At 40.0% G+C, this 238740-nt stretch overlaps 21 protein-coding genes across 24 annotated transcripts; 12 read left to right on the forward strand and 9 right to left on the reverse strand.

Moving 5' to 3' along the window:
• Positions 1 to 5556: 5556 nt before the first annotated feature.
• Positions 5557 to 13944, forward strand: prkacba (protein kinase, cAMP-dependent, catalytic, beta a). The gene is made up of 10 exons (XM_083888432.1): positions 5557 to 6383; positions 7672 to 7733; positions 7975 to 8103; positions 9042 to 9140; positions 9361 to 9443; positions 9568 to 9694; positions 10491 to 10586; positions 11523 to 11645; positions 11903 to 12067; positions 12141 to 13944. Exons 1-10 carry the CDS (start codon positions 6251 to 6253, stop codon positions 12264 to 12266), a joined length of 1143 nt encoding a protein of 380 aa, XP_083744558.1. The 5' UTR covers positions 5557 to 6250; the 3' UTR covers positions 12267 to 13944.
• A 2230-nt stretch (positions 13945 to 16174) lies between these two features.
• samd13 (sterile alpha motif domain containing 13) lies at positions 16175 to 18834 on the forward strand. Its single transcript, XM_083887633.1, has 5 exons — positions 16175 to 16357; positions 16712 to 16828; positions 17694 to 17736; positions 17841 to 17952; positions 18040 to 18834. Exons 2-5 carry the CDS (start codon positions 16801 to 16803, stop codon positions 18181 to 18183), a joined length of 327 nt encoding a protein of 108 aa, XP_083743759.1. The 5' UTR covers positions 16175 to 16357; positions 16712 to 16800; the 3' UTR covers positions 18184 to 18834.
• Positions 18137 to 30346, forward strand: dnase2b (deoxyribonuclease II beta). Its single transcript, XM_083887632.1, has 7 exons — positions 18137 to 18241; positions 24636 to 24755; positions 25899 to 26073; positions 26457 to 26535; positions 27636 to 27797; positions 28062 to 28259; positions 29317 to 30346. Exons 1-7 carry the CDS (start codon positions 18225 to 18227, stop codon positions 29649 to 29651), a joined length of 1086 nt encoding a protein of 361 aa, XP_083743758.1. The 5' UTR covers positions 18137 to 18224; the 3' UTR covers positions 29652 to 30346.
• On the reverse strand, positions 19143 to 22246 carry uox (urate oxidase; the record flags this gene model as incomplete). Its single annotated transcript, XM_083887718.1, has 8 exons — positions 19143 to 19217; positions 19309 to 19392; positions 19496 to 19619; positions 19706 to 19892; positions 20377 to 20455; positions 20587 to 20703; positions 21822 to 22034; positions 22232 to 22246. 8 exons carry the CDS (start codon positions 22244 to 22246, stop codon positions 19143 to 19145), a joined length of 894 nt encoding a protein of 297 aa, XP_083743844.1.
• A 75-nt stretch (positions 30347 to 30421) lies between the features above and the next one.
• Positions 30422 to 34596, forward strand: LOC310925802 (deoxyribonuclease-2-alpha-like; the record flags this gene model as incomplete). Its single annotated transcript, XM_083887820.1, has 7 exons — positions 30422 to 30448; positions 32494 to 32588; positions 32681 to 32843; positions 32918 to 32999; positions 33091 to 33249; positions 33344 to 33535; positions 34229 to 34596. 7 exons carry the CDS (start codon positions 30422 to 30424, stop codon positions 34594 to 34596), a joined length of 1086 nt encoding a protein of 361 aa, XP_083743946.1.
• Positions 34597 to 35165: 569 nt separating this feature from the next.
• On the forward strand, positions 35166 to 40650 carry rpf1 (ribosome production factor 1 homolog). Its single transcript, XM_083888001.1, has 9 exons — positions 35166 to 35516; positions 36925 to 36981; positions 37432 to 37512; positions 37607 to 37702; positions 38406 to 38559; positions 38701 to 38783; positions 39345 to 39526; positions 39619 to 39745; positions 40202 to 40650. Exons 1-9 carry the CDS (start codon positions 35247 to 35249, stop codon positions 40241 to 40243), a joined length of 1092 nt encoding a protein of 363 aa, XP_083744127.1. The 5' UTR covers positions 35166 to 35246; the 3' UTR covers positions 40244 to 40650.
• Positions 40651 to 40749: 99 nt separating this feature from the next.
• On the reverse strand, positions 40750 to 42641 carry LOC310925476 (guanine nucleotide-binding protein G(I)/G(S)/G(O) subunit gamma-5). Its single transcript, XM_083887441.1, has 3 exons — positions 42480 to 42641; positions 41348 to 41503; positions 40750 to 40976 (listed from the first exon to the last, which is right to left on the reverse strand). The coding sequence occupies exons 1-2, from the start codon at positions 42558 to 42560 to the stop codon at positions 41378 to 41380; spliced, it is 207 nt and encodes a 68-aa protein (XP_083743567.1). The 5' UTR covers positions 42561 to 42641; the 3' UTR covers positions 40750 to 40976; positions 41348 to 41377.
• Positions 42642 to 44368: 1727 nt separating this feature from the next.
• On the forward strand, positions 44369 to 50366 carry spata1 (spermatogenesis associated 1; the record flags this gene model as incomplete). The annotated part of the gene is made up of 12 exons (XM_083887821.1): positions 44369 to 44428; positions 44544 to 44650; positions 45226 to 45343; positions 45684 to 45737; positions 45925 to 46345; positions 47034 to 47199; positions 47284 to 47329; positions 47702 to 47822; positions 47917 to 48042; positions 49033 to 49208; positions 49989 to 50087; positions 50232 to 50366. 12 exons carry the CDS (start codon positions 44369 to 44371, stop codon positions 50364 to 50366), a joined length of 1629 nt encoding a protein of 542 aa, XP_083743947.1.
• A 1235-nt stretch (positions 50367 to 51601) lies between these two features.
• Positions 51602 to 55353, reverse strand: ctbs (chitobiase, di-N-acetyl; the record flags this gene model as incomplete). The annotated part of the gene is made up of 7 exons (XM_083887822.1): positions 51602 to 51790; positions 52856 to 53017; positions 53111 to 53208; positions 53299 to 53470; positions 53547 to 53755; positions 53961 to 54099; positions 55237 to 55353. 7 exons carry the CDS (start codon positions 55351 to 55353, stop codon positions 51602 to 51604), a joined length of 1086 nt encoding a protein of 361 aa, XP_083743948.1.
• Positions 55354 to 56597: 1244 nt separating this feature from the next.
• On the forward strand, positions 56598 to 64930 carry LOC310926451 (vitellogenin-2-like; the record flags this gene model as incomplete). The annotated part of the gene is made up of 34 exons (XM_083888579.1): positions 56598 to 56637; positions 56930 to 56950; positions 57143 to 57294; positions 57399 to 57650; positions 57732 to 57893; positions 57991 to 58139; positions 58225 to 58375; positions 58483 to 58640; positions 58724 to 58889; positions 58975 to 59100; positions 59183 to 59401; positions 59495 to 59712; positions 59801 to 59898; positions 59979 to 60103; positions 60227 to 60328; positions 60410 to 60529; positions 60630 to 60816; positions 60915 to 61008; positions 61099 to 61284; positions 61374 to 61512; positions 61591 to 61807; positions 61890 to 62194; positions 62283 to 62327; positions 62422 to 62490; positions 62572 to 62778; positions 62898 to 63040; positions 63129 to 63267; positions 63363 to 63492; positions 63596 to 63779; positions 63899 to 63993; positions 64097 to 64191; positions 64267 to 64432; positions 64564 to 64725; positions 64818 to 64930. 34 exons carry the CDS (start codon positions 56598 to 56600, stop codon positions 64928 to 64930), a joined length of 4935 nt encoding a protein of 1644 aa, XP_083744705.1.
• A 1902-nt stretch (positions 64931 to 66832) lies between these two features.
• Positions 66833 to 75886, forward strand: LOC310925805 (vitellogenin-2-like; the record flags this gene model as incomplete). The annotated part of the gene is made up of 34 exons (XM_083887823.1): positions 66833 to 66872; positions 67160 to 67180; positions 67373 to 67524; positions 67629 to 67880; positions 67962 to 68123; positions 68221 to 68369; positions 68455 to 68605; positions 68701 to 68858; positions 68942 to 69107; positions 69193 to 69318; positions 69401 to 69619; positions 69713 to 69930; positions 70019 to 70116; positions 70197 to 70321; positions 71182 to 71283; positions 71365 to 71484; positions 71585 to 71771; positions 71870 to 71963; positions 72054 to 72239; positions 72329 to 72467; positions 72546 to 72762; positions 72845 to 73149; positions 73238 to 73282; positions 73377 to 73445; positions 73527 to 73733; positions 73853 to 73995; positions 74084 to 74222; positions 74318 to 74447; positions 74551 to 74734; positions 74854 to 74948; positions 75053 to 75147; positions 75223 to 75388; positions 75520 to 75681; positions 75774 to 75886. The coding sequence occupies 34 exons, from the start codon at positions 66833 to 66835 to the stop codon at positions 75884 to 75886; spliced, it is 4935 nt and encodes a 1644-aa protein (XP_083743949.1).
• A 6716-nt stretch (positions 75887 to 82602) lies between these two features.
• LOC310926055 (vitellogenin-like) lies at positions 82603 to 95379 on the forward strand (the record flags this gene model as incomplete). The annotated part of the gene is made up of 33 exons (XM_083888155.1): positions 82603 to 82642; positions 82917 to 82934; positions 83069 to 83214; positions 83304 to 83555; positions 83637 to 83798; positions 83897 to 84036; positions 84219 to 84369; positions 84468 to 84625; positions 84724 to 84889; positions 84973 to 85098; positions 85186 to 85404; positions 85488 to 85705; positions 85790 to 85887; positions 86079 to 86203; positions 86293 to 86394; positions 86479 to 86598; positions 86686 to 86872; positions 87137 to 87230; positions 87319 to 87504; positions 87600 to 87738; positions 87821 to 88031; positions 88118 to 88449; positions 88673 to 88738; positions 88890 to 89096; positions 89206 to 89348; positions 89429 to 89564; positions 89668 to 89791; positions 89880 to 90060; positions 94013 to 94107; positions 94342 to 94436; positions 94636 to 94801; positions 94939 to 95100; positions 95204 to 95379. The coding sequence occupies 33 exons, from the start codon at positions 82603 to 82605 to the stop codon at positions 95314 to 95316; spliced, it is 4878 nt and encodes a 1625-aa protein (XP_083744281.1). The 3' UTR covers positions 95317 to 95379.
• Positions 95380 to 97149: 1770 nt separating this feature from the next.
• Positions 97150 to 101161, reverse strand: LOC310926056 (afadin- and alpha-actinin-binding protein-like; the record flags this gene model as incomplete). The annotated part of the gene is made up of 13 exons (XM_083888156.1): positions 97150 to 97188; positions 97313 to 97458; positions 97667 to 97784; positions 97918 to 98091; positions 98364 to 98497; positions 98747 to 98894; positions 98973 to 99153; positions 99347 to 99422; positions 99834 to 99969; positions 100075 to 100185; positions 100291 to 100494; positions 100657 to 100808; positions 101143 to 101161. 13 exons carry the CDS (start codon positions 101159 to 101161, stop codon positions 97150 to 97152), a joined length of 1638 nt encoding a protein of 545 aa, XP_083744282.1.
• A 2429-nt stretch (positions 101162 to 103590) lies between these two features.
• On the reverse strand, positions 103591 to 116262 carry nexn (nexilin (F actin binding protein); the record flags this gene model as incomplete). 3 transcript variants are annotated; one of them, XM_083887860.1, is made up of 15 exons in its annotated part: positions 116125 to 116262; positions 113709 to 114135; positions 113355 to 113552; positions 112301 to 112385; positions 112049 to 112197; positions 109188 to 109385; positions 108828 to 109004; positions 108441 to 108629; positions 107894 to 108085; positions 107231 to 107275; positions 106730 to 106924; positions 106415 to 106636; positions 106025 to 106213; positions 105533 to 105896; positions 103591 to 105386 (listed from the first exon to the last, which is right to left on the reverse strand). In XM_083887860.1, the coding sequence occupies exons 2-15, from the start codon at positions 114099 to 114101 to the stop codon at positions 105373 to 105375; spliced, it is 2610 nt and encodes an 869-aa protein (XP_083743986.1). In that variant the 5' UTR covers positions 114102 to 114135; positions 116125 to 116262. The 3 variants fall into 3 exon arrangements, with proteins under 3 accessions (XP_083743986.1, XP_083743985.1, XP_083743987.1); XM_083887859.1 differs by lacking the exon at positions 103591 to 105386 and having other exon boundaries at positions 105513 to 105896; XM_083887861.1 differs by lacking the exons at positions 103591 to 105386; positions 107231 to 107275 and having other exon boundaries at positions 105513 to 105896.
• A 4871-nt stretch (positions 116263 to 121133) lies between these two features.
• On the forward strand, positions 121134 to 129420 carry tab3 (TGF-beta activated kinase 1 (MAP3K7) binding protein 3). 2 transcript variants are annotated; one of them, XM_083888736.1, is made up of 7 exons: positions 121134 to 121257; positions 121933 to 122104; positions 123016 to 124285; positions 125905 to 126065; positions 126386 to 126479; positions 128199 to 128282; positions 128627 to 129420. In XM_083888736.1, exons 2-7 carry the CDS (start codon positions 122003 to 122005, stop codon positions 128770 to 128772), a joined length of 1857 nt encoding a protein of 618 aa, XP_083744862.1. In that variant the 5' UTR covers positions 121134 to 121257; positions 121933 to 122002; the 3' UTR covers positions 128773 to 129420. The 2 variants fall into 2 exon arrangements, with proteins under 2 accessions (XP_083744862.1, XP_083744863.1); XM_083888737.1 differs by lacking the exons at positions 125905 to 126065; positions 126386 to 126479; positions 128199 to 128282; positions 128627 to 129420 and adding an exon at positions 124541 to 125072.
• A 1425-nt stretch (positions 129421 to 130845) lies between these two features.
• Positions 130846 to 137837, reverse strand: tmem47 (transmembrane protein 47). Its single transcript, XM_083887487.1, has 3 exons — positions 137581 to 137837; positions 131756 to 131896; positions 130846 to 131207 (listed from the first exon to the last, which is right to left on the reverse strand). Exons 1-3 carry the CDS (start codon positions 137804 to 137806, stop codon positions 131029 to 131031), a joined length of 546 nt encoding a protein of 181 aa, XP_083743613.1. The 5' UTR covers positions 137807 to 137837; the 3' UTR covers positions 130846 to 131028.
• Positions 137838 to 145630: 7793 nt separating this feature from the next.
• On the forward strand, positions 145631 to 149148 carry prrg1 (proline rich Gla (G-carboxyglutamic acid) 1). Its single transcript, XM_083888491.1, has 4 exons — positions 145631 to 145666; positions 146631 to 146670; positions 146942 to 147102; positions 147863 to 149148. The coding sequence occupies exons 2-4, from the start codon at positions 146661 to 146663 to the stop codon at positions 148322 to 148324; spliced, it is 633 nt and encodes a 210-aa protein (XP_083744617.1). The 5' UTR covers positions 145631 to 145666; positions 146631 to 146660; the 3' UTR covers positions 148325 to 149148.
• A 1734-nt stretch (positions 149149 to 150882) lies between these two features.
• On the reverse strand, positions 150883 to 156278 carry cpox (coproporphyrinogen oxidase). The gene is made up of 7 exons (XM_083888490.1): positions 155645 to 156278; positions 154835 to 154978; positions 154636 to 154746; positions 154373 to 154514; positions 153567 to 153785; positions 152055 to 152159; positions 150883 to 151942 (listed from the first exon to the last, which is right to left on the reverse strand). Exons 1-7 carry the CDS (start codon positions 156192 to 156194, stop codon positions 151858 to 151860), a joined length of 1356 nt encoding a protein of 451 aa, XP_083744616.1. The 5' UTR covers positions 156195 to 156278; the 3' UTR covers positions 150883 to 151857.
• Positions 156279 to 157679: 1401 nt separating this feature from the next.
• On the forward strand, positions 157680 to 160931 carry ccdc181 (coiled-coil domain containing 181; the record flags this gene model as incomplete). Its single annotated transcript, XM_083888469.1, has 5 exons — positions 157680 to 157781; positions 158107 to 159072; positions 159184 to 159330; positions 159779 to 159945; positions 160760 to 160931. The coding sequence occupies 5 exons, from the start codon at positions 157680 to 157682 to the stop codon at positions 160929 to 160931; spliced, it is 1554 nt and encodes a 517-aa protein (XP_083744595.1).
• A 1641-nt stretch (positions 160932 to 162572) lies between these two features.
• On the reverse strand, positions 162573 to 220292 carry p3h2 (prolyl 3-hydroxylase 2). Its single transcript, XM_083888734.1, has 15 exons — positions 219840 to 220292; positions 179048 to 179200; positions 178255 to 178444; positions 172647 to 172778; positions 171416 to 171543; positions 168440 to 168529; positions 167237 to 167277; positions 166444 to 166535; positions 166189 to 166316; positions 165872 to 165967; positions 165607 to 165757; positions 164546 to 164663; positions 164368 to 164443; positions 163541 to 163681; positions 162573 to 162680 (listed from the first exon to the last, which is right to left on the reverse strand). The coding sequence occupies exons 1-15, from the start codon at positions 220263 to 220265 to the stop codon at positions 162588 to 162590; spliced, it is 2055 nt and encodes a 684-aa protein (XP_083744860.1). The 5' UTR covers positions 220266 to 220292; the 3' UTR covers positions 162573 to 162587.
• A 7128-nt stretch (positions 220293 to 227420) lies between these two features.
• Positions 227421 to 229515, reverse strand: LOC310926057 (claudin-19-like; the record flags this gene model as incomplete). Its single annotated transcript, XM_083888157.1, has 3 exons — positions 227421 to 227671; positions 228214 to 228378; positions 229314 to 229515. 3 exons carry the CDS (start codon positions 229513 to 229515, stop codon positions 227421 to 227423), a joined length of 618 nt encoding a protein of 205 aa, XP_083744283.1.
• Positions 229516 to 238740: the final 9225 nt, after the last annotated feature.

Here is a 238740-nt window from a genome sequence, read left to right on the forward strand (position 1 = left end):
TTTTAATATAACCTCTACACTTTCTCATTATCTTTTTTCCTGCAACCACCACATTGTCCTTGCAGGAAAAGTCTTAGCTGAGTTTGCTTACTAATCCCATGAGAAAATAGTTGGTTTAGAATTGCCAGTGGAACTAAAATTAGCTCTAACCAGTGACCCAGCTCTGACTTCAAGCCTTCCTCCAAATATGAGGAGGAACAAGTGTGGGAGGTGTCGGCCCACGAGATACTGAAATACACCAACAAACAGCTAAATGTTAAATTTTACATCAGGAAAAAAAATCTATGGTGATGAAGACAAGCTGGCCAACTGCTAAATTCTAACACTGCTGGCTGAATGCGTTTAAAAATGTATGTTAACCACAACCTTGCCTGACCTCGTTTTCAGTCAATGAACAATTTACTGTTCAAAAAACGCTGTGCAATTATATTATATTGTGACAATGTGCATAAGAAGATGTATTATCAACACATGAATCATCCGATCATGTGTAGATAAGTGGTTTTAAAGTTGTGGCAGATTTGCTTTTGATGGTTCAAAATATATTATTTTCCTCGCCAGATACTCACAATTCACAGATGACCTTCAACATTACTGCAAACTGCTAGTGTTAATGTTGGGCTGTTCTGCTCTCAAGTTCACATGTGACTCTAACTTTTTAGTTTATCCTCTTATAGTCAGAGTCAACTTTACAGTGTACAGCTTTAAAGTTAAGGTCTATAGATCTGTAAGAAGTCACAAACATTGGAAAAAAAAATATAAAAAACAAAGTCAGAAGTTATGGTGTTCTCTGGCTTTAAAGGTAATCAAATAAAACTGTAGTTGCAGTGCTTTAATGAATGTCCCACAACACGATAAATGCATCACGATGCCTAGTGTAGTTTACCTGAAACTAAAAGATTAATTTCATATCCCTCTCAAATGCAAGATATCACATACACAAGTCAGCCTTCACAAAAATAAATCTGTAACTGGGGTCAGTGTCACAACCAACAGTCTGTGTCCTGTTTTGGAGATTAGTTCAAACTTATTTAAAAAGTTTGATTATTCTCTATATGTTTGTGTCTTGAGTAAGTCATATACCATAGCTGTTATGTTCTGCACAGAATACATGCGGTTTGTTATGTTGTTGACATTATCATGTAATTAACCTATATACCATGGTATCTCCTGGGTTCTGTATGTATATATACCATACACAAACCTACACACACAGAGACATTATAATTCCATTCCTTGACTCTTAACCTGCACAAGATTATACATAAAGTTCATGGGTATAGCCTGAAAAGTCACAAACATATAACTATCAATCAACAAGATTCTGAGAGCATCATTGTATGCCACCTTAATCATTGTTCAATGTACAACACTGAACATCATCACCATACATAAGCTATTAGCACTCCAGAAACATCCTTTAATGCACATTTGTTAATGGTAAATTTTGTTAATATCTCCATCTGTTGGTATTGTGTTTCTTTTGTTATTTTGTACCTCATGCCCAAGCTGCTATGACAACCTAATTTGCCCTTGGGGATTAATAAAGTATCTATCTATCTATCTATCTATCTATCTATCTATCTATCTATCTATCTATCTATCTATCTATCTATCTATCAGATAAGTCATGTGACCAAAGTATTTCATACCTTTGTTACAGTAAGCGCTTGCTCAGTTAAATAAAAAGAGGGGAACTTAAATTCCAATCCTCCTTTGATCATAACAACACTCTTTTTTAGTTAGTTAGTTAGTTAGTTGGTTACTTATTAGAACACGGTGCAATGCAAAGGATATTCAAATCCAGATTTTCAAACACCACATCTCATCATACAATCAAACAGACTCTAAATACCCAAAACAATGCACTGGCTGTATGTCTTGAGAGAAGGTCTAGCCTTTCTTATAAGGAACGATGCAACAAAAGAGCAGTGACTGTCAAAGAACAGGATCGTAGGCCATGCCCCTCTTTTTATTGTCTTTATTCCGGGATTAACACTAACTGGATTTCTTTAAACTCACAATACGATATCTGAGCTGCCAAGTGTTTGAAATGAATTGGCCGCGGTGTCACATCTTAGCGTGACATCACTCCGAAAAATGCTTTTACTGCTGTGAATTGGCTGCTAGCAGGCGGCAGCTAACGTCAGGTCGCTCCAGCCACTTGCACGGGGCAGGTGGATCAAACAGGGAGACAAACCGGTCTTATTACTGCTGTCCGTTTCACTTTCTGTCATCACAAATGTAGCGTCAAACAACAACATGACTTTGAACTGCAGTGTGCTGAATGGAGGCGCTTTCTTTTCACAGTATTACACAATAATGGAATGACATAAAAAGCAGAATCAGTGCAGGAAATCAAAGGCAACATAATGACCCTATGCTAGTGTACAGTTAGCTTACCCACGCTAGCGAGCTAAGGATGGAGTAGCCCGTTCAAACGTCACCTTATTTATTCCAGGCACTTTAGCTGATCTCATCCAAACGACGCTGCCGCCGCCGAGAGACACTGGTGTCCCTTTACAGAGACACAATCCCGGGAGTGTCTTTAACACTGCACCAGTGGTTATGGTGTGTAAAGGCGTTACTACGGAAAAGTGACAGCCACAAAAAAGAACAGTATCTTGTTGTAGTCCTCCGGTGTGGTACGAGTACTGGAGCGAGTGCACGGGCAAAACCATTCGCCCCACGAGAGGGGGGTGGACCCGGGAAAAGTGCTGAAGTTTGCATTCTCGATCTGGGACCAACAACGTGAGATTTGGTTTTCTGCTGCAGCGCGTGCATGTTCAGTCCACACACTTTTGTATCCAGCTATTACTAACTGTATGTTGAAAAGCAAAGACTTCGCAATGGCTGCACATTATTTTCCCACACCTTAAACTCACCGTTCGACGCTGGTTTCACTCCGCTGTTCTTCGTTGACACATGCTACCTAGCAACCGAGTGTCGCTGACCATGGTGCTAAAACACAGCCCCGCAGTTCATGGGCGCGACCTGCTGACACCTCACTCATTTCATGTAACATTAGTTTATTACTCACCAGTCTTAAAAATACCATAAAAAGGATATTTGAGTACAAGTATTTTACCAGAAAATGAATTTGGTAGATGTTGAAGTCACTTTTTTATAATATTACTTCAATAAGGTCTTAAAGTATATGACATTCACTGTACTTAAGTATCAAATGTATTCTTTTTTTCTGGTATAAAATGTACTTTGTTGTACTGTGTTTTAGAGGTAAAAGTTTTTTGTGATGAGTGATGAGCTCGGATTGAGCTACTGAGCTGGCTTTCTGTCTTTCAACTGCAGGGCTGTGGGTTCAATTCCTGACTCTGCTAGTCTATTTGTGTCCTTGAGCAAGACATTTAATCCCATGGCATTTGACCAGGCAAGAACATTAAATGTAAAAAAAAAATTTTTAAAATACAGTTCTGGCTTGGCAAGTGTCAGAAAACACTTTTGGGGGTAAGGGAAGCAGAAGAAAACAAAAGATACAAACATCCAACACATTAAACAGTGACACACATGCAAATGAAGTCTTTAGAAACTAAAAAACAGTGTCACATTGTGGTAAAAGTGTTGCCTTTAGGTGGCCTTTAAAAGCAGAGACTGAGATACAATATCAAGTTCCGGGGTTTTCGGGGTCATTTTCATTTAAATTAGATGAAATGTAATTTACATTTAAGTTGTATAATTTCAACAATCTAACGAAACACGACTTTCATTAAATAAGTGTAATGTACATGTGTTATATCCGATCATTACGTGAACGCAGCATTGCATAGTCGGTCATTTGTACGGGTTTTGTGGCGGCACGTGAACGCAGCACCAAACGACAGCAGCAGCAGGCAGAGGTGAGCAGCCTGGATCATGTTTTCATTCCAGCGGAGGCGCACTTGAACGGAAAAGGACATTGTAAACAAAGAGCAGAGGGGCGGTGAGCGGAGCACGTCGAGCTTCTGTCCACCTCCTGTCCACTGAGACAACACATCACATTCATGTTGCTCTTAGCCAAACAGCTAGCACAAGCTGGTATCTGTTAGCTAGCTAACGGAGAAGCCTGTTAGCCTACCGCTGCCACCACCATCATCATCATCATCATCACCGTTCATCGCCAGCTGTGCATCGCCCTAGTCTTCCTACGATGGGAAACACAGCCACTGCCAAGAAAGGCAACGAGCAGGAAAGCGGTAAGCAGCACCTGAAAAGCAGCCTGTCAGCCATAGCCTGTCAGCCGTCTACCATTAGCTGCTGCACAGCGTGCCATTGGTTGTTATGAAGTCAGAGGAGAGCAGCCTTTAGCAGCAGCTGTTACCCTGCGCCGCTGCTGCTAACACACACACGCACACACACACATACATACAGCAGAGGACAACCATCTTTGGTAGAGCAGTTTACCTCCCAATGACTGACTGTACGTCTCCTTATCTTTCTTTGAAAAAATGTCACAGCCAGTTTAGGCAAAAATAAACAACACATTGGTGACAATGTAGTGAATGCAAAGAGACTCAATGAAATAAAAACTTTAAATCCAGTCTCACACTGTGAGACACAACGTCATCGAGCCTCCTTGTTTAATTTACAAAGACAGCTCAGAGCAGCTGCCTGGAGTCAGACAACATCAGCAAACACCGGTTTCCACTGAAGCTGCAGTTCAAGGCCCATACAGGCACTGTTACCACCTGATAACGTTCAAGATAAGCTCTCCACCAGAAAATATGCCTCATGTGTTTAGATCAAGCACGTAACAAGCAAGTGCCTTTTGCTTCTGGTGTTGTTTTGTTTTGGAAAAGGACAACAAGTTTCCCCCAACTTTTTTTTTAAATATAAGGACCCATATTCGTTTTGCAAAGGTAAATAAGGCATTTCTAAGATAATGTATTGTAATGTATGTATATTTGTTTACACATAAATCTTAATCCACCCATGAGTAAACTGTGGGTAATGACCTAGTCTCTGGAAACGATTGGTTTACATCACGTGTCAAGTCAGCTCTGAACAAGTTCACTGTAAATCAAAATGTTATTACACAATCACATCTCTTTAATGTCTAGTTGCTGTAACATCGAGAAAAGTGCACCCAGTCTTCTGACCAGCTGTTAAAACTAACAAAATATTGCTATCTCCAGTGTCTAATCACTTGAAAGAAGTGGCTTTAAGATGTGTTTCGTGTCAGTGTTGACCAAGGTAATCTGCTAAACTGTACTGTGGCTAGTGTCTGGCTGAAGAGCACCGGTCTTAACCTGCTTTCTGATTGGCAGCAGTTCATAAAGCTTCAGCCTTTGTGCAACCTGTAGTGTCTACATGACTGTGCCTGGAGAAATGTTCTTTTTACCATAACCTCTGCTAAGAAGTTTATGTTTTCACTGACCTTTGTCTGTCTTTGTGTGAGCAGCATAACATAAAAAGTAAGAAAGGATTGGGATTAAAGTTTCTAGTCATGTATGGCCAAAGTGATGAACAGTCGTGACATTGGAATCTGAACTCTCATAGTAAAGCCTTGAGACTTGTGATTTAGAGGGGCACCATGTTGATGTTTTGCAAACAGAAATGCACATAATTGTTTGTTACGCTGGTGTCCACTCATATGTGCCATGCTTTATCGTCAAATTTTCCTCTGAAATGTAACATTATTGACAAATTTTGACATCATGTTCACTAACTCATCAGACAATGTTTTACTGACACTATTAATCAAGTGAGAAGTGGGCTCACCTTTCCATTGTCCTCCATTGAACAGAGTCCTTTTCACCCCCTTGTGGATATTCATTATATTATTATTTCCTGGTTGACTTCAGGAGGAAATCGGGAGACTACGTCCTTTTTTTTACGAGAAAGAAATGCCTAGATTTCAGGATTTTAAAATAAGAATAAAAATATGTTGACCTTGAGAGATGAGGGAGTTTTTGGTAGGTCTTAGAATAAAGATCTGAAAATATAGGTCTCTGTTACAATGTACTTGTCATTCAAAGGAATACATGAATCTGGAAAATTAAAAACAAAAGTGTTAGTTGTTTTCCACTGTATTTTATAACTTTGTCAAAAGTAGATGAATAGTGCCGTTGGTCACTGCCACTAAAGCAGAGTATGTGAACAGGAAGCTTAACTTTCTGTGGTTAGACAAGCATTTGCTGTGCACTTGGCTGCATACAGGAAGCTGCAAGTGTCACTCGCGCTGCTCTTCAGGCTGAAAACATTTGCTTTGTCTGGGAGGCTTTTTCTGCTCACACATCAAGAAATTTGTCTGAAAATGGCCCAGGGAAAGGAGCAATCCTTCGCCAGCCGTTTATTTCAAAAGTATCGCAAGGGTAGCCTCGAGCCGAAAGGACAAGAGAGTGATGTGCCTCATATCTCCGACTTCACCATCATGTGGGATAAGTTGAGTAAGTGCCCGGGCAGAACTGCTCTGTTCATGTGTGTTCCTTCTTGCAGTGCAAGCAGCAGCATCACAACCTTTTGTTACACCGTTTGTTCTCTCAGCGATTGGACATACTGTATGTAAATGCATACTGTTTTTGTATGCAATGTGTGTTTTTGTGTGCTTTCTGCGACGTTGTTCCGATCACTGAATGTTCTTTGTGGCATATTGTTGTAGTTTAACATTGATTTTTCTTGTATAATATTTTATTTAGTGTATGAAAGTAAAAGCCTCCTCCAATAGGGGTAAGAGAGAAAGAGGAAGTTGGGTCTAGAGATTGAAAGCTAGCTTAAGTGCATAATTAAAAACCCCAGTGAACTGAAATATCCACTTGTTACATACATCACTGCTCTTAAAGACAGTATATGATATGATATATTTTTGATTCTGTCGGGTGTCATATGTTGTGCCTTATGTTGTCTTTTTCGGTGTGACTTTGTTGTATGTTGCATTTAATCCACATGAATGTCAAATGTTCTTGTTCTCAGCACTTCATATAAACGTTTCTTCCTCTCTTTCTCTTTTCCATCATTTCCATCCATGTGGGTGAATGTTCCTGCAAACCCTTGGTGAACTGTAGAGACTTTTGGTACGCTCATTTTTCCATGAGCCATCCTAAATCACAGAGAGAATGTTTACTCTGCAGATATTACAATGTTAAACAACCCAGTCAGTTAACATACATATTACCAAAACATAAACAGCAGTCATCTACGCTCGGCATGCATTTAAATGAGTAACGGCACCTCACAGTGTACCACCACCAGTTAGACATTAGACACCTGTTATGGCTCTGTGACTTTGGACATCTCATGTCTGCTGTGACTTTCATAATACACTTTTTTCGAATGCCTGCACTATTGTGTGTTCTGTAGTTTGTCTTTTTCTCTCTGCCCATTATTACGACCTCCTTCTCCCCCTTTTACTCTCCCACCTACTCTGAAAGAGATGCATATTTGCTTGAGTTTGAATTGGAAAAAGAGCTCTTTGCATCACTTTATAGATTAAAATTTCCTGCTTAGGTCGTGTGTTGTTTTGAGTTTTGAGTGTGATTTGGTTGTTGTTGGTGTTGAGTAGAGTCCTGCCTTTACACTACCTGACATTTGCCTGACCTCAACGTGCATTTGTGCCCCTGAATGTTTGAACTTCCTTTAGTTGGTTTCCTCAAGGTGTTGATCACCTTAGTTTGTTCCTTTTCATCTGACTTTGTCGTGTGCTTAAATGCTAATTATGTTTCTCTCCTGTTTTTGCAGTGAAAGAGTTCTTAGCTAAAGCCAAAGAAGATTTTTTAAGAAAATGGGAGTGTCCACCACAGGTAAGTTGTGTGAATTATTATGTTTTTATTGATGTTGATACATTTGCCCTATCTCTTTAATGATGATAGCTAAAATTTGTGGTCAAAATGACTTAGATCTTATTGACTTAAATTATTCTGCAAAAACATCTAAGGTTTTTACTTTGAACTACAGGAACACAAAATGATGTACTAGTACCTTGACCTACCCTGAACATACAGTTTGCTCACTCTCTATTTCACTGTTAATGTGTTTTCATAGAGCACAACAGCCCTGGATGACTTTGATAGATTTAAGACTTTGGGCACTGGCTCATTTGGGCGAGTTATGCTCGTCAAACATAAAGGAACAAACCAGTTCTACGCCATGAAGATCTTGGACAAACAAAAAGTAAGTGTCTGCTCCTCGAGAAAAGTCTTTCAGAGCAGACTTGTGCTTGACAAATGCTGTAATTACATAAATGTTGTGTATCAAAGGAAATGGAACACTTCCTCATGTGTTACCGCTGTGTTATCACTGCACGTCTCAGAGGCTATTCTTGAGAGTTTAGTTCTTTAAATACCAATGTGAATTTTAGCATGCCTTGATTGTTTTGATTATTTTTACTCTGATGCCTGATTTGGTTTAAAACATACTGACTAGTCTTTTTGTTTCATGCTTTTTTGCTGAAAGGTTTTCCTTTTTACAGTGTGTGTATTGTCAGTCAACCTCTTCTTTCACTGCAAGACTTCACTTGGCTCTCGTTTTTACGTTTTTGCCATTTACTTTTTTTTTTTTTTATGTGAGATGTTTACCGTTTCCTAGGAAGCCAGTTTTTTTTCTATTGAGGTAGACTGTCTGCAAATACACTTACAGAGACTTGAAAGTTGCTTGAAATACAGTGGGTAATTTGTCACAGGAAACATCATGACCAGGTGTGATATCATTGTGTTTGAATAAATTGTGAATTGAGTGAACGTGTGACAAAACGGATGAGGTGCTTTCTTGTCTGTGATTGTTTCCTCTAAGTCTTACATGTCTTAGTTTCCCACAGCCACGTTAATGCACCAGACCAGTAGATGTTTCTCAGTAGTTGTAGTTTCAACCAAGTGACTCTGGAAAGGTCAAACAGGGCTTTATGTTCACTCTAGTGGATTGTATACTTTGGGCACTTATTTATATATTGCATGTTAATAATTCTGCTACTGAAGAGAAACACTTTTTTTTTTTTAAATGCATAAACACTGTATACATCGTCTTTAATACGAGAGTAAACATTGTGACTGCTATTTTGAAAGAAATATATAACATGCACACATGTAATATATCACTTGTCCCTTCTTTTCCAGGTGGTAAAATTGAAGCAGATAGAACACACACTAAATGAAAAGAGAATACTACAGGCCGTCTCCTTCCCCTTCCTCGTCAGATTGGAGTATGCTTTCAAGGTACACACTGCTGTCACCTGCTTACAACCAGCTACATGGACACATCATTGCCTGGCTTTTTAGAGGTTTTACTTATGTGACTCTGTATCTATTTTCACATTATTTTTGAACACTATTTTGTTTCCCCCAATAACAAAATGTATTACAATGTAGAAACCATGGAAAACCTTTAATCTGTTGACATGACCTTGCTAATATTGTCTGTGTGTGTGTGTGACAGGACAACTCAAACCTCTATATGGTGATGGAATACGTCCCTGGTGGAGAAATGTTTTCACATCTCAGACGTATCGGAAGGTTCAGGTAAATAGTAAAAGGTTTTTTTGTTTTTTTTAATTGATTTTTTGGTTTGTTTTATCACAGTAGTCTGGTAATTTCATGTTTTATGTTTCATCACAGTCTGACTATTAATGTTTCCGTCTTTCAGTGAAAACCATGCAAGATTTTATGCAGCTCAGATCGTGCTCACCTTCGAGTACCTTCACTCTTTAGACCTCATCTACAGGGACTTGAAGCCTGAAAACCTGCTCATAGATCAACATGGATACATCCAGGTACACAACTTATTTTAAAGTTCCTGTAAAGTGATAACACTTGTCTTTTCTGACGTTGTTATTACCCTGCAGGAAAATGTGTTAGTAACCACCTTACCAGTTTTGAAAAGTTAGGTTTTAGATCATTCTCTGACGCACACACACAGACACACTATTCTGGTCTGCCCGCTCAAGCATCACTGTTCATCAATGTTTGCACAGCATATTAACGTAAACTCTGTAATAACATGCATAGAAATTACATTTTCACCGTGCACATGCGTGTGCGTGTGGAATGGGAAGAGAGAGTTATGGCTTTAAAGGGCACACCGTGGAGACTGCACACCTGAGAGCATAACAACCACCCTCTGTAGACAAAAAAGAGAGAGAAAGTGAGATATGCTCAACTACACAACCCCACAACGCCCACCCTGGGTCGTCACAATATCAACACCGTGTTTGGGGAGGAGTTGAGCTAACTATGGCTCCTGTGCATCATGAGGCTGTATTTTAGACATGCCTCAAAATGTGTTTAAAGAGATGAAATATTTTCAGTTTTTACTTCATAATTATTTTTCACATATACTCAGCCACTATTTTCCAACACATACAGCATGTGAAGACAAGATATGCTGTATTTGCTTTACAGCATCTAAGTTCCCCAAAGAAAATCTAAACACTGCTTTGATAAAGAAACGGGAGGTCTGAGACCTTTAAAAGGAGAACACATCCAGTAATCCAAAACAGTAGATACAGTATGTGTTTACTTCATCATCATAGTGTTATTTTGTCTTAATCTTATACGCCACTTCTTCAGGTCACAGACTTCGGCTTTGCCAAAAGAGTAAAAGGCAGGACCTGGACATTGTGTGGAACTCCTGAGTACCTGGCTCCAGAGATCATCCTCAGCAAGGTGAGCCAATACATCCTTCTTCCTGCTGTGCAGTGTGGATGTATCAATTCAGCTTTAAGCTAGTCAAAAAAGAAGAAGAAAAATGGGCTGTTGTATGCAGGGTAACCCTGGTTTTTAGACGAGTGTAGAAACATGGGTGGAGAGAGGCAGGTATGACGTGCAATATCAGTGTGTTCACCTTGGCATCAGCCCAGAGACGTTGCAGTTACGTGGTATGCATTTTGAGTGGTTCCTCTACTGGACTACACTCTGTGGACTGTCCTTGAGTGGCTGTCACCTGACCTCAGAACAGCTGAAAATGGCTTGTGTTGTAGTTGGACATTTTTCTTAGATGAATGGTAAATTGTCTTTAATTAGCTTTGCCATTCACTCACAGATTCATACAGCACATACTTTTCTATGACACAGCTTTCACACACTGCCAGCACAGCCAACAGGGGCAACTTGGGGTAAAATGTCTTGCCCCAGGGACACATCAGCCTTCCACTTGAAAAGTTCACCAAAACACAAAAAGAAACTTGTACATTTCTGGGTAAAATGGTAGGAAGAAGAAAGTGTGGACAAAAAAGGAAGAACACCGAGCCCCAAAGCTATCACCTCATCTGGAAATTCCCAGCTGACAGGAGCATCAGGTTGAATGCAAAGATCCACAGTAGCGTTCTGAGAACAGTGATCCTCAACATCCAGCCTTGGCAACCAAACAGATTTTCAGGATAAAGACTTTACCTTGATCTCAGTCTGGCTGGATAACAGTTTACACGTCATAAGCTTCAGTCACTGACTGTAAAATACTTCACTCAAAATATCAAGCATGATGCTTTTCTTTACCTGTTATTTTAAATAATTAGATCTGGCCTGGACCGTATGTCTTAATAGTATAGTCTGAATAGTATTAATGATTGTGTTTCAGAGTATTTCTGTATTTTCTTTTTCCAGGGCTACAACAAAGCTGTGGACTGGTGGGCACTTGGAGTTCTTATCTATGAAATGGCTGCTGGTTATCCTCCTTTTTTCGCCGATCAGCCTATCCAGATCTACGAAAAGATTGTGTCTGGCAAGGTAGGCCAGATTAGCCATACACATGCAAATTCAAACCTTTTTTAACAACTGAATCATTGGTAATGGCCTGTGATGGTCTGGCGACCTGTCCAGGGTATACCACGGCGTTTTGCTCTATGTCAGCTAGGATTGGCACCAGTGCCCCCCACAGCCCTCATGTGGATGATAAAGCAGTGAAGAATAAATGAATTCATAAATTTTTTTCACAATTTGCTTAAGCTTGTGATAGCTGAGTTTCTCGTTTTCCCACCTTGTAGGTACGATTCCCGTCTCACTTCAGCTCTGACCTGAAGGACTTGCTGAGAAACTTGCTTCAGGTAGACTTGACAAAGAGATTTGGTAACCTGAAGAACGGCGTGAATGACATCAAAAATCACAAGTGGTTCTCCACAACAGACTGGATCGCAGTCTACGAGAGAAAGGTAGGTCTTGGTTTCATTGTCGCGTTCAATCACCACTCGGGCCCCAAATGAATCTTGCGTTCTGCGTCTTTAGGTCGAAGCTCCCTTCTTGCCAAAGTGCAGAGGTCCAGGAGACACAAGCAACTTTGACGACTACGAAGAGGAGGACATTCGTGTCTCACAAACAGAAAAGTGTGCGAAAGAGTTTGCTGACTTCTAGTGAGTGAGCAAGAGTCCCAGCAGGGCTCACGTGTTTTAAGGATATTTGCACTCTCCCGGGGGGTTAAGGTGGGACTGTGGCTGTCACACTTTCAATACAAGAGCTTCATTCCACACAGCAGAATGAGGCCCTTCTTGCCATGATCCTGCGTGCAGTTAGCACTAACCTATACACAGGCACATTATGCAGACACCCTTTGTGCTGCGACACAAAAATACAAGACCACTTCCTCTTGTTTTTTGTTTTTTTTTGTTATTGTTTGCCACGTTTGTGTGTCCCACCCACCACCTTTTTACTCAATTCAAATATTTTTTTTTCCAAATGCATCATGAGAGCCACTCCAAATTTTAAATGGCACAAAGAGTGATCAATTGTATTTGCTGGCATTGCACTTTTTGTGATAAAAACTTTAGGAAAATAGAGAAAGGTTTTTGGTTTCATATTTTAACTATGAATTTTGCCTCGTCTGTTACAGGCTGTTTTTGGGTTCCATCAATTGCTGACTTGAACAGAAACCATTACTCATTAATTTTGGTCTCCTACAACCCCTATATATACGATACATACAGTTTTTGAAATCTTTCTTTTTTTCCTGTTTTTGTTTTGTCAAAGCATGACCAAAATTCAGTCAAAGACTGTGGTGCTTAGTGAAGGAATAGAAACCTTTCAGGTTTCTGGTTTTCAGCACTTCCATCCTTGAAGAGACTGATTAACAGTGACAGGTGTTGTTGTGAAACAGAAGCTTGTCAGGCGCTGTATTAGTTGATCAGTTGTAGCATTGTTTTTATCCATATCTGGTCACAGAATATTTACTTTTACCTCAGTCAAAGTCTGGTATTAATGAATGGAAGGAAATAATATATTTTTTCAGGTACAGCTGTTGCTCTAAGAATGGAAACTGCTGAAGTTTGAGTGTGTGTGACTGCACACAGCAGGTCATCCGTCTTTGGTATCTCGGTAAATGCATGAAGTGCATTGATGTGGTGCATTTTTCAGAAGCAGAGGTCACTTTCTAGATTTTCATTCGGGGACATTGTAGTGGAAACATGGCAGTGTTGTCGCATGGACTTGTTTTGAGTTGCTTTTTGATTTTGTCTTTAAAGTTAACTGTGCTTTAGCAGAGCACTCGGACAGCATTGTGTAATTGACATATTTGCTTTATTTTGAGTTTTACTCTTGCATGTTAAATCTTTGTACGTCGGTGTCACAACATGCTGTGGTTTTTCATTGTGTTACCTATGCGCTGTTCCATAGCCAGGGACATTAACACGTTAGACTTTTATCTAAGGGACTTATTCCATTTAACACAATACTAGAACATGAAATACTCTTCACCTATAAAATAACAACATAACAAATGTATCATAATGTTTTAAGCATTTATGCAGTCACTGCAGTTCTACACTATACCAATCAAAAGTCTGAAAACACCTCCGTTTTACCAGCTATATTTTTTCCGGCTTTAATCATGGCACAAATGAATAAGTGGACACTTTTAAAGCAGCTAAGTTTAATCTATTTTTGATTCATCCAACAGACAAACACACTTGTTCCTACAAATGTGTTGCTGGTTTTGCTCTCACCTTCTGTCTAGTAATCCCAAAACAGCTCCCTAACAAACAGGATGATCGAAGTTATTATTTATCAATTCTTTCTTTCTGAATGTGTGAGGCTATATATACACACATATGTATGTATGTGTATATATATATGTATGTATGTATGTGTATATATATATATGTATGTATGTATGTGTATATATATATGTATGTATATGTACATATATATGTCTATATGTACATATGGATGTATATATATACATATATATGCATGTGTATGAATATGTATATGTGCATATGTACGTATATGTACATTATACATACAGTATATATGTATATATACATGTGTATATATATATCCTGAAAATCCATAGCACATGCTTTAAAACAGTTGCTTTTGTAATTTTATGGTTGTCAGTACAGATACAAATTAAATAAAAACTGGAGAATGTTGGCGTTTTAGGTATTTGATCTGTAGTACAGTTACAGGTGTTTTTTCTTTTGCATCATTCTCATAAAATGAAAAAAAAAGCACACTGTGATGGAGCATAATTTGCTCATTCTTCCTTGCAGAAAGAAACGATAGTGGACGAATTGCCGTAGTCTTGTCTTGAAGGGAATAAGGAGTCTTGATTTCAAGATTTATTTATTTTTTAATTGCGTATTTGTTTGTGTTTGTTTGGTTGTTGTCTCCACAAAATATATTATTTGTCTTGCTCTTTTATTCTTTATTCAGCACCAGTACTTTCCCATTATTGTTGACGCATCGCCCGTCCGTGCTGCTGAAATTGTACGTACCTGCAAACTCCTCACCAGCTCCACAGGTTGTTGTATTTCAAATACATTTCATGTCCAATATCTACGAAAGCCATCTGCTTCCTTTCAGAGTGAGCTGTGAGTCTGCTGTCCATAGGGAGTGAGATCAGATTGAGGCCATTTCTGCAGGTTGGACGCTCAGGGTTGTGCGGATGGTGGTTTTCGTTCATCTTGTTGGAAACAATTATCCGTCGTCATCTCCTACGTTTTCAGACGTTTCAATCATTATTTGACACGGTGCTCAAGTCTTTGTAGATGAGAAATCATGCCATTTGTTCAAGTTCAACAATCTTACAACCAAATGTGAAAAGGGACTGAATGCTTCTTTGAGGCACTTACTTACTGTCCATGACCTGGAATTTAACATTTTGTCATAGATTAAGCAATTAATGAATGATTTTATGTAGCCCTCATTTAAATTCAAAAGGCACAACTGTTTCAAATATTTAATTTATATTTCGAGATGTCTTCTAAAATAACATTTTAACTGTTTAAAATATTGCATAGTTCTCAATGTATAGGGAGACTCCAAAGGTTTTTGTTCTAATATTGGATTATTTATTTGTACTTTTCCTTTTTTCCCCTGAAAAGAATAGATAAAAGATATTTAAAGAAATAAACATATTTACAAAGAAATAATACAAACTGATGCCTCATATGCCTCTTGACATGTCTATCCTTTTATTTCTTTTATTAGAAAATCTATTTAATTGAAGAGGGTGAAGCATTATTTTCCCAGTTTAAAGGTTGAACAGAGAGTGAGCGCAGACTCGATGTTTTTGTTTGTTTGTTTTTTGGACAGAAAACTATATCTGGGAATTCAGCATGTTTTGGTCCAAACTGCCTGTGTGTAAATCTACCAAGAAAGTGTGTAGGAAATCCACCGCTCTTCTCTAGGTGTCATTTCACGTTCCCTCATAATAATAATGTTTGTCATGTTTGATGTAAACAATGGCACTTTTCCCTGAGTCACTCCACACTCCTGATCGAAGGAATCCTTTTTTTTTTCTTTTTCTTTTGCACATCATTTAGAAGGTTTTTTTTTGTGTGTCTTTCTGTTCTCACCCATATATTTACTTGTGTTTGCAAGTAGAATATACTTTGCTGTAGCAGATTTTATGTAACAAAAGATATGTCACTATAATAAATCCTTTTTTATTAAAAACTCTGAATGCATTGATGTAATATACTGTGTTGAAATCGAGCCGGATGCCACAAGAGGGCAGACTTGGCTCCTGATGTTGTATTATCTGTTCTCTCTGTTTAATCTTTTTTAATTTAGAGGAAAACAGCTGCACATTCAGCTGTTTTCATTTGATGTTGACTAATGTGTTAACCTGGGGCATTCAAGACAGTGATGAGTTAAAAAGCCTCTCATATTTTATGGCTATGTATCACATCAACAGTGAGAACATGTTTTTCTTTATATAATATGATTCAGGTTTGTATTTTTAAATTGTCACTACAAGCACTGACGTTGATGTAGCCGTGCGAACTACATTCCCCATGAGCCTCCGCGTTCATGTGGGTGAAGAAGGCTAAATCGCTCAAGAGGTACCATATATTATTTAATTAAATCTTGATTTTATCCTCTGAGTACAGCCGTGTACTGCTTCGCAGAATATCACGTTGACCGGGGGAAAACATTTCGCTGTCTAAAGTGCGTGTCCAGCGTAAGCGAAGTGTCGCTGTCAAGCAGGAATCAGCCAAAATAAGGTAAGTTAAAATTAGTATTAGCTAAGCCTGCTAACTACTGTATCCCTGTTAGCTGCGAAGAGGCAGCGAGCTATCTAATATTAGCTGGTGTCACTCAGCGTAGCCTTATTTTCAACCTTTGATTTATCTAACGGCGGATAAGTATTTTACTTTTGTATCTAACACTGTTCTGTTACTCTGCTGTGTGTAATGTAGCTAACGTCAGTGTTAGGTTGTCATTTTCTGACGCTGCTGCAGCTGTTTTAGTTGCTGTCGCACAGCTGTTTAGTTTTGCTCTGTCGCTGTGTGTTTTTGTCGGATATTGTCTTATCGGTGTCATCACAGCTGTTTTGCCTCACTGTGTTTTATTTTCAGGAAAGTCCTCCAGTGATTGAGAGACGAGAGAGACGGTGATGATGTTTGAGCTGCCAACATACTAAGATCTCCCCGAGAGAAGACACCCGATGAGAAATTACTGCAACATTACTGATTGTAAGGGGCGGTGTTTTGCTTATTATTAAAGTCAAAATATGAAACCGCAGCAGTCAGATTGTACTTTCGCTTTCAGTAAGCACATATCCTGTTACCTAACAGCTTAAAAAACAAACACTCTTCGTTTCCGTCATGCAAGCCTCGCGTTTATTGTTTGATTCAAACTCATGTTCCATGTACAGAATTACATTTTAATTTCAAATATTTATTCATGCAGAATTAAGGGGGGGAGGAGCTTTGGAAACAAGTAATAGCAGAAACAAGAGAAACACAAATTCAAAGACCCAAAATTCAGAACACCTAATGGTAATATAAGGTAAAAGCAATATAGCAATGTCACAAATTCTCACAAATCTAATGTATACATTGTACACTATACATTGTACACAAGACAAAACAAAGGATTACATCAAAAATCAAATATCCACCTTATTCCCACGACCCATGATCATTCACTGCCTTCTACATTAGTAACTTTTGCAGTGAGAAAGTAACACCAGTGTCTAATTCACACCAATTCTGCTTAGGACAAGATATAATCGTGATTTGTGTAAAATTCAAATAATCCAAAGGATTACATCTAAACTGTCACTACAGACCTTGAAGCTGTGAACAATCTGAAAAGCTCAGATGCTCATCAGTATTTACACAGCAGTGACATCAGTTTTGTTAAAAAAGAGGTCGAACCCAATCTTATTTATTTAAAGGCAGACAAAGATGTCCCACATCACCAAGCCTCGGTTTTAGTTTCAACATCGGGTGATTTACAAACTTCAGGATGCTCATACATTGCGTACATTTCTCTTCAAATAATTGTTGCAGCTTTACTCACCTTTTTTTTTTTTTTTTTTTTTTTTTTTTACAGCCGCAATGGAAGACAAGGCAAATGGCTCTGTTGACACCAAAAGGTACACCTTAAATGCAGCTATTTTACGTTATTGTTTATTGAAACAATGTTTTGAATTGTTGTTACAGTTCACTGTGTATGCACGTTAATTTGAATCACCCACAGCCCAGTGGAGAACGGTCAGATGCCGGACCCTGCCAACTGGGGAGTCTCTGATGTTGTCAACTACTTCAAAGCCACAGGGTTTGAGGAGCAAGCCACGGCTTTTCAAGATCAGGTTGGTGTGCGCCTCTGCTTACAATTCCTTACATGTGATGCAAACAAACTAGGAAGTCAGTCAAGTGCTTCTCTTTCTCCCTCTCAGGAAATTGATGGCAAGTCTCTGCTCCTGATGACACGTAACGATGTCCTGACGGGGCTGTCGATAAAGCTCGGCCCAGCGCTGAAGATCTATGAGTATCACGTAAAGCCGCTGCAGACTCAACACCTGAAAAGCAACGCCTCGTAGCACGGCGAGCCATCCCAGCACTCACCTCAGTGACAATCATCATGTCAGGAGATCCCAGGTTAGCTGCTGCTTCACAGGCTCCTCTGGCCACAGTGACGCCTTTAAACAAGACTTGAATTCTGTATGGTTTTTACAAGCATGGAGCCCAGCAGTGGGTTGAACATGGTAGTCTACTCGGTTGTTTACCCTGTCAGCCGTTCTTATTTCTGCTGCTTGAAATCTGTATTTTATTGTGTGAGTGCGTGCGTGCGTGCATGTGTGTTATTTAAAAAGGACATTTGTGGGGGACAGAATACGTTGCAGGTATGATGTTTTTGTGTGAATTTGTACATAGTTTTTGCGTGTGTGAAAAAGTGACTTAATCTCTGTTTTTTGAAACGGTATTTGTAAATAAGATGATATAGTTGAGAACTGTCTGTGATGTCTTACCTGAACATTTGGAATCATGCAGGAAATTGATCTGATGAATCCTATTTTTGACCTGGAAGAACCGTCTCTAAACTGCGCGGGGGAATCTATGAGTCGTCCTCAGCATGAAGCGTTTTATTTCCCCAGACTCAAGGAGTCACATAGCTCAGCTCCAGTCTCTAAACATATGTACAGTATATAAAGATATATATTCTTAATATGTTCCTACCTGTGGTGCTTTCAGTATTGTTACACTGTCTCAGCTTTATTGAAGTGTGTATGACCAATGTAGATGTGCAAGATAACACTGGAGTTTGAATATCTGAGTCAAACTTTTGCAATAAATGGTGCTCCTTTCTCACCAAAGAACAACATGGGATTCAATTTAATGGCAGCATTTTAAAACAAGGTATTCACATTTCTACAGAACTTGGTCATATGGTTTTATAATGTTTGGGAAATCATGTAATTCTAACAACGGTTTATAGAAACATTTTCAGGGTCTCGTGTCTTTCTTCCTGACAACAGCAGGAGCCTTTTCTTGATTTGCATCATAGCTTTGCTTGCTGTTTCCTGCGCAGTGTCCCTGTGATGTTTCCTGAGGGATTATCCAGGGGAAGGAGTACCTGTGAGGAAGTCCAACGATATCATGTTTAAACTACTAAAAAGATGTATTAATTGCATATTGATATTATCGCAAAATGTATCAAAACTCACTTCATCTTTGTTGGAAAGGCCCATTTTTGTCATGTCGATGGTGAAGTAATGCTGGTTGGGCATGACGATCTCTATTTCCTCCACCTGAAAGAGAATATTTCATTTACACCCTTAGTTTGTTTTTGTGTGCTCACGTAAGAATAAGGCGCTTGTGAGAATGTGAAGTGTATTGACGGTGTGGGCCTACTTCAGGAATTCTGTCCAGGACCAGAACCTGTGTCTCATAAAGGGTCATCTGCACAGATGGAGAATACGCTCCACAGTCGTAAGGGCCAGCAAACTTTTCAATGATTGAGTCCCTCACACACTTCCTACAAAGGCAATGATGTGCTGATCATCACATGAGGTTTAGGGATTTTGGTAAATTGATGGAACCGTTTCCTTCATAAATCTTTACCATGAGGCGTCAAAGTCCACACCTTGGACCTTGTTATATCGCCACCTGGAGTAGACGGTGGTGCAGAAACACCTGTCTTTGCTGTCTTGCAGAGTGGTGAAGCGGTCTCGGAGAAAACCCTCAAACCCAGACTGAGTGGTTTTCAGCACCTTCATGTCCTTCACCCCACCGTGAACCACTGGGACACCTGTGCGGGACACAGAGGCAGTGAACGGTGAGGGAGTCGCAGTAAAACAGTAGTTTTCACAGTAACACAAAAAGGAAACACATGGACAAAAGCTTGATAAAAGACTACCCATCCTGCAATGCTGCCCTGCTCAGTGTTTTAGCTTCAGTTTTTATCTCTTTTCACTTCACGCTGGAACACACAAGATTAAATTCACAAGCCTCATTTCATTTGACCACAGCATCCGAATCTTAATCTTTTAAGCTCATCTTGATGCTGGGTATGTTCCCTGCTCAGACTTTAAGTAGGGGGTGGAGTTGCTCATTGGTTAAGACCGCTACTCCTGTGTGCAGAGATATCATGGTCACAAGTTCAACTCCACCCCTGGCTGGTAGTACTGTAAGTCGCTTTGGATAAGAACCTCTGCTAAATGACATGTAATGTTAAGTAAGCACCACCTGCCTCACGCTCAGTAAAATAACAGCATCTGCGTGCGGCTGTTTACCATTGAGATTCTGCTCCACATCACAGAAGCGATAAGTCTCTGGGCTGAAGATGAATGCGTGAGCGTGTTCTACCCCGTTCTGAGAGAGAGATTTGTATTTTAGTAGTTTCAGCAAAAAGAATCATCATGATACTCGACATAGTCATGACAAGTAAAAAGAGACCACCTTTGTGTTTTGCTCAGAAGTTATCATACTCTCCTGTGTCTTACCTTCTCCAACCTTCTCCACGGAGCCTCCTCCATGTAGACCTTGACCCTCAGCACATGATTGAAAGACGTCAGGAAGTGATTGCAGATGTCCAGGGAAAACTGCTCGATGGTCTTTACCTGAACAGATGCATGTCACAAAAAAATACTGCAAATGAAATGATCTCCAGAAGTCTCAGTATTAATACTAATTAAAAAAAAAACTTCAGTCAAATAAATAGCCATAAAATAATCTGTTTTAAAATGAACAGTTATAATTTTGACTTAGTATGCAAGTATGACATCACTGACATTACTTTACTGTAAAAAAAAATGCCTGGCTGTCAAAAATGAGTGGAAACTATGTACATAAGAACTTAAAAGTTCAAACGTCTGCAGTAAGACTGTGCAGTTGTGCAGTATATATTAAATTAAACATTAATTTCCACCATGTTGTGCAGGCTTGCAACTGTAGCCTTGGTGTTATCTGATCAGTGTATTTGAGAGGCAAGCGACCGGGGGTCAGGTGTGACTCTGCTGACGTAAAAGAACGACCTCTATCATGAACATGGACAGATCATCTCTATGACTGACGACCAACATTTAATTGACTTTGTGGGATTAATCAATCTTTAAAGGTAAACAGCGTTGCCATCAGCCCTGTTGAATCCATGTTCACCCTTTCATCACCAAGGTCCAAGAATACACTTAAAATCGTTATGATGCTGTTGGGTTTCTTTAATTACCTTTTTATGACATTATATTATAATTTATTTTTAATTAATTAATGTTTTCAGATCTTTTACTCAGAAATCTTGTTAATAATTGACAGAAATACAGTGAAGAGCAGTGCAGGGCTTTTATTATCTTTGAGGGAAGTCGACTTTTTGTCAATTTTATTTATATTTTTCAATCCCAACTTCCTCTGTTGATCCACTGTTTGATGATCAAACAACACATTTATCTCTGGAAATAAGTAAAAACCTGTCTTTTTTGGGGGGGTGAAGTGGCCCTTTAAACATATGAATTAATCGATTTGACATCTGAAGCAAGAATTAAGCAATGTCTCAGTGTTGGTGATCTATACATTTACTACAATCCTGAACATGTAGACTTCATCATAAAGCGCTTCTCTCATGTGTTAATGCTTCCTTCAGAATATTAAATAACATGTTCCTTCACAACCATCTAACACCCCTTATCTAACAGGTTTGTAGCTCTGTTCCTACTTCTTGTGTCATTAGAAATGGGCGACCTACCCCTTTAATCTTGGCCAGGGCATGTACAGTGTTTTTGATGGTGTCGGTGGGGATGATGTCCGAGTTGTCCCCACTTATATAATCTTTGCGGGATTTGAGTGTGAGCTGCACGTCAGCCTTCAGCTCGGTGATGGAGTGGTGTCTCGCCTGTCTCCTGATGACCATCACCTTCACTGAATTCTTGCCGTAACCTGTTCGCACAAACTCCACATTCTGCACACACAGAGGTTTATTACTGTTGACATGTCGCCGTTCAAGACTTTCTGGTGATGTCACAAGTGCACATTGAAAACTATGGTTTCTGTTTGCAGTCTGTAGTAACATAAGCAAAAAAACAAACACTGAGTCATTTAAATTAGCTTCTGACAATGAAAGATCAGCTATTGATGTGTATACCATTTTTACTTTACCTGAGCAGCTGCCATTGTTTCCCTTTGTTGCTTCACCTGATGTCTCAGCCTGTGTCCCACAGTCAAGTGAAAGCTTCCTCCACTGACAGAGGAGGTTTTTGTTGCATGGGCGGTGCTAGCTTTGCACCATCTAAGTGCACAGGTTCAGCCAGTTGTGTCCTCAAGTGAAATGTTAATGAACGAATGTGTAAACAAGCACGTCTTCTGATATGCGCGCATGCAACTTTTAACCAATATGTTTGTTCTTTTAATTATACAGTACAGTTTCCTTTCGGGATCCTGCGTGTGACTAGGTGCTTAAGGTGCTTGAATCAATGTTGGTCAAATTACAGCAAATCCTCTCTCATGTCCCGTCATGTCATTGGCAAACCATTACTTCATAAATAAGATGGTAATACAATAATATTACAAAATTGTAACCATACTATAACTACATTGTTATTTACGCTCATCTCGTGTTACCTTTACAGCTAATGTGTGACGCTGACGACACTGTACTGTCATGTGCTTGCAATATTTGTTTTCTTTAGCAACAAAGAAGTTACTGTTTGTTTTAACCTTTAGCATGTTTTCCAATAGGGCCAAACAGTTGATGTAACACGCTTGCCTTTGCAGCAAGAACACCCAGTTTCGAGACCCGGTTTGAACAAGGGCCTTTCTGCATGGAGTTTGCATGTTCTCCCCATGTATGCATGGGTTTTCTCCGGGTTCTCTGGTTTCCTTCCACAGTCAAAAACATGTAATATGGGGATTAGGCATATTGGACACTAAATTGATCATAGATGAGAGAGTGTGAGTGGATGGTTGTGATGGACAGGCGATCTGTGCAGGGTGTACCCCACCTATCCCCCTATGTCAGATGAGATTAGCACCCTCATGTGGATAAAGCGGTAGAAAATGGATGTATTGATATTTTCAAATAAGCACAAAGAAGCAGCTGAAACCCCTTCATACATGAGTGAATCCTCCATTAATTCCACCACTGATACAGTTGCAGTTACATTAGCACTTGCACCAAAGACTGAATCCCTCTCTAACCTTTGGTGATATTTTTGAAAAATTAAAGCAATTGCATTGAAATGTGTGTGTCATGCAACCTTGACTGTTCCTCTTCTCTGCCACTATCAAGACCAAGGCAGTGCAACATACAGTTCACAGTGAATTAGGTCTCGTCCTGCTTTGGTCTTGGTGCACGTCTGGTCTGTCCCCGAACCTCTGACTTTGCAACTGATAACAACATTCTATTACTGATTAAATAGTGGTTGAGAAGCTGCTGCAGTAAACTGCTGCTCACACATTTAATAAGTGAATATCAATAACCTATACGGATGTAATATTTATTAAGTACATTTTGGTGATTATGCACGTGATAGTTTTTAGATTTTTTAAAACAGGGCTTTTTGCTTGTATTGATGTTTAGTGTAAGTGTTCAAAGGCTGTGATTTTTACACACAAAAGTGTCATATGTGTTAGATTTATTGATTTTAAAATCCTAAAATGGACTGGCGCCTCAGTATTTTGCTGCACATGTACTCTCCAGGTCAGAGCCCTTAGATCGACCAACCAGCTGTTGCTGGAAGTTTCTAAGACCAAACTGAAGGCCAGAGGTGATTGAACCTTTGTGGTGACAGCCCCTTGGCCTTTGATTTGCCTGCCCGGGCAAATCCATTGTGCCCAAACGCTTTCAATTTTTCAAAAACCTTTTTTTAAAACCTAATTTATCTCTTGACCTTCGATTCAGGTTGACCAAAGTGCTGCACCATCAATAAAACAGCAAAAACATACAGCAACGGGAACTAGCTCCCCCTGAATTGTGCAATGCTGTGTTAGACATGCTTTATTAATACATGTTTGACTTGACTGACATGTCCATAAACTCTGGGTTCTCTCAAATGTCAAAGTAATTAGAAAAAAAAAAAAAATGTATTTGACAAAACAAAATGTTTTAATGATCTTCTCTGAGTTTGATCTCGGTTTCTAAAGTGTGAATTTCATTTAATTTCATTACCTCAATCTGTGCCACTGACTGGTGTAAAAATAGAACAGAAGTCAGGTGTAAGTGTCTAATTTCAGTTACATGGTGAGATCTTCTTCCTCTCTTTGGACCAGATGGTTTTCAGTGATAAATATTACCACGGCTTATAAAGCATGAAACCTCCAGTTAAAACACGTACAATTTAATTTACTGTATATAGATCCATTTAAAACCTGTACAAATATCATACTATTTCATTTAATTTCACATTCCCACAATCTCACTGTCTCATCTGTTTTTCCCCTTTCATGTGACAAAAATCTCATGACTTCCTCTTTTGCATGTGCAGACAGCTACTGTTCCCGATTCTCAGTCATAAAGCCTGAAACCTGACTGTAGTTTTTCATAACTCTTGTTCCTTCTCTGCAGTATTTACTTCAGGATGGCCGCACACCGCTTATACTTCCAGATTGTTGTCGTGTTTTTGTCTGGAGCTGTGTGCAGCGCTGACTTCTCCTGCAGGAATGAAGCTGACGAGCCTGTTGATTGGTGAGTTGATATCACGCCGCAGATATATGGCAAAGAACGACGCTTGAATGTTACTTAGTACTGTGTTTATAGTTGTAGTACATGATTAAGTATATTACACACTTTTTAAAAAAAAAATGTTTTATTAATCTTTATTTATACAGGTAAAATCTCATTGAGACCTCATCTGGTCTCTTTTACAAGAGAGACCTGTTCCAGGCAGACAGCAACAAAACACAAAGTTACAGATTAACTGAACATACAGTAGACACAACACAAAACACAGACATTCATTTTTAAAGTCTTAATGTTAGTGTGGCAGTTTGGAACGTTTAAATATAAACCAACCTCTGTAACATTCCAACCAAGTGCCAAATGAGTTCACACAAGGCACTGAGCCCTTTTAATGGTGAGATTCCCACACCGCACACACAGTGACTCATTTTATGTCAGGTCTGAGCAGGCAGGGCAGAAGGCGCACACATTGCAATTGAGTATAGTTGCCAGATGGCTCAAAACACCAAGATCTTGGCTTCTGACAAACGTGACCATGCAATTTTGTAAATACATGCTATATGAATGAATGTGAAAGTGCTCTCTGAACAGCTGCCTGATTACGTGCCTGCATCTTCAATCAGAGCTGCTGCTGCTGCTGCTGTTTCCTCCACCACACAGCTCCAATTATTAGTTTCCTGGATTCAGTCTGAACAAGTAAACGGCAGATATCCAACATATAACTTACCAAATAACCAGAGGCACAACATCAGAAGACCACACCACTTTGTTTCCCCTATTCTCTCTCTCTTACTGTGCGTCCAGGTATTTCTAATGATAATGACCGAAATTTGTTAATCACGTTAAGGGGACTTGCTCTTTGTTCCCATAAGGAAGACAAATCCCTATAATGTAGATTACTACATAATTAATATCGGCATGTTTACATTTCATGTCAATGCGATGTCCTCTGAATTCATGGAAACCAGACACTGGTCAGACGAGAAAAAACTAGGCCATACACAGGGTCATAGAGACCACAGGGAATGATTCCATTCCAGACTCAGAAATCATCAGGGGGGTTTAAATATTATCTAGCTGTTGTGGTTTGTCAATCCACCCGTCTTCTACCGCTTAGAAAACTTTAATTTCTCTCTTGATCCACTGCAGGTTTATCATCTACAAGCTGCCCAAATATAAGATTGGCGAGGTGGGCAGTGGGGTGGACTACATGTACCTGGACTCTTCAGTAGATAGTTGGCAGATGAGTAAATTCATGATTAACGTCAGTCAAGGAGCCATCGGGAACACACTCAATAAGCTCTACGTAGGAAAGGCCTACAAGGTGAGATCATGGCTAATGGTTAGCAACATAATCTGTCACAGTTGAGTATTTATCTTTTAGCTAATAAATACATGTGCCAAACTAGGTCTGGTAACTTATTAATACCTTATGATTGCCTATAGCAAACAGTGGTGATAGGTATCAATGTTGTAATGCCTTCAGGCAGCACCACACACTGTTTTCATTCTTGCTGCCAAGGTTTTATGCCAAGATAAACCCAAGTTCTTTTTTTTTTTTTGCCAAGACAAAGATGTTCACAAGCTTCTAAGAAACCGTGTTCTCCCATCTATCCCTCTGTCGGAGCACAAATAAATGTTGAACCGGTCCTTGAATAAATAGCAGCTTTGTAAGTACATAATGACTGAATAATAATGTTTTCACAGTCGAACAACTCGGCCTATGTACTCTACAATGACGCTCCACCAATCTTGGATTACATCCAAGGATACGGACACACTAAAGGTACAGTTAATAATGAAAACACAGTTTCACTGGGATGAGTTTTGATTGTGTGTGTAAGAAATGACTGATGACCCCTGAAGGTCATTAATAGGAAAGCACAGAATGTATAGTTCATTTTAGATAAGGGGGGGGGGGTTAATACTGAAACTGCAACTTTATTTCTTATATGTGACTCTTTGGATAAAAGGAAAGGAAATTCTAAAAATGATTTACTGTCAAACTCAAATGACCCGAGGGCCAAACGTCTCGTCTGTTCAGGAGGAAGCTGGTCACGTGAAGAAAAGCCCAATGTTTTGGGATAAAGTAGCTGTTCAGTAGGGTATAGACGTGAGCTTGAAATGATATGACCTTATACCATCCATCACTAGTTCCTACTACCACAGTAGTTCACAGAAAAACAAATATATGATGCAAATTTATATTATAATCTGGTTATCGTTTGGAGGGCCACATGAAAATTGAGTGAAGAGCCACCAGTTTGAGATGGCTGATCTAAGAGTATCACTGTAAAAGCACATTTTGCAATGTGGTCCATTTCGAGACCTGTGTGTGTTATTGACAGACCTCGTTCATCTGCATGACTTTGCAACAAAGTACAGGTCAAGGTAGTTTCCAGGGGGAGTGAACGGGCAAAGAGCATCTGTTTGAAAAGTGATGTTGACTGAATTTGTGCTGTCAGCGCGTTTACAGTACAGCGCAATAGTCGCCATTTGCATTTCAGTGATGTGACTGAAATGTTTCCTTTATTCGCAAAAACATTTCAATGACTTTAACTCATACAACATGTGTATGTAATGCTATTTACCCAGTATAGTAGATCTGACATGAAATAGTGGGTCCAACAAAGTAACATTAATTAAAGTTCCACTTGAGCCAGGGTTGTTCAAATGTAAGGGTAGGTCACACTCAATACCAAAAGACGATTTTTATTTTCCCTCTGAAAATGTTGTTAAATGAGTTCCAATAAAGGGAAAATAATAAGACTGTTCTGGTCATTAGATTGCTGAAACAACAGATCCGGTTTTGGCTGCACATTTTTTGCACAGCATTGGTTTAGACGGCAGGTTTAAAGCTATGTTTGTATATTATGCCTCCTCCAGGTGTTCTGCTCTTTGACCGCTCTCAAGGTTTCTGGTTGTCGCACACAATCCCCCATTTCCCCTCATTCCCGGAGTCGGGCTACCTTTACCCCTCCTCTGGTAAAGTCAACGGACAGACGGCGCTGTGCATGACCTATCAATATGAACAGTTTCATCAAATAGGTGAGTGAATGCCGATGCAGCAACATTTGCACTGTGGTCTGGTCAAAGGCCTTCAAATGCGCACACACCTCCAAGTTATTTGTACAGTGATGTTGGAGTAAATTTCACAGAACCAGCAAAGCAGCATTTGTCACGTCTGTGCTGTCTCTTGTCCAAGGATGCCACTGTCTTCAAAGTGCAAAACAAACCTATTCATATAAATGAAGTGTCAAAAATGAGCCCATCTTTCTCTCTTTTTTTGTGCTGCATTCTGTCATTCTCCAGCAAAGCAGATGGTCTACATGTATCCACGTTTCTATAACTGCTCTGTACCTGCTGCGTTCTCCGCCGACCTGCCACAGTTGGTGCAGTTGTGTGAAGGCGCCAAACCACTGTTGACCTCAGTGAAGAGCGTGGAGTCGCTTTTCTCTCTCGGAGGCGACAAGTTTGTCAGTTTTGTCAAATCTGAGCGCTTTGTGGACGGTAAAGTATTCCCCATCTCTTTACCTTTTTGGACAAGAAACTGCTCCTTTGGCGCTAGAAACATCCTGACAAAAATAGATAGATATAGATCCTTAAAAAAAATGCAAAGGGCTTATTATCAGCTTGTCATTATTTCATGAACTTATAATGTGTTAATTCTCTTTAGTTTGGTTTTATTTGAAAACCTTCCGAGATAACATAGATGTATTACATTAAATTTACTTACAAAATTATTTAAGTGAATGTTTGTGTTGAATATATACAGTGGTGTGCAAAAGTATCTGTACATTGGCCTCAGGGAGCACACTCGGTGTCGGATACACCCGGATAAATTGGATGGTTGCGTCAGAAAAGGCATCTGTCATAAAATCAATAATGTGAGATCAAAGCATGAGTCGCTGACCCCGAGAGAGGGAGAAGCTGGAAGAAAGGGGGAAACCTGTAATGTGCAAAAGTCCATTAGGTTTGTTGTTTTAGCAATGCTATAATGATCATACAGTTGAATTATTTCTCAATCACTGTATTGGAACACATCCAGAAAATACAGGGAACATGAATTCAGTTTTAAAACAAGTTTTTCAGAAAAATACAAGTTAAAGTGTGACTTACCCTGAGCCGGTTTTACCATGTTACTGGTAAAATATGTATTCTACTATGACAGGTTTATTCAAAACATGTCTTAAGCATTACATACACATGAGTTAAACTCACTGACAGTTTGAAGACCAACTTTGAGTCACGCCATTCCAATCCAAATGTCAATGATCACAGAATTTCACAGACAAAAGCTGGTGGTGCACTGAAACCTTTGCACAGTTTATTTATTTTATTTTATTTTACCAGTGAAACAAGTTACAAACAAACAGTCAGCAGCCATACAAACTATACAAAAACATAAAATAACCAAATGAGCAATTTACTGTCACACAATCGTAATCATAAAACCCCACACAAGCTTAAAAACCCCATAAATCAAGCAAGAACATCTACAGACAGATGTGTCTGCCTCCAAGTCTTCCAGCACCTGAACTGGGCCTCTCTCTGGTCTTTCATACAGATATCTACACTGGCTGGGTGGCTCAGGTCCTGAAGGCTGACCTGCTGGTGGAGTCCTGGCAGCGACAAGGTCACGACCTGCCGTCTAACTGCTCCCTGCCCAATCACACCATGAACATCAAGAGGATTTATTTTCCCACATCCGTCAGCTTCCAGTCCCACTATGACCACTCCAAGTGGTGTGTGTCTCAGAGTCTCATCGACCAGGTGACCTGTCTGGGTGACCTGAACAGGGAGAGGGCCCAGCTGTGGCGTGGTGGTGGACTGATCTGCTCCTTCAACCCTTTGATTTACAGGGCTTTCAGACAGGTGGTGGACTGGTACATTGACTGTTGACAGACAAGATACTTAGGAGGGAATCAGTCTTTGACTCAGAGGTTTACTGTCAGACTAGGCATCATTTTTAAAGGTCCATTGTGAAGATTTTAGGAGGCTCCGTTGTCTGAAATACAATGTAAAATGTATAATAATGTTTTCAGTACTTCAAAAACTAAAATTTTTAATATTTGGTGCTTTTTCACTATACAGTCCCGTCATGACTCAACTCAGCATGGCACATTTTTTTTCCATTAGCAATAGTACCTGGTACTTTTTTAGTACCTGCTCTGACGAGGTTCCAAGCGAGCTGAGATGATACGTGATGCGTGACGTCGACAGACTGACGGCCACTGATTGTGTGTCTGATCATACCAAACATTGCCGAACTTTAGATCAGTTAAAAGGACTTAAAACATGGGTTAATCTTCGGTATTTACCAAGGAAATGTCTAAACGGAGGAGTCTGGTGTATTTAGCGACAGCACTGCTGCTATCGCGAGCAGCGAGCCGCATCACAACCCCTTCTGCCATATTTCAGCTCAGGGACTGTGTCAGATGAAGTCTGTGCTCCGGTCATGCAGGAAGTACTGAACGATTCTATGAACAAATCTTTTTAATTAACTGATTCTAATGATTCAGTTACACCAAAAACAACTGCTTTACAATTTGCTTGTTACTAGTTTGTGTGCGTCATGTATTAAACGTTGTCTCTGCATTTTCATACTGCTGTGCTGTGATGACCCCACCCACATTGAGGAGTTACTATAGTAATGGAAAATTAACCAAACCATGTACCACTATCAATACTCACTCAAGGTAACGGACAACAGAGGGATACGTATTCAGTTTGTTGAAGTCACTAAACACAATAACCGTTCAAAATTACAACCTCTGATTTTTTATTTTATTTAACACTTTTATGAATACTGAGTATATTCATGCAGCAAACCTATTCACTTAAATATTAACATATTAAAAAACTGTTTGTGTCATATATTTTAATTGCAAACCCTTATCCACTTCCCCACATCACAACTAGTGTTTTGGTGAGAATACAGTTTTCTCACTTTCTTCATTGCATCAATTGTCAGGTTAAAGGAAATACGAAAAAAAAAGTATTTCCTTTAACCTGAAAAGATCGAATGCAATGTTGACCAAAAATTGTGAGATCCTGATCAATTCAGGGATATGGTTATTTCAGAATCTTTTATTTCTGGCTGTGTTCATTAGTCTTTTAACACACCTGAACTAGGGGGAATTGCTCTGGTAACTGCTGCCTTTAATATTATATGTTTCTCATCAAGATGTTAGAACTTCACTGTCAAAAACTGAGCGGTTTAGTGCCACGCTGATCATCCATGAGGCATCAGTATCAGACAGGTTTATGCAAAAGTCTGGACACATCATTACTAAACAACTGACGGACAAGACAAGACAATACACAACTCTTGTTGTGTCATGTTTGTGTGCTCGCTAAGTCAATAAACATACATGTTCATAGTTAGTACTTGAAGCTTGTGGGACAGGAACAAGGAAGTAGATTACATATATGTTGTGCAGTTTTGACTTTCATTTCACAGGGACAACTGTGACTTTGCAGAGCAGATCAGTGTGCAGCTTACTGTGAAGAAAAGAAAGACAGAAATGCAGAGGACCATACATGTAAGTAAAATAAACATTGACTAATGTGTTGGTTAAGGTTATGTACAGATTAATGTTGTGGGTGGAACAGATTATTTATATTAAAAGAATAAAAGGCAGACTGAAATGCATTTATTGCAGTAGTGTGCTGTTTAAATGACTATATGAACTGGAATTATGGTGAGTTCCATATGTATATATGTGTGTATATAGAAAATAAAAGCAGTCAATTAGTTGTTTTTATAGTCTGTTGCACTGATATATTCATGTTCTATTTTTCCCTTCAGAAATGATTTATGGCTCGTGAAAGGGGAGCTGGTTGAGCTGCATTGTTGGATGATGTAATCTTTTAGGTTCAGGAAGTCACTTGACACAAATGCAGAACTTTAGCTTCCTGTTTTTACATCTAAACTAATAGGTGACATTCTTAGATGAGCCTCTAAATCGGGAGTGTTAAGTTCAGGGGTCACATACAGGCGCAATTTACAAGATATATTATATCTTGTAAAAGATACTTCATTAAATGTAAAACAAAGGGAACCATTTGGATTCCTTGTTGTTTATAGGGTATTATGCTAGAATTGTACTGGTCCGGCCCACTTCAGATCAAATTATGATATTATGCACTCATGATTTTATTATTATGAGCCAATTATTACATTATGAACTTTTATTACATGTACTTTATTACATTATGAGCTGTTCTTACACTAACAGCCATTATTACATTATGAGTTGCTACAACACCTCACAGCCTTCATCAAACATGTCCTCCTCTGTGTGCAGCAGTCAGTTATCTGAGACCTGCAGGTTTTTCTGATGTTTTAAGTAAGGGTTTCCTCCTGTTTTAATATTCCACTCAAGCCAAAGTACCCCTGTTTTGATAACATTGTACTTAGGTACAAGTAAAAGTAAAGTTAAAGTTAAAAAAAAAAAAAAAAAACTACTCTACTCTAAGTTATTTAGTTACTTAAAAAAAACAAAAAAAAAACAAGGTTGGGGTTCTTTATTGTGATAATATATATGTATATACATATACACTTTATCTTAAGACACTTAAGGTTTGATTTAAACTGTAAAAAAGTACAGAACTTGCAAAAAAACATACTTAATTAAAATTACACATTTTAAGTACAAAAAAACATCTACTTGTTTACTGTAATGCAAGTAAATGTAATTAATTTCCACGTCTGATCATGATAATGTTCTCATTGTCTCAGACAGTGATCAGATTCCTCCTGGCTTCTTGGCTCCTCCTCCAAGGATGTGATTCAGATGTGAACTGCAGGAACGACGATGGTAACCAGGTCGATTGGTTAGTAGACATTTCTTTTTTTTTAATCGTGTCACCTATTCTCAGTTTTGGCTGGATACATAGTGTAAATAATATTGCATTTGCACCACTAGGTTTATTCTATACAAGTTTCCCAGTTTAAGGGATGGTGGTTTGTCGTACCTGTACATGGACGAGAGCACAAATGGATGGAAGCTCAGCAGGGAAACCATCAACAGTGCATCTGGCGCTCTGGCAAACACCCTGGAACCTCTGTTTGACTTCTATCACAGAAAGGTTATATGTGTAGAACATCATTTGGCACAACAGCCAGCAGTAAACTATACCATAGTCTCATTGATTCATTATAGATCGAAGGCTTTGGATATATGCTCTACAATGATCAACCTCCAAAACCATATGTTGCTCCACCATCATTTGGCCACAGTAAAGGTGGGAGCAGCAGTGTTCCTCTGTATTTGCTCTCAAAAGCCAAAGACAAAACCTTAACAGCCCTGTTCTTATACTGATTAACCTCCCAAAGGCGTCATAATGTTGGACAGAAGAACTGGAGTTTGGCTCTCACACAGTACACCACAATTTCCAACATATCGCAGCGATGACTTCTGGCCAAATAATGGAAATGCGAATGCTCAGACATTTATGTGTGTGACTTACTCCTATGATGAATTCAAGAACATTGGTAGGTTACTGCTAATAATAGTGCCCTTTTTTCTGAGCGCTCAAAAGGAATGATAACGATACTCAATAACAACAGCTTGTGTCACATTTCTCAGGATTGCAGCTCAAGTTCATCCACGCATATTCGTACGACTCTGACATACCGACAACCTTTCACAACGAGCTGCGATGTGTTGCTCAGAGAGCGTGCTACCCAAAGACGCCGCCCTGGTTCAGACACCAGGTCCTGACATCAGTGAACGGACGGCAGTTCCACAGCTTTGCAAAATACACACGTTTTGGAGATGGTGAGTATTTGTAGTTCAGATAGGTGGTGATATATACGTAGATAGATATAGATCTAGATAGATATATACAGTAGATGTACACAGATGTAACAGAGTCACCCTGAAAGCAGAACATAAAATAAGCTTTACAAATCTATCTATAGAAATATAATTCAGGACACACTTTCATATTAAAAAGTACTAAAAACTAAACTATGTATGATTTAAACAGATGGAAGATCATTGATATATAATAATAAATAGCAACGGGCCCAAGATAGATCCATGTGAAACACCTGTGGATAAACTAAGGACAGCTGATTGATGATTGTGTTCTCTGACTCAGACCTACTAGTGAAATATGATTCCATCCATCCAAGATACTTTTTTACTTTAACTTGAGTACATTTTAGACCAGTACTTTTGCTTGTACTTCAGTATAATTTTCAAAATAGTGGAACATTTACTTGAGAATATTTCAGTACTCTTTCCACCTCTCATATATATATATATATATATATATATATATATATATATATATATATATATATATATATACATATACACACATATATATGTATATGTATATATATGTATATACATATACATATACACATATATATATATACATACTGTACATAATATATATGGTGTATTCATTTTCATTGATAAGTGTGTTCTGTTCTGCTCTGTTTTTGTTTATTTCTACTGTAGATCTTTACTCTGGCATTATTGTAAAGAACATAAGGCAGGATTTGTATGTCAAGGGCTGGGGGAAGATGCGTCGCCCTCTGCCCTCTAACTGCACCATCACTCCTCATGTGTACAATGTGAAGGAAATGCATCTTCCCCATAGGGAGCCCTTCGCCAACACTGTCGATCACTCCAAGTGGTGTGTGACTCAGGACGCTGGCTGGGCCTGCATCGCTGACATGAACAGGGAAGTGAGTCAGATGGGCAGAGGTGGAGGAGCAATATGCAGCACTGATGTTGCATTTGGTCAGGCTTTCCGAGGACTGATCCAACAGTTTGAACCATGCAATGTTGAAGGTACACTTTCTGATGCACATGGAGAGCTTTGAAGGAAAAATCCTCACTGAAATATATTTAAAAAATAAAGTTGCATGCTCAAAAACTGAAAGGCATGATAGGAACATGACACATGTTCTATAGAAAGGTTGTAGATGGCTTTTGGCTGCATCTGTTTCTAATTGTCTCTGTGTTTTATTTTGCTTATGAGACTGATTGTTTTTATCTTTTAAATCATGGACTGAGTTTTGAAAGAAACAAGTAGAAGTAAATTATTATTATATATTCTATGTTACTCTTTTTTTAAATTAAATTGTGAGTATCCCCTTGTAGTTATAGTCAGATTTAATTTAATCTGTGTAACATCATATGTGCTTAAAACATTTGAAATGAGAATAATATTTTACCGATGTCATTGAGAGTAAATAAATACATATATATTTAAATTAATATTGGATTATTTTTTTATTATTTTCATTTTTCTCTCGTATTGTATTTATCAATCATGTATGTGGGCTGCGTATGAACTGTGTAGTTTATCCTCCTTACCACTAGATGTCCCTACATGTTCACCTACGACGGGACGTCACGTCGGTGACCTGACGACCCCGGATGTGAAAACACGAGCAGGCGCTCGGCTAGCTTTCAACCACCACACACACAAACACGTGAAAGAAGGAAAATAACAGGCAGCTGACGCAGCATGGACATTACAGAAGTTCCAGTGAGCCAGGACATTACAGAAGTTCCAGTGAGCCAGGACAGCAAAGGGAAAAGAAAGAAGAACAAGAAGCCAAAGAAGAAACGAGCGAGTGAGGAGGAAAATGGAGAAGCGGAACAGAAAGATGAGAAAATGGAGCAGAGTGAGGGAGCAGCGGGTACTTATTTCCCCCCCACCTTCAGTGTGTCCGAAATCAAGAACAAACAGCGAAGACACATGATGTTCATGAAATTCAAGCAGGAGAAAAGAAAGGTAAACGCAATAAAGAGGGTCGTACACTCACCGGCCACTTTATTAGGTACATCTGTCAATTCGTTTTGAACACGGATGTCTTATCGGAAGAAATGTGATTAAAGTGACTTTCTTCGGTTGTTTGTGGCAGGTAGGCGGTCTGAGTGTTTCAGTAACTTCTGCTCTACAGTGATTTTCAACCACAACCAATTCTGGGGTTTAAAATAGTGATATCCAGTGTGTGCAGAACAACATCACAACGTGTTGAACCTCGGTGCAGATGGGCTACATCATTAGAAAACCACGCTTAGTGAAACTCCTGTCAGCTATAAACAGAAAGCTAAAGTGACAGTGCATCAAAATTTGACAATATTGGATTGGAAAACGTTGCCTGGTCTGATGAGTCTGAGCACCCATTTTGGGCTAATGGTAGGGTCAGAATGTATTTCAAACCACACCAAAGTATACCTACAGCCTCAGGGAATATTTTCTTGGTACGCATTTGGCCCCTGAATACCAATCTTTTCAACACCACAGCCTACTGAAGTGTTTTTGCTCACAGTGTCCATCCTGATCTGGGATCTTGTGGAGTTTGTCTTCCCTGTGTCTGCGTGCCCCCCATCTCTGGGCTCTCTGGTTTCCTCCCACCATCACAAACATGTATGAATGTTGGACACATTCGGTCAGGTTGGTCCAATGTGGCAGCACGCTCAGCTGCAGTGGCTCCGATCGACCCTCCATCTTTTCAAACTGGTCTCTCAATGAGTCCACTGTACTCCATTATTGCATTTGGATCCACCTCATCACTCTCAACCTCTGTCAGTGAGTCCACTGTTCCCATCTCGTGGAGTTCTTTCCAAGACTACTTCTATGTAGCTTATTCCTCTTTTGTTTTGGATAAAAGCAGCTGCTTAAATGCTTAATGTACTCGAATGCTGTGCCTATCTCAGCTGACATAGGGCGGTAGGCGGGGTACACCCTGGACAATTCGCCAGTTTTACGGCCACACATTGAGACAACAACCATTCACTCACACACCTATGGTCAATTTAGTGTGACCAACTCACCTAATCCCAAATGTGCATGTTTTTGAACTGTGGGAGGAAGCCAGAGAACCCGGAGAAAACACACACACACACACACACACGGGGAGAACATGCAAACTCCATGCAGAAAGGCCCTTGTTCCAACAGGGCCTGGAACCCTGGTCTTCTTGCTGCAAAGGCAAGAGCATGAACCACTACACCAACTGTGTCGGATCACGATCCATCACAGTTTATTTGGGATGTGGTGGCGATTCATTTCATAGATGTTCGGTCATCTGCATGATGCAGTCTTGTCAATGTGGACCAAAATCTATTTCTGTAGTAAATAAAATGTAAAAGGCCTCTGTTTAAATGTAATGTATTTTTTTCTGTCTGTATTTCAGCAAAAGGTGCAGCTGAAGAAGAAGAAGAAAAAAGAAAGGCAAGCATTAGGTGACAAGGTGAGTCCCCCCCAGGTCTTCTCCCACATGTCACAAACTAATTTTATGTCATTACACAAGACTAAGTAACTATTAAAAATTCAGTTCACTGTGTCATATCAGTCTTCATAGAACGGTTATACAGTACACTCCCAGGCACTCCATAATAGAAAAATATAAAATACAATCTTTAGAGTTAAATCAAACATGTCAACATAACGTTGCTCCTGATGGCTGTGCCGGCAGCGTGTGAGTGGGTATGAAAGATGAGTGATAGAAAAATGTATGAAAGTGTGAGTGAATGGGTGAATGGAAACTGTAGTGTAAAGCAGCTTTGAGTGGTCATCAAGACTGGAAAAGCGCTATATAAATCCAAAACCAAAACCATAATATTTTTGACCCCTCTCTCTCTTTCTTTATTTAAACTGCTAAAATGTCCAATTGAATACATTTATTATTGTATTTACGTAGGCACCACCAAAAGAAGTCCCAAAGACGATAGAAAACCAGAGGGTGTATGACGAGACGACCGTTGACCCAGGGGATGAAGAGGTATGGATCGTGACTGGCTGACATTGATCATATCATCTATGATTATATCGTCTTGGGTGGTGTGCTTTAATTTTCTGTCTTTTGTCATCTGCAGGTCGCATTTGACGAGGGAACAGATGAATTTTCTGCCTACTTCAATGGCATCACTAACCCAAAAGTGCTCATTACAACATCAGACAGACCCAGAGGGGTGAGGGGCTGAAGCTACTTCATTATTGTTTCATTACTGTCTTTTGTCTTTTAGCAAACAAGTACTTAAGGGAACCTAACCTTACACTTTTTCAGTATACTATGTTTTCTGCACTCTCACAGCAGCAGGTGTGTTAGTTGAGTGTAATGCTTTCACTCTGACCTGAGTCCTAGAGCTATTTAATCTTACATATTTGTTCATTTGGCAGAAGTGATTTCCAAGCAAGTAACTAATTACGCTTACACTGTAACAGGAAACGATCAGTGACAATAGAAAATATTAAATAAAAACTATAGTCTGATCAGAGCCGTATTCATTAGAAACACCCATCAGGAGGAAAGAAATTAAAAGTTTTAGGTAAGTTCAAGAAGGGAAGTGCAGGAGTAGAGAGTGGTCAAGACAAGTTGGGGTTGGTTGGTTAGTTTGTTTGTTGTGTTCAGAGATTTTAGAAAGAAAGTGTTCTTGAAAGAGTTAAGTCTTCAAGAGTTGAATATAGAGACACTCTTGCTGCTCTGATAACATAAGGGAACTTGTTCCACCATCACAGAACCACAAATGAGAAGAATCTGGACTGAAGAGTCCAAGTACATGGATTAGTGTTGGGTAGATGAATGAAGCAGCCTGCAGGGTTATCAGGGTGTAATGAGTCTAAAATTATACAGTTTTCTCTTCAACATGCTGTGTGTGTGTGTGTGTCTTGCAGAGAACGGTGAGGTTTTGCAGGCAGCTGGCGACGGTGATACCAGACGCCCACGTGTACTACAGAAGAGGTTTGGCCCTGAAAAAGGTCATTCCTCAGTGCATCGCCAGGAACTTCACCTACCTAATGGTCATCAATGAGGATCGCAAAGTGCCCAGTATCCTAAAAGACTGCAGTAGTTGGAGAGGATGATGTTCTGTGTGGCATACGTGGCTGTAATTTGGATGAAGAATGAAATTTCACTGAAGTTTTAGGTTGTTGTTTTTTAAGGTCCTGCTTCCTTAACTGCAACTTTCAGATGGTTTGGTTCTGTGTCACCTACCTGACGGGCCAACTGCACACTTCAAAGTCAGCAGTGTTAGACTACAAAAGGAACTTAAGGCAAGTTCATAAATCCAGACTGTACCATTACTTTGCTAAGCTGCGTTGTGTAATCTTGTCCTTATTAGCCACTGTTTTCTCTTCCACAACATGGATGATGTAACATTTTTTGTATGCTGCATCTTTCGTTTTAAAATACTATACTATATATACAATAATATCAGACCTGACTGGGGGGAGCAGTTGTGTCAAGACAGTGGCAGCACAGGCCAGTGGTGCCAAGAAGCGTTTATCCCATCAAACTTCTGAATTACATTTTTAAGCAGTAGAATTCACTTCTGGAACTTTTGTAGGAGCTTCTCTGTGTTTTCAGTCAAACTTCAACCTGTTGGTAGTCGTCTCGCTTCACGAGTTGGATGTTGTTGTTGCCGCCGTCTGTCTTAACATAAAACAAATAACTTCCTGTGGCCAGCTCCGGAATGTCACCAAGAGAAATAGAGTTTAAAAGATGAGCACTGGTTTTAGGTTAATGAAAATGACTGTGGAACTCCACTTCTGACATATCATTTTCCTGCTTTTGCTTCTGTATAAAAAGGTTTTTGTGATGTTTTCTCTTTGCAGAGACGAGGTAAAGATCCCACAGAGCATTTTCCAGAGGTGATCCTCAACAACTTCACAACACGCCTGGGCCACAGCATCGGTCGACTGTTCGCTGCTCTTTTTCCTCAGAATCCGCAGTTTGTAGGTCGACAGGTCGCCACCTTTCACAACCAGAGAGACTTCGTCTTTTTCCGATTCCACAGGTTAATATTTGATCTGTGAATTAACCTTCCTTTTTCTTAAATCTGGAGTGTTACAGTATGCAAACAAAACACTATTATTTCCCTCTGTAAAGGTATATCTTCAAGAATGAGAAAAAAGTTGGCATTCAGGAGCTCGGACCACGCTTCACCCTAAAACTGCGCTCTCTACAGAAAGGCACCTTCGACTCAAAGTTTGGAGAGTATGAGTGGGTCCTAAAGGTGAGTCCCTCTGCACCTGGTGTTTTATGCAGCTCTGTTCAACTGTCACGCTCATTAAGAATGTAGTCGATCTCTTTGTTTTCAACACATTTATAAACTATTCTTATGCACTGGTGGTGTTTTCCATAGTCGTTTTTCAGCAGTAGTGCTACTGTGCGACCAATATTTTATTCAAGTCAAAATAGTATTAAATGCCATGGCCTAAACATCTTCCTAGGTTATTAAATTGTATTTTTATTGTAATTTGCACCTTTCGATGCTCACTTTTCCATCTTATGAGTGATGATCTTTAGTGGCACATTGATGTTAATGAGATTTTAGTGTGTGGTGTAGAGGGAAAAACTGACCTGAACAACAGGTTAAATGCTTTTTAAAAGTGACAGCCAATAGAGGAATAACTGTATTGCACTCGGGACTTTTCATGTTCATGCTTAAATTACTTCTTTCTGTTCACAGCGTCATGAGGTGGATGCCTGCAGACGGAAGTTCCAGCTATAGGGATGTTACAGTGCTACTTGGGCAGACAAGGATGGTTTATTGAGACGCTGTTTGTGGACGTGCACAAAAGAACTTGAGTGTGGGTGTCCAAGATTCATTGAAGAAACCAGTTGACACTTGCTCTTAGAGTTTCAACACTGATAACTGGATCATATCACCATTAGAATTAGATTCTGCTCCAAAGACTCTTCAAAAGGATGTTTATGCGAAAGTCTAAGTGTGGGACATGAACCTGTTGCTCATGGTAAAAGCGTTTAAACATGCAGGCACTCCACAAAAACACTTAAATCGGCAGGTTTATGTGGAAGTTAAATTGGCATACAAACTGTATGAATGTGGCCTTGATTATGTTAGAACATGATGTCCAGTAGTGGGACTTTCAATGTAAATATACTGTAGCTAACGCATCAAAGACAATTCACAATGGTTTTATGCTAATTTTAATAAAAGTTTAATATGTGAAAATACCATTTTTATCAATGTACAATTCACAGGCACAGTGTGTGTTGATATGGGTTAGTTACTATAAAACAGGCGGGTTAAGACATGTATTGTGCCCCCGAAACACCTTGAAATGTTTCTGTATCAGGTTTTACAAAGGCAAAGTTAAAAAAAAAAAAAAATCTTAAGTTAGTTGTTTGTCCCCAAATTTCCTAACACTCCTGAGACAATTCCAGTCCATTAGGCCGGATCCTGTAGCTCGTCTCCACAAGGCACCACAGTGTACCAAAACCTGCAGACATGGGATTGCATTAGAAATGCAAACAACAAAACATAAGAACATTACACTTGGAATGTATGTGCCTCATTTAAGTCAAGTTATAGGTATTAACATGTATTTATGGGTTCTACTTTATTTTACATGGATGAATTTCACGTGCAATCGCCTTTATCAACATTGCGGAACCCAGCAAATTACAACAGAGACTAGATGTCTATGAATTTACAGTGTTGAAAACGGACTAATTACGTACACTTTTAACAAAGTATATGTCTTGTTGTTTTAGATAAGTTTGCAGATATGCTACATATTATATTTTTAAATTAAAAAAAAGGATTACTTGAGGCAGTGACGATGAGGACATTATGATCAGTGGTACTCACAGAGGCAGAGGGTGGGTTTGTCTGTGGGTGCTATAGGAAGGAGCAGACTTTCTGTGGTCTGAACGGGTTGTTGCTGGATGACATGCCGGTGAGCAGAGGGTCCTGCTGTGCGTTCTGGAGGCAGAACTGCTGCAGGTCTGCGGCAGCCTGGGACACCTGTAGAAGACGCGACATGTAAAGTAAGCCTTCAAATGTGTTACTAAATGTTTTCCAACATAAATTCTGTCGTCGCTGAGTGAGTTCACATTTTAAGAATGGGATGATGTACAATTTTTCTGCACCTTTGTTTCGGGGGCACATGACGATAAAAGAAACAGTTGATCATAGTTCATTTCCATTAATTGGATAATTGTGAATGGGAAACAGGTGTTTATATTTCATGTACATAGAACTGATCAATCTATACATCAATTTTAAATCACACAAAATTGTAAAAACTAATTTATATCCATGTAAATGTAAAATATTGGAAATAACTCGTATGTTTACATGTTCATCCTTGTACTAAAATGGAGTAGTGCTCCATATGTTTCTAAAAATATATATAGTGAATAGCCCATTGAAGCTGGACTTCAAAAAAAGTTAATAACTAAATAAAATTGCAATATTAGGTTCTATGAACCTTGTATCCTATGGGAAGAGTATTGGGGCACCATGTGAAACAAACAAACAAAAATGAATTCTAAAGATTAAAGTCAGAATTCTGATAAACATTCTGACTGAGATTTCTGATTGTATTTTTTCTTCTCAGAATTCATGCCATTTTGTTTTACTTTTTCCCCCATTTTTGTTTTTTTTACATGAGGCCCTAATACTCTTCCGTAGTATCCCACTCTCTTTCCCTAAACATTTTGTGAATTACGAATATAAATCACACGAACGTAGAGAAGGATCCGCCCGTTTACGTTTAGTATAACATTTACAAACATCTTTATAGTCGACGCTACACACACTGGTGCTCTGATGTAAAGGTCACCTGGAAAGTTTAGTTGTAACAGTTATATAATCAACACACAGATGTTTGGTGAGTGACGGAAAACTTGGTCCACGCTGACTAATAATCACAACTAAAATCACAAGAGTTACACGGTGGAAGTTCACACGCCCCGACAGCAGCGTGTTCTACCGTTACCTTCACTCTGTTAATGCCGGCTTCAAGACGCAACTGCTGCACGATTTTCTTCATAGCTACGATGTTGGAGGAGCCGGACATTGTTGTGATTCTTACGATTGAACCGATTGAAAATGAACCGAAACCTTGAGAAAAAAGTAATAATCAGTCGCTGTTGTAAACTCCTCACGTCTTCCTCAACAAAGAGTTTCCGGTTTTTCTTTAGAGGCGTGGCTAATTCCTGCTGCTGCGTTCACTGTATGCTCGCAAATCACAAACACAGTCCCGAATCAGTGAATCGCTTCTTTGACACGTTGGTGCACTGTATAAATGTACGATTTATTTTGTTTCGTTTCTGTTAATTATTTATTTGTTTTTGTAGTTTTTTGTTTAGGGCGAAAAAAAGTTTTGCTTTCAATGCCCTCTCCCAGTTTCTGAAAAGCATGTGTGCACAAGTTACATAACCTTTGCGTATGACACAATAATCATCAGAAATATATTGGTTTTATGTACAGAAGTTATCATATTGAGGATTTATAGACACACATTATCTTGTGTTTTTAAAATACTTATTCTATCTTTTGTTCACAAGCTATTCTCTCTTCTCTGTTCTCTAAACTTAATATTTACAAGTCATCCATTAAAAGCAGCACGAGATGGAGCTATCTATTATGCGACCTCTAGTGGTAAAAATGTATCAACACTCTGAAACATGTAACAATGCGAATCAGAACTCAGAAAAATATTGACATAAATAGTGACTGTTTACAATATATATACTTAAAATGTGTAGATGAATGTTTAACAGAAAAAAAGATTATTCAATAAATGTAAATAATGTATCTGTTTGGCACTGCAGCATCTCTCTCATACAGATAATATCAACATGACCCTTTCTTTCAACTTTAATTAAAAATGAATTATAATGTACATGAAACAGACATGTGCTCCAGTTTCAATGATGTCAATAAGCCACAAATAATAAGCCACAAATACAAAAGATACATTTTATCTTTTGTATTTGAGGCTTATTTGATTAAATATGTATTTAACATTCTACATAGAACATGTTAAATAAATATTAAATAAAATAATATTCACAGTATAAGAAAATGAGGTAAAATAAACCAATTAATAATATTGATATAAATAATAAAATAAGTATGTATCCTAAAAGGCAATACTGTAAGATTGTTCATATCATGAATTATTAGTATTCACTAGTGCAATGGTTCTCAAACTGTGGTACGTGTGCCACCAGTGGTACACGAGCTTCCTCTGGTGGTACTTGGAGGAAACTCAGAAATATACACAAATATACAATATAGACAATTTGACCGGCACGCGTAGGAAATTAAACGAATAACAAAACAAAAATAAAAATGAAATGTTAACAATTAGAGTCACCTTATCTCTCGCTCCATCTTAATCTAATCTCACTAAACCAGTGTGTGTGTATATACATATACATATATAGTATATGTGTGGATGAGGGGGATGATGAGAGAGTAAATGATTTATTTGGAATAAATCGGCCTCTATGTGAAAGTCTGTAGCTGACTTTGCTCGGCCTTTTTACACCACTGTATTTTCTCAAAATATTCTCATGTGCTATTAAAAGACTGAACTAATACATAATCAAAGTTATGTTTGATGAATGCATTCTGAAGAGTAAGTATTATCTCTGGTGGCCACAGACTCGAGGGGAGGGAAAGCTCCTTTGCTCTGCTGCAGCTCCAGAGCAACCACTGCTGGCACTCTCATAAAAGAAACGACCGACTGTTCCTTCAGCAGCAGTCAACACCCTCAACAGGCAAAGAAAGGGACCTCCTGCGATTAAACCTAACGGAGATCTACCCTCTTTAACAGCCGTGCTCTGCTTCTTCTCTCTCTGCTCAACTGCTCTCACAATGGAGCTGTCTTGTGAATCCGTGAGATACCCAGAGGACAGGAGACCGGCCAGTTGCAAGGTACAGTATGTTGAGTGGAAATAAACTCTTAACCCGTGCATTTAACAGGATTTGTGATGTGTGACGCAAAGTGACACGCAGTGTCGGTTATTAATCTGTGTTTGCATGCGTCCAGTTTGTGGAGCTCCATGTGCTGTATGTACCAGATGACCAGTGGAATGTGAAGCTCAACAAAGTACCAGCAGAAGCCATCGAGACCTTCATCTCTGCAGGCTTCATCAGGTGAGACTCCTACACATTTTATGTCCAATGTATGTGAATAATGTTGTTACTTATTATACAACTCAGTGGTGTAAATGTAGTCACAGTTTTAATGTGGTTGTGCTGTCACAGCAGGAAAGACGGCATGGTTTTTTTTACCTACTCTCATACTAACATGATGCAAGGAAACAGCTTTTGGTGAAGAGTTAGAATGAAAGAGGATCAAGAAGTCAATAATCCGTCAAAAATGATCGTGAAGCTGTTGTTTTAATGGTATAGCATTGCTTTAATAAATTAAATAAAACATGCACATATGGGTTCTTGAAGTTGATAGAGATCTCTGCACACTTAGATATACAGAATGTAGTCTTTTCACATTTATTTATGGAGTACTTTTCTGAATTATAACATTGGATCAGATTAAGTTATTAGTACAACATGTGAGCAATATTTGGTAAATGTAACTGGTGGATTGTATTCAAATTTGTATTGTTGATGCAGATTTATATGGATTTGTGTAAAGGGGAAACTCACTTGTCATCTTGTGTAACAGTTGCTGTTAAATCTGTTTTTCTATTACATGTACGTGTCATTAGGGTTTTTCCTGACGTCACCCTGAACAGTCTGAGGAACGAGCTGGGCGCTCTCCTTGGCACGGAGAGGAGCATCAACAAATTCTCCTTCCTGAAATGTGTGGGCCGTAGTCTGGCACTGGTGAGTGCAGCTGCTTGTTAAGTGCACTTTTCTCTTTTTTTAGGCAGACAGACGAGGGAAACAATACAGACAGTTTGATTAACAAGTTCACTGCTCAGGTTCGCTTCACTAAAGTGTAAAGTGTGTGTCTGTCGTAGGGCTGTGAGGATTTTTTTTGAGGATGTGAAATTGTGATTTAAATCTTTGTGGGGATAATTTGGCCGGTCATTACTGCTTTAAAGATTTTTTGAGGATTAAGGGTTAGGGTTAATAAGCATCCAGTTGTGATAGTTAAGGGGATAAGGGATGCATGTTTTTTTACTATCATGGCTCTGACACCAAACCCACATACTTGTTCCAGGTCAAAAGCAAACAGGAGAAGGATCTCAAAGTGAAAACCTTTGCTCCACCATATGTACGTAAGACCAGCATGTACATATAAAATAACACATACATATAAACATTGATACACCCTCACACTCGGAATGCTATGACAGAAATATGAAATATTACACCTTGTGGTGCAATCTTCTAAATCTTGTCATAAACTTTGTTATGTGTTTGTGGAAGCATGTTCACGTATAGTTATCTTCTGTGGACAGGCCCCACAGCCAGAGCTATACCTGCTGCCCACTGTGGAGAACGGCAGCAGTGTTTGCTCCCAGTCTCTCACCGCAGACACCAGCAGCAGCAGCAGCAGCTCCTCCCCAGACCCCGCGACATATTACCACCTTCCCAAGACATGCAGCCTGCCAACGAGGACAAAGGAGCCCATTAAATTCCCCCTCATCCCCCAGTGTTCCCATCAACCACCTCCCACACTCACTCTGGAAGAGAGGGAGGATGGTGAAGAGGAGGAGGAGGAGGAGGAAGAAGAGGAACAGAGCTACAGTTCCTCAGAGGGAGATGGAGAAAATGAAGAGGGACTTCTCTCCTCGAACAAATCGGAATGGGCAGAGCACAAGTGTTGTCTGAGGAAGACTCGGCATCAAAGGGCGCCACAGCCGGTTTTACTAAACACAGGTAAAACTTCAGATGTCATCATGTCTCAGTCTTTTCTGTGCAGTTATCACACAGTGATAGAGGAGCAAATGGCAAAGATGGCATTATGTTCAGTGTTTAAAAGCTATACAAATACTGCTTATTATCAAGACTAGTGTCCCCCAGTTTTTTTAAAAATGTAGTCTTAGCCCTGTTTCCTTTTTGCCATATTTAGTCATGCAAAACATTTTAGTCTCATCCTTGTTTATCAACAGTAATGCATGTTAATGTGGTCTTAGCCTCGTCATCGTCTCCTCTTAGTCATGAAAAAAAAGGTTGTTGAGGAATATATTTTATCTTGTCTCGTTAATTAAGACATATTCATTATTCATTATATATATAATATATATTATATATATTTATATTTATATATATATATATATATATTTATTTATATATACTTTTTTGACTAAAACTAAAACAATTATTCTCAGTTCTCCGTTGACAAAAACTAGAATAAAATGAGACTTTCAGTCGACTAAAACTATAACATATGACAAAGACGAGTAAGGACATTTGAAACAAGACTATAATAATAAAAAAAAGGTGACACAATTAACACCACAACTACTACTATCATCTTAGAATTGATTTCCTGGTTGTGGTCCCTCATACCAAACCTCAAAATGACACATCATGTTTTAACACTTCATCTTTATCTACCCTGTAGTTTTACATGGACAGCGACAGGAAGCTGAAGCCACTCCGGTGAAGGAGCCGACACAAAAAGAAGAAACCAGCAGAAAAAAGAAAGGACACCACAGAAAAGTGACCAGAGACTCAGGAGTAGCAGAGTCTCTGGAGGATGGAGAGTCAGGCTTCACCCTCACAGATGGGTACTGTATTGTACGGCCCTGCATATGCGTCAACGTGTGCACCATCACTGCAGCTTGTTGTTCTAACGGTGTGTCTGTCTGCAGGCTCATGAAATCAAAAGAAACTCATGCACGTAAACCAGGGAGTGAGGTAATTAATGCACAAAACCAAACACGTCCAAGCATGTTTGCTTTCTTTCAGCTTTTATTCTGTCAAACTCATCCAAAACTTTATTCTCTTGTTTCACATCATCGCCTGCAACTGTTTTAAATGGTAATAAACGTTGTTTTCTCAGTTGTGTTCTTGTATGATAGCGTATGTTTTTTAGGTTAAAAAAAATGTATTTACTTAATAAATTGACAGTCTGCCCCTAGTCATGGTTGGTAAAGTGATGAATCCAAATTCCTGCACCAGCAGGTGGGTTTAGTGGAGTGTGTGTGGTCTTTGAAGTGAACAAAGGACTTGAATCCACACAAATCCACAAACATCTATTGTGGTAAAGTATTTTAAGTCTGTTTGAAGGTGACAGAGAGTCCAGCTGTGTCGTCTGGGCCTGTGCGGCGTAACTCTCCTCCTCCTCCGGGTCTGGACTTGGCCTTGGTTACTCGTAAACCTGCTGCTCCTCCGGTCTTCCAGACAAACAGTGAGCTGCATACAGAGAATGAATGAATGAATGAATGAATGAATGAATGAATGAATGAATCTTTAAGACAGCTGACATGTTTTGTGTCCGTCAGGAGAGGAACTGATCGAGGAGATCACGCTGGTGAGGGAGGAGAGAAAGCAGCTGGAGTGGATGAGGCAAGAGTTGCTGAGGAAGGGGAAAGATTTATTGGCCCAGAATAGACATCGGAGGAACCAAGGTGGGAACAGTAACAAGCTGACAACCTTGTTAGGAATCTATGAAGCAATCAAACAAAAAAAAAAAAGAATAAGACCAGAAAAAGCAACAAGTTTTTGTTGTAATGTTTTTAAATTCTTAGTTCTTACACCGTTTAAATTTGCACCATTCCATGGATCCCACTTTTATTTAAGTCTTATTTTATTGCTTATTCCACACTGGAAATTGCAGACTAACTTAAAAAAAACATACAAGTAAGCATGTAATATGTATATATATACATATATATGTATATATATATGTATATATATATGTATATATATATATACATATATATATACGTATATATATACGTATATATATATATATATATATGAAGAATATACATATATATATATATATATATATATATATGTATATTCTTCATTCATTCTGAATCCACTCAATGTATTTGTTTTTTACCAATTGAAGTAACTTTACATTTTGTCAGCCCTTTAATTGTGTTGCTATTGACCTTTTCTTTGCTGCTTTAACAGGTTAATTCCCCCAGTATGGGATCAATAAACCAAGCAATCTAGTCTAATTTATCCAATCCAAGACAGCAACAAACTCTTAGAACTTCTCAAAGACTCTTGCTGAACAGCAGTAGGACAGCGGGTGATGTTCAAGAACAAATTTAATAACATTTTCTGGCTGAAGGGAAACAATGATTATTCTAGCACCAGTCTTTTTTTGGAGTATGAAGCCAGTGAATAATATGTTTTGAATATTTTTGACTCAGTTTTAAAACAATGTTTTGTAAGAGCTGGGCCTCCTGGTAGACCAGGCCTCTGCAGTATCTCCATACAAACTCTAGGGGTCTTGTTGTTCCATGTAAATGATAGAACAACTTTTATTAATGGATTTCATTCATGGGAAGATTTTTGGGGATCAAATGGGATGCAATGTGGGGTCTCAAACGTTCTAAATAGACTGAATTCTGCTGCTGTTCTTGTCTTGGATGTAACGTCAGCGCGGGACAGTTGGAAAAAGAAATACTTTGAAACCAAGAAGGCCACGGCGCCACTGGAGGACAATCTGAGGAAGTTACGACAAGAGCTGGAGACGTTCTACAACAAACTGCTGCACCAGCTCCAGGCCCGAGATAACAGAGGGAAGCAAGGACGGCAATGCAGGTCATCCATCAAGGTGATGTCAACATAACATTGATTTGTATTATTGTCATATATTCTGGGCTTGTCCGAAAGACTTCTCGAGAAATATTTACCACATTGTTGTTACAGGACATTTCAACTGAGTAAACAAAATAAAGTTAATGGAGAAACTGACTTTCATTTCACTGTGATATGATTGATCTATTAAATACATATACTCTCTATAAAATGTAATGCATTATATTTGCCACTAAAAGGCCCCTTTCTGTACAAGCGGCTTTGGTAGAAGTAGAAGTCACTTTTTATAATATTACTTCAATAAAAGTCTTAAAGTTTATTACACTTACTGTACTTAAGCTTCAAATGTGATTTTCTGATATAGGATTGAGCCATGGTAGGCTCAGTGGTAGGGCGAGTTGTCTTTCAACTGGAAGGTTGAGGGTTCAATTCCTCCCTCTTCTAGTCTATATGTGTCCTTGAGTAGGACACAACCCCTTGTTGAAGTGTGTGAATGGACAGATGGATGTATTGTAAAGCAGCTCATCAAGATGAGAAAGGTGCTATAGAAATACAGACTATTACCAACTCTTCTGATTTTATTTGGTAGTAAAGAGTAACAAAGATATTTAGACGAAATGCAGTGGAGCAAAAGTTGCTAGAAATATGAAGTAGTACAGATACGTGAATTGTGTACTTGCGTACTGTAATGAAGTAACACTGTAAATCAGTCACTTTTCTCTCCTTTTTGTAATCTTGAGTATATTTAAATTTTGAGTATATTATTTATAGCTGAACAAATGTCTTTTCATTTCAGAACGAGCTCATCATTCAGATTATGACTGAGAGCCATGAGATTGACGACCTGAAGAGGAAAGTAGAAGATGCAAAAATGAAGCTGGCAACTGAGACAAAGGTAACGCATTGTTTAAAAATATAACGTCAAAAAGACAATGACCACACTCATCACTTACTCAGCTCTCCTGACAAACTACGCAGCTCATTTTGTTTGATGGTACATTCACACATTCTCCTTGGTTTGAATGAATGGCTTGTGTAGTTGAGGAAACAGGCTGCCACAGAGCTGAGGGCGCTGAAGGCCGAACTGGCCCAGAAGAAAAGCCAGTCATCTCACCTGGGACCGACGTCCTCTGTGGGCTTTGGACACACCACATGCAACAGAGCACATCTTTAAAACTCTTGCCTTTTTACAAGGACACACAAGACCGGTGTCTGATCTCAAATGGATTCTCTCATGGATCACATTTTTGACACAACCTACATTTTTATACCTGAATTTTGTGTTTACTTTCTCCTAATTTTCTTATTACATTATGAGCCATTCAGCATGGCCTGGTGTCTTCACAATGTCAATGTTGTCCTGCTTTGTTCATTTCACATTTACAAAAGGAAAATGCTTTATATAAAATCCATCAAGGCAACAATCATTTTCATATCAAAATTGCACTTTGAAACTATGCTATTTGGAAATCACCAAGACTGCAATTAAGCTATTTGTTCCAATTAAAAAATAATAATTACTTTCAAGAAATCCAAGTTTTCATTCTTGCATGAAACTATTGCAAAGTACTTTTAATGTTTTGATTAAAGGTCATATGGTAAAGTTCCATGAAATCAAGAGAGAAATTTGGGATATCTTTTTAGTTAGTTTTTTTCAAATCCTGCTCCGTGCTTAAATGCTTTAATCCATGAAAGGTGAGATCCATTAAACGCTGATTTTGTGATAATCTTAAAGGCGCTATATGTAAGAATGTGGCCAAAAACGGCTACTACACTCAAATTCAAAATACTGAGGTCTTTTAGGTTTCATTTTCTCCGCCATTGTAGCTTAAACGTATTTGCTACGTGTTTGCTTAGCAGCTGAGACTCCGCTGAGTGCAATGATTGGTAGACGGCGGTAGGTGGCACCACATGCCAAAACATGATTTCAAAACATAAACATGATTTGCAATCTGCAAAAGATTGTTTTTAATGCAAATTATTCTGTATTCCTGAGATTTATTACATAATGCACCTTTAAATGTGACCAAGTCCATGAATATACAAGGATATAAACACACACATGGCTAAAATGACAATGTTTCAGGTCGCTGTGTAACATCAGCAAACTATCAGAAAATATTTTATTTTAGGAAAAGTGCACAGATCACGACAAACTCAACATTGGTCAATCAAAAATGCTGCGTGTCAACAACAGCGAATCCCTGTTATTTCATTTAGCACAGAGGAATGTCTGAGTCGTTACTCCATTCAAAAACAAAGCAATAAAAGCCACAATAAACTCTCACGTTAAGCTATGCATCCCCGAACTCGCAACCCGTTACTGCTTACAAAGGCATATATTGACTTTGCAACAAACAAGAGCGGACTCAGGGGGTTGGTGTAAATGTCTTTAGCTGGGACGCCCAGCTAGCATCCAAACAGGGCATTCCACATCATCTCTGTCTGCTGCCTGGTGACCGTCTCACCACTGTAGTCCAAGATGTTGGCATTCCACATGCCGACGCCCCTCAGACCCTTAGATTTCACATAGTTTGTCTTGAGACAAATACTCTGTGGATCGTCATACCAAACCTGATGAATCTGTCCACTCTGGTCCTACAAAAAAAAATCAAATGAGACATGATGATGGCACCACCTCATGCTGAAGGTGAAGCTTTCTTGAGCCGACAGAAAGACATTTGCCAGTAAATGTTTTATTGCCGTTTCAAGGAGGCAATTTGTTCAGACTGGGAAGCAGCTCGGGTGGACGTTGCTACTTTAGATAAACTGTCCTTTACTGGACTGACTTCCTGATCTGTTGAGTCGTGATTTATTAGCACTGCACTATTTAGATAGGATTAGATTTACATGTTATTTTACCACAGGACATGTGTAATCTTCATGGCCAATTCACACTTCCTGTCATCGTGTGCTGACTTGCGCTGCTTCCTGATATCACATGTGCAGACACTCATCAACCTCGTGTTGACGAAAGCTAAAGCGCCGGGAGGGAATGCTGTCTTTAATTTTCGGGTTTGGGAAGAATGCCAGAATCAGAGGCAGTTTGAGATCATGGTGCATAACCACATAATTTGGGAAGAGATTTATGACGAGTGCTTTTGACCTTCTTTTGTTTCAGAATGGTGTTCGTCACACAAAAGCTTTGCCACAGACTTGACCGACTGCTTAGTGTGAATCTGAATTCTTAACTAAACTACTTGTAAACAGGATATGATGGAATATTTTTACACACATATTTACTGCTGGTCTATTGGATTAGTATTATCTGGGGCAATTTTTTCGAACTTTAAAAGTCATCGTAATCTTTATTAACATCATCCAGTAATGACTACTGACGTGGCACATTCGGACGGGACTAAAATCCCTGAGAAGCCGTCTTAATAATTACTTTACTCCACCTCTCCATGTACAATCACAAATACAAATCCTACTTTAACGTATGTACTCAATACTAATACAACCCTACCATGACTGTATGGGTTTCAAAAGTACTCAACATCACTGCGTCAGAGATTAACATGAATTTGTGACCTTTCAGTGTAAAGCAACAAAATAACAAAACCGGCTACTCTTCAAACTGCAGAAACTAATTTCAAAATAAGGACATTAACATACATAAGAAACATAAAAAATGTATTTTAGAAAATAATGATTACGCACCTTGTAATTGAAGTAGGGAGCCTTCTGCTCGTTGTCCCATAACCTGCCTGACAGCGAGCCGTTGACCTGTGTCATGATCCACTTGTATGTCTTCTGTTTCCCAGCTGCATCACTGCAGGGAGCTCCACGGAAAGGAACTTTGTCTATGGAGCATATCCCTTCCTGTCAAGGGACAAGGCATTAAATCAAACAATTTATTCTATATAAAATACTCATCTACCTACATTTAATCTCGATAGATAATGAATGACTGACCTGGGAAAGGTTGAGGCATGGGTAGTCGTAGCCGTACCATGGAACGCCCATCACTAGTTTCTTTGGATCGATCTTCAGACTCAAATACTGGTCATAGCCTTAAAGGAAAAATAGCAGGCAGTTCATATGGTGACAGTGAGTAATTTTGGCATAATTTTCATCTCGTGCCAGAGAAGTGAAGAACAAACCTTTTAGTGTTTGCGTGACAGGGGCGTTTGCCATTGCAATACAGTCCCCAGTGATCTGACTTTGCTCATCGTAGGACATGACAAAGAGCAGGTCACAGGCTTCAGCAATGGCAACGTAATCGTAGCAGCGCTTGTCGATACAATTCGGTGACCAGGCAACATCAAAGGAGACCTACAGACCAGGAAAAGGGACATATAAATGGACATCAAGGTTCATGGCAATCCATTTACCTGAAAGAGAGAGTTACCTGTGACCCTGGGATCTCCCTGTGGAAAGCCTCAGTGGTTTCTCTAACCAGGTTCGTCAGAGCTTGGTATTCGGGCGAGCTCTGATCCACCGCGTGTTCAATGTCGAGGTTGATTCCATCCATAAACTGACTTTTGGCCAAGTTGACTTTCTCTGTTATCCAGGCTGTCCTGTTTCCTTGGTCCACGATGTAGGAGAGGGGAACGTCACCTTCACACATCACCAAGAAGGAAAGAAACAGTTAGAAACAGGTCAGTGAAGTGTTCACTGCAGGGAGTATGTTTGTATTACACTCACAATAAATACGTTAAAGCTGTGTGGGCTGACAACAATCTCTGTAACAGTCAAAAGTCAGAGCTCTATATTAATAAATGTAAGGACGTAATGTTAATGTATGTAACTCCTTCTGCCCTACCTTTGAGGACAACACGTGCTCCTTTGGAGTGAGCGAAGCACATAAGCTCAGCATCATATTTCCCAAATGTCGCCACTGTTGTTACCATGCTCCAGTCGTAGAACTTCCACGTCTTGCCACCAACATCAAACAAAAACACCTAAAAAGACAGGACATTTCGAAAACGTCAGGGTGTGAGTAATGCATGGTAGCTTTAAAAACATGTTTGCCAGTTTATTATCTTACCCCCTTGCACTAAAGTGCATGATGAAAATCGGCATTTTTACTTTGAGGTAAAAAACGTGATCAGTGTTTGTTAAATCTGGAAAATTACGATGTTCTTGAATGTCTTGTTTTTGTCCACAAACCAAAATGATTCAGTTTTAATGATGTCTTTGTTAGGTGGAGCAAAGAAACAAAGAAAATATTCACATTTAAGAAGCTAAAACAATCAGACATCTTGTTTTAGTATGTAAAAAAGCTTCAACCTGATTAAGCGATTATCAAAATAGCTGACGATTCATTTAGTAATCGATTAATTGTTTCAGCTCTAGTTTGTTGTTTACATAAATCCATATAAAAGGACAACAAACACTGACGTGACAAACAGTAGTGGATCAACAACTCCTGAAAACAACAGGGATGTAAATGATGCCCATTTACTGAAAGCAATAACAATTCCAGTTTCACAAAACATATTCTAAAGATATCACAGACTTAATTAGGTTTTAAGGAGTGCTTATTTGAGTCACTGTTGCCTTTTTAGGTCCATTCTCTACATGAGCACATGCCTAAGTGAATTAAGAAAGAAGCAGATGTGTAACCTAATAAAGTGGCCAGTGAGTGTAGTTACACAAATAAATGATATACATTTTATTCATAAAACCTTATCGGTTTGTCATTAAACCTTACATTTGACCATTTATTTGTTTTTTCTTTTAGACCTAGTTAGTTAGTAAGTTAATAAAGGTGTTTCAAGGCAGTTAGCAATGTTGCATTACTGCCTTCTTCTGCAAGTGTTTATGAATTCCCGTTATTGACTAATAATTAATTTTTTTAGATCGACTGATTCATTTTGACAAGTAGTTTCATTACGCCATAACGTATGACTAGCTACACCTTACAAGCTAGCTGTAGTATATTATACTACAGCTAGCTTGTTGGGTGATGAGCACTGATTTAAAGCGGGTTGGAAACAGTTCGTACAGACACATAAACTCACGTGTACATTCAGGAAGTCAGGTCTCTATAAGTGACTCTATAAACATTTGTGGTTCATCGAGCTGCAGTGAAATACCTCAAAGTCTCTCTGCTGACGGATCTGCTCACACAGCTCCGCTCTCTCACACGGACACACTTCGGCTGCTCCGCAAACCGCGACGGTCGTCGCCAAAATCACTTGAAGCCAGTTCATCTTTTTTTTTTTTTAAATCACATTTAACTAACAAACCAACAAACCAACAACAACAGACGACTTATGTACGGACAACGGTGTGGGACAAACTTCACACAGTCGACTGTCCCTACACACAGGAAGCGCCACACACACTCGGGACGGCCAAACAAAAATGATAATAATCCAAGATTTACTTACAATAATACTTCTGACTGAAGTGTATGAAGTACCGTTTGTAAAGCAGCACAAATAACATTTGTATTTAACGTTTAGGTGTAACATTTAATATTTAGATTTAAACTAGATTTAACTCAAACGTGAGTTATATACTGCATTTTACTTATTTAAGCAAAAATAAAACACATCTGTTACGAATTGTGATTATATAAAATGTATTGAAAATTTTATTACTTTTAATGGATAAAAGTTGGTCCATCCAGTGTCATTTAAAACTTGTGAAGGTTGGGCACGTTTGTGTGTGACAGACAGCTAAAAATAAAGAATCTATCAGTCACTGCATGTTATTTTTAAAAAGTTGTCAAACTTATTTGTCTATCGATCCTGATATGTTTTTCACAAACAGCACATTTTTCCTTCTTCTCAATTGTTCCTTTTATTTTTATTTGTGTATTACTTCATGTTTTGGACCGCAGCCTTTGCATAGTCAACAGTTTTAAGGACAAGTTGATAGGACAGTGATGGTGCCAACATGACATGTCAGGACAGAATGACATTTCACTGAAAGACCGTCACGTTAACATTTCCGCAACAGACAAATATCCCATGGTCACATTTTTTTCAGAAAAATAGAATATTTAATGATACTCAAAACTGTTAATGATACCAAAGCCAGGAAAACAATTGTGATGTTGGTGGTGAGATATAATTATCCAAATATGTATTCATTCTGTCATTGTCAAACAGTTTATCCACCACATGAGGGCCGCCCTGTCTGTCTGTTTTTTTTGTTCTGATTATTGTGCTATGGACCTACTTTTGTATCTTTAATTAAGTTTATAACAATGATAATAATATCCGTCTATATAAAGCTAAAGCCAAGAACAAGTGTGCATTGTCAACACGCACGCACGCACACACACACACGCACACTGTTTGTCTAACCTACATGGTCAGGGCATGATAACTTGGCAACTTCAGGAACAGAAGTTAAGAGCTAATATTTAGCTAATGATGCTGAGACACACAGAGAAAATAGGCTTTAAAAGGCAGCTTTTGGTGACAGTCAGTCACATCTGTCAGCCATGAGAGTGTTCGTGCTAGCTCTCACTGTTGCCCTTGCAGGTGAGGCAGGATTTTTTTTCTTTTCTTTTTTAAAATGACTATTATTATTTATTTATTTATTTTTTAACAACTATTAATTTCTATACTGGTATTATATTATAATAAAATAATAATTTAAGGCCAAGGCAATATTTTGCTTACATTGTGAACTTTTTTGCTATTCAATTTTATTTACGGTCTTAAATGCAGGAAGAAAACATTTTAACTTGGAAATAACTGTTTAACTTGACTTTTAAAAAATCGGCTGCTTTTATATTTTACCGTGCTTGTGCTCTGTGTCTTGTTTTTTCAGCGGGGTACCAGGTCAGTTTAGGTAAGTTTGATAACATTTAAAAAATATAAATTAATTCAACAATGTTTAAAAAAAACAATTCTGTCAATCCTCGTTAAATACCAATATAAATGAAGTGTGATAACTGTTTTTTATTATTATTATTACCTATTGTGATGTTCTTTCAAATAAATTCCAATCAGTCATGATATTTCAATTTCAATATTACTGCAGCCCCAGAATTTGCTCTTGGAAAGACCTACGTGTACAAATATGAAGCAGTTCTTATGGGTGGCCTGCCTGAAGAGGGCCTGGCACGGACTGGACTGAAAATCCGCAGCAAAGTTTTGATCAATCCAGCAGCTGCTGACACCTTTGTGCTGAAGGTAATGACCAATTATACATATTATTCTACTTTTTAGTGATAAATGAAATGACTGGTTTGTCCTCTGACTAGATGTCATTAAAATTGTCACTCTTTTCCTTGCAGCTTTTAGACCCTGAACTCTTTGAGTACAGTGGCATCTGGCCCAAAGATGATTTCATTCCTGCCACCAAGCTCACCTCAGCCCTGGCTGCTCAGCTCTTGACACCCATCAAGTTTGAGTATTCTAACGGTGTTGTTGGTAGGGTGTTTGCACCGGCTGGCATCTCTGCTACTGTCCTAAACATCTACAGGGGAATCATTAATATCTTGCAGCTGAACATCAAGAAGACTCAGAATGTTTATGAACTGCAAGAGGTATGAATTACTTTTTCATACAGTTCCACCCACACCAACAAACAACACAAGACTTAAACTTTTGACTTCTGTGTGAACTAGCCTGGAGTCCAGGGTGTGTGCAAGACCCACTATGTCATCAGTGAGGACGCAAAGGCTGAACGCATTCATCTGACCAAGACCAAGGACATGGACAATTGTCGGGAGAGGATCCTTAAGGACATTGGCTTGGCTTACACCAAGAAATGCATTGAGTGTGAAGCTGTAAGTTGTTTTTTTCCTGTGACACAACTTGTCCACAGATACATTTCACTCCTGTAATGTTAATGTGATTATTTTGTGGGTTTGGATGTCAATGCAGACCGGAAAGTCCCTGAAGGGAGCCGCTGCCTTTAACTACGTCATGAAGCCACTGCCCGCAGGTGCTCTGATCTTGGAGGCAACTGCAACTGAGCTGATTCAGTTCTCTCCTTTTAACATCTTGAGTGGTGCTGCCCAGATGGAAGCTAAGTATGTAACCACAATTAAAAGCCCAAAAGATGAATTTGCAGTTTTACTGAGTAGAGTTTAATTCCGTGGTCATGTACCTTCATAGGCAAACCCTAATCTTCTTGGAGATTTTGAAGACCCCAGTGGAGCCCATCCAAGCCGAATATCTTCACCGTGGATCCCTGCAGTACGAGTTTGGCAGTGAGCTTCTGCAGAATCCTATCCAGCTTCTGAGGATTAGCAATGCTGAGGCTCAGGTATTTCAGGCAATGCTCCTTCTTCTTGACATATTTCTGTGAATCTGTCCTGTAGCAACATCATGTTGAATAAATAAGATTGAAGTAAACATTCAATCTTATTTTAGATTGTTGAGGTCCTGAACCACTTGGTGACCTACAACGTGGCCAAAGTCCATGAAGATGCCCCTCTGAAGTTCCTCGAGCTCATACAGCTGCTGCGTGTGGCCAAATTTGAGAGTATTGAAGCTCTCTGGAATCAGTTCAAAGCGAGACCTGACCACAGGTAACAGCAACTTTCATTCAGGGAAGAGCCATGAAACAAAAATGTAATGGATAATATGATAATGCAGAGCTTGTCTTTCTTAGACACTGGATCCTCGATGCTGTCCCCGCTATTGGTAATCATGCTGCTCTGAGGTTCATCAAGGAAAAGTTCCTGGCTGATGAGCTGACTATTGCTGAAGCTGCTCAAGCTCTGCTAGCATCAGTGCACATGGTGACAGCTGACCTGGAATCCATCAAGCTTGCTGAGGCAAGTACATTTTAGGACTGATCTTTGTGTTTTCAGTGATGTGAGAATACAGATAAGTAATCAGTTATTTTTCATCCCTCCACAGGGTCTGTTAATGAACCGCAAGATCCAAGAAAACCCAGTCCTGCGTGAGATTGTCATGCTCGGCTATGGCACTCTGGTTGCCAAATACTGTGTTGAGAATCCATCTTGCTCAGCTGAACTTGTGCGGGTATGTGTCATTCAAAGGTGTTTGATGTAGCTTAACTTCAGTTCTATCATCAATAACACGACGAATGCTGTTTCTACAACAGCCCATCCATGAGCTTGCTGTCGAGGCTCTCGCCAAAAGTAATATCGAGGAGCTCACTGTCGCTTTGAAAGTCCTGGGTAATGCTGGACATCATTCAAGCCTTAAGCCAATCATGAAGTTCCTGCCTGGTTTTGGAAGTGCTGCTGCTAATCTGCCACTCAGAGTTCACATTGATGCAGTTTTGGCCCTGAGGAACATTGCAAAGAAAGAGCCCAAGATGGTGAGACCAGAATTTCTGACTCCTTAACCCAATAAAAAAACAAGACATACCTTGGTATGTACAGTGTTGAAAACAACCATATTTCTGAATTAGATCCAGGAAACGGCTGTTCAGATGTTCATGGACAATGCTCTCCACCCAGAGCTTCGTATGGTTGCTGCTATTGTGTTGTTTGAGACAAAGCTTCCCATGGGTCTGGTGACCGTCCTTGCTGATGCCCTCTTGAAAGAGAAAAACCTGCAGATTGCCAGTTTTGTCTACTCTTACATGAAGGCCATGACCAAGAACACTGCTCCTGATTTTGCTTCAGTGTAAGAACCAAAATTGTAGCAATGTTTGCATTCATTAATTTACCTATTTCCACCCACAGTCGTAATCATTGTAGTGTTGTCCTTTCAGTGCTGCAGCCTGCAATGTTGCTGTCAAGATCCTCAGTCCCAAATTTGACAGACTTAGCTCCAGCTTCAGCAGAGCTTTCTATGTCGATGCCTACCATAGTAAGTGAATAATAATAATGGAGAATCAGAGATTTCATTTTCAGGCATGTGGCTTGATGATTCTTGTCTCCTCCATGTAGATCCCTGGATGGTTGGTGCTGCTGCCACTGCCTTCTACATTAATGACGCTGCAACTGTTTTACCAAGAGCAGTTGTAGCCAAAGCTCGCACCTACTTCGCTGGAGCTTACGCTGATGTTCTTGAGGTATGACAATCATGTTAAAACAACTAAGAGGAGGAAATGTAGCCAACTGACAATCTGCGTACCTATGAGACAAAATATATTTTGGTGTTCACCTGCCCCTTAAATGCTTTATTCCTTTAACAGGTTGGAGTAAGAACTGAGGGCGTTCAGGAGGCCCTTCTGAAAATCAAGGAGGTTCCACATAATGCTGAAAGGATCACCAAGATGAAACAAGTTCTGAAGGCTGTAGGTTCAAGGGATCATTCTACGACTTGTTTTTGTCTGTAAAAGCTGCACATGTTAATTTTATTTGTATTTTTCTTATAGCTGTCTGAGTGGAGGGCTCATCCTAATAGCCAGCCCTTGGCCTCTGTGAATGTGAAATTCTTTGGACAGGAAATTGCATTCGCCAATGTTGACAAAGCCATTGTTGATCAGATTATTGAGGTACAGCATCTCTTAATCTTTAAATACTGTATGACCACTAAGTTAAAATTTTACCCTGAAATGAAAACCAGATGTCTCATGAGATATTTTGTGTTTACAGCTGGCCAGCGGACCTTCTGTGAACACTTATGGCAGGATGGCTCTGGATGCTCTACTGTCTGGTTTCTCACTGCATTATGCTAAACCACTGCTGCTTGCTGAGGTCCGTCGCATCATTCCCACTGCTGCTGGTCTGCCCATGGAGCTGAGTTTCTACACTGCTGCTGTGGCTGCTGCTTCTGTGGAAAGTAAGTCCCACTTGTCTGACTGGAACTGAAAACACAGATTAATACAAACACACTAAATGACATATTGATTTCGAATGACAATGTGTTGCTTTTCATAGTCCATGCCACTGTGACACCACCACTGCCTCAGAATTTCCATGCTACCCAGCTTTTGAAGTCTGACATCAGCCTCAGGGCTGCCATTGCTCCAAGGTAAGCTTGCTGTGATTCACTTGATTGAGCTCATTGTCATCTTTACTACTGTTTAACAGAAAAACACATCTACCATTCTGTCTCTTGCAGCGTTTCCATTCACTCCTATGCAGTTATGGGTGTGAATACTGCTTTTATCCAAGCTTCCCTGATGACAAGAGCCAGAGTTCACACCATTGTTCCTGCAAAGATGGAAGCAAGAGTTGACATGATCAAGGGCAACTTCAAGCTGCAGCTCCTGCCTGTTCAGGGCATTGATAAGATCGCATCGGCAATGTATACATGTCTCCTTCTCATGCACTAAAATGTATCTTGCATTTTTAAAAAGTACGTTTATTAAAACTGACGTTTCCATTTTCCAACAGTGTCGAGACTTTTGCTGTTGCAAGAAATGTGGAAGACCTTGCAGCTGCCAAGTTCACACCAATAATTCCAGCTGAGGCTGCACTTCCGATTTCAAGGCAAACCCCGTCAAAATTAGCATCCTCAGTGGCTGATGACATGGTGAGTTTGACAGCCTTTACCAACAGAAATTCTCCAATGTTCAAAAGTGTGATCTGACTGATGTTGTGGTTTTTACAGCCACTATCATCTGAGATCCTTTCTGATGACCTGCCAATAAAACGTGTCAACAGAATGAAACTGCCCGTGGCCTTTGAGAAAAAAATGTGTGCTGCAATCGAAGTCTTTGGAATAAAGGCATGCACTGAGATTGAATCTCGTAATGCTGCATTCATCAGAGATAGTCCACTCTATGCAATCATTGGAAAGCACGCTGTCATGGTTGAAGTGTCTCCAGGCAAGTGAAATGACATTTAATTATTGAGAAGAGTAACAAGTTAAGTCAAGTTGAAAGTAATTTACAATTAATTTGATTGCAGTTGCTGGACCAGTCATTGAGAGGATTGAAATTGAGATTCAGGTTGGAGACAAAGCAGCAGAAAAGATCCTCAAAGTGATTAGTGTCACTGAGGAAGTGGAAATTCTTGAGGACAAGAATGTCCTGATGAAACTTAAGAAAATCTTGGTTCCGGGTTTGAAGAACAGGACAGCAGTTTATTCAAGCTCAAGTAGCTCCAGTTCAAGCGTCTCCTCCTCTGCATCATCCAAGTCTTCAAGTTACTCCAGCAGTTCTTCAAGAAGTCATTCATCATCTAGCAGCCGCAGGTCTAGCATTCAGTCCAAGGTTAGATACAACTTCACCTCTGACAAGTAAAAACAATGAAATTCAAAATCTATGTGCTGGAATTAATCTACAAATGTTTGTATTGCAGCAGAAACAGCATGACATAAAGTTCCAAAAGAACCACATCCACCAGGTAACTACTGGAATGTACTTTAATGAGCATGATGAAGCCACACCATGTGCAGTGTTAAATAAGCAGTTTAAATAAATGATTTCTTTTTGTGCAGCATTCCATCTCATCTGCCATGGTCAACGGCAAGAGCAGTGCTCGCAGCTTTGAAGCCATTTACAATAAGGCACGTAATTAGATCAAGCCATTTAAAGTCACGGGAAAATAATAAAAACTAACTTACATCAATTCTGTTTTACACTTTCAGGCCAAGTATCTCGCTAACACTGTCACTCCTACTGTGACTGTTCTCATCCGTGCTGTGAGGGCTGACCACAAGGTGCAGGGATACCAGATCGCAGCTTACCTCGACAGATCCACCGCCAGGCTGCAGATCATTCTTGCCAACCTGGCTGAGAATGATCACTTTAGAATCTGTGCTGATGGCGTCTTGCTGAGCAACAACAAACTGATGGTGAAAACATTTTGATTTTTATCACAAGAATTTAATTGGCAATAATAACACAATTTGTGTAACCCTGTTTGTGTGTATCTGTGAGAGAGAAATGTATCTTTGCTTTAAATTTCCTCTAGGCCAAGCTTGCCTGGGGAATTGAGTGCAAGCAATACCAGACTGAGATCACAGCTGAAACTGGTCTTGTGAATCAAATGCCTGCATTCCGCCTGAAGCTGACCTGGGACAAACTCCCAAGGGAAATGCAGCCCTATGCAAAAGAGTAATGGCATTAAATAATACATGTTCATATCACAATATGTATAATTAAATGAAAAAACAACTAACCATAACCTTGTCTGTGTATCTAGCTTCTCTGAGTACATTTCCCGTGTTGCTCGTGAAATGGGAATGAACCTGGCCAAGGTCAAAAATATCCGCAATCAAATCAAACTGACTGTGGCTCTTGATACTGAGAGAAGTCTGAATTTGGTGCTGAAGACACCAAGGGTACATTTTTACTATCAATCATAGCACATAACAATCTCCATATGTAATCTTGTCACTTATCCTTTATATGTACTTTATGTTTGAAACTAATATAGAGGACCATTTCCAAACTTGGAGTCCGTCTTCCTATTCTTCTGCCCATTGGAAACTCTACTGCTGAGCTGCAAGTATACCAGGACAACTGGGCTGACAAGATCATGCACTTGCTCACCAAGGCTCATGCAGGTGAAAGCATTCAAAAAGAATAAGTTTAGCATTTTCCGTAGCTAAATAGTTAGACTGATCTGTACCTGTAACTCACTTGCTTCGGTTGTCCTTCCCACCCCAGCTGAGTGCTCCCTGGTCAAAGACACACTGATCACATTCAACAACAGGAAACTGAAGAATGAGATGCCTCACTCCTGCTACCAGGTGTTGGCTCAGGATTGCACGAATGAGCTCAAATTCATAGTTCTGCTGAAGAGGGACCAAATGCAGCAACAGAACCAGATCATCCTGAAAATTGCAAACATGTACGTGTTTCTATCTAAATTATACAAATTGTCCAAAAACAAACATCAATTTCGAAGTCTGTGAAATCAGAATACAACAAAAGTAAATCTTATATATAATCCCATGTTTCTTTTAACAGTGATGTGGACATGTATCCAAAGAACAATGCTATCGCTTTGATGGTTAATGGAGTGGAGGTCCCCATCAGAAACTTACCATACCATCATCCCGAAGGTTGTTTTTAAAATTTGTTATTACATTATTCAGTTTGTTTGAACTTTACAAACTAGGCATAGATTCTGAACTATATATTTATACCTATTTGCATGCATTTTAGGCAAACTTCAGATCCTCCAGAGAGAAGATGGCATCACTCTCCATGCTCCGAGCCTTGGTCTTCAGGAGGTCTTCTTCAGTCTAAACATACTGAAGGTAATGCAAGAAAATTGACTTGAGTGACTTTTCTAGAATTTCCACATATACTGAACTGCTTAAGTTTTTCTTCAGATTAAAGTTGTGGACTGGATGAGGGGTCAGACTTGCGGAATGTGTGGAAATGCTGACGGGGAAGTCAGACAGGAGTACCGCACTCCTAACCAACGCCAAACCAAGAATGCAGTCAGTTACGCTCACTCTTGGGTTCTGCCAGGAAAGAGCTGCCGCGAAGCCTCTGGTAATTCTTTCAGTTCCAATGTCACTTTTCCTTTTAAGAAACTTTCTCACACATAGACCTGGACAGAATGGTTTTTAAGGATGGATTTTAGATCTGGACTACAATCTTTGAACTTAGCAATTATTTTCCAGAGTGTTACATGAAGCTTGAATCAGTAAAGCTGGAGAAGCAAATGATCCTCCATGGTCAGGAGTCCAAATGCTACTCTGTAGAGCCTGTACTTCGTTGTCTGCCTGGCTGCATGCCAGTGAGGACCACTACTGTCAATGTTGGCTTCCACTGCGTTCCAGCTGGTGAGTCAGCAAGAAATCACCACTAGTTCACTAAACTAACTCTTAGTACAGATACCTTTGGCTTAACTGCTTGACTGTGTCCACTGTTACAGATTCAAACATGAACCGCTCTGAAGGTCTGAGCAACATCTTTGAGAAGAGCATTGACCTCCAGGAAACAGCAGAGGCTCATCTGGCCTGTCGCTGCACCGCTCATTGCGCTTAATCTCACTGCCTTCCGGGATGACAAGTTTAATGTTGTGTTTTTGTGGAAGTATTCTTGACATGTACATTAAAATAAACAATTCAATCACATGAAACATTTGTCATCTAATCATTCATTCATATTTGTTTTTATGTTATATGTGATAATGACGCCTACCTCTTGAAAAAATATTTAACCAACAAGTGTGTCTCATCAACATTAGAATGCATAAAAACCAGGGTACAGTGCTTGCCACTACACAGCTGTGTGGCACCATAACAAAAGTATTCTTCCTGAAATCTTTGGTTGGAAAGGCACTTCACTCTTAACTATTAAGACAGGAAACACAGCTTGAATCGTTTTATCTGGTCCATTTTCAGTATAGACTCTCATGTCCTGATTTTCTCCTTTTGAAATATTGCTTTTTATGAGATTATTTCTCCTATTAAATTCCAATATGAAAACAGGAGAAATGGAATATGGTTTAAAGATCCAGGGCAGATGTGATCTATGTCTTAGTGATCTCGCAACACCCCACCATCAGGTGTTTGGTTTATTTTTAGCAGCAGAATCCACTTCTGAAACTTTTTGTGAGTATTTGTTGGCATTTTCAGTCATACGTCAAGTGTTTGTAGCCATCTCGCTTGGTTAGTGCTATGTTACTGTTGTGCTTCTTCCTTGTCTTCAACAATCTTGACATTCAATATTCAGGATTCAAAAATCTCACCCAGGTTTAGGGTTGGGCATCAAGTATCTATTGGAACCGGGACTTTAAGATATTAAGATAATTGAAACAGTCAAAGAAACGATCAAAGCTGTGACCCAGTAAAATTAACGTTTCAAAGGGATTTAAAAGAGGATTGGCAGCTTACCAGCCAGATATCCTCAGACAGGTTGCTCCAAACAGTAGGAGTCAGGACAGAAAATACCTGGTCCGTCTTTGTCCTCGGCTTGGATTGGGGGACTTTTAAAAGGCTGGATGAGGACAGGTCAAATATGCTTTTGGGGTAAGACTTAAAAGTCATCATTCAATTTTTAAATCAGTTCTAAAAGAATTGGGAGCCGATGAAGGGAAGCTAAACAGTAATGCTGCTGCATTTTGAACCATTTGTTTAAATGTTCTGTTGTGGTAGACAAAAAATACAACGCATTGCAGTCATTCAGGCAGGAGTAGGTAAAAGCATTAATATCATTTCCAGTAGTTTTCTTGTAAGCATTTTAGTTATTTGTGCAAGTTTTATGATTTGGAGGTATATACAGTATGTTTATCTTACATGCTTGTCCGTAATGTAAAGAATTACTCCAAAATTGTTCATGTTGAATGATATGGTGTGAAATATGAGGGTCTGATTTATTTGGGTCAATAATGATGACCTTGGTCAACATTTAGTAAGTAAGTTTTGGGCCATCCAATTGACTTACACAGTTTTTGAGTGCCCTAATGACAAAAAGATTATTTTTGGTTAAAAGAAAGGAAAAGTTGAGTGTCATCGGCATAAAAATCAGTATTGTATCTTTTATATTGAAAACAGGAGGGGTCCGAGAACTGACCTCTGGGGAACAATAGCACGACCCTGGCTTCTTTTTTTTTCTTCTTTTTAAAAATAAATGGAGTGGAACCGAAACTGATATGACTGCTATTTCCTATGTGTTATGAAAAAGGTCTATAATGGCAGGTTTATCCATTAAATGCTTGAGCATTACATACACAGATATAAAGGAACATGTTGCCAATATCACTGATATTTTGTTTGTATCTGTTTTCATCACTGTTTGTCAAACCTGCATGGTCAGGGCATGATAACTTGACAACTTCAAGCACAGAAGTTAAGAGTTAATATTTAGCTACTGTTAGATTGTTTGATGAGCACAGCAAAAATTGGCTTTAAAAGGCAGCATCTGGAGGCGATCGGTCCACTAGCCATGAGGGTGTTTGTGCTAGCTCTTACACTGGCCCTTGCAGGTGAGGCAGGGACTGAAAACAAAATTGGCTAAATTTAACTATTTATTTCTACAATAATTGATATTTGATATACACTGATATTGTAATAGCTATTAATGTGCAAGACAAGATTTCGCTTGCATTGTTGAGACTGCCTGTGCACATGAAAGAGTTCTACTATTTAATATTTTCTGTCTTGTCACCAACAATTCCTTCAGAAATCATTTTAATTCAGATATAGCTGTTATTTGTCCTTTACAAATAGACCTGTTGTATATTCTATTGTGACTCTATGTCTTATTTTTTAGCGGGGTACCAGGTCAGTTTTGGTAAGTTTGGTTTAAATGTATGTTTTACCAAACATAAGAAAACATATTTGTTTCTGTTTATCCTTGTTAAAGTGCAAAGAGTTTATGTGTGATATATATGTGTATATATATATATATGTATATATATTTGGACTCTTTTGATGTTATTTCAAATGAATTCCCATCAGTCATGATTTTTCAATATTACTGCAGCCCCAGAATTTGCTCTTGGAAAGACCTACGTGTACAAATATGAAGCAGTTCTTATGGGTGGCCTGCCTGAAGAGGGCCTGGCACGGACTGGACTGAAAATCCTCAGTAAAGTTTGGATCAATCCAGCAGCTGCTGACACCTTTGTGCTGAAGGTAATGACCAATTATACATATTATTCTACTTTTTAGTGATAAATGAAATGACTGGTTTGTCCTCTGATCAGATGTCATTGAAACTGTCACTATTTTCCTTGCAGCTTTTAGACCCTGAACTCTTTGAGTACAGTGGCATCTGGCCCAAAGATGATTTCATTCCTGCCACCAAGCTCACCTCAGCCCTGGCTGCTCAGCTCTTGACACCCATCAAGTTTGAGTATTCTAACGGTGTTGTTGGTAGGGTGTTTGCACCGGCTGGCATCTCTGCTACTGTCCTAAACATCTACAGGGGAATCATTAATATCTTGCAGCTGAACATCAAGAAGACTCAGAATGTTTATGAACTGCAAGAGGTATGAATTACTTTTTCATACAGTTCTACCCACACCAACAAACAACACAAGACTTAAACTTTTGACTTCTGTGTGAACTAGCCTGGAGTCCAGGGTGTGTGCAAGACCCACTATGTCATCAGTGAGGACGCAAAGGCTGAACGCATTCATCTGACCAAGACCAAGGACCTGAACCATTGTCAGGAGAGAATCCTTAAGGACATTGGCTTGGCTTACACCAAGAAATGCATTGAGTGTGAAGCTGTAAGTTGTTTTTTTCCTGTGACACAACTTGTCCACAGATACATTTCACTCCTGTAATGTTAATGTGATTATTTTGTGGGTTTGGATGTCAATGCAGAGAGGAAAGTCCCTGAAGGGAGCCGCTGCCTTTAACTACGTCATGAAGCCACTGCCCGCAGGTGCTCTGATCTTGGAGGCAACTGCAACTGAGCTGATTCAGTTCTCTCCTTTTAACATCTTGAGTGGTGCTGCCCAGATGGAAGCTAAGTATGTAACCACAATTAAAAGCCCAAAAGATGAATTTGCAGTTTTACTGGGTAGAGTTTAATTCCGTGGTTATGTGCCTTCATAGGCAAACCCTAATCTTCTTGGAGATTTTGAAGACCCCAGTGGAGCCCATCCAAGCCGATTATCTTCACCGTGGATCCCTGCAGTACGAGTTTGGCAGTGAGCTTCTGCAGAATCCTATCCAGCTTCTGAGGATTAGCAATGCTGAGGCTCAGGTACTTCAGGCAATGCTCCTTCTTCTTGACATATTTCTGTGAATCTATCCTGTAGCAACATCATGGATGGAAGTAAACATTCAATCTGGTTTTAGATTGTTGAGGTCCTGAACCACTTGGTGACCTACAACGTGGCCAAAGTCCATGAAGATGCCCCTCTGAAGTTCCTCGAGCTCATCCAGCTGCTGCGTGTGGCCAAATTTGAGAGTATTGAAGCTCTCTGGAATCAGTTCAAAGCGAGACCTGACCACAGGTAACAGCAAATTTCATTCAGGGAAGAGCCATGAAACAAAAATGTAATGGATAATATGATAATGCAGAGCTTGTCTTTCTTAGACACTGGATCCTCGATGCTGTCCCTGCTATTGGTAATCATGCTGCTCTGATGTTCATCAAGGAAAAGTTCCTGGCTGATGAGCTGACTATTGCTGAAGCTGCTCAAGCTCTGCTAGCATCAGTGCACATGGTGACAGCTGACCTGGAATCCATCAAGCTTGCTGAGGCAAGTACATTTTAGGACTGATCTTTGTGTTTTCAGTGATGTGAGAATACAGATAAGTAATCAGTTATTTTTCATCCCTCCACAGGGTCTGTTAATGAACAGCAAGATCCAAGAAAACCCAGTCCTGCGTGAGATTGTCATGCTCGGCTATGGCACTCTGGTTGCCAAATACTGTGTTGAGAATCCATCTTGCTCAGCTGAACTTGTGCGGGTATGTGTCATTCAAAGGTGTTTGATGTAGCTTAAGTTCAGTTCTATCATCAATAACACTACAAATGCTGTTTCTACAACAGCCCATCCATGAGCTTGCTGTCGAGGCTCTCGCCAAACGTAATATCGAGGAGCTCACTGTCGCTTTGAAAGTCCTGGGTAATGCTGGACATCATTCAAGCCTTAAGCCAATCATGAAGTTCCTGCCTGGTTTTGGAAGTGCTGCTGCTAATCTGCCACTCAGAGTTCACATTGATGCAGTTTTGGCCCTGAGGAACATTGCAAAGAAAGAGCCCAAGATGGTGAGACCAGAATTTCTGACTCCTTAACCCAATAAAAAAACAAGACATACCTTGGTATGTACAGTGTTGAAAACAACCATCTTTCTGAATTAGATCCAGGAAATGGCTGTTCAGATGTTCATGGACAATTCTCTCCACCCAGAGCTTCGTATGGTTGCTGCTATTGTGTTGTTTGAGACAAAGCTTCCCATGGGTCTGGTGACCGTCCTCGCTGATGCCCTCTTGAAAGAGAAAAATCTGCAGATTGCCAGTTTTGTCTACTCTTACATGAAGGCCATGACCAAGAACACTGCTCCTGATTTTGCTTCAGTGTAAGAACCAAAATTGTAGCAATGTTGGCATTTATTAATTTACCTGTTTCCACCCACAGTCGTAATCATTGTAGTGTTGTCCTTTCAGTGCTGCAGCCTGCAATGTTGCTGTCAAGATCCTCAGTCCCAAATTTGACAGACTTAGCTACAGCTTCAGCAGAGCTTTCTATGTTGATGCCTACCATAGTAAGTGAATAATAATAATGGAGAATCAGAGATTTCATTTTCAGGCAAGTGGCTTGATGATTCTTCTCTCCTCCATGTAGATCCCTGGATGGTTGGTGCTGCTGCCACTGCCTTCTACATTAATGACGCTGCAACTGTTTTACCAAGAGCAGTTGTAGCCAAAGCTCGCACCTACTTCGCTGGAGCTTACGCTGATGTTCTTGAGGTATGACAATCATATTAAAGCGGAACTAGACAGGAAGTTCCTATTATCGCTGTTTTTTTTGGTGTGTATCTGCGTCATTACCTTGTTTATGAAGCCTGACGGTTCGAAACAAACAGTTCAGCCATTGCTGAGAACGTTGTGTTTTATTGTAATCTCGGGGCTCAACGAGATCACTGAAAATCCCGTACAAGTTACGTAAGCAGCGGTTCTCCTGAACAACCGATCGCCCTGCTCCGGGCGGTAGTCCGGGCACATCCGGTTGCGTACATTGAACCGCAGAAGAAGAATAACGTCCGTTGTGGAGGTGTTTCACGAGCAACAGTGTCTTCTGACTCTGGGTCTGACTCCGGTTTAAAGTCATAAAGGGACTGCGGCGGGGAGTCGTGACGAAGCTATTTTTAAACACTGTTAAAACAATGTTTTGATAATGAGTAGCAATGCATCCACCGCTCCAGAGAGGGAGCTGCGCTTCTGAGAGCTGACGTGATAGATTACGTCACTTCCAGATACCTGGCCAATCACAACACAGGTGGGAAGGCTCTACGCTGGCTGGCCAATCACAACACACTCTGTCTTCTCGGGCGAGATTTATGGCTGAAATAGCGCGACTGACAAGCGCTTCGAAAAGGAAAGATTTCAATCGGCTCGTTTACATCAACTAGGAGGATTTTGACCATAAAAACAACTTAATATATGTAAGTAGACCTCCATAACTCACATATATGTGCAACAGGACCACTCTATGTGACCTTTAAAACAACTAAGAGGAGGAAATGTAGCCAACTGACAACCTGCGTACCTATGAGACAAAATATATTTTGGTGTTCACCTGCCCCTTAAATGCTTTATTCCTTTAACAGGTTGGAGTAAGAACTGAGGGCGTTCAGGAGGCCCTTCTGAAAATCAAGGAGGTTCCCCATAATGCTGAAAGGATCACCAAGATGAAACAAGTTCTGAAGGCTGTAGGTTCAAGGGATCATTCTACGACTTGTTTTTGTCTGTAAAAGCTGCACATGTTAATTTTATTTGTATTTTTCTTATAGCTGTCTGAGTGGAGGGCTCATCCTAATAGCCAGCCCTTGGCCTCTGTGAATGTGAAATTCTTTGGACAGGAAATTGCATTCGCCAATGTTGACAAAGCCATTGTTGATCAGATTATTGAGGTACAGCATCTCTTAATCTTTAAATACTGTATGACCACTAAGTTAAAATTTTACCCTTAAATGAAAACCAGATCTCTCATGAGATATTTTGTGTTTACAGCTGGCCAGCGGACCTTCTGTGAACACTTATGGCAGGATGGCTCTGGATGCTCTACTGTCTGGTTTCTCACTGCATTATGCTAAACCACTGCTGCTTGCTGAGGTCCGTCGCATCATTCCCACTGCTGCTGGTCTGCCCATGGAGCTGAGTTTCTACACTGCTGCTGTGGCTGCTGCTTCTGTGGAAAGTAAGTCCCACTTGTCTGACTGGAACTGAAAACACTGATAAATACAAACACACTAAATGACATATTGATTTCGAATGACAATGTGTTGCTTTTCATAGTCCATGCCACTGTGACACCACCACTGCCTCAGAATTTCCATGCTACCCAGCTTTTGAAGTCTGACATCAGCCTCAGGGCTGCCATTGCTCCAAGGTAAGCTTGCTGTGATTCACTTGATTGAGCTCATTGTCATCTGTACTACTGTTTAACAGAAAAACACATCTACCATTCTGTCTCTTGCAGCGTCTCCATTCACTCCTATGCAGTTATGGGTGTGAATACTGCTTTTATCCAAGCTTCCCTGATGACAAGAGCCAGAGTTCACACCATTGTTCCTGCAAAGATGGAAGCAAGAGTTGACATGATCAAGGGCAACTTCAAGCTGCAGCTCCTGCCTGTTCAGGGCATTGATAAGATCGCATCGGCAATGTATACATGTCTCCTTCTCATGCACTAAAATGTATCTTGCATTTTTAAAAAGTACGTTTATTAAAACTGACGTTTCCATTTTCCAACAGTGTCGAGACTTTTGCTGTTGCAAGAAATGTGGAAGACCTTGCAGCTGCCAAGTTCACACCAATAATTCCAGCTGAGGCTGCGCTTCCGATTTCAAGGCAAACCCCATCAAAATTAGCATCCTCAGTGGCTGATGACATGGTGAGTTTGACAGCCTTTACCAACAGAAATTCTCCAATGTTCAAAAGTGTGATCTGACTGATGTTGTGGTTTTTACAGCCACTATCATCTGAGCTCCTTTCTGATGACCTGCCAATAAAACGTGTCAACAGACTGAAACTGCCCGTGGCCTTTGAGAAAAAAATGTGTGCTGCAATCGAAGTCTTTGGAATAAAGGCATGCACTGAGATTGAATCTCGTAATGCTGCATTCATCAGAGATAGTCCACTCTATGCAATCATTGGAAAGCACGCTGTCATGGTTGAAGTGTCTCCAGGCAAGTGAAATGACGTTTAATTATTGAGAAGAGTAACAAGTTAAGTCAAGTTGAAAGTAATTTACAATTAATTTGATTGCAGTTGCTGGACCAGTCATTGAGAGGATTGAAATTGAGATTCAGGTTGGAGACAAAGCAGCAGAAAAGATCCTCAAAGTGATTAGTATCACTGAGGAAGTGGAAATTCTTGAGGACAAGAATGTCCTGATGAAACTTAAGAAAATCTTGGTTCCGGGTTTGAAGAACAGGACAGCAGTTTATTCAAGCTCAAGTAGCTCCAGTTCAAGCGTCTCCTCCTCTGCATCATCCAAGTCTTCAAGTTACTCCAGCAGTTCTTCAAGAAGTCATTCATCATCTAGCAGCCGCAGGTCTAGCATTCAGTCCAAGGTGAGATACAACTTCACCTCTGACAAGTAAAAACAATGAAATTCAAAATCTATGTGCTGGAATTAATCTACAAATTTTTGTATTGCAGCAGGAACAGCATGACATAAAGTTCCAAAAGAACCACATCCACCAGGTAACTACTGGAATGTACTTTAATTAGCATGATAAAGCCACACCATGTGCAGTGTTAAATAAGCAGTTTAAATAAATGATTTCTTTTTGTGCAGCATTCCATCTCATCTGCCATGGTCAACGGCAAGAGCAGTGCTCGCAGCTTTGAAGCCATTTACAATAAGGCACGTAATTAGATCAAGCCATTTAAAGTCTCGGGAAAATAATAAAAACTAACTTACATCAATTCTGTTTTACACTTTCAGGCCAAGTATCTCGCTAACACTGTCACTCCTACTGTGACTGTTCTCATCCGTGCTGTGAGGGCTGACCACAAGGTGCAGGGATACCAGATCGCAGCTTACCTCGACAGATCCACCGCCAGGCTGCAGATCATTCTTGCCAACCTGGCTGAGAATGATCACTTTAGAATCTGTGCTGATGGCGTCTTGCTGAGCAACAACAAACTGATGGTGAAAACATTTTGATTTTTATCACAAGAATTGAATTGGCAATAATAACACAATTTGTGTAACCCTGTTTGTGTGTATGTGTGAGAGAGAAATGTATCTTTGCTTTAAATTTCCTCTAGGCCAAGCTTGCCTGGGGAATTGAGTGCAAGCAATACCAGACTGAGATCACAGCTGAAACTGGTCTTGTGAATCAAATGCCTGCATTCCGCCTGAAGCTGACCTGGGACAAACTCCCAAGGGAAATGCAGCCCTATGCAAAAGAGTAATGTCATTAAATAATACATGTTCATATCACAATATGTATCTTTAAATGAAAAGACAACTAACCATAACCTTGTCTGTGTATCTAGCTTCTCTGAGTACATTTCCCGTGTTGCTCGTGAAATGGGAATGAACCTGGCCAAGGTCAAAAATATCCGCAATCAAATCAAACTGACTGTGGCTGTTGATACTGAGAGAAGTCTGAATTTGGTGCTGAAGACACCAAGGGTACATTTTTACTATCAATCATAGCACATAACAATCTCCATATGTAATCTTGTCACTTATCCTTTATATGTACTTTATGTTTGAAACTAATATAGAGGACCATTTCCAAACTTGGAGTCCGTCTTCCTATTCTTCTGCCCATTGGAAACTCTACTGCTGAGCTGCAAGTATACCAGGACAACTGGGCTGACAAGATCATGCACTTGCTCACCAAGGCTCATGCAGGTGAAAGCATTCAAAAAGAATAAGTTTATCATTTTCCGTAGCTAAATAGTTAGACTGATCTGTACCTGTAACTCACTTGCTTCGGTTGTCCTTCCCACCCCAGCTGAGTGCTCCCTGGTCAAAGACACACTGATCACATTCAACAACAGGAAACTGAAGAATGAGATGCCTCACTCCTGCTACCAGGTGTTGGCTCAGGATTGCACGAATGAGCTCAAATTCATAGTTCTGCTGAAGAGGGACCAAATGCAGCAACAGAACCAGATCATCCTGAAAATTGCAAACATGTACGTGTTTCTATCTAAATTATACAAATTGTCCAAAAACAAACATCAATTTCGAAGTCTGTGAAATCAGAATACAACAAAAGTAAATCTTATATATAATCCCATGTTTCTTTTAACAGTGATGTGGACATGTATCCAAAGAACAATGCTATCGCTTTGATGGTTAATGGAGTGGAGGTCCCCATCAGCAACTTACCATACCATCATCCCGAAGGTTGTTTTTTAATTTTTTTTATTACATTATTCAGTTTGTTTGAACTTAACAAACTAGGCATAGATTCTGAACTATATATTTATACTTATTTGCATGCATTTTAGGCAAACTTCAGATCCTCCAGAGAGAAGATGGCATCACTCTCCATGCTCCGAGCCTTGGTCTTCAGGAGGTCTTCTTCAGTCTAAACATACTGAAGGTAATGCAAGAAAATTGACTTGAGTGACTTTTCTAGAATTTCCACATATACTGAACTGCTTAAGTTTTTCTTCAGATTAAAGTTGTGGACTGGATGAGGGGTCAGACTTGCGGAATGTGTGGAAATGCTGACGGGGAAGTCAGACAGGAGTACCGCACTCCTAACCAACGCCAAACCAAGAATGCAGTCAGTTACGCTCACTCTTGGGTTCTGCCAGGAAAGAGCTGCCGCGAAGCCTCTGGTAATTCTTTCAGTTCCAATGTCACTTTTCCTTTTAAGAAACTTTCTCACACATAGACCTGGACAGAATGGTTTTTAAGGATGGATTTTAGATCTGGACTACAATCTTTGAACTTAGCAATTATTTTCCAGAGTGTTACATGAAGCTTGAATCAGTAAAGCTGGAGAAGCAAATGATCCTCCATGGTCAGGAGTCCAAATGCTACTCTGTAGAGCCTGTACTTCGTTGTCTGCCTGGCTGCATGCCAGTGAGGACCACTACTGTCAATGTTGGCTTCCACTGCGTTCCAGCTGGTGAGTCAGCAAGAAATCACCACTAGTTCACTAAACTAACTCTTAGTACAGATACCTTTGGCTAAACTGCTTGACTGTGTCCACTGTTACAGATTCAAACATGAACCGCTCTGAAGGTCTGAGCAACATCTTTGAGAAGAGCATTGACCTCCAGGAAACAGCAGAGGCTCATCTGGCCTGTCGCTGCACCGCTCATTGCGCTTAATCTCACTGCCTTCCGGGATGACAAGTTTAATGTTGTGTTTTTGAGGAAGTATTCTTCAATAAAATAAACAATTAAAACACATGAAACACTTGTCATCTGAATTGTGTTAGCAATGCAACTGAAACCTTTATACTAAGACATCATTCATCCAGAAATGCATTTTTATGTTGTAGTGACGAATAACTATGGAGAACCACCGGGTAAGACAATGCTACAGTCAGTGGCGTGCACAGACATTTTTGGGGGGCAGGTGCTCAGTGAAAAATAAGGGCACTTAAAGCGGCATGTAGAACTGACGGCTGCCTTATTATAGCAGTGTGAGATTTAAAAAATAAATAAACATTACAGGCACATGTTGAACGTAATTACATATTTATTTATTGTGAGCGTGACGACTCTCTAAAGCAGCATCCTCCTTGGTGCCATGTCTTGCTGCAATTGAAAATAGACCAACAATATGAATAAGACTCTTTGGTTATATTTCAACAAAGCACAGGGCTACTGTTTCTGTTTGTCATTTAGCAAATACATTTATAATAATAATAATTATAAGTGTTAATTATGTAGCCTAATGTAAACCTATACAATAGCCTACTAAATATTCACCTTAAAGGGACACTATGTAGTATTTATGGGTTTATATAACCCAAAATCCACTTGTTTATACATATTATGTGCTCCTGCATTGTCTAGTCGATGTATAATAGTTTTTGTTTCATTTTCGTAGTGTTTCAAAAAGTCATGTAAAATAACACGGTCGCGGGCCGCGGTTGCATAGCCACTGTTAGCAGCGAGACGCCATGTTTCTACCGGAGCCTGTAAGGACAAACGCGAGAGAACAAAACAAGCGTCTCTTTACCTGTAGCGGAAGTCCCGCCTCCTCTCTCTCCGCTTCGTCTGCTACGGCCGTGGTAGCTCGCCCTCTCCCTCACCTCACGAACCTCATCTGCTGACACGGAGAAAGACGACGAGGATGACATTTGACCGGCTGCGGATACAGTAGCGCTCAGGGAAGGGAGGGGGTGAGCAGAGCAGCAGGTCTTTGTTGTAAATTTCAGCCTCTCCTCTAGATGGCACTATAAACTACTTACTTCACCTTTAAGTACGTATACTGATAGATTCACATGCTGTAGGATACCAATGACAAACTCTAGCGGTAGTCATCATCACGTCATATCTATTATTGATTTTGGGTAGCGTCTAGCTTGTTAAGCAGGTGAGCAGTCGACTAATTTATGCCCAGCTGTGTGGCGTTGAGAGAGGCTATTTCACAGCAGAGACAAACAAATGCAAGTTATAGCTTGGCAACTGAGGCTTAGGGGGCAAACAACACACTCGACTCGATTCATTTATGTGTTACCTGGCTGGTGGGCAGGAGAGGAGGTGTGCGCGTGCTGCAGGCTGTGCACTGTCGCCGCCTCCGTTTGTGTCCGCTCTGCGCGTTCACGTTGACAGAAGTGTGTGCGGGTGTGGTGGGGGGTGGAGGGAATATTAAATGGGGCATTATTATCACATGCTTTTAATCGACGAGCACTTATAGATGATCATGTTAGCATGGACCACAAAAAAAAACAAAAAACGAACTTTCAAAAGGGCACTTGCTTGGTCCTGAGGGCAAAGGTCAGGTGCACCACCTTGTGTCTACCTGTGCACGCCACTCGCTAAAGTGCATAAAAAAATCTACTTTAGCAATCCTGAATCTACAAAATACTGATCCTCCTTAGTCTTATTGAATTAATACACAACTTCAATATCTTCCTGAAATTATTTTAGCAAGAATTTACTTAACTATAATATCAGAAAACACAGTCTTGTCTATTGTAATTCCTTTGTTTGGTTAAATCTGAGTTCAGAATTTTATGTCCTGTGTTTTGTGTGTCTTCTGAAATAATGAAAACTTATAGCTTGGTTCTTAGTATTCAAACAATAAGATACAGCCTACAGAGAATTAGCCCAATATGATGTGTAACAATAACACGTTTCACATTTTCGTGATTAAATAAATGATATAATAATTAGTGCACTCATATGATTATCTTGTATTCGGACCATGCTTTGCATTCTCTTCGAGTACTCCGGCTTCCCCCCATTTCCCCCAAAACACGCAGAATGTATGACTTTGACACTGCTGCTAGGCTAGGATAACCACTGTATCTTAGCATACATGTAGCACAGTGTGAATTGGTGAGAATGTCGCAATAAGACTGGAGCCCTTTTTTGTTCTCCCTCTCCTATATGGGCCATTCTACCGAATTCCTGCAAAGTCCAGAGTTGGAAACACATTTTTAAAAGTTGTTTTTTCCAAAAGCCTTGTCCATACATATATTGTACCATATTTCTATGGTACATATCGAGTAAAGGCGCAGAATTTCATATATTAATGTCTGCCTGTTCTTGAAATGTTTTTCCGCTCCTGAAATGTGTCACTACCGTAACACAGCAGCACACTGCAATAAAAAAACAATATATTAATCTGTTAATTCTGTGTCCATAAAGAAGAATAATTTTTGTCATTTTCAACAACAGGTTTTACAACTAAATCAATTAAAATTATTTTTATTTATGTATTTATTTATTTATTATTATTATTTTAAGACTCATCAAAATGTAAATGCAATATTTTTTTGTAAAATGAATTACACTGATCATAGAGATCTCAGAGTTAATTAGTTATTACATTAAATGTACATTTAACCAATAGTTATAAAATGTTATTTAATTACTCAATTCTTATTTTATTTTACAAAACACTCAGTGTTACGGTCGTGACCACAGTATTTTGTTTGCAAGGTTGTATTATATCCCCTCATCCTTATTGCTTAAAGGTGCCATATGTAAGAATGTGGCCACAAACGGTTACTACATTCAAATTGAAAATACCGAGGTCTTTTAGGTTTCGTTTTCTGACGTAACTGGCAACCCGTGGTTGCTCGGCAGCTGAGACTCTACTGACTGCAATGATTGGTAGACAGCTGTAGGTGGCGCCACATGCCAAAAGTCTGCAAAATATTTTTTTTTAATGCAAATATTTTGGCTGTACTGTTGTTGTTGGTGAGTTCAGTTTGTTATATGGACATTATTCCTGAGTCTCTGTGACATATTAGGTGGATTTTATGGCCAGTTGCTTTAGATTTATTGCACCTTTAAAAATTATGTGAGGTAATCACTCACCATGCAGCCATGAGGGACAGGGATGCAGTGTCAATTCTTGGTCAGAAATTCTAAATAGTCAGGTGGAGTCAGGTGTCACGGCTGTGACATTGGGACAACTACTTCCCAATAGAAAGTACCTAGGAAGGTAGCATAAATGATGATTTTGTATATATTTAGCTAAATTACTCTCTAGTTACAGTCTTGTGTTTAACTAGATCATAACACAATCTTAGTAAATATTGAAGGTCTGAATTCTTAATTGTTTGGTTAAATATTTTTTTTATTGTGGGACAGCAATTTGCACGAATTCGGTAGAATGGCCCACAAATATTATTTGCTCTTTCAGTGTTATTGTGTAATTGTTTTACTGAGAGGGACAGTGAGGAGCCATCACTGCTAAGCTAACCGCTAGGCTAGGATAACGACCATATGTAAATATCCTTTTTTTTTTCTTGTGGAAAAATACAAACTCTCATGAGGACAATGATACAGATGGAAGTTAAGTAGTTAAGTCAGGGCATTCATGTAAGGAAAATAAATAAAACATACAGTAACAAATAAAGGGGGTGTGAATTACACTGTAAAAATTTGGCATTTTAAATTAACACATTGGAGCAGATATGCGAAAGAAAAGGGATTATAAATTAAAACTAGAATGCATTTCCGGAACTGCAGAATGTGCTTGATCAGGTGCATTTCACTAATGTGAGCAGCTTGTAACAGCTGTTTATTGATTTACAGACACACAGAACATATTTGTATACCATAATATCTACAGTAATTGTAATGATTTAACCATATTTAGATGTGAAATGTAACACAACAGGGCCGTAACCGCTGTCGCGTGGAAATTGAAGATGGTGTTACTGACCCTTGTTGTTCTTCCGCCATATTGGCTTGAATGGAAAGCGAAAATAAACTTTCACAGGTCACACATTTTGTCCGATCTTCACGAAACTTGACGTACATGATCCTTGGACCAAGCCTCACAGTAGTTACCAGAAGGATTTTTCATTTTTGGAAGCATTTGCCCTTCACAGCCAGACAAATTTGAAAAAGGGCGAAGATGAAACAGGAAGTTGGCTCATATATCAGGAACGCTTTCACATATAGAAATCAAACTTTGTTCATTAACTTGGAACTCCAATATGAGGAAGCACAAGAACTAAACAAACAAAAAAAAATCTTTAAAATGTTATGGATATTTCACAGACTTATTTACATGACCACACCAATGTAACTGTACACGGTCACTGCACCTACACTATCTAACACTTTACTGACACATGTGCAGCTCTGCCTTGCCACACATCATTGGGATCATGCCATGGGGTTGTATGGGCTTACAGATTACAGTGTTGTAGAACCATGTGTTATATATACCCAGCAAATTCAGTACATTCCACAGTCATGGTGTTCAAATCTAACTTGTTTTATTGTGATGATAGTACAAAAGCTGATAGGAGAGTAATATTCCCATGTTTACATCTATAAAAGCATACAAATGAATATATTTACGGAAGATTATGTATTATTGTGTTGCTTTGCAGTGTTTAAAGACTAGCAACGCATTCTGGGTAGGCAGCGGCCATTTCACCGAAGCTGTAACTTACTATTACCCGTACAGAGATTATTAAGTTGCATTTCACATCTAAATACCATTCAATCATTACAATTACTGAAGATATTATGGTATACACATATGTTCTGTGTGTCTGTAAATCAAGAAAAAGCTGTTATAAGCTGGTTGCATTAGTGAAATGCACCAGAGCAAGCACACGCTGCAGTTCCCCTGGAAAAGCATTCTAGTTTTGTATTCTTATTTGTATTCATTTTTGCCTTGTAGTTTTACTTGTTACAATTGCTCCATTTTGCAAGTAGTAAAATAATGTTAATGTTAATAATGTCTGAAGCAGACAAGGCCAAATGACTAGTGAAACTTACATTTTCACCATGACTGACATACATGCAAAGTTTGACAAGGTTTTGAGCATGTTCAAGACATTATTTTTGCAAACAATGCATGCAGACCTTCTGTTACAATTTCTTTTGATATACTGTTATGATGAGATGTGAAAAAAGGGGGTTTAAATGAGTTAAAGGGGATATTGATGCTTTTCTTTTTATTTGAATTTCTTATTTATCAGTTTGTATGAACCGAGAGTAATGTACTGAGTGTCATTATTCTCAATCTACTGTATACAGCTTCAGTACTTATGTGCAGAGGAATATGCCAGAGGAATGAAAGAGTTGTCAGTCTGTCTGATAAAGCTATCTCAAGTTTCTGGGAATGACTGGTATAAATTGTACATTGAAATATCTTCTTTTTATCATTATTATTATTATTATTATTATTATTTTCTGGTGCCCAGTTGGGCCACATGTTTACAATAATACAGTTAAGAACTGCACATTTATTACATTACAGTGATACAGTATAACCCATCCTTTAATACTGTAATTCTTAAATTTAGCAATAAACTGTACAGTGAAAAGAAAGTGAAAAGTCTATGAAAATGTTTATACATTATGTCCATTACTCTTTGAAGTGTCATATATACGGCTGTATCTGTACAGTTTTAATAATGATCATAATAATAAAGTTTAGAAAAATTACTAAACTAAAATACCATTCTTGGGCTCCTCAGCTGTTTCAGCATCAAAACCACATCTCAAGCTTATTGCCTTATTACCTTGTTTAACCATAAACGTTCCTTTCCTCGAAAGTCCAAACGTCTCTACAGAGACCAACATTAATCGTATTGTTTGTATGTAATAAAAACGTGTATTGTCCATCGTGTATTTTGCGCTTGTCCTTCTTGTCATTAATGTTCAGATATATGAATGTCAGTAGGAAGTCGTTTCATCATAATAGATGTGGTTATGTAACCACTTTGTAAAAAATGTCAGTGATGGTCACCCTGACCACAACAAACAAAGTTAGCAAACAACCACTCACATGGTGTCTACACTTTGAACTTTGAAACTGCAAGTCAACTGTATGACACAGTTATGCCCTAGACATTTATGGCATTCATAAAACGAAATGACTATGGAAATAAATACTAAATAAATACCAATTCCTATTGTGCCTTTTGTTCAAATGCAAGGTTGTAAATCCTTTAAGAAAGAGAAACCCAAAAGTACTATTGTTTAGGAAACAGATTGGTTTTTCCAATGGTATATTTTTCAGTCATATATTTCATGTATATTTAGTTATAATAATATACAGAATACAGAACTTGCAAACCAGAGTACACGAAACAGTTATCCAAAGTAAGGATTGTTGTGTAAAAAAAGGATGAAAAACTAATTGTGAGGCACAGTAAACACGATACCTGAGTTTGACATGACATTTTATGTGAGGAGGTCAGAAGAACCTAACTCTTCATCCACTGATATAGACCATGCCATCATGCCCAACACAGACCTCAAAGGATTGGTCAATCCTGTTAAGGTTAGGGACAAACATTAATGAAATCATTTATTGTGTTTTCAGCACAATTCGGTTTCCTATAAATAAGCTGCCCCTTCACTTGGGCCTTCACAACTCAGTGTCAGTCATGACAGCGGTTGTGCTCGCCCTGACTCTGGCCCTTGTGGGTAAGTTTGATTTCTGCTTTTGTGAAACCTTTTTCCACCTTTGACAAAGTAAGTTTTATCACAGTTTGAAAAGGGATGTGTTTCTTTAATGAAATCAAAGGTTAATGCTGTTTATACCAGTATGTTATTTGTTGATGCAAGGTGCAAATCTTTAGAGTTTAGTTTAAAGTATTGAAATTATATTTGTATATGTAAAAAAATCAGTATATTTACTGCCTCTGGTCAAACACCAGCTACTTAAATCATATTCTTTCCTTTTGTCTTTTCTTTTTAGCAGGTCACGCTTATGCTGGTAAGTTCTATGCTTAATTTTGATCCGTTTTAACTTTTCCAAACAATAGGGAAACTTTTTTTTTTTTTTTTTGAAAGAAACTATTTGGATAGAAAGTACTCACTCACTCATTTAAATTGTGCTTACATCTACAGACTTTGCTGCTGGAAAGACATATGTCTACAAATATGAGGCATTGCTTCTTGGCGGTCTACCAGAGCAAGGCCTGGCCAGAGCCGGACTCAAAGTCAGCACCAAAGTTCTCTTCAGTGCCTCTACAGAAAACATATACATGCTGAAGGTAGAGATTAAAATTGTGTGCAAGGAGCAATCATTGTTCTTTTTAAATGGCAGACTGTTCTGTAACAAATCTAATTTTATATACTGCAGCTTGTGGAACCTGAGATCTTTGAGTACAGCGGTGTCTGGCCAAAGGATCCTCTGACCCCAGCATCCAAGCTGACATCAGCACTGGCAGCTCAGCTCTTGACCCCCGTCAAATTTGAGTATACCAATGGTGTTGTAGGAAAAATGATGGCTCCTCAGGGAGTCTCCACGCTGGTGCTGAACATCTACAGAGGAATTCTGAACGTCCTTCAGCTCAACTTGAAGAAGACGCAGAATGTTTATGAGTTGCAGGAGGTTCGTCAATGCACTCGTAGTATTGTGACGATTCCACCGTAGGAAGTTGAATCTCTGATAAATGTTTGTTCTTCTGATTAGGCTGGAGCTCAAGGTGTGTGCAGGACCCTCTATGCCATTACTGAAGATGAAAAAGCAGAACGCATCCTATTGACAAAGACCAGGGACCTGAACCACTGTCAGGAAAGGATCATGAAGGACATAGGCCTGGCATATACTGAGAAATGTACAAAGTGCCAGCAGGTAAGTTCAGACCCTTTTTGTGTCACACATACATCTGTGAAAGTATAAGGTTTTGCACGATCAAGTAACTTTGTGTTTTTTCTCAATATGATTTGAAGAACCTGAGAGGAGCCACCGCATACAATTACGTCTTGAAGCCACTTGCTCATGGCATACTTATCCTCGAGGCAAAAGTCAACGAGTTGATCCAGTTCTCACCTTTCAATGAGATAAATGGAGCTGCTCAAATGGAGACCAAGTATGTATAATTGGGTTACTAAGGGTTAGGGTTAACAGAAACCATTTCTAGAAAACATGTATTTTTAAGGATTACATATTAAATGCAATCATTGGTTCTTACTGAGTAATTGTATAATGGCAGTGTTTCATTTATAAAAAGCTGATTATATTAATGGAATCATTTTCATGTTACTTTTCAAGGCAATCATTGGTCTTCCTTGAGATTCAAAACGCTCCCATTGTGCCCATTGAAACTCAATATCTTCAGCGTGGATCCCTCAAGTACGAGTTCTCCACTGAGCTTCTTCAGACGCCCCTCCAGCTTATCAAGATCAAAAATGTTCATTCCCAGGTGAAGGTCTCTTTCAAAAGAGTGAAAGTAGGAAACAAAACATTTGTGAAAATCTTTTATATTAAAAACAAATTCACATATATCACCTGTATTTTTAGATTGTAGAGATTCTGGATCATTTGGTGACCCACAATGTGGATAAGGTCCATGAGGATGCCCCAATCAAGTTTTTGGAGCTCATTCAGGTCCTCCGTGCAGCACACTTGGTCGACCTGGAAAGGCTTTGGAGTCAATACAGAAACCGTCCCACCTACAGGTTTGCTATTTCAACATTTCTTTAAAAAGATAAAAACACAAGATATTTGTAAAATATGTACAATACCCACTTTTGTGTCCAAAATGTTCAACATTCAGACAGTGGATCTTGGATGCCATTCCCGCCATTGGAACACCTGATGCTCTGAGATTCATCAAGGAGAAATTCCTGTCTAATGAGTTGACTGTTGCTGAAACAGCTCAGGCTTTGGTTGCATCTGTTCACATGGTGGCAGCAAACACTGAGGTCATAAAGGTGATCGAGGTAGGTCAACTTCGGTGCAAGTTACATGGACTGTGGTAAGATTGAAGTTATGTGTCTTCATTTCAGTTGTTGCTGTTTTCTAGGAGCTGGCAGTCAGCAATAAAATACTAGAACATCCAGTTTTGAGGGAGATTGTTCTTCTTGGCTTTGGCACCATGGTATCCAAACATTGTGCTGAAAAGCCTATCTGCCCTGCTGAATTCATCAAGGTAATGTAGACTAGATCTGGTCATGTTACTTTACTTTTTATTTCTGCATCAGAGAGGGAGTTTTTCATTTTTAATTTTCTCCCACAGCCCATTCAGGAACTCCTTGTAGAGGCTGTTGCTAAACATGACACCGAGAACATCATCCTGCTCCTCAAGGTTTTGGGTAATGCAGGCCATCCAAGTAGCATTAAGCCGATAACAAAGATCTTGCCCATACATGGCACTGCGGCCGCATCTTTGCCCACAAGAGTCCATGCTGAGGCCATCCTGGCATTAAGGAACATTGCAAAGAAGGAGCCCAGAATGGTGATCTCCCAGCACCAAATACCATTTTAAATTTACTTTTCTAAGAGAACTCCTCTCTGACTTTAGTTTCTCTTGCAAAATAGATCCAGGACTTGGCTCTTCAGCTCTACATGGACAAGGCTCTTCAACCAGAGCTTCGTATGCTTGCATGCATGGTGCTGTTTGAGACACAACCTCCAGTGGGTTTGGTAACATCTCTTGCCAGCATCGTGAAAGCAGAGAAAAATCTGCAGGTGGCAAGCTTCACTTACTCTTACATGAAGTCCTTGACCAGGAGCAGCAGTGTTATGCATAACTCAGTGTAAGAGCACATTATGAACCCTATTGATCACCGAGTCTGTTTACTCAAATCAGCTTGCTCACATCTTCTGTACTCTCCTTTCAGGTCTTCCGCTTGCAACGTTGCTGTCAAAATCTTGAATCCACATCTGGGCAGACTGAACATGCGTTTCAGCAAAGCCATCTATGCAGACATCTATAACAGTAAGATCCATGTTACCTTACCTTTTTTTAATAACATTATCTTATTACATCTTATCAAAATCCAACAACTCGGAGTTCTACCAGTGCTCACCCTGTAATAGATTGCTTCTAATGTGTGTCTGTATTAACCTGTACAAAATATGCCATAAACATTAGGTTTTATTGATAGATTTGCTGACTGGTATTTTCAGATCCCTTAATGCTGGGTGCAGCTGCCACTGCTTTCTATATCAATGATGCTGCCACACTTATGCCCAAGTCTATTGTGGCTAAGACCAGTGCCTACCTTACTGGAGCTGCTGCTGATATTTTGGAGGTGAGTAAAAAAAAGAAGAAAAATAAGCTTTTTCAGATAATCAGCTACAAATTGAAGTGTTGCTGTATGACATGTTTAATGTTTCCTAGGTTGGAATGAGAACTGAGGGACTACAGGAAGCGATTCTGAAAAACCCTAACATTATTCAGAGTACCGACAGGATCACCAAGATGAAGCGTGTCATCAAGGCTGTAAGTGATTACAAATACAAGTAATACATATCCTGCAGTGTCATATGATGGAAGAAAACAACTGTATGTTTTGTCTGTCCATAGATTTCTCAGTGGAGAGCTCAGCCCAACAGCAGTCCCCTGGCTTCTATCTATGTCAAATTCTTCGGACAGGAAATTGCCTTTGCCAACATTGACAAAGCCTTGTTTGATCAGATCATTTCGGTATAAAAATTAAATCAGTTTCATATGACATTATTTCATTGTGAAACATGATAATTGAGACATGGCAAAATCCTTTTTTTTCCCCAGTTTGCCAATGCACCCTCTCTCCAGTCAATGGGTAGAGATGCAATCAAGACTCTGATGTCCGGCGCTTCCTTCCACATTGCTAAGCCTCTGCTGGCTACTGAGGTACGGCGAATCATGCCTACTGCTGCTGGTCTTCCAATGGAGCTCAGTCTGTACACAGCTGCTGTGGCTACTGCCTCTATTCAAAGTAAGTAGAAGCTACAAGTTACATTTACTGGTCCCAACAATTCCAGTGACTTAGTCCGCCGATTAAAAAAAACGACTTTGTTGTTATTTAATACTGGAAAACAGCTATTTGTAATAATCTGGGTGCTGGCTAAAGTAAATGCCTTTGAATTGAATTTCATGAATAATTGTGAGATATGGTACATAATATCATCTCATAGTGCAACCAACAATATTTTTTTAAATTATGCTAAGAGTTGACACAAGGATGTATTTGTTTTCTTAGTCAAGGCCACCACAACACCAGCTCTGGCTGAAAACTTCCATCTCGCTCACCTTCTGAAGACAGACATGCAGCTTGAGACTCACATCAAACCAAGGTAAGTATAATAACTGACATGACAATAAAACAATTAGCTCAGAAATATGTCACACCGTAGAGCATAATATAAAAATGTCTCCTTCTAGTGTTGCTATGAACACTTTTGCCGTGATGGGGGTAAACACTGCTGTACTTCAGGCTGCCATGATGACCAGAGCCAAGCTCAACTCCATTTTGCCTGCCAGAATTTCTATGAGACTTGATATCAATGAGGGTAACTTTAAAGTTGTGGTCCTGCCTGTTTCTGTGCCTGAAGAAGTTGCATCTGTGCAGTAAGTCTATTTCTTAATTGATTATGTACCATTGTAAATATAATTTTGTCACATCACATCAAGGCTACATGATTAAACTTCTGTTACTTTAACAGTGTTGAGACTTATGCTGTGGCAAGAAATATTGAGGATCTTGCCGCTGCAAAGATCACTCCTCTTATTCCTGCCCAAGTCATGGAGCCTCTCTCAAGTCAAATTATCTCATCAAAGATCATCTCTGCTTCAGATAGTCTGGTGAGCTTAAACAATTCATGTTAATATTGCCAACATAGGAGCTACATTTAAAATATAACAAATTGGTCTTTCTTTGCTGCAGTCAAGATCCTCAGAAATCTATGGCCAGGAAATGGAAGCTTCAAGGCCAAATATAATACGCAAAGCAGTTGTGTATGAGAAGAAGTACTGTACCAAAGCTGTTGGGCTGAAAAGCTGTGTCAAGATTGCCACCGATAGTGCTGCTTTCCTCAGAAACGTTGTCCTGTACAAACTGGCTGGAAGACACTCTGTTGCTCTTTCTGTGAAACCAAGTAAGTATTTTATACTTGTCATTTTTTTTTGTAGAAGCAGTTTGCATGAAGCAAGTATTAATGCCAATATGTATTGATACATTCAGTTGAAGAAGAAGCCATTGAAAGACTGGAGATGGAGATTCAAGTTGGACCAAAGGCTGCACAGAAGCTAATCAAGCAGATCAATCTGAGTGAAGAGGAGATCGTTGAGGGAAGACAAGTCTTGAATAAGCTCAAGAGAATTCTGGCTCCTGCTCATAGGAGGAACAGCACTTTATGGTCCTCCTCAAGCTCCAGAAGCTCAAGCCTTAGTTCATCTGCCTCTTCAAGCTCCTCAGCTCGTGTCAGCAGACGCAGGTCCAGCTCTGCATTAAGCCTTGAATCACTCTTTGGTGTAAGCTCAAGCTCATCTCGCGCCAGTGCTCGTCTCTCAAAGGTAAGATCATATCACAACATGCATGTTGTGATGTTTGCAAACACACATTTTATCATACCAAGTATTAAATCTGAAAGAAATACATATATCTCTACTCAGCACGAGGTGATTTATCAACCCAACTTCCAAAGGCACCATAAGAGACAGGTACATTTAGATGATGCTACAAAAATTGCAGCTTTTCCATGATGCCCATTAATCCAATGATACAATATTTTTGTAGGCTCGTATCTCTCAAGCCACCTCTGCAAGACGTTCCAAGGAAAGTTTTGAGGCCATCTACCATAAGGTAAAGTGTGGTTGTTCGGTCACATAAATGTTCTGTCAGATTGTTCTGCCAATAGATTGGTTTCAAATTCGCAGAACAAACAACATGTAAACGAAGAACAGAAAAGTGTTTATGATTATTTTTTTATGTATAACCTTTATTGATCCCACAGAACAAATTCCTCGGCAATGCAGCTGCTCCAGTCTTTGCTGTTATCTTCCGTGCTGTCAGAGCTGACAAACGGGTGCAGGGATACCAACTGGCTGTGTACATGGACAGACCTACTGCCAGACTCCAGATCATTCTGGCTGCCTTGGCTGCTGATAACAAGTGGAAGTTATGTGCCGACGGAGCTCTGCTCAGCAACTTCAAAGTCACCGTGAGAAATTGTCTTGCTTGTCTTATATTCAGTAAATATTACAACATAACATGTAGAAAATACCCATACAACCAGTGACCCTATTGCCACTTTCACTGCCCCTCCAAAGGCAAAAGTCGCCTGGGGAGAAGAATGCAAGCAGTACGACACCATGATTACCGCAGAGACTGGTCTTGTTGGTCAAAGCCCTGCAGCTCGCCTTAAAGTGACATGGGACAACGTACCGTCTGCTTTCAGACGCTATGCAAAGGAGTATGCAACTTCATATATACTGTCTTTTGCCAATTCCCATATGACTTATGTAAAATGACATTTTGACATGTCTTTTACAGGGCATATGACTACATTCCTGCTTACATGCTGGCCGCCTTTGTTCAAGGAAAGGACGAAAAAAGCCCAGAGCAGCTCTCACTTACTGTGATTGCAGCATCTGACAGAAAAATTGACATTGTTTGGAAAACACCTATGGTATGGATAATTCATTTGTGTGCAAATCACTAGATCCCTTCGTGTATAATGATGCCACCTTGCATCTTCTAAGAGATCCCTTTTTTTCTTCTTCTTTTTATAGCATATTGTATATCAGATGTCTTTGCAACTTCCCATCGCTCTGCCACTTGATAAAATCCATGGTCTTACCCCAATCAACGACATCGTTGAGAAAGCCCACCACTTGCTTGGCATGGCTGGTGCAGGTAATCGCTAATTTCAGTATTTCCTATGAAATGCATAGGAAATGGCTTTTGACTAATTAAGCCCAAATGATTTTTTGTTTTGTCCTAGCTGAATGCAGCTTTGACGGAGACACACTGACCACATTCAACAACAAGAAATACAAGAATGAGAGGCCCCTGTCTTGCTACCAAGTTTTAGCACAGGATTGCACTGATGAGCTGAAATTCATGGTTCTTCTGAGGAAGGATCAACTTGAACAGAACCACTTGAATGTGAAGATTGCTGATATGTGAGTGTTTTTAAATTCATATTATTACTATTATTATTATTATTATTATTATTATTATTATTTAGGTTTACAAGGACATTCAAGATTCAAGATTCAAGATTCAAGATGCTTTATTTATCCCGAGGGAAATTATTGTGCAACAATTGGGAGGTAAAAGTGTAGATGTACAAGAGTTAAAAGATACATTAAATAAAATAAAATAAAATAAAAATAATAATAAAAATAAAATAAAATAAAATAAAAATAAAAATAAAAATAAAACAAAAAAATTAAATAAAAATAAAAGTAAAATAAACAAATAAGACAATGCAACAAAGTGCCAAACAGAAGGAAAAACAGTAACTTACAACAGTAACTTAAATGCAACAATGCCACAAAAAAGAATCCAAAAAAGAATCACAGTCAACGTAGGTATATATAATATACAGCAGTACGCACGGAAATAAAATAAGTACAACTAAATATGGTGAGCACATGTTGAAAGTGATAAACAGTGATAAGGTGACTAATGATATCAGCATAGTGCAAACAAAGTAAAGTGATGAAGTGATATGGGTAAAGTGACATTTTGATCAGGACACAGTGTCTCCACTGTTCCTAATGCGGCCAGAAGTAGCTAAATTAAACAGCCTGATGGCCACAGGAAGAAAAGACTTCCTCTGGCGTTCTGTGTTACACCGGGGGAGAATGAGTCTGTTGCTGAAGGTGCTTCTGCTCGAAGTCAGCAGCTGGTGGAGAGGGTGAGAGTTGTTGTCCAGGATACTGTGCAGTTTACACAGCATCCTCCTCTCAGACACCACCACCAAAGAATCCAGCTGGACCCCCAGGACGGAGCCAGCCTTCCTGATGATCCTGCTGATCTTGTTGGCGTCTGCTGCCCTCAGCCTGCTGCCCCAGCACACAACAGCAAAGAAGATGGCACTGGCTACCATCGACTGGTAGAACATCCTCAGCATGGTGTTACATACGTTGAATGACCGGAGCCTCCTCAGGAAATAGAGACGACTCTGGCCCTTCTTGTACACAGCCTCAGTGTTCTTGGCCCAGTCCAGTTTGTTGTCCAGGTATACTCCAAGGTACTTGTAATCCTGGACAACATCTACAGTCACACCGTTGATGGAGATGGGTGTGGGGGTAGATTTCCTCCTGCGGAAATCTACCACTAGCTCCTTAGTCTTGGTGGAGTTGAGAATCAGATGATTAGCTCCACACCAGTCGACGAAGGAGTCCACGACACCCCTGTACTCCTCCTCCTTCCCCTCACTGACACAGCCAACAATTGCAGAGTCATCAGCAAACTTCTGCAGGTGGCAGGACTCAGAGAGGAACTGAAAGTCTGAGGTGTACAGGGTGAACAGAAAGGGGGAAAGAACAGTTCCCTGTGGAGCCCCAGTGCTGCTGACCACAGTGTCAGACACACCATCCTGCAGTCTGACATACTGTGGTCGACCCGTCAAATAGTCCGTAATCCAGGAAACCAGGGGAGGGTCCACCTGCATCGCCGTCAGCTTACTCCCCAGCAGAGCAGGCCGGATGGTATTGAACGCACTGGAGAAGTCCATGAACATGATTCTCACAGTGCATCCCGGTCTGTCCAGGTGGGCGCAGGCACGGTGGAGCAGGAAGATGATGGCGTCCTCCACACCCAGTCTCGGCTGGTAGGCAAACTGTAGAGGGTCTAGTGATGAGCTGACCAGGGGCCGAAGAAGTGACAGGACCAGCCTCTCCAGGGACTTCATCAAGTGTGACGACAGCGCCACCGGTCTGTAGTCTTTGGAGGTGCTGGGACGCACCTTCTTCGGTACTGGTACCAGGCAGGATGTCTTCCACAGCACCGGGACCCTCTCCAGACTCATGCTGAGGTTGAAGATGTACTGCAGGACTCCGCTCAGCTGGGTCGCACATGTTTTGAGGACCCTCGGGCTGACACCGTCGGGACCAGCTGCCTTGCCCGGGCGGAGTCTGCAGAGCTCCTTCCTCACCTGCTCTGCAGTGAAGGTCTGTCTGCTGTGTGTGTTGATGGGGGGGGGGGGAAAGGTGATGGCGGGGGGGGTGGGGGGGGAAGGTGATGGCGGGGGGGTAGGTGGGACAGGTAGGGTAAAGTCAGGAAGGAGTTGAGGGGGAGGGGTGTCAGCAGGGCTGGAGGTTTGGAGGTGAATGGTTGTAGAGGAGCTGGGGGAGGGGTAGTCCGGAGCCCTTTCATCAAATCTGTTGAAGAACAGATTCAGCTCGTTGGCTCGTTCAGTACCACCTCCTATTGTCTGGCTACCAGATGGTTTGTAGCCAGTGATGCTCCTCATACCGCTCCACACGTCCTTAACATTGTTCTGCTGGAGTTTGTGCTCCAGCTTCCTCCTGTAGTTGTCTTTGCCCTGTTGAATCCTCTCCTTAAGCTCCCTCTGGACCTGCCTCATCTGCTCTCTGTCCCCATCTCTGAAGGCCCTCTTCTTCTCATTCAGCAGGACCTTGATGTCTCTGGTGACCCACGGCTTGTTGTTGGGGAAACAGCGTACAGTCACTTTAGGAACAACGCTGTCCACACAGAAATTGATGTACCCCGTTATGCAGTCCGTGAGATCATCAAGGTCCTCTCCATGTGAATCACAGAGCAGCTCCCAGTCTGTTAGTTCGAAGCAGCCCTGTAAAGCTTCATCAGTCTCCTGTGACCATCTCCTCACAGTCCTGGTGGTCACAGGAAGCCGCTGGACTTGGGGCTTATACAGGGGCTGCAGGTGGATGAGGTTGTGGTCCGATCTTCCAAGAGGAGGAAGGGCAGTGGAGCTGTAAGCCTCCTTAACATTGGCATACAGCAAGTCCAGTGTCTTGTTTTCCCTGGTGGGACAGTCCACAAACTGCTTGAAAGTGGGCAGTGTGGCAGCCAGAGTGATGTGGTTAAAGTCCCCAGATATTGCAATGAATGCGTCTGGGTGCCGTGTCTGAAGATCCGCGACGACGGTGTGTATGACGTCACTCGCGCGCGCCGCGTTTGCGGTCGGAGGAATGTAAACAACGAGGACGATAACGTGTGAGAACTCCCTCGGCAGATAGTATGGCCGCAGACCCACGGCAAGCAGTTCAATGTCCGGGCTGCACACACGCTCCTTCACAGTAACGTGACCAGGATGACACCACTTGTTGTTAATAAGAATAGCAAGTCCTCCACCTTTACTCTTGCCACTCTCCCGGTGACTCCTGTCCGCCCGAACAGTCTGAAAGCCGTCCACCGTTGCATTCGAGTCCGGGATGTCCTCGTGGAGCCATGTCTCCGTGAAACACAGCACACTGCTCTCACGATACACCCGCTGAGTCCTCATCAGGCCCGCCAGCTCGTCCATCTTATTAGCCAGCGACCTCACGTTCCCCATGGTGATGGAAGGGAGAGAAGGTTTGTATCTCCTCTTCTTTTCCCGTTGTTTACGTCCAGCCTTACATCCCCTGTACTTTCTCCTCAGTTCTTTGGGGATTTCAGGCCTCTCTCGCATTAGCGCCGATGGTGTTAGCGACAACAGCTGGTCTCGGGTGTAAACAATAGACTCGCCGCATTGCTGCGACAAGAAGGAGATGCGGTCGGGAAAAATTGTCCCAAGAATGAGACACACGGACAAAAAACATGGAAAAAAGTTCACAAACATGGTTGGCTAGGGTTAGCACAACAACTTACTGGGAAAAAACACCAATAAAAGAAAATAAAATAAGAAAAAATAGCTAAAAGTGCGGAAAAAAGAGAGAGCAACTGTTGCTGGCTGCCGCTCGACACAGCGCCGGAAGTGATATATGTGATACATATATGTATGTATTGATACATACATAAGATAATTGTATGTATCAAGATAATTGAAATAAAATAAATAAAAGTTGAGTTTCGTTGAATTCTGCACAGAATTCTGTTTTGTTTGCACAAGTTCACAAAATAAAACCATACAAAATTTTCATTTTTTGTTTGAACCTGCAGTGATATCGACCTGTATCCGAAGGACAGTGTTGTGGTTGTGAAGGTCAATGGATTGGAAATACCCATCAGCAGCCTGCCATACCTGCATCCCACAGGTTTTGTTCATTGCTCAATCAAAATCTCTCACTACAGCCAGAAGAGAAATAAGTCTAAATTCAGTTTTTTCGTTGTTGTTTTTCTTCAAAATTGCAGCAAATGTAACTGTATTATTTCATATTTGGTTATGTTGAGGTTAAATATGTTTTTTTTTTGTTTTGCTTTTTTTTTAAGTGTGTGATATAATCGGTATAAACTGAAGTAAATGATCATGAAATGTTTTTGTCTTGCAGCTAAAATCCAGATAATACCAAATGGAAACGGAGTTGCTGTTCAGGCTCCCAGTCATGGTCTTCTTGAAGTTTACTTTGACAGGAACACATATATGGTAAAATATTAGCCAAGGACAATTTTTACTTTTTAAAACTTTTAAATCAAACATTTTTAATAATAGTAGTGGTTTTTTTTGCATGGGATGAGAAATTCCAAGCTTAAAATTGTGGGGAAATGATTAAGATATCCTTTAAGAGCTTTTGCACCCAATAATAGAGTGTGATAACTTTTTTATATTTTATCTTGACATGCAGATTAAAGTTGTAGACTGGATGAGGGGACAGACTTGTGGACTCTGTGGAAAGGCTGATGGGGAAGTCAAACAGGAGTTCCGCACACCCAGTGGACACTTGACCAAGAATCCAGTCACCTATGCTCATTCCTGGGTTTTGCCAGCTGAGAGTTGCAGGGACTCTACAGGTGAGGCTCAAGTTCACAGCAACATTCATTTTTTTAACACTCTATTCCACTTTGGTTTAACGTAACAGATATATTCATATGACTGTATACAACGAAAAATAAGTCCATAAACCATGTGATGATTGGCTCTCTTTTAGAGTGCCGTATGAAGCTTGAGTCCGTGCAGCTGGAGAAACAGGTCAACATCCACGGACATCAGTCCAAATGCTTCTCTGTTGAGCCAGTGCTGCGCTGTCTACCCGGCTGTTACCCTGTTAAGACCACAACTGTCACCGTTGGCTACCACTGCACACCTGCTGGTGAGTCCTTCAACAATCACAGCTGGTGTATATGTGACAGCACATGGAAGTGTGGGGAAGGGAGTATTGTTTTTTTTCAATGCCTGTGCTTCCATTTCTGCAGATTCTCCTTCACATCAGCAAGAGAGACTTCACAGCTACTCTGACCACAGCGTTGACCTGAGGGAAACAGCAGAGGCTCACCTGGCCTGCAACTGCACTGCTCAGTGTGCTTAAGAACACTTTCTTCTATCAGTCACCAGTTATGTTTTGAATATGATTTCAAATAAACAAATGAACAACTCAAACAAGGTTGTGTTATTTCTGTACCGAGAACGTTCCTGCATCTAACTAAAAAAAAAAGAAACTGTTCGAGTGAGATCACTTAGAGCGATGAGTGAGATCACTTAGAGCGATAAGTTAGATACTGTGTGAGAAACTGAGCTGTGGTTCTTGGGTCTTGCACATTTCGCCTGATTGTTGACAAAAGGATTATACACTTATACACAACTTAAACCAATGGGCTACAGCCCTGCATGTAATGAGTATACTCTCACTAGCCTATTCTTAAGGTGCACCTGTTCAGCAAATCAATGCAAAAACTTTATTTAGCCAATTAATTACATGGTATTCAATACAAGTCAATGTATTTAGACATGACAACGTGCTGAAGTTCAAACCAAGCATCAGAATGAGGACGTTTAAGTACTAACTAAAGTTATGATTAATTTTATATCACAAAATAGGCAATTTTTCTTTTGTTTTTGTTCATAAAAACAAGCCAAGTGAACTTTGAACTGTGGCATATTTCTAAATTTCACAATTCAATCTAATTTTAAACATTTTGAATACTTTTGCTCAGGCGTGTTTATATAGTTGGTGCAAAAATGTTTCATCAGATTGCCGAGGTTGTGCTGAAGACATATAGCCATTGTATACACTGTATGTTTAAACATAGTAATGGAAAAAAGCAGCCAAAATGATCTTAGGGTTAAAGAAGATGGGCCACAGTAGAAACAAAAGACTACACCAGATACCACTTTATTAGGTGTCCAGTCTACCTAATACAGTGTCTGGTAAGTGTCATTTTTAAATAATGGATTTCAAATGTTTGTTATAGTAATAGATATCGATGAGAGTTTTCTTATATTGCAAGATTATAACGTTTATAATACTTTCTCTATTACAGACATTTCTGCAGAATAGCCTCTTCACCATGGTATTGATAGCTGACAGTGGACGAGCAGTAGCTTGACAAATGAAGATCAAATTAACAGTGTAAGTATAACAGTGTTTTGGGTTTTGTTTTTTTGTTTTTTTTAGAAACAAAAGTTAATCTACAATAAAATATACATCACTGTAGTCAATATAAAAGCCACTATGATGAACACATACATTTCAAAGTGGTGAGAGGAATGTGCATTATCATTCACGTGACTGTTTTTCACTGTCTACAACACGTTATGTCATTTGTGTTACAATCTTCGTTTTTAAACTGAAACACAAAGTCCACAAACAGCTATTTATGAAACATGCCCTCTATAAAACTAGAGTCATAATGCACATTTTAGAGTTTCTTTCACGTTCAAACGCACAAATGACAAAGATTGTTACTTAAATCGTGAGTTCTGGCAAACATGATCAGCATTGTGTGAACTCATTTTGTCAAATTACCAATTTATAGCTGCAGAAACAGCCAGAAAGCAAAGGAAGCAACGTTTTGTTGCACTGCACTCACATTTAGACGCTGCTTTAAAAAAAATGAATGGTATCATCAAAAAAAATAATTACATGTAATACAATATCTACCAACAAAACAGTGAGCAATGGAAAAAGAAAGACACAAGAGCACATATTGCTATTATAACTAGTTTTTCAGTATTACAGTATTTCATCACTTTACAATCTTACCAGACAAAATGGCATGACACACAGGTTAGTGAAGTGTTTGACTCGACAGAAGGTTGTTGTTTTCCTGTGTGAGTGTGTGGCCACTGTGGTCTCTGCTGTTGTTGTGTGGAAGTGGAACATTTGCACAACAAAAGATGTTTGATTTCCTCATCATACTCACTAGTCTTTGTCTTTGGTTTGCTCGAGCTGGAAATCACACTTCACAGAGAGTAAAGAGAAGAACACTAATTGAGTGAGTTATTGTGTTAACTATGTTTTGATTATTTTATACATATATATATATAATATTTCATGAATCACCACGCAAACAAAGACACTGTACCTTTTTCCTGGGATAAGGAAAAGTGTGTGACATGTTGGCTGTGGACGGTGATGTGAGCGGAAAACATCCGTGTTCGGGAGAAGTCGTGACAGACGGACATTTGACGAGCTCTTCTGAATCCATTGTCCCACTTGCTTCTGTTTCAGCTGTGAAAATAATAAAAACTATTGAACTTGATCTCTATTCCTTAAGAATATCAGAGCTGGGGAACAAAAGAACAGTGTGTAACTGTAAAACACATTTTAAAACTGCTTTAGGTCGACATGAGGATTATTTCCTCCTTTTTCTTTGCTGAATACGAATTCAATACTTTAGTGTTAAGTTCGCTGTATCAGTAGATGATTGAACACTTACTTATTAAAAAGGCACTTTTAGACTTTGACATCTGAGGTTTATTTGAGTCTGCAAATGGACTTGAGTTTAAGAACTGGTGTTTCAGCCACGTCGCACGATCCTCTTCAAAGGCCTTCCTCTGTGAATGAAACCACATATTAGCTACCAAAACTGAAATACATTACATTACAATATACATTACTAAATTCACTTATTTTATATTTTATCTTCATTTATTGAAAAGATCTTGGAATAAATCTCATTTATATCACCTCATGGCTCAGTCGTATGGCTGCCTCTGTGAAGTTCCTCCTCTCCCTCTCAAAGATCTTCCTCTGTTCTTCTAAGGTCTTCCACTCCTCTCTGAGGCGCTCCGTCCCCTGGGACATGTAGCGGTCACTCAGCAAAGAGCCGCTCTCCTCGTCACATGGAGAGCTGAGCTGCTGCTGCAAGAAGTGATGAAAACAGAACAAAGTGGTTCAGCTACAAACTATTACAGAGTCATTTAAAAAATTTGCATTTCCTCCCAGAAAAGCAGGTGCCATAGTGCTCTATAATTAATAACATTAAAAGGATTTAAAACGACTCAATTATCCAATAAAATGTACATAAAAAGATTGATTAAAAAAAATATCTTTGTCTCAGCAAAGTAACTTTGACTTTTACACATATCAAAATTTAATGAATCCCACAGATTTCAGTGTAAATAGAGTTTTACCTGCAGCAGCTGCTGCTGTGTTTGAATGAAGTCGTTGCACTGCTGGATCTCCAGCTTCAGTCTGTTCATTTCCTCCTCGTGAGTCTCTCGAGGAACAGCCAACGTTTTACTCTCATCCACCTGAGCCAAAGATGCTGCACAAACCGAAAAAGTCCAACATTAAAACTTGGTCTTGGTTTGGTCTGGAACTTTAATGAAATATTCTCATTGGCATTTAATTGTTTCCATATTCCAATAGAATATTGACTAAGCAATGTCAGTATTCTGTTTGTCTTCATTAAACTGTGTCAATATTCTGCATTTGATTTCTTAGGTAAAACAAAAATAGATTACATCTAAAAAAGTTATTTCATTCATCAGGTCGTGTGCACAGTGACGACTACCTTGGCTGTCCAGTCTTTCCACGTGGTTCTTGAGTCTTCTCCACTGGAGGCGAATACTGTTCGTCAGCTTCTCCCGAGCATGAACACAATGCAGCTCTACGCTTTCCTGACTGGAGTCGAGCACTTCCTCTTCCTCGTCCGAGTCAGCCTTTCATGGTCATGAAAAAAAGTCAGTTAATAAGCTCATTAACTTCAAGAATGGAGGGAAAAGTGCTTGTTTTCTAACCTGTACGCCGTCATCTTCTTGTTTATCACCCGTCACAGTCAATTTGGTTGAACTTAAAACAGACATCATGTCTTTTTTCATTTGCTGCAACACTTTCCTCATCTCTGCGTTTTCCAGTTCCAGCTCCCTCTGCCTGGCGTTGTAGTCACTCAGCAGAGTCTTGTACATCTCACCTTCATGTCTGAAGAAAAGAAACACAGTGGTGTGTTTTTAGTCAACAATAACAAACTGAGAACGCAACTTTTCCATCACTCAGGATCCAGCTATGATTAAAGCTCATGTTACCTGCTTGAGATTCAAAAGCAGAAAGACCAACTAGGTTTAAACTCCTTTTATAACAAAGCCATTCTTTGAAATGACGTTATTGAGCTTACCTTGCTTCTGTCTTTTCAGTTTTCCAAAGGCTTCTCTTTCCATCTGCCCTTCCAATGTTATTCAACACATCGATGGCTGAAAGCAACAATGACAAAGACAAGAGGGATGAGAAAGATGAGAGAGCGTGTGGAGTTCCTTGGTGAGTATTTGTGTGTGTGAAATACTTTTTTCTTAAATGCGAAGAATAAGTAAAGTGCAACACATAAACGAGACGTCACTTCTTTCTGCTCATGTTTAACTTTCACAACACAACACTTGATTCTGTCGCTTTCATTTTTAACTTCAAACGTAGAAAACATCGTCTCACATTAGATCAAACACTGCACTGAGTTCTCATTATATTCATTGAAAATGACTAACTCTACGATCACAGCAGACAATCATCTGATTAATCACAAAAATGAACCCAAAATCATTTTGAAGAAATTACATCAGCGCACACATTTATGAACGTAAAAGTTTGTACCAAGTTCAAAGACATTTCACCTTGTTTCTTCTCCTTTTTACCGACCAGAAGTTGATTCAGATGCTCTTTTAGTTTGTTAAATTCTTTTTCCTTCTTCTTCATCTCGTGGTTGTACTGACTCGCCCGACTTGCAATTATGCTCTGAAGTTTATGCACCTGTTGAGAGTGAAATCAAACAAGTTGCTAACATTTACAATTACTTGTAATCCACTTGTGATTATTTAAACATAAAGGGTGAGCAGTTTATTCCAGAGAAAGTACCTCTTCCTTTTCATTTCTCACAGCATTCTGCAAACTTTTCACTTTCAGCTGAAGCTGCCGCTCTTTCTCAACGAGCCCCGCGTTTTCTCTTTTGCAAACTTCGAGCTGCTCCTATGAGAGCAGAGCAACAAGGACACATTAACATCATGTATCGACAACAGTTATTGATAAGAAAAATGTCAACACAATGTTGAGCGTTTATAAATGCTACTGAACCGTTTGTCTGGTGCTAGTGAGCTGCAGAAAGGCCACGTTGCTGCTCAACTTGTGATGTTCCACTTCCAAGTTTTCCAGCATTCGGATGCTTCGGCGATGCAGCTGAATCAGGTCGTACATGCAATTTATCACAGCTGCGACATTTACCTCTGACCTGCACGACAACTCAGTCCAAACTGGTGTGAGGCCAAGAGACAACAGCTCCTACACATGTGAGGGTACAGCAAGAGACATGAAGGTGATTCTCAGTTTTTATGGATTATTCTCATCATCACTAAAACTGTGTCCTCTTCTAGATTATTGTCCATGTCTTAAACCACTGTACTAATACAACTAACGACTACAGACACGTGTAACTTTACCCACCTGATCGATGTGTGATGCACACTCCTGCACATTGTGCTCTGCGCAGAAGCAGCTGAGCATGTTGGAGCTTCTGTGCAGCAGGAGCGATGATTGGTAAAACTGTCTCAAGGGGGGTGTTCTACATTCAGCAGAGGTGCCGTGAATGTCCTTGACTTCAGGAAAAGGGAAAAAATATCTTAAAAATGTATGCAGCACCAAGACCTATGCTTATAATTGACAAGGCTTTACAATAAAAGGTAAACACTTCATATACTGTATAAGACGGTAGGATTTGAGGTAACTTATGTCTACAGATATAGAGCAGCACACAGAGGTGAAAGAAATTATGCAGGCAGAATACTACAGACACATAATCCAGCCTCTATATTATAATACAAATACAAATATACACAGTGCTATTTTTCCTCAGTACATAATAGTTTTGCATCATAAGCACCATCAATGTGTCACCTTCACGGTGTTAAAAAGAAACGTGGAAAAACTCACCCAGCGAGGACTCTGGCATTGCTGCAGATCTGCCTTCAGTCTACGTGTCTGGATCATCTACCACATGTGTAGGACACACACACACCCCCCCCCCCCCCCCCCCACACACACACACAGGATCCACCTATGCTGTCAGCTCCTGAAATAGAAGCTCAGATTAGCAGTGCTTATTTATCTCGACATGGATTACAGAGCAACTGCAGCAGCGACGGGTGGGAACGAGCAGCAATCTAGCACATGCATGAGGGCTAATTCATTCATGTAACACAGGGGGAGAGTGGACGACACTGTGGTCTGTGTAACGTGTAAAGTATTTCACAGGTTACATGGAAGGACCCAGCCACCATCATATCTTAATGCTCTTATCATCAGCTGATCACGTTAAGCCCAGGCTGACTCTGTGGAGTGATTTGTCTGCAGAGCTACAAAATCAAATCCACAACAAAACAACAACATCAACACGAGATAGGCTGCAGTGCACAGATGGCAAAGGTCTCAATTCTCATCAAGTGTTAACCTTGAAAAAAAAAACTCTTGGAAAAAGTACTTAGATCACAGGAACAGCTTGGACTGAACTACACACACCCCCCCAATCTATACTGCACACACACAAAATGTACGCCTAATGATTTTAAGTGGATGGTGAAACATTTTAACACAATAAACACCACAAACTACAGTTTTCAAAAACATGTTTTTTATTCTAGGACAATTGTATTTGTTTTAACCAACATATGACTAAAATCCTACTCCTACTTTTAGTTTTTACCCATATTATAGCTTCACCCATTTGGCTTCCAGTAAATTTTAGAATTGATTTTGTATAATATTTTATTGTTGACATTCACAGCCTGTTGTTGCAGATCTTTGTACATCATAAGTGCCCGGTCATAACCTGAGGTTCTCAGCCAAAGCCTTTCTTGTTATTCCAAAATCTCGGCTGAGGTTGTAGGGTAAACTGTTTCTTTGTTTGTTTGTTTGTTTGTTTGTTTTTACATTATTCAGCTTCTTAAATGTGAATGTTTTCAGGTTTCTTTGCTCCATTAAGCAAAGAAATCATTAACACAGAATCATTTTGGTTTGTGGACAAAACAAGACATTTGAGAGCATTTCATCATTTTGAGATTTTGAAAAAAACATTTTATTGGACAATATACGACAAATGAATTGATTATGAAAATGATAAATAGTTTCAGACCTTTCTGAGCGGAGCTGATTGGAGAATGTTTACTTTCCATACAGATACACATTCTTTACTAGTGTGCTTTTACAGGACAGTTTCTGTGTTTAAAAAAAGTATTACAATTATTACAATTCCTTTGATATTTCTATTCTTCTTTTACTTATTGCATTGAGACGAGTTCTGCTTTAACTGGAGGCAAAGAAAAGTGAAGTGAAGTGGACATTAATGCAAAATTAAGGACACAAGCGACTGTAAGTTTTATTCAGTTTTGTTTTATATTGTCTAATGCCAATGTCTGCTTATATGTGCTTTGCCTTTTCAATTGTGTCCTGCAAAGCACTTGGTGACTATGTTTTGAAAGGCACTGCATACATTATTACATTTATTATCAATATTGTGATGGTAAACAGGCACAGTGGTGTACTTGTTCTGTTCAATTAAGTGAAGACTTTCCTTTAGTGCATTTGAAATAAATGATTGTATCTTGAACAGCTGTCTGGACCCAGTAAAGGACATATTCATAAATAAAGCTGGCAGGTGTCACCATACTTGAATATAACCTGCACTATCAGCTCCACACAAGACACAAGCAGACTTACAAAAAAACAACAGCTTTTTAGTCTTGACTAACAGAAAACGTGGTTCAGGATAAAATAACGTGTGACCACTTACTGTTCGTAGAGGTTGGTCGTTTATTTCCTACAGCTGCTCGTTTTCTCCGCGACACAGGAACATATCTGAAGCCCTTGTTTCTCGCAACGACAGAAGCTGCTGCACACAAACCAAACAGCAGGGCATTGGCTGACTCGTCGCGTAGCAACCAAACATGGCTCGATATGATTGGCTGTTGTCTGAGGGGCGTTTCATTTCCTCTTTTTAATTTTAACCCTTTGTAATCTTATGGAGGTGAGCAGACACACTGTCTACTGATTCACAAAGCTTCTATGGAAAACACATTTTTTTTATGTAAAATCTTTTTGTAAAAGGAAAATGAACAGAAGCACTGCCCCTATTGCCCCTACTACTACTACTACTATTACTACTATTACTACTACTACTACTACTACTACTATTACTACTACTACTACTACTAATACTACTACTACTACTGCTACTACTAATACTACTACTATTACTACTAATACTACTACTACTACTAATAATAATAATAATACATAAATAAATAAATAAAAAGGTGACAAGGTGTCACAAGGTAACAAGTCACTTTAAACCTTAAAACAAAGAACATAATGAGCTGTCCATCACTTATTCACATCTTCATCAAGCCACAACTGAAGTGTTTTGTTCATTTTATTAAAACATTTTCATATGATAAATATTCTAAGACTAACCTAATGATTTTTTGTTTAACTATCGAACCAATATATGGTTACCTCCTTTCAAGCACAACTGAAGGATGTCAACTGTCACAAGAGAATTACATTCAAAAAGAAAAGGGGGGGGTCTGTGCATGGAAAATCAACATATTCAAATTTAAATATGCTGCAATAATAATTAAAAAAAATCAAACACTTTATCTTGACTTAAAAAGTATCATTGAAAATCAGGATGGATACAAGTTCAATTGTGTTTGTTCCTCCAACACACGGCTGCAATTACAATGTGACTTCATTGTAAACAAACCTTTGCAGAGAACGGGTTAGCCTGTGATCGAACACCAGGAACCAAGTGGAACGGTCCAGAAAACTGATTTTATAGACAAACGAACATGAGCATAGTTTCACTATATTATTCTTTAAAATCTGCAGACAGGGATATGTTTTTCATTCAGTGACTCAAAACTAAGGTTTGCCTTATATGGACTATAAAGTCAGTTACAAAACCCATTTCCAGGAGAGTTGGGACACTTCCTGAAAACACAATAAAGTCTAAAACATGTAATCCGTTTAATCACCTTGAACAAACCTAAATGTATTTTACAATTATATAATAATAAACGGTATTGCCTGCAAAACACTCAAAAAGGTTGGTACAGCTGGTGAGACAGAGATGGTTATAACACTGTTGTGGAAGGTTCTACAATTACCTGGTTAACTGGTAACAGGTGACAGTGTCAAGGTAAACAAGGAGTATCTACCAAAGGCTTCATCCTCACAAGGATGGCTCGTGGCTCAACAGTTTGCACCAAACTTCATGAGAGATTTTCAGTCAGTTCAGAGGCAGCGTTTCTCCGCACAACATTGTCTTCATCATTTACAGAACATAATAAGATTCAGGGAGCCACGGAATCTCAGAGTGTAAAGGCCAAGGACAGAGTGTGCTGCTGAATGTGCGGGAAGTATTGTATGAGAACTACTACTGTAGCCACAGTGGCTCATGGGTACTTTAGAAAATCACTGGAAGCCAAGAAGAGACCATATATCCTCTGAGTGATTTAAAGAGTATTTTGATAGTACATGAACTCATAAAAGGCTGAATGGCAGCGCTGTCAAAGCCTGAGCAGGTCTGCATCACCTGCATTTGTACTATGTGACTTCTGGTTTCGGGTCCGTGCCACAAAAAGAACTGCAACATTCTACTCTACCCTAACCCCAAACAAATTATTCCACTTACCATCTTTGGGTGAGGGAACCTGAAAGCAAATTCTTTGTTGTGTTACAGTGTCCCAACTTTTCTGTACATAGGGTTTGTATTTGCAATACAGAGCTACAACATTTAAAGATCACTGATATTACAAATGTCAGCAGGGCCTCTCCATGAAGATAGTTTTTTACATTTTTGTGCAACCCCCCCCCCCCCGGCATGGGGCCGAAGAATCACATCTGATTTTGGCACAAATATTATCCTACGCTGAACAGGAAGTGCAGCTTGATGTATTAGCAATATGTAAACAACATCTTGCCTTTGTGTGTATGTGTATATGTGTGTGTGTGTGTGTGTGTGTGTGTGTGTGTCCCTCCCTAAGGAATGCCAAGCATACTGCTATATCCTTCCCTCTGCTGTTTGACCATATTATACCATGTGGGACAAAGATTTACAAAGGGAGTGACAGACAACAGGGAAAGTCTCCAGAGCGTGGAAGGGCATCAGTAGTCATAAGCTGCAAAAAAAAAAGAAACACACGAGTAGTTAAACACATCTGCCATGTAGCCCAAGTTCGCACGGAAGAGGAGCATGCGATCCACTTCACACGGAGAGAGACGCTGAAGTATCATGAGGCATGCAGTCAAACCAAGGTTGTCTTACTTTCTATTGTGAGGATGCATGTGCTCGCTGCTGTGCCTCTGCTGTTCACAGCCTTGCACATGTACTCTCCCTCATCCTCGGGGAAGGTCTCGGGCAGGTAGAGGCAATACGTCTCTCCTCTATCTATATACTGATAGTCCTCACAGTCCTGGAGCATCTCCCCCTCAAACCACCAGGTGACCTCTGGCTTTGGCTCGCCAGTTATTTTAACGGTGAACCGAACCGGCTCCGAGTCCACCACCGATTGATTTTTGAGCGGCTTCTTAAACCACGGCGCCCCAGACCTGGCGTGATCCTCCTCGTCTTCGTAGGCCGCAGAGCCGTTGATGATGCTGCCCTCCTCGTCCCCATCATCCTCCTTCTTCTGCAAACAGATGACAACAGGAATCACAAGTGTCCGCCAGTGTCAAAGTGACCCTTAAAACACCACTCGTTAAGCTGTCAGGCCACACACATACTGCACATATAGGGCCATGAACATGGAAGATTTACTTTTTGGAGCGCAGCATCAATCTCCTGTTGCTCAAACTGCATCCTCTGCAACTTCTGCTCCTCTATCCTCTTCCTCTCCTCCTCTTCTCTGGCTTTGGCCATTTGCTCAAATCGAGCTCGCATGTCCACCTTCTGTTTGAACGGTGACTCTTCGGCCCTGTGTGGAGTTGATTCTCCGCCCTCTTCCTCCTGAAAAACAACAACTTCAGCATGTGAAACTTAAATAATAGCACCATTTATGTGAACAGCATGAGCCAGGGTTGTCTGACAGAAACATAACATCTTTAGACATAATCATTGAGAAAGAGAAGATTAATACTTTGGTCATTTGGTCTCCAAACTGTCAAATTACATTACTGGCATATTTGTTTAGTGTGGGGGTCATCTCACCTCCTGGAACCTCTCAGCCTCTCGCTCTTTAATTTCATCATCAACCGCCTTCCTCCGTGCTCTTTCCATCTCTATCTTTTTCTGAATTTCCTCTTCCGTCAGCTGCTTGATCTTCTCAAACTTGGACTTGAGGTTTTTGGCCTGAATGGAGCCGGTCCTCTTAAGCTTTGTCAGTTCTTCATACTCTTTGCTCATAACATCTGAGCTTTCATTTACCTCGTCCTGTGAAATAGAAGACATTTTTAACTGTAGTTATAGAGAGTGCCACAGTACTATGACTAGGTGGTCATGTGCAGGGTAAAATTCCAGACTGACCTCGCCCATCTCTTGTCTGAGCTGCTCAAATTCCTGCTTTTCTTGCTCCATTTTCTTTTTGCGTTCCTCTGCTTTACGCCGTTTCTCAGCCTCCGCCTTCTCTTTGAGCAGCTCCTCAAAGTTTATCTCCAGTTTTCCTGGATGCAATGCTTCCTGGGACTCACTCTTCACCATCCCTTCTTCCTCATCTACTGCCTGCACACACGAAGGCAAATATTTGCGTTTGGAAGAGAATCAACTGGCTACATCGAGTATTGTGACCGTGATGATGAACATGTTAGTCAGTACTAGCGTTTAATGCCAGTCTACCAACTACTTACCCACAAGTCAATGATTAAAAAACACATGGAAGCATAGCCATTACATAAAAGCACATCATCTAGAGACGATGATGTGTTTTTAAATGAGATGCGTTCTTAATAGCATAGTGTGCATTGTGTGAGCAATTGTCGTTTCAGATTTTTCTTTGAAAATGTACATTTGAAATTGAAAATATCTTACTGTTTCATCTCCATATGCAGACATTTCTTGATCCAGGCCGGGGCTCTTAAAGAAATAATTTAGAAAAGGGAATGCAGGTGGACAATTTGAGCCCAAAAGAATGATATGCAATACATGCAGCAAATGTATTATTCCACATCTCATTAGAATCCTATTGTGATAAATGTAAGTATCAGTTTGATGTAGATCAGAACGAATATGATCCTAACTAATATTAATCGGTGTGGATGAATATTACTGTGCTGTACACTCTCTCACTCACTCACTCACTCATCTTCTGCCGCTTTATCCTCCACATGAGGGTCGCGGGGTCGCTGGTGCCAATCCCAGCTGACGTAGGGCTAAAGGGCGGGGTACACCCAGGACAGGTCACCAGTCCATCACAGGGCCACATATAGAGACAAACAACCATCCACTCTCACACTCACACCTACGGAGTGTCCAATTTGCCTAACCCCCAAATCTGCATGTTATATTTCTGTAATACATGGTTCTCCCTGTTTTACAGAGGAATGAGGAGCAGCAGCAGCAGCAGCAGCAGCAGCAGCAGCAGCAGCAAATGAAGTCAAATGTTTTGGAACAATAAAACAGTTCTGACGTTATTAGTGAATCAGCCAAATACATGCTCACTGCAGTCATTCACCGACACGCGTGCGCACTTACCATACTCTTGCGGGCCTCAGCGAAAAGCCTCTTCTCTTCTTCCAGTCTCTTCTTGGCCTCCCCCTCGGCTTTCTTCTGCTCTTCTTCTCTTCTCTGGCGTTCCAGCTCCTCAAAGCTGACACAGATCTTCCCCGGTTCACTGCCCTCCAGGTTCAACAAGGCCATCAGCGCCTCATCGTCCTCATCGACAAGCTGCAAAGAAAGCACAACAAGGGTAAGTCTAAGAAGAGCTGTAGATAAAATGTGGCTGATGGTGTAACATCTGTTACCAGCTTTATGTGATTATTTTAAACGTGTTTAAAATAATTGTTAGGCATTATGGTAAATACACACAACACTGTGGTGGAGAAATATTGTTAAATTTTGTTCAGTGGGGAACCGGAAGCTAGCTCTGTCTAACACTAACCCACTAAAGCCTCTAATGCTCATTAATTAACAACACATATCATGATAAGGCATAATTATAATTTATATTTGTTTCTATTAAACAGACATAAAAGCATAATCTAAGTGTAATTCTGTTGTGATTTATGGGAGACATATTGACCATGCTCTTTCTGGCTTGAGCAAAAGCTCGTCTCTCCTGCTCCATCCGTCTCTTGGCCTCCTCCTCTGCCTTCTTGCGCACGTCTTCAACTCGTTGCCTCTCCAGCTCTTCGAAGCTCAACCTCAGTTTTCCCGGTCGGACCTCGTCTTTGTCTTCCTGGGACGCCTGAGCATCTTCCTCATCTTCTCCCTGACAATACACAGACACCGTTAACTCTGAATCAGCTCAACAACATGTCAGTGTAAAAGGCATCCAAAGAGGCTCTACTACTGCATTCAGCAACTTTATTAGACTGAGTTTGAAGCTCGTGGGTATCAGGATATTGATAAAAAACAAAATGTGAAACTCTGAATTAAATCTTTATCAAGTGTTTAAATGTTTATCTACCATTTCTAGCCTGGCCTCCTCAAAAGCTTTCTTCTCTTCAATCAGGCGGCGTTTGGAATCCTCCTCGGCATTCTTCTTCCTCTGCTCCTGCCTTTCTTTCTCCAGCTCCTCAAACGTCATCTTCAGCTTTCCAGGAGCCATCTGCACCTTCTCTGAGGTTTTTTCCTCCTCGTCATCCTGAAGTCAAGTAAATGTATACATGATATATATATATATATATATATATATGTATATATATATATATATATATATATATATATATATATATATATATATATATATATATATATATATACAAATATAAGAAAACAAAATGTTAACAAAAATGGCCCATATTCATTTATTCATCCCAACTCGTACCTGTACAACAGAGCGCCGCTTGGCTTCCCTGAAGGAGTGTTTGTTTTCAATGTAGCGTCTCTTTTTCTCCTCCTCTGCTGCCTTCTTCAGTTCGTCCTCCCGATTCTTCTCCATATCTTCAAAGTTCATTTTGATTCTTCCCGGAGTTCGTGATGACTTCGCTGGAACCACCCGTACCAGGATTGTGTCATCTCCTTCCTAAAATTGAGGTAAGATCATATTAAGTCATTGTCTACAGCTTTATCCTCCACATGAGGGCTGCAGGGCACTGGAGCCAATCTCAGGTGACATAGGGCGAAAGGCAGGGTTCACCCTGGACAGGTCACCAGTCCATTGCAGGGCCAACATACAGAGACAAACAATCATTCACACTCACAACAAAGCAGAGGTGGACATGAGTACTAAAATATTGTACTCAAGTAAAAGTACCACTATTTTGATAGAATTTGAATTAAGTACAAGTAAAAGTACTGGCCTAAAAGTGTACTCAAGTTAAAGTAAAAAAAGTAGCTTGTTTAAAATATACTGTAATGAGCTTGGGGTTCTTTTTTGTGTCTTGCAAAAAGGACAAGGGGACATAGATCTCACATAATTGTTTTTAATTAAAGGCAAAACGGGACCTTAATTAGCGCAATTCACCTGTCCTCATTTCATCATCATTCACCTGTCCTCATCATCATTCACCTGTCTGTCCTCATCATTCACCTGTCATCATCATTCACCTGTCCTCATCATTTACCTGTCCTCATCATTCACCTGTCATCATCATTCACCTGTCCTCATCATTCACCTGTCATCATCATTCACCTGTCCTTGTCATTCACCTGTCCTCATCATCATTCACCTGTCCTCATCATTCACCTGTCATCATCAATCACCTGTCCTCATCGTCATTCACCTGTCCTCATCGTCATTCACCTGTCCTCATCGTCATTCACCTGTCCTCATCGTCATTCACCTGTCCTCATCGTCATTCACCTGTCCTCATCGTCATTCACCTGTCCTCATCATTCACCTGTCCTTATCCTTCACCTGTCCTCATCGTTCATCTGTCCTCATCATTCACCTGTCCTCATCATTCACCTGTCCTCATCGTCATTCACCTGTCCTCATTGTCATTCACCTGTCCTCATCATCATTCACCTGTCCTCATCGTTCATCTGTCCTCATCATTTACCTGTCTGTCCTCGTCATTCACCTGTCTGTCCTACTCATTCACCTGTCCTCATCGCTTCATCATTCACCTGTCTGTCTATCCAATTCACCTCTGCGTGTTTTGGACAGTGGGAGAAAACCAGATAACCTTTAGAAAACCCACTCACACATGGTGAGAACATGCAAACTCCACACACAAAGGACCTCGGGCGGACCAGGTCACAAACCCAGTAAAAGAAAGCTGAATTATGGCCCCAATTAGGGTGTGTAAAACTGAAGTGTTCACCCAACAAACACAGACTGGATATAAGAGCATGTGGGGGGTAGGATTCAGTTGGCCTAATGTCACCATTTGCAGTAGGTCAGGGGACGGGTGTCAGTCTTAGATAGCAGAGTCTAATTCAGTCCCAGTAAGGGGGTCTCGAGCTAATTTAGTCACAGGGAGGTGTGGGAGACAGTTGCCAGTCATCTGCTGTCCACACCTGGCAGCTCTGTTCTACTGTAGTTTGACTGTTTTCACCAAGTCAAAGCTTGGTATAGTTAACTGTTAGTCAGCTGCTGATGAAAAAACCAATCGCATTCTGTTTCTTAAGACAGATGACACACGGAAATAAGACTACAGTGAAAATGGAATGTGAAGCACAGTAAATAATATGTATTCAGTAAATAAGCATGAAAGCACTTTATTAAATTGTTTTTAGAGTCATATTATATACAGTATAAACACAGATTTTAAATATTATAATACTGAATACTGTCAAGACCACTGTTTTGTGTCTGATACTGATACAGATATCACAATCTTGAATGTGTGATTGTGATATTAAAACCCTTAAAGGTGCATTATGTAATAAATCTAAAACAACTGGCCATAAAATCCTCCTAATATGTCACAGAGACTCAGGAATAATATTCATATAACAAACTCACCAACAACAGTACAGCCAAAATATTCGCATTAAAACATTTTTTTTGCAGACTGCAAATCATGTTTTGGCATGTGGCGCCACCTACTGCCATCTACCAATCATTGCAGTCAGTAGAGTCTCAGCTGCCGAGCAACCACAGGTTTCCAGTTATGTCAGAAAACGAAACCTAAAAGACCTCGGTATTTTGAATTTGAATGTAGTAACCGTTTTTGGCCACATTCTTGCATATGGAACCTTTAAATTCAGTGGCACAGTGACTATGACAGGCATCCTGTTTTGCATATAGCTGTTGAGAATTTAAAGTATTATTTATCACACTGTCCTAACGTGGAATTAGAGCAAATCGGGAGCATGTAATTGTCTTCAATCAGCCACAAGATAATTCAAGTTGCCAATAATTAAACTGCCTGTCTAATGTTATAATAAGCCGAATGACTCCATTCACAAGTTTCCATTTCTAGTGAACTGTAATGTGCTTTTCCGATCGACCACAAGTCTTACTCTGTGAAATAAAGTGAAGCAGATATATTTACCATGAGTTCAGACACTGCTCATGCCAACAATCCTTCTGCTGATTTCAGACCTATATCCAGCCTCTGCCAACTGTTTGGATCTCAAACGCCACTTAAAATAACTCATCCGAGTGGCAGCTGAAGATTACCTGAATCATTATAGCCACAAGTGCACCAGTCCTGCAGAGAGGCAATGCAGAGCCACCTGGACAATGCTGTCCAACTGCACTGCACGAGAAATTCAGCCCCAGGTTCATTGACTTACCTGGGCTGCTTTCTGAGCAAGTTCTTTCTTGATCTTGGCTTTTTCCATGTAGTCCTGGGTTTCTCTTTTCTTCCTCTCCCCCTCCATCCTCTTCCTTTCCACTTCCTGTCTTTGCTTTTCCATTTCTGCAAACTTCCCCTTTACGCTACCTGGGGATTTCACATAACACGACACAAGGCTTCAGTCTCCCCCATCCTTCTCTGAATCTCCATATTTCAGATGGTTGTGTGTGTGTGTGTGTGTGTGTCTTACCTGTGATTTTGGGGACATACGATTTTTCCACTTTCACTGGTTTCACCTCTTCCTCCTCATCGCTGGATGCAAGAAGCTCCTTTATCTGTGGCAGATCAGATGTAGAGTATTGTGAGACTACGCTTTAGCCTGGATCATCTCCTTCTGCCACTGTGGAGCCATGCTGGTCCCTGCAGGAACACAGGCCTAATCCCTGCTAATAGGTGGATCATGTGACCGGCACATGGACCTGTGATTGGGCCTATGGTGCTGCTGCACAGGCAGGAGATGAGCTTTAGGTTGCTCTGTCCAAGTAGCACTGATAATCCACTCACATAACACCCTATTACTGCATTTATGTCACCCCAATCGATCCTGAGATTGTTCACAGGAAGTTTTTAAATCAGAAAATGCAGCTCACATTTCAATCTCATGCATATGTACATGCTCTGTTGCTTTTAGTGCATCAGTCAGGCCAAGATCACGCAGAATATATTCAATAATTTTGTTGTATTGGTTTGTTGCACAGCTGGTGCAGGTTAAGACTACTTAACCTACTCAAAGTTACATTGTCTTAAATTAGCCACACACAACAACAGCTTTAACATTATCTTTAATGCATCAATAACTATAATTACGTTTTCTTGATGCGTTCATGCATACACTTTACCTTTGTAAATAACTGAATGTATGGCTTTGGTAAAAGAAGAGGTGTAAAGAGGTGTTTTTCCTGTCCTTATTCACCATCAACACAATTGGTGTTTGTTAAATGTTAAATTTGAGATTGGGATTATTATTTTAAAATAAATGTATGCATGTATTTTCAATTCTGGGTTCAGGGGATAAAGTTTTCTTTAAAAAAATAAAGAGTCATCATTACACAGGCCAAAGTGTGAATATTATTTGGAATAAAAATGATTAATACATGTTAATTGTATGAAATGCGGTGAATGGTGTTGCAGTGCAGTGTAGAAAACAGTGAATTCTCACTCAGACTGGCAGCCTTGTCACCCCGTCATGCCTCATCAAGCATGCAGGTCACAGTCAGAGGTTAGTGGGGTTATCTATCTTTGACCTGCTGCTTCCTGCGGTTCCACTCTCTCTCCTTGATAAATTGCTCCTTTCTCTTCTGCTGCTCTTCGTTGTTCCTCTTCCGGCTGCGCTCCTCCCTGGCCTTCTGCATGGTCTCGAACTTGTTGGTCACATCTCCCTTGTCTTTGTTCAGCTTGGGTACGTAGCTTCTGGCGATTGGCTTTCTGGTTCGTAGAAGTTTCTGTCATTCAACAGTCAGAAGAAGAAAACACATAAGGAAAAGGGTCTTCTATAGAGGAGGGGGACTTGTTTCTCTGGAGGGCGGTTTACATATGGAAGGGAAACAAATCATCTAAGATGTTGTACAAATGTGTTCCATCATAAATTCCTGTCTCACCTCTTTTTTAATTGCCAACTCAGACATATTCTGGTCTTCATTTGTATCGGGTTGTTCATCATTCTTCTCTCCATCCTCTGCTTCGCCAGTAACAGATTCGGATTTTCCTGTTTCCATCTCAGCTGAACCTGTTTCTTTGTGCTCCACACCGTTCATATGTGGCTTGTCCGTCTCAGTACTTTCTTTATTATCCTCGTGACAGACCTTTTCCTCTTTGTCTTTGTCTGGCGTCGTCTCACTTGTCTCCTCAGTGTCGTCGTCGTCGCCTTCGTTAAGGGCCACATCCACCTGTGCAGTGTCGTCATCTTTGTTTTCTGTGTCGCTCGTGCTGAGCTCATTGTCATTTTCAGTGTCTTGGGCAACGAGCGCCGTAACCTGTGCCACCTCCGTCATGTTTGTGCCAAAATGACAAGTTGACAAACAGGCGCTGATTTTAAGAAAAAAATGAGGAGTAGGGCAAATGTTACTGCATTGTTGTGATATCTTGAATTTAAAAGGTCAGTGTGGGACATGTAGGAGGGTTTATTGGCAGAAATGAAATATACAACCCACACATATGTTTGTATAAGTGCATAACTGCTTTAAAGTATTAAAAATATTGGTTTTCATAGCCGTATAATAAGCCTTATATGTATTTAAGGCATATAAAATATATTTTTGGAAAAGAGTGGGGGTGAATTGAGAAGTCCTCCATCCTGCAGCTTCATTAAATGTCATATTCTTACATACAGAACATTAAATTGATTGATGCATTGCTTTTGAAATCAAATAAATTATAAACAACATGCAAAAGGCTACGAAGGAATATATGAACTTTTTACTTCTATTGTACTTTAGGATATTCATGATTCTGTGTTTTCTCTGATATTAGTTCCATGAATTAGTATTCTGTTTATTTGTGTATTTGAAAATATCAGATTTTTATAAAATCTTGGCCAGATCTGTACTTTCATTAAATATCAAAACACCTACATGTTTTAATAGTTGAACACCAAGTAATAACTTTGTGTGTGATCCTCTACTTTTACTTGATCAGTTTTCCTCATCTGTGCTGGGACTTCTTGACAACAGAGTTCAGGGTGAAAAGAGCTGCTAAACTTCCACTTGTCGAGAAGGAGGGCAGTGGAAGCTGGGTGACCTCTATTAATAGCCCACTTGCGAGCGCAGGACATGTGATCATGGCTATTTCTGATGAGTGATAGGCAGTCGGACACATGTCGCCCCACAGACCTGAACAAAATGGCCAGACAAAGAGTCAGACAACTGGATGAATGAGGGACTGTTTGGACTGATAGTCTGCCAGAACGTCAACTGCTGCTGTTTATCAGTGTCCTCAAATACCTTCTTTTTTTCTCTCTCCAGCTATGAGGATCATAGTGTGCATGATTCTGCCTCTCTGTGGGGACTTTTGGTGTAGCATGGTGACACAAACACATGAACGATAGTTTAGCCACTGTTTCTGATTATCTCATCTCATATCACAGTATTCATATTCTGCTTCTTCATGTCAACAGCGTCAACACTGAGTCCACATAGAGCTATAGAGGTGTAAAAATGAAATTCAGTGAAATTCAAATGAGATAGCATAATTTAAATGGCTTTACAAGTTTAAAAAAATGATTTCCCTTGAATATGGGTTTTAAAAAGTGTGGTATATTTTGTTATGAGTCTTTTAATATGTCTGTCAATAAGGGGTGTTTGCAAATGTGGTCATGTTTTGAAATCACAGCAACTGATTTAACCAAAGACATTAATCAAAACCCAATTTCTTATAAAACGCATAGTGTTTATCTGCTATATCTATATAGCAGATTAATTCTCATCTATCTATCTATTGACCGATCAGTCATCTACATGTCCAACTGCAGCAGCAGTAACATGGAGGTGAAGGAGAGACAACATAAAACAGTTGTATTGGATCATAATCATGTGGCATTTGCAAACTGCAGCCTATGACAGTGAATACTGTGTTTTGATAAATGCAGTATTCTGACTCTGATATTTAACTACATTATCTTTCATAATACGTTCTTGGTGATTTTAGGGTTGCAAGAAAGAAAGAAAGACATTTGTAGGTGAAGTTTGGCTGGTGGACCTATTTCTGTACTCAGCTGGCAGAACAGATCATGACTGTCTCTGAAAACGTGTGACACACATATAAACATATCATATATGTCCATGTATCTAACTAATACATATGTTAGTTTAGTCACATCTACCTAACTGATTTGTTAGACTAATAAAATAAAAAAATAAAAAATGTGGACTTAATTTGTTACTGACATACCTGCAATTTGCCATAATTTACAAGATTTAATAAGGCAACAATGAATAAACAGGAGTATATTTTTGCGAAATAATGATGCACAGTTTAAAAATCGTTTCCATGTACATCATCGATTAAATCAGAGTTTACCTGTTGTCTGCTGTCGTCCTCCTGCTTATGGTTTTTAAAAATTATTTAAAAATAAATAAATAAATCCTTTGAGTATATATTGAAAATAAAAACGACGCCACAGAAGCGGAAAAATCCGAGATGCGACTACTCGACCGATTGCTCGGTGTGTGTGTGCGTTTCCATAAAAGTACCGTTACTTTCTACCGGATACTGCATTCCGCGCGCGCCTGCTACAGGTTCAGCTGTTGCCACGCGCGCGCGCGCACGCACGCGTGCACCCAAGCTTCCGCCCTGGTCTCTCTCTACAGCCGCAGCTGCATTGAAAATGTGGTTTTGAATGTTTACGTGTATTTACATTTCTTTCCTGGACTTTTGACAACCGTTGTGTTTTCATATACATTTAGGATAAAATAATGTATAATTCTGATATTTCATGAGTCATTTTATTACATCTTTATTCTTATATTCTTATTTTTAAAAAGACTTGGTTCCTGGTAGTTATGGGAGGGATTTTTAAAGGTACAATGTGTAACATCTTGTGACATTTATTGCAGCTGAATATCCCTAACCTCTCCCTTTCCTTCTAAATGTGGCCTTCAGTTACCATAACAACATAAAAGATGTTTAGTTTGTCCCTTGTGGGCGACTGTAAAAACATGGTGGTCCAAAATGGTGGCCTTAGGCTGACCCAGCTCAAAACAAAACACAATTTGTGCAATCAGGTGATTGTACACATAAAACAATTAAGAATATTTATTTTTAGAATTAGTTTCTGCCAAATTAAAATTATTTTAGCTAATTAATCAAACTTTTTAATGCATATCTATGTAGATTTATGCAGTTATGACCTAAAGACATTTCAACTCCTATTTGCATTTGTCGAGAGTTATAAGTTATATTTATATATTAATATGTCTTGCACTGCCTTGCAGACGTTCACTTAATGATGCCCACAAGAGTTATAAATAGATTAATGTATATGTATATGCTGTACTTTAGTGGTTTGAAAGCATTTATGAATGGTTAATTGTTATGCTATAGCAAATAAATGACTGGACCCTGCAGTGCACGAAAGACTGTTTTCTGGTGAGGTCTATGTTCTTTTCACAGACCGAATCGTTATCTTCATGTCGGCCTGGTAGAGCCAGGATTCCTGACCTGTCTTTTAAGAGAAACTCCAGCTTCCGCATAGTTAAGATAATATGATAACCTGTTTCTGCTATGCAGTGACGGCTGAACCTCATAGCCTCATGCAAAGATCCAAAGCTTACAGAAAAAAATGTTTCACCATAGTCCTGATATTCGGTGTGTGAGTCTTCATTTAAATTAAGATGTGTGATAATCACTGGTGCACACACATCTCATATGAAACCGTGACTCCATGCACAACTGCTGACTCACTGACCAAACAAGCCTCTGGCAGAACGTACAGCAGGTTGAGTCCCCACTCAGGTATTCCAGGAATTTTCAGACTTTTTCAGGTGACACAGAAAACCCTTTAGTGATCCTGTGTGCACCAAAGTAAGTACGGCGTTTTAATGTGCAGTATACTGGTTTGTATGCTGGAATGCAAAGGTACACAATAAATGATTGTATTTGTGAAATCAGTACATTACGAGATAATGTGAATGTTGCATAATTTCAGCAATCATTTGCTGTGTTCTGTTAGAGCTGCTGGGGTTTTAGGGAAACCCCCAACAACAGGTTCAAGACTTCCACTAATACTATACTTAGAAACCTGAGAGGCAGAGTATCACTGAAGGAGAAAGAAACGTAAAGGGTCTCTGTCTGTAAAAAGAAACTAATCAAGGAGCACAGAATACAGCAGAAGTCCATACAGAAAAAAAAACCTAAACATAATATTTAAGGACTTAAAACACAGACACTGACTTTTAGACATTCAACTCTTTGGGCCTAATATTCCCACTGTATTCAATGATGTGAGTTTTTGGAAAACAAAAATCAGTTTTAGTCTCAACTGAGATGTTCTGAAGTTGCTCTTTTCACCTCCTCAATGTCTTTTCTGTGAACTCTTTGGGTAATCGGGGCTTCATCCTCCTGTGTCCTGCAGGACATCAGAGACAACAAGGGGACTGCTTAAAAATAGCCCCACAGCTGTGGCAACTTGTCAACACTGCAGAGACAGCTAACCTGAGTCAGACCGGGCCTGTACTGCCCGCTCGTCTGTCCCTGCTGCTGCAGCACAACCCCAACTCCCATGTGAACATTTTTGTAGTGTTACAGCCCCACACCCCATGTTTAAGCCCAGTCACATCGGTACCACCTGTCCACACCGTTACTGACCTTTTTCAGGTCACATGATCAGAAAAAAAACACTTATTCTATTAAGATCGACCATGTACTATTAGACTAAGTGCCTTGTAAACGATCAACAATTCCCCTCATTCAAACTATTATGTCATAAACATGCTAGGAATCGTTTGCTTCTTTATTGCAAGCTGATATTCTCACAAGCTGATATTGTCTTTGAAGTAAAACTGCAGATTAGAATTTACAGCAGATCCTTTTTTGGTTTGTTGTAGAAGTTTCAGGTGGGTCTATGTAGAGTAGACCAAAAGACGTGTAGCTGGAGGCAACTGCTTCTTCTTCTTATTATAATTTTCTTATTATTCTAATAATAATAACACTGTTTCTGTCCACATGTTAAAGTTCTTTAAAATTGTTTAATTTTATTTTTAGGACAGGGACAATGCACAATAAAACATTAATCTTACACAACAAGAACATATGCATTGTGCCAGGTTTTAGCAGATTGCTATTTTCCACCTGCAGTCCCTGGGCAAATTGCAGTTCAAAGTTTCAACTGTGTAAAGACCTTCAACACAGTTCAAAGTGTTGGCGCAATAAGTGTCTCGGCTGAAACAACATCTGTAAAAAGGTAACGAACCACAGAATCTTTGACTTTTATTATGATTTTTGAAAGCAAATGATTCTGGCCTTTAAGAAGTATATCTTTTCGTAAGAGTGCACATGTTCCTGTCCACCAAAACATTAGAACCCTTTCTCTCAACAACATATTCCTTAACCTCATGACTTACCCTGGTCTGGATACCTGGTGGTCATAGATGCTGATGTTGTGGCTGAATAGATGTCAGGAGTGGACAGTTCTGACTGTGGGTTGTTTTTTCTACTGAGGTGACTGACCAAGCCCTGCAAGGCAAGCTGCTAAGGAGCCCCAGAGACAGGTTTTTCCTCTTTTAAGGAAGTTATTTTTTAAATGTTTCTTTAATATCAGAATACAATCCAATTTTTTTTTACGTATAGTTTGAGAGACATTACAGATCTCAATTGAACTGTGACTGTCTTGGACAGTAAGAGTAGTGTGTCCTGTCAAAATGTCCCGGCTGTGACTGCTGAGTGCTCAGCTGTCATGAGAACAAAAAGCAACTCCACCACAAAACAGCTGCTGACTGTGAGCAGAGCAGGCCACACTCTTACTGAGCTGCTCTAAAAACATAATGTAAGTAAGAAAAGAGTTTCTGTTGGCATTATATAATTAATTTCCAGTATTTCATGTCATTTTAAATGTTAATTTTGGCTTCAATACCCTGAAACATTCTTTGAAAAATATTTATTCCATCTGTTGGTTGGTTTTCTGTCCTATCATAATTTAAACGAATTTTGCTAACAAGGCAGTAAAGAGAGTAAGACATTAGAATTGGCATTAATGGTTTGCTGACAGCACCACAATGAGTCACTGATCATATTGTATTAACAACACATCTGGAGTTGCACAGGACCTCTGACCTCTCATATTGAGTTTTTATCTTTTTGTTTTGTCTTAATCTGCAGAATTATTGGGGAAATATGGATTTGACCTTAACTTAAATCATAATGCCTCATCACAGAAACTCATCTTAGGTCATAACTTACACAAATCAAATCCCTCAAATCACCACTTACATTTTACATAAGTGTGTTGGAGTGTTTGTGCAGCATGCGTGAATCTCTTACTGCCCCCTAGCGAAAACAGCTGGAACATGCATCTGACTGAAATACAATCAACTTGTCGCCCTTTTGATAGTGAAACAATTAACAGAAACCTTATCACATGATTATGACAGTGTCTTATGGTGCATCTTTATACTGGTGACTGATCTTAAATCCATTGAACATTTGAAAAAAGAAAAAAAAATATATATATTTTTTTATATTTTTTTAATTTATTCTGAAACACTGAAAGGACTTTTGACCTCAAATGTTTTCAAAGCCTGAAATCTCTCTTTCTTTTTAACATGTTGAATTAACATGTATTACATGTTGAGTACTGGTTCCCTTGTATCCCCTTGTAAATATGTGTAATTTCCATGACAAAGAAAAACTTATAACCTGTGCTGGGGAAAAAAACCCTGCCGCAAAAACTTGAAAAATGAAATGAATCACTGGTGCTACCCTGTTAAGTCTCCCTTTGTTAAATTCAAAAGTGATATTGATTTAAGATGCTCTTTCTGTGATACCCATGCTGAGAGACGTGCACACACATACACACACATAACCCCTAACTGCGGCAAGACATCCATCCATTATCTACCGCTTTACCATTTGTGGATTAATTCTTGATAATATCTGTTACTTTTAAAATGTAGGTTTTGGTTTCCTAAAGACCAATACAAAACACAAACATGAGTATGTTGTAATCACTAATCCAGATTTATGAAAATCAAACAAAAACCTTATCTGTATTTTTTTTTTACTTTGAAACTGAAATACACTTTTGAAAAACTATAACGCTGTAATGACTATGCTCCCATTTTCAATATTATTATATCTTATTAATAAATAATTGTATTTGTATACATATACATTCCTTTTTTTTCTCCTAAACTCTGTTGTTGTCCATTTGTTGTCTCACACTGAATCATTTCCTGTCAACCTGTTTATTTGTTGTCAATCTTAAAAAAAAGAAGAGAGATTTGAACGACTTCCTGGTCCGGGCAAATGTGACATCGCGATACAACAGTCTGTCCGTGATCGGTTCCGCGGCGGGGGCCTGACGCTGGAATGCGAAACTATAAGTTATTAAGCCAAACCAAAAGCCTGGCAAACCTCGGCGCGTCATTTCACAAACATCTCAGCTTGCTCATATATCTCAGCTATGGTCTGAGCCACGAGACAGACGCGTAACATATGGTGAGTTTTAACAAGAGCTCCGAGCTACACCTCGCTGACTTTAGCATAACTAGCTAGCTAATCCATTCCTGTGACAGCTGACCGGGACTACGGCTAGCATTAGCAGAGCTAGCTGCCAGACAGTTGACTAATTCTTTTAATCTTACTTAAATTGGCTTTTGGAGATGCTGTGTTTCCAACTGAGCCATCGGTACGATCTCGGCATTGTTGTTGCTTGCTGTAGCGGTGTCATTTGTCTGGTATAGTTGTCAGTTTCAGTTATGTACTTAGGTTAAACTAATGCTGATAAGTAGCTTGCTTGCTAGCTCGCGATGGTATGGCGTCGTTGCTTGGTGCAAACGTTTGGCTAAACAAACAACAACAGACTGACAGGCCACCTTGTTAGCACCCGTGTGCTAATACCAATGAACGTCAGGGATGGATGGTATTTGTGTAGGTGTGCTAGTTTTCGTGATTTGTTCGACTCTTTTGATGGATACGTATTGCTCATAAACAAACTCAGGTTGACATGCCCCGTAAAGACTAATTGAATTGTTGGCTGCAGTTATTGCTGACACATGGGAGTGTGACAGACATTTTGCAGACCAGTAGTGCAAATAGGATTGTTTTTCACTCCAGGGTTCTCATGAGATTTGAGTTCACTCATCAACTTTAATTCTCATCTTGCATCATTAGGGGATGAGACGAGGTATGGTATTTCCCCCGGTGCTGCTTTGGGCTCGTTGACTCTCTGTGTTGGCTCAGGATGGCGCAGGGAGGCTCTCAGCTCGACTACCACATCCTGCAGGACCTCAAGCAGCGTTTCCCGGAGATCCCAGAAGGGGTAGTGTCACAGTGCCTTCTGCAGGTATTTATTTACACCAGTGACATGCAGTGACGTTCATCAAGGCACAGATTTACAAATATATAAATCCAAAAAAGTAGTTAATTCACTAGTCAGTTGGCGGCATGCACATTAACTACTTATGTTATCATTATCAGCGTTATCAGCATTCTTTACACACATATAGGTGAGGTACATATTTGGCTAAGAAAGAATGTTACATGTTGTCCACAGAACGCAGCAACAAGCACCTGTTGGGCTCACATACGCCCCTGTCACAGTGGCAAGTTACTGTCTGCCTCACCTTGTGCCTCTACACTGCGATTTTACGTCCAATCAGCAAGACTAAATATGACATACACATTCAAAGATGAAGATAATAGCCAGACTGTGGAAAGTCTGGGTGTATAATAAACGTGTCTGCAAACATTATATTGGCCACATACAGGGAGATGGCAACAGGCCCGCATCCATCAACCCAGTGTGTGAGGGATAGCAAAGTCTGAGGTGAGGTGAGGCTCGCCGCTGCCACACCTGATGTTTCTCCCCTGTATTTGAGCAGGAAATGTGCAAAATCAGGGTTTTTGACTATAAAAATTATTGTGCAGAAAGTTAATTTATTGTATAGACAAGAGGACTAATTTACACATCCCAGATTTACACAGACACACAGACAATATACCACCATATGCTCATACAGCTGCTTGGAGAAAATTGTGAGAGCATGATGATGAAAATTTGGACTGTGATTTTCACATGCTTGGTGGGTAGATTTATTGCTGCACATATTACTTTGTTTGTACTACTATATCCAGATATTAACCTATATTATTATCCATTATGATATATATATTGGACAGTAAGGCAGCACAATTAAGTTTTTAACACTCAGTAATCCATTTTGCATTCCTGAGACTTTTCTGTTTCCGTCTCAGAACAACAACAATCTGGATCTCTGCTGCCACCTCCTGGCTCAGGAGAGTAATAGATACCTGTATGGAGAGTTCCACCACAGCCCAGAAGAAGGGAGAGTGAGCCGAAACCACATGCTGCACATTAGTCTGGGCTACCCAGGCTCAGAGGCAAGTAAGACAAATGGAGGAGCAGCAGGAGTAGGGCGCTCTCTTGTGCACAGCTCTAGTGACACTCACATCGAACCACAGAGGCCGAGCTACCCTGAGCCACTGTCAGCCCCTGCTACTATGGCCCCCTCCCCTGGATATAATCCTTTTTTTATGAATGACCAGAGTCGCTCCGCTAGCACTCCCACTCCCCCACCCACCATGCAGGGCATGTCTCCCACATTCGCCCCTATCCCACGTTATACCATGAACCCAATAACAGTCACACTTTCTCAAAGTATACCCAATGTTCCACAGGCTCTGCAGATCCCTCCTGGGCACTATGCTAACAGCACAAACACAACATTATATATTCGACCCTCACCCTCCCAGAGCCCACAGCCAGCACCCTGGTCCTCTTCAGGGGCATCTGTTTATCAGCATCAGCAATCTCCCTACAGTACTCCCACATATGGCTCACCTTACAGCTCCCCACAACATCAAGTCCAGCCACAGCCCCAACCTCAGCCTCAGCCCCAGCCGCAACCCCAGCACCAGCAATATGTCTTTCTACCCATTAGCTCCCCAACCCTTCCCAGCATGCCCTACCATCACCAGCAACAACCCCAGCAACAGCCAGCTGTCTACAGGCCCTACCACACAAAAAGTTCTCTCAAGAACCAAATAGAGATTACCTTGGAGGGTCCACGACCACGCAGCAACTCACCCGTGCACACCCCTCACCCCCAAGGAGCGCTTTACATGGCCACCAGCCCTTCACCCAGCTCCCCTTCGAGGGGCATCACTATGAGTGGACCTCCAGGCCCAGCAGCCTTTCACCCTGGCTTGTACCTGCAGCACCAGGGTCCTGCAAGGCCTCGGCCAGCATCTTCTCCTCAACCAGGACAATCAGCCTACACTTTCAAAATCAAAGTGTCCCCAGGAGGCCAGGCCCAGAGGCCATCCAGCTCACCTCCAGTGGCTGAAGCAGAGTCTCTTCTCAACATAGTAGACCAAGGGGCGCACAACGCTGCACCTGCACCCATCCTCCCCATCTCCGCTCTACCAGGGAATATTGCTAATCAATTTCAGCAAATGCCCCGGCGCACAAGCTCAGGCTCTGATGACTATGCTTACACACAAGGTAAGGGATTCTTGAGTTTTCTTTCGCCCTGCATTTATGTGCATCACTTACAAATGTTTTCCACTTGAAACTGATATTTGACTTGTGTTTGTGGCTGTGCAGCTTGTGATAAAGGCAAATAATTTGTCTCATTTTGCATATTTGCACATTCACATGCTATGTTGAGTGCATGAATGTGTTCATACTGACAAGTATGGTTATATACAGTATCTGGATGAAAATAGTTTTGTTCTTCTTTCGGCTTCTCCCTTTTAGGGGTCGCCACAGTGGATCATCTGCCTCCATTTTCCCATATCCCTTGTGTCCTCTTCCTTTACACCAACTGTCCTCATGTCCTCCTCCTTCTCTGTGGTCTGCTCTTCCATTTTTCCTCCTGCCCGGCAGCTCCATCTTCAACATCCTTTGTCCATTATAATCACTCCTCCTACTATCTCAACCTTGCCTCTCTTACTTTATTTGCAAACTGTTCAACCTGATTTGTCCCACTGCCACCTCCAGCCTCTTTTGGACAGTGCCACTGTCTCCAAGCATACATCATAGCAGGTCTCACCATCTTGTAGACCTTCCCTTTCACTTTTGCTGCTATCCATCTGTCATACCTCACCCCTGACACTCATCTCCATCCACTCCACCCTGCATTGCTGTGGTCGGTTGACCCCAGGTATTGAAACTCATCCACTTTTGCTACCTCTACTCTTCACTGTTCTACCTGTCTCGTTGTCATTCATACACAGGTATTCTATCTTGCTCCCGTTAACCTTCCTTCCCCTTCTCTCTAGTGCATACCTCCACCTCTCTTGGGTCTGGATCTTTTGATCCACCTGGATCAAAATAGTTAAATGTGAAATGTAACTATTTTTGTGACACAAATATGTGATATAATTAAAACACTGACTTTTTAAGTCAACTGACCAAGGCAGGGTTATATAGAAGTTATGTAAGATCCAGATATGATATGAGATACATATGTATGAAATCCAGATGAGGCAGCAATGCAAACATTTCAGATGACACCTGCCATAAAACACCGCTAACCAACCAGGTGGTAGGTAGCAATCAACGCTGCTGTTGTTTGTTTTTTTTTCCTTTAAAATGCCACATGTCCTTTGAGACAACATGATACAGTTTAAATCTACACTCTATGCCAGGAAGTATGTGCTTGTATGTTCATTTGTGGTAATGTACTAAATGGAATATTCACCCTGATGAAAGCTGTTTGACATCGTAATTTTATGAAACCTTGAACAGAGTTTATTGTTGCATTTTATGTGATATAACTGATATTTGTTGTCAATGTGCTGTCTCCTTTTCTCTGTGTACTGTATAACTAACACATCTCAGTTCCAGCGCTGCAGGGTGTGTCTCTTATGTCATAAATGTGATGATATCCATTCCATTAATTATATTAGATTTACCTTCTTATTCATCCATAAGCTGCTGGTTCGTGTGCTGGTAATGGATATACATTTTAGCTGATTTAATTTACTCTTTGTTACATTTGAAGTTTATTTATTTTTTGAAAAGACAAATGATGAGTAAGGGGAATTGATTTGATAGTGTAAAACTTTTATCTAGGCTATTTTGATATAATTTATTATATATGCTACTCTGTTTTATAGCTCTCCTGCTCCACCAGCGGGCCAGGATGGAGCGTCTACTGAAGGAACTGATGCTGGAGAAGCAGAAACTAGAGCATCTCAAAGCTGATGTCAACAACATGGAATATGATGCCCTTCAAAGGCGCTTTCGACGAGTAAACTCAACCAGTCTTATACCCAGAGTAAGAACTTACCACTTTGTCACCATAAATCTTTAATTATACATTTCCATATGCTCACAAAAATTATTTACAATGACAGAAAAGAATTAGTATTAATTGTATTAGTTCATATGGCGATTTGGTAGGTTCAGATACAAAGCAACTGATATCACCTTCACTTACTTATTAGTCTTGCAGATGAACAGAAGATCCAGCAATGAAAGTAATAATAATGAAATATAATACACTGTTATATAAAGTGATGAAAAAATTATGACCTCGCAAGAAATGGTCACTGGGGTATATTTGGTGATGTTCTGTTCTGGTTATTCTACCTGCAGCCAGAGGAGATGACCAGGTTGCGGAGTTTGAACAGACAGCTTCAGATTGATATTGACTGTACTCTGAAGGAGACGGATCTACTGCAGTCGAGAGGTATATACACCACATGCTCACTCAGTAGTGCACAATACAACACACACCTTGGAAAGTGTCTCGGTTTTTTGTGAAATCACTGATCTTGAAAGAGCAGAACAGAGAAGCAGACCAGATTTAGCTCCAGTGTAATGGCTCAGGCTCCATTGCACCTTTTTATAATAAAAACTTCTGGTGCAGGCTGGAGAAAACCACAGCAACATTCTGCCCAGTTGGGCTTCACGGTTAAGATGCTGTGTTTATATTGATGTGTGATGTTTGGGTTAGAGCTCAACCAACACAGGATTTTCCAGTCCAGTGCCCATTTAGATTTTTGAGGGTTTTAAAAATGTGCAGATACTCTCCTTTCCAGCAGTACAAATATGTTTAAAAATATTTCTAGTGTTTTTCTACTTGTGCACTGACAGTAAATGGATTTACATGTGAGTTGTGAGTTATATCCCTCAAAAACCTTTTGGTAAACAAAGATCAAAATATCTACTGAAGTTGTTTTGAATTCATGATTTGTTGTTAATACTTCTTCCTTATAGCTGTGATCGATGAAGCATCTAGGTATGCAGTCAGGTTTGAAAATTGTACTAAATCGAATTTCTCAAAGTTGGATAATGCACCCAGATAATGTGATTGGGAGTCGAGCTACTACTATTAGTACTATTAGTATTACTTCAGTTGGAATGCCCGGAAATAATAAAAGAAGTAGGTACACAAAACAATAAGACAATATTATCAATTGGTACCTTTTCAGGACTGACAAAGAGACCAATTTGTTGATCCATTAGCTGAAATAATTGTATATTTTTAGGTTAATGGTAAACGGGAAATTTAGACTTGCTAACACCTGGCCACTTGCTGAACTGAGCCGCCTTTTACCAACAAGCTGAAAGGGTGGAAACACGTCAGTCAATAAATCGATTCCCTACTTGTCCTCGCACCCAGGGACAAGAGCAGCGTTGCATTTGAACAGCTTCGTTAAGCTACTTGACTGTGGTTCGAAACGTGCTGAGGGTCTCTCCTCTGAACCGTTGATCCTGGCAAGTGGCAACCCTGGTGCCCCTCTCGGATTCCGTTTTCAAGGATGATCCGGTCTATGAGTTGGTCAATTAGTCTTAACTCGCAACAAAAAAGCTGCTGTAAAATAACTCTGTATTTGTATTTGGGGATTTGCAATGTAACTTTTTATGAGTTCACACAATAATCCAATTGATCAATGATGGTGTAACATTTTGGAAAATGCTGCTAATTGAGATTGGTTTGTAACAGCCAGTAAATGTGTAATTTAGTATTTTGACTAAAACTGTGGTCTCTTTAAGCCAACAATATAAAATTGCTGATAAAATAATGCACAGAACTGTGTCCAAGTGAAGAAGAAAAAACGTGTTTTAAGCTTCTGACAATAATCAAAACGCATACAAATAGAATTGGTAAAATAACAATAGAGACGTCTCTCGTGTCCAAATGAAACCAAGGATCTGCACTGGTAGAGGCATGTTGCATCAGGTTTCAATGTTCAGGCATTTTGAATATTGGAAGCAGTATTTTTAAGGCATTTCAGAAGTGAAGACATGTACAGCAAACCTGTATTTGGCTTCTATTTATTGTTGCAAAAATTGAGCTATGTAACACAGCTATTCTTTTCTGTATCTGGAAACCAGCTGGGCTGATTGTGCGATGATCACTTTTAAACAAACGTCAGTGTTTGCTTTCTGCTTACCTCCACAGGAAAGTTTGATCCAAAAGCAATGAACAACTTTTATGACAACATTCAGCCTGGTCCAGTTGTTCCGCCTAAACCAGGAAAGAAAGGTGAGAATTGTGCAAAGCAGTTTCCATTGCATATATATGAGTCATAAGGGTTTATAAAGAATTTTACAGATTTGAGTTTCTGCCACTTTCATATTTGTCTTATCTGGCTTTACCTGTCAGGGGATTTGGGACTTTTTTTGTTAGAGAATTAAGAATAAATGCTACACTGACTTGTGTTGGCCTCCACACATATGTTGGTATGGAACCTTGATGGATGCCCAAGTCTGTCAACATACACACTTAAATGGTTGATGTCCTTGAGGTGTTGACACTGAAATTGTTGCGTTTTGTATTTTATCGCACAAATAGTCTTTTCATGTACTGCTTCTGTCTGGCTTCATCAGAAGGGGAGCAGGGCTCCAAGTCAGTGCCAAGGCTTCAGAGGGACGAGGACTTTGAAGGCGCCCAGTGGAACTGTGAAAGCTGCACCTTCCTCAACCACCCTGCACTCAACCGCTGTGAACAGTGCGAGATGCCGCGCTGCACCTGAGCTGAGGACTGTGCTGTATTTCCACATACCTGCTCCATCTCCTGCCAGTCCTTAGATACTGTAAACCGCACCCCTCCAGAATCTGTCTAGAGGTCTTCCGTTCTCAATCAGTATATAAGTTCCTCTTACCTGCTGAGGAAGAGCCACTATCCCCGACTTCCCACTTGTGCTGCAGCTCACATCCACTGCTCCTGTGCACTTTGGCCCTCTTTTCTGTTGGCGGATGATTTAACCTTTTCTGGATGTTGGAGACTCTTCTCGTGGCAAATGTATAGAAGAGGGAGTGACATACCGTGACACTGGCAGTGGATGCGATGGGGCTTCTGAAAGGTCAAATTATTGAGGTTTGATGAGGAGAAGCTATGGTTTACCTAGCGAACATTCCATGCAGAATGAGTGACTGCCCTGTTTACACAACTATGCCTATTTCTGAACTCAAAATGGAGGAACCCTACTTAAATTCAGAACCTGTAACTATCCCGCTCTCTCTCTGACAGTGAATCAATGAAAGCAATGGTATATACGTTGTGACTAATGCGAAATGTAGACTGTACACTGTATCTAGCTCTGTATTAGAGCTCATTTCACTGAAAGAACACTAAAGACAATTGCATTTAAGTATATTTCTGGTACTTATATGCATATCATGCCACCCTGTATTATGTGTTCTGAAGATATTGATTTTCTGTGCAAATGCCTCAACTTGCTGTACTTAATAAAGGAGCTGATTCTATGTGACTTTACCATGCCCAAGTCACATTTCTACATAATTCATATTCCACAAATGCTCTGATTTCCCACAAATACACACACACCTTTTCTTTCCACAGTTCACATTTATTGTGTTAGTAAACGAGCCAGTGGGCGAATACAGCAGCAGGTGGTAGTTTGCATGCACATAATACATTATTTTACAAGAGAAACAGACGTTCCTTACTACCTTTTTTAAATAAGGTGTGAGAAGATCAGAATGGGTTTTTTTTTTGCCCTCACTGTCCTCCTAAGTTTCATCTCAACACAACTCACCCACAGCATTGTGGCATTTTCTTAAGTAACTGGAGACACAGCAAGTAAAAAAAGAAAAGAAAAAAAAACATAATGTGCCTCTCTGAAAACCGATGCATCATTAATGGCGCCTACTCAGAATTCCCATTTCCTACAGCGGTAAGATAAGGAGGCATCACATGGGGAGGTGTGTGCTCACATGTCGTGTGATATGATCGTGCAGCTTTGCACACGCCCTCAGCAGACCTGGTCATTTGCCTTCTTCTCTCAAACTGTTCTGCTTGGAATGGGTGTTACTTAGAAGTGAGGTTACTGCACATACTTACATATGATACAAGAGTCTGCAGTAGGAAAGTTTAAGCATGGTTTATATGTCACCAGACAGTGTTACTTATTAATGAATGAATGTCCCTCATTAGTATAGATATTTGGATTTCGGCAGAGGAATGTCAATACTGTCTTTTCATAGCTCCTACTTATTATTCTGTGACTGTTTTAACGAACACATAGGGCAGGAGAGATAAGCTCTTCCAGGGCTTCATTCCATATTTTCCCTAATGTTATTATGTCCTACTAAAGGAAGAAAACAAGTCCAAATTCCAGTTAAACTGAATCTATGGGGAAATATAGGATGTTGCATTTCCTTTGGAAGGCCCCGTCTTCCTCACTTTGTAATCCTCGGGATGTGAGTCAGTGAAAATGTTCCATTAATTTCCTGATTGGCTGGAGTTCACGTTATTCCTCGCCTCCCTCTTTTCTAATTTGGGGAATTGTTAATCTACAAATTCCTCCTCATATGGGGTCGGTGAATCCATCTGCTGCCACCAGATTCTCTGCCCAAGTCTTAGACCAACTGGAGTTCCACTTGAAGGGGACACAGACAAAATGTGACATTTTCTCCCAGACTATCTCATTTGGTTATGGAAGTCCTGTTCGCAGCTGAGCTGGCAACCAAATCTCAGACCACAGGGTTTCAAAGTGAACAATAACCTTTTTTTAATCTATTTTTATGCCTTTGCATTGGGAATAGCAATGACTGGAGGTGTTTTTTTGGGGAATGGAGTGTCTGTTTGTCCTTCCTTCTGACCCCCTCTTGTAAACAATGCCTTGAGGGAATGGCTTCAAATTTGTTACAAAAAAAAAAAACACTTGATGTACTAATTATAACAAGGTGCACTGGAGGACAGTTTCTTTTACAGAGTGGACAAAAAAAAAAAGGGAATCCTGGCTTCCGCTCTCGTCTCGCACATTTCAGTAGTAGTCTTCATAGTTTTTGGGATTGAGGCAGTAGAGGATAGCGCCTCCAAACGAGAAGATGGTGGATCCCCAGGCGAGGCCGTATCCCCAGTTAAATTCATGATACACCCTCAGACTGACCGTCTCGACGAACTTGATGGGGAACAGGACCAAGCTGCACACCTGAAGAACCACTGCAAAGACAAAAAGTGGAAGGAGAGAAGGTATATATGTGTCCATTGAAAAATGGAGACTTCTTTTTCTTCTTCTAAAACTAGGGGTGGGTCAAAAAAAAATATTGATTTGGTGATATATTTGCCCTTCCTCGTGCAATCTGATAACCCACATGCCAGGGTAAATACTGATATTTTAATTAATACATGAAGGCGCTCTAAAGTAAACAATACCTGCCACTTTTAACTTTTCACTGATTTTAACTTTTCTTCCGTTAAACATATATTGTGATGTATTGCTGTATGATTATCTTGTAATTATATTGATTATCATTGGTGATATTATCGGTATTGTGGACCATATATGGCGTATCGTAACGTGAAGTACCCTGTGATTCTCAGCCCTGTCTAAAACAACCATCGACAAACTAAGTAGACCTGGACGAACTGAATTCTTGCATTCAAATATGAGATGATGGGTTTGCCTGGGAAGATCCTTACCTGGACGGACAACCTCCTATGCCAATCAATTTTTTTTTAGAAGCTGATTATGTTTTTTTTTTACATACCTGCAGAGAACAGCATGACGGCCACTGGCTTGTAGCAGCGACCCCTGGAGCCAAAGCACAGGGACACCAGCGCCACCAGGAAGGAGAGCAGGGTGAGTGCCGCCCCTCCTAACAGCAGGGCCAGCGTGGCGATCTGCCAGTCTGAGACAAACAAACACACACACAGGCAGAGAGAGAAAAGGATGGGGGGAGGCATGAAATCACACTGAGATATGAGAGTGTGACATAGGTAGCTAAAATTAGGTTACACTGGAGAGCTGGAGAGGAGTGGAGTGATAAACGAGGAGGGATAACAGGAAAATAAGCGGGATGCTCACACGAGTCACACGAGAGTAAAGCGACTCACCACAGTGTAAACACAAACTATTTGTGGTCCAGAAGACGGGACAATCCCCTCCCCCACCAGCCCATTCTGAGAATCCAATGAAGGCTAATTATGTTTTGATGAGAGTCACTGACGGGAGGGTCAATGACCAACAGCAGAACAAGAATGAGCTCCATGCAGCAGTTTAACCCTAGAACAGTAACACAGCGGTTTCTGTCTAACGAGAAACAAACAAACAAACACAGATTTCAGCAGTTCAGTAAAGACACCAGAGCAGCAGAAAGACAGAGTGATTCTGACTCAGGTAATGATAATCCATCCCTCTTACTGTGTCAGTAAGAGGGATGGATAACCACTTAGCAGCAACTTCAGCATTTCATTGAGATTTACTTTAAAAACACTCACGACAAAAAAGAACTATCGTGTTAATCTCCACGCAAAAAAAAGGGCAGTACGTGTACTTTATACAGACCTAATTAGCCATGGGAGTGATTGTTGAGAGACACTATATTATTGTTTATTGATTAAGAATCTCTGTCGTAACTTCCCTGTGTACATGTAAACAGGCAGAGGATATTATGATGGTGCTTTTGATTACATGGGAGGAAATAATTAAAAGTACTGTGGCTGGGGAAAAATGAAGAACTTCAAAGCATAAAGGGGATTGGGCTGTCACTTTTCTCTTCGTTTCCTCTTTTTTTTTAGGAAGTAAACATGGTGTTGTCTATTGTGCAGCCCAGGAAATAATAATTTAAAAAAAAATTTTTTTGAAGCATTGCCAGAAATATTTCCAATCTATTGAGGCAGAAAATCGTTAAAGCATTCAGCAGTGAGGGGGAAAGTGACAAAGCATAAGCTCCTTAAAGAACAGTTCCCACTCATGTTGAGGAGAGACTTCATTCCAGTGAAGTGCAGCTCAAATATAAACAAACATCTGCTACTTTTTGACCAAATATGGCTCAGGTTTAAAACAGGATGTTGGAGAGAGCCCACAAAAAGCAGAGCACCCACTTGCATAGCACAAGACCCCCCTCTAAGAATGACCCCTCGACTTCTCCTACTACTGCCTCTCAGTGAAAGGTCCTTGACCTGCAGCTGTTAGTGTGAACCTTTGGTGAGATACAGTATCTTCTCCAGCTTAGTTTGGTGCCTTCAGCCTACAGCTAGTGGGAAAGCCTTATCAGTGCACACAGGGGACAGCAGCATGCAGGGAAAAAAGTCCTCTCATCTCAGATTTGGAACACACCCCCCTCGCACTGTGCAAGAAACACAGCCAGAGTTATGGTGCTTCAAGGCTTTGACGAGCAGGAAGTGCCAAACTATTAATCAGAAGCCTACATGATGACAGATGGAAGAGAAGATACAGTTCACAAGATCTAATCTGAGTCCTGCTGTTTGCCTGTACGGGACTGATGTTTTGTTCATCGAAAAAAAAAAATAACCTTCAGGGCCTCATTTCTGTTTCTTTGTCTGAGACAATGGTGGAAGATTTGTGTCACAGAAGAGCCTTGAGTGTCTCGCTCACGTTCTCTCTCTCGCTTTATCTCACACACACGTACATAAGGCAAGTGGTTTTCATATTTAATCGGTAGACAGGATATTCACTTCCGATATCTGTCATTCTTACTAGTCAAAGCTACAGTTACAGATATCTGCAAGTCCGTTTTTGCCATTCACGTGCATGGGATTTGTCATCATAGATATCTGTAACTGGAATTACAATGTCATGACGACTAGTCATATGTCAAGTTCAAGATATCTTTAACTATGTGTGTGTGTGTTTTCTCCAGGTTCTCCTGTTTCCTCCCACCTCCCACAGTCAAAAACATGCAGCCTTTGGGATTAGGTCAACTGGACACTACATTGACTGTAGATGTAAGAGTGTGAACAGATGGTTGTTTGTCTCTCAATGTTGTGGCTCTGTGATGGACTACGATCTGTCCGGGGTGTGAAATCCGCCTATCGCTCTATGTCAGAAGTGGAGGATAAAGCGTTAGAAAATGGATAGATGAAGTCAAAATGAAGTTGTAGATATCTCGAACTGTAAATGTGACTAGTCAGAATGACGTAATAGATATCTGAAACTGGAATTAGAGATTCGGTTACTAATATCCACAACTGAATTGTAGATATCTATGATGACAAACCCCACACACATGAATAGCAAAAGTGACGTAATTCTGATGAGTAAATATTGAATTACAGATATCTGGAACTGTAGTTTTGACGACTAAGAATGACGTCACAGATTAAATTTGTACTAGTCACAATGAAATTACAATCTCTTATCTGTCATGGTAATTCCAGAGTCAAAGTTCCTGATTGAATGTTAAAAAGGCTAAAAAAGGTTAAAGGTTAAAAAATCTGATATCGGAAACAAGTAAAATCTGATACAACGCATGAACCCTAAATATGATGTAACTGCTTCACTTAAAACAGGCAACATGCTCTATAGAGAGATGTTCACCACCACTGTCTGTCATGTGACCAGGATGTGAGTAATACTCTACCCAGTGCAGTATTATGTTTTCTAAATGGCTGATTAAATCTAGATGCTAAATGCATCAGCTCGAATATCATAGTAACATCTTCGCTGTTTAAAAGAGGTAAGACTATCAGACTAATATCTGTGTTGGTGGAAATCAAAGGTTGTGATAGCGTTATCAGACACCAAAAAGTGCCATCAAGCCCCATCCCTAGACGTGCACTCGCTCTCTGACAATCCCCAAATTCACGATCGATAACAGTAAATTATTTATATATGCTTTGCCGTCTCTGCATCTGATTGGTTTCACTCACACTATGGCTCCACATTTATGCCCCTCATCTCACACCAACCTGGCATCCCCACACACACACACACACACACACACACACACACACACACACACACACTGCTGTGTCATGACGGCTCCACATTCCTAACCCTGTGTCAGGTCTGTAACCTTTTATACTTTCCCTCTGACCCCGTGCCCAAACAAGTGTGTGTTCTTGTATGGGTATCTTTGTGAGGACCAGGTGTTCTGCCACATTTTTTTAAAAGGGCATTTTGAGGGTTAAGGCCTGGTTCATCACTTTATTTGTGATGGTTAAGGTCAGTTTAGTCTATGAGGTGTCTGCCTCACTACGAACGTTGCACAAACGTGTGTGAGACAAAAAGGAAAGGAGCCACTGTATGTTCCCATGAAACACTTTATGAGCCTGTAACGAGGCAAGATCTAATTTCTGCATTTTAATTCACGCTGAAACTTATGGTGCTTTCCCAGAGATACATGCAGGCCTTGCAGTACAAGCTTAAAACATCTGAGCAGCCAGCTAAAAACTAATAGGATTTATTTAATGCCCAGAGCATGACACCGAGGAAATATTGGGGGGCTGATGAGGGATGTGGAGGAGGGAGGGTGGAGACTGATTACTGGGATTCAAATCAATAAGGCTAGCCAAGCACAAGCCTGAGGAAATGGGCAGTTTGCTGTGTGCATTTACTGTGGTATGCTGTTGCTGCTGACACGGAGACTGCATGTCTTTATATGGCACCAAAGTGCACTTTGTCTGCACTGACAGGGGAAGGATTGGGGCCAGTGTGACCCACGGTTACACATCTCTCAGACGGAAAGAAAACATTTTGTCAGACGAACAAAAACACAACTCTCCACTCAGCACACTGGAGCAGGTCAGAGCCGGCAAATAGAGTATTTTCTTGCTGACTGACCTAAAAACTATTTAAGCTGATACAATTCTTTCTGAAAAAGGAAAATCACTGTTTAGTGCAACGTATACGAGGCTATAGCACGGCACCGTGGGTGAATCTGCCAAAAGTTTACTTTTTCCTGATCAATTTTGGCATTTTCAAGTCAACGTTGCAATCGATTTTAAACTCGTACATTTATACCGCAGAGTGTCGCCTAAAAGATCTGCCAGAGCGAAATCAATTGCAGTAAACAGCAACATTACACGTCGGACAAAGAACATCTCATTGGACTTTATAGCCCTGTCATCAGGCTTTAAAAGGCATTTCCTGAAATCACAACTGACTTTTGTTCGAACAGCATCAGCCACCAGTTCGAGTTCAACCACCTTTCTTTTTTTTATCTCTGTGTGAACAGCTGTGGTGGAAATATGAAATGCTTCCATTATAGGAACTTAATGTGGGGAATCCATGCAGTAGTTTCCTTAAAACAGGACATCAGCATTTCTGGAGTGCTTCACTTGTTTCCCTGGTTACTAATCTCCAGGCATCTGGACCTCTGGGGAGTTCTCTGCTCTGAGTTAACCTCACTCCTTGGCCGGTGAAGAAGCCCACACAAAGGCTCATTTTGTGCGCAACAAAAGGCTAAATGAAACCCCAGCTGGACCGCTATACTGGCAAGACGAAATTCCCACATCATTGAGTATCACTCTGGGAAAAAAAACTTTACCAGGCCGGATTGATAGTAAATCGTATTCATCAAACTTTCATACTTAAAGATGAAATTACTTTCATTTTTTTCATTAGTTGTTTGATTGTTTCCTGCAGAAGGGTGCACCCCCCCCCCCCCCCAGTATAGTTCAACTTGTAATTTTAAGCAGAAAAGTTCCACAGTTTAAATTAACCAGGCAATAGTTAATCATAAAGTAATTAACATGTACCAATCTCCAGGGCTGTGTTTTATAATTCTCACCCACAGAACAGATTGGTTCAGCAGCGCACAGTCTGCAGGGAGCCTTTGTTGCCCCCAGAGCTCTGCACATCTGACGTATGTGAAAGTCTGTGCTCCACATTCTGGATTTTGCATTCAACAACATGAATACAACTTCTTAGGTAAATAACAAAATAAAGGCGACTAGTCAGTAAATAAATGACACATTGATGAATAAAGCAACATCAGTGGAAAACCAAAAATCATGAATGAATTTAAAGTGATCCCTGAATTGTTTCAGCAGTGTCTATAGGGCTGAAACATAAGAGTATTAGTTGATTACTAAATGAATTGTCAACCATTTTGATAACATTTTTAAAGAATAAAAACAAGTTTTCAGATTTTTTTAAAAATGTGAATATTTTCTGGTTTGTTTGCTCCGTGGAACAAAGGAATCATTCAAACTGAATCATGTGAGAATTTGAGAAACACCATCAAAATGTTTCAACATTTTATGACATTGTCTGAACAAAAAAAAACGACTCCATTAATCGACTGAGTAATATATAGTGAAAATGATCTTTTCAGTTTCACGTGTATCAATATTATCAATATCAATAAAAGTGCTTTAAGTGTTTTGCCCTCAGGTGTGTGAAATGTTTCTCTTTAACAAGTGTTTCTTGATTTATGTCATTTAATACGTTTAATAACAATTTGCTGGTTTCTTCAACTATCACATGTTTGTCATGTTTATAAGGGATTTTTGTCGATGCTACTTCTTCAAAACAACATGGTGCTGTGTCCCACCGTGTGTCCCACACAGCTGCACACAGCTCCTCATCAGTGAGGAGGCTGCAGGCGCTCATGAGCACGTCTCTCACCCGTGGACAGCGTGCTGTTGCAGGACCACTCCGCGGAGCTGAGGCGCTTCCAGCAGGACATCCACAGTGACAGGTAGTACTGGTCGTCTGCCGTCACCCACGCCGGGCTCACCATGGCCCCGAGATCCAGGCACAGCGCGAGGAGGACGCACACCAGTCCCACCAACTTCAGGGGCGTCAGCGGCGACACCCGGACCTCCTCTGTGCCGCTCACGGATGAAGACATGTCCAATCAAAGTGCCTCACTCAGCCAACAATTAGCGAGAAGAAAAGCAGTAAAGATCTGTGGATGAAGTCGCGAGTGTCCCCCCCTGCCTGTGGATAGCAGGATGGGGACCGTCTTCACTCTGTATGTCCTGAGTCCAGAACCTGAGCTCTGTGAACTGGACCAGGCTGCACTTCACTGAAACAAAACTGAGCTGCTGCTGCTGCTGCCGCCTCCTGGGTCCTAGTGCCGATAATTCATAGCAAGGGTGTCAAACTCGCGTCCTACGGGTCACAAGCGGCCCCCAGTCAATGGCCCGCGGACCTGCACTTATTATTATATTTTTATAATAATAATAATAATGATAATAATAATATATGAGGCATTATTGTTATTATATGTATTACAAAAAAGTCATACGTCGGTATGTCGTCCAAAATGTGTCATCCAAAATTTGACAAAAACTTCATACTATATTATGTTGTCCAAAGTTTGACATTTTTTTTTGAAAAAACGTTTGTGGTCTAAAATTTTACAAAAACGTCATACTTATAAAGTATGTCGTCCAAAATTTTTCAACAGCGTCATAATATACTATGTCGTCCAAAATTTGACTATTTTTTTGAAAAAAAAATTTGGTCCAAAATTGGGAAAAACGACATACTTTACTGTGTAGTACATCATACTATACTATGTCGTCCAAAATGTGACCATTTTTTGAAAAAAAGAATTTGGTCCAAAATTTGACAAAAACGACATACTATACTATGTCGTCCAAAATCTTGACAATTTTTTGAAAAACATTCATTTGGTCCAAAACTTGACAAAAACGTCATACTATGTAGTACGTCATACTATACTATGTCGTCCAAAATGTCATAATTTTTGGAAAAAAAAATTGGTCCAGAATTTGACAAAAACGACATACTATACTATGTCGTCCAAAATCTGACAATTTTTTTTAAAAACGTTTTTTTGGTCCAAAACTTGACAAAAACGTCATACTATACTATGTAGTATGTCATACTATACTATGTCGTCCAAAATGTCACCATTTTTTTACAAAAAACATTTGGTCCAAAATTTGACATAAACGACATACTTTACTGTGTAGTACGTCATACTATACTATGTTGTCCAAAATGTGACAATTTTTTGGTAAAAAAATGTTTTGTTCCAAAATTTGACAAAAACGACATACTATACTATGTCATCCAAAATCGGACACTTTATTAAAAAAACATTTATTTGGTCCAAAACTTGACAAAAACGACATACTATACTATGTAGTACATCATACTATACTATGTCGTCCAAAATGTGACAATTTTTTGAAAAACATTTATTTGGTCAAAAACTTGACAAAAACGTCATACTATACTATGTAGTACATCATACTATACTATGTCGTCCAAAATGTGACAATTTTTTGAAAAATAATTTTGGTCCAAAATTGGACAAAAACATCATACTATACTATGTCATCCAAAATCGGACACTTTATTAAAAAAACATTTATTTGGTCCAAAACTTGACAAAAACGTCATACTATACTATGTAGTACATCATACTATACTATGTCGTCCAAAATGTAACCATTTTTTGAAAAATAATTTTGGTCCAAAATTGGACAAAAACATCATACTATACTATGTCATCCAAAATCGGACACTTTATTAAAAAAACATTTATTTGGTCCAAAACTTGACAAAAACGTCATACTATACTATGTAGTACATCATACTATACTATGTCGTCCAAAATCTGACATTTTTTTTGAAAAACATTTTTTTGGTCCAAAACTTGACAAAAACGTCATACTTTACTGTGTAGTACATCATACTATACTATGTCGTCCAAAATGTGACCATTTTTTGAAAAAAAGAATTTGGTCCAAAATTTGACAAAAACGACTTACTATACTATGTCGACCAAAATCTGACTTTTTTTTTTTTAAAACATTCATTTGGTCCAAAACTTGACAAAAACGTCATACTATACTGTGTAGTACGTCATACTATACTATGTCGTCCAAAATGTCACCATTTTTTTAACAAAAAAGCATTTGGTCCAAAATTTGACATAAACGACATACTTTACTGTGTAGTACGACATACTATACTATGTCGTCCGAAATGTGACCATTTTTTTGAAAAACATTCATTTGGTCCAAAACTTGACAAAAACGTCATACTATACTATGTAGTACGTCATTTTATACTATGTCGTCCAAAATGTCATAATTTTTGGAGAAAAAAAATTGGTCCAGAATTTGACAAAAACGACATACTATACTATGTCGTCCAAAATCTGACAATATTTTTGAAAAACGTTTTTTTGGTCCAAAACTTGACAAAAACGTCATACTATACTATGTAGTACGTCATACTATACTATGTCGTCCAAAATGTCACCATTTTTTTACAAAAAACATTTGGTCCAAAATTTGACATAAACGACATACAAACGACTATGTCGTCCAAAATCGGACATTTTTTTTGAAAAACATTTTTTTGGTCCAAAATTTGACAAAAACGTCATACTATACTATGTAGTACATCATACTATACTATGTCGTCCAAATTCTGACATTTTTTTTGAAAAACATTTTTTTGGTCCAAAATTTGACAAAAACGTCATACTTTACTGTGTAGTACGTCATACTATATTATGTTGTCCAAAATGTGACCATTTTTTGGTAAAAAAATGTTTTGTTCCAAAATTTGACAAAAACGACATACTATACTATGTCGTCCTAAATCTGACAATATGTTTGAAAAAAATGTTTTGGTCCAAAACTTGACAAAAACGACATACTATACTATGTAGTACATCATACTATACTATGTCGTCCAAAATGTGACAATTTTTTGAAAAAAAATTTGGTCCAGAATTTCACAAAAACGACATAGTATACTATGTCGTCCAAAATCTGACAATTTTTTTGAAAAACATTTATTTGGTCAAAAACTTGACAAAAACGTCATACTATACTATGTAGTACATCATACTATACTATGTCGTCCAAAATGTGACAATTTTTTGAAAAATAATTTTGGTCCAAAATTGGACAAAAACATCATACTATACAATGTCTTCCAAAATCGGACACTTTATTAAAAAAACATTTATTTGGTCCAAAACTTGACAAAAACGTCATACTATACTATGTAGTACATCATACTATACTATGTCGTCCAAAATCTGACATTTTTTTTGAAAAACATTTTTTTGGTCCAAAATTTGACAAAAACGTCATACTTTACTGTGTAGTACGTCATACTATACTATGTTGTCCAAAATGTGACCATTTTTTGGTAAAAAAATGTTTTGTTCCAAAATTTTACAAAAACGACATACTATACTATGTCGTCCTAAATCTGACAATATGTTTGAAAAAAAATTTTTTGGTCCAAACCTTGACAAAAACAACATACTATACTATGTAGTACATCATACTATACTATGTCGTCCAAAATGTGACAATTTTTTGAAAAAAAATTTGGTCCAGAATTTGACAAAAACGACATAGTATACTATGTCGTCCAAAATCTGACAATTTTTTTGAAAAACATTTATTTGGTCAAAAACTTGACAAAAGCGTCATACTATACTATGTAGTACATCATACTATACTATGTCGTCCAAAATGTGACCATTTTTAAAAAAAACAAATTTGGTCCAAAATTGGACAAAAACATCATACTATACTATGTCGTCCAAAATCGGACACTTTATCAAAAAAAAATTTATTTGGTCCAAAACTTGACAAAAACGTCATACTATACTATGTAGTACATCATACTATACTATGTCGTCCAAAATGTAACCATTTTTTGAAAAAAAATTTGGTCCAAAGTTGGACAAATACATCATACTATACAATGTCTTCCAAAATCTGACACTTTATTAAAAAAACATTTATTTGGTCCAAAACTTGACAAAAACGTCATACTATACTATGTAGTACATCATACTATACTATGTCGGCCAAAATCGGACAATTTTTTTGAAAAACGTTTATTTGGTCAAAAACTTGACAAAAACGTCATACTATACTATGTAGTACATCATACTATACTATGTCGTCCAAAATGTGACAATTTTTTGAAAAAAAATTTGGTCCAAAATCGGACAATTTTTTTGAAAACATTTATTTGGTCAAAAACTTGACAAAAACGTCATACTATACTATGTAGTACATCATGCTATACTATGTCGTCCAAAATGTGACCATTTTTTGAAAAAATTATTTGGTCCAAAATCTGACAAAAACGACATACTATATACTATGTCGTCCAAAATCTTGACAATTTTTTTGAAAAACATTTATTTGGTCAAAAGCTTAACAAAAACGTCATACTATACTTTGTAGTACGTCATACTATACTATGTCGTCCAAAATGTGACCATTTTTTGAAAAAAAGAATTTGGTCCAAAAACATCATACTATACTATGTCGTCTAAAATCGGACACTTTATTTAAAAAAAATTATTTTGTCCAAAACTTGACAAAAACGTCATACTATACTATGTAGTACATCATACTATACTATGTCGTCCAAAATGTGACAATTTTTTGAGAAAAAAATTTGGTCCAAAATTTTACAAAAACATCATACTATACTATGTCGTCCAAAATCGGACACTTTATTAAAAAAACATTTATTTGGTCGAAAACTTGACAAAAACGTCATACTATACTATGTAGTACATCATACTATACTATGTCGTCCAAAATGTGACAATTTTTTGAAAAAACATTTGGTCCAGAATTTGACAAAAACGTCATACTATACTATGTCGTCCAAAATCTTGACAATTTTTTGAAAAACATTTATTTGGTCAAAAACTTGACAAAAACGTCATACTATACTATGTAGTACATCATGCTATACTATGTCGTCCAAAATGTGACCATTTTTTGAAAAAATTATTTGGTCCAAAATCTGACAAAAACGACATACTATACTATGTCGTCCAAAATCTTGACAATTTTTTTGAAAAACATTTATTTGGTCAAAAGCTTAACAAAAACGTCATACTATACTTTGTAGTACGTCATACTATACTATGTCGTCCAAAATGTCACCATTTTTTGAAAAAAAGAATTTGGTCCAAAATTGGACAAAAACATAATACTATACTATGTCGTCCAAAATCGGACAATTTTTTTGAAAAACATTTATTTGGTCAAAAACTTGACAAAAACGTCATACTATACTATGTAGTACATCATACTATACTATGTAGTACGTCATACTATACTATGTCGTCCAAAATGTGACCATTTTTTGGTAAAATGTTTTGTTCCAAAATTTGACAAAAACGACATACTATACTATGTAGTACGTTATACTATACTATGTCGTCCAAAATATGACCATTTTTTGAAAAAAGAAATTTGGTCCAAAATCTGACAAAAACGACATATGTCGTCCAAAATCTGACCATTTTTTTGAAAAACTTTTTTTGGTCAAAAGCTTAACAAAAACATAATACTATACTATGTAGTACGTCATACTATACTATGTCGTCCAAAATGTGACCATTTTTGTAACAAAAAATTGTGGTCCAAAATTGGACAAACACATCATACTATACTATGTCGTCCAAAATCGGAAAATTAAAAATAAATAAATAAATTTTAGCCCAAAATGTGACAAAACGTCATACGATACTATGTCGTCGACCTCAATGTCATAAGACTCTAATTCGTCCAAAATCTGACCACTCTTTTGAAAAAAAATGTTTGGTCCAAAACTTGACAAAAACGTCATACTATACTATGCCGTCCAAAATCGGAACAAAAATTTGTTGTTGTTTTTTTAGCCCAAAATGTGTCCAAAACTTCATACTATACTATGTTGTCGACCGCAATATCATACTACACTATTTCGCCTGAAATCTGACTTTTTTTTCTTTTTTTTTTAAATTTTGGTCCAAAATTTGACAAAAAAGTCATACTAAACTGTTGTCCAAAATCGGATTTTTTTTTGACATATTTTTTAGCCCAAACTGTGACCAAATTCAACTAAGCAAATTCCTTGTCCTTGGGAATGTGTCTTGGAATTAATACATATTGATTAACAGACACATACACATGCATATATGGACACTCTGGAGCAAATGAACTTTAGATTTACTTTAGAAATACAATATCTTTGCCTATCTCCTTGTGCCTATATTTCCATGTAAAGTGTGGTTCCAATGAACTGTGAGAAAATTGTGGTTGGTAGAACACAAGTTCACGTGTGTGTGTGTGTGTGTGTGTGTGTGTGTGTGTGTGTGTGTGTGTGTGTGTGTGTGTGTGTGTGTGTGTGTGTGTGTGTGTGTGGGTGGGTGGGTGGGTGGGTGGGTGTGTGTGTGTGTGAAGGAAAGACTATTATGAGTGTAGGTCACTGGTTCCTGGCGGCAAAGTCTTTCTGATGATTACAGATTGTAATCACTAGAGACTCGATGGGTACAGACACAAGGAACACATACACATGCACAGAGGCCTGTTCTAACCACAGAGCAGTGACAACGTAACATTGCTGAGTTACATGTGGTATGTTGCATGTGGAGGGTATGTTACTGCTGAGACTGGCATTTTTAATAATGACTGACACAGAACATTAAGCAAACAAATCACTCTCATCGTCTCTTCCACTGCCATTAAGCACTGGCTGCTGATGATGCACCGCTTTACTGATTAGTTAATGAGCAAAACAACAACAACGTTTAAGCAGGTGAAGAGAAGGACAGATGATTTTTACTGACTCAGACCCAGGCAGTCACACAGAAGCATACACATAAATACTACAGAGGCATTCATTTTAACATATAATGTAGATACAGCAGAAGAGAATATAATAAAAGAGAAGAAAGATTGTACAATCAAAAAACCTTGATTGATTGCTTGAATTATTGCTTTTATTTTTAAATGACTATTGCAGAGCCGGCCCAAGGTATAAGCAAACTAAATGCCTGTTTAGGGCCCCTTGACCACCAGGGGGACTCCTTGAGCATTTCATGATCTTATTTTATGGTTTTGTGCATGACAATAACAGCAAATATTTTGCATATTATACAAAGTTTTATAACAAAGATTCTTAGCACATGTTGTTGTTAAAAATTTAGTTATCTTGTTACTGTTCCGGCTCTTTATTTATTATTAAAGTATGTTTATTTTTATTCAATGCTGGCCTTTGTGTATTTGCACTGTGAATTTGTGAATGTTTTTTTAATATTGTTTTTGCATTTTTTTTTTGCACATTGCAATTTTTCTTTCAATTGAAATGTTTGAATTAAAACAGTCAGTTTTGATGATAATAAACGCACTTATTGATTTATTTTGTTATTTTTTTAGTAAGCTGACACGACACCATTATTCACCTGTTAGTAGTGTGCCATTTTGAATACTAAGTGAAAATCAACACAAGGGCATATCTCCCACCCTTACTCAACAGTTGTTTCCCTCTAAATGTTTACTTTTTTCACTTGACTGGTCCCCTCCTTATCAGAGGAGATAGTAATTGGCCCCCCAGGTTATTTACGTTTGAGACCCCTAAGGGGCAAGAACCTGACTGACAGCAATAGGAGCAACAACTGTGCAGAATTCCGCCATAAGTATTATGTCATTCACTGCTTTATTATTGATGATAATAAAGGCCCCCACAATCTAATTTTGCTTCGGGTCCCATGAAGACTTTGACCTGGGAAATGGTTTATTATTGTGGTCACTGGTGGTCAGTGGTCAATTTAACATGTGCACTGTCCCTTTAAATGGGGAGCGGGGCCAGTTCATGATACACAAACAGAGCAGTGCGCATGCGCTGTACTTAGGAGCAGCGGAGGAAATGAGGGATCGCTAATGCGCATAACGGAGACAAGAAAGCGGTGAGAGCTGAACTTTATTTCCACACTAACAGACGTTGTTGTTATAAATGAGATACATTCAACATACAACTTTACATCCACGTCTGTGGCGTTTTAAACCGTGTGTCGCTCGTTAAATGACATCCGAGGATGAACCGCTGGACCGACGCGCACGGATCCCACAAATCAACGCTTGTCAATACACGGGGCGATAACTAGCAGCATAACTAGCATCTCACTGACACTCAGCTCCACGGAAACATCCACGGAAACGTCCACGGCAGCAGCCACAGTGGCGCTTAAACCATTAGGTTGACGCTTCCAAGCCTCCCACTTGTTGTTCCGTCGCTGTGACGGCGTGTGTAACGGGGCGGCGGCGCTTTGTTAGCGGTGTTTCCTCCGCTTGGGAGGGGGTCTACTTTCATGAGTAGGATTCCCGGATCTCACACACACATACATTACACACACATGTGTAGCCTTGGCCTACAGCAGCCTTTGGTGTCACGCACTCACACACGTCAAGGATGATTCATCTTACTGTAATTACAGCGAAATGATAACATTATTACGACATCATTTTTTAACCTTTTCCTAAAACTGATACGATGGTTTAATTTCATCCAACGACCACAATTTACTGAATTTACTCTTTAATGAATGCTCATAAATGTAGTAAAAAGTTGTTCAGTTTCATATCAGATACTCATAGTTGTACTAGAAGTTTTGGTGTGATTGTGTTTGTGTGATTCATATTCACTGTAATTTATTAGGTTTAAACTGAGTATTTTGTTTGGTCCAGAAAAATAGTGTGGAAAACAAGACATGACCCACAAGTGCTTTCTTTGTCCCGTAAACCAGTTATATTCAGTTTAAGGTCGTCATAGAGCGACGAAGAAATCAGATCATGTTCTCTTTTAAGATGCTGAAAACACAGAACTTGGACTTATCGTTAACAGTCAGTCTATTGTGTTTGCTCGCTTTTCAGATAAAGCTCTGACACAGACTTGCAGGAACCATGGGGAGTGGTAAGTGTGTTAACATTATACTCCTGCTCACAGGAAGAAAAGCTCATGTGTACTTAATCTTTCATTTTAACATTTGTCACACAAACATTAGTCATCAGTGTTAGTGTTGTCATAGTGTCTCTCATGTGGCCCATGGCTGGATGTTATTATGCAGAAAAGTTGGCTCTGCTCTACTGTCTTTGTTTGTGCCCCCATCTCTGCTCCATTTTCCTCCTTTTTACTCCCCCACACACACACACACTTTTTAACCTCACGTCTCACCTCTTGTCAGTGTTCCTGCCGTCGGACGTAGCCCACTCCGTGCTGCGGCGGCTGCGCAGGGCCAACTTCATGCTGGAGGAGCTGAAGCAGGGTGACATCCAGAGGGAGTGCCGTGAGGAAATCTGCACCTATGAGGAGGCACGCGAGGCTTTTGAGAACGACGAGAAGACGGTGAGGGGGGGGACGAAATACACCACATCTAAACTAACTCGTAGTTAGTACTTACTGTTCTGTACAATTAAGTACAGAATTAAACATGTCAGGTTGTACAAAAACATACGTTTGAATTAGCATTAGGTGGTTGGTGTTAGTTTTGAGATGTCAGCTGAAGCAGAAAGTCATGTGTTCGGATAAATCCCTGTGACTGAGTGGAGAAAAATTAAACCACAGCTCAAGTGTTCATTACACAACAACAAGCAAAACCATAATATTTGAAAAAATACCACCATCAGGTGGCTTGTGCAAAAACTCCCAGCCAAAGATCAATTCCACAAATCAATACTACTGCTGCGTAACTGATCCTTTCTCATGATCCTTTTAAAAACATCTGTTTAATGTGTTTAGTATTAAATTACATTCCAATAACAGTAGCTTGTGGAATGTGTTGGGTTTTTTTCTCCCCCGGATGTGATGATTATCAGCAGGAAGAACAGCCGAGTACAAGCTGTAGAGGGAGCTGCATTTGTCAGTCTATTGTTAGAGGCCCGAGAGTCATGCAGATGGATATGGCCAATTATATGGCCTCTTTCTGTCTGGGCCATATTGTTTGCTGCTTTTGTGTTGCAGTAATCCATTTACAAAGTGTTAAGTACTGTGATCCTGAGTTTTAGAAACAATTCCGTGCCCTCACTGCTCACTGTGGCCTGCATGAATGTCGCTAAAGCTTTCCCTGAGAAAACTCTTTTTGTTTGTTTGTTCTGACTGCGTGCAGAAACGGTTTTGGGAGGAATACGTGCGGGAGAGCAGTCCATCTGGAGGCCTGGAGACGGTGGTAGGCGGAGTCCACTCTCTCTACTTGATCGTGCCATTGCTGCTGGTCGTGTTCATCATCGCCTCCGTCGCCATCACGGTCTGGCGCTGCCACTCCCGCAAGCGCTCGCGGCGCAGCCCCAGCCTGGGACACTCGCGTCACGACCACGTCCTGTCAGTGGTTTCTATGGACCATTGGGGAAGGGATTACCACCACGGTGACCAATCAGAACTCAGTATCCACAGCAGCCCAGCTTACCCGGGCTCGGAGGTCACATCGGGTAGAGGAAGTGCTGGAGATCCGCCGCCGTCTTATGAGGAGGCTGTGGGCCACACAGACGTCCAGATTGAGACAGAGCCACCTCCACAGTATGAGGATATAGTTACCACCAGCACGAGTAGTGCCAACGGCCATGCAAATTAAACCTGCCTTTCACTACTACTCCAACAAAAGCCCTAACCTACACCTATGACTTCTTATCTGATCCTCTTACAATGCCACTGTTGTTGTGGCATCACCAGCCTTCCTCCTTCAACACACAGAAACACTAATAACTGTACGGTCAATGCAATCTTTGATTGATAGAGTCGGTGCTGCTGTATTTTGCACTAACCTTTATTCATTGAGGTGAGGCCACGGCACGATTGATCAAATGATCCAAAACCCAGCAGCACCACTGCTGAACTTCCTGATGTTGAATCTATGCTATCACACTGTAGCCACATTTTTTTTAACTGTGCAGGCAAAACAAATGTTGCATGTAGTGAAAAGAAGAACATGTAATGTGATAATGAAGGAAAATTATTCAGAGTGTACACGAGGGTTGGGCCAATGCTTTATTGAAGGTTAGTGCCAATGTTTTAGACTAAACAGATGTCAACCCTTATATTTGACCTCTTGTCAAATAACTAAGTACTTACTGTTTCCCCCCAGTTTTGTCTACAACAAAAAGTGTGCTTTGCCTTATCCAGCAACAGCACGTATACCATGAAATATTGCTTCCAGGGGAATTAAGACTAATTACAGTTGAATTTAGCCGTTTTAGGCAACTAGACTGAACATTCAAAAACAGGTTTGTCATCTGTTTACTTTCCCTGAGAGAGCTGCAAACAATTATATATTCAACTCCGTCATCTCTTCCATGTCAGGCATTAAATTCACAGAATCTAATTTTGATCACTAGGGGTCTTTGTCCCACCCCTTGAAATTGTATCCCAGCATCTTCAGTAGTCGCAACTGCTACAGTGAAGTAGAAAGCAGTATGTGCAAGTAAAAGCACTTCAGCTTTTCTGTTCTCTTTTTCCGTTTCTTTTTCTTTTTGTTTTTTTGTTGTGAAATATTTGCAGGACCAGCATATCTATGGCTTCAAACAAGAGTTCTGGCATTTTATTGGCTACAGAGGAGGATTTTAAAGTATTGACTGGAAATATGGATTTCTATGGATTCCAATTAATTTTTTAAAACATTTTGGCTAATGCAAGTACCCTACTCAAGAAAATAGTTGTCATTTTTAGATGTTTTAATGCAGAAATGTTACGTATTATATCTTTGAAACCATATTTAGAGAATAATGAGCATAAGTATTTTTCACCAGAGCATAAAGGCTTTTAGCCCACTGCTACCTGCATTTGCATACTGGGGGCTAAAGGTAGTATAGTCCATAATTTGTTTCTCTCATGGTCGTTATCAACATATTTGGTCCATTTCACTGCAGATGTGATTGTAAAATAGTCACGACACAAGCAGTTAACAAATTAACACCTGGCCCTTTCTTTAAATAGAATATTAATGTTGTAATGTGTATGTTAAAGTGCCAATATAGGGCAGTTCAGAATCTTTATAAGCCTAGAACAGAGATGCACAACACTTCAACGCCTCCAACATTGCAGTGTCTAATTGTGAAAGTTTCAAATGCCAAATAACTGCATTGGCCCAACTTCGGTGTACTTATGAATGATGATACATATATATACATATATATGTATGTGTATATGTGTGTATACATATACATATATATGAGAAGGCCATCACTTCTAAACAGGTGTGCGGAAATACATTTTGTGTGTGGTTATATGTGCTTATAATTTAGTCATGCATGCAGCAGGGTCTGAACACCTGAGTTTGAGCTTTAGGCTCAGCGCAGCCTTGTTGTTGGTCTGTGCTCAGATCCTGCTTTAACTGTGAAAGTTCTCCCCTCGAGAAGTTATTTGACCGTGTGGTCGTTTGCTGTGCTGCTTTGTTAATGAAAGTGCACTGAGGATTCTTAAAACTGATTTGCAGCAACACAGTAAATTGTGAGTTTTGGAGTGACTTGTGCAGGAATATGGGACATGAAGCAATAGAGACTGAAGCTTTTTGGCAAACGGGTGAAGTTAAGAGGGGAGAGGCTGTGTATTTGATGTCTTTATGGACACAGTCCATGTTTAGCATGTGTAAATGTATCTATAAATAATGTACAGCGCGTGTGTGTGCAAGTAAATTACAGTGAGGTTGTTTTTTTTCTCTCGATAGGAAAAGCAGCAAATGCTTTGAAGTTAATGTAAAGATTATACACTAGGTTGGAAAAAAAGAAGGCACTTTGCATTTAAGCTCGAACTGAGCTGTTTTAACGAGAACAAGTAAAGTTTGGCTCGATGAGTTTACCGCAGATTTGAGTGATTAATGTCATTGTAATTCTGTGGAAAAAAGACCTGCTCAATATGCAACTCAATATGCAATGTTACTGCATACACTCAATAAGCCAAATACTTGTTTTCTTTTTCATTTGATACAGACATGTCACCTCTGAGGCTTTGAGCACTGGTTTTTCTTATATGTGAGTTGACCTTTTGAACCTCACCACGTGCTATGACATTGAACTAAGTTGTGCTGGTAGAGGAAGCCATTATGTTGTGGTCAGTTGGACGACTACTTACAGAGCCTTGTTTTTACATTGCTTTATAAAACGGAGGAAATGTTTAACAGGAACTTGTTATAAATCCTTTATCTGCAAAAGCTTGAATTAATTTGTAATAAAATATCATAAAACATGTCAATGTGTAAAAGAGAACATTTCTACATGCATTTTAAAGAAAGTGTGGAGTTTTCCTTCGTTCTAGTTTTAGATGCAGTACCAATTTATTCAAGGTTTAAAAAGGTACAAAGTGTGAATGACTTAAATTTAAATATGTGAAACAAGAATCACAAGATATTCAGACTGAAACCATTAAAATAGGTCTTAAATTTGAGAAGTTATAGGAATGTATGACTACTACGAACAAAATAAAAAGATAATGAAACTCAGATTGAGAGAAAGGAATATGAAGGTTGTACGAATTTCATTTGGGTAAAGGTTATTCTTAAAATACAATTTATTATAATTTATTGGAATGAGTTCAATAGACAGACATCTTCCAACATGTATGTTTCACTTGGCCTCTCATCAACATTCATCCTGTTCTTCCAGTGAAACACAATCTTTAAATCCAAGTGCTATACTCTGCTGTTCAAACAAAGCAGAAAGTGACTCATTAACCACAAATGAATCCAATCTCATTGTACATAAGGCTCAAAGAGGAGAAGTCGAGACTCATTTAGCTTCGATGGACCAAAACAAGCCATAATGGTGAGCAGGTGCACTTGTAAACATTAAAAGCAAATGTATTAACATTTATATAACATTTGCAAAGAAGTTCTTAATTTGGTGGCTCAGTTTATCCTCATTTCCCTTTCAGTGCATTGCAACAGTCAAGCAAGAGATTTGACACATTTAGCTCAGGCACAGAAAACTGAGGAAAAAAAAGTGCTGTTTTGATAAAGCTAACAGAAAAGCACTAATTAGGTTAAAAACTCTTCAGGCAATTCTGTGTCTGTCTGTTCTGCTGCTGCAGGTCTTGTCAAACAAGTGACACCTTTGTAAAATATAAAGAACTTTTTCCTGGATGTTTACATGTCAGTGTTGACACGAAAACCTGCAGTTAAACCCACTCCTTGGGGTTTTGAAGCACCTCCATCATCTCAGCTTCCTTGGAACCTTTGGCAGGCTTGTGCATGTACTCCCACCTGAGGATGAAACATGTAGTTCGTACTCGTTACCAAGCAATACCGACAAACTCATTAGCGTCATAGAAGCATAGGAGCAGTGAAAACCGCTGACTCAGATCTCAGTCTTTACCTGGTGGTGAGGGGGAGAGACATGAGGATGCTCTCGATTCTGGAGCCAGGCGTGGCCAAACCAAACTTCACTCCCCTGTCGTACACCAGGTTAAACTCCACATATCTACAACACACACAAAAGAAACCTGCTGTAGACACAATGTCATTTATACTAAATTATGTTGGGGCCATTTGTCAGCAAAAATATGTTCAAAATAAATCTTAATAAACTAAATCAAACGACTACTATCACACCATGGGCAGGTAGTGCACTCAGGTAAAAGAAAAGTTAATGTCCATGCTGTGGTTAATTTAGTCCAATAAAGCAAACAAGAAACAAATCCATTGTCTCTTGGTCTCCTGCTCTGGTAAAAAAAACATATGCACTCCAGCATGTATCCATATGATCACTCAGTAAAATATCATTGATATTGTTTATAAAAACTGATAATCGTTAGGAGTAAGCAGTGGAATGAATGTGTATATAATTGAATGCATAATATTAATCATTTACATGGTAAAAAAAAATAAGGTGCATAAAATGTTAATATGGTAGCCCTCCATATTATTCTTTACCCTTCAGGTAGCTCTCGGTCTCAAAAAGGTGTCCGCTAAAACATCAAACACTTCAAAAACATAACTATAATGTAAATAAATAAGCTATAATAAACTAACTATTCTACTACCAAAATACTAATAATAATAATAAGTGCGTTTGTAAAAGTGTATATTTTTTTAAATAAAAGGCCTTTAATTATGTAGCCTTAGAAAAAGCCTTTTATATGCACTTCATGGTTAGAGGTAGTGCCCTCATGATTCTGCAGCAGCACAACAAGACAAACCAAACAGAGTGTGTGTGTTTAGCAGCAGAAGCTAAACACACAGCGCATGTACGCTCGCACACACGCGTGGACACACGCGCACACACACACACATAGAAGAATATAATTTATGGTATGCAATATTTAAAAGAATCAGCTTCATTTTGTGAGCTTTATTCCTGGTAAATGCTCCTTCAGGCAAATGAACTCTTTCAGGTTAGTGCATTTAAGCACTGGTTAAAAATGAAATCTCCAATAGAACTATCTTGGCAGCAGAGCATCAAACTCTGAAGTTTACATTGTCAATAATAATTGTACAAAATGTACTAAACTTATCAATTAAAGTAGTTTAACAAATTAGTAGTAGTGAATATATTTGTCAAACATCCACAGTAGACTCCGTCTCTCTTACATTAGTCATTTAAAAGCCACACATTATTAAAAACCGCACATTTCAACAACTTAGCATCCTGTTAGCTCTTGCCAACTTAACTTGTGAGTGAAGATAATGAGTACTACGTGTATAACGTGACACAAGTGAAGTGACATTTGTGCAGCTTTGAGGCTCATATCCAATGTATACTGGATCGGGGTCATCCCAAATTAAAAACTTTTCCCAAACAGTCACTTAATCCCAATCCCAAATAACAATTCTAGGCCTGGAAAACTGTTTTTCTGATTTCTAAACCTTTTGTGTATCATTGACTCACCGGCCTCGTCGTATCTGCTGCCAGTTCTTCTCCTCATCCGTGAACGAGTCATTGAGGTGTTTTTCTACTATGGGCAGGTAGCAGGGCACCACAGTGCGAGCGCAGCTCTTGACAAACTTGAACACTTCTTCCTGATTTGGGGAGTCAAGGTCATCGAAGAAGATCCCCCCGATACCTCGAGTCTCTCCTCTGTGACGAATGTAGAAGTACCTGTCACACCTGAACAACACAATTGTAAAATTAAATCTTTTTTTCCACGTTGTTTTATCTCTTATTTTCATCTTAAAAGGAAGGAAACAGGAATGAGAAATAGGTCAGCTGAGAGTGTATATGGGTCAAAGGGATAATCTGACAGTTTTAATGCGTACACATTTTCAAAACATAGTCATACAAACATATTCTATTCATCTGATATGAGGCTACTTCCAGCTTCATTTTCTAAAAAAAAAAAAACACCTCCCAGCACCTTAAATGTTGATGATTACTGACAGGAGAATTGTAACAGTCATATCTCAGCAAGAAAGAAATTAAAATGAAGACACATTTTACATATTACAAAATGACATCAGATAAACCACACCCTTTACTTCAATATCCCCAGTGGTCATCAGCTGGCCAGTGTCACAGCTTAACGGTTTTTCTGCAACTGCAGATTTGTTCCTCTTATCATTGTCTTACAGCAGTGAGGCTACACCCCATAGTAATTTACACATGCAACTACGCAGAAATCAGGCATGCAGATATGATACGTGCCGAAATGCGTACGTGGATTTCCACTGGCACAGGATTTATCTTGCAACTCTTACCATTTCTTAAATTGGGGGTAGTACTGCGAGTGGTGCTTGTCACACGCCTCCTTCAGGGTGTTGTGGAAGTGAAACCCATCATCTTTATCGACGTAGACCGGAGTGAGATCTGTGCCTCCACCAAACCACCACTGCTTTGTGCCTGAAGCACACGTACAAACAAGGAAGATGGAAACAAGGGTTACCATTCATCCACATACTCAGTAGTGACACTGACAACAAGACACGACTGCTGACGTCAAAGCCTGGCAACACACACTCACCATCTTCCTCCTCGATCTCAAAGTATCTGTAGTTGAAGTGCACCGTGGGGATGTGGGGGTTCTTGGGGTGGATAACAGAGCTCACGCCCATGGCACAAAATGGCAGCTTCCCTGAGAGAAAACACAGCTCAATGTTCAAGTGTGGAGCTAAAGAGATTTTATGCAGTGTAAAAAATAATAATAAATAATATGAGCTCACCATCTTTCCCTTTGAGGACTTTCCCTCTGCTCGTCATCTGCTTGGCAGCCTCTTCAGTCAGGTTCCCAAACACCACTGACACATTGACCCCAGCCTTCTCAAACACTTTTCCATCCTGCATTACACAGCTGATTCCTCCACCACCTGACACACACAGACACACAAAAGGTTAGCATTGCTCTCTGGCAGTTAAGCATTGTAGTCACATACATTGTCATCATGGGGTCGCAGATTTATATGGCCTGTTGTGTCTTGGAAGGAATATAAAATGACCCCTATAAAATCAATAAAAGCAGCACTGTGAACCTGAGGTTTCTTATGCACTGGCACATATAGCAGCTTGACCAAATATTGGTTAGACCGAACATAAGATGAGACAATATCCAGTATCTATAATCAGACCAAAAGGTTCAGTTCCCCCTGTCTGTAAATTAGAAGCATTCAACTTTTATTTTGATGTTGTCACAGGAAGTACAGGGCTTCTGTGAGTTACACAGTAACCACTAAAAAGGGGGATAATGTTAAAAAGTTACTGTCCACCACAGGTCACATGGCTTTGCTGGATGTTTTGTTAAAGCCTCATATTTATGTATGTTCTCTATGTCATATATAAAATCGTAATCACAATAACTGTCAGGAAAATTGCAGTAAGATATTTTCCCCAAATGGTTCAGGCATTGTTACATACACTGTTATTGAATTATCGTCCAGCTAAGAAAAAGAAAACATGCAGCTTGAATCCTTGGAAATGTCATAAAAAGACTAAACTTTACGATCAGGATGATGAAAACTGCTGTTTCATTTTCTCACCTTCCTTTCTGTTCCACCGGTCCACCTTGAACTCCCCACCGTCCACCTTCTCCAGGGCTCTGCAGAAGTCGGCCTGAGTCTCCATGATCAGCATCTCCATCCTCGTCTTCATGTCCTCTTTCCTGCCCTGCAGCACGTTAATGTCGGTCACCGGAGGAGACATGAACCCCCGGCATCGCTCCAGGATGTCCCCCTCTTCCTCCGCGGATGATTGGGAGACTCTCGTCGCCATCTCTGCCCGCTGGAAGTGGTTGCCGTTGGCTACTAGCACCGCTGTGGCCGCTGCTGCTGTCACGACTGCGGCTCCGCTCAGCGCCAGTGCAGCTCGCCGGATTCGTCCGGCTGTGGATCTCCCCGCGGTCCCATGGGACACAAACCTCACCCCGGTAAACCTGGAAAACCATCTCGCTCCCGGAAACGAAGTCAGTGGCGGGCTGTGAGTGGAGGGACACTCTCTTACGCCACTAACACGCTTGAAATGTGCGTTTAAACATCGTCGCGCCGAACTCTGAGCCGCTCTGTTGACTGTACACAACACGATGGTGGCCATCTGAAGACAAACGGTTTTCTCGACGTCGTGTTCGGCTCGCGGGTGGAAGCGTCGCGTGCTAAATAACGACTATCAACATTATCAGAAGTTGTGTGTGTGTGTGTGTGTGTGTGTACGTGTGGTCACTCGTGTCTCCAGTGAAGGGGCGTGTCACATCGCAGTAGTGACTGAGGCAACACGGGGGGTGTGGTTTTTACTGCACTTGCGTTACACAGCTCTACGAGCTGTAAAAAGCCACCAGCGGACTTCAACACCCAGAATACATTGCGTCCAAAGTCACGTGTTGCGTTCACGTGCTCTCAGTCGACTCCGTTATTCAGCGCGACATGCAGTTTCATCGTCAAAGTATATTAGTTAATCTAATAACTACGTCATCGACTTAATATCTAACGATTTTGAGTGTTTTTGCTGCTGTGGAGCTGTGAAGCATTTTGTAACTACCATTTTGACAAGTGCTATGGAAGTAAGGCTAATGTATAATTAACTAAAACAAGATAAAATAATATAAGATGTGCTCTTATTTATGAAATTCAAATTAACACTAGGTAGCAGCAATATACAAGTAAAGATAACAAGAATAGAGATTGGACCACAAACAAAGTAACAGTTACAGGCCATATAAGACGATAATGTAATGTTTGGCGCGCGGTGCCTATCTGCGCATGCGCAAAGTAGTAAAGCGTGTTGTCGGTCTCTATGACGACGGGTTCCTTAAACCTTTTAGTGCTGCAGAGGGACAAGAAGCAGATTATGTGCTCAGGTGTTGCTCCGCAGACTGTGAGGAACAGTCAGATGAAGAAACAGTGACCAGACAAACGTGTCTTCATGTCTTCTTTTACCGCTTTGACTCGACACTACACTGCTGCACAGGAGAGAGCTGCTGGTGAGTCTCAATACCGTATTAAAATAATATTTACTGCTACTGATTCTCATGTAAACCGAAAGTTTGCTTATTTAAAATCGTCCAGCAGTCTCTTTACTCTGCCTCAGTTTAAAAATAAAGCAGACTGTAGTATTTTTGTGTGACACCGTGTAAGCTGTGTAACACAGATACAAAAGTGACTGTAAACAGACCCTACATAGAGTCAGAAAATACTGCAGCTATTAACAAGAATAATATAGTTTAATTCCAACCCTATAGTGTGTATTTCTGTCAAATAAATAAATAAATACTGTACATTTTAGAGTAACATATATATTATATGGGTTATACCATTAGGTCAGGTGTCAGGTTGTTTAGGCTAATTCATTGATGAGTTTAAAGATTCCCTGTTACACACCATCGCAGTATAGCACAAGAAAAAAAAAACATACTAAGGCTGCTACATCCCCAAAATATGTAGTTTACTTTTTGACCATCAAACTAACAAACAGATAAACGTCCTTGATACAGGTAATAGTCATTATTTTGGAGCCAGCCACACTTGATGTTATAGTGTTTTGCAGTATAATCACACAGTGAATTTCTCTCTCTGATCTGAGGACATGAGTGAGGTGGTTTACACAAAGTCCCAGGAGGAGTATGAGGATGACTTTGAGAAGGATCTGGACTGGCTGATTGATGAAGAAGGCCAGAACGGGGACCAGGTAAGTCAGGTTTTTTTTTGTCTTTGTTTTGTTGGATGCACTGACTGCAGACCAAGTGCTGAGCTGGACCCTGACCCTGCTCTGTGAAAGTGTGACAGAGACTACGTGGCGTTGAGTTACCTGATCTGAAACATATCACTATTTGCGTGATGTGAAACCTCCTCTGTTGTCATACAGTCAGTGACATACTTTCACTGTGCCACTGCTCCATGTAATATTAATGAACGCACTTATACATGTCTGTTATAGCAGCAGCACACCTATTACCTGTTAAGTATTGATGCTCCTCACTCATTTACATCCAGTGTCTCTTCCACCACCACAGAGCCCCGAGTATAATGACACTGAAGTGGACATTGACAAAGCACTGGAGGAGGAGGATGAGAAACTGCAAGGAATCAAACAAAAGCACAAGCACTACAAAGACGAGAAGAAAGGTAAGAAAATGGAGTTGGAAGAGGAAGAAGAGAGGTGGCCCCCACCCATGGAGCCGCTGGAGTACGACTCTGACAGAGACAGCTCTCCTCCCAGCACTGATGACCAGACGGACGAGGAGAAAAAGTACATCCTGGAGAAGATCCAGCAGGCGAACCGTGAGCTGCAGGACCAAGAAGCTCCAGATATAACGAGGCGGAGGAGGCTGCATTTCAAAGAGACACTGGTGGACCTGGTGGTGCCTCCACTGCAGTTTGAGAAGGATGTGAATAGCGGTGATGCAGAGGGAGGAAAGGAGAACAAAGACAGGCTGATGGATACAGAGGCAGAGACTGTGTCAGGGAAGCTGTCCGAGCTGAGACTTTCACCTCAGGAGGGAGACGCAGGACCTGGAGCAGCCGACCGAGCTGGACAGAGCAGTGACGGAGGGCAGGAGGTGAAGGAGGGCAGAGTCCTTGTAGAAAAAGATGGGAAGTTTGACCTGGTCAGCTTGAAAGAGTTGGAGAGTCAAGGACTTCTCCCTGCCATCACAAACAACCACAGCGACCACTCACACTTCTCCCCACATCTTCACGAGCAGAGTACGAGCTCTGTTAAGATCCACAATTCCTCCTCCTCCACTCGCTGTTCCACCATCAAGAGTGCGGATCACCTCCGAACTCCCAGACCTCCAGCACAGCCTAGGAACCGACCCAGCTCAGCCAATCACAGCCAGAGAGGCAGCCAGAGAAGAGGCAGCCAGCGGCGGGTGCAGTCGGCCACTGGGACACCTTATCAGGCCACCTACACCCTCTCTCCTCAGCAGAAGGAGCTGCTGCTCAGGATCCAGGAGAGGAAGGAGAAGTTGGCCAGAGAGGTAGGTAGAGGTAGCACTCGTATAACCAAATTGCTTATACTGTATATCATATTAAATTTCCACTCGATGTTCATAACTAAAACCAGTTTTTAATCCCATTTACCACGTCAGGCAGAGCAGAGGAAATGTGAGGAAGAGGAGCAGAAGAGGCAGGAGAACGAGCTGGCGTTCAGGGCCTGGCTGATGAGGAAAAGAGGGCAACTTCAAGAGGAGAGAAGGATCCTCCGAGCTCAGGAGATGGAGAGGATCAGTTCTAAGGTATGGCCACAAGGGGGCACACTGACCCTCTAAAATTAATAATAAGACAGTACAGTTACAGAAATATAAGGATTAGGACTCATGAAGCCAGACTAAAAATGGGTTATTCTTTCATTTTGAATTTTTTTAATTCATTAAGCAGCCACTAGTGTATTTTAGTTAGTTAGTTAGTTTGTCAGTAGTCTTGTTCTTGATCTACAGAGATGAATGCCTGATTAAGAATATTAAAATAAAAAGAAATATGGGTAATTCTTTGTAGAATAATTTTAGAGGGTATTGTTTTAAAATGTACACTATCACACCTGATGTCATTTCTGTTCCATAGCAAATGCATGAAACTCGGCAGAAACTCAGACTTGATTCACAGAAAAGCAAATGTTAGGGTCACATTAGGTCATAACATTCTCATGTTAGACTCACGGCTGCATTCATATGCATTTCTCCACAGAGAGACTGTGCACACAGCAGTGACTCAGAGGAGGCTTTCAGGCTGTGGCTCCAGAGGAAGCAGGAGCAGCAGCAGAAAGAGAAGCAGCTGCTGGAGCTGAAGAAGCTGGAGGAGGACGGCGGTTTCCTCTTACACAGCCACCAAGAGAGTGAACGTGCCTTCAAACTGTGAGTTTTTACACTTTTTCTTCATATTGTGGCTGCTTCACATACTGAAGCTGTAGAGACATTTAATTTAAAGGTAGTAAATTTAGTTAAAACCAGTAGGAAGAAAAATTGTCCTTTCAGAAAATAGATATTATAGTTAGGCTATAGGTTTTATTTTATTTAGTATGAATAGGACTTGAGCCTTGCTTGACTAACATTAGTAAAAGACTCAACTTGGACTTGACACTCATGACTTTAGACTTAGACTTGAGTAAAATGAAAGTGGTGAAATGACTTGAATTATTTTTTTTGTCTAATATTTGAAATGCACTTCCATGGTTTAATGTCAGTATTCTTTAGATTTTAGGCTCTGTAGTTTTATTTTCATTTTATTGATGTTCTTAATATATATTTAGATTATATATGTCTTTACATTGTATGAGTAATAAAACTCTAGCACTTCAAAATGATGGTCTTTTATTTTAATCATATTTAAATGTGGATTATCTAAAAAATCATCATCTTCTACATTCATATGACCTGACTTATTATAACCTGACTGATTTAAAGCAGGGTCTCGTCTTGACTTGCTTGATTCTTGCAAGAATGACTTGAAGGTTAAGACTTGACCCTAACCCTAACCCTCGCTTGTGACTTGAATATATGGGACTTTAATTTCTCCCATCTCTAATAGTTAATAGTAAAACTAAAACTGGGATTTTACATGTGTGTACCCAGGCATTTAATATAATCTGGCCATAGATCACCTCAAAAGTCCAACATTAAACTTTAAATGTTAAACTCACCCAACATTGTCCCTCTTTCACCTCCTCAGTTGGGTGAAACGGAAGCGGGCGGAGAAGCGAGCAGAGAAGCAAGCCGCTCGAGAGCACTCCCGCAGGCTGGTGCTGGAGGAGCGGCGAGCGCGGCGCATGCGGGACCTGCAGTGCACCGTCACTGACAACAAGCAGTTCAGATTCGGTGAGCTGCAGGCCTACCACTTCTGAATCAGAGGCTGGAAAAAAAACAGGCCTGCTGAATTCACACAGAATCACCTGACAGTGAATTGGATTCTGTGTCAGTGCGACAAATTTACAAGACACACAAGTTTATTCTGTGCTCGCTTGGTTTTGTTGTATAATTGCTATTTCTCTGCTGTGTTAAAGCACATTTCTGTCAAAATGTTTACCAAAGTGACTTCTACTCAGCACGAACATGCGAAATATCAGTAAATAAATCCTCAAGGTAACACGTAGGGTATTGAATAAATGATTTTTTGTCTGTGTTTACAGGCAGACATTCAACAGATCTCTTCACAAACAGTTTTTAGGCAACAGTCGATCATCAGAGAGTATTTCAGTTACATTCAGTGAATATAATATGAGGATATATTACTTTTTTTTGGTAATAATTTACTTTAAAAGTCTATACAGGAGTAAAATATATAGAAGAAAGTAAATGTGAGCAGTTATGTACATCAGTATAAAAGCATTTCAGTTGATACAACAGAATAAATTGCTGAAAAAATAAAATGTGAGTAAGGAAAACAAATATTCACAATTGAATATAGATGGGGGTAGATCATTTTTTTAATTTATAGGTATGGACACATACATTTTTTAGTGCCAGATATTTCAAAAATATGTCAGGAAATCATCACGTTGTCTACCGTACAAAACAACAGGATTAAGTCTCTGGTTTCTATCTAGAAAATGATAATAATTAAAAGTTACTCTGCGTGTTTCTTTCCACTGGATTTACAGTGCACGACTCCACCGATCATCTGAATCATCGACACAAATATAAAGACACTGAAGACCTCTCAGATTATATAAATATTCCTTGAAACAGGAACAATTTACATCTTTTATGAAAAAAGACAGTTAGAACAGCAGCCATGTATTGTTGAAAACAAATAAATAAGTAACCCACACACACACACGCGCGCACACACACACACACACACACACACACACCACGCCCTCATGTCAGTGAACATGTAAACCTGTATTCTGCTCTGTGTGCTCAGAGAGGAGGAGGAGGAGGGAGTGATTGATCACAACAAGAGGAAAGGTGGACAAAAGTAGTGCAGAAGACATTTTCAGTTTCAGGTGTGACACAAAAGGACAGAGTGCATGATCATTAAATATTCAGCAAAAATAAAACATCTCAAAAATATAGATTTTTTTTGAATGAGTACTATTTAAGCTTCAGATACCCACATTAAAAAAAACAAAACAAAAAAAACAGTGCACTGTGTACTTAAAATTAATAATTACTGGCACAGAAAGAAATAATAGCATATGTAACAGTACCATTAACAGGGATGGAATCTAATATGAGTTTTGAACTACTCACCAGTGGAACTAGAGTAATTCATTTTTGTTTGTTCAGAGCATTTGTTAAAAACAGTCTGTTTTGCAAAAAAAAAAAAAGAACAAACCAAAACAAGGTGAATGTGATGTTCTCTTAACTGAAAGCAAACTCAAGTACTGGTGTGTAGAGAAACAGTGAATAAAAACACACAAAGTGACACAAACAATACAAATACTTATGATCTCACACTTCAACTTGTATAATTATAAAAATGTCCTGATGCAAAGGTCCAACAATAAATAGTTAAAATATACAGTTAAGAATGTTGAGGGCACTTTTTTCTGCTTCTACAGTTCATCTTTAGGGTTGATGTTGAAGCCCTGACCCCACACAGACTGTGTGTCCAGTGCCTGGATCACCTCGTCTGCCTGTAGTCTTTCCTAGTGAGGACAAAACAAAACAACAGAAGTATGATTGAAAGTTTCTAAGATGGAGCACAAGACCATGTGATACGGAATTTTTTTTTTTTTAAGTCTCCCATGAGAATTTGATTTGGGAACACAGTGGCCTTTGATTTATGCAGAAAAAATCATGTCAGGTTTATAAAAAGAAAGATTTTGATCACGTAACGCTTGCCACTGCCTTATCTGGAAGATTAAGATGCAGTTTGGTGAAGAAACAAAGATCATTAAATAAGCTATTTTTATTTAATGGAGTTAAAAAGTATGTTTAACTAGAAGCGCTCGGAGAGCGCAGACTTCCGCCAGGGCAGCTCAGTCCCCCACAAAATAGCGATAAAAAATAGTGATAGAATCTACGGATCACGCCCAAAATGTAATCACTTGTTCCTGGTCCCATTGCGGACATTTCCTGAAATTTTCATCCAAATCCGTCCGTGACTATTCGAGTGGTCAAAAATTTCAAGAGGGTTAGAACAAGTAACAGAGATTATAACTGTACTTTTACAGGTATTTGTACTGTGTATTTGACCCACAAAAACATCTCATAACTGCTCTTTTTAAATGTATTTTATTGTATATTATTTTTGTTGTACTTACTGTACTACTGTATTATTTTTTTCGACTGGACTATCATATTATCTCCTATGTTTATTAGTGAGATTTTATATGACGTTGGAGACTTTAAATAAGTCCAGTTCACTTTCGGCCTCTCTGCACTGTATCTTTGTTTTTTTTCTTCGTCTTCATCATTTCTGTGTATTTCATTGTGCAAAATAAATCATATCAAAGTGAAATCAAAATTCGGGTGACAATTATGTTTACAGCAGGCGATTGATTACCAGTTCTCTGTAGAGTGGATCCAGGGTGAACCACAAAGCCACGGCACACCTCCGCCCACTGGTGATGGCTTTCACGCCATGTGGGTTTTCACCTCCTGATGAGAAACCTACCATTCTTCCACACTTGGGCTTCACTGATGCCTGAGAGAGGATGAGGAAAATAAAACAGAGTGAGGACAGAGGTGAGCTTTCATTTAAATTCTTATTAGTGGTTTGTCATGGGGTTGATTTGGGAGAAAATAAAAAACACACATTTTCTGCCAAAAACGGCAAACTTAATAACTTTAACTCATATTGCAAGGAAGATAACTTAAAGGTATTATATAAGCATATAGAATACTGTGCAGAAGTCTTAGGTCACCATTAGATGTGTTGTTTTAACAATGCTATAACGACAATAGAGGATACTTATTTCTATTTCACTTTACTGGAAAACATCCAGAAAATATGTATGAAAAATTTCTGCAGTGGAACCTTAATTAATCCTTAATTAGTCCTGTTTCTGTCCTGTGTTTGTCCTACTATTTCAAGAAATATCTGCTGTAAAAAACGTCTATTACGGCAGGTTTATTCAAGACATGCTTGAGCATTACATACACATGTATGAGTTAAACACATCAGCTGCTCGCTAATATAAAAGACCAGCTCACAGAATTTGACAGACAGAAAAAAACAACAGAGCTGGTGGTGCCTGAAACGTTTGCACAGTACTGCAAGTGTTACTTTCCATAATTTGCATTGATGGAACAATCAAAAAATAATAAAACTGTAGCCAAAGTGCAAACTTAAGTGTCATATTCAAATCACTCTCAGGACGAACTGCTTACTGTGACTGTTTTGGCATCCATTTCTGTGAATATGAACTCCCCTCCTTCGAAGTTTCCGTTCAGATATAAGAGTGCACTGAAAGCAAAAAAAGAAAGTGACCATTTAACATGTTTACCATGGTAACACAACGGTGGGATATAATATGTTTTTACTGATAATATCATCTTGGTCCAGTACCTGTAGTCTCTGTAGGTGTATGCTGGGGGCTCCTTCCAGCATTCATTAGCATCAGGGTCCAGCAGACAGTTGTCAGCATGGATGGGATGGCTTAGGTCGTTCCTGTGGTCTTGTTGGCCTGTGAACAAACAAACACAACAAAAATACATGTAAGCATAAATACCTGATGCATCTAACCAGCAACTGATATTAATGGGACACAGGAATATTATACATACAATCAAGTACAGCAAGAACATATTATTGGATCTACTCTGTCAGTGTAGAACATCTCTGTATCCCTGACAACTGTTTTTATTTAAGTACAAGCAGACAAACAAATAAAAGCCAAGCTCCTCAGCTGCTGTGGCGAGTTGTGGTTTTCCATTATACAGTTCTACTAATACTCGGCTCGACTTGGTTTGAGTATCAGGCATGTCATTTTCCATTACTTCAACGTGGGCAGGGTCGTCATAGCACAGCTGCGTCAAACTGCAGTGACATCGTCTTTTAAGTGTCACAGTCAATGAACACACCCACACATCGACATAAACCCTAACCCATCCAGCTCTCTCTGAATCCTCTCATCAGCCACCAAACACAGGAACTTAATGATGGACCACGGTATGTTTGTGGGCAGCAGCCGCGTATGCTCGCTGTAATACTCTTGCCATTTGCGGGTTTGATTCCTGTATTTGACGTCACGCTCATAACTCTTCCAGTCAGTGGCCGTCAGTCTGTTGATGTCGCATTTTAGAATCGGCTCAGCTTGTTTAGAATCTCACCGAAGCAATCCAATCAAACTTTATTTGTAAAACACTTTAAAACAACCACAGTGAACCAAAGTGCTGTACAGAAGAATAAATAAAACAGAGTAAATAAAAACCATAAAAGCTCGTAAGAGATAGTAACATGCACCTAAAAACTACTAAAATACATTTAAAGACGTGGATAAAAAAAACATAATAAAAACAGATCAAATAAAATAAGTAAAACCAAAAACATGCAGGTACCATCCAAAACAGAACTGTATAATGGAAAAGCGTCATATGTATGTGTGTGTGTGTGTGAGTGAGAGTGACCTTTAATGGCCGTTCGGCACACAAGGTGTGTGTAGGAGAAGTGCAGGGTGGAGTTCAGAAGGAAGTAGGACTCGACGATGCGCCTCGCTCGCTCACTGACTTGGTAGAAGAGTTGAGCGCTCTTCATGGGTACTCTGCCCTCGTAGCCATACTGTGGGGAAGAGAAAACACAAAAAAAGAGAGACTTTTGTTGTTATCTGATGCTCTAGCAGAGGATCGTGAGAGGAGCCCTACCCTCTGTCCACAAACTATTGTTTTTGTGTACCTGCAGGGTTTTGAGCACAGTGGCGCCTTCAAATTTCTCATTGGGTGTATGTGGAGACATCCTCCCTCTGTAACCGTCTCCTCCCAAGGTGACAACCTGGGACACAAGAATACAGTCTCGATCAAATACAGACTCAACACTGCACACTGAACCGTCCGGTCGGTAAAATACTCAAGACAATCACTCTTCATAAGCCCAGTGTTCTTAAATCTATTAAAACCAGAGGAAACTTGCACGATAATATTTATTGTTGTTCATGACAGCTCCAGCGAACGAAAGCCCTCGTTGATTTTATCAATATTGAGTAATACTCTTACGTGTGCCAGCTGTCTGAGCTCTGCACACTCGTCCTCGGATATAACTTGATCCAGCAGCACCCGCTGGGTCCCGTTTAAAGCTGCAGAGTTCTGCACCAGCTGCACACGGTCGTACAACAAGGAGCCGCCTACACACAGAACAGACCAGAACAGAACAGCATGTTATCTCAATCACAGTGGTCAGAGAGGATTTACATGAACACTAATGTCTTAACCTTTGCAGTTTAACTCCCACTTAGCTCAGCGGAGATTTACCTTCGTTGACTTCGTTTGGAACAACAACACTGACGTCCCGCTTGTCTGAGATGGGAACATATTCCATCCAGCCGTCTGTGCTGGAGGGAATCCTGAGAGAGCAGAGAACAGAAAACGGCACAGAAAATGTAAATGTTTATCTAAGTATGAATCACTTAGAGATGGTGAACAAAAAAAAAAACATTCCTCAGATTAAAAAGTCAACTGTATCTGCAAATTTGCTTTAACATAAAAATAATTTGGATTTCATCGCCTTGGAATCAGCTATTCATTTGTATTGTTTTACTTTTTACTATGTAAGCAAATACATCTATTGTCCTCTTGAAATAAAAGTTGTGAATCTGGCCAGCAGACAAATGCAAGTTCAATATTTAATAGTTTTTATTTCTAGTTTCATAACTCCTGAGGGAAAGGTGTGGCTCTTTATCCGCTTATAGTTCTGTGCTGTGTTCTCCCGCTGGTCTAAATTTGTCTCCTGTTCAGTGCTGAACAGGTATTTATGTGTGTTGTGAATTTTTAGATTTTAATTTTTTCTCCACCAACAACGCCTGTTTGTTGTGGCTGAAAATGTGAAACCATGAGAGCAGGGAATGTGAAACACATAAATCCAAAGAATCCAGAAGACGACTGCACAGTAGAGTTGGGTGATAATTTACTGCAGTGTTGTGACGATGAAACATGGCACGTATAAAACAAAAACGTATTCTTTACTTCTTTAAATTCTGCATGTCATTTTGCAGAAACAGAAAAAAGACAATGGAAAGTTATGGAATTATTCTGTGTTTTTTTTTACCTGCTTGTGTTGTTTCTTCCACCTGTGCTGCTCCAGTAATTCTACAACAAGGATATAAACGTGAATTTATGTCATTTTGCAATGTTTGAATAATGACACGAATACACCTGAAAAAAGCTGATGCAATTCGACCAGTTTAGCAAATTGCAATCTGTGCGATTTTTTAAATGCTGTGCAAAGATTTGTGAAGTATACTCAACAAAAATATAAACGCACAAACTTGAACTGGTGAACAAAAATAGAACGTCATGACATTAGCTCAGATTCTTGATGCATTTGTTTATGGAATGATTTGTTTTGCTCAAACCCAGTAGTCCAGTGTCACTTGGCCACTCCTGTTGACTCAGATTGAGTATTTCAACTCACAAGAGTCATGGAGCATGGCAGAGTGGTGGTCAATTTGCATGACCAGTACACAGCCACTCCTTATGGTCTGGTCAATAAAAGGGCACACCAAAATGTGGACTTTTGTCACTTGTCAATATGCCACAGATGTCACAAATCATGAGGGAGTGTGCCATTGGAATGCTGAGTGCTGGGTTGAGCGTTACAGCTGTGGCAACACAACTGAATGTGCATCATTCCACGATCATTCCAAGCCACGATCGACAACTTGGTGATGTCCATGTGTCGCCAGTGTACCGCTCTGCGTGAGGGTAATGGTGGACACACACGTTATTGAGGTTTGTGAACTTGGATCACCGACCCCCATTGAGTTCTTCCGGCCATTACTCCAGGACTTTTGTTTTGAAATTGATCCCAATGCTTGCAAATTAAAGCCACTTTATTGATAAAGTTGTACTGTTATTTTTTATAGTTACTCTGTTTTGTCACATATTAACTACAAGTTTTTCTTCGTGCGTTTATATTTTTGTTGAGTGTATGACATGAAACACGCCAGTAGGTGTCACTGTTTAACGAGTTGCCATCCCTGCCAAACACCTGTTACCCTGCTGAGAGTCAGCCAGCAGCAGAGGCACACACTGAGGCTGTTTACACACCCAGCAGAGAATCTGCTCTGCATTAAAGACATGTGAACATGAGTACTGACTTAACAATAACTGCTCATTATATTACACAACCATTTATTGTACCGGGAGGGAAAAAACCCCTAGTGTGGAAGGACATTCACAGTCAAGCATTTATTGGCATGCTGATGATAAACAGTAACACTGAGATAAATTTATCTCGCGCCACACTCACCCCTTCAGTAAATTCCACTCCCATTGTTTCGCTGCCAATAAGAAGCAGCTCCAGCTCCTGTGTGTGCCTCCGCAGGTACCACGCTGCTTTCTGTTAACACACAAACACACACACTCATGGTAAACAATGATTTAAAAACACATTTCTCTTCAATTGACATAAAACCACAGGTGGTGTTTTTTTGTGTGCCAAGAAAAGTGATGTGTCTATGTTTAAGCACTCAATTCATATTAATATATAACAAAATACTTTGTTTTTTTGGTATTCAGCATTGTTTTCTAAAAATGGACAAACACTAGTGCTAATATATCCATTAACAATGCCCATATTGTCTGATGTATCTGTGTAAAGGTATTGTAAGGAATTGTGATAGGTGAACATTCAGGTGACCTGAATATCAACTTAGTGAAATAATTGAAAACAAGACAATAGTCTCTTATTTCAGAACAAAAGTTTACGTTCACCAATCACAGTTTTCCTCCTACATCCATATGACATACAGATGTACACAGTCTGTGCTACATGTATTTATTTTCATTTTGTAACCTGTCTGAAATGCAGACGATGTGCGAGTTCAGCGTTTGTAAATCTTACTGTAAACGTGTTATGGAAGTACATACACCCTGTCATTTGTAATTTGTCTGTTATGTGAGAAAGGAGTTGGTGTTCGTGGCCTGGATGAAACTTGAGCAGCCAATTGCATTTTGTTGTAGTGGTAAAAAAAAAAAAAAAGCAAAGTCTTTTCTTTCATCACTCTGAACACAAACAGCTCCCGGAATTGTTCCACAAACTTCAGCGGGCACCGTGACATGACTTTTCCTTCGCCCCCCCCCGTTTTCCTGAAAGACCGGATTACTTGGCAGGGGAGCAGAGTGGGCCTGGCACAGAGATCTATGACTGTTTAAATGAGCTCCCTAAGGCTGGAGGCGGAGGAAACACAGTCTGTGGGCCAGCAGCTGTACTGTAGTACTGTCAACTGACGGCACTGGAAAGACTTGAGGGCAAGAAAAATGTAAGCTATGAGTAAGAAAAAAACAAAAAACAGCATGTCAGCTTCTCTTCAACTCACTCTAACACACATGCAGTGTCAACCACACACACACCCACACATTCCCACAGCCCTGGTGGGATGTGGGAGCCTCATTCACTCTAATGAGTACCAGGCTTTCTAGGAAAAAACGTTTGTTTCTGAGACTTGAAACAAGGACCCAATAGATCAGAATTATATATATTTTTTAACTGACTAGTCAGTGTTAAAACAGCTGATGACTTCCTCAGACATCCAGGAAAGTACACTGACTTTAATGTACATTATGTAAGATTTAGCAACACTGCTAACATGTTGTAGCGGAATATCCCTCATCTTAGCCGTCCCTTCCAAGTGTGTTGGATAACTCATGTAGCCTTTAGTTAGCATCAAAAACTCAAAAAAGATGTTACGTTTGTCCATTGTCGGCTACAGTATATGGTGGCCTCCTTACATCTGACCTGGATTCTGATATAAATACAAAAGGTTAATTCTGGGGTGATGTAAAGAAAGAACTATAAATGAAAGCAGGTGATTGTACACTAATAAAAAAAATTAAGTACAATTATCTTGGAGAGCAAGAAATTGCCTAAGGAATGGAGAAGAAGTGAAATGTACCCATTTTCAAGAACTAGGGCCATGTGTAGTAATTACAGAGGTATAAAGATTAGCTAGAGTACCACAGATGTGATTTTTGCTTTGTGATGCTGATAGAGAAGTATAGAAAAGGCAGAGGGAGTTGCACTTTGTCTTTCTAGAGCTAGAGAAAGCTGATAATTGAGTACTATGAGGAATTCAGGAGTGGCAGAGAAGCATGTGAGAGTGGTGCAGGACATGGGGTGAGGTGTGTATTTGAAGTGGTGGATGGGTTTAAGGTGGAGGTGGGATTACATCCGGGATCAGCTCTGAACCCCTTCCTGTTTGTCATGGTGATGGACAGGTTGACAAGTGAGGTCAGGCAGGAGTCTCCATGGACTATGCTGTTTGCAGATGATATTGTAATCTGTAGTGAGAGTAGGGGACATGTGGAAAAGAGCCTGGAGAGGTGAATGTACTGTATACACTGGAGAGAAGAGGAAGGAAGGTTAGTGGGAGCAAAACTCAATACTTGTGAGAATGACAGTGAGTTTAAATACCTGGGGTCAAGCATCCAAGAGAGGCGAAGAAGAGAGTGCAGGCAGGGTGGAGTGTGTGGAGAGTGATGTGTGACAGAAGGATAGCAGCAAAAGTGAAAGTAGTAGTGAGACCGACTATGATGTATGGCTTAGAGATAATGGCACTCTCTAAAAGACAGGAGTTGGAGCTAGAGGTATCAAATCTGAAGATGCTGAGATTTTTGCTGGTAGTGAGTAACCAGGAAGGACAGGATTAGAAATGAGCATATTCGAGGAACAGCTCAAGTTGAACGGTCTGGTAATAAAGTAAGAGAGTCAAGGTCACATGCAGACGAGGGATAGTGGTTATATTGGACAAAGGATGTTGAAGAGGGAGCTGCCAGACAGGAAGAGGAAGACCACAGAGAAGGTTCATGCATGTTGTGAAGGAGGACATGAGGACACAAGGGATAAGATGAGATGGAGGCAGATTGTTTGCTGTGGTGACCCCTAAAGACTTTATATTACATTTCTATTAAATCTAGATTTTACACACTGCACCTTTAAATTGCTCACAGTTATGAACACCAGACTGCATATAAATAATGAGCATGCTTGGATGAAGAAATAAATGTCATAAACACAACGAGTAGCAGAACTTGCCTGAAACTTCCAGCTGGATGAAGAACATATTTGAGTAAAAAGCAAACTTTATGAGGCAACTCGTGCCAAACGCAGAGAAGCGAGTTCATCCAAGAAATACAGCGAACGACACTGCTGCCTCCTGTCTTCACATTCTCCCCCTCAAAACCCACTTTCCTTCTCTGCGTCTCTCCTCCCCTTCCTTATCCTCACCTCTCGTGGTTTGCCGTTATGTCGCAGCATCTCTCTGTAGTAATCAACGTTTTCCATCATGAACTCCTCTGCATCGTGGAACAAAAGGTAGGTCAGAGCACACTCCAGTGCGTCCTCCAGCATGTCCACTGTGGACAGAGGGAGAGAGGAACAAAGAGAAAATAAGGGTTAAATTCTCTCTGGGGTTTAAATGTGAACTAATGTAAGGACACACGTACACACAGGTTTGTGCAGCAGTTGTTGTCAGGACAAAGAAGTTCTGACGTCCAATCATTTGGACAGAGTAACCCAAACCGTAACCTTAACCAGTTAATACCTAACAATAACATGAATCTAACCACAATTGTGTTCACAATCTGAACACTAATCTCAAACTGGTGAGGTAGGCCGATTAATTATAATAACAATAATAATTCATTATTGGCATTGGCCATTTATTATTTAATAATAAGTTAATTATTACTTATTTAAGTAAATTTACCCATCTGTGTTCACAAAGAAATGTTGGAAAGTCTTTCTTTGATGATTTGTGAGTTTAATATTTAGTTTAAAGGTTAAATTTAATAACAGTATGCAGACCTTTTCAGACACACCCATCAGCTGATATGAAATCCTGCTCTAGGTGTGTTTGCACAGATCTGCTGCTCCACTTCTACACTTCTTACAGGATGTGGCTCACTGGTGATTGACTGCAACTCTTTGTGGTCAACAATGATTTCTTGAGCATGCATACGAGTGCATGTGTGTGTGTACTTAGGACCTTTTCTAGCATAGACGGTGACCTTGTCAGGAGCAGTAGTTCCTCATGGAGACCAAAACCTGATCCTAATGAGGCAGCACCTCATTTCTGGGGCACTGGTTTAATCTGAATTGTGGTAATAACTGGTTATCCTTACATTTAAGGATACAGCTCTGATTAGGCTGTACAAATGAATGGAAGTCGGTGCAGTGTCCTCAGAAGAATAGCTGGGCAAATCTGTGTGTGTACTTATATTTCTGTCTTTTTACAACAGATAATTAGTAGTCAGATAAACAAACACTCTTTGTTGATGTTATAAGTCAGAGGCCAGACTGGTTTAAGGTGATAGAAAGACAACAGCAACTCCACTCAGTATGACACATGTAAACAGATGACCATCTCTGAACACACAACATGAAGCAGATGGGCTACAGCAGGGCATCACTGGGAACCACTACTATCAACAAAACACATTCAATGCCTTCTACTTACACTGGAAGTAGGCAAACTGAAGGTAATCATAATGCAGGGGCAGGTAGTTCTCCATGGTTGAGAGGCGGCCCGGTCGTGTAGCGAGGTCTCTGACACATTCATGTTCGCAGTGCAGCACCTGAGTGAAGTGATCTGCAAGAAAACAGCTGGAAATCAGGTTTAAGGTCATCAACTTTGCTCTTTACATTTGCCGTTTGGCTCCTTTGCTTTCATATTAGCAATTAACTGTTGATCCCATAGGAAATTCAGTTAAAAAAAAATGCTTCCCCACACATCAACTGCCAGGGTTTCAGAAGATCTGACATTTTATTTTATATCCAGATGTAACAAATAACAGCCAACTGCGTAGCATGCTAGAGTCTCACGTCCACAGCCATTAATTCTACTGAGATCATTATGTGAGCTCACAATGAAATGAACAACAACTTCTACTCTCCAAAAACACCAGGGAATACTTATTATTTGTTAGCATTTCCTCTAGTTTAATGGAAGCAACAGCAGATAATCACAGCATCATTATCATGATGAATGCAGTCATTTTGTTTGACTGTGACAGAAACCGTTAATCATCTGTTTATCTGGAAAATCACAGTCAGAAACCCAACACGGCACGCTGTGCTTGATCAAAGCTGATACACTAATTAGCTGATAAAATATCATCTGTGTAATACAGATTGCCACTGAACATAAGCCATATTCTAATCTAAATCCCAGTGGTTAAAAAAATTATAAACATGATGCATAAAATACGAGTAAATGTCTCTTGCTCCGCGTTGTCCAGCTATGTTTTTTTCTTTGGTTATGATTTCTTAATCTAGTAAAGTCAACCCAAAGTCACATGATTCCTTGTTGTTGTGAAACCTATCAAACAAACGCTGCTCTCCTCGTAGCAGTGCAGCACTTTCATGTCTTTGTTGCCCCATCATGTGGTGATAAATCACGGTGTTTGTTGATCCTTCAGGGAAGACAAAATTCACAGGGTGCCACATATCATTTCCTTATGTCGAGCCCCGTGAGGAACCAGGCAGCAGCGTGGACGAGGGCGAGCATGCCTGTGTGTTATGAGCATGTATTTACAGTGAGGTCACTCTTGAGCAGCTGCAGGACTTTCCTCACTGTCAGACAATAAAGCTGTGGCCAGTTTCAGTTTCCTCTGCAGCCTCAGAGGATATAATCATGGAGCGGTGTTAAAATGTGTCTGGGTCAGTGGAGCCTGGACACCACCATTTAATTTCATACTCGCCACAAAGCAGAATATGTTACATGCACATGTCTTCACACAAATAAACACAATCATCACAGTCTCCACTATGTTGTTGCTGTAGAACAGAACCTTCTGATACTTTGAGGGTAGGCAAAACAAAGCGTGGCCAAAAGTAATGAGCTGTCTTTTAAATGTTATAGCAACTTGGGCCACGCTTTTAAGAGACAAAGCACACTTGCTGCAGCTACTGCACATGACGCGCCTCGGGTTCCAGAGAGAGAGAAAAAGAAGGGCTGACTTGTGTCAACAAAAAGAATCCTGACCAAAGTTGCTGTGTAAGTGTAATCGCTTAATTATCATCTGGTCTGCAAGTGTTTTGCTGTGGCTACATGCATCTCCACATCAAACATGCAAAAAGACAGTTTAAAGGGATAGGTCAGGGTTTTTTAAAGTGTGGTTTTATGTCGAACTGTCTGGGAACCAGCCAGAGATACAGAAGCTCGTTCTCATTGAAAACATAGCTGCCAACCGGGGCACGAGGAAAAACAGATTTGTACAAAAGGTTAAAAGAAATCTTGCAGTTAGACAGCCTTTTCTGGCTGGAAACTTAAGTTTGTGTAGCTTTGTAAACCGCTCACTTCCTGCACCAAAATATCAACAGATTGCTGTGTGTGTAAATGTGTTTGGATTTAACTAAGTGTCAAATCAAATCAAATCAAATTTATTTATATAGTCCACAATAACAAAACACATGGCTTTCACAGTGTTGGCAACATCCTCTGTCCTTAGACCCTCGACCAGGGTAAGGAAAAACTACCAGGGAACAAACCCTTATAACAGGGAAAAAGAAAGAGGTAGAAACCTTAGGGAGAACCACAGGTGAGGGATCCACTCCCTGGATGGACAGACGTGCAGTAGATGTTACCCAAAACATACAATACACAATTACAAAAAATAGAGTGTAAAAAGTATTTAAATGCCAGGATCCATCTGGATCACTTGGTTTGTCAAAGCACATAGCGAAGGCCGTTGTGGTCAGAGACTTGGGGATGACGGAGTCCTCGTTTCCCTCCTGGCCTCATCCCGTTCATCACAAACTTAGCATAAGGCCAGCAGCTCCAGTGAGCTCTACTTGTTGAACTGATAAGATATTTAATTCATAATCTATAACACAGTGCTGTCAGTGCTTACTGCCAGTACCTCATAAAATCACATTTATAACAACCCAGAATTATCATTATAAGTCAACAGACTTGTAAAGTACTCGCGTCACGTTGTAAACAAAATAAAATAACACACTTCATGAGACGTGGGATTAGAGTTTGAAATTTGTGAAACTTATTACAGCTGCATGAAAAATGCAGATGCTTTTCTCTGTGTCTGTCTGTCTGTTTATTGAAAGTCGAGATGATTAACAAAGCTGTGCAGAAAGTAAGAGGACCATGTGGAGAGAGGAGGCAGTTAGACCCATGTGGATACATGCACACTATAATCCTAATTACTGTCCACAAAGTCTTTGGATTTACACATAAGTACACATAAACATTACAATGCAACTTAAAACTAAATGTGTTTTTCCAGACCAAACTGAAGAGTGATTTTTGACTGCAACATGTAAAGTGTTTGTTGTGACTTGTATGACTTATACATAACACATTATACAACATACAGTATATGTGTGTATATATACAGTAAATTCCAAATGTGTCAAATGGATGTTTGAAAATGTCCGGTAAGTGAAAGCAAAGACTGATTCAGGTACATGAAAGTTAAATTATTCAATTCAAGAGGATTGAGAGAATTCAAGAGAATTGTACCATCATTAAAATCTGTGTGTGCTATATTTGTAGTAAAGTAACATTTATTAAAGAAAAGATACTGCGTAAAATCAGTGAGGTCACACTATTCCAGTAATGAAAATAAAGGTTAAATGAGGTTAAAGAGAGAAGACACAGGAGAAAATACAGTATTTTGATTGCTGTCCTGGCTCTTGTATCTGGATGTTTTCCTGGACTGTCAAATATGTTAATAGAGCATATCTCCCAAATCCCAGAGCAAACTACACACAGCTCAGCTCAGAGTTTTTAACAACAGACAATATTATTCCATACATCTGCGCCAACTGGGGCTTGGCCAATCTCACTTGGTATTATTTCAGTTTTTTTTTTTTTTTTTTAAGAAGCAGTGCAACATTTATTTAAGTTCCAAACTACATCTCTGTGTGATATATTCTGGGCAGTTTGATTGTTAATGTACAGCCTCACACAGGTTAAATCATAGCTCATATTTGGACCGGAGCTCCAGGGCAAATCCCACTAGCCCACCGCATGTCTGTCACTTTCAGGTGCACGTGAGAGTGTGCTAGGACTGGACTCACTGGCCAATCATAACACGTAAATCAACCCCCACCCAGATTTCTGGTGTTCCAGCAGCAAACCTCTGCCAAGAACGTGCCTTTGCTGAGATTTGCACCGATGAATGTGTGTGAAGTTTCTGAGCGCGTCATTTATTTACACCGACTAATTACAAGGAAATTCAAGTCAGCACTGACATTTTCTCATAAATCACTGTATTTCAACATGGTGAGTGCCAGGAGATGCTTGGCAACAGATGAAAAGGAAAAAGAAAAAAGTAGCAATAATTTGAAGATCGACTGTGATTAACGGTCAACATTTGTTTACAGAGTCTTTTTGACTTTTCTGGCCCCCAAAGTTAAAGAGAGGGGGAATGATATGTAAGAAAGAGCTGAGGCCAGAATCAAACATGAACAATGTCATAATTTATCTCATTATGTGTATTTGTTTTGAATTAAATCTGCTGTATAAAAGGTGTTAATGGGCAATAGGGTGGTTATTAGTTACTTCCAAGAACCTGCAGTGATTTTCATCCAATGCACTGCCTTAATTTTACCTTATTTTTGTCATGTGTTTCATGAATATCCTCACATCTAAAAATGGCTTCTATTCGTCCTCTGCCCAGTGCGAACTTGCATCCACTGCCAAGCCAGTGCTGGGCAGATTTGATCACCTCGTGAGCATGAACCCCCGCAGGCTGTCTCAGCACAACAAAGCCCAGCTCATGCTTTGGGCTGTACAGTAGAGCCAGATGTGTTATTGGAGCAGTCACGCTAAGTTAATAGCAACTAATCAATGTGTTTATCCAAGAGTCTTCTGAAACTCGTCTGACAGGACAGGATTTGTGATCTGTGAACTTTGTGAACTGTGAGGGCGCTGTGTTTGGTAACATGTTGTGACTTTAACTTTTGGGTTAAACCTCATGCAAGTTGCACAACATGCACGAGGAGAACACATTCTTTCCAGCTTACATTTTATTACTGTATTTCCACAGGTTTTTAAATGAATACCAGCTGTCATACAAATAGTAATTCAACTTTGACATGTTTGTTTGGGGGTATTTGCTCCTTCTTCGTTACATACAAAGAGAGTGTAAATGTCCTAAATAAGAAACAGCTTATTATCCCATCAAATGAACCAATTATAAAGTTTATCAGAGGGAAGACCTGCATATAGTTCTCTGTGTACAACATGGCTTCCAACTGCAGGCTCAGTTGGCCTCCTGCACAATACACAGACTATAATATTATTATATTACCTAAACTGCAATATAAGCATTATTGCAAAAGATATACACATTTTGCAAGCACTGTATAAACTAGAAACTGTGCGTAGATGCTTTTTCTTATTATCATTTTATAATTTTCTCCCAGTATGGTGGCCTAGCAGACTCTACTCCACTTAAGTAGAATTAAAATAATGTATTAGACATCTGACTTGAGAGACACTGCAGTCATGTCTCGATTATTATAATTATAATTATTTTAAACTCAACTTTTTTCAGATTTGTATTTATTTATTTCAACAATCCAGATAGTATGGGATGTTTTTGTTTGAAAATATTGTGAGAGGGACATAAAGACATTCACATTTTTCAATTAAACTGTATTGTGGGAATAGAAATTCAATGAAATTGTTGGAAAATATTTTCCAACAATGAGACTAACTTTGTTAAGTAGTGTACTCACATTAGGTAACATAAGGTTCCTACAATCTTTAAATCTATGAAAATCCATATTTTTACTCAGTATATACAGCCAGTATACAGTCTTCTGTTTTTTCATTTAATTGTATGTATTTGTCACTAATAGATCACCAAGCACAAAGGCACATGTGAACCAAAGGAGACTCCTATGATCCCACACTGTTTCCTGACGTCATCAAACTAGGTATTTTCCAGGGTGATGGAATGAAGAAAGAATGTTGGGATTTCATCACATTATCCAGTTACCCAGGACTGGATGACTGAGCCCCATATATATCTTCAGAGGCAACATGCTAATAATAAACACATGTAATTGACTGCCTTCTCGTCAGGTCTTGATCTTACCTGATATGAGTTCATGGAGGCTGTAGCGATAGCGGAGGTGATCATGGTCCTCAAATTTCTGTGGTCCTTGACAGAGAGCCCGACAGGCCACATCAGCTTTGTAATACTCCACCAGAGCCGCCTCAAACAGAGCAATGGCGCTGACATAGTCACCCGTGTCATACAACTTCACTGCTTCTGCAAAGGAGCGCTGTGGTTGGAAGAGAGACGGAAAATACTATATGTAAATGTAGAGTTAAGGTTTATAAAAATATTTTATTTGCACATGAACATTTAAATTTTTTTAAGGAACTACAGAGGCTAGTGGAAAGGAATCATATGTAACCATTACAGTCTCCAGAGACAATTTGCACACAGCTGCATGCAGAAACAAAATACAGAAAAGCTAGAACACAAATAACGCTGAAGATGTTCTCTTCAAGGTTTGTCTTGTCTCGTAGAGGATCATACCCGGGCAAAGAGAAAAACAGGAAATATAGACAAGAAAGTAGCAGACAAAACGATCCACAACTCTCATTCAGGGCTGAACCACAACAGATCTAAATTAACTAACTGAGTTTCCAGTCATTAAACTGCAAGGTCCATTTATACAAAGGCGCTTTCATATAATGAGTGCATCTGTACTTTTCCCCTTTTGGAAAAAAATTGAAGGAGGAAAAACCTAAAATTACTGACCAGACTCTTTGGCACAGGCTGAAAAAGGTGGCAACATGTAATTTACATAAGAGGCCCGACATAGAGCAGTTCGCTTTATCGCAACTTAAAACTGGCCAATTCAGATTTCTGGGCTTACCTGGTGAGGCCGGGCTTCTTGGTCTACAAAAGAGTTTTCATTCACATCTTGCTGGTCTTTGTACTGCTCCAGGTTCTGACCCATCTCCACATGTTCTGGATTAGCCAGGAAAAAGGTATGAGCTGCCGCTGCTGCCTTTTCAGGCAACTTCAACTAAAGAGAGAGGAGAAGGAGAGAGAGAGAGGGAGAGATGTGAATACCAGAAAGTTGTCACTACTCCTAGAACTTGTAAAAGCCTTAAAAACCAAACAAACAAAGCTGATAAAGTGAGTTTACCGACTTGGTTAAAAGTGTTTGCTTTTATCTCTAATGGAGCATCAGTGTAGTTTTCCTGTTCTATCAATCTCTCACTAAAATGTCAAACCAGAATTTCAGTTTTAACAGATGATCGGAAAGTGTAGAACTTTCTAGCAGTTATTCAGCGCATTCTGTACGGAATCAGAGTGGGATCGTCATCAAAGCGATCGCAATCAAAGCCTTAACATCCAAGGCACTTCTTATATATAACCAACCCCTTATTTGTGTGTTTTCATCTGTAACTGATCATCAGAACCTGTATGCTTTGCCGGTTTACAACCTATTAAGTAGTGTATTGAATTGTGTTTAGAATAAAACCTCTTAAAGACACTCGAGTTGTCCGCCATACTTGTTCTGGTCGCCCTTTCCAGAGGGTAGTTTATTGAGCTGTAAGAAGCAGCCGATAAAAATCTGGACAGTTGTAAACCGTGGTAGGGATCGTTGTCGAAGAACACGGTGCCGAGCGGGGAACGCCCGTCGTTGAAGAACATCGTCGGGACCACAAAAACGCCACCACAACGAGCAAAAAGCTAAGAGCCAACAGGGCCGTCAAAGGGCTAAAGCAGCCACCGCGACGGAGCAACCGAAGGCGAGCTAACGAGGCCGTTGAAGGCAAAAGAAGTACCGCAGCTGCAAGTAAAGCGGAGCTGCGCCAACTACTGGTAAAGGAACCAATAGTTACTGAGCAAAGTAAAGTGGAGCCGTGTCAACTACTGGTAAAGGAACCAATAGTTACCGAACTAACCACCAAAGAGTCAACGCTTGGCCGTCAAAGGAGACAAGCCAACGCTGCTGAGACTCAACGCAACTGCTACCACAACATCGAAGAATCGACGTCGCAGGGCGGCCGTATCGTTTATCGTTGTTACCGAGGCCCAACTGCTAACCGTCTTTGATCTCTTCAGTTAAACTGATCGAGAACCAAGAGGGAAGTAAGATGACTGGCAACGAACTAGAATTGGAGGACCAAGAACAGGAGTGGTCCAGAGCGAGAAAAATCCTCACAACAAACATGCACCTTCTCATCGCCACGACCAGTTTACCAGGGAGTGAACCGGTCGAAAGAAGTATGGAAACGCTGTTCATCAATTACAAAAACTTCCTTAGCACAAGCTTTGAACATACCGCAACACTAGAGGAGATGGAAGACTCAATGGATGAGGATGAGTTCAAGAGGCGACAGGGCAACACCCTAGCAAAGAAAAACGCCACCATACGAGAGTACCACACCACCATAGAAACACTGTGGTTTACGCAAGCAGAACCCAAAATAGACGCTTTCATTACAGAGTTTAAATCAACTTTTGACAAGACTGAGGCACTCAGTAGAGACAAAACAACACTGCGGGCACAGCAGGAGTACCAAAGTACCAAACTTGACCAAAAACTCGATGAAATCAGAAACGCCGTGAGTACCTGGAAAGACTACCAACCACATGGAACAAAGAAATGGAGATTCCTTTCGTCATTAAAAGAAGACAAAGAAGACCTGATGAAAAAATGGAAACATCAATGGGACAAAGACGAAGATCGTGACAGTGAAATCACCATATACCAACGGGCCCTACCAACTGCCTTTAGTGTAGAACAAGACACTAACAGCAAACCCTTAACCACGTTTGACCTTGACATAGAGCAAGCACAAAGTGCAACCCACCCTCCGATCCTCACCAGCACACCAAGATCACCAAGACTCTTTGTGGACCCTGGTGTGGAACAAAGTAGTGGGGGACCTTTCGGTACGAACACCAGGGGGGAAACCAGCTCGATGTGTACCCAATCCAACGTTAAATACACCCAAGTAACATTACCAAAGTTCAACGGGAGAGGAAGAGACTATTGGCGTTGGAAGAGAGAAAAGGGCAGTGAGGAAGTCCGAACAACAGCAAAGGCAGCAACAGAAGCCGCAGCAACGACATCGGTGAAAGGGCACGAGTCAGAAGATGTAACTGACGCAGATGCTTGTGCAGAATCTGAGCCCGCACCGAGTGAGGACAGCTTTGCTCGGGCCGAGGCTGAGACTGAACCAGCGTGCAAAGCTGCAAAGGCCGAAACTGAGCCAGCGTGTGAAACTGCAACTGACCCTAGGGCAGGGCCTGAACCAAAGCCAAAACCAGAGGCCAAGGTAGAACCAGAACCAGAGCCCGGGGTCAAGACAGAGCCTGAACTAGAGGTTAAGGCAGAGACTGAAGATGACGCCAAGGCAGAGACTAAAGATGACGCCAAGCCAGAGGCGGATGAGGATTCCGGGCCAGAGATGGGGACCGAATCGTCTAAACCCACCCTGGACGTCGATGATGATAATCCCCTGGGACATGTAAGGCCTCCAGGCTCAGATGCTGAGAAGGCCACTGACGAGGTGATGGCCTCTACTGAGAAAAACCCAGGTTCAAATGCAGAGAAGGCCGCTGACGAGATGGTGGCCTCTGCTGAGAAATACCCAGATGCCCTCAACCCCATTAGAGCAGTTCTCCTCAGATTCAGGGAGGGTGACATCTCCAAGATGCACAATTCAATGTGGCCGGAAGAACAAGAAGTCTACATGCATCAATTCTTGTGGCGAGACTCGCCGCCTGATGAGATTGATGACCACACTACAGTGAAAGTGAACATGGGAGACAAGCCCACTTCATACATTGCACAGGCAGCTATGAGCGAGACCGCAAAGTTACCCCAGTTCACTGACATCAAAGAGGAAAAAGGAGTAATAGAGGAAAATGCCTCCCACAACAACCTACAGCACCAAGATGAGATCCTGAAAGCAGTGCAAAAGACCCTGAAAGGAGGGGTTTTTTACCTTAAACCCTGGGTCCAGTTAGGTCAAAGTGGGAGGAAGGACGAAACAAAACAAACCCAGACTCTGGTGCCATCCAATCAACTAAGGGGAGAAAACAACAACCTTGTGCAAGGAGGATTGTTTCCCTTAATGATGGCCCTTATTAACTCCCCCAAGAGAGGGGAGAAGAGGGGAACTGAAATTGACCCCACTGAAGAAGAAGTGGAAATAGAGACACCAGGACCCCGGAGACCTCGTTGTGTCCTACTGAGCCAGATTGCCGGGCGGAACAACCCCTGGGATAGAGGCAGGTGGTACAGGGTTAGAATCATCCACCACGTGATGTTTCCAGATGGACCCCCACTAGCGGAGAAGTGGTTGGCTCATACACTGAGAGCCCCTATTCCAGCAAAGTGGGAGGCAACACTGACGGTGAAAGAACTCAAACTAGACCTGTGCCTGGCCACTCAACAGGGAGTCCCATTTCCTGTAACAACGCTTAACTGGCTCGTTGTCAGCAAGGACGAGGCCTCAGGATTGCTGTGGTGCTACGGCAGAGTCCAGAGTTTCAGCCAGGGAGAGCCCGGCGTGCCCCCCGGAGTGCCCTTGGCCCCCAACAACACCTCAATTAATCATGAGGGCGTTGCCTCACCCTTTGAGTTAATGGCACTTAACCTCTTCGGGCCCTACGCTATCAGAGACACTGTCAGACGGAGAAAGAAGAAGACGAAAGTGTTAGGTGTAGTGTTCAGCTGTACGGCATCAAAAGCAATTCGCGCTGACATCGTAGAAGACTCGTCGACAGAAGGGTCCTTGAAGACGTACCAGCACTTCGCAGCTCTCAGGGGCCCAAGGAAGCTTTGGTTAGATCAAGGGAATTTTGTAGGCATCAGGCCAGTGCTGAAGGAACTTTATAGGTTTCTAAATAATGTCGATAAGGACCAGATCCGGGCAAAGGCGGCAGCCACAGGAACCGATTGGACTTGGGTGTCTCACCCAGCAGACTCTCTACACCGGAACGGAGCAGCTGAAGCAGCAGTCCGCGCGCTCAAAAGAGCACTGAGTAACATTGGTGAGGAGGGCAACCTGACAGCGCTAGAGTTCCAAGCCCTTCCCTACATAGCAGCCAGCCTACCTAACAAGAGGCCCGTCGGTGCCAGGGCTCAGGTGCGGGACGAACTAATCGGGGTTATCACCCCTAACACACTCTTGCTTGGCCGTTCTGGGCCTAGCGGGGACACTCAAGGATTCGAGTACCCAACCTACCCTGTTGTAAGACTGAGGGCGATTCAAATTGAAGTCAATGAGTTCTGGAAGCGGTGGAGCCAGCTGGCGGGCCCGAGCCTTTTCGCCCGACGGAAGTGGCATACACTTACTAGAAATGGCAATTGGAGGCTTGGTGTGGTTGGCCGACCAGAACGCATTGAGAGGCCAATTCAGGCTAGAGCGAGTCGTAGAAGTATATCCCGAAGCAAAAGGCGTGGTACGAGACTCGAAAGTAAGAACTTGCCGAAGTTGTCCAGTCTCTGGCGGGCATTGCGAGAGAGGCCAGGGGGTAGAAAGTTGCCCCTTCGCCATCCTCCACAGGGATGTCAGGCCGCCGGTAGTCCTACTACCAGTGGAGGAGCAGGAGTAAACCATCGCTGCAGAATACCCGACCTACCCCTCCACCAATTGGTGGAGTGTTTCGGTTAAGGATCAAGACCCCCCCCCCCCCCCAGGATACCGTGAGGACACTTATTCATTCTGGACTGATTGACATGTAATCAATGTACTTTGTTTAGGGAACAAACCTTTAATTACGCACATCGTGTGAAATGTGTAATGCGTTGATGTGGTAGCGCGTTCCTGTTTAAGGACGTGACTTTATGTACTTTAGGTAAACGTTACATCTGCTTAAGTCTTAATTATTATCATTGATGAATTAATTGTAATCTATAATCTCTATAACTGTTTGAACCGTTGTTGTGGCTTACTTGGGTTCAAGAACCAGGAAGCCAAGTGGGAGGTGTAGAACTTTCTAGCAGTTATTCAGCGCATTCTGTACGGAATCAGAGTGGGATCGTCATCAAAGCGATCGCAATCAAAGCCTTAACATCCAAGGCACTTCTTATATATAACCAACCCCTTATTTGTGTGTTTTCATCTGTAACTGATCATCAGAACCTGTATGCTTTGCCGGTTTACAACCTATTAAGTAGTGTATTGAATTGTGTTTAGAATAAAACCTCTTAAAGACACTCGAGTTGTCCGCCATACTTGTTCTGGTCGCCCTTTCCAGAGGGTAGTTTATTGAGCTGTAAGAAGCAGCCGATAAAAATCTGGACAGAAAGAAAAACAGACAATCTGCTGACATGTCTCTAAAGCCATTCCTGCAGGAAGCTCAAACTCGCCCACATTTGCATGTTTGTGAAAAATGGATTCTCGGTCGGTAAGTAATTTGGACCGACATTGGTTCATCAGACCTGAGGAAAAATACGATTTATGGGGACAGAATGTTCTCATGCACATCCGGTCACTGGAAGAGTCTTCTCTCATAATTACAGCTAATGTGATGGATGATGTCTCTGAGTTTAATAGATGGGGGAGTAGAAGAATAAAATAATCTCGATAGGAATGCATGTTGACTTGTTGAGAAATGCATCACACACACAGTCACAAGAGGAAAGAGAGTCTACTGTTGATAGTTACAGAATAGATAGGAGGAATACTGAGCATGTTAAGTACAACATCATTATCAGTAAGTGACACTAAATAAACTGCAGACCAGGTTCTGTGTCAGTGACTTGAAGAGTAAAAGCAGCAGCTTGTCATAGCCCAGCTAGTTTATTGTTCAACAAACCAAAACAGAAAAAGTTCATGCAGATAAAGTACGTATTGTATCTTGTGTATTAAAATCCTCAACATGCTTCTATTTTTTAAGGTATAATTAAACAGAACAATTAATGAATGTGTGTTCAAGAGTAAATAGTCTATATCCATATAGCACTTTTCTAAATTTGAAGACTTAAAGCTGCTTTACAGTTAAGTTGTGTCCCATTCATTCGCACATTCACACAGAGCATCTATGTGCAGCACTTTCTCTGTCACACACTATCATACCCATTCACATGCTGACGGACGGCGATCAAACCCTCGGCCTTGTCATTAACAACTGTAATTCTTTGACTATTTTTCTTTTCCTCGAGTGTGTAATCTCAACTGAGGCATTAAGGTACAACATTAATAGTTCCTAAGATTAAACTATTTCTTTTATCCACATTCTGGATTGTACAACTCTATAAACGGAAAATAACTTACATTTAAAGCATCTGTAAAAGAAAAGAGTTTCAACATTTTGTAACTGTTGAGGATATCTTTGAAATTGTTACCTCTTCCAAGGAGATTGTGTTTCCCCCGTTTGTCTTTCAGTAGCATATATCAAACTCTAAAGAATTGGATTTTGATTAAAAAGAAATTTATTGGGATGTAGTTTAAGGCCATATGAAATTCCAGTGATATTTTGAATTTTGTGCAAGATTTATTAAAACCACATTGATGAAATAAAACCACAGTCAAACAACCTGGACTCCATGTGACCATGATGTCGAATCGGCACAGTCCCCCTGCAGCACAAAGCCAGAATAATGACCACATCCCTACTGTACCTCAAAGCACATAAGCTCAGATGCTGTCCTTTCACGTCAAAAGGAGGTAAATCTATTTGGTACTACACAACACACAACACTTGTGGGTTAGCCACAAAAACTCTCTTCAGAGATAAAGATTCCAGATGTCTGGTTTAAGATACTAAAACATACAATGTTGCAAGAACACACCTGCCTCCATTGAGATAAGATCATAATCATACTCAAGCCTCAACATTGTCAGGTTGCACAAAAGCCTGAGCTCACTGCACACAAACTCTCCTTTAGATCCTCTGCAGCACTGAGACTAAAACGTCAAATAAAGAGTTGAGCCAGATATGAAGGACGGGAACCAGGATAATTGTAAGAGAACAAGAGAGGTGAAAGCAGTTACACAGTGCCTTCACTACCCTGAACGGTTAGATATCTCAGCATGAACGCCACAGATGCATGTTCACCTTCATGTTCCCAGCTGGGGTGAAAACTCACTCCTGATTGTTGTAAAGGTCAATCTGACCTATTTGCCAAAAAAACATTCTTGCATGGCTTCAACACCTCAAAACAAACCAAACAAAAAAATGTAAATGGGGGGGACGGGGGGACGGAAGAAGCAGTGATGGTGTTTACACAAACTGAAACAACAACAGAACCTTGTATTTGCTATGGGCAGGGATATTTATTCCTGCAAAGCCACACAATGCATTGGAAAAACAGAAACAGATCTGCTGTGATAAAAGAAGCTGAAATACTTCTTCCCACAATCAACCCACTTTCTCAAATGTCCCTCCTCTGTCACACAAAACTGAGTCTCTTTCATGTGGCAGCAGAAAGGCAGGAGGGGAAAAAAGCCCGACTGGACATGCTTGGATACACCAGAAGGCCCAAAGACTAAGGTGAGGGAGAATGCATTCCCGGTCAGATCACCTGCACAGAGACAGCAGGACATACCCAGCATTACCAACCAGCCGACTTCTTCAATGTCTCGACTGCATTTTGAGATAACAAAAATGCTTTAAGATTTAGACAATGTATTTAAAAATAGTGAAAAGTAGTGCATTTTTCTAGAGTGAATATACATTTTTCAGAAATCAGTGTAACTGATATATGGTGTCACTTTTGTCCTCCATCTGATGAAGTGTAGCAGTTTACTGATAACAAACAATCCAAAATTGCACAATTCATCACAAAACATTCATTTGTTCTCTTAGACACATTAATTATATGTTTGCACAGAGTAAATCTTGGAATGGATGAAACCAGTTTAAGTGTATCTAGGGGTGGATTTTTTCCCCCTCAAACTAAGGGTGCAACCTCTTGCACACCACACCTATCCACTATGATTCCTCGATGCATTCCTCAGTCTCTCCAAGACAATTCAGGGAGAACATTCTCCTCTGACAATATTGTTGAATTTTCTGGATCTGATAGTCATCTGTTGATACAGTGTATTTTGTCTGGATTAAACAGATGAGATCACACAGGCTGAGGAGAAAGGAGGTAAAGGAGAAGTTGCAGACTGCACTCTCCTTCCTCTGCCTCCTTCTCCTCCAGTCCTGGCTGCTCTCAGTCCATTGTGAAGGTCGGATGGAGGAGGAGTAAGGAGGGGTGGGTGGTGATTGTACTCCACCAAACCAGCACATGCAGCTGAGGTGAGAGACGAGGAACCCACAGTCTGTTCAGGGAAGCCTTCAATATGAGAGGTGTTGTTTTTTTCTCAAAAAATAACAAGTTCTCTAATGTCATATTCCTAAATGGGAATATTCTCAATTTCTTCTCTACTATAGTAAACTGAATATCCTTGGTCATTTGAGAATATTTTTTTGTAGTTTGGGGTACTAAACTACTTGGTAAGATTAATCAATGATGAAAATAATTGTAAATTGCAGTCTTAATCTACTGTTTGTTCAGGTCATGCCCTCACACTGGACAATACTACAATTGGACAATTTATCTCCATGTGAAAAATAAGATTAATCCCTGAAAACATACCTGAAAGTGTATGCATGTCCACACACAGACACACACACTGTGCACACACCTGCTGATGGAAGCAGATTGTCTACTTGGCAGTTAGATGATAAGATGCAGAAAATAATCTTAATAAGAAACGCAAAGGCAGTAAATTAAGAGATTTCTACAGATGACAAAGTGGAACTGATAACAGAAAGAAAAACGTCATTGTTTCCAGCCCAGACAAAAACTCAACCCTTGTGAATTTTTAGGAACTTAAAAACTCCAGACTAGTTTGGACACCGGTAATGAATGTGACAAAATTAATGTGTTTTAAAACTAAAACATATTAGACTAGGCCCCTTGGTAGATTTATAGCACCCCTGCTCACACATACAAAAGCATCACTAGTACTTTATGGAGACAGGTAATTCAAAACAGAGGATTTCAGAGAGTCTGAGTACTCTATCAAAATTGTCAAAATAAAAGAAAGAAGAAGTGTTGGAGATTCTGAACACAAAACACATGCTCATAAGTCAACACAAGCAGAGAGAAATGTTTAAAACACCTTGTCAGCAAAAATCAAGCATGAGATGAGATTGTCATCATGGTAAATTAATGGAAAACAGTACAGTCCAGAAAACAGTCCCATCTTCTGAGAAAAAGAATGGGTCATAATGTGACACTATATATTTCCACATACTAGTAAAAGGGACTGTATCAATCTAGCATTCTGCACATGTGTACTCATCTCACATTATTATCACTATTCCAGCAGCAACAAGTTGACTCCCACCTTCTGCCCTCATTTCCATGAACTTGTATACTTTGAGGTATGATGGGTTGTACATGTGTGGATACTGGCTAACTGTCCGTGGTCACCATCTTCTTCACTGTCTTTTTTGACCAAAACACCAACTGGACCAGAAAGTGTAACAGGAAGCATGGACACTCAGTGCGTACAGTCCCTGAGGTCAGTGAAGGAGCTCACATTTGTCTGCATAGGGTTAAGGTTTGTTTCCTGTACATGGACCATAACGGACTTCTGCGAACACACGCACATACTAAGTATGACATGGGTCAAAGAAAGTTAATCATTCTACAAGAAAGATCCCTGAAACTGAAGTCTGCCAATCATAAGCCTATGTTTGTCTGTGGATAAAATACACGTGTGGCAAAAAGCCCCAAAAGATAACACTTTTTATAGGATTTATAAATCACAGCAGCACAAAAACTCCGCCTTGATGAAAAGCAGGTCTTTGAACACATTCTGACGTGTACATCTTGTACCACATGAGGACATTTTTCCTCCAACATGATTTCTACAGGGGCACCTGTAGAAATGAATAAAAGTGCCTCTCAGTCTGAGCCCTGGGTTTGCCCTCCTCACTAAAGAGCAACCTGTGTCTGAGCTGCTGGACCTCCCTGCCAAGTGTTCTTGATGTGGGCACCGAAGTAGTGCCAAGCCAAACGTACATTTGCATGCCTTTCTCCTCTGGGCCTCTTGCTTGATTCCCATGTATGTTAATAGGCCTCGGCTGGCGCCACAGCTGTGGAGATGATGTTGTGACAAAATGCACGTATCTCAGCGCCACAAGCAGACTGGGAGAGAGCAACACTGACAACTTGTCAGAGGCAGAATTTAAACACACTCTATTACATGAAAGAAAATTCTTAGCTTGCATTTTCCCTCTCACTAGTAATAACACGCAAACCATGCAAGTTATTTTTTGTCAGAGTACCAGTTTGGTATCTACGGAGCCCTAAAGGGTCATATAAACACTTACATTTAATTTCCTCTGTTTTTTCGTGACAACAAGATAATTAATATGAGATAATGAATGAAATGAAACAAGATAGTACTCTGCAAGAAACTGAGGAGACTAATGTGTACACTATCTGTGCAAGGCATAAAGCTACTTCAGCCTGTGTGATTGATTGATTGATTGAATAGATGAATGTGATGCAGTGATCGATAGTCTCCTGCTCTTCTGACATTGCGACACAGAATGATGTTTCCTGCAATGAATAAATAGACTAGACTATTGTTTTGTTTTCTTGAGATCTCAAATGAATTAGCTCGTTATCACGAGAAAACGGAGGAAATAAAATGTATGTATGTATGACCCTTTAGGGCTTCCGTAGGTATCATATAGAACAACTTGATTTTATTTTTATGTGTCATTAAAGCCTAAATACCCATATTACACATTTCAGGTTTCTGTTGTATGTGTACTATTTGCAGTGATGAGTGTGTGTGCCTGTGTCAGCTATCTGCAGTCACGCCTCCATTTGTCTATATACTGTGAGCACATCCGTTTGTGTCATCATGTGTTATCAGAAGAGTGGTGTGATGAACAGAGAAGCTGAAGTAGAGTCATATGAGATGGCCCTAAAAAGTAAAAAACAAACATAATCTGAAGGTGGAAGACAGAGAGGCTGAGGTGTCCTGGAGTGTTAATATGCATTATGGTTCAAATTGAGTGTGTTTACATTTTCTAGGACAGCCAAGCCATTCTAATTTGTGTACATGCAATGTTTGAGGAACATCTAAATTTCTTTGAAAAACTTTTGCAAATTACTTATTGATAGAATCCATACTGGTGCCTTTAAACACAATTTATGCCCATATTTAAATGGATGTGCCGTAAACAGATCTGGCTCTGGGTGAGGTCCACTTCTTAACAGTTGATGTATGTGCAGGCCAATAATGAATATGAAACAAATGATGTGTATTTTAATGAAGCCTGTAAATGAATGCAGGTAGGGACACAAAATCAACAACCTCCCTGCAGTACAGTATGGCCTTATACCATCTAAAACCAAAATGCAGCCAATAATGGTCTAAGGGCCAGTGAGGGGGGGAACTTGTGTCCGCATCTGCAGGGTAATGTGATACAGCTGTTTATGAATGTACTGTCAAATTTACATAAACCTACATTACTCCAAGAGATGCTGGGGAGGTGAGTTTATATTAGCAGACATAAACTAACAGATGATAAAGAGTGACCAAATAATGACAACAAAAGTTTTAAACTAAACTTGAGGTTATAAAAGTCTTATATGACAAGAATGAGAAAAATTATGGTCTGTCCTTTTAATTTTAAGTATAGCCAAACACGGCTGAGAGCTCTGGTCATGTCTGACACTAGGTCTGCATTAACCTATTTTAATGGATGAATATGAATATTTACTCCTCCGTTTAAACAATAACAAGCCATTGCAACTTTACTGTCGTTGAATCAATATTTGCATCATACGGTGAGCAAATTTGGAGCTTATTCTTCACTGTATGTTTACCAAACATGCAAACACACCATAATGTATGTCTTTGAGCAGCACATTCAAAGTATATATGTATTTAAAGGAGACCAAACAAAGACAAACATTTAAACTGTTCAGACAAAACATCAGGTGAAACCTGATAACAACGACACGGTGCAGAGGAAATTCAGAGCTGTCCTCTTCAGAAATTGATTAAAAAAGTCTCCATACTCCATAATAGCAGGTGGCAGTCGGGATCATTTTTTCCCCAAGAAACGCAGTATGAAGAAGGTTGCATATACAAGGTTAGTGTAATGTGCAATCTCACTGCTTCTGCTTTTGCAAAAAAAATGCTTCAAGCTAGACGTCAATGTGAGTTATGCATTTACCACTTGTTGCCAGTGTATTATTGAATACTGGGAGGCAATGTCTGGTAGACTTCCTATTCCATGAGGTCTTTATGGTCTCAACCAGTTAAGTCCATTTAATTGACTAGTTTCAAGGCTGAGAAAACACATTAGGGGGCTGGCACTTGGATTTAAGCATCTGGTTGGAAAGAAGATTGAGACCATTTTGGAAAACACTCATAAATCATTAACAAATGGGATACACTGAGTTCAGAGGCGATTGGTCTGTGGCAGCAGGGGAAGCTCTGCTTCCTCGAAAATTTCATAAAATAAATGGTCAAATATGTACTGTCGTATTTACATTTCATAACTAAAAGTTGGCTAGAACTTGATCCACTATATGTCTAGTACACCTGTTTATCACAGGTCGTCTGACGTGACTTTTTTCCTCGTACATTCCTGCAGCAGCACGGCAAATTAAAACCAGTGTGTCTGTGTGTGTGTAGGGGTTTGTGTATAAATAACAGGGCCTGAAATATTTCACAGACCAGCAACAGCTAATGACTGGGATTAACCCTGACAAGAAAATATGCATATTCCCACATAATCTACTACACTGGTCTTTTTATGGCCAGCGATAGCTTTGGCAGCTATGCTGAGTGAAAGCATTGGCATCAATGCCTGGTACGAGGAACTCACCGTTATAAATTTGTCTAAATGGCCAATTGCCTCTCCATGAAGCGAGCTACCCCCTTCCTTCTCCCTGGTTAATTCAAAGTGAGCACACAGTGAGGTCTTTGACTGATGATTCAGGGAAATTCAGAAATGCCTGAAAAGTCTGGAAAACAAATCATGACTGTTTTTGAGTGTCAGGACCCCACAGTGTAAAACAATATGTAGACCTATTTCCAGAATGTGGTAGGATTTGTCAAGATGGAGATGAAACGCACACTCAAACTTGTCAACACCTTTAAATATATAGTGGCAAATGGTGAGCATTAAGTGTGTGTGGTGCCAATTGGAGAGGAGAACGTCATGGCCTCTGCAAATTGAACTCAGCAAATCTTTCATTCCATTAGACCACACTATATCTTAACTGTACACCGAGGGTATGAACATTGCTGTGACTACTTTGCCTCATAATCTCTGCTAAACGGACCAGACTTGGTTTGTTTTTGCTCTGCTGCCACACAAGATCTGCAAATGTGCAACTCACATTTCTGCCATGCTTGTCAGGGAACCAAGCAGCCACTGAGAGTGTGCACTGCATTACAATACGGCTCACACATGCTGTGGAAAAAAAGACACATTTCCTCTTAGTGATGTCATGGGTAAAAGTTGTCCACCTGGATGTCCTCCCCCTCTCCCCTACCCTCTTTCATGCCCTCTCTGTCACACCCCCATCTTCCTCTCATCTGTACAGTGCTGATGACGGCTCAACACAGTGGCTTCTTTCTGCCTGTCCTCCCTCCACCCTGGACCACAGCATGTACCTTCTATAAGGTCACGTCAAAGGAATGTCTGAAAAGGCCTCAGTGATATTGCTGTTAAAAAGCCTCTTTCATTTCCCTGTGAAGTCACAGGAGGCATGACGAGTGTGGGATAAGCTCACCCTCATTACTTTCTTTCCCCGCCTTACATCCGTCAGCTTTCCTAAAAACCCCTTGGCAAAACCTTGAATCAAAAATAAAACAGAGGTGGAATAATAATGCCACTGTGCACAGGAGCAAACCATGACTACAGCTCTGTGCGTGTGTGCGTGCATGTGCGTATGTGTTGCCTGCCTGAGCTGTGTGCTGAAAACTGCTGGCTTTGATTATGCGGAAAAATGAGTGAACATACTTGACCGCAGTTGCCTGAACTCAATGAAAGCCCAGAATGAGGAACAGACGCTCGCGGTCCAGAATCTATTAGTTATGAAAACACAGTACACGTCCATTATGAGCTAATCTGGATCAGACAGCTTGAATGGAGGTGGCTGTTTGTACATCTGTGGCAACGTTTGCCCCGAGGCTGACTGCTGAGTGGAACGACTGCTTCCATTAACCTCTCCATCTCCAGTGACAGTCCAGTGAAGCTTTGTGGGAGTTAATACAACCAGACTACACAACCTTACCCTCGAAGATATCCTGTGGCCACCCGACACCCCACCAGCTACCGTCTCCTTAGTCAACCATCACACCCTTTCCCCATGTCTGATCTCGCTTCCTGGCCAGTTCAAGGACACACAGGCCCAGCTTTGTGTGGAAACCTCAAAAACACAAGGTGTGTACATTTTATGTAGCACAGACGGGGTGGAAAATCAGCTATAATGTCTTCCTCCTCCCAACACCTCTCTTATGTCCCCTCCTGCCAAAAACACACACTTACAGAAACTTCTAAAAACAGGACTGGTTAGCCGATATCTTTTTTTTCTCCGATCCCACACTCCACCACTTTCCAGTCACATACAGAACCTATTTTAGACTGGAAAAACACACAGAGTGTTCACCAATACCTGAAATGTGGCTCACAGTTGTGTTTTGTCCTTGAAATTTAACCACTAGTTGAAAAAGTAGGGTGTGTATTGTAGGTCTAACCGAGCTCACGCATGGGATTCCTTATATACAAGCAGTCATGCTTTCCTCAGCCAAGTCTCTTTACATTGTGGTTTACTAAACTTGAAACTTAGAAGAGACATTATGTCTAATGTATAATCCCAGTCTGTACCAGTATATAAGAAACACACGCCTGAACACATCTCATTGACACCTGTTTACATTCAGATACGTGTAGCCCAGAGAAGCTTAATAATTTCAATCATGTCAAACATTTCATTTGACACCGTTTGAGAAAGAACATCTCAAATCCCTACATTGTCAAGAGGAGATAACATGACACCAACCACTTGAGAAATCTTGAAGACCTTTCACTCCATTCTCGTATAAAGCAGAGATGAGGGGATTTCCCTTCTTAGAGGAGCAGCAAATTTAAAGGAAACATTTATGGGCACGGCACTCAAAGGCAGGAGTCAAAGGTGAAATTTTCCCACTTTCCCGTAGAGGCTATAAAAGACACCAGGCCATAAGACGTTTGAGTTCATTCTAGATTATACACGTTTAGTACACAACAAAAAAAGCATAAATCTGTGTGTGTGTGTCAGTGAGTAATTGTGCCCCACCAGACAATGCGAGCATTCATCCAGCCATATTCCACCCACTGCAGCCTCCACATCTCCTGAGAGCAACAGCAAATATATTTGTTCATGTTAAATGAATCTGGTGTTGCAGCAATGAGCAGACATAAGGCATTACACAAGGCCCAAAACAGTCAACGTCAGCTGGTGAGAGATTTAGATGTATCTGAGGATCAGTCGTATGTCATATCTTAACTGGGGAATTATAAATTTGGAAACAATTGGAAGCAGTCAATTGTGTGGAAATTAACATAATTGATGTGTTTTGCAAGAAAGCGAGAACTCCAGAGCAACTTCTCATGTCACTGAAAAATGTTAATGAGTTCCAATCAGTCAGCTGTCAACACAGAAACATCATCCTTCTTTCCCTTTACATTAGTGTCTGTTAGGTTCAAGTGTCCTGGAGGAGTGTTTCCTATAGTCAAGATTCACAGTTTGGCCTCACTCTATGATGAGGTAATGGATCCACTTTATTCCTAAGTGAAACAATGACACCATAGTCCTGCTCATTGATTCATCACAGACTTGGACCATCAATCTCGCCACCACCCCCTGGGGTCTGGAAAAAGAAAACCTCTGCAGGCGTACATCAGACAGTTGTGTGGAAAAGGACAAAAACCAAAAACAGTACAGCCTGCATGATTTAAGGATTACCTCAAGGAGAGAAGAATACATTCCCTTCAATATTTTCCTAGAGCTGCTGGTGGTATGTGAGCTGTAACTAACCTTTCAATAATTATAGCCAAGCATGGCAGATTATATCACGCCCAGGAGTCACCTGACTTGCATATATTCAACTTCAAACATCTTCCAACATCACACCTGATATTGCTGTGGCACCTGGTGTGGTCTGCAGTTGCTATAAGGGGTAAGGGTTAGTTGTTCCTTGCAAACCTTGGTTGTAATGAATGATTAATCTCCTCATGACTGGATAATTGGGGATGTGCGTTAACAAGCAGTAGAACAGTTGTACCCAAAGAAGTATGTGGCCAGTCAATGATTTTCCTCTATTATTATTCCCTCAGACATACTGCAACATGACTCAGTATTTACTCCTCCGGTGTTGTGACTCATATCCATTTTTTTCCCACTGACGTCACTCAGATCCCTCAGCCCAAAAACATGCACATTTGCGGATTAGGCAAACTGGACACTCTAAATTGATGTAGGTGTGAGAGTGGACAGTTGTTTGACTCTATGTGGCCCTGTAATGGACTGGCGTCCTGTCAAGGGTTTCGCCCCATATCAGCTGGGATTGGCACCAGCAACCCTCATGTGGAGGATAAAGTGGTAGAAGAAGGATGGATGGATGTCACTCAGATCTGATTTTGTTCCTGGTTGTGTGAACACAGAAATTCAACTGCCACTTCCGATTTTCAAATTAGACTTGAGCCACTCCAGTATGTGGCCTTAGATTGGATCTGATACATGGACATTCTACATGTGCTTGAACATTAGTCATCAATCTGCGCCAACAGTGTGGCTGAGAAGATGCATGCTGTTTCAGAGGACACTTGTATTTATGTGATCTGTATTGAATTAATTGAAGTGTGTGTGTGTGTGTGTACACTCAACTGGAGGCAAAAAGAGATTTTTCTGCACATGGATATATTTCTTTCTTTTTCTTTTCATCTTACCAGCTGTCGCTTAAACACAAAGTGTGACATCAAACGTCAGCTGAAATTATTTAGCGTGTAATTTTAATTACAGAGGAAATCTGTAATTAGATGAGAAGGTAGCTCACGCTGCCTTCTCAGAAATCTAGGACAATAGTCGAGAGGCCTACTGCGTTGTATTTTCAATAAACAAATGTAAAACTGTGAAAACCACAACAGAGCCAACCAGTGTCGAATTCATGGAGAAAAATATGAGGGTAAATGAATCACTGAGTTATAAATTCAGTAAGGCCACTTAAGAATGAAATAAGAACAAAATGTTGGGTATAAATTATACTGACATGCTCAAACCATTATTGTGGATATAACAAATTCTTAGAAATGATTGAGGTTTGAATTGAATATGTGCACGTACTCAGACATTTTAAACTCACCCACACAGAGATTTTACATACGACAGCAAACAATAACTCAGATTTAACAGTCAAAGTCCTCTTTGTACATAAAGGGACGATACAGAAGGCAAATAAATTTTCAGTGAAGTGTCGAGAGAAAAGCTCACAAGACCACATTTGGGATATTTTTTAAATCAGTCACCACTTCCCTCTGGGGTGCAGTTAAAAACCTGACCATGCTGCTGTGTCAGGGGGTCGCCGCAGTGCCACATTTCATCTGGCTCTTTGCAAGTGCTTGCTGTGAGCTGGCATGTGTGAGAAAACTCAAAAGCTGAGAATGTGTTGCATGTGTGAGGGGCTGTGTTGACTGGTGTCTGAGCAGGTGGCCATAACTCCGCATGAACGAATACACACGAACGAGGATGCAAGATGCACCATTTACCACAAAGAGTCTAATTAGTGGCTCCTCCGATGAAACAGAAAATTGTTTTGTTTTCTTATCTTTGGCTACATTCCCATGCTGTACACTCTTAGAAATAAGGGTTCCTTTATAAAAAAGGGTTTTCCTATGAGGACAAGCCGAAGAACCTTATATGTTTCTACTAAGCACTTTTATTTTTTTTTAACTTTTTTTATAAGAGTGTTCACAGTGTGACGTGTTTTATGAATAGACCATATATTAAAAAATCCAGGTCCCATCTTAAACCAACCAGGAAGAATGTACTGAATAGCCACTAGGTGGAAACCACACTGTTTGGATGGCTGATTACTTATTTGATTTTTGGTCTAAAAAACAACAACAAAAAAAACATCAAAAATATACGGAAAATCCATTATGAAGCACAAGGTGACATCACAAAATGTCTTATTTGAATAAGAACTCAACATACTGAATATATTACACATTAGAGAAAGAAATGCAGCAAATTCTCACATAAATCTCATATGGCCATGTTTTCTGCTTCCTTGGTGCAGATAAACAGGAACCAGCCCAGAGTTAAATCTCTTTGTAGGCCTCTAAAGCGCTTTGTTCTCATTCATAAACACTATGTGGTCCCGCTGCTGCCGTCACATTACACAAATCTAGCATTCTTGACACACAGCATGATGGCTGGAATTCAGGCCAAACTGGACAAATAACACATGCACGCAAGTGCGCGTGCGTATCGATTATTACACATTGTGTGTCAAATCCGTGAGCAGATGTGTTCTTCCACCACGGTAAAAAAACAAAAAAAACAAATGATCAGTTTGTGTTGCATGCTCGCAGATTTACAGACAGGATAAACAAGTGAGCAAACTAAATAAGTAAGTGAGTGAGTAAACTAACAAGTCTGTGCCCGTCTCTCTTCGTCTCTGTGGCTAAACCCAACTCCGACTCTCTCTCCAGCCTTCGTCTTTGATCTGACTGGACGTGAGCCGCTGGACATGGCTCAGGTCAAGGGTTGTCAGGCTGATTACCTGATAGTGAGACGTCTTAGGTACCAGCATACCTCACATTCTAAAGCAGTGACTGAGAGGCAATTGATTTCAGATGACACACACACACACACACACACACACACACACACACACACACACACACACACACACACACACACACACACACACACACACACACACACACACACACACACACACACACACACACACACACACACACACACACACACACACACACACACACACACACACACACAGAGAATGGGTCAAGACCAAGGCAAGGCTTTTATATCGTATATTGTATACACTGTATATAGTGCAATTGTGTTGGTCTTGACCAAGCAGTAACTGGATATGATGTAAAATCCAAACTCCTATTATTAAAGCATCCAAATTGCAATTTGGCTGGTGCCATGTTGAGTTCAGAGACATCACCATCAACCAGGCTCCTACTGGACCATACCAGCGGTCTATCACACTGTCTACTTGCCTGGATTTATCTTCTATTTATCTCTAAACCGGAACATAATTTACAAACCACCTGAAACTAGCAACTGATATCATTAACTCCCCAGAGAAATAAACTGACATTGTCAAGTCAAGTACCTAGAACCTAGATTGACTCTTCTTTGCCCTACATTGGTCTTGGTCTCTCAACACACTCTGGTCTTGGTCTTCTTAATGTTTAGAACCCTATTTGTAACAAAGTCTTGTGTGTACTGTTTACTGTGTGAACACAATATACATTCTGACCAGAATATAATGTCTACTGATTTATAATTTAAATTATAAAAATCAAAACTCCTAAGTTACAACTAAGCATAGCAACATTTGCTGATTTATCAACCAAAGACAAGTGCTTGACTTTAAGTCTCTCACCGTAACAAATGTATAACTTGAAACACGGTAATATGGTAACAAATCTGAGTCTTTCTCCCACTTAGCTGAAACTTAGCAAACTTTGATTCACTGCTACTGTTAGAGCTTTGAAGGGTTTCACTATACCACATGGAACTCTGGATATAAAGAAGATGCTATCAAAGGCCTGATTTGTGTCTGCTTTCAATAAAATACACTGTGTGTTGTACGGAAAGTGCAAATAAATGTGCAATGGGCAGCAGGAAAGAACAGCTTGGCTCCACCACTGAATCAAGACTGCGGTTTTGTACAACATGAATGAAACAGTAAGGAGTTGGACCCTGTTTGTTTTATCAGTGGTGCTACTGACTCGTCTTTGCTGCCCAAACCTCAGAGTGACTGGCCAAGCACGTAGAGCATAAGAGAAAGAATCCAGAAGTAGTAATGCGATATTATGCACGCAAACTGCAGTTAAACCCAACCAAACCAACCAACCAATCACATGCTGCATTTTTACATTAAGAATGTTACAGAATCAGTGAATCCAATCATCAAAATTTACAAAGGAAAAAAAAAACATACAAGATTAAAGCTGTAGTAATCTTTTACACAATCAAAATATAGCCATGGCAATAATATGTGGTTTTTCACTGAGGTTTTAAAAACATGCTTCCAGCTAAGATTTCCATCCTTCTATATGAAAAGCTGTTTCCACTTCTGCTCTCATTTGTTCTTTGTTAAAATTGTAACCTTTCCTTGCCTCTACTGTTGGGTGCAGACTAATGGAAACCAACTGAGTCCAAGTCTGTCCATTTGGTTTTCATTCCATGCCAAATTAAAGAAAGGGTAAAACTCGATGTCTCAGTGATTGGCCTATTTAGATAATCTGAGCTATCCTAAGTGCAGAAACTAAGTCCAGGCTTGAAATGACAGCTAGGGAAAATGAGAATGAGGGATGTAGGAGGAAGTTGGCGCAGATGTGGATTGTTTGTTTATAATCTATTTGTATGTCTTTTTTTTAACTTAGTTTACACTCCATTTCCTGCTGTGGCAATTCCAGCATGGCCACACACTGAGAGACCCACTGTATTCTCACCTGTTTTTCTGTGTGTCACATTATGTGTGTACGTATACTCATGATAGACTCAAACTCAATGCACCTTTATGAGTAAGACTCAGAAATAATGCTGTTTTGCAGCATTGTTTTTGGAGGCATGAAAAAGGAAGTACAATTTACACTTGACAGAACAAAAATAACCAGAACAGGTTATACTATATAAATACTGACATTTTTAGTGTTCTTTCTTAGTGGCTATAAATCACAGAGGAAAAACAGACGCATCCCATAATAACACCAGCACCTGAGGCAATATCAGAGCACATCAATTACCACCCTGCAAAAGATCTTATCACCAGTGGAGATAGACCCTGAACTCCTAACAAAAAGCATTTTACAAAACAATAAATATGACTCACTCCAGATATGATCAAACTTTTCCACACAAATATCACAATTACATGCACAATATAATCAGTGTGAAAAGTTGCATAGTTTACTGCCACACACTCAGCTCTGTGCAGGAGTATTGACTGAAGCCGACAGCGATTTAAACTAAATGCTTACATCTGTGTAGCCATACCAGTTCAGCTCACCATCTTAGTTTAAATAACATTTGCAACTGCAGCACCTTAATCCTGCATATTAGCCATCTGTTCAGCAATTGATTTAACTAAAAATCAAAAAGAAAATGTTAAATTAAATTCACTTAACCATAAGTGTTAATGTGAGAGTGAACTGTTGTTGTCTCTATATGTTGGTCCTGCGAAGAACTGGCAACATGTCCAGGGTGTACCCCACCTTGTACCTTATGTGAGCCGTGACCATCATGTAGAAAATAAAGCTGTAGAAAACAGATGGATGGATGCATGGCTGCCCTCATTGTATGGAGATAACTAAACGTCAAGGTTTTTTATTAAAATCTGCATTACTATGGAGAATTTGCAAGTTCTCTCTTTCTTTGTGTTTTTTCCAGTTACTATGGTTTCTTCCTCCAGTCTAAACACATGAAGACTGGAATTAGGTTGATTAGAGACTAAATTGCCCCTAAGTTTGTGTGAATGGTTGTTTGTCTCTGTGTGTTGGCCCTGTAGGTCTCGTGTCTGAAGGCTGACTTCTCTTCTGTGTGTGTGTGTGTGTGTGTGTGTGTGTGTGTGTGTGTGTGTGTGTGTGTGTGTGTGTGTGTGTGTGTGTGTGTGTGTGTGTGTGTGTGTGTATATTTAAAGACCAAAATATCTGAAAACATGAATGGAAATCAATCAGGTTGTTGTTGCGATACATCAAAATGTTAGACTATCATCAAATTGGCATTATGACTTAGTAAGCTAAGTTGCTTGTGTGATCTTTTTTAATTGTCGGTCTTAAAATCTAGGGGTAAATACAGTGAAAGTGTAAACAGTGCAAACTGTTACCGCCTACGGACACTGAAGCTTGAAGTTTGGAATGGAGAAAGGTGGGAGAGATGTGTTACTGTGGCTCATGTGTTCCACCTGCATCGACATCCATGCCTTTGTGTGGGGTCTGCCATGTGTATACCTCAGGCGGGAGATTGTTTGAGTGTCTGTGTGCTCATGCATGAGTGTGTTGTATCCGCACGTCCACCCATGTGTGCTGCAATCACTATTGCTGGTGTTGAGAGCTTACAGACTCTTCTGTCTAATTGAGCAGGGAGAATAAACAATGATGAGTGTTGACTTAAACACTCTCACATTTAAATTTGTGCCTGTTCACTCCTCTCAACCTCCGCAGCAACGTATTCATAAGAAGACACAGAATCCAGTTTTTCTTCTGCCAAACAACACAACACAGACTAAGTGGATCTTTTCTTCCAAGAGTCCTGAACATTTAGACTCCGGCAGCTTGGACACTCTCTGTTCCACTTATAAACTTATTTTCAGGACTGTGACTTTGGCAGGAAACAACGCCAGCTACCACTTAAAATATTTTACAGAGAGGCTTCTGGACCACAGCAGCTTTTAAAGCCCTGGCAAGTATTTTGAGATGTTTATTGGATCCATGTCTGTAAATACAGAGCAAGGTGAGAGACTGAAATGTCTCAGTTTCAGGTCTGGACACCACACCGGTACACTACTGTGAGGAAGTGGTTTGGCAAAGATGGACAGACAGGAGGTCAGGAATTAGATGTGTTCATTATACGAAGCCCGTTTCTCCTCTGCAGAGGAGTCCAGTCGGCCAACATCTGTCTCTGTTTTACTAACACCGCTATCACAGATACTGAATTATGAAATAGTCTGTATAATGTCTGAAAGCACAGCTGGTTGGAAACAAAATTAACACTGAGAAAAAAACAGTGGGTTTATGAACACTATAAGATGTGAGTGCACCACACAAGCCAGCGGAATCCGGGCTGAAATCAATGCTTTCCGACATGAAAATCCATCTCACCAACTTGTGCACATTTTAAGTATGCCCAGTTCAGGAGGCTTTCCATGGTCAAGTTTTGATTAGGCCCTACGTACAAAGAGACCTCTGTGTCAGCTCTCAGAAAAACAATAGTAAAACTGATATGATAAAAATTCTTTAATAAATACTTCAGTCTCAAGTGTCCTTGCGTAAACTCTTCAAGCAGCCATTAAAAAAAAAAATTAAACAACATGATGACTCAACAGAGGATCATTATTCCATAAGTGGGATTCTTTGAGGCTGACGTAACAACCACTGTGAACACAACAGACCACATGATGGGAGAATATAAAAAAGTCCTCTGAAGCTTGTGACTTCATGACCTCAGCACATTCTCAGGCTGAATGAATAAATGTGTGCCTGTAGAAGCTTGATATAGATTCATTTTGAAAACTTCCAGACTGATATTCTTCCCATGCACACGTTGATGTCAACATCCTGAGAAGTTGCTAAATGAAAGGGGAAATGAAGAGCGGGGAAAAGTCTGACACTGAACTTGGACAAAGCTCAGACTGTGACTCAGGAGGCTCATAACCCAACATTTGAAGATACACACAGCTAATACTGAAATTAGCTTTGAAAGATTTCCACCTTAGTCTCTTGGCTTCATCGTCTTTCCAAACTCCCTGAGTTTCCTATGATGTGGTTAAAATACTATAATTATTTTCCCACAACATCTTTTCACTAGAAGAAAATCTCCCCTCAGGTTTTGGGTGTAACTCTGCAGGGGGAGCATTATTAAGTCTTTCTAGGGAGGAGAAGAAAATGACATAATGATATTTTTACTAAAGTACTGGCCATAGTGGCCAGAGTTCACCCCACCCAAATGCTTAACAGGAGGCCCTTGGGCACAAGAGGGACATTTTTTCCTTAACTTCACAGCACCCTGCAAGGCTAATTACCCTTTGAAGAAACCTTGTGTGACACACAGCAGGCTTGACCAAACTAATGTCGAGATGTTTAATTAATACCATCATAGGAGGAAACACAGATCTGGACTGCAACAAAGGACTTTTTAGATTCAAACCATTAGTAGACTATTTGGATAATAACAAACTGTCACTTTTTATCTAACAGTTGAATATCTGCTCGAACTTTGGCAAAACAGTTCATACTCAAACATTAACCTTCACTCCCCTCTGGAACTCCCTCCCCACACACATCAGTGAACTGTACCAATCATTTAACATATAAAAAACAACTCAACTCCACCTTGTAAGAACTGGCTTCTTTCTTTTTGTGTTTGTCATTTAAATGCTCTGCATTTGAATATGTATGTTTTCTAATGTTGTAGTTTCACTGAGCATCTGCGGTGCCAAGAGCAAGTTAGGTTCGGTGGATCTAATGGCATCAGAGGAGGGATCACACACACACACACAAGTCTCTGTGGTCACATTTGTATATGTGTGTAAGTGTGCAACTCCCAGCAGAGGTAGGTGGAAAGTGCGATAACTCAATTTCAAAAAATTATGTTGTCCAGCTCCACAACGTGAAAAATGTGCACAATGTCATAGCTGACAATTGTCAACAATTACATTCCTTGGCAAATGTTTGTGGTCATGCAAGGTCGACTGCATGAGAGACATCCTAGGCAAAAGGTTTTAACAGCATGAGATCAGTCAGGGAAGGTGTTTAATTGTTTTAATAGCAACCTGATATATGCGTGAACAGAGATTTCAGTCTATTTTATTTGGGAAGGTTCATATAATTGTTGTGCATTAATCAATGTGTGTCAGCACTTTTTTCAGTGCTTTTGCTTTGCACAGCTGTTTGGTAAAAGCCACTCTCTATTTGAGTTTATTCAGGTTGACTTAATGTTGGGCTAAGACTATTTTAATGGCCAATTACTTTGTGGATGTTTAGTTCAACTGCACAAAAACCTGTTCACAGTTAGCAAACAATGCCAGACTATCATTAGGACATGTGCTTTGATCAATTACTGCGAAAATTTGTTTTTTAGTGTTGTTGTCTTGGACACCGCTTTTCCAGTGGTTCACTGCCAAAAATCCCAGGGCCTCACTGATAACAGAACGGAAAACATAAGGTCTGACTCTGAACAGATGATATTTAAGATCTGTGGAGTAGATGGATTCAAAACAATTTTTTCCTTACCAAATAAGAAACTTCAATGTTAAAGCTGTTATATTAATTTATCCTCAACAAAAGTGTTTCCTCTTGTCCAGACCAAAGTCGTCCCACACACAGCTGCTCGGGTTACAGAGCAAATGACTGATTTGCAATGTGTTTCCTTTTCTTTTCCTGTTACAAAGTGGCAATCATCCAGCCTTAAACATTGGCCTGTACCCTTATAAAATACTACATCAGTGCTGCATAATGGATCTAAGGTAATCTGGAGTTGTCGATTCAAAAAACTGACCACATCAATCATATGTAGAAATCTAGAAGGAAGAAAAAAGGTTGAAAGAGATATTTCCATTGAGTCACAGCTCAGATAACAGGATGCCCCCAGGGGAGCAGAGGAAATCCCCAGCAAAATGAAGGGAAAAAACACCCCCAGACCTCCCAAAGCAAAGTTTACTGGATACATCTACTACTGCCACTATCAGACTCTGAACCAGTCATTTCCTCAGCTTGACAAATGCCTTGTAAAAATGCATTTAAACAAGAAGATGTGATGAAATAAGAAAGAAATACATCATAATTGTTGGTGTGGGTTCCATAAAAATCTGACTGACTTCATTTCCTCAGCGTTCACAACTGGCTCCCACTCAGCCACTGAGAAGGAAACCAAACATATCTTTGCTTGTCTCGTATCCCTTCCTCCGTTCATGGAGGATGGAGTTGGAGATGTGACATGGCATTCAACCACGCAACCTCCACCCACAACTGCTGTTTCCATTAACTTCATTAGCCGCCAACTGCAATCCACAGACAAAATATTTAAACGACAGCTCTTTGTTTTGGGTTTCACTGCGGGCTACAATACCAGGAATAGTGAGGAGGAGTAACGGCTGGAAACTGGCACGAGACGGGATAATGACATAAAGCCTCATAAAACCTGAACTACACCATCGCATCATTGGAAAAATGAACTCACCTGACATGTTGTGATTTACACAGGAGACATAAAGGAGGCTTCTGTAAGAATCAGAAAACATCCTAATAACATAAGGGGCAGTTTTTCCAAAACACAACCTCTATAATACAAAGCAGGGAGTGACAATCATGAGCCTAAACTTTTACTAAGCATTCCACATAGGTATACACCAGCTGGTCTTTGAAAGAGGGGAAGCTCATTTCAGGCCCATTTGGCCCCACAAACAAACAACTGGAACAAGATACTTATGTAAAACTGAAACAAGGAAATGGTATAATAGTGTTTTTATTAACAGTGTGTAATGAGCTATAATCACCAATCAAATAACACACAACAGGCTGTTATGTGTTTCTACATTCATAATACTCAAATACTCATAATAATCAATTCTGCTCTGGATACACCGGTTATCCACATAACCTCAGTGTTTTAGAGCCCCCAAAACAAAGACATTTAAAAATACTGCTGGCTCCATTTTCCTTTGAAAACTTGGCTTTTAGTCTAGACAAGCCAAAAAAAGGAGACATTTGGGAAAGATGATGATGATGCAGTTACTCACTTTCACTTCCTGGCTGGTTCTTTTCAGCCACGGCAACAACTATCAGCTGTGAATTACAAGCTCCTTTAGCAGTTTCACCTTCTCATCCCTCTAATAATAGACACCCTAGGTCTTACTTTTCAGAGGAGAGTCATGTGATATACTGTCTGCTTTTGGTATATTGTACCAAATTGTAGTGTGTCTGTGTGTCATGGCCTAGGGGAATGACGAAGCAGTTGAAACAAAGGTGAAGGTGATTAGAGAAAGAGTAGTCATGATTGAAAGTATGCGGAGCAGGGGTTTCTTCCCGAAGACTTAAGTGTGACACTGGTTATCCATTATCTGGACATTTTAAGTCAAGTAACAATGACTGATGACTACAGCAAAGACCTTTGAACATTCCACAGTTAATACATCATCATAAGCCAATCATCAGAATAAACTGCATATGTTGGCCACTAACTAATTAAAGATACTATAATTCAGTTTGGAATGACGGCTGATGAGTCAACAAAATTTAAGCATGGAAATATTAAATAAATGTGAGTAAATGTGTTATCATATTTTACAGAAATATAAACTTTGTCACATCTTAGATGTTATGTTGTTAAATCAAGTGCTTTTAAACCCCCCGAGGAAAATGTGATGACGTTGGTTCTGATTCACACTCTGGAGAGACTCGCACATCTTTATATGGTTTGATGCCTCATCAGTTTTGCATTTATATTCGCTCACATGTTCTGAATTTAAGAGAGTTTTGAATAAATTGGACATGTTTATTATGAATGTGGCTCATCCGTATAACTATGAAGAGCATTGATCACAGACAGAATCCATGTTGGAAAATCTGTGATTGCATGAAGTGCATCATTGATTCCACATTTAAGTCAAATCACATGAGCTAATCTTGCCCATGCAGTGATTTGATGCCTGAGGCCAACTTATCGCCTGTGCATCCCATTACTGAGCCTCTCTGCTATTCCTCTCACTCCACACACATGCAGCATGAGCTGAGGCCTCCTATGGGCTGACACTGCACTTCAACCTCACCGCGTACAGTAGAAGCATGGAAAACATGAAACGCAGTGGCTTCACTATAAGAATGACATGCTTACACTTAACTGAAACCACACCGCAAACTGGCAAGTGAGAGGAAAAAAAAGACTTCTGTGATGGAGCAGCTGTGAGCACAGAACCACACACGAGTCCAAGAGTGAGAATGAGGCGCTTGCTTTATAGAGGGAGCTTCCTCATTGGGAAAGTTAATTTAGCTAAACTGCAGTGCTATTTAAAATGATTCCTCAATAAAAGAAGGTCCTGTTTTTTATGAAAACAAGTCAAACTAGAGCCAGAAGTGGCCTGGTGTTCACAGGATATTAAAAGCTGTCAAGACAAGGAAACAAATTGCCCAGGAATGAGCTGCTATGACATTCAGTGTCTGTATCTGACTGGATCTCTATCACAAAAAGAAAAGGGTAACATCTGATCCAAAAACCCAGGCTGTATTTGTAGGAGCAGAAGGTTGGTTATACAGTTGAATCATTATGCTTTTGAAATAGCTGGTTATTACAGGAAGGTAGATGCATCAGCACAAATAAGCTGTGAACAGATTGGTGGTTAAAAAGATGTAATAACTGCATTCAACTGCTAAAAGTATCAGCAGATAATGTTGTGATATTGGTATCTGCAATGGTATCAAGCCATCTATTGCATTGTCACTTTAATCTACACTATGGAATAACTCAATGCAAGATTTTCCCACTCAAACTGTTAATAACAAAGGATGGCTGTTTATCCTCCATGATGTCATTTCTGCACAGCACTACAATGGTCCTACTGTACAGAGATTCATACAGTATTCCTCTCTTTCGTCCCAATCGAAGTCAATTACAGACTCTCCTGAGGAATTAACCACTCATTTCCTCAGTATGACACAGACTCAACAGTCAGTTTACTGCCCAAACCATATAAAATTCCTCTTTGATGAAGAAAAGCTATAGGCCGCCACATCACAGAGCAGAAAGCCTCTCATTGATTCTGTTATCCCCGCTGCTGCCTGGAAACCAAACTTCAAGGTGAACTACTGCACTTCAGTTTCATTCATCTGGAGACTTTCCTGTCGAGGCAGTCGTGACAAACTGATGGTGGATTTTCTTCAACATTGTAGCTGGGTTGACATTCCACATTTTAAGAAGATGTGTGTATACCATAGTTAAAACTAAGGAATTCACTAAATTACACGACAAACCTTGTGATTGATTTAAGCTTTGCCAGGGAAAACAAAAACACCAAACTCTCACAAACATTGACCATGAAGATATTCGAAGGATTTAACAACTATGATTAACCCAAACCACTTTGTACAGCCTTATTTAGACCATTAAATGCAAACATGTTGTGCCTTTACAAGAGCTACGGGTTTGCCAGCAAAGCAACATGAGAGGAAATATCGGAGTCACGTGGATGTCTAACACGTCAACAGCACTTTAGGGCTCCACGGAAAAATGTAAAGTCCTCTCGGGAGGCCGTCTAAACCTCACAGTATTCAAATTCAGCGTATGTACTGGAAAGAAGAAGCTGATGTGATGGTTTAAGTTTCTAAGAAAACTCTGGGGACACATCCACATGTCAACAAATAGCAGGATGTACAGCATAACAGTGAGAATCTGAGGTGGTTGTTTGACAGATGTTCTGATAGGGATGTTACAACCACAAAGCTTAATTCAAAAAACGCACCGAGATAAGAATACTGCCGCAGCAGCAGGGCCTCTTTGTTTACATTGCTTCACCGTTTAACAGCACTATGACACATCAGTGTATTTTAAGTTTTAAGACGCAATCATGACTATTGCCAGCAGTACACCATGTGGTGTCTGTGATTGTAAATACGATTAAAAGTTAAAAGACTCTTCAGAAAGCAGTGGGATAATTATTTTTACAGGACCGTTTGAACTGAGTTTTATTATTGATTCAGTGCATTTTTATTATATTAACTTGGCCCTTGTTAAAATAACAATACATTTGATACCAACTCTTGCAGCTGTAATTCGGGTTTGTTGGAGGATTACCGCATGACTGCAACACAGCAAACATAAACACAGCTTTAGTTTCCAAAACAAACACAAATCTAATAATTATTACACTAAGAGTGAGTCAGTAAATATTAACAAAGATTACATTTGAAAGACCAGTTAAAGGGACACTGCATAGTATTTATGGGTTTATATAACCCAAAATCCACTTTTGTATACATATTATGTGCTCCTGCATTGTGTAGTCGCTGTATAATATTTTTTGTTTCATTTTCGTAGTGTTTCAAAAAGTCATGTAAAATAACATGGTCGCGGGCCACTGTTGCATTGCCACGACGCCATGTTTCTACGGGAGCCTGTATAGACAAACCCGAGAACAAATCGAGCGCCGAGACAAGGCTGAGATATGATCTTTTTACGTGTTTAGAATGGAGGACCACACGTATTTTACAGAGGATAAAGGCACACCAGTATCTGACCGTACGCCCACACCACGGAGAAAGACGACGAGGACGACATTTGACCGGCTGAGGATACCGTAGCGCTCAGGAAAGGGCGGGGGTGAGCAGAGGAGCAGTTCATTGTTGTAAATTTCAGCCTCTCCTCTAGATGTCACTATAAACTACTTACTTCACCTTTAAATACAACGTTGAATATAACGTAAATATGTCCATGTGGAAATGTAACAATGCAAAACAAGACTGGGCAACTGCTACTGTTCATAATCTATTTATAATACTATGCAACTTTAAAGCATGGCAAAAGTTTGAAGTCTTTGTACAAGGCTGGCGAGGACAGCATGGGACTTGTTTCGGACTTCCAGACACACATTCTGTAAATACCTCTGAGCTGGTATAAAGCACCTGAAGTATTTTGTCAATTCAATTAAGATGCCTGTAAGCCTTTTTGCTGACCATATCTACATACCAGAGGATAATCCATTTTCTTTTTAAATCTGGTCAGTGTCAGAAACAGAACAGGTTATTTATCTCAGCACAACTGATAAAAGAACAAAACAAGGCAACATCTATTATTTTATGATGAATTCCTATCGTTTCTGATGACCTATTCCGTATGATAGAGTTATTCACCATAACTAGAACAACAAACATGAGGCTTAAGCAAATCACATACAGTACAACAAAACATCTTCAAAGATAAAACAACAAATGATGGTAAACATGTTGCTCCGTCATACAAAGCAAACATGACCAGGGTGACATTGGATATCCTGAGCATGGACACCAAACTGCCTGTGAACTTAATAAAAATCTCTTTTCTCCATGTTGAATGCATCTCTGGCCTTGGCTGTGTCATCATGTTCATGATTACAGTGGGAGAAAGCATCTGTTTTCATACAGTATATTCCCTTGTCTCCACAAGTTGAATGATCACTTCTGCATGTAAATGATCAGAGGGTAATACGTTGTCTTTAAGTGACAGGTTGGGGGTTGTTTTCTCAAAATCACCACTGAGCCAAAATGTTTATTTGTCTGCAGGGGCACGACCACTGGGAGACTCTGTAGTCCCCTCAATGCTTTCCATAAACGGAACTTCCAAAAAAATGCACTTCCATGACTCATTACTAATTTGGCAAAAAGAGCTGAACATAAACATGCAGAGGCCAACTGTAAAAAACTGTTTGAGAATACACTATTACTTGGACCCGTTTTTGTAGCTGATGGCAGAATTCAGGGCCAGAGTAAGGACTTAGATACTCTGATGGGCCTCAGTAAGTAATGCAATTATTTTACATCTCCCTGAATGTTTAAAAGTGCAGAAGAGGACAATCCCACAGTTTCACCAATGAACAATAGGATGTGCGTGAACAATCCAACATGTCTGTGATAATCAGATTTACATTGAAATGCACAATGATTCCATTTAACTTTGCCAAAAAGAAACTCCATCCACATGTAAGACACTTAGGACTGACACAATATGGCAATTTTATGACCCGAAAAGGGGGGTGTAAGGGGGTGTTATTAATAAGCAGGTATAAGAAAAAGTACTTGTATTGTATATGGAAATAATAAATTGTGGTCTGTGTGTGACTCGTTTTCACAGACACACAAAAAAAGATATAATTATCGTGTTTAGAACTACTTTCCCCTGCCATCCAAAGTGGCCAGGAAATGTGTAAGTTAGTTGCTACAATAGATAGAATCACTAATAATTTGTTGCAGCTACATTTTAGCAGATGGGTAGAGAGATAATTAATTTCTTTTGACTCAGAAGTAACTCCTTATTTATCACTTGTCACCCTATTATTAAAGCCACCTGAAGAAAATTTGGAAAAAAGATTTACTCCTCCTGTTCAAGGAAGATCCTGGATTTACTGCAAAGATTCCTTAAGGACATTTGGCTCAGGATACTAGGAACGCATTTACCTTTGTATTTCATCTGATTAAATCACTGAATCACCTTCTGGAGGCTATATGATAAAAATAGCTTGAGTGAAAACTAAAACTACTTTTGTCTAGACACTCTAGATTCATATTTTTTTTATAACTGTCTCAGTTCAAAGTGGCTCTGTGAAATAATGTTTGGGTAAATTATTAATAACTGATAGTTTTCTTCCAGAAGTGATCTCATTGGTTCATCACCTGAGCCACAAAGAAAGATCTCTAAAGATGAAAAAACAATATTCAATATATATGTACTTAAGCACACATTCCAGCCTCAACCTCACTTTCTCCCTCTGCTGTCAAGCCCCCTTTGTTTAAGTAGACAAACCCCACGGCTCCTTGTGCCCAACACTGTTTAGCACTGCAGTTCATGGAGAACTAAACCAGATGTGGAGGCGCTACAAGGTCAGTGTCGGCCACAGGTCAGGTCAGCACGGGTTCATAAAAACTACTTTCTCCTGTCCTTGAACAACGTAACACTAACTATGTCTCTGCAGGGGATCTCATGATATGAAAATGCTGAGATCTAATGGCAAACATAAGCAATAGGTTATGCTTTGCTAAAATGAATTGTTCTTTGGCAGTTGCAGCCTGGAGGGAGGAAAAGGGGATGTGCAACTTGTGAACAGGCATCTTCACTATGCCAAACTTAACAATATACATTTGGGTGGAATCCTGACAACAGTGATATCGTTTTAATCATGGTATGAAATAAACAGATCTGTGGTGCAACATTTATAATGGAGGACAGAAATTATGTGGCGTAACACCAACTCTGGTCTTACTCTATTCACCGCAGACATTATCAACTATCGAACAAATAGCTTAACCACATAAGCACATATTTACCACAGAGTCACCATAGTAATAGCACACTTGAGGTTGCCGACAGCTTGCAGTGCTTGTGACTTGCTTATGCTTGTCATTAGATCTGGATAAACAATCAACACTTGTAATTGCATTTCACAGGAACCAGCTGCTGGGTCAAGAGAGCAAAAGAAAAAAAAACTGCCCCAAAAATGTGCACATTTCTAACTTCTGACAAAACCCTTGAAGGCACAGGATTGTTAATTTAAATATTTAAACAGTGTATCTTGTCCTGTCTTAATAAATTGCTGACTTCAGTTTATTCTATCTGGTTCAAGGACAAAACATCATTCATTTTTCACATGATTTGCTTAATTTAGTCAAACAACTCAAAATGGGTTGCGTATATTTCAAGTAACAAACTAGTTCTTTTTTCCAGTGTTACAACAGATTTGACCCCCTGCACCCTCTGTCTTCTTTGTGCTTTCCACACCTAAGCTTAGCTCACGACTTTCCACTTCCACGAAATGATCTGCTGAGAACAGGAGCAACATGAGCTGTTCGCACAATTTAGCCTAAAGTTGTGCAGAACAAGCCATGTGTGGGGGGGACATAGGACATCTTAGGAAAACTGAGGAATTTTACTCTAGGAGCGTAAAATCTGAGCAGTCCTGTCAAAATGTAGCACCATATGTGTAAAATACTTAAATAGGATGATCTTTTGCTCTCAGTCACTTCCCTCTACTATTTCAACAGTTATGTTTACTATACAGTATATAACAAAGCCCATAGGTGAATGAACGCCTGAGCTACAGAAATCGATGTCTCAATAAAAAGTTGTTTTTCTCTCAAATGAATCCACTGCAGATTTGACATGAAATTGCTCCTCGTTAATCTTTTGTTCTGTCACGATCGGTACAACCTGAGGTTTAGTTTTCTTCCCAGAAAAAGCTCTCAGTCAGTCTCTTTGTATTGTGCTTTCAGTCTCACTTGACTGAAAAAAAATACAAGACAAAAGATAAAAAAAAAAATATTTCCATTTGCACATAAAATAAAAAGATACAACATGAGATTCAGAAGTAATTTCTCTGTTTGTGCCCCTGCAGCAGCCAACACATAGTTCAAGTCGCTAGTGAAGCTTAACAGATGCCTGGCAAACTCCCGTTTTTCCATCCCAGCTTTGATTTCTCCTCACAGACACCCGGGAGTCTTTGGCCAGACTGATAATCACAAAACACAAAGAATAATACACACACACGCACACATAAGGAATCTGTAGTAGCAGCAACTGTCCTTGCCAAGGCTTCAAATAGAGAAAGACTAAAATGTACATATACAAACACGCATGAACATATAATCTATGCTGCTCTCCAGTTGGTTGGATTTCAGAAGTGAATCTTGGTCAAAATCCTCCCATTTGATAACTTGAGACATTGACAATCCATTAATTCAGATAAATATCTCAATTATTCAAAAATGAAGGTTTGGAACTTGAATTAAAAAGCCCTGCTCGTTGATTCTGGCTAATCTGCTGTTCCGTTTAAATTCAACTACACTTTTACAGATGCCAGGTCACAGCACCGTTTTGGTTGTTTTTAAGAGTCAATCCTTAACCAGCCTCCTTTCTCCTCCCCTGCAGCCATTTAACTGTTAATCAGGGCAAGAACAATATTGGTGTGTTACGCCACAGCACGCTCCAACATTCCTTTGGTGCGTTATCTGTTCAAATCCAGTGAAGCAGGAGACCTTTGGCACAGTCAAGTGCCACATTGTCTGGCCCTCGTCTGGGTCTGGATTGGAAGTCAGGAGAATAGTCAGAACACCAGTGCAGGTTTGTGGGAGACCAGCAAAAAGGATGGAGAGAATTATTTAGATTTATTAAAGCAAATGCAGCAGTGCAAACCTTTCTCAATTTTCCAAAATGTATATGATTTATATGATGAAGTAATGTTTATTTTTTTCGTGAGAAAGGTCTTGGAGTATTTGAATTTCAACAAAAATGTTAGAGCATCTTGGATCTTTTTTTCATTCTGCATTTTAAGCACAGACAATAACTTGAATGTTTCTGTAAGTCATTGAACTGACAGAACTACATCATACTTAATCTGTCAACAATGATTAGTGTCAATCAACTGATGAATTGCAGCATTAAAATTGAGGGAAGATACATTTGATTGCCCTGAAACCTAGTATATTAGCTTATCGTAGAGACGTTTAAATTCACCTGAAGCTATGCTTTATGTATCAAAAGAAATAAATTAATAATTTGTCAACGTGTCATATTTCTGTAACCACCATGAGTGAAGAGACAGCGTAAACAACCAAGTTCTACTGCCATCTAGTTCAGATTTACTCCCACTCCCACCAAGCTCTGGAACTCTAAATCTAACTTGGCGGTAAACAACCCACCTCCCTCTGAGCAAATGATGGAGTATTTGCTTGCTCTCACCAACCCAAAGACAGAGCTCAGACGCTCTGTGTTTGGAGCCTTCGATCAGCTGGAGGTGACAATAACATCTGTGATTTACATCTAAAGCAAAATAAACATGATGAGTTCTGTAAGAAATAGAAAAGAAGGAGAGGATAAGCAGCGATAAATCTGCCAGAGAAGAATTACAACATCAGCAGGTTTCTAAGGCCTTTTCCACACGTAGGTGGGTATTTTTGAAAGAGGAGTCTTTCCTCCTCCAATTTTGAAAACAATTCTGTCCACAAATGCCAAGTTCTCAAAAATTCTCTCTGTCCACATGAAAACACAAAAAAATGTTTAAAAAGAAAGCACACTAAGTGCTGCCAGCAAGCAGAGTCAACAAATAGCAAAATAACTGTGAAGCATTCTAACCGTTTTGACAAACAACAATGGTGTGCTGCAGTAAAGGAGAATCGCTAGTTTGGACAGACAAACAAAGTTAAGCTATTCCTCAGCATCACAGTGTAATAGAAAGTTAACAAAGCATTTGATGCAGTGACACAACACACCTCATGTAAACGAAACTTACAACACACACAGTGTGGCTTTAAAAGCCAAAAACCTCTATTTTCCCTGTCTTCACATCCAAAACACACAGAAAATTCTATGATTTCAAAATCCACCCAAGTCTGGACTGGGCTCAAGACTGTCCTAAGCTAAACTGTCACCTTTGAACATTGTGGTGTTTATCGAAAGAATATAATAATAGTACGGTTATTGAATCGTGTCTTCAAATCCCAGGACAAATGAACTTGTGCGAAAGCTGCTCTTCTTCTGCCAAATCTCTTCAATTTCAGCCCGGAGCCTGTATATATACAATCTTCCCTTATTGATGCAATATTTACATCAATGACTCCAAATGTCTAGTCTCAGAACAAGGAGTAAACTGAATGAGCCGAATTATTTTACTCCAGACTGGATCATTGTCAAAAATTTGATTTTTTTTTCTGGCAGCCTGGAGTCAACTGCCAGACAACCTTCATTACAGTCTAGTCATATGAGACGCACTGCATTATGACAACTGTGTATCTTACTCTGGGGTTCAGAACTGAGGCTCCTAAATACTTTGAATCTAATACTTAGATTAGGATGCCATCCTTGTTTTGTGATTTAAAAAAAAAAAAAAAGATTTTCCACATATAATATTTTGAAGATCACAACTCAAACAAAGCATCCTGAAATGACATCACTGCATTTTATTTAACAGCATGTTTCACTTGCACAAGTATGAGTAAAATATGATCATGTAATTTCATTGAGAATTATATTCAGTTTAGTGGCAGATATTTTATCTTGACCTTTATATTCCAGGCTGTGACTGACAACCACCTGATGGCCTTTGCTGGCTTTGCATGGTGATTCCTCACACATCTTATGCAGTTTTTGAGCTTTAAGGATTTTAAAGCAATAATATGGTGTAACTGTATAATTTATGCACATGTACCATATGGTTGCAGCCCATCGCTGCAGCTGTATATTTACACTGAGGAAACTTTACAAACCGAATAGTCGTGTGTTTTATACCGTTAGGAATTCACTCTGACATATCTGGCATCTACGGAAACTTTGGGATGTGCGCTCTGGAATTATGATAAAGGTTTTGTGGTTTTAAAGAATGTACACAGCACCCCTTTGTTATGACTGACTGGTAAGTGTGTCGGTCAGACAGAAGACTATCTTCTTCTGTATCTACTTTGGCTGTCTGATCAATCTGATCAATTTAGCATATTTTCATGGGGCAAAAGGCAGATTCTTAAAAGGAAAAACAGTTCTAAAGTTAGAAAAATACAACACCGCTTTCATGATTTCTATCGGACTGTCAGATTTTCATTCATATTTACTAAGACCCACATAATTCACTGAAACATAACTTGGGATAATAAGCACTACTTATATGTAGGGCTCAAACTCACAGCACAGTGATCTCTGTCAGATTAAGGATCTTTTTTTTCCCCTGAAGGCAGCTCAGGGCCTTATATTGCTTTGTGTGGGCAATGGTAGTGAGAGGTATGCTGTTGAATTGGACTACTCCTTATATGAGCACTAGCAGGGAATCAATTTATTGATGGAAGTGTGTCTGCCATCGCTATACTAGGTGGTGATATTCACATTCGCCATAGTTTAAGGTGGCAGCCAGTTGCTAGCATGGTGACCACCAATTTTAATCTTTCTACCGTGAAGATAAGATAGTAATCTCTTTAGCTGACAGAGCATATAACTGGTCTCCTTGTCAGTCCAACAAATGTATCAGCCTAGACTTTGCAATGTTTTTTGTCAATGTTGTCTTATTCTTCCATGAACTGGCTTGGGTGACACCCTCTGTCATTAGACCCTCAGGGCGGGAAAAACCACAAAAAAACATGTACAGGTGTGTTAATCCAACTTTGAGAAATTCAATTTGGTGCCATTTCAGTCAGACTAACATAATACTTCAGTGTTCTCTAATGTCATGTAAAGGTACTGACTGGCACAGATCACCAGAGGGACAAACATCCCCCTTTAATACCTGCAGATGTTGGCGTGTGTCTCTCTTTTTTTTTTAGAAAAGCAAACAGACCACAAAAGGAAAATAAAATATTTGCCAGGCTAAATGATGAGTGAGCTGAGGACATGCGCAGCAGCCTCAGCACGGAGGACAGTTGGTGACTGTGGAGCCTTTTCTTACACACCCAATGGCAGCGATATGCCAGAAAATGTCAGCAAGAGGGTGTGTGAGGCAGGAATGTTAAATACTGAAGGAACGTTATTTATTTTCACAAACACCACCAAACGCACCCATATCAACACACATATGATGGAGCTGCACGCACAAACACACATAAAAGACACTAATATGCATGAGTACACACTGTCTGGTTTGATGTGCTCTACTCAGCCTGGCCAATAGGAGGGCTCCACCTCAGCCTCTCCTTGCCCATGGTAAGATCAAAATAAAAGCTCCCATCCTTCATGTGCTGCCATGTACGTACTCAGCTCATTAAGATGTCAACACAAAGGAAATGCAAGGCACAGGGGAGACCAAATTAAAGAGCTGCTCCAACATTTAGTTGTTGGTTTTTTGTAAACAGTTCTGTAAGGAAAAAAAAACACAAATGTGCCACTTTTCTTTCAGATAGATGTCAGATAAATCAAAATGGGTTAGTCTGTATAAAACACATTATTTATAATATATTGACAGCTGGGTGACCCTCTTTGTCTAAGTATATAGCCATGTTTATGTCTAGACAGGAGTGCATGTACTTTTACGTCAGCTCTTAGTCTTTCTGTGCTGATTCAGAAAATAATTGAGAAATCATTTGCCCGCAGACAGGGACGATTAACTTCCCACAACTACTGAGAAGTGGAAGCTGTGTGTCATCACCCAGGCATTTTGAAAGTTGATCTGAAGTCTGCAGCAGACTGGGTCTCCGGTTCATGTAAGGAGATGAAAAAGGAATAATATTCATCCATGGCTTAAGGCTTTAGTTACTAATTTGAAGTCACCCCCTTCCCCCAAGTGTCCTGAAGTTGACCTTGACTGTGCAGCAGAGGTAACAAAGCAGATAAGACCGTTCCCAGTCATACAACTTATTGTACACCTGCATAGATACAGATTGCGATTTATAAAGCTCAAGTATCACCCTTTTCATCCGTTAGAGGTCCAACATAATAGTCTGCATATAGAGGGTTTGGGAAACACAAAAAGGCAAACAAACCCCTGCAAATATTGTTGAACAGATGTATAACATATATGCAGCTTCCAATTTTTGAAATAACTATGTGTGATGGGCATACTTTGATGATAGCAGACACATAAAACAGCAAATATTCTTACAATATGAAAGAAAAATCAAAGTTTCTTGCTCCCAGGAGACAAATACTACACCACAAAGCTGCACAGAGTCTGAATAAACAATTACATTTTGTTCCCCGCTCCTCTGTTTTATCTGTTGAACTTTCCCATGCTGAGTCATCTTCATGGGAAATGCCGTTTGTGTGTGAATGCAAAGTGAATGTGAATATTTCTAAACCAGCTAAGACTGAGAACTTGTGGCATTTTAGGGGAAGGAAAAAAGTCTACCTGAGCTTCAAAGTATTAACAGTCATCTCTTGCGGACATGTTGCCTGTTTTTTGACATATTGCATGTGGGATGGAGTAAAAGAAAACACTCAAAGAAAAACTGAAAAACATGTGTTAAAATGGACCAGGGCACACAGAGGAGTCATAAAAGACAAAAGGGCTGAAACAAGTGCACACACACACACACACATCTGCAGAGTGAATTGTCTGTGATTGGGTGACTGATCCTGTGAATTAGTCTAATGCCACACTGCTGCACATAGCTGCAGTCAGGACTAAACATTATCTTCATAATCACAAGAAGATTAACTGTAAAAAACAACAAAGGCTAGAGAAAGCACTCAAGGAGCACAAACCTCAGCCACGGCTGCTCAGTTTCCATATCTCAATCAACACCAACATCTAATGACTTCTTCCTTGGCCCGCAAACAACATTCCCAGAAAATCTCATCAAACTCAACGGTTTAATTGTTGAGTAAGGCTGCTCACAGCTTTGGCTTGACAACAGTTATTATAATATATCATAATATCATAAGTAGATGTTGCTGACACATCAACATCAACTGGCTTGTATATGTCAGAAAGCTTTTACTGAAACTACTGAATACAAATCAGGATCTGATCAGGACAAACAGAATCTAAAGCATGTCTATGGCCACAACCGAAACGTAACTGTCTAATCATTTAGCATGGTTAGGAGTCAATGAGCCAATATGGTGCTCGGTATTGGTCCAATACTGGTCAAAATCACTGGATCGGATATCCTAAAAGGAAAAGTGTAAACCCTAAGTAATATAAATACTTGCTGTAAGATATGTTCGCTACCACATAGATGTGAGCAGTATGTGAATGAAGCCTTCATGTCCACCACAAGCAAGGAATGTCTTAGTATCAGTTAAGTTGACATAAAAGAGTTAAAAGTATCCGATGAACTGATGTCAATATCGAAAGAAATTCAAGGTTCCGATATCAGTATTAGGCAGTGGGCACTAAAAACAACTAGTGAGCCCTCCCTAAACTGAAGGTTAAACTACACAGGAGTGAGGTGCTGGAGTTTTCTACAGCCATGTCTGTGAAATGCAGCTGCATAAACAGCTGATGAAGAATGTCACTGGAGGTAAGTGGACAACAATAGTCCACATTCAGACCCACCTTACTGATCCAAATGTAAACCCCCACCTCTCCACCTACCTTCTGATAAGCCATCTGGAGATAGTTGTAGGGAATCCTCCTTTGAAAGTCCTGTGCCACATCCTCGCTGACTTTGTGCATGGACTGTGAGCCAACTTGCTCCTCGATGCACCGGTTCATACACGCCGCTCTGCGGAGCACCACGTCGAAGAAGCGCAGGTCCGAGAAGGTCTCGTCAAACGGATGCTGGTCCTGGCACCGGAGCCGGCAGCGCACTCTGGTGTGCCGCAGCTCTGCGTGGCTGCTCAGCGCTGCCTCCATGTAGCGCACCACATTGGTGTGGTCGCCGCTGTAAAACGCCTGCACCGCGGTGTTGTATAAAAGGTCGTAAGGCTCCTGAAAGGCAGCTGCTGAGTAAGGCAACAGGTCGGCGGTCAGCAGCAGCACCACTGACAGGACAGCAGTCGGCCAAAGGTTTCCATCCATCCTCTGCTTCTGTTCAGACTGCGAGATCGGCCGTCAGTCAGCTCACACTGGTTTTACAGTCCATTTAAAAAAGTTGCTCTCTCACAGTGATACTCAGGGGCAGGGCGGAAAAAGCGCTACTTCAGTCAGGGACACACATTTTTGTTTTGTCCCCCCTGCGCTTCAGCTGACTCCTCCCCTGCAAGCGATGAATGGCCGGTCTACAACCAGCAGAGCAGTGGGGGAGTCACTCACTCACTCCTTCAGGGAATCTCTGAACACAGACACAGGAAAAAAAGACAAATGAGTACATTTCTATTCCAACAGCATTGTGATTAAAAAAATATCTTAATAATCCATTCAAGACATTTCATCTCATATGATGTTAAATGAGAAACTGGGTTAATTTAATTCATGCTCCATATTAGGTGACTATACAGAAAAGCCTGTGTCTGTATGAGAAATGACACCAAATACACAATAGTTGCAATCACAAAGCTTCAGAGAAACATGCCTTTTGGATAACTGTATATCTTAAGTCATATTGTATGATGAGCACAGCCCACGTTGAATAAACTAATAAATAATTAAATAAATGGATAGTTTGCAAACATCAATTTTGCTTATAATCAAATTAAACTAATATCTAGAAAGTGATGTATTTTTTTTCCATGTCATGGATAAAAACTGCCTCAAAGTTTCAGTGTGTCTTATAGGTGCTGTTCACTTAAAAGAGTATTGTCTCCCTCTGGAGGAAATTTGACTGACAGGCAGTTTATTGCTTTGATAAAACAGAATCTGTATTTCTTGCCTCTTGTATTACTGTGTAAGTGCTTTGACCAAACTTTGTTGCAACAAAAACTTCATTTTCTATTTTAATGAAATCTTTGAGAATAAAACAAATAGATTAACTTAAATGTTTTACTTTTATAATTATACCTGCGTTATTTCTTATTTCTTCTATGTATTGGCTATTGAATCACATTGACGGCTGATACATCATCAGAAACATAAAGGAGCACTGGTGTGAATCTATAATGACAAAAAGAAAAATAGATAATGGTATTGAAATAAACAGGTCATTTTCTAAAGACTAAAGAGTGTGGCCTGAATTTGTAAAACATGGACGCGTTATCCCTGGGTCAAATGAGCGAAACCAAGGTTCTAGGTTTAATTACATTAATTTTATTAGTCTCCCTTGGCTTGGTTAAAGGGCAATGCTGCACAGAATAACAACAGAAAACCCATGTGCAAGTAGACACAACCCACACACACGATGTACATTTTCCTCTATCCGTCTAAAGGCCTGTACATACTCAAAAGCAGATACGTTTGTTCTCTCCCCGTCTGGGAGTTCTTGCAGCTTGTTCTTGACACATCATCTCTCATACATTATTGCAGAGTATGTACAGGCCTTAAGAGTTTAACTAATAGAGGGATGAAAGTGTGTCTGTACCGGTTATGTCTGCACAGGGGAACCCTGTATCTCCTGCCTGACTTCATCAGAGCATATTCACGATACAACATGTGCGTGCAATCAGCTAAGATGCTCCTTGGCTGTTGGATTGTAGCCAGCTCAAAGAGCTCTTGCAGGTTAAGAGGAGCCAGCATTCCCATGATCTTGCCTGCTGTTGGACAAGGACAGTTATTTTTGTTTTTGATTTGACTGTAAGATTATCAAAAATTAACATGATATTACATTCTGGAGTCAACACTGGTTACCTGTAAGGGATTTCACCCGTTTAATGTCATGACCATGAATGGCCACAGGGCATTTATCGCCCACTTGTGACTTTTTATTTATTCAAATTGCAAACTGGATTTTAAAATGATTGTTTAGCCCAACTTTGAGGCAAAATTAAACCCATCATGACACATTAATAAAATCACTTTGAATTAATTTCAAGTTGAATGAAGTTGTGAACATACACATTAAGTGGCCAATTGCTGAAATAAATCTACAGATGGGATAATATATGTTATGCCTTTGTGTTAGCAGTCTGTACAGTTGTCTTCACCTAACAACCACTTTATAGAACGTGCAGGCTACTAGCTAACTAGATAGCTAACTTTGCGATTTCTCATCGTTACTTAATGTGTACTTTATCATTTAAAAACAATATCTCAGTAATTATATTTTAAAAAAAACAACAACGAGACGGCACTTTAAATAATGATACGCAAAAGAGAAACATTATCAGTTCACCACAACCGCGTAGTTCGGTAAGCTAGCAGCTAGCTAGCTCAGCTGTGTGTGTGTTTTTTTTAAATGATCGTAATTCTGGTCTGACCGATGATGACGTACACGTAAAGTGCGCGCGCACCTTACCGTTATACACGACCGTTGGTCCGCTGTGAGAGCTCCAGCTCTCAGTCCGCTCTGTCACTTGGAAAGTTCTGGAAGGAGAACGAGAGAGTGAATCGGCACAGAGATGGACTTCACAACAGAACTTGAGTTCACCATTGCCAACTTACAAACAGACCATCACCTCCAGGCACTGGTAGACGACCTGCTGAGTGAGATACCAAGCACCTCACCACCTACTCCCATTGCCTCTGCTGACCTGTGGGTTGAACTTGACCACCACCCTCCGCCTACAGCTCCTCCCATGGCTGTAGCGCCTCACCTGTTGTCTTACCCGAGTCCTCCTCCTACACCCACGGACCCAGCTGTGCCGTGGTTAAAACACCAGCTCAACACCGTGCCAATCATGTCACAACCTGCAAACATGTTTGCAAACATGGTTCCAGTTGGAGTGATAAATGGAGAGCTAGTGTACGGCCTTCCACCAGAGGCGTGTGTCACTTTCTCTCCTCTTCCTCCTCCTCCTGGTGCTGCTGTTCCACTGAACCGGCGCCCTAAGCCCCAAACCGGACGCCACATGCAGCAGGAAGACAAGCGGGAGCAGCCCTACGTCAAGAAGCCGCCCAACGCCTTCACGTTGTTCATGACGGAGCAGAGAGCACAAGTTGTGGCCGAGCTGACGTCCAGAGGCATTGATGCAGAGCTCGGGCACAGGTGGAAATCATTGACGGCGCAGGAAAAACACGTATTTCCAGGCCGAGAGACTCCGGCGTCTACACGAACAGTCGTTTCCCAGTTGGTCTGGAAAAGGAGGTGGACCAGAAAGAGGAACTGTCCCGAGGGACACCTTCAACAATACGAGTGTCTCATCCCGGGTCACCTGCACCTGAACCCTACCTCCACCACCACACCATTACCATCACTTCTATGAATTATATTTAATTCTATTGTGAGCCATTGAATGCACTTCTGTTCCAGCAGCTTTGTTCAAAGTGCTATCAGGTTAGTTATTTCCCTTAAAAAGGTGACAGAAAATAAATGGAAGGTTAAAAATGATGAAGAACTTCAGAAAGTATTTTTTACTTTCAATTTTGTACGATTTTATTGTCCATATATTGGGAAAAGTACACACAGGAAGCACTTGTGTGATTATATTATTTTATTGAAATTAGAATATTTATTTAATATTTAGCATGACAGGCACATGAGAAGGACAGACTGATTTTGTGAAACCATGGACACTTCTGTTTTAACCCTGTGTCAGATGAGCTGCATAATGTTTGCCTGTGTGCCTTTTTATTTATTCTAATCGTCCTCTGGAAACTTCAGTATTTTAGTCACAGCACTTCAATAATGTGTGCTCTGATTGTGATATTTTAGTCACATGGTAGTTGAACAATTTTCTGATCGTGTCTGTCCTTTAGGACAACAACACGTGCGAAAAGTGGCTAATCTCTGTAATTCCAGGTGTCAGCAATTCTGTGAAACTTAACTCAGCTGTAAAATGTAAACACATTCTATGTGGTTTAATGATTTCAAATTGTGTTTAGTTTGAGTGCAAACACTAACTTGATTTTCAACGTAATCTGAAAACAAATAACACAATTTACCACTAGGGGGCAGTAAAGGCAAGACAGTTTGGATGGCATTTCATTTTCAATGGTACAAACATGAGCACTGAAACATAGAAAACCCATTTAAATATGGTTTACCATGCATCTGTAACACCCAGTGTTGCAGAATAATGTAAACACCCTGCTGAAAAGCTCACACTATAATGATATGTTAAATACTGATACTGTATTTTTATCTGCAAGATTCAGATAAAGACATTATTTTATTTATGTATGTGTCACCATGAGTGTAAATAAATGAAACTTTTACTGAGATAAGTATGATTCATTTCATTCATTTAAAAGCTCAACAGACTTAACATGAATGTCTCTTTTTGAAGTTCAACAGGTGATCAACCAAATTCTGGAGAAATGTGGAGGGGGAGGGCAATTTTTTTTAAGCAATTGAATATTGGGCTGAAATATATCTTCTTCAGACTGCATTAAAACATCTTCAGTCAGAATAAAAAAAAACACATTTGTTGCCTTCAGCTGACAATGAGATAGATATGTACTCATACAGTTAATATTTACTGTGCATCATTTACATTTTTAAGAATTATAGCTTCTTCCTTGAGCCTAACCCAGTGCAAAGAGTTATTTTACGGACATTTACTTCCCAAACCTGGCTGCCCATGACAACAGCAGTGCGTTTATTATACTATACTGATGTTGGTGGGCCAGTCTTGGCCCACGGGCCACCAATTGCTGAGCACTGATCGAGATCATCTGCGTCACTTCTTCTATCAGACATCTGTCATTCTCATTCACATGCGTGACGGAACAGCCATCAGCAGCAATTTGGTGTTTGTTGTTTTATCCAAGGACACATAGGCATGATGACGAGAGAAATTAAATGAGTCCTTTATCTGCCCCACTGGGGAAATTCCTTATCTGCATTTAACCCATCCTCTACCAGAAACCTTAAGAGAATTAGGAGCAGCAGGCAGCCACTGATCGTCTCCCGGGGAGCCATGGGGGTTAGGGTACCTTTTTTGACCTTTTGGGGACTGTAACCCTCCAGTTATAAGTTCCCTTTTCACTTGGCTATGGGCTGCCCAACACAGCGATCCACACACTGACTGAGGATTCATGTTTCTGTGTAAACAACTATTTTACTTGCATCATTGTTACAAAAATGTAATCTTCTGAGATAGTTTTTAAACATTTTAAATACTGAGCATACTGTATAGCACTGTTGCCTCACAAAGGTCACTGGTTCAAATCCTGGTTGGTCCGAGGGCCTCTCTGCCTGGAGTTTGCATTGTGTGCATGTGCGTTTTCTTGGCTCCAACACACCTGGTATTTTTCTACAGAAATGCCCTCCTTTCGACAATAAGTGAAAGGGGGAATTTCCCTCCTCTACAGATTAAACTTCCCTAATGACATATGACCCATTTCCTGCCCTATTCCCGTGAATATGGATTTAAAAACATAACTCCATTTATCCAGAAAGTTCTTGCTCCGTTTCCAGTAAGTGCTCTACTCTACGCTCTACATTGGTAGCAGATTAACAACATCCCTTAAATACAATCAGCTATATAAAGAGTGAAGAAATGATGGAAGATAAGAGAGGAAGGAAACTGTTTCAGTGGCAGCAAAGCTCTAATGAGCAGAATGCTGGAGGTCTTTTGGCAGCAGGATCTGCAAAGCAAACACCATCATCAGCAGGGTCTTGTCTTATCACTAAAACTCAACCAAATCCAGGTCAAACTTGACTAAATATAACATGTGATAATATGTTTAAATCAACAAACAACAACGTAATTGTCTCCGTGTTTTTGAGGTACTTTCTATCACAATACAATTCAGGGGGAAATACTGCACTTTTTACTTCATGAAACTAATTCTATTACTTTATTGTCATTATGTGAATGTTATACAGTATATTGTGTTTGTTATTTAGCTTTATTTATTAGTTACTTGATAGATTCAGATTTGTTTGGCTTAAATTAAACTCTAATTAAAATAAAGTTTAATTACTGTTGATAAGCTACCAGCAGAAAAACAAAAAAAGTGAATGCAGCAACAATCACAATATATATTCTAAAGTAAGTCATTGTGCAGCATAATAATGAACAGCATATACTATGTATATATACATATACACATATATGTATATATGCTATAATTAAGATTTGTCTTATCATATTGTTATAATTATTATTTTATTATTATTTAACTAAAGTATACAATTCTAAATTGTTCTCACAGTACGTCAATATACGTTCAATTAATTTTTTACAGTTTATAATACCATGTTCTGTAATGATTAATTAAAATAATGTAAACTATGATTGTGTTGCAGTGGAGTGGAACATTAGCTAATCCAGCTCAATGAAAACAAAATTATTTTATTCTTTTTTTTTTTTATCTCAAAATGTACTGTACATATTTTAACTTTGCATAGAATGAATTGCATCAATAATAAAACACAACAACAACAACTGGAGGAGTTACACAAAAACAAAATAGTGTAAAATTAAACAGAAAAAAAAAGAAATTACTTACAGTAGACTGTAAAAGTGCAGAAACATTTTTGTTCACCGTAAACTCTTCAAACAAATGTTCTTCAGCCGTCGTTGTGAAGAGAAACGGCATGATTTGCAAACAGGTCAACATTAAAACACTTTGAATTTGAATTCATTCTTTGAATTAAAACGCACAAATGATTTGTAATTATTTAATCTCACAGTTTCTGTCCACTGTGCGAAATACAGGGGGGTTTAGAATCCCTGATTAACGTTCAAGATCCCCTGAAAGCCTCAAAGGCTAAATTTGAGGGGGGTCTTTAAAAAAACAAAAACCTAACCTTTTGTGTTAAAACTGCATAGATCGTGTCAAGTTTTTGTTTATGTTTAAACAAAAAGAACATGTTTTTTTTCTGTTCATTGAACATTTTTGAAACATGTTACAGTGTAATTGGAAAATGTGAATGTTTTTTTCCTAAAGATTTATGTAATTTCAGTTTTACATATATGATCTACAAACTTAATACAATGTGCATGCTTTCTTATCCTTTTAACCAGACAAAATGGAAATTATTTTATTTGTAATTTTGTATTTTAATGTTCTAAATAATTGCTTTCCAAATGGCGCTGTGGAAAAGGCCCAAGCCCACATCTGGGGTGGCACCTGGAGTGCTGAAGCAGTACTGCACAACAAATGGGAGATTATTAATTATTAATGGACATTTTCGCACACTGTTTCTGCCCCCTAAATATTAACCTCTGCATGGATTGTGCCAACCCTTCCTGACTACACATAGTTGGACTTGGAGTGTGTGGTGGGCAGGAAGTGGTCAGTGTGGTGGTTGGACACGGGCAACTCGGACGACCGCGAGCATCTCCGGCAGCTCAGGAAAGTTCCCCCGGCCATCATGAGCAGGCCGCCAGCCCAGCTGACAAACACCGCGTTACCAAACTCAAACTTCTGCAGGTGATGGGAGGAATGGAGGGTCTCAACAATCATTTTGACATACCAGGAGGTGACGGCGATCGTCAGTAAACCTGAGGAGACACACAGTTCATTGTTAATGAGTGAATGTGTTACATGTAGGATGATCTACACGCAAACATGTAATATATGACCAAAACGTTTGTCTGTGTAAAATATGGATAGATCATTTGGAATTGGTTTAGAGGTCTTGCCTTATGAAGGCTGCCATCTTGCACCAACATTGCTCTACTGTGTCCTGAATGGACAAACAGCCAGAGTGTGCTTTTCACATTTTAACACACGTAGTTATTACGACCTGCATTCTCACCATTAGATGGATGGACCGTTAAAATAATCCAATCCAATCCAACTTTATTTGTAAAGCACTTTAAAACGACTACAGTCGTATGATAAATAAAGTACAGACGGATTAAATAAAAGACATTGAATACAACTGAAAGATAACATTTGGATTGAGGGCCTTGCTTTATGGAGGATTTGCCCTTAAAAGATATTAATCATGATATTAAGAAAGGGGTTAGAAAAACAATAAATAAAGGACTTCTGCCAGTTGTTTTGATGAATAAATGAACTAGTATGCTGCTGAACACACCTGAGATCATGATGAGGATTCCTCCCACCATAGCTATTGTGGATTTGCTCGTCGCCTTGTCGTCCATGAAGCGCGTGCACTTCATTCCCACTGTGCACATCATCAGTGCCATCGTGGAGAGGAAGATGCTGAGCATCATAATTGACCTGGTAATCTGGATTTCTCCTGGAGGAACACAAGTAACAGACATTACAGCACTGACACGGTCTGTTGGGACAGTGTTGGACATATTAGAGACTGACTGAGTCAGTAACACCAACGTGATAGGAGATAAAGGTGAAATACTGTAAATGGGGAAGTGATTCTTTAGAAGATGACTATGACCTGGACAACTGAGAACCGTCATGTGATTTAAGTGACTTTGAATGTGACATACTGTTGGTCAGAGGTCAGGAGAAGGAAGGAAGGAATGAAGGAAGGGAGGGAGGAAGGAGGAAGGAAGGAAGAGCCATGTTAACTCTAGGGTAATGGCACTTTTATTCAATTATTAATCGATTATAAAAGTAAACATCAACTATTTTGATAATCAATTAAAAAAGTTTGAATGTCATGAATAAAAACAAGCTTTCTGACTTTTCAGCTTCCAACATGTGAATAGTTTCTACTTTCTTTGCTCCACATAACAAAGAAATCATTAAAACTGAATAAATTTTTTTTTTTTTTTTTTTAACCTTTAAGAACATCATCTTTTCCAGGTTTGAGAAACACCGATCAACATTTTCTGACATTTTATGGACTTAAAACAATCTTTAGTTATTTGTAGCCCAAATCAGATCTGAAAACATTTAATTAATGAATTAGGTCCTGTGTACCTAATAATGTGACAGGCGAGTGTGAAGTGAAAGCTGTTATAGAAAAAGTAACAATCCCTAATCCCACATTGTCATAAGGTCAACTCGTGTCAGCCCAAAGAGACGCATTCTGTCTAATTATAGTAACTTAATGTCAGTGAAAGGAATCTCAATGAGCAGTGCCTGGTGTCTGGAGGAGCAGCACTCCCATGCTGTTGAAAATATAATAATTATAATAATAATAATAGTACTACTACTACTACTACTACTACTACTACTACTAATAATAATAATAATAATATTACTTACTGGGCAGCTCCAGGACGGACTCGTGATACTGACATGTGGTCCTTTCCTCTCCACTACAGCTCATCCACAGTCCCTCATAGACGCGGAAATATTCTCCCTCCATCTGTTTCCTCCATTCCACCATGAACGTGGCGGCGACAGTGGCAGAGATGCCGACGAGCGAGAGGAAGAAGCCGAGCAGCTGAATCCCAGAGCTGGCCATCACGACAGCAGGTCAAATTTGTCCCGATAGCAATAGATAAATGAAAATGTTTTCTCCTCAAAAGGAGGGAGAGTGATGTGATTGTCTCTGATTGAATCTCCTCAGACCGTTATATGTGCGCTCCTCCTCTGCAGCCTCTATTTAAAGCAGAGTGACTCCACCTGCACACACACGCACATACACACACACTGATGGGAAGAACTTTGCTTAAAAGTCTTATCAGGAATTCTGAATGGATGATGGTAACAAAAAGACACGTCTGAACATAAGTGAAAGTGTGCCTCTGCTCTGAGCCTGCAGTCATTATCATATATCTGTTTATATTATCTTATAGACTTTCTGAGCCCAAAGCGCTCTTTCACCACTCTATAATAAACAGCCCTTAAGTAACAGTGTAGACTATAGTGAAGTTAAGTTAAGTTTGCACTGAACTTAACTTAACTTGGCTAAGGGATATGTGCATTACATCTATTTATTGTATGTATTTATGTGTGTATGTTTAAGTATTTATCACTATTTTTTTTATTCCCTTTATTTTCATTTATTTTTAGACCAGTTGGCTCTACTTGTTGCACCTATTTCTTCTTTTTTTTTAGTTTTCTTTGAACGTTCTTTCCCACACGTTTCCTCGTACTCTCTGGATTGGTGAAACTGTGGAAACTGTGAATTTCCCTAAGGGAATAAATAAAGTTATCTGTATCATCATCTTCACGTCTCTCTATCTTCACTCAATGTCCCGGCGCACAAAGGCACGTTGAATGGAACAAACTGTGATTAGACTCAGGTTTATAGTCACGTAACAAATACAGAGCTGTTCAGTCGCTGATATTAGATTAAGATTAAGATTAAGATTAAGAACCCTTTAAGTCCCGCAAGGGGAAATTCAATTCTGCAGTGAGTTAGTGAACACACATAGCACACAGTGAGGTGTAGAACATTTAACCCAGCGCAGTGAGCTGCCATGCCAGTGAGCGGCGCTCGGGGAGCAGTGAGGGGGTTAGGTGCCTTGCTCAACAGCACTTCAGCTGCGGACTGGTCGGGGATTGAACCGGCTACCTTCCGGTCTCGAGCTCGAAGCCCTAACCACTAGGCCACAGCTTATTTGCTTCTGCAGCTGATTGATTCTTTCCTAACGTCCAGAACACCTGGATAATCAGCGAAACACTGCAACTAAAGGTGGTTGAAACACGAGTAAAAAGAGGAGTGTTTTGTGTTAAGTTAACATGGACAATTGTCATTCCTTCCCTCTGCAATTTACAGCAGCAAGCTTGTAATTATGTTGACAAACAGTCTTGGTTTTACCCAGACAATTACCAAATGATTTGACCATATTTGGTGAAGGGGATGCCAGTTTGTAAACACTGAGATTGGATCAGTGTCCACCCCTTCCTGAAATGAGCCTAATCCCCAAAAAAATTCAGTTTCGCTACATGTGATTTATTTTGGATTCCTCCAAAATGTATTCAATGTATTTATTTATGTTTGATTATTGAAAAATAAAAGAAATTAGGATTTTATTCCCCCCTATTTGTTTGTTTTGGCTAATTACTGAGATAATTTGTTTGTATCCTGGAAACATTCCATTTGATCCAGCTGATCTTGCAGATTTGATGTTGGAAGAAACGGGGACAAGTCGACAAAGAATAGTTGTCACATCAATATCACTGAAAGACGAGAATATCTCAATGTCTCAGTAAGAAAGAAAGCAAAAGTAAAACTGGACTAAAATTAACAAGTGGGACCAAGTTCGCTTCCAGTCGAGCTCTCAAGACGGAAACAGAAGCTTCCATTATTTCAGAAAACCAGAGCCACACTAAATGTCAGGACAAATGATCTATTAAGTGTCTGTGCAGGTCATTATATCCAAGGAATTGGTACATTTGCAACCTATAGACACCAACACATTTAAAAAGACAATATGACAGATTATTAATTAAATTCCCCTTTTATTGTGCGAGTAGAAACTTCCCGATCAATGCAACAAAAAGGGTGTAATTAAATCCTGACAACGTGTCCTCCCACGGAATCAGTGATGTGTTCGTACTTCAGCTGTGACACCAACACCCCCTGTAATCACTGATTCACATCCTGGGAGGAATTACTGAGAAGTGTGATTAAAAAAAAAAAAAAAAAAGAGAGCGGGTCACAGGAGTAACAGGTGTTTAGTGTGTAATCTGTTCTAGGCTACTTTGAGGTTACACTGATTTTATTTAGCAAGTAAAGATGAGTAATTAGGTGCAACCTTTCCAGTTATGGACAAATATCTGTGTCCTGGAAGCCTGACATCTGACAATCTGACAATCTATCATAGCCAAATGGAAAGAACATGGCACAACAACAAACCTGCCAAGAGACGGCCGCCGAGCAAAACTCAACGACCGGGAAAGGAGGGCATTAATCAGAAAGGCAGCACAGAGACCTGAGGTAACACTGGAGGAGCTGCAGAGTTCCACAGCAGAGACTGGAGGATCTGTACATAGGACGTACGCTCCATAGAGTTGGACTTTATGGCAAGAAGAAACAAAATGGCATGTTTTGAGTTTGCTAAAAAGGCATGTGGGAGACTCCCAACATGCATGGAGGAAGGTGCTCTGGTCTGATGAGACTTAAATTGAACTTCTCGGCCACCAAAGAAAACGCTTATCACATCACCCAAAGAACACCGTCCAAACAGTGAAACATGGTGGTTGCAGCATCATGCTGTGGGCATGTTTTTCAGCAGGCAAGACTGAGACACTGGTCCGAGTTGAGGGAAAGATGGATGGTGCTAAATACAGAGCTATTCTTGAGCAAAACCTGTACAACTCTGTGCGTGATTTGAGACGAGGACGGCGGTTCACCTTCCAGCAGGACAATGACCCCAAACACACTGCTAAAACAACACTTGAGCGGTTTAAGGGGAAACATGTAAATGTGTTGGAATGGCCTCGTCAAAGCCCAGACCTCAATCCAATAGAAAATCTGTGGTCAGACTTAAAGATTGCTGTTCACAAGCGCAGACCATCCAACTTGAAGGAGCTGGAGCAGTTTTACAAAGAGGAATGGGCAACAATCCCAGTGATGTGGCAAGCTCATAGAGACTTATCCAAAGCTGTGATTGTCACAAAAGGTGGTTCTACAAAATATTGACTTTTGGGGGGTAAACACGACTTTTTCTGTTATTTTGTCCTGTTTGTTGTTTGCTTCACAATAAATAAATAAAAAAATCTTCAAAGTTGTGGGCATGTTCTGTAAATTAAATGATGCAAATCCTCAAACAATCCATGTTAATTCCAGGTTGTGAGGCAGCAAAACATGAAAGGGGGTGAATACTTTTGCAAGGCACTGTAATAGACACTGAGAAGCTAAGCAAAGTCAGGTTCATGATATTATAATACCCTATTATATTTACATTTATTAATTTTTGACTTAAAATAGCAGAATCCTCCGTAAATACTGAATCAATGATCTCTGTCGTGATGAATCAGGCATGAACACTTGTAAATAAAGCAAAAACTACAGCGGAGGAATCACTGAGTGTGACTGATGTGTGGAAACAAGAACGCAACTTTGTGAATGTTCTGGCATATTTTGAGTTTCCTCAATTTGTGTGATTTGTCTCAACTGTTTTCCCAATTTAGCACAAGTGGCTCCTCTTTCACACAGACAGTTACTCTCACACAGGCAGACTCCACCTTTTAAAGCACATCTACAAATATGACATTCTGGGGTTTTTGGAGCTTAATGTGTGCACACAAATTAAAAACTGTATTAGTAGATTTAACAGTGTTGTTTAGGAAATATTAACGTTCACTCCCAACTGAATTGTTGTTTCCACATATGCTGAATTTACATTAAGAGGTGACGGTGAAGGTTTCTGCCTCTGCTTTCATGTAAGGAGGCTGGATTATTCATCGGTTTATGGAAAACAGATTTGCTTATATCCCTGTCATCCTTTCAAATTTCTCTGTAAACACAGGGATCATGCTGACCATGTACATAAGTCTCTCTCTCTCTCTCTCTCTCTCTCTCTCTCTCTCTCTCTCTCTCTCTCTCTCTCTCTCTCTCTCTCTCTCTCTCTCTCTCTCTCTCTCTCTCTCACACACCCTGATTCTTCAGGACTTCAGGAGAACGCACGGTTTCCTGCAAATGCTGCCTAATGACATCCAGAATCATACAAAAGGAGGAAACCCTAACCCTAACCAGGGAGGAACTGCAGCATAAAGGCAGCAAGATATTAGAGTTAATGACACTAACAGTATTTATCTAACTTGGTTAAAGATAAAAGTATGTAGTAAAGGAATGTTTGTTTTAACAGAGAACCAGAGCCAACCTCAGGCTAAAACATGAAGTCAGCAAACTTTAAAATAAATAAATAAATAAATAAATAGCACAGTATGTGAGGACAATGCCACCTAGTGGCCAATCTGGGGAACAGGAGCGGCAGGTGCAGGAGCAGCTGAGGACACACGGTTACATCTCCCACAGCTGACGTCACCTTCACTAATTACACTCTTCATGCGACTTTTCAGCAAAGAAGCAAATTCACTTGATACAAAGACTACATTTATTTATTTATTTACTTATTCTAGTTTATTTATACACGTCAAACTGGCGTCGCCCGTGCCAAGAGACGCATGTTTTGCACAGTCGAGTTTATTTATGGTTTAGCGAGATCTAAATGTAACAGAGTTACAGATCAGTGCAGATTGTCTGAGACACACCTTTGCTTTTCCTGTACGACCACATAGTGTAAAACAAAAGAAGAATAAATGAGTAAGAGTGTGTCAGAACCACACGAGTTAACCGAGCTAAAACAATGACAATTTTATTTATATTGAAGTATTTTTTTAAAGTGTCACCGTTTGCATTCTCTTGCTTTATCTTATTAACAAATAGAATGTTCTTACAGACAATGAACCATTTTTCCATGTCATAGGTGACATCTGTAACATTACTTTACTGTTTGAAATGAAATTCAACAGTGTTTTCTGCACATTTTACCGATCTGATTCAGTTTAAAATAGTGCAAATAATATTGAAAGCAAGAAATAATTTACTTCCAAATAAAACAAAGACGTTGTTTTCAGAGAGACAAAGGGGGGTATAATTTAAAACTACATTTAAAAATGCAGTGTGCCAGGACAACTTTAAAAATATGTGTGTTTCAATATCAGGGGTTAAATTATGGAACAGTATAAGGATGAAGAACAGTAGTTTAATCCGGCACGGTAATTGAAAATATATAGAAATATATAAATTGAGTTATGTGTAATAGGAATGGGGGATCTATCTATCTATCTATCTATCTATCTATCTATCTATCTATCTATCTATCTATCTATCTATCTATCTATCTATCTATCTATCTATCTATCTATCTATCTATCTATCTATCTATCTATCTATCTATCTATCTATAGGCCTCTGATCCACTGTACCAGATTTTAATTTAGAGCTCATTTGCAACTGTAGATCCATGACAGGTGAGAACAACACAAAGGCAGCACTTATAGTACGACAACAGCAATAACATTTACACACTAAATAATATTGTACACTACAAAGCAGTACTTCAATGCCACAGTTGTGTAACGCTGTAGAATTTGATTTGATCATCACAATATTTCATCATTTAAATAGTTAACAAATAGTTATTTTCATTATTTTACCAAACATAATTTGGTTCTGACATGGAGTTTTCCTGAGGGGACTTTGTTAATGCAAAGTAAAGAAGATACCAAAGGTTATGAAATATGAAACAAAGAAATGAGTCAGTATTATTACTCCCTGTGTTTCTCTGCTGTGTGTGTGTTGTAAACAGCACGTTCTCTGATAACTGAGCGGCTGAAACTTTTCTTTCCACTGCAGGCATTTTGACATGTTTTAGCAGCACACGGTGGGAATGATCATTTTAAGTTCACTTAGTCAAGAACATGTACCGCTGAAACTAAGGAGGCTAAATGGAACTCAGCCATCATGACTCTTATTGTACTTGTGTTTTTCCCTGCTATGACCTGAAAGATGTCTATTGCAGTATTTCATGTGTAAATGATTACATCAAACTTACAAAAGGGCATATCAGGAAGGGACCAGCACAATTTAAGGACCTTTAGAATACGGTCCATCTTTGTCACACTAAACTGACACTTGTCAACGTAGGGAAAGTACAGGAAGTAATAATGACATATAATCAGTCTTGTATAAGGGATACTTGAGTAAAAGTATCTCACCTGAAAATGACTTTGGTACAAGTTGAAGTCATTTAAAAAGAAAATAATATTACTGAAGTAAAAGTATATGACATTTATTGTACTTAAATATCAAAAGTAATTTTCTGATATGAAATTTACTTGAGTTTTAAAAGTAAAACTACATGTGGGTTCAATTCCTGGCTCTGCTAGTCTGCATGTGTCCTTGAGCAAGACACTTAACCCCATGTTGAAGTGTGTGAATGGGTAAGAAACTAGAAAAGTGCTATATAAATACAGACCATTACCAACTCTTCTTCGACTGATTTTATTTGGTGGTAACGAGTAACAAAGATAGTCAGAGGAAATGTAGTGAAGTAAAAGTTGCTCGAAATATAAATGATAAAGTAAAGTACAGATACGTGGATTTTTGTAGCAACACTGCATGTCCTCAGTTTAGAGAGGGAAAGTTGCCTCAAACCCTCGAGGGGCTTGGAAAAAAAAAAGGTGGCCTCCTCCTACTTATACGAGGTCAAAAAAATAAAACACTTACAATGATGAAATGAACATTTTTAAATGTGCTGTAATTATTTTCATCTGACTGTCACCTGTGAACATTATAGAAAATGCCTCTGGCAGCTGACACCTGATGAGTGACGAGTGTACACAATAATTCTACACATGCACATGTATGCACTCTTTCTGCATAAAACAATCACCTGCGTATGGTTCATTTTCTTATATATCCCGACGTGTAAGTCTTGCTTTGGCTTTTAAGTACAACAGCAGCCGCGGATTGTTGTCGTTCTAAAATAAATTCAGTCGTACGCACTTTGTCAGCAGTTCTGCTCTGAGCAAACTTGAAGTGCCTGAGGATCGCCTTGGCACACAAACAAGGGTGACTCCCTGCACAGATGGGCTTAGGTGCTGCTCCAAACCAGTCCGATGTCATTCCTGCATCAGGCACAGCACGGAGCGCCTCGGGCCAAACGGCCTGCTTCATTTTTTTTTTTTTACACCCCACTCTGAGAATGTTTGCTTTTGTCTCCATGCCACTTTAGCTTTTAAAGTGCGACAGACACACCTTATGTGTATCAGGAGAGTGCTGTTCTAGATTTGGACATATTCATATCACATTGATTTGCTTGATTAGTGTCATGCACAAAAGTGTCCAACCATAATGGGCTTACGAGACACTAAAAGTATTAGATTATCAGATTAAATTTTAAATGAAATACTACAGCAAAGCCTTCATGAAGCACAACTCCATTATTATTATTATTATTTTTAATTAACTTCCAATCAAAAGAAGCACACATAAAGGGCATCTGTCCTCATGGACAGGAACACACAGCACTTTATTGACCTAGTGTTCACTTTCTCTGCGCTCACACCGACTTCAAACGCAAATAAATAAAAGGTTAAATATCACACGACGGCCATATAAACAAAATATGAATGTCACATCACTCCCACGAGGAGCCCTGAGGCTCTACAACAGGGTCATCCAACATAATCTACCGAACTAAATCTAAATGTTTTTCTATTTTAGGAAAAGTAGAAGGTGCAGTGCAGATCGGTTTGAGTTCATCGAGTCAAACTTTGTGGTCTGTGAAGTTTCTTTGTGCTGATTTTGGAAGCGACTGTGAGTTTGAAGGTGTGGTGCCAGTGACAGCGCTGCTGCTGCTGCTGCTGCTGCTGCTGCTGCTGCTGCTGCTGCTGCCCTGTCAGTGTCAGGGTGAATACTTAACACCAGGGGTATAATTAACCATCAGATTATAAAACATGAGACGGTGTGTGTGTGTGTGTGTGTGTGTGTGTTTGTGTGTGATCTTAATTCTTACATTATCTTCAGACAACAATGCAAACAAGGGATCATGAATCAGATCAGATGTATTCTCTTTTGAGGTCACATTTCTGTTTCACTCACTCATATGATAGCAGTTTAATTGCCCTCCATAAGAGAAGACAGATTTTCCCTGTTGAGGCTTGGAACAGTTCAGTGTCTGACAAAATAGTTCTCTGACTACCTCTACCGGTTTTTCCTGAAGATTGGCCCTAGGCTGAATGAGAGAGAGAGAGAGATATGGAGAGAGAGAGAGGGGGTGAGAGCATATATTAAAGACTGCAGCTGGTTTTTCTTTTACAGACTGAGACTCAGGTCCTTTTTTTAAATCTTCTTTTACCAGCGCATTTAATTTATAATATACAGATTAAGACTAAACCTCAACAGAACAGAGACACATGGAGAAAGCAGGTGACCCCCCCACCCCATCCTCCATTCTCTCTCTCTCTCTCTTTCTTTAACAAGTGGGTGTGTCTTCGTGTCTCAACACGGCGTGCAACAGTTGATAGACAGCCACACTTCTTTTTTTTTTTATTTTTTACCTGGCAGGTGAGACACCAGGGTAAAACACGTTCAGTCCTCAGAGTGAATTTAACTTCCTCTGTGGATACTGGGGCCACTTCATCACTCTCAGGATGAGCACATGCAGGACCAGCAGCAGCAGCCAGAGGACAGGTGAGTTACATTTAACCTGCCAAATACTAAACTTCTCTCTGTTTGTGTGTGTGTGTGTGTGTGTGTGTGTGTGTGTGTGTGTGTGTGTGTGTGTGTGTGCAGCTACAGGATGTTAGCACTCTCCACAAACATGGGCTCCTGCTTGTTAGGAAGCATGTCACTGCCGTGTTCTGCTTCTTCAGTGCAAACAGCTGTCAGGCCAGGCCTGTGCTGCTGCTGCTGCTGTGGGGGTGGAGGTGGTGGTGGTGGTGTGAGGGTCAAACGAGTCAGAGCCTGAGCGAGAACACATATACTCACCTGCCTATGTTTGTGATAGAGCAGGTAAAAGGAAGAGCAGGATCAAACATGGAGTCATTGTCAAATTGTCCACCCACTAACACACACACGCACACATACACACAACAGCTGTGTCCATATATGAAACAATAACTGTTGTTTTTCCCTTCACAGGTTTGTGTGTTTGTCTCCAGCACTTCTGTTGCCCACACAGCTGGAAACTTTGCCTGGGAATTTCTGTGTGTAAAAATTTCAGTC

The sequence above is a fragment of the Microchirus variegatus genome (genome assembly GCF_963457635.1).
Source record: "Microchirus variegatus genome assembly, chromosome: 4".
In the NCBI taxonomy this organism is placed as follows: Eukaryota; Metazoa; Chordata; class Actinopteri; order Pleuronectiformes; family Soleidae; genus Microchirus; species Microchirus variegatus.

What these genes read in the sequence shown, in the direction of transcription:
- prkacba (XM_083888432.1), top strand. Translation starts at nt 6,251, where the DNA reads ATGGCCCAGGGAAAGGAGCAATCCTTCGCCAGCCGTTTATTTCAAAAG. An exon ending in CATCATGTGGGATAAGTTGA is followed by an intron (nt 6,384 to 7,671) that starts GTAAGTGCCCGG and finishes CTGTTTTTGCAG; the next exon opens with TGAAAGAGTTCTTAGCTAAA. An exon ending in GATTGGAGTATGCTTTCAAG is followed by an intron (nt 9,141 to 9,360) that starts GTACACACTGCT and finishes TGTGTGTGACAG; the next exon opens with GACAACTCAAACCTCTATAT.
- samd13 (XM_083887633.1), top strand. Translation starts at nt 16,801, where the DNA reads ATGAGAAATTACTGCAACATTACTGATT. An exon ending in TTACTGCAACATTACTGATT is followed by an intron (nt 16,829 to 17,693) that starts GTAAGGGGCGGT and finishes TTTTTTTTACAG; the next exon opens with CCGCAATGGAAGACAAGGCA. An exon ending in GGCTCTGTTGACACCAAAAG is followed by an intron (nt 17,737 to 17,840) that starts GTACACCTTAAA and finishes AATCACCCACAG; the next exon opens with CCCAGTGGAGAACGGTCAGA.
- dnase2b (XM_083887632.1), top strand. An exon ending in TGAACAGTTTCATCAAATAG is followed by an intron (nt 27,798 to 28,061) that starts GTGAGTGAATGC and finishes GTCATTCTCCAG; the next exon opens with CAAAGCAGATGGTCTACATG. An exon ending in ATCTGAGCGCTTTGTGGACG is followed by an intron (nt 28,260 to 29,316) that starts GTAAAGTATTCC and finishes TCTTTCATACAG; the next exon opens with ATATCTACACTGGCTGGGTG.
- rpf1 (XM_083888001.1), top strand. Translation starts at nt 35,247, where the DNA reads ATGGACATTACAGAAGTTCCAGTGAGCCAGGACATTACAGAAGTTCCA. An exon ending in CATCAGACAGACCCAGAGGG is followed by an intron (nt 37,703 to 38,405) that starts GTGAGGGGCTGA and finishes TGTGTCTTGCAG; the next exon opens with AGAACGGTGAGGTTTTGCAG. An exon ending in GACTACAAAAGGAACTTAAG is followed by an intron (nt 38,784 to 39,344) that starts GCAAGTTCATAA and finishes TTCTCTTTGCAG; the next exon opens with AGACGAGGTAAAGATCCCAC.
- LOC310925476 (XM_083887441.1), bottom strand. Translation starts at nt 42,560, where the DNA reads ATGTCCGGCTCCTCCAACATCGTAGCTATGAAGAAAATCGTGCAGCAG. An exon ending in CCGGCATTAACAGAGTGAAG is followed by an intron (nt 41,504 to 42,479) that starts GTAACGGTAGAA and finishes CGTCTTCTACAG; the next exon opens with GTGTCCCAGGCTGCCGCAGA.
- tab3 (XM_083888736.1), top strand. Translation starts at nt 122,003, where the DNA reads ATGGCGCAGGGAGGCTCTCAGCTCGACTACCACATCCTGCAGGACCTC. An exon ending in CAACCAGTCTTATACCCAGA is followed by an intron (nt 126,066 to 126,385) that starts GTAAGAACTTAC and finishes TTCTACCTGCAG; the next exon opens with CCAGAGGAGATGACCAGGTT. An exon ending in GGATCTACTGCAGTCGAGAG is followed by an intron (nt 126,480 to 128,198) that starts GTATATACACCA and finishes TTACCTCCACAG; the next exon opens with GAAAGTTTGATCCAAAAGCA.
- tmem47 (XM_083887487.1), bottom strand. Translation starts at nt 137,806, where the DNA reads ATGTCTTCATCCGTGAGCGGCACAGAGGAGGTCCGGGTGTCGCCGCTG. An exon ending in CAACAGCACGCTGTCCACGG is followed by an intron (nt 131,897 to 137,580) that starts GTGAGAGACGTG and finishes TGTTTGTCTCAG; the next exon opens with ACTGGCAGATCGCCACGCTG. An exon ending in CGTCATGCTGTTCTCTGCAG is followed by an intron (nt 131,208 to 131,755) that starts GTATGTAAAAAA and finishes TTGTCTTTGCAG; the next exon opens with TGGTTCTTCAGGTGTGCAGC.
- prrg1 (XM_083888491.1), top strand. An exon ending in TTGAGAACGACGAGAAGACG is followed by an intron (nt 147,103 to 147,862) that starts GTGAGGGGGGGG and finishes GACTGCGTGCAG; the next exon opens with AAACGGTTTTGGGAGGAATA.
- cpox (XM_083888490.1), bottom strand. Translation starts at nt 156,194, where the DNA reads ATGGCCACCATCGTGTTGTGTACAGTCAACAGAGCGGCTCAGAGTTCG. An exon ending in CCGGTGGAACAGAAAGGAAG is followed by an intron (nt 154,979 to 155,644) that starts GTGAGAAAATGA and finishes TGTGTGTGTCAG; the next exon opens with GTGGTGGAGGAATCAGCTGT. An exon ending in TGAGATCGAGGAGGAAGATG is followed by an intron (nt 154,515 to 154,635) that starts GTGAGTGTGTGT and finishes CGTGTGCTTCAG; the next exon opens with GCACAAAGCAGTGGTGGTTT.
- p3h2 (XM_083888734.1), bottom strand. Translation starts at nt 220,265, where the DNA reads ATGGATGGAAACCTTTGGCCGACTGCTGTCCTGTCAGTGGTGCTGCTG. An exon ending in GTGCCGAACGGCCATTAAAG is followed by an intron (nt 164,664 to 165,606) that starts GTCACTCTCACT and finishes GTTTGTTCACAG; the next exon opens with GCCAACAAGACCACAGGAAC. An exon ending in TACACCTACAGAGACTACAG is followed by an intron (nt 164,444 to 164,545) that starts GTACTGGACCAA and finishes TTTTGCTTTCAG; the next exon opens with TGCACTCTTATATCTGAACG.